Genomic DNA, 288,358 nt, shown 5'->3' with positions numbered 1-288,358 from the left:
CCTGTTGATCATTATTTAGTATTCTTCTTTGTCTCTTGTCTTTATTTTAAAGTCTATTTTGTCTGATATGAGAATTGTTACTCCAGCTTTCTTTTGATTTCCATTTGCCTGGAATATCTTTTTCCATCCCCTCACTTTCTGTGTGTATGTGTCCCTATGTCTTAAGTGAGTCTCTTGTAGACAGCATACATATGGTTTTGTTTTTGTATCCATTCAGTGAGCCTGTGTCTTTTGGCTGGAGCATTTAATCCATTTACATTTAAGGTAGTTATCGATATGTATGTTCCTATTACCACTTTTTAATTGTTTTGGGTTTGTTATCGTAGGTCTTTTCCTTCCCTTGTGTTTCCTGCCTAAAGAAGTTCCTTTAGCATTTGCTGTAAAGTTGATTTGGTGGTACTGAATTCTCTTAACTTTTGCTTGTCTGTAAAGTTTTTAATTTTTCTTTCGAATCTGAATGAGATCCTTGCTGGGTAGGGTAACCTTGGTTGTAGGCTTTTCCCTTTCATCACTTTAAATATGTCCTGCCACTCTCTTCTGGCTTGCAGAATTTCTGCTGAAACATCAGCTGTTAACCTTATGGGGGTTTCCTTGTATTTTATTTGTTTCTTTTCCCTGCTGCTTTTAATATTTTTTCTTTGTATTTAATTTTTGATAGTTTGATTAATATGTGTCTTGGTGTGTTTCTCTTTGGATTTATCCTGTATCAGGCTCTCTGTGCTTCCTGGACTTGATTGACTATTTCCTTTCCCATATTAAAGAAGTTTTCAACTATAATCTCTTCAAATATTTTCTCAGTCCCTTTCTTTTCATCTTCTTCTTCTGGGACCCCTATGATTCGAATGTTGGTGCATTTAATGTTGTCCCAGAAGTCTCTGACACTGTCCTCGATTATTTTCATTCTTTTTTCTTTATTCTGCTCTGCTGCAGTTATTTCCACTATTCTCTCTTCCAGGTCACTTATCTGTTCTTCTGCCTCAGTTATTCTGCTATTGATTCCTTCTAGAATATTTTTTAATTCATTTATTGTGTTGTTCATCTTTGTTTGTTTGCTCTTTAGTTCTTCTAGGTCCTTGTTAAACGTTTCTTGTGTTTTCTCCATTCTATTTCCGAGATTTTGGATCATCTTTACTATCATTACTCTGAATTCTTTTTCAGGTAGACTGCCTATTTCCTCTTCATTTGTTTGGTCTGGTGGGTTTTTACCTTGCTACTTCATCTGCTGTGCTTTTCTCTGTCTTCTCATTTTGTTTAACTTACTGTGTTGGGGGTCTCCTTTCGCAGGCTGCATGTTCATAGTTCCCGTTATTCTTGGTGTATGCCCCCAGTGGGTGAGGTTGGTTCAGTGGCTTGTGTGGGCTTCCTGATGGAGGGGACTGGTGCCTATGTTCTGGTGGTTAAGGATTGTTCTCTTCCTTCTGCTGGGCAGGACCATGTCCAGGGTTTTTTTGGGGGGTGTCCATGAACTTAGTTTGACTTTAGGCAGCCTGTCTGTTAATGGGTGTGGTTGTGTTCCTGTCTTGCTAGTTGCTTGGCATGGGCATCCAGCACTGGAGCTTACTGGCCATTGGGTGGTGCTGGGTCTTAGTGTTGAGATGGATATATATGGGAGAGCTGTCACTGATTGATATTACATGGGGCCGGCTGTTTTCTTGTGGCCCAGTATCCTAGACTCAGCCCTCCCACCTTGGAGGCTCAGGCCCAACACCAGCCAGAGCACCAAAACCCTGCCAGCTGCACGTCTTGGAAGAAAAGGAAGAAAAGAAAAAGAAAACTGAACAGATAGAACCCCAAACCAAATGGTAAAAGCAAAACTAAACAGACAAAATCACACAAAGAAACATACACACAAACACTCACAAAAAGAGAAAAAGGTAAAGAAATTAAAAATTTGAAAAATTAAAAATTTGAAAAATTAAAACAAAATTTTAAAAGTTAAAAAAATATTAATAAAAGAAGAGGACGATAGCAATGAGACCAATAAACAAATCCACCAGTGATAGCAAGCACTAAAAACTAAACTAAGATAAACTTAAAACTAAAAACAATTCAGACACAGAAAGCAAACCCCAAGTCTACATTTGCTCCCAAAGTCTGCTGCCTCAATTTTGGGAACATTCTTTGTCTATTCAGGTATTCCACAGATGCAGGGTTTATCAAGTTGACTGTGAGTATTTAATCCACTGCTCCTGAGGTTGCATGGAAAAATTTCCCTTTCTTTTCTTTGTTCGCACATCTCCTGGGGTTCAGCTTGGATTTTGGTTCCACCTCTGAGTGTAGGCCACGCTCAGGCATCTGTTCCCTGCCCAGACAGGAGGGGGTTAAAGCAGTGGCTCATTAGGTCTTTCTTGCTCACTCAGGCCGGGGAGAGGGAAGGGTATGGTAGTCATAATTGGAATACAGGGTGAGCCTGCAGCAGCAGAGGCCAACATGACATTGCAACAGCCTGAAGTGTGCCATGTTGTTTCCCGGGGAAGTTGTCCCTAGATCACAGGACCCTGGCAGTGGCGTGCTGTACAGGCTCCCAGGGGGGTGTGGGTAGTGACCTGCACTTGCACACAGGATTCTTGCTGGCAATGGTGGCAGCATTAGCAGTCCATGCCCATCTGGGATCCAAGCTGATAGCTGTGGCTCAGGCCCGTCTCTGGACCTCACTTAGTCAGTGCTTTGCCATCTGTGGGCACACAGAGCAGGAATCCCCTCTCCTTGTGTACCTGGAAACAATGGTCTCTTGCCTCTCTGGCAGGTCCAGACTTTTTCCTGGGCTCCCTCTGGGCTAGGTGTGGTGCACTAGCCCCTTTCAGGCAGTCTTCTCACAGCCAGCCGTAGTCCTCTCCCTGAGGTCTGACCTCCGAAGCCCGAGCCTCAGCTCCCAGCCCTCACCCGCCCCACTGGGTGAGCAGATCAGCATCTCAGGTTCATGAGTGCTGGTTGGCACCGATCCTCTGTGCGGGAATCTCTCCACTTTTCCCTCTGCAGCCCTGTTGCTGCGCTCTCCCCCATGGCTCTGAAGCTTCACTCCCGCACTCCCCATCCTCACCAGTGAAGGTGGTTCTAGTGTGTGGAAAACTTTCCTCCTTCACAGCTCCCTCCCAGAGGTGCAGGTCCCGTCCCTATTCTTTTGTCTCTGTTTTTTTTTTTTCCCCTACCCAGGTATATGGGGATTTTCTTGCCTTTTTGGACGTCTGAGTTCTTCTGCCAGCGTTCAGTAGGTGTTCTGTAGGAGTTCTTCCACATGCAGATGTATTTTTGATGTATTTGTGGGAAGGAAGGTGATCTCCACATCTTACTCCTCTTCCATCTTGAAGGTCTCCCCCCAGGGTGTTACTTCATAGTGAAGAGGTAAATGTCCACAATGAAAAGGCAATAGACTTTTTACTTGAAATATGAACTTATACATTGAGCACTAAACAGAGAATTCCAATTTGATTACCTTCTAGCACAGTAGTGCCCAAAGTTGCTCACTCTGCACTCAGAGGAGCAAAACTACATAGGGCTTTTATCTCTGTATAACTTGTGTGGCTGTCCTCATTGGCTCCTACTGCACCTGGCTTTGCTTAGTCCAGCACCCTCCATCTGTCCCCTTGAGACTATACAGTATCTCAGGGTGGCATTTCCCTCAATCCAACTATTCTCCCTCATGAGGTTTTGGTTATATGGGTGTTTGTAGGGTGTTGTTTGTAGGCCAGGGTCAGTGGTGGCTTACTTGAGCCTGTGGCACCAGGTTGCTGTCTGCACTGGTGACTGCTGAAGTGTGATAGATGTTGGCTGTGACCTTTTTCTTTGTCTCCACCCTTTGCATCAATGCAGTGTTTTCATAGATAGTTAATTACATCTTTATTACTACATGCACAATGTAATATTTTATCATATGTACATATGAATGGAAAGTAATAACAAAAGAAATAGATATTGCTTAGCAGCAAAAATCCTGCTGACAGAATTTTTATGAAGATCAGATGAACTATAGAAAGTATCTGGCACATACTAGGCCTTTAAGAAATGTTAGTCCCAGAGTCCTCCCTTCCATAAATGAGGAGATTCTGATGTAAAATAAATAGCATAACTATAATAAAGGGCATATGTATATTTATCCACAAGACATGAAATGTACACACATTTAAGGGCTGTGGTGCTATTTTGTTGTTTTTGTTGTTGTATATGTTTCCTGATGGAGTTTGGAAGAGGATAGAATATTTGTGCCATGTCTTTTTATTATTTAATGAGTTATCCTATCTGATTCTTTACTCTTCAGTTTAACACCAGAAACACACACACACTGACTCCACTCACGTAGAAAGGAATTGTAGTCATCTTTCTCCAAGTGAACCCGTCCTGTAGGTAGTTGGAAATGAGAATCCGGGGATCAGAGAGAAGAGTGGGATGGACAAAAGGACTCAAGCTAACAGTGCCCTACGTAGGTGTGCTGAATAAGTTAATTGTTGTGAAAGACTCAGTTTTGTGAATCATTACCAACAAGTGAAACTGTACATACACTTTCAGTTTCATATATATATGAAAAATTCATATATGTATGAAATTTTCAAGTATATTTAGGACTATTAATTGCACATCGTCTTTGTTTCTCTTTGCAAAAATTGATACATTTTCTTTGTAGTAAAGGTAACCTATTGAGATGATCTCCACCTGCTGGTCAGAACCAGAACGACATCTCTCAATATCTCTGGGAGGCGGCTAGGTAAAGATTCTGGGAGGGAGGGGTCTCTGGCCTGACCCACCAACCAGGGCTTGCTGGAAGCTTGAATGGCACAGACAGGCCTTACAGTATCAGATGCTGCCTGGTTCTCTTGAGCTCTGCACAGGATGTTCCACCCCTACCTCATGTAGAGAAAGCAGCCAGAGTGAGGGTCTCTGGGGGAATGTATATCTGTGTGTCCGTGGCTATTTTTGGTTATATCCTTTTAGACACAATGCTTTATATATGTATTTACACATACACATAGGTGTATTATCAACAACAATTGGGATTATATTGTTCATACATCATGTAATCCTTTTTTTTTAATTCAACAATTAACTGTGAATTCCTTTTCAGACCAGGAGATTTATATGAAATGTTTCTGAGATTGGATTATAACAAGTCTTTTTCCTGTTTTCAAAAGTGTATCTCATTCATTTTACTCAATTATAAAACTAATGTATGTTTGTAATTGGTAGAAATCAAAAGATAAAGATATGTATATGTAGAAAATGAAATGATCCTGTATCTACCTCATTTCCCTCTGCTGAGATACCCTTTGTCAGTAGTGTGGAACACATTCTGCAGATGCTTTTCTCAAATATATATGTATACAATACATGCAGATGTACAAGATGTATGAGCAGATGTACACATATTTTTTGTGTGTGGGAATGGGATTACAGCAAACATTATCACGCAATTTACCTTTTTTTAGCTAAGGATAAAATTACCAAAACTTTAATTTGTATATTTATTGTTGGTATCTTTCCATAAGCTTAATCACAATCCTATAGTTTTCATTTACTTATCTGTATCCTAGTTCAAGAGGGTTCCTGGCATATAAAGTGTTTTCTGAGGTGTATGTGGATAATTTCCTTTCCAATTTTTCATACATTTTTTTTTCTTTTTGCGGTACGCGGGCCTCTCACTGTTGTGGCTTCTCCTGCTGCGGAGCACAGGCTCCAGACGCGCAGGCTCAGCGGCCATGGCTCACGGGCCCAGCGGCTCCGCGGCATGTGGGATCTTCCCAGACCGGGGCACGAACCCGTATCCCCTGCATCGGCAGGCGGACTCTCAACCACTGCGCCACCAGGGAAGCCCTTTCATACATCTTTTAATCTTTCAATATCATTGATTTTTATAATGAAGAAATCAGTACAGTTCATTGTTAATGTTTTGAAGGAGTGTTTTGAAATGTTTTTATTGCTGAATTAAGGAATTAATCATGATTTTGTTTTACATAGTTTCATAACCTCCATTCAAAGTAGAATTTGCTCATTTTGCCAGATGATTATTTTTTCCATTGGAAAATAAAAGTAAAATTGGAGGTCAGTGCCATCTGGTGACCAAATCCAAAATTGCAGCTTGGCATCATTTTTTAGCAATAGGCCTACAAGAGAGACAGGGAAAGAGGACTTTTTCTTTCTTTCTTCTTTTTCTTTTAAATAAATTTATTTATTTTTGGCTGTGTTGGATCTTCATTGCGCACGGGCTTTCTCTAGTTGCAGTAAGCAGGGGCTACTTTTAGTTGCGGTGCACGGGCTTCTCATTGCGGTGGTTTCTCTTCTTGTGGAGCACAGGCTCTAGACGTGTGGCCTTCAGTAGTTTTGGCACACAAGCTCAGTAGTTGTGCCACACGGGCTTAGTTGCTCCACGGCATGTAGAATCTTCCAGGACCAGCGCTCGAACTCGTGTCCCCTGCATTGGCAGGCGGGTTCCTAACCACTGCGCCACCAGGCAAGTCCCAGGTCTTTCTCTGTGAAAGCACACTGGAGGAAACTTTCTGGGATTTATATGGCAAAGGAAATGTTAAATGGTGATGCAGACAGAACCCATGGATATTAACTTCTTTGACAGGAAGTTTTCTTTGGCCCTTCTCTCAAATTAAAAAAGTGCATGTATGTGTGTAGTTATAAATCTGTGTAACTTTTTAACTTTACAATATATTTAACATATTTTAATGTCCTAAATATATATTTTTCAGCATCACTTTTTAAATTTTTTATTGGAGTATAATTGATTTACAATGTTGTGTTCGTTTCAGGTATACAGCAAAGTGAATCGGTTATACATATACATATATCCACTCTTTTTAAGATTCTTTTCCCATATAGGTCATTACAGAGTACTGAGTTCTCTGTGCTATAGAGTAGGTCATTATTAGCTATCTATTTTATATATAATAGTGTGTATATGCCAATCCCAATCTCCCAGTTTATCCCTCCACCACCCCCTTCCGCCTGGTAACCATAAGTTTGTTTTCTACAACTGTGCCTCTATTTCTGTTTTGTAAATAATTTCATTTGTACCATGTTTTTTATACTCCACATATAAGAAATATCATACGATATTTGTCTTTCCCTGTCTGACTTCACTTAGTATGACAATCTCTAGGTCTATCCACGTTGCTGCAAATGGCATTATTCCGTTCTTTTTTATGGCTGGGCAATATTCCACTGTATATATGTACATCTTCTTTATCCACTCCTCTGAGCATTACTTTTTTTTTAATCTTTATTGAAGTATAATTGCTTTACAATGGTGTGTCAGTTACTGCTTTATAACAAAGTGAATCAGTAATACATATACATATGTTCCCATATCTCTTCCCTCTTGCATCTCCCTTCCTCCCACACGCTCTATCCCACCCTTCTAGGTGGTCACAAAGCACCGAGCTGATCTCCCTGTGCTATGCGGCTGTTTCCCACTAGCATTCTATTTTACGTTTTGTACTGTATATATGTCCATGCCACTCTCTCACTTTGTCCCAGCTTACCCTTCCCCCTTCCCATATCCTCAAGTCCATTCTCTAGTAGGTCTGTGTCTTTATTCCTGTCTTACCCCTAGATTCTTCATGACATTTTTTTCTTAGATTCCATATACATGTGTTAGCATATGGTATTTTTCTTTCTCTTTCTGACTTACTTCACTCTGTATGACAGACTCTAGGTCCATCCACCTCACTACAAACAACTCAATTTCATTTCTTTTTATGGCTAACATTCCATTGTATATATGTGCCACATCTTCTTTATCCATTCGCCTGATGATGGACACTTAGGTAGTTTCCATCTCCTGGCTATTGTAAATACAGCTGCAATGAACATTTTGGTACATGACACTTTTTGTATTATGGTTTTCTCAGGGCGTATGCCCAGTACTGGGATTGCTGGGTCATATGGTAGTTCTATTTGTAGTTTTTTAAGGAACCTCCAGACTGTTCTCCATAGTGGCTGTAACAATTCACATTCCCACCAGCAGTGCAAAAGTGTTCCCTTTTCTCCACACCCTCTCCAGCATTTATTATTTCTAGATTTTTTGATGATGGCCATTCTGACCGGTGTGAGATAATATCTCACTGTAGCTTTGATTTGCATTTCTCTAATGATTAATGATGTTGAGCATTCTTTCATGTGTTTGTTGGCAGTCTGTATATCTTCTTTGGAGAAATCTCTATTTACGTCTTCTGCCCATTTTTGGATTGGGTTGTTTGATTTTTTTTTGTAATTGAGCTGCATGAGCTGCTTGTAAATTTTGGAGATTAATCCTTTGTCAGTTGCTTCATTTGAAAATATTTTCTCCCTTTCTGTGGGTTGTCTTTTGGTCTTGTTTATGGTTTCCTTTGTTGTGCAAAAGCTTTGAAGTTTCATTAGGTCCCATTTGTTTATTTTTGTTTTTATTTCCATTTCTCTAGGAGGTGGGTCAAAAAGGATCTTGCTGTGATTTATGTCATAGAGTGTTCTGCCTATGTTTTCCTCTAAGAGTTTGATAGTGTTTGGCCTTATATTTAGGTCTTTAATCCATTTTGAGCTTATTTTTGTGTATGGTGTTAGGGAGTGTTCTAATCTCATACTTTTACATGTAGCTGTCCAGTTTTCCCAGCACCACTTATTGAAGACGCTGTCCTTTCTGCACTGTATATTCCTGCCTCCTTTATCAAAGATAAGGTCACCATATGTGCATGGGTTTATCTCTGGGCTTTCTATCCTGTTCCATTGATCTATATTTCTGTTTTTGTGCCAGTACCATACTGTATTGATTACTGTAGCTTTGTAGTATAGTATGAAGACAGGGAGCCTGATTCCTCCAGCTCCGCTTTTCGTTCTCAAGATTGCTTTGGCTATTCGGGATCTTTTGGGTTTCCATACAAATTGTAAATTTTTTTGTTCTAGTTTTGTGAAAAATGCCAGTGGTTGTTTGATAGGGCTTGCATTGAATCTGTAGATTGCTTTGAGTAGTAGAGTCATTTTCACAATGTTGATTCTTCCAATCCAAGAACATGGTATATCTCTCCATCTATTTGTATCATCTTTAATTTCTTTCATCAGTGCCTTATAATTTTCTGCATACAGGTCTTTTGTCTCCTTAGGTAGGTTTATTCCTAGATATTTTATTCTTTTTGTTGCAGTGGTAAATGGGAGTGTTTTCTTGATTTCACTTTCAGATTTTTCATCATTGGTGTATAGGAATGCCAGAGATTTCTGTGCATTAATTTTGTATCCTGCTACTTTACCAAATTCATTGATTAGCTCTAGTAGATTTCTGGTAGCATCTTTAGGATTCTCTATGTATAGTATTATGACATCTGCAAACAGTGACAGCTTTACTTCTTCTTTTCCGATTTGGATTCATTTTATTTCCTTTTCTTCTCTGATTGCTGTGGCTAAAGCTTCCAAAACTAAGTTGAATAAGAGTGGTGAGAGTGGGCAACCTTGTCTTGTTCCTGATCTTAGTGGAAATGCTCTCAGTTTTTCACCATTGAGGACGATGTTGGCTGTGGGTTTGTCATATGGCCTTTATTATGTTGAGGAAAGTTCCCTCTATGCCTACTTTCTGGAGGGTTTTTATTATAAATGGGTGTTGAAGTTTGTCGAAAGATTTCTCTGCATCTATTGAGATGACCATATAGTTTTTCTCCATCAGTTTGTTAATATGGTGTATCACATTGAGTGATTTTCATATATTGAAGAATCCTTGCATTCCTGGAATAAACCCTACTTGATCATGGTGTTTGATTCTTTTAATATGCTCTTGGATTCTGTTTGCTAGTATTTTGTTGAGGATTTTTGCATCTATGTGTATCAGTGATATTGGCCTGAAGTTTTCTTTCTTTGTGACATCCTTGTCTGGTTGTGGTATCAGGGTGATGGTGGCCTCGTAGAATGAGTTTGGGAGTGTTCCTCCCTCTGCTATATTATGGAAGAGTTTGAGAAGGATAGGTGTTACGCTTCTCTAAATATTTGATAGAATTCTCCTGTGAAGCCATCTGGTCCTGCATTTTTATTTGTTGGAAGATTTTTAATCACAGTTTCAATTTCAGTGCTTGTGATTGGTCTGTTCATATTTTTTATTTCTTCCTGATTCAGTCTTGGCAGGTTGTGCATTTCGAAGAATTTGTCCATTTCCTCCAGGTTGTCTATTTCATTGGCATAGAGTTGCTTGTAGTAATCTCTCATGATCTTTTGTATTTCTGCAGTGTCAGTTGTTACTTCTCCTTTTTCATTTCTAATTCTATTGATTTGAGTCTTCTCCCTTTTTTTCTTCATGGGTCTGGCTAATGGTTTATGAATTTTGTTTATCTTCTCAAAGAACCAGCTTTTAGCTTTATTGATCTTTGCTATCATTTCCTTTATTTCTTTTTCATTTATTTCTGATCTGATCTTTATGATTTCTTTCCTTCTGCTAACTTTGGGTTTTTTTTGTTCTTCTTTCTCTAATTGCTTGAGGTGCAAGGTTAGGTTGTTTATTCGAGATGTTTCCTGTTTCTTAAGGTAGGATTATATTGCTGTAAACTTCCCTCTTAGAACTGATTTTGCTGCATCCAATAGGTTTTGGGTCGTCGTGTCTCCATTGTCATTTGTTTCCAGGTATTTTTTTATTTCCTCTTTGATTTCTTCAGTGATCACTTCGTTATTAAGTACTGTATTGTTTAGCCTCCACGTGTTTGTATTTTTTACAGATCTTTTCCTGTAATTGATATCTCGTCTCATAGTGTTGTGGTCAGAAAAGATACTTGATACGATTTCAATTTTCTTAAATTTACCAAGGTTAGGTTTATGACCCAAGATATGATCTATCCTGGAGTATGTTCCATGAGCACTTGAGAAAAATGTGTATTCTGTTGTTTTTGGATGGCATGTCCTATAAATATCAATTAAGTCCATCTTGTTTAATGTATCATTTAAAGCTTGTGTTTCCTTATTTATTTCCATTTTGGATGATCTGTCCATTGGTGAAAGTGGGGTGTTAAAGTCCCCTACTATGAATGTGTTACTGTCAATTTCTCCTGTTATAGCTGTTAGTATTTGCCTTATGTATTGAGTTGCTCTTATGTTGGGTGCATAAATATTTACAATTGTTATATCTTCTTCTTGGATCAATTCCTTGATCATTATGTAGTGTCCTTCTTTGTCTCTTGTAATAGTCTTTATTTAAAGCCTATTTTGTCTGATATGAGAATTGCTACTCCAGCTTTCTTTTGGTTTCCATTTGCATGGAATATCTTTTTCCATCCCCTTACTTTCAGGCTTTATGTTTCTCTAGGTCTGAAGTGGGTCTCTTGTAGACAGCATATATATGGGTCTTGTTTTTGCATCCATTCAGCCAGTCTGTGTCTTTTGGTGGGAGCATTTAATCCATTTACATTGAAGGTTATTATCGACATGTATGTTCCTATTCCCATTTTCTTAAGTGTTTTGGGTTCGTTATTGTAGGTCTTTTCTTTCTGTTGTGTTTCTTGCCTAGAGAAGTTCCTTTAGCATTTGTTGTAAAGCTGGTTTTGTGGTGCTGAATTCTCTCAGCTTTTGCTTTCTGTAAAGGTTTTAATTTCTCCATCAAATCTGAATGAGATCCTTGCTGGGTAGAGTAATCTTGGTTGCAGGTTTTTCTCCTTCAACACTTTCAATATGTCCTGCCAGTCCCTTCTGGCTTGCAGAGTTTCTGCTGAAAGATCAGCTGTTAACCTTATGGGGATTCCCTTGTGTGTTATTTTTCCCTTGCTGCTTTTAATGTTTTCTTTGTATTTAATTTTTGACAGTTTGATTAATATGTGTCTTGGTGTATTTCTCCTTGGATTTATCCTGTATGGGACTCTCTTTGCTTCCTGGACTTAATTAACTATTTCCTTGCCCATATTAGGGAATTTTTAAACTATAATCTCTTCAAATATTTTCTCAGTCCCTTTCTTTTTCTCTTCTTCTTCTGGAACTCCTATAATTCGAATGTTGGTGCATTTAATGGTGTCCCAGAAGTCTTGAGAGTGTCCTCAGTTCTTTTCATTATTTTTTCTTTATTCTGCTCTGCAGTAGCTATTTCCACTATTTTATCTTCCAGGTCACTTATCCGTTCTTCTGCCTCAGTTATTCTGCTATTGACCCCTTACAGAGTATTTTTAATTTCATTTATTGTGCTGTTCATCATTGTTTGTTTCATCTTTAGTTCTCCTAGGTCCTTGTTAAATGTTTATTGCATTTTGTTTATTGTATTTCCAAGATTTTGCATCATCTTTACTATCATTATTCTGAATTGTTTTTCAGGTAGACTGCCTATTTCCTCTTCATTTGTTAGGTCTGGTAGGTTTTTATCTTGCTCCTTCATCTTCTGTGTGTTCTTCTGTCTTCTCATTTTGCTTATCTTACTGTGTTTGGGGTCTCCTTTTTGCAGGCTGCAGGTTCGTAGTTCCCGTTGTTTTTGGTGTCTGTCCCAAGTGGCTAAAGTTGGTTCAGTGGGTTGTGTAGGCTTCCTGGTGGAGGGGACTAGTGCCTGTGTTCTGGTGGATGAGGCTGGATCTTGTCTTTCTGGTAGGCAGGTCCACGTCTGGTCGTGTGTTTTGGAGTGTTGCGGACTTATTATGATTTTAGGCAGCCTCTCTCCTAATGGGTGTTTTTGTGTTCCTGTCTTGCTTTTTGTTTGGCATAGGATGTCCAGCACTTTAGCTTGCTGGTCATGGAGTAAAGCTGGGTGCTGGTGTTGAGATGGAGATCTCTGGGAGATTTTCGCCATTTGATATTACGTGGAGCTGGGAGGTCTCTTGTGGACCAGGGTCCTGAAGTTGGCTCTCCCACCTCAGAGGCACAGCACTGACTGCTGGCTGCAGCACCAAGAGCCTTTCATCCACATGGCTCAGAATAAAAGGGAGAAAAAGTAGAAGGAAGGAAGGAAAGAAAGAAAGAAAGAAAGAAAGAAAGAAAGAAAGAAAGAAAGAAAGAAAGAAAGAAAGAAAGAAAGAAAGAGGATAAAAGAAAATAAAGTAAGATAAAATAAAATAAAGTTATTAAAATAAGAAATAATTATTAAGAAAAAAAAATTTTAAGTACAAAGAAAAAAACAACAAAAACGGACAATTAGAACCCTAGGACAAATGGTGAAAGCTAAGGTATACAGACAAAATCTCACACAGAAGCATACACATACACACTCACAAAAAGAGACAAAGGGGAAAAAATAATAAATCTTGCTCTCAAAGTCCACCTCCTCAATTTGGGATGATCTGTTGTCTATTCAGGTATTCCACAGATGCAGGGTACATCAAGTTGATTGTGGAGATTTAATCTGCTGCTCCTGAGGCTGCTGGGAGAGATTTCCCTTTCTCTTCTTTGTTCGCAGAGCTCCCGGGGCTCAGCTTTGGATTTGGCCCCGTCTCTGCGTGTAGGTCGCCGGAGGGCGTCTGTTCTTCGCTGACAGGACGGAGTTAGAGGTGCAGCTGATTCAGGGGCTCTGGCTCACTCAGGCCCAGGGGAGGGAGGGGCATGATGCGGGGCAAGCCTGCAGCGGCAGAGGCCGGTGGGATGTTGCAGCAGCCTGAGGCCCGCTGTGCATTCTCCCGGGGAAGTTGTCCCTGGATCACCCTAGCTGTGGTGCACTGCACAGGCTCCCAGGAGGGGAGGTGGGGATAGTGACCTGTGCTCATACACAGGCTTCCTGGTGACAGCAGCAGTAGCCTTAATGTCTCATGCCCGTCTCTGTGGTCTGCTGAGCATTACTTTTGTAAATAAAAACACAACCAGGTTTATCTCATGCTGTCATAGTTTTATCTTAGTTATTTTGCTTACTAAAAATTAGTGTACATGTTCCCCCCAGTCCCTGGAAAGACTGCCGAAATATACATCTATAAAAGGAATTATCTTGTATCTCCCCTCTTCAACCTCTATGTCCCACCTCAAGATAACCATTTGATATATTTCTTAATATTCTCCAGATATGTTTGTGTGAGATTGTTTATTTGAAAATAACATATGTACGTTCTTATGAAAATGTATGTTCTTCAAAATTTAGATCATGTTTTACATTATGTTCTGTATCTCATTGTTACATTTCTTTCATTTTTGGTGTGGTTGAGCAATTTTACTTATGTTTGATTGCCATTCATTTTTCTTCTTTGAATTACCTGTTGGTACGTGTGAACAAGACTCTTTCAACTAGTCATATTTCCTCATACACCAGGCATATTAATTATGTTTGTAAATGTGTTGTGTCCGGTATAGACACTCCCCCATAATACTGATCCTATATATGCCTACTTCCTCCTTGCACAGACACTTTATTGATATTCTCCTGAGAAGGATATTCTCTGCCATCCACTCTGGACTACTATTGAGCTGTAACTGGTCCCTTCTGCCTTCAGGGAGGTGACATATACTGGCACCCATCACTTACTTCTGGTATCCTGGCCACTGCTCTAGGGGCATTACATCTGTGCACATTGTAGCTTCTTTGCTGTGACCCTAGGCAGTTCTGTCCGGCTCTCTCAGCACAGGGTTGTAGCCATTTAAATATGGTAGCTCTTAAATTGAATTATGTATTTTAAAATAAGAAAGAGGAAGGAAAAATAGTCACTTCAGAATAGGGATAATTGGGCTTCCCTGGTGGCGCAGTGGTTCAGAATCTGCCTACCAATGCAGGGGACACGGGTTCGAGCCCTGGTCTGGGAGGATCCCGCATGCCGCGGAGCAACTAGCCCCGTGAGCCACAATTACTGAGCCTGCGCGTCTGGAGCCTGTGCTCCGCAATAAGAGAGGCCGCGATAGTGAGAGACCCGCGCACTGTGATGAGGAGTGGCCCCCACTTGCAGCAACTGGAGAGAGCCCTCGCAGAGAAATGAAGAGCCAACACAGCCATAAATAAATATATTAATTAATTAAATGTTAAAAAAGGCAAAATTTCTTTAAAAAAACAAAGAATAGGGATAATCATTATTTTATTGAAAAGATTGTTCCATCACCAGTATTTGAAAATAGCATTTTGGGTATTTTATTCATTTTGCCAAATTAATACATCAGGATATTAATACTCTAGTCCAAACTCCCACCCTAACCAGAAGATAGTCATTATTAATCATTTGATACATATTCTGTTGATTTTTCCAGTATATATCTTAATAAAATGTATAGATATTTATCCAAGTATAAAAGCATATTCTTTTACAAACTTGTGATCACTCTCTGCATATTATGTTGATATTTACCTGTTTTACTTACAATGAGAGCTCTTTTGGCATTTCATCAGTATAGGTTCGGGCATGTTTTCAAGTGTTTCATTGGGTATTTATATTGCTTTTAATGCACATTCTCTGTTGTAATCTTTGGCTCATTTCTCTGTTGGTTAAGAGATCAAAGATATTAACTCCATATCTGCAATACAGGTTGCAAATATTTTCTTCCACCCTTTTATATACATTGTACTTTTATGTGTTTTTATGTATATACAGTGTGTATATATAGCATATATACAGATATATACCACACAACACCACACACACACACACATATATATATATAATATATATCTTCAGACATAAAAGCAGTAAAGCTCATGTTAAAGAGAAACCCTTAACTATACACTTAGGCTTCCTCTGGACTGCCTGCCCACATAACAGAACAGTAAAACATTGGCACTTTGTGTAATTCCAGATTTTGAGTTTCTGAGCATTAATTTACAAAGTTCTTTCCCCTGGGGAAAGTTGCCTAACTTCAATAAGTCCTGTACCCTGATCTGAATTATGTCAACAATGAACAGCAACTTGAATAGCTGTAAGGATTAAATTAGATAAAGTATAAAGTACCTATTGATTAAAGTCCTTGTGTAAATGTCAGTAACCCTTTCTCAGGTCACCGTCCAGAGAGAGCAATGGCTCTGCTTTCACGTCAGCCTTGCTTAACTCTTCAGGGACCAGCTCAACCGTCCTGGTAAAAGGTTTCATCCCATAATCAGTATCATGTTGAGTAAGTATCCATGGACACAATTCCAGGAGAGTTTGAAACAGTCAGTCCTTAAGCTTTGGAAGCCCATCCTTGAAAAGGGAAGCTAATGGATATATTGGGGGGAAGAGAGAGTACCCCGTTTCTACTCCTGACTCGATGCGTGACCCTGGAAGAGTACCATTCTCTGTGGACCTATCCTTGAACATTCATAAAATGGGAATAATGAATCCTTCCTCACAGAGCCCTGGTGTGACGAAAGGAGAAAACCTACAGAAATGTTTGGCACATTGTATGACTAGGACAAACAGTACTGCCCAACCTGCTCCTCCCTCCCATGAAAGAGACTACTTTTAAATAAACCAAAGAGCATATCTGTCATAGAGAGCACCTGGAAATGTAGCCAAGGAAGAGAAACTAGAGATATTTACCTGATGCATGAGCTTTTGGTGTCATTTCTGTGTTGTGGGATGAATTACGTGAGAAGTTTGAGAAAGAAAAGAAAATAATTTGCTTTTACTCCAGGTGATTTTCTGTCCTCTTCTTTTACCTTCTGGTTTGGTATTGGAGCAGCAGTTTCCAACTGAGCCTCAGATGAAGAGAGCGTATATGGGCACAAATCAATAAAAGGTCTGCTGGACAGAAGACTGGGTTCAGCAGGCCTGTGCCTATGCCAAAACACAGGACCTTGGGTGAGTCCCTTACCTTGCGTTGACCTCAGTTTTAACACAGAAGAATGATCACTACAGAAACTGTGGTTCAAGGGGTGGGTTTGACCCTAGGTGCCTTTAGTTGCAGAATGCATGATCTTTTGTAAGCAGTTAGTTTCCTTTCTCTGAGTCTCACTTTTTCTCTTAGGTGGGAATTGAGGTGGTATCTGCTCCTTAAGGTTATGGTGAAGATTAAATGAAGCACTACATTGAAAGCACTCAGAGCAATGAGCAGCACCTGCAGTGCTGAATACATGTTTGCAGTATTCATTGTAATTACCATTACTCCTACAGCCATGGAAAAGGAGAGTCCTGCAGGGGGAGAGTTGCATGGCCAGGAAAAGTAATTGTTCTGTGGTGCTGTTAATTTCATCACTGTTGGGAGAAAAACTGTAAAGGGACTTCCCTGGTGGTCCAGTGGTAAAGAATCTGCCTTAAAATGCAGGGGACATGGGTTCAATCCTTTGTCAGGGAACTAAGATCCCACATTCCCTGGGGCAACTAAGCCTGCGCGCCACAACTACTGAGCTTATGCACCTCAATGAGAGCGCCTGCGTGTTGCAAACTACAGAGCTCATGCCCCGTGAAACCCACGTACTAGAGAAGAGAAAACCCACACAGCACAACTAGAGAGAAGCCCACGCGTCGCAAGGAAAAGATCCCACATGCCTCAACGAAGATCCCGCGTGCCGCATCTAAAACCCAACGCAGCCAAAAATAATAAATAAAATAAATAAGTAATAAATAAAATCTTAATAAAAAAAACTGTAGAAAGCTTATGGCTCGAAAGCTCATGGCTCATGAGCAGGACCAGATATATACGTTATTTAATATGAAATGAGTGTGTCATTTCCAAGGGTGTGGATTAAGATGCGTGGCTCAAGAAATTGGATATGTACAACTATAAATGTTCAATAAAAATCAAAGTTAAAATGATGGATGCATGCCATTATACATTTTTGCAAACTCATAGAATGTACAACACCAAGAGTGAACCCTAAAGTAAACTATGGACTTCGGGTGATTATGATGTGTCAGTGTAGTTTCATTAACGGTAACAAATGTACAACTCTGGTGCGGGATGTTGATAATAGGGGAGGCTATGCATGTGTGGGAGCAGGGAAATCTCTGCATCTTCCCCTCAATTTTGCCATGAACCTGAAACTGCTCTAAAATAATAAAGTCTTTTTAAAAAATCAAAGTTAAATCGTTTCCCCATACCAAGTGATTTAATAGTAATTACAAAATCAACAAGACAGTAATAACATAAAAACTGTATATATAGCATCACAGTTCTATGAAATGTCAATGTAATGTATATACAATATATTTGCGTATATGCAAGCAAATTAAAAATAAGGGAACAGAACTCAGTAAAATGTTTCTTTTTTCCAGTGATGGTGGGTTTGCTGATTATTGATGTTTTCATCTCTGTAGTGAACTGTATTTCAGTCATTTGGTAAAATGAACGTCCATTACATTTACGATGAAAAAAACTTTCAGCCCCTAAAGATTTGTTACTTATCAAATATATCAAATTACAAAACTGTATAAAGAGCTATAAAAAGGACACACGTACCATACTATGAAGGTTATAAGCAATAAACCTGACAAATGCTTTGAGTCCCTCTCCTTATTGCACCATCCTTCCTTCCCCCTCAGATGTACATATATATATATATGTATGTACATATATATATATATATGTATTTCATACTGTAAGTGTCCTTATCTTCCATTTGATAACTTGATTTTTTTTTTCCTTAGGCACCTGTTTATGTATGCTATTCTGCTCTTTACAATAAATAATTAAATTTAAAAGACTTAATTCCTCACTTTTAAGACCTTATTAGTTTACAAATTACATATTGACCTATGCTAAATTTTATACCGACCCATGCTAATGAATTCAGTACAGAAAACAAAAAACACTGCACTCAAGCAAACTACATATATATATATATATAACTTATATGAGAATTGCTACTCCAGCTTTCTTTTGGTTTCCATTTGCATGAAATACCTTTTTCCATCCCCTTACTTTCAGTCTGTATGTGTCTCTAGGTCTGAAGTGGGTCTCTTGTAGACAGCAAATATATGGGTCTTGTTTTTGTATCCATTCAGCCAATCTGTGTCTTTTGGTGGGAGCATTTAGTCCATTTACATTTAAGGTAATTATCAATATGTGTGTTCCCATTCCCATTTTCTTAATTGTTTTGGGTTTGTTATTGTAGGTCTTTTCCTTCTTTTGTGTTTCTTGCCTAGAGAAGTTCCTTTAGCAGTTGTTGTAGAGCTGGTTTGGTGGTGCTGAACTCTCTCAGCTTTTGCTTGTCTGTAAAGGTTTTAATTTCTCCATCAAATCTGAATGAGATCCTTGCTGGGTAGAGTAATCTTGGTTGCAGGTTTTTCTCCTTCAACACTTTCAATATGTCCTGCCAGTCCCTTCTGGCTTGCAGAGTTTCTGCTGAAAGATCAGCTGTTAACCTTATGGGGATTCCCTTGTGTGTTATTTGTTGTTTTTCCCTTGCTGCTTTTAATATGTTTTCTTTGTATTTAATTTTTGACAGTTTGATTAATATGTGTCTTGGCGTATTTCTCCTTGGATTTATCCTGTATGGGACTCTCTGTGCTTCCTGGACTTGATTAACTATTTCCTTTCCCATATTAGGGAAGTTTTCAACTATAATCTCTTCAAATATTTTCTCAGTCCCTTTCTTTTTCTCTTCTTCTTCTGGAACCCCTATAATTCGAATGTTGGTGCATTTAATGTTGTCCCAGAGGTCTCTGAGACTGTCCTCAGTTCTTTTCATTCTTTTCTCTTTATTCTGCTCTGCAGTAGTTATTTCCACTATTTTATCTTCCAGGTCACTTATCCGTTCTTCTGCCTCAGTTATTCTGCTATTGATCCCATCTAGAGTACTTTTAATTTCATTTATTGTGTTGTTCATCGTTGCTTGTTTCATCTTTAGTTCTTCTAGGTCCTTGTTAACTGATTCTTGCATTTTGTCCATTCTATTGTCCATTCTATCTCCAAGATTTCGGATCAACCTTACTATCATTATTCTGAATTCTTTTTCCGGTAGACTGCCTATATCCTCTTCATTTGTTAGGTCTGGTGGGTTTTTATCTTGCTCCTTCATCTGCTGTGTGTTTTTCTGTCTTTTCATTTTGCTTATCTTACTGTGTTTGTGGTCTCCTTTTTTTGCAGGCTGAAGGTTCGTAGTTCCTGTTGTTTTTTGTGTCTGTCCCCAGTGGCTAAGGTTGGTTCAGTGGGTTGTGTAGGCTTCCTGGTGGAGGGTACTAGTGCCTGTGTTCTGGTGGATGAGGCTGGATCTTGTCTTTCTGGTGGGCAGGTCCACGTCTGGTGGTGTGTTTTGGGGTGTCTGTAGACTTATTATGATTTTGGGCAGCCTCTCTGCTAATGGGTGGGGTTGTGTTCCTGTCTTGCTAGTTGTTTGGCATAGGATGTCCAGCACTGTAGCTTGCTGGTCGTTGAGTGAAGCTGGGTGCTGGCGTTGAGATGGAGATCTCTCGGAGATTTTTGCTGTTTGATATTATGTGCAGCTGGGAGGCCTCTTGTGGACCAGTGTCCTGAAGTTGGCTCTCCCACCTCAGAGGCACAGCACTGACTCCTGGCTGCAGCACCAAGAGCCTTTCATCCACAGGGCTCCTTAATTTGGGATGATTCGTTGACTATTCAGGTATTCCACAGATGCAGGGTATATCAAGTTGATTGTGGAGCTTTAATCCGCTGCTTCTGAGGCTGCTGGGAGAGATTTCCCTTTCTCTTCTTTGTTCTCACAGCTCCCAGGGGCTCAGCTTTGGATTTGGCCCCGCCTGTGCGTGTAGGTCGCCGGAGGGCGTCTGTTCTTTGCTCAGACACGACGGGGTTAAAGGAGCCGCTGATTCGGAGGCTCTGGCTCACTCAGGCGGGGGGGTAGGGAGGGTCACGGAGTGTGGGGCGGGCCTGCAGCGGCAGAGGCCGGGGTGACGTTGCAGCCTGAGGCGCGCTGTGCGTTCTCCCGGGGGAGTTGTCCCCGGATCCCGGGACCCTGGCAGTGGCGGGCTGCACAGGCTCCCCGGAAGGGCGTGTGGCTAGTGACCTGTGTTCGCACACAGGCCTCCTGGTGGCGGCAGCAGCGGCCTTAGCATCTCATGTCTGTCGCTGGGCTCCGCACTTTTAGCCGCGGCTCGCGCCCGTCCCTGGAGCTCTCTCAAGCAGCGTTCTTAATCCCCTCTCCTCGTGCACCAGGAAACAAAGAGGGACGTAAAAGTCTCTTGCCTCTTCGGCAGATCCAGACTTTTCCCCGGACTCTCTCCTGGCTAGCCGCGGTGCACTAACGCCCTGCAGGCTGTGTTCACGCCGCCAACCTCAGTCCTCTCCCGGCGCTCCGACAAAAGCCGGAGCCTCAGCTCCCAGTCCCGCCCGCCCCGGCGGGTGAGCAGACAAGCCTCTCGGCTGGTGAGTTCCGGTCGGCCCGATCCTCTGCGCTGGAATCTGTCCGCTTTGTCCGCCACACCCCTGTTGCTGTGCTCTCCTCCGCGGCTCCCAAGCTCCCCCACTCTGCCTCCCGAAGTCTCCACCCGCGAAGGGGCTTCCTAGTGTGTGGACACTTTTCCTCCTTCACAGCTCTCTGCCGCTGGTGCAGGACCCGTCCCTATCCTTTTGTCTCTGTTTAGTTTTTTCTTTTGCCCTAACCAGGTACGTGGGGGGTTCCTTGCCTTTTGGGAGGTCTGAGGTCTTCTGCCAGCGTTCAGTAGGTGCTCCGTAGGAGTTGTTCCACGCGTAGATGTATTTCTGGTGTATCTGTGGGGAGGAAGGTGATCTCCGCGTCTTACTCTTCCGCCATCTTCCCGGAAGTCCTCGATAACTTGATTTTAACATACAGGTTTCAGATGTATACATGGCCTAAATCCTATATGTCCAGGGCATTCATTTTTACTATTATATAATATTTCACTGTAAGAATGAATCACAATGTATTTTTTTGGACCACTGTTGATGGACATTTTGTTCTTTCCTACAGTTTTACTCTCACAATCAGTGCTGAAATTAGCATTATTATAGATGAGGCTGTCTGCCCACATGCCAGATATTCTCTAGTTCCTTGCTACTCAAAGTATGACCCATGGAATAGCAGCTTCAGCACTCTGTGTTGTATTAGTCAGGGTTCTCCAGAGAAACAGAGCCAATAGCATGTGTGTGTGTGTCTGTGTGTGTATTTCCTTATCTTTCAGTTTTATTGAGACATGTGACATACAGCACTGTATAAATTTAAGGTGTACAGCATAATGATTCCACTTACATATATTGTGAAATGATCACCACAGTAAGTTTCTTTAGAATCCATCCTCTCCTACAGATATTAAAAACAGAAAAAAGGGTTGTTTTCCTTTTGATGAGAACTTTTAGAATCTACTCTCTTCGCAACTTCCCAATATACTATACAGCAGTTTTAAATATAGTCATCATGTTTTACGTGATATCCCCAGTATTTATTAATCTTATAACTGGAAGTTTGTACCTTTTGACCACCTTCATCCAATCTCCCCACCCTCAAACCTCATGCCTGGTAACCACAAATCTGGTCTCTTTTTCTATGAGTTTTCTTAGATTACACATGTAAATGAGATCATACTTATTTTTCTTTCTCTGTCTGACTTATTTCACTTAGTATAATGCCCTCAATGTCTATCCATGTTATAGCAAATGGCAGGGTTTCCTTCTTTTTTTTAAGGCTGAATAGTATTCGACTGTATATGTATATATACACATTTTCTTTTCTCATTCATCTGTTGATGGACACTTAGGTTGTTTCTACTACTTGCTATTGTAAATAATGCTGCAGTGAATATGGAGATGCAGATATCTCTTTGACATAGTGATTTTTGTTCCTATGGATATATTCCCAGAATTGGAATTACTAGGTCACATGGTAGTTTTATTTTTAATTTCTTGAGGAACCGCCATACTGTTTTCCACAGTAGCTGTGTCAATTTACACCCCACTAACAGTGCACAAGGGTTCCCTTTTTTCCACATCCTCACCAGCATTTATTATCTCGTCTTTTTGATGATAGCCATTCTAACAGGCATGAGGTGATATCTCATTGAGGTTTTGATTTGCATTTCCCCAATGATTAGTGATGTTGAATACATTTTCACATACCTCTTGGCCATCTGTATGACCTCTTTGGAAAAATGTTTAATCAGGTCCTTTGCCCATTTTTTAATTGGATTGTTTCTGTTGTTGAGTTGTATGAGTTCTTTATATATTTTGGATATTAACCCCTTATTACATATATGATTTGCAAAAATTTCTCTCATTCCATAGGTTGCCTTTTCATTTTGTTGATAATTTCTTTTGCTGTGCAGAAGCTTTTTAGTTTGGTGTAGTCTGACTTGTTTATTTTTTATATTGTTGCTTGTTCTTTAGTTGTCATATCCAAAATATCATTCCCAAGACTCATGTCAAGGAGATTTTTTCCTAAGTTTTCTTCTAGGAATTTTGTGGTTTAGGTCTTACATTTAAGCCTTTAATGCATTTCAAGCTAATTTTTGTTAGTGGTGTAAGATAAGGACCTAGTTTTATTCTTTTACATGTGTATATCCAATCCAGCACCATTTATTGAAGAGACTATTTTTCATTGAGTATTCCTGGTTCCCCTGTCAAATATTAGTTAACCATATATGCTTGGTTTTATTTCTGGCCTCTGCATTTTTTTCCATTAGTCTTGTGTTTGTTTTTATGCCAGTACCATACAGTTTTGATTATTATAGCTTTATAATATAGCTTAAAATCAGGAAGTGTGATACCCCTGCTTAATTCTTCTCTCTCAGGATTGTTTTGGTTATTCTGGTTCTTTTGTGGTTCCATATAAGTTTTAGGATTATTTTTTGTACTTCTGTAAAAAATGCCATTAGAAGTTTGATAGGTGCATTGAATCTACAGAAAGTTTCATGTAGTGTGGACATTTTAACAATATTAATTCTTCCAATCCATGAACATGAGAGACTTTTCCAATTATTTGTGTCTTCTTCGATTTCTTTCATCAATGTTTTGTAGTTTTCAGTGTAGGGATATATTTCACCTCCTTGATTAAATTTATTCCTAAGCACTTTATTGTTTTTGGTGTTAATGTAAATGGATTATTTTCTTTTTCAGATAATTTGTTGTTGTGTATAGAAATGCTAAAGATTTTTTTCACATCTTTATTGGAGTATAATTGCTTTACAATGTTGTGTTAGTTCCTGCTGTAAAACAAAGTGAATCAGCTATATGTATACATATATCCCCATATCCCCTCCCTCTTGAGCCTCCCTCCCACCCTCCCTATTCCACCCCTCTAGGTAGTCACAAAGCACCAAGTTGATCTCCCTGAGCTATGCAGCAACTTCCCACTAGCCATCCATTTCATATTTGGTAGTGTATATATGTCAATGCTACTCTCTCACTTTGTCCCAGCTTCCCCTTCCCTCCCTGTGTCCTCAAGTTCATTCTCTATGTCTGTGTCTTTATTCCTGCCCTGCCACTAAGTTCATCAGTACCATTATTTTAGATTCCATATATATGCATTAGCATATGGTATTCGTTTTTCTCTTTCTGACTTACTTCACTCTGTATGACAGACTCTAGGTCCATCCACCTCACTACAAATAACTCAGTTTCGCTCCTTTATATGGCTGAGTAATATTCCATTGTACATATGTGCCACATCTTCTTTATCCATTCATTTGTCGATGGACATTTAGGTGGCTTGCATGCCCTGGCTATTGTAATTACTGCTGCAATGAACACTGTGGTACATGACCCTTTTTGCATTATGGTTTTCTCAGGGTATATGACCAGTAGTGGGATTCCTGGGTCATATTGTGGTTCTATATTTCGTTTTTTAAGGAACCTCCATACTGTTCTCCATAGTGTCTGTATCATTTTACCTTCCCACCTACAGTGCAGGAGGGTTCCCTTTTCTCCACAACTTCTCCAGCATTTATTGTTTCTAGATTTTTTGATGATGGCCATTCTGACCGGTGTGAGGTGATACCTCATTGTTGGTTTGATTTGCATTAGAAATGCTAATGATTTTTGTATGTTAATTTTGTACCCTGTTACTTTACTAAATTCATTGATTAGATCGAACAGTTTTTTTGGCAGTCTTTAGGATTTTCTCTGTATAAAATCCTGTCATCTGCAAATAGAGACAATTTTACTTTTTCCATTCTAATTCTGATGCATTTTATTTCTTTTTAACACCTAATTTATCTGGCTAGGACTTCCAGTACTATGCTGAATAGGAGTGGTGAGAGTGGGCACCCTTGTATTATTCCTGACTTTTGAGAAAAAGCTCTCAGCCTTTCATCATTGAGTATGATGTTACCTGTGGTCTTGTCATATATGGCCTTTATTATGTTGAGGTAATTCCTTCTATACCTAATTTGTTAAGAATTTTTAATAATGAATGGATGTTGAATTTTGTCAAATGATTTTTCTGTGTCCATTGAGATTATCGTATGATTTTTCTTTCATTCTATTAACGTGATGAATCACATTTATTGATTTGTATATATTGAATCATGCTTGTATCTCAGGGATAAATCACACTTGATCATGATGACTGATCCTTTATTTTTTTATTTTATTTATTTATTTTTTAAATAAATTTATTTATTTTGGGCTGCGTTGTGTCTTTGTTGTGGTGTGCGGGCTTCTCATTGTTGTGGCTTCTCTTGTTGTGGAGCACAGGCTCTAGGCACGCGGGCTTCCGTAGTTGTGGCTCATGGGCTTAGTTGCTCTGCGGCATGTGGGATCTTCCCAGACCAAGGCTCGAACATGTCCCCTGCATTGGCAGGCAGATTCTTAACCACTGTGCCACCAGGGAAGCCCCTGATCCTTTATTTTTATTTGAATGTTTCATTGACGTATAGTTGACTTACAATATTATATTACTTTCAGGTGTAAAACATATTCAATATTTTTATAGATTACACACCATACAAAATTATTATAAAATATTGACTATATTCTCTGTGCTGTACATTACATCCCTGTAACTTATTTATTTTATAATTGGTAGCTTGTACCTTTTAAACCCCTTCACCCACTTTGCCCTCCCCCCACCCCTCTCCCCTCTGGCAACCATCTGTTTGTTCTTCATATCTGTGAGTCTGCTTCTGTTTTATATTTATTCATTTCTTCTATTTTTTAAATTCCACATATAAGTGAAAACATACAGTATTTGTCTTTCTCCTTCTGACTTATTTCACTAGGCATAATACCCTCTACATTCATCCATGTTGTCACAGATGGCAATATTTCATTCTTTTTTATTGCTGAGTAATATTCTATAGTGTATACACACCCACACCCACCCACCCACCCACCCACACACACACACACACACACACACACACACCACATTGTTTTTATCCATTCGTCTGTCGATGGGCACTTAGGTTGCTCTCATATCTTGGCTATTGTAAAATAATGCTGCTATGAACATTGAGGTGCATATATCTTTTTGAATTAGTGTGTTTTCATTTTCTTTGGATAAATGCCCAGTAGTGGAATTGCTGGATCATGTGGAAGTTCTATTTTTAATATTTTTAGGTACCTCCATACTTTTTCCCATAGTGGCTGCACTAATTTGCATCCCCACTAACAGTGAATGAGGGCTCTCTTTTCTCCACATCTTCACCAACAGGCACGTGAAAAGATGCTCAACATCACTAGTCATCAGGGAAATGCAAATCCAAACCACAATGAGATATGTCACAGAATAGTCAGAATGACTATTGTCAAAAAGACAAGAATGATCCTTTAAGTATGTTGCTGAATTCAGTTTGTTAGTGTTTTGTTGAGAGTTTTTGCATCTATATTCATCAGAGATATTGGCCTGTAGTTTTCTTTTTTTGTAGTGTCCTTTTCTGGTTTGGGTATCGGGTAATAATGCTGGCTTCATAAAATGGTTTCGGAATGTTCCCTCCTCTTCAATTGTTTGGAAGAGTTTGAGAAGGATTGGCATTAATTCTTTAAATGTTTGGTGAAATGTACCAGTGAAGCCATCTAGTCCTGGGCTTTTCTTCATTGGGAGATTTTTTTTTTTTTTTTTTTGCCGTATGCGGGCCTCACTGTTGTGGCCTCTCCCGTTGCGGAGCACAGGCTCTGGACGTGCAGGCTCAGCGGCCATGGCTCACGGGCCCAGCAGCTCCGCGGCACGTGGGATCCTCCCGGACCGGGGCACGAATCCACGTCCCCTGCATCGGCAGGCGGACTCTCAACCACTGCGCCACCAGGGAAGCCCTGGGAGATTTTTTTATTACTAATTCAATCTCCTTACTAGTAATTAGTCTGTTCAGATTTTCTATTTCTTCTTGATTCAATCTTGGTAGGTTGTTTCTAAGAATTTTCCCATTTCTTGTAGGTTGTTCAATTTGTTGGCATCTAGTTGTTCATTTTTTAAAAAGGAATTGGCTCATGCAACTGTGGAACCTGGCCAGTCCAAAATCTGCAGGGTAGGCTGGCAGGCTGGAGACGTAGGGAAGAGCTGCAGTTAGGAGTCTGAAGGCAGTCTGCTGGCAAAATTCCCTCTCCCTCTGGGGAGGTCAGTCAATTTTCTATTCAAGTCTTCAACCAATTGGATGAGACCCACCTATATTATAGAGAGTCATTTACTTTACTCAGAGTCTACTGATTTAAATATTAATCTCATCCCCAAAATGCCTTCACAGAAATATCCATAATAGTGTTTGACCAAATATCTGGGTACCACAGTCTAGACAATTTGACACATAAAATTAACCATCACACCTGGGATCCTGTTACAGCTGCAGAATTTCAGGCCCTGCCACAGACACTCACCATCCTCAACCCCTAGGAAGTGCGCCCTCCTACCAGTACTTTACCACCTTTCTTTGATGCATGTTAGGGTGCTAAGAACAGCTGAACACCAATTCTTCCTTCTTTATATTATTTTGGTGTGGATGAGGTACAATGTCTAATCTTGCATGATATGGGTCTGAGGTTTCTTCCCTTCGATATGGCCACTGAGGGAATGAAGTGTTCACATCCAAACACTGGCTTTCTCCAGCACAGGGGTTACAGGGTGGTAGGATCATAAGGAGTAGTGCCTGGAGGGAAATCCTGTGATCATTCAGGGAATGATACCATTAAAACTTTATGATCAGGTAAATAGGATAAATGGAATACATATTTTGGAATATAAGCAGTAGTATGGCTGGGGGTGGGGGGTACAAGCAGGGATCCCAGGGGTAAGGGCATCAGTTCAGACAAAAGTTCTGGGACAAAGTGTTGGGAGTAGAAAGTACCACACAGGAGCCAGAGCAATTCTGAGGGAAGGCACACAAGTTAGTTGGAGATTAAAAAGAGAGACAGAGACAGAGAGAGAGTCAGGCTGCAGGGTTAGCATTTGCCTAGGATCATGAGAGCAAGGGAATTGAAAGCAAGGAATTGGCAGGAGAACAAGTGAATGGAAGACAAAGGCAGCATCTGAGCTGGCTAGGGAAGGAGGTGAAGGATGTGGAAGCCTGATGATGTAGAGAGAGGAAGTAGAGGGGCCATGTGATGAGTTCCATTTTCCCTGCCCACGAGGGAACTCAGACAGCTTGGAGAGCCTGAATTGAGCCAGACAATGCAATTGTTGGTTTACATCTGAGTCTACCTCTATTCTTCACAGTGCAGCTGAGAAGTATACACTGTGATCTCTGTTCAGTTCTTTAGGTGAGAATGCCAAGACTGTCTCTGATCGTTGAGGCACTACTGGAATAACATGGAATTATTCCTTATGTAATGGCAATCATCTCCTTAGTTCATATTTTTAAAGACATTCACAAGCCAATATATGGATCCTTCATGTAAATGACATAAAGAACTGAAAAGTGGCAAGTGATAGGAAATAACTTATTCAAGACCCAAAAATGGAGGCATAATTTGTAAACTGGTGGTACCTCACCTGTGTGTTCAATTATACGATTGTAACTTGAAATTTGGTACTGCTATTATTTTAATTTCAAAAATTATGCCCGCTTGTTGTCTAAAGTGCAAAAATTACAGAAGTACAGAAAATAAGTTGTGCAAGTGTCCCTTTCAACGCTTGCCTGCAATTCTCTACTGCTAATTGCATTTATGAGAAAGGTCACACAGACCTGACCATAATGTGAGATTCCATGTTATTGTTGTTTGTTTGGAAGTGAAATTAAATGGCTCAAGTACATGAGAAATGCATGGGCAGACAGGCTGACTCTCCCCTACTCTAAGGTACTGAAGTGAGATCCCTCCCACAGTGCACCTTCAGAAAGGGAGAGGGGGCAGTACAGTGGATGGATGAGAATCCTTATGGAAGCATGGTGAGAGGTGTGAAAAGGCCTGTTTCTCATTCACCTGTATGCAAATCTTGAAATTGTTCACGGTATGGTCTTTGGAAATGATTATGGACAAGAAGTAAAACATGTTCATCCTCATCTTCCTCCTTCCTTACAAAGCCCTCCACTAGCCAGTCGGCATCCCTTGCAAAGTCTCTGTTGTTCTGGGTCATATGCCTGTTTCTGAGAGTGTCTAGGTAGAGCATTTGACTGAGTCACTCTGCCTCCAAAAACCAATCCCTGGACGCATATCACGTCCCCTCTCATCAGAATTTATTGACAAACTACCTATGGAGTCAAGCCTGATATATCTGCTAGGGATTGCCAGGGTCAATGGGGGTCGGGCAGGAAGGCAACCAAGGCCTTTCAGGCCTGGACTCACTGGCTCATGATTGGGGCAGGGAATAGCAATGCAGAACACACAACATACAACATGCAACATCACTCTTTATTATGAAAACAAACAGCAATTGTGAGTGTGGAAAATACAGAAACAACTGACCCTTCAGTTGGCTATGTTACCTGGCCTACAAGGTAACTCTGCATTCTTTGTCGGCCAGGCCTCCAACCCTGTTCATGGGCATGGCCTGAGGCTGGAGAAAAGAGAAACAATGATGATATGGATGAAGACAAAGACGGCATCCAAGCACTCCTTTTAGGGGATTTCTTTGAAGGCCTCTTCTGGGATCTTGCACTTGGTCTGGAGAGAAGGAGTCGCGATGTCAGAAGAGCCAGCTCCCCAAGTTCCATTCTTAGGCCACCGGCCTCCACCTTCTTGGCCTCCCTGAAGGCCCAGAAACATTCATCTTTAACCCACTTGATTCCCAGACCTCACCTTGAGCATACTTAAGACCTGACCAGCTCTGGTGTAGTTCCATTCGTTGTCCTGAAGGTACCTGCAGTGGGAGAACAACAGGTGATCTCCATTAGTACCACAGTAGAGTCACGCTGACCATGCAATGACACCGCTAAATCTATGCCACTTTCTTGCTGGGACACATGTACCCGTATGAACACTATGTGTAATGACGAAGAAAGACCCAGTGAAAAGCAAACCATCTATCACTAGCATTCATGCCCACTAGAATTCAAAACACAAAAGTAGAGCTGTGCAAAAGAACAAGGGAACTTAATATACACTGATCAAGGAAGATGTTCAAGAAAATAACAAGTGAAAAATTTTTTTGCTTTTGTTTTTGTTTTGTTTTCCCTTCCCCCTCCCCGTGTCCTCAAGTCCATTCTATGTCTGCATCTTTATTCCTGTCCTACCCTTAGGTTCGTCAGAATCTTTCTTTTTCTTTTAGATTCCATACTAGTCTTTTTTTTTAACATCTTTATTGGAATATAATTGTTTACAATGGTGTGTTAGTTTCTGCTTTCTAACAAAGTGAATCAGTTATACCTATACATATATCCCCATATCTCTTCCCTCTTGCGTCTCCCTCCCTCCCACCCTCCCTATCCCACCCCTCTGGGTGGTCACAAAGCACCGAGCTGATTTCCCTGTGCTATGCGGCTGCTTCCCACTAGCTATCGATTTTACATTTGGTAGTGTATATATGCCCATGCCACTCTCTCACTTTGTCACAGCTCACTCTTCCCCTTCCCCATATCCTCAAGTCCGTCCTCCAGTAAGTCTGTGTCTTTATTCCTGTCTTACCCCTAGGTTCTTCATGACCATTTTTTTTTTTAGATTCCATATATATGTGTTAGCATACGGTATTTATTTTTCTCCTTCTGACTTACTTCACTCTGTATGACAGACTCTAGGTCCATCCACCTCACTACGAATAACTCAATTTTGTTTCTTTTTATGGCTGAGTAATATTACATTGTATATAAGTGCCACATCTTCTTTATCCATTCATCCGATGATGGGCACTTAGGTTGTTTCCATCTCTGGGCTATTGTAAATAGAGCTGCAATGAACATTGTGGTACATGACTCTTTTTGAATTATGGTTTTCTCAGGGTATATGCCCAGTAGTGGGATTGCTGGGTCATATGGTAGTTCTATTTGTAGTTTTTTAAGGAACCTCCATACTGTTCTCCATAGTGACTGTATCAATTTACATTCCCACCAACAGTGCAAGAGGGTTCCCTTTTCTCCACACCCTCTCCAGCATTTATTGTCTGTAGATTTTTTGATGATAGCCGTTAAGTGAAACATTTTTAAGTACAAATTTCCAGCCATCTTTTTTTGAGATATAATGTACACACTATTTTAAAGAATACAAGTCAGTGCTTTTTAGGATATCCACAAGATTGCACAACTATCTAATTCCAAAATAGTTTTATCACCTTGAAAAGAAACTCCTTAACCATTAGTGATCACTCCCTATTCCTCCCCTTCCCCCAGAACCTGGCAACCACTAATCTGCTTTTGGTCCCTGTGGATTTGCCGATTCTGGACATTTCACACTATATTCAACTTTTGTGACTGGCTTTTCACTTAGCATAATGTTTTCAAGGTTGATCATGTTATGACATATATCAGAACTGTACATTTTTATGAGTGAATAATATTCTACTATATGGATGTACCAGATTTATTCATCCATGCGTCAGCTAAAGGACATTTGGGTTGTTTCCACTTTTCGGCTATTATCAATAATGCTGCTATGAACGTTCCTGAACAAGTTTTAGAGTGAACGTATGTTCTCATTTCTCCTGGTAGATACTTGGGAGTAGGATTACTGGGTCATTTGGTAAATCCGTGTTTAACATTTTGAGGAACTGCCAAATTTTTTTCCCAAAGTGAGTGCTCCACTGAACCTTGATACCTGTAATATATGAGAGTTCTAATTTCTCCACATCCTCACCTACGCTTATCTTTTGTTTCATTGATTAAAGCCATCTTAGCATATGTGAAGTGGTTGTTCTGATTTGTATTTTCCTAATGATTAATGATGTTGAGCACGTTTTCATGTGCTTGTTGGTCACTTGTATACAATCTTTAGAGAAATATCTATTCAAATCCTTTCTCCATTTTTAAATGGGATATTTATCTTTTGATTGTTGAGTTGTGAAATCCTTCAATATTCTAGATAGTAGATCTTATCAGATACGAGATTTGCAAATATTTTCTCCCATTTTGTGGGTTGTATTTTCACTTTCTTGATAGTGTCCTTTAATGTACAGAAGTTTTTACTTTTTTTTTTTTTTTGCGGTACGCGGGCCTCTCACTGTTGTGGCCTCTCCCGTTGCGGAGCACAGGCTCCGGACGTGCAGGCCCAGCAGCCATGGCTCATGGGCGCAGCCGTTCTGCAGCATGTGGGATCTTCCCAGACCGGGGCACAAACCTGTGTCCCCTGCATCGGCAGGTGGACTCTTAACCGCTGCGCCACCAGGGAAGCCCAGAAGTTTTTACTTTTGATGAAGAGCAATTTACTTGTTTCTTTGGTTGCTTGTGCTTTTGGTGTTATATACAAGAAACCGTTGCCTAATTCAAGGTCATGAAGATATACACCTCTGTTTTCATCTAAGTGTTTTTTTATATTTTATTGGAGTTAATTTACTTACAATGTTGTGTTAGTTTCAGTTATACAACAAAGTGAATCAGTTATATATAACTCCATTCTTTTTCAGATTCTTTTCCCATATAGGTTATTACAGAATATTGAGTAGAGTTCTTTGTGCTATACAGTAGGTCCTTATTAGTTATCTATTTTATATATAGTAGTGTGTATATGTTAATCCCAATCTCCTAATTTATCACTTCCCCCCCACATTTCCCCTTTGGTAACCATAAGGTTTCATTTCGAGAACTGTGAGTCTGTTTCTGATTTGTAAATAAGTTCATTGGTATTGTTTTTATTATATTCCACATATAAGTGATATATGATATTTGTCTTTCTCTGTCTTACTTCACTTACCCAATCAAAAAATGGGCAGAAGATCTAAACAGACATTTCTCCAAAGAAGACATACAGATGGCCAAAAAGCACATGAAAAGATGCTCAACATAACTAATTATTAGAGAAATGCAAATCAAAACTACAATGAGGTGTCACCACACACGGGTCAGAATGGCCATCATCAAAAAATCTACAAACAATAAATGCTGGAGAGGGTGTGGAGAAAAGGGAACCCTCCTACACTGTTGGTGGGAATGTAAATTGATACAGCCACTATGGAGAACAGTACGGAGGTTCCTTAAAAAAACTAAAAATGGAGGTACTGTATGATCCAGCAATCCCACTCCTGAGCATATATCCAGAGAAAACCATAATTCGAAAAGATACATGCAGCCCAATGTTCATTTTAGCACTATGTACAATAGCCAAGACATGGAAGCAACCTAAATGTCCATCAACAGAGGAATGGATAAAGAAAGTGTGGTACATATACACAATGGAATATTACTCAGCCATTAAAAAGAATGAAATAATGCCAGCTGCAGCAACATGGATGGACCTAGAGGTTATCATACTAAGTGAAAAAAGTCAGTAAGGGTTTTTACAGTTGTAGACTCTACATTAGGCCTTTGATCCATTTTGAGTCAATATTTGTATACGGTGTGTGATAGGGGTCAAAATTATTATTTTTTTGCATGTTAATACCCATGTGTCCCAGAACCACCTGTTTAAAAGACTATTTTTTTCTCCATTAATTATTTTGGCACCTATTGAAAATTAATTGGCTACAAGTGTCGGGGTTTCATTCTCGACTCTCAGTTCTATTGCATTCACCAATCAAAAGTCAGTGTCATACAGTCTTGATTATAGTACCTTTGTAGTAAGTTTTGAAATTGTGAAGATCAGGACTTGTGAGTTCTCAACTTTATTCCCTTTCAATATTGCTTTGACTACTCTGAGTCTATTGCATTTCCATGTGAATTGTAGAATCACCTTATCAATTTCTGGAAAGGAGCCAACAGTGACTTTGATAGATATGGTGTAGACTCTGTAGACCACTTTGAATAGTATTATCATCTTAACAATATTAAGTCTTCCAGTCTACAAACACAGAATGTCCTTCCATTTTTTTGAGGTTTTGTTTAAGTTATTCCAACAATGTTTTGAAGATTTTAAAGTATAAGTTTCTCACTTCTTTAGTTACATTTCTTTCTAAGTATTTATTCTTTTTGGTTCTACGATAAACCAAATTGTTTTCTTAATTTCAATTTAGGATTTTTCATTGTAAGTGCATAGAAATACAAATGATTTTTGTGTATTGATCTTATATCCTGAGATTCTGCTGAACTTGTTTATGTATTCTTACAGTATCTTAGCAAATTTCTTAGGATTTTCCATATAAAAGATCATGTCATCTGAGCATAATATTATTTTTAAAATTCTTCACATATATCATCATAAAATTAGGATACGTTTTTCATGAGCTTCCTTTTTTTCTGGAAGCAAAATACCCAAATACTTATTTTTCCAAATTGTCTGTGTGTTCCCTTTTTAATTCCCTCATTCTCCCAGCTCTCTCTTATCCTCATGCACACAAAATAGTCACTTCTGAGACCACTGGAGGTTCATCCCAGACTGAGAGGAGAAAGCTTGTACCATTTGCTGCTGCTCCCAGTAGAAACTGGGCATGGAGCTGGTGGAGGGTGTGGGTACTGGGATGGAGAATGTGCTCTTGCTCTTTTTAGGGCTGACATCCCATACAAACAGCTCGACATTCATGATGAAAAGACTGAAGGAAAAATGGTCACTCAGATAACTGGACAGGTGAACACCACCACACCCCTAACAACAATCTTGCTCCCACTGGCACTCAGCAACCAGATTCCTTCCACGTCCCTCCTGTGTCTGTCTCCCCGGTTCCTTGACTGGTACCTCTGCCCCTCCCCACAAAGCCCACCTTTGGAGAGACTGTCTTCCACCTTCACTCGATTTATAGGTTTATCCTCAACCCACGGGCAATTTTGTATTTACACTTTACCACACCCCAAGGGGTGGACAGTCTGATCCCCATTCTTGGAAGGAGACACTGAGTCACAGAGAGGTCATGCGACTTGACCAAGGTCACACAGCGAGTGAGTGTTAGGTCAAGGAGATAATGCATAGGCCGATTCCAGAGCCCATGCTCTTCTTAACCACTAGGCTACACTGCTCTTGGGATCCCCCTGCTGGCTTTCCACAATACCGAGTAAACCTAAGATCTGCACCACCACATTCCCATGCCCCTGAGCCCAGGCTGGGATGGACATTCCCACCCACAACAGGGCTCTCACCTGGAATAGCTGGCAGGGGTAGTGGTGAAGGTCCGGGTGAAGGCACGCAAACAGCCCTGAGAACTTCCTTCCACTTCAACAGCAAACAAACAACAGTACCCCTTACAGCTGCACGTGCTGTACACGCTCACACAGCGGTCCCCAGTCAGGGTGTGACTGGACACTCATGCTGAGAGGGCAGTTGTTCACGGGGGCCAGGGTGTTGGGAATGGGGAGGGCAACTATAGGAGCAGTCTGCGCCCAGTGACAGGGCCCCTGACGACCACCACACAAGTTCACGGGGTGCATTTTTCACAGCCGCCCAAGAGGTGGATACTACTACCCCATTGTGCAAATGCGGAAACTGCGAGTTTAATTAATGGCCCAAGTTCTCAGAGTAAGTATTTGGGTTGAGAGCCACCAAACTCCACAGCCTGTGTCCCCAACACCCAGGGTGTGGAGGGCAGACAGGCACGGACAGAGCTCAGACTTGGGTGTTCTGTGGGAAGACTGAGGGTTGGAGAACACAGAGAGGAAGGGGAGGGAGGGGAGGGGAGGGGAGGGAATAGACGGGAGGGGAGGGGAGTGAGGGGGAGGGAAATGAAGGGATGGGAAGGGAAGGGAAGGGAGGGGAAGGGAAAGGAAGGGAAGGGAAGGGAAGGGAAGAGAAAGGGAGGGAAGGGAGGGGAGGGGAAAGGAGGGGAAAGGCAGGTAAGGTAAGGGAAGGGCAAGGAAGGGAAGGGAAGGGGTCAGGGAAGAGAAGGGAAGGGAAGGGAAGGGAAGGCGACGGAGGGGTCAGAGAAGCTGGGTGGTTAAGGGAATGAGCCTGGCCACGGGAAGGGAGCAGTGGGGAATCTGGGGAGGGGGTCTACACACACTCACCTTCCTTGAACAGCCCGTTGACAGAGAAGCAGAGCATCGTTCCCTGAAAGGGAAGAGTTGAGGTGCCCAGACACCACATCCACCTCCCATCCACCTGCGGCTTCCTGGGCCCGCCCGAGGGAGGAAGCAGGCACTCACCATCTGGAACCACGTGTCCACCAGAAGGAGCTGAAGTCATGTTGAGTCTTGGGCAACACACAGAGAGTGTGCAAAATGACACGTTTTGTGGGCTTCAGCAGCTGGACCCGCAGGTCTGTGAGGGGAGGGGAAGCGAGTGAAGGTCAGGGGCTGCCACGCCCTGGGCCCTATGATTGACCCCTTCACCGCCCTTTCCCACCCAGTCTTCCCATCACACACTCACAGGGGTCCTTCATATTCCTGCTTCTTCATATTCCTGCTGTCCTTGAAATACTCGCACAAGCTGCTTCTAGGAGACAAAGAGCAACAGTGGGTGGTGGGTGTTTGCAGGAGCTGGCCTGTGTCTGCTGGGGGGCCACACGGCCCGGGAGCAGAGGCTGTACTGTCATACTCATGGGGCTGGGTCCTCGGGGTGGAAGGGAATCGTCAGGGAGAAGCAGGCCTCCTCGTGATAAGCACCCGCGAGACCCTGTCTGTCTCCATAGTCATGGATCAAGTAGTACCTAAGGAGGAGCAATGAAGACAGTCTATCTCTGTGGTCTGGACCTCAAATGGACTTGAAAACTCCCCTGAGCAGACCTGTGCTTAGGGGGCCTCACCTGTCCTAGACCTGCCCCCCTTGCTCACCTTCCCAGAGATACTTACTGCTTCAGGAATTGCAGGACTAGGCTCTTCAGCTCATCAGATCCAAAGTAGCTTCCTTGGAATCAAATGGCACTTGAGACTATGCAGTAGATAAAGCCTCCCTGCAACACCCCAAATGTTGTTTGATCCTTTTCCTCACCTTGCAGGGCTTTACTATGTAGGGAGTGTCAACGTCAACGGTCACTGGTGACGGTAACTCCTGGCCATCCTGGAGAAGGGAAGAGGAAGTCAGGAGTGGAGACCAGGGGAGTGGCCCTGGATGATCTGGGAAAAGGATGGGCCCTGGAGGGTGAGGGTCAGAGGTCAGGTGTGAAAGGGCCCTGGAAATTCCGTGGGAAAGCTTACAGTGGATGTCTTCATCATGAGGTCCTGGAAGTCTCTAGTGTTATATTCAACTTGTGTGTGTGCGTGTGTGTATTTATGGGTATTTTTCCAGCAAGTATATCCATGTCATTTTCAGGAGTCCATGTCCCCCAAAATGGTTAAGGTTCTGATGCCAATATGTGATCTAGGCAAGACCCAAAGGGCTTGAGGGCAGGTGCAGAGGCCACCGACATTCGTAAGAGACAATGATTTACGTAGGCACTTACCAGGCGTAACAACTTTGGGAAACATTCTCTGATGGCCCTGTCCAAAACCAAAAATAGAGAAGAGGTGGTTGATAGTTCAAGGTTGCAATGCTTCCTTTGAGTTAAAACAGTAATACCACAAACAGAGATCAGTGTGTTCTGGCCAATCCAGCAGCACCCTTTGCCCACCTCTGCTCCTGATTTTAAGGGTTTTCGGTCCACTTGCCTGTTGAGCACTGAGCATCTGTCATCTTACTGTCTGAAAGGCACTGTCTCCTCATCTCTCTCAGTACCTTCACTTTAATATTCCTCCCCTCCCTCCCTTCCTCTCCTTCGCCTTGGTAGCTCCCACCCAGACTACTCGGACTCCCTTCTCCAGTGCCACAGGGACCAGCATTTCAAACCCGTGCTGCAGGGCTTCCTTCTCCTCCCTCCCTTCCTCCAGGGCCCCACTGAATGCTGTGGGGAGAAGAGGGGATGGAGTGGGAGCCCGGGGCTCTGCTACCTCACTGGGGGTCCAGCACTCTGGCAAGACCCCGACACCCCCCGGGATGGCCCAGGATGCTGGGACAGTGAGGTGAGTGAGGTGGGGCTCAGGGAGGGAGATGGAGGGGATGAAGACAGAAAGGGAGTGAAGGTAGGAAAGGAGAGATGAGAGAGACATAGGGGCACAGAGACAAGGGAGAGAGAGAAAACAATGGGAAGGAAAAGAAGCTCTCCAGTGGTCGGGGTCAGGGAAGAAGAGAGAAGAAAGGGGAAAAGGCACACCTGTTGCAGCTCTTCACCTGCCCCAGAATCGCCCAGACACACCAGGTAGGAATGGAAAATATGCACATGTTGGGCTGGGGGCCCACTGGATGCTGGCTGAAACTATGTCACCTGTGTGAGCTCAGCCAGACTTGGGCACGGGAAACCGAGCAGCCATGGGGGCAGATCTTCCTCAGAAGGAGGAAAGGGTCAGGTCCCAGCTCAGTATGGGGTTGAGGATCCGTGGCCCCCTCTGATGATCACTGTCTTCTCTCCCGATGACCCCTGCACCTCTCTGAGTTGGTTCTTTATCTGAGGAATCATACCTGTCTCAGGCTGCCCAGGGCTCCTGTGAAGGACCAGGCGGGATGATGTGACGTGTGCAGGGAGGGATGGGAAGTGCCCCTCAGAGGCCTGTCCTTCTCTCTCATCTACCACCTCTGCCCTCTGCCTTCCACTCCTGCCTCAGGAAGCCCTCTGATCACTGGCGTAAGCCCACGTCTGGCCCCTTGACTCAAGGAGCCCTGCTTTCTCCCAAGGAGGGTCCAGCTCCTGGCATTGGGCCAGCAGAATGGATGTCATGACAGCAGCCACCCATGGCCTCAGCCCTCAGCATGGCGCAGGAAAGCCCCCATGTCAACCTGGGAGAGGAGGGGGGATCCCTTTGGAGGAAGGGGAAGAGGGCCCCTCTCAGAACGGGGGAGGCAAACCCCATCTCAGCACGAAGAAGGAAGGCTTCTCTCAGCAAGAGGCCCTGGACAGGAGGACCCTTCTCAGTCCAGGGCGCCAGCATCTGGATCAAGGCTGGTCGCTCCTGGTCCTGGTGAGGAGGAGAAGTCCTGCTTCCTGGGGCACACTCTTGGGAGGCCTTGCTGGAATATAGCTGGGCGCAGAGAGCTGGAAACAGACCCCAGAGCACCTGCAGAGGTGAGCAGGTCAGGGGAAGGAAACTCCTCACCGGTGATAGGCACAGAGAGAGCAGAAGGTGGGGCCTGTGATCCTCCCAGAAGACCAGGGCTGCCACCTTTGGCAAAGGGGCACTGTCACAGATAGTCTAGGCTCCCATGGGTGAAGGTCACCAAGAAGGGTGACAGGGTGTTCACACTGACCTTACATAGGTGGACTGGTCTGGGAAGGTGTCACACAATGGGTTCCCTTGCAGCCACAGCTCTTCAAGCTTCAGCCCTTGCATATTGCTCAACTCCCACATAGACGTCAGCTGAGAAATATGGCGTGGAAGTGGGAAAAGGAATCCCAGGGAAAGAGGGACATCTGGATCCCTGCACCCCCAGACCCCTCCCTCCCACACAGGTACCTTCACCTGCCTCCTGTCATCACTCTGATGGCCACTAATATGCACCCCCCCCACTCTCAACCCAACTTTGACCTGGCTCCCTCTTCTCACCTCATTTTTGGAGAGGTTCAGGATCTTGACCGTGGGGGCCATCTGTATAATGTCAGACAGGCCATCCAGCTGGTACAGTTTGTTGTTGCTCAAGTTCAAGGACAACAGCTTTGGGGCAAGAAGAGGTAGAGTGAAGGTTACTATCTAGGACCTTGGAGACAAATCTGCCCTCCTCCCCATCTCTTCCACCCCCTACCCTAATACCAGCACTGGGCCTACAGCCTCACCTCAGGGAAATTCTTTTCGATGACCTGCAGGGTGGCAGTCATGCAGCTTCTTCGATTCAGAAATATATCAATATCATAGCCCACCAAGTCTTCAGGAAGGAGAGGGGAGGGAATCAGATGGCTGAGTGGGGTGTGGGGCCAGCACCAGCCCCTCCCCACGTTACCATCCCTAAGTCTCCCTCCAGGAAGACCCCTGTGCCCTCGCACGCCCTAGAATTACTGCTGTCAGCCGTACCTGGGTCAAGGCGGAGACTCTGGAGGTCAAGAGCTAGCTTGGAGACATCAAATCGTTTGCTCAAGGTCAGCTGCAGAGAGAGAGATGGAGAGAGCCGCTCTGAGGCTGTGGTGGTGGCAGGGAAATCGGGGGCGAGCGGGATGGGGGACTGGAAGAAGGAGAGGTGGGTCTGAGCATTGGCACACAACATGCCTTGCATCTGCATTACCTTTAGCTGCTCCATTTCTTCTGGCTTCAACTTATACCGCACAGAGTAGGGAACAGCGGAGGGCCTGACAAAGACAGGTATCTACAGCAAGAAGAGGTGGGGTAAGCACCAGGAACTCTAGTTCCAAAGAAGAAAACCAGGGGCTTCCCTGGTGGCGCAGTGGTTGAGCGTCCGCCTGCCGATGCAGGGGACACGGGTTCGTGCCCCGATTCGGGAGGATCCCACGTGCCGCAGAGTGGCTGGGACCGTGAGCCGCGGCCGCTGCGCCTGGGCGTCTGGATCCTGTGCTCCGCGACGGGAGAGGCCACAATGGTGAGAGGCCCGCGTACCGCAAAACAAACAAACAAACAAACAAAAAAACCCCAGCCCCTGGCCTGTACTCCAACCTCAGGGTGAGGTACACGTAACGCCCTCAACACACACCTTTCCTCTCTCCTCGTCATGTATCTTGTAGCTGACATCCATCAATGCACAGGCAGTGCTAGCTTCCTGGACAAAGAATCGAGCCCCATTTTTCACAAAGTGGAACTACAGGGATTGAATACAACAGCAATAGAATCAGAAGCCAACAGACCCTGCTGAACCAGGTCTCTCTCTCCCCCTTCCCTGTGCCCACGCGTCTGGCTTCGGCATCCTCTCTTACGTCCACTGGAGTGAAGGGGACACTGCAATGGCTCTGGATTGACTTCATTAGCCATGTCTTGTCATACTTTATCCCACAAGGAATCTAAGGATGAAAAGAAGGCATGGGAGAGAGGACAGACAACAGGGAATTTAGGCTGGAGGATGAACCTTTTCCTGTTCTTTCCCGGCCTTCTACTGAGCTTGAAAGGGCTTGTAAAGAAGGGACCACTGGCATGATTTCTTATGGGTGTGCGTAATATGGATTTCCTAAATACTCTTTCTCTCCAGTCAAACTCTCTTCCACATAATCAAGGTGTCAGAGATGATGTTCCTTTTATAAATTTGCAGGAGATCCTACCCAGCGCACACACTGCTTGCCCCTCAGACAAGGTCTCCAGAGGCTCGACCCTCTGTCTCCCACACTCAGCTTGCCAAACTGAGACCTCCAATGTGGAGTCGCTCCATATCCTTGGCAGTAGTTTCCATCTTTGCTTTGAGACAGGCTCCTCCGTTCTCCTCACGGTCAGCCTGTTCCCTTTACATTGCTTCTCTGAACCTGCCCTTAGATGAACAAGACTGTTAACTCCTGGTAATAAAAAGGACAGATTACAAACTGTCCCCAGTGAAAGAACCAGCATCTCTACATGAGACCAACACAGCTCCCCCTACCTTTTCTCTCCTGCACATTCCATACATTTTTCAGGATACTCACTGTGACCCTGAACCAGCTCCCTGGGGTTCCATCTTGTGTGTTCTCCCCCATTTCTCTCTCCAGAGGTTTTCTGTTTCTCCACATAGTAGTATGCATGTGGCCTTCACTGTGCCATCTCACTCCTCTCTTGTTGCCTGGGATGGTACAGGGAGAGCTGCAGGGGGGATATGGAGAGAAGGCGGGTGAGTGGCCATAAGTGCTAAGAAAGTCTTCTGTACACCCTCGTGCCTTTGACACCAGCACTACAATTAGGATTGCTCAACCATTATTTCACTTCTAGCATGCCTCAGATTTGCAGTGAGAGAAGAAAAACAAGTCCACGGAACGTGAGAGAGGTGCATAGTCCCAGGGGCTGCTGTGCACAAACCCTGCTGCCTGGCCACTTACTGTCTTACTTCGGGGTCCTCCTGGACATCCCTCTTCACCACGTTTCCATCATCCTCCTGGAGCTGTGAGGGCTGAGGCTCACATCTATCGTGTTCATAATGAGGGTTCCTCTCGCCAGAATTACCTGGGAAAGAACTCCAGCCTTTCTTTCTTCCTTGAGGTGGTCTACCACCATCACTGTATTCTGAAAAGAGGAACAAAAATACAAGTTTGCAGACACCATCTGTGGTCCACTTACCACATTCCATGTCTTAGGCTAACAGCATGGTAGGGCAGGCAAAGTGCCAACCTGGCCTAAGGGACCAGTCCCACAAGCCTCAGAAAGGACACTCTTCTGCCTGTGCAGAGAGGACAGCCTTATCCAACAGATGGCACTATCAGGGGAAGAATCGAGGAGGAGTAGGATGAGGAAGAGGACGACAAAGAGGGAGGAGAAAGAGGAGGCAGGAGAGGACAACTGCGCTGAAACTTTTAAAACAGTGGAGCAGGACTGATAAAGAACCGAGGTGTATGCATCCATGGGTTAGACTGGACACCAGTCATAGAGATACCAGGAAGGCCCCCGAATCTTGCCTTCTCTCAGGACTTTCCAGCAACCACACCAATACCTCTCTCATGCTTCCCAAGTCCAAGGAGCCGCCAAACCGATTCCACTAACAACCAGCAAGCTAGCTGGACTTCCTTTGCCAGTGCACTTGGAGCTTTAATGTCAGGTGACACTGATGTAAAGGCCTCCTGAACTGCCTCCCTCCCTCCAGCCTTGCCCTGAACAATACTCTGTTTGAAAGAGCCAGAGTGAGCTCTCTATTGGGCCAGCCTGAAATGCCTTTCAGCTCAGCAGGCAACTCTTCCTAATTTCAGCACTTTTTTAACAAGGGTGTGAATGATAACCTGGAATGATGTGTCAACCAGCATTTGCAAGTGTTTAGGGATTCTTCTTTTTGCTTTCTATTACTGTTTTCTAATTTGATTCCATCATGGCCAGGAAACACACTCTGGGAGATTTCAAGTCTTCCTTTTTTATTTTTTTAAATAATTTTATTTCTTTATTTATGGCAGTGTTGGGTCTTCTTTGCTGCACACAGGCTTTCTCTACTTGAGGCGAGCGGGGGCTACTCTTCGTTGTGGTGCACGGGCTTCCCGTTTCGGCGGCTTCTCGTCGCGGAGCTTGGGCTCTAGGCACGCGGGCTCAGTAGTTGTGGCTCGAGGGCTCTAGAGCGCAGCTCAGTAGTTCAAGCGCACGGGCTTAGCTGCTCTGCGGCATGTCGGATCTTCCTGACCGGGACTCAAACCTGCGTCCCCTGCACTGGAAGGCGGATTCTTAACCACTGCGCCACCAGGGAAGTCCCTCAATTCTTTTTGAATTTACTGACGCTTGTCTGATGGTCGAGGAGATGGTCTAACTTGGTGAATGTTACAGAGACCCTCGGGGAAAAAAACTGTATTCTGCTGTTGTTGCGCAGACTGTTCTATTTATGTCATGCAGATCTCATTAGTTTACTGTGTTAATCAGGTCTCCTATATCCTTGCTGATTTTCTCTCTAGCAATTCTGTCACTTGCTAAGGGGGAGGTGGGTGTGGAAAGCCCCCACTATAATTTTAGATCTGGCACTTTCTCCTTTCATCTCCACCAGTTTTTCCTTCATGTACTTTGAGGCTCTGTTGTTTGGTGTGTACACATTTAGGATCTTTATGTCTCCCTGGTGTACTGATCCTTTCACCATTCTGTAAGGCCTCTCTTTGGCTCTTGTTCATTTTCTTTACTCTGACATCTACTGTACTGGATACTGAAGCTACAGGCATGCTTAGAAAGTGTCCTGGGTATACCTCACCTTGTATTCACTCCTAGCAGTTGTGTTGCTGTTCACCCCTCCACCCACAAATTCTCCCCTCCAGCATATCTAATTCACCATGTCAAAAGATTTGGAAGTTTTTCCGCACCTGCAGAAATAAGATCGTGTCAATTCTCTCTCCCATGGGTGGATTCACTAAGGGTATTTTATTTTTAACGCATTCCACTGAAACAGTGAACCAGCAGATAATCATACTAGTGGCTTGTGGGGAGGGAGGATTATGGTAATTACACTGTTAGAAACAAGCTTCCGTTGGGTTGTAATACTTAAGGTTCTCTAGGTTTGTGTGCTGTGCCTTTTGTACATTAACTATTCCATGTTGTCTCAGGGCACGCTTATGAGTAAAGATCCGCCCACTGCTGATCACTCCACGATGGAGTGATTATGACCAGGCCTCAGATGAACTCCTCTGGGGAGCCCTTGCTTTCCCTGTGTGGCCCGCTGTCAGGGCAGTCCTGCTACTCACAACCTTGGGACTTTCCCTGTGTGGCACTGGAAGTGAAAGGAAACACAGATAGGGCATTTGACCCACAAATGCTACTTGCTCAGTCCCCAAACCTCGGAGGGGGCCTGGCGTGCTCTCTTTCTCCCACACTCCACATCCAACTGGTCAGAAAATTCTCTCGGCCCCTCTCTCAAAGTATGTCCAGAAGCCAGCCACTTCTCACCACCTTCATTACCACCACCCTGGCCAAGATACCAACAGCTACCTCCTGGACTGTACTGCTGTCCAGCTGGCCCCTCTGCTTTCATCCTGGCTCCCTTACCTGTCTCTTTTCAACCCAGGAGCAGAGCGCAAGTCAAATCATTTCACTCCTCTGCTCAACACCACATAACGATGGTTTGAAGCCCACCAACATGTTCAAAAGCCAGGAGTTCATAATGACACTCATCAACAATAACAACAACAAAGAGGAACCTTACTGGTGACCTTTGGAGAATGCCGGGCAACCAACTCGTTTTCAGGAAAATCCAGCAATGAAAGGGAAAAATTCACATTTTAAAGGGAGCAGTAAGGGCATGTGGTCTACGTACGGTGTATAGGAAGAGTCAGAGTCATTTGCAAGAACCCACTTTCCTTCCGTAATAACGTTGCCAAGGGGAAAGCGTACAAGGGAGCTATATGACAGCTACCGCAGTCCCCCGGCTGACCAACTACGTCGGGTGCCTGAACAGGGCTAGAGACCTCCCTCATCAAGGTGATTCAGACACAAGCAATCTCAGACATCGACTTGTCAAGTATTTGATAGAATAATCCAGTGAATCTCTGTCACTTACTGCGTATGTGATTTTCGGCGAGTATTTTACCTCTCTGAGCCTCAATTCCGTCGTGCGGTAGTGCTGTTTGCCATGTGTTTCCATTTGTCCCTGTTCCGGCGACCTGGAAGAGCTGTACTTCTTGACCTCCTTTGTTTGGGCAGGGCTGTGTATGTGACTGGTTCTGGCTAATGGGCTGTGAGTGACATGTGCTATTTCTGGGCCAGAACATATGCTTGTTGGATTGAGACCTTGCAGGGTCCTCTTCCCCTCAGGCACAGAGACTGACAACTTTCTAGATGATGGCTGCTCTGTCAGTTTGGGTCTCCAAGTCATTCCAGTAAGAATGGCTCAGACCCCCAAAGTCCACCATCCTGTGAGGGGTATGCACCCGCCATGGACATGTAGTCGAAGTGAGGAATAATCCCCTGAGATGCAGGGACTGTCTATTACCACAGCATAATCTAGCCTATCTTGATTCTTGTATCTTATCTGTAAATTAAAATAACATCCTCTCAGGATTTTTCTGAGGATTAAATGAGAAAACTGGTATGACAAGGTTGCCACAGTGCTTGACATATAACAGGAACGCAAAAAATGGCAGCTATAATGATTAAATAATTATAACAAACTAGTTTTGAAAAAGTGTGGAAAATTGGTATAAAATGAGAGCTATTTCATCCACTCACCCTTACGGGTAAGTTGTATCATATTTTCAAGAGTGGGGCATTTTCAACATCATCCTCAATGGTGAAAAACTGAAAGCATTTCCACTAAGATCAGGAACAAAACAAGGTTGCCCACTCTCACCACTCTTATTCAACATAGTTTTGGAAGTTTTAGCGACAGCAATCAGAGAAGAAAAGGAAATAAAAGGAATCCAAATCGGAAAAGAAGAAGTAAAGCTGTCACTGTTTGCAGATGACATGATACTATACATAGAGAATTCTAAAGATGCTACCAGAAAACTACTAGAACTAATCAATGAATCTGGTAAAGCAGCCAGAAACAAAATTAATGCACAGAAATCTCTGGCATTCCTATATACTAATGATGAAAAATCTGAAAGTGAAATCAAGAAAACACTCCCATTTACCATTGCAACAAAAAGAATAAAATATCTAGAAATAAACCTACCTAAGGAGACAAAAGACCTATATGCAGAAAATTATAAGGCACTGATGAAAGAAATTAAAGATGATACAAATAGATGGAGAGATATACCATGTTCTTGGATTGGAAGAATCAACATTGTGAAAATGACTTTACTACCCAAAGCAATCTACAGATTCAATGCAATCCCTATCAAACTACCACTGGCATTTTTCACAGAACTAGAACAAAAAAGCGGAGCTGGAGGAATCAGGCTCCCTGACTTCAGACTATACTACAAAGCTAGAATAATCAAGACAGTATGGTACTGGCACAAAAACAGAAATATAGATCAATGGAACAGGATAGAAAGCCCAGAGATAAAGCCACGCACATATGGACACCTTATCTTTGATAAAGGTGGCAGGAATATACAGTGGAGAAAGGACAGCCTCTTCAATAAGTGGTTCTGGGAAAACTGGAGAGGTACATGTAAAAGTATGAGATTAGATCACTCCCTAACACCATACACAAAAATAAGCTAAAAATGGATTAAAGACTAAATGTAAGGCCAGAAACTATCAAACTCTTAGAGGAAAACATAGGCAGAATACTCTATGACATAAATCACAGCAAGATCCTTTCTGACCCACCTCCTAGAGAAATGGAAGTAAAAACAGAAATAAACAAATGGGACCTAATGAAACTTCAAAGCTTTTCCACAGCAAAGGAAACCATAAACAAGACCAAAAGACAACCCTCAGAAGGAAACAACCTAAGTACCCATCATCGGATGAATGGATAAAGAAGATGTGGCACATATATACAGTGGAATATTACTCAGCCATAAAAAGAAACAAAACTGAGCTTTTTGTAATGAGGTGGATAGACCTAGAGTCTGTCATACATAGTGAAGTAAGTCAGAAATAAAAAGACAAACACCATATGCTAACACATATATATGGAATTTAAAAAAATGTCATGAAGAACCTAGGGGTAAGACAGGAATAAAGACACAGACCTACTGGAGAACAGACTTGAGGATATGGGGACAGGGAAAGGTGAGCTGTGACGGGGCGAGAGAGAGTCATGGACATATATACACTAATAAACGTAAGGTAGATAGGTAGTGGGAAGCAGCCGCATGGCACAGGGAGATCAGCTCGGTGCTTTGTGACTGCCTGGAGGGGTAGGATAGGGAGGGTAGGAGGGAGGGAGACGCAAGAGGGAAGAGATATGGGAACATATGTATATGTATAATTGATTCACTTTGTTATAAAGCAGAAACTAACACACCGTTGTAAAGCAATTATACCCCAATAAAGATGTTAAAAAAAAAAGAAAAAAGAAGAGTGGGGCATTTTATTTTATTTTTAAGACTTCCTAATGACTAGCACTTATGCACTTATTTCTTGCCGTCATGATATCAGAAACATAAATTGAGGTTATATGTAAAGAATGAAAAAGTGGAAAGATTAAGCAAAAGAGAGAATGACTAATGACATAAGATAAAATGAGTTAGCAATAAGTAGTTTCTTAATGAGAAGAACAGATTTTAATTATTAGTAAGCATACATTCTTCTTAGTAAACAAAGGTACAAGGTATTAATGCGGCAAAAGAGACTTACTTTGAACAGGCTTTCCCAAAAGGTTTTCTGAGGAACACTAGTACTTCCAGTGGTCTGTGGAAAAATGTTCCTTTCCCATATAGCTTGAGGAAACTACCTGCTACAGACTGAATGTTTATGTACCAACCTAGTCTCCAAGGTGACAGTATTTGCAGGTAGAGTCTTTGGTAGGTGATTAGGTCATGAGGGAGATGCCGTCATGAATGGGATTAGTGCCTTTATAAAAGAGGACCCAGAGAGCTCCCTTGCCCTTTCTGCCATGTGAGGATACAGCGTGAAGACAGCCCTTTATGAACCAGGAAGCAGGCTCTCACCAGACACTGAACCTACTGGTGCCTTGATTTTGGATTTCACAGACTCCACAACCGTGAAGAATAAATTTTTGTAATTTGTAATCCACCCGGTCCATAGTGTTCTACTACAGCAGCCTGAACAAGCTAAGACACTATCCTATTCTTTGAGATTCAAGTGGTATATTATCTTAAAAATATGACAATATAGAAATCCTTTTTACCTTCATTTTTGTATGTCCCATATTTCTTCGATGGATAAAAACATTTTTGTTGCTGCTGTCTCTCAGACATAGTGTCTTGTAGAGCAAACCTGAAAGTGCTGAAATGAGAGGAAAGAAATGGCTATTATATAAGACAAAATATACATATCACCCCTTTAACCATCTCTCAAACCATATTTAAACCCCTCACAAATGTAAACACCATCTTTTACTTGCTGCATTTTACTCATTAAGTACCATCTACGTGATTTTTATGAAATGTATCATCTATAATTTTACTTAATATGGTTTTCTTAAATAAATTCACTGTTTTTTTTCCCACACGAAGGAAAGGGGAGAGCTTTCGAGGAATGTAACAAGGAATGGTTAGAAAGTCAGGAGGAAAATCAGAAGCCAATAGTGTCTGGCTGGACTAATTTAAGCCGTTTAGAGAGTCCAAGCAGAAAAAGATTATGGCATCCCACCCCCCACACACTGAAAAGCTACTGATCGGCAAAGCAAATACAGAAAACAAATTCTGAACCTTAAGGTGCTGGCTACTTTCATACTTTTACTGAAAAAATATCAAATTAGAAAAAGTCTCTCTCCTTGCCTCTCTCTACAGAACAAATTAAGAGACAGAAATTCAGATCAGATTTGAAATCATCGATACGAACTGGCATCTAGGAGTTCTCTGGTGTTCCTAATAACATTATATAAGAAACATATGAAACATTATATTATCCTTTATATAGGATAATATAAAGCATGTGTAATATGCATAATCATATGCATAATGTGCACAGTCATATGCATAATAGGGGTACCAGAAGAAGAGGAGAGAGAAAAGGAGATAGAAAATGTATTTGAAGAAATTATGGCTGAAAACTTCCCAACCCTAAAGAAGAAAACTGATATCCAGGTACAGGAAGCACAGAGGGACCCACACAAGAAGAACCCAAATAGAGTGACACCAAGACGTAGCATAATTAAAATGGCCAAAGTGAAAGATATAGAGAACTACAAAGTCAACTGGGAAACAAGGTTTAAAATGGCAGTAAGTACATACTTATCAATAATTACTTTAAATATCAGTGGACTAAATGCTCCCATCAAAAGACAGAGTGGCTGAATGGATAAAAAAAAAAACAAACCAAGAACCTACAATATGCTGCCTATAAGAGACTCACTTCAGGGCACAAGACACAGACAGATTGAAAGTGAGCAGATGGAAGGCTCTTTCATGCAACTGGAAACAACAAGAAAGCGGGGTTAGCAATACACATATCTGACAAAATAGACTTAAAACAAAGTCCATAAAGACAAAGAAGGACATTATATAATGATAAAGGGATCAATAAAGAAGAGGATATTACACTAGTTGGCATATATACAGCCAATATAGGAGCGCCTAAATATATAAAACAAATAGTTACAAACATAAAGGGAGAAATTAACAGGAATACTATGATACTAGGAGACTTTAGCACCTCACCCACATCAATGGACACATCTTCCAGACAGAAAATCAACACAGCAACAGAGGCCCTAAATGACACAGTAGACCACTTGGACTTAATTTATATCTACAGGACACTACCTCACCCGCATAAACAGAATACACATTCTTTTCAAGCGTTCAAGGAATGATCTCTAGGAGAGGCCACATACTAGGTCAAAAAACAAACCTCAACACATTTAAGAGGATAGAAATGACTTCAAGCATCATTTATCACCAAAATGACATGAAACTAGAAATCAACCACAGAAAGAAAACTGGGAAAAGAATGAATACATGGAGACTGAACAACATGCTACCAGAAAACCAGTGGGTCAATGATGAAATCAAAAAAGAAATCAGGAAATACCTCAAGACAAGTGACAGTGAAAACACAACCTTCCAAAATCTGTGATGCAGCAAAAGCAGTTCTCAGAGGGAAGTACATAGCGATTCAGGCCTTCCTCAAGGAACAAGAAAAATCTCAAAAAAACAGAAAGAGAAAAAGAATTAGAAAAAGAAGAATCAAAAAATTCCCAAAGTCAGTTCTTTGGGAAAGATCAGAGGGAAAGAAATAAAACAGAGATAAAAATAGAAAAGATCAATAAAACCAAGGGCTAGATTTTTGAAAAGACAAACAAAATCGACAAACTTCTAGCCAGACTCACCAAGAGAAAAAAGAGATCATACACCGTGATCCAGTTGGATTCATTCCAGTTGCTCTGATAGCCTTATGGAAGTTCCCTTGTATGTTATTTGTTGCTTTACCCTTGCTGCTTTTAATATTCTCTCTTTATCTTTAATTTTTGCCATTTTAACTACAGTGTGTCTTGGTGTGGTCTCCTTTGGCTTGACCCTGTTTGGGACTCTCTGTGCTTACTAAACCTGGATATCTCTTTCCTTTCCCAGGTTAGGGATGTTTTCAGCTATCATGTCTTCAAATATGTTCTCTGCTCCTTTCTCTTTCTCTTTCTCTTCTCCTTCTCAGACCCCTATAATGCAAATGTTAGTACACTTGCTGTTGTCCCAGAGGTCTCTTAAACTGTCCTATTTCTTTTTCTCTTTTATTCTTTTTTCTATTCTGCTTCAGTTATTTCTACTACTCAGTCTTCCAGCTTGCTCGTCCATTCCTCTGCATCATTTCATTTACTGTTGATTCCGTGTAGTGTATTTTTCATTTCCATTATTGTATTCTTCTCTGTGTGGTTCTTCTTCATATTTTCTAAATCTTTGTTAAAAACTTCTCACTCTGTTCATCCAATCATCTCCTGAGTTCTTTGAACATCTTTATGATCATTACCCTGAACTCTTTATCAGGTAGATCGCCTATCTCCACTTCACTTTGTTCTTCTTCTGGGGTTTTATCATGTTCCTTTGTTTGGAATAGATTCCTCTGTTGCCTCATTTTGTCCAATTTGCTGTTTTACTTCTCTGTGTCTGGTAGGTTGGCTCCATTTCCCAACTGTAGAGAAGTGGCTTTTTGTAGGAGACGTCCTGTGTGACCCAGCCGAGCTCTCCCCTCTGGTCACCAGAGCTATATGCTCTAAGGGTGTCCCCTGTTAGGGCTGCATGTGCCCTTCTGCTGTGACCAGCACACTACTGTGGGTGGTGTGGTAGGTGTGGCTGGCCCCTGGTCCAGTGGGTTGCCAGGCCCTGCCTTGTGCAGAGGCTGGTGGCCACTGGCGAGTGAGGCTGGGTCATGAGGCTGCTGGCTGCAGTGCCCCAGGAAGTCACGGGATTAGCGCTGGCCCACTGGTGGGTGGTGCTAGGCTCTGCAGTGGGTGGTGGTGGGGCTAGAGGTCCTGTATCTAGTGTCAGCCTGCTGGTGGGCAGAGCCAGTTCCACATGGCTGGCTGCCGGGTTTGGGGGTGTCCAAAAGCTGGTGTTGGCTCACTGTTGAGTGGGGCTGGATCCCAGGGCAGCTGGCTGAGGGGTGTATTGGAACTGGTGTTGGCCTGCTGGTGGGTGGGGCTGTGGCCCAGGGAGTCCTGGAGCTAGTGCTGGCTTGCTGGTGGGCAGAGCCAGGTTCCTGGATCTCTGGCTACAGGGCCTTGGATTCCTGAGGCTAGTGCCGGTTTGCTGGTGTGTGGGACCAGTTCCTGACATGGCTGGGTATGGGGTCTGGGGTGTTCCAAAGATGGCATCATCCCACTGGTGAGTGGGGCCAGATCCAGGAGAAGCTGGTTGAGGGGCCCAATGTGTCCTCGAGCTGGTGCCAGCCTGTTGGTGTTATGGGCTGGGTTCTGGTATGCCAGGCGGCAGGGCTGCGGTGGTTCTTGGGCTAGTGTTTCCAGAGGAATATTCCTTTTTGCATATTTACAAATATGTACATTAACAGAAGATGTTCTTTAATTTTATTACATTTTCATGAGACTGGATTTCTTCTAAAAGCTTGAAGCTTTTAAAGATATTCCATATTGAAATTTAATGGTGCTCTTTAAAGAAAATTGTTGCTGATCATAAATGTTGACAATTTTCTTGCTTCTCACCTTTCATACCTTTATGAACTCTGTGTTGTATGTGTACAGAATGGTAATACTTGATAAAATTGTAACTATAAAGAATCCATTCCCTTCTAGTCAAACTATCCTGACACAATAATATCAAAGTACGATAGTAAAGAGAAAGCTTTGCCAAAACTTTGAGAAAGAAAAAGAGATTTCAGTACGCTACCATGGATGCCTTTGTGGTCCTTCCTAAACTTACTGCAGGGGTGAGAGCTCTAGTGCTTTGTAGCTACCCATTCGCTAATTCAATGTAGGTATTTCCTGAATAGAAGTATTTGTTACCTGGAAAGACATAGTAGTTGAAAACCATTTGAGCTTGAGTACTGTGGGTATTATGCTCATATTGATAATTGTGCTTTCAAATGGTGCCTGAAGGTGGTATTTTTGTTTACCTATGCAATATACATTCCTCATCTTCCTAAGTGGTCTCAAATTTTCATTAGTGCATTTCCTCCCTCGTACAGTCACATGTTGGGGGGAATTTGCCTGCTAGTTCCAAGGGTGAGACCAGAGTTACTCTAGATCTCACGCAATAATCCTGTGTCCCTAGCCACAGTCATTGGTTCAAGATTGGGCCTGAGTCTTTATATCTTTGAGCCACTGGATCAACGAACCTAAAGTCTCCTCTACCTCTGGGCTCTCAGTTATATAAGCAAGTATCTTTCCTTATCGTATACACAAAAGTGGATTTTACTTTCTGTTACTTGTAGCTTTGTTACTTACTGCTATATATGTTTTTGAAGATATGTTATCGGGTGAATGTAAGTTCAGAATTTGTAATCTTCTCAATACATTTTCTTTTATGGTTTGATAGTAGCCTTCTTGGTTGCAATTGCTTGATGTCTATTTTGCCTGATAGTGATACAAATTAACCACGTTTCTTTCAGTTTTACTGATCATTGGTATTTTTTACCATCACTTTATTTTCATCCTTTCTGACAGTCTACTCTACCTGCTTCATGACCTACTGAAACACGTTCATAATGCCTGTATTAGACTGTTCAGACTGCCACAACAAAAATACCACAGACTAAGTGGCTTAACAACAGAAATTTGTTTCTCACAGTGCTGGAGGCTGGAAGTACAAGATCAAGGTGTGAGCAGGGGTGATTTCTTCTAAGGCCACTCTCCTTGGCTTGAAGATGGCCATCTTCTTGCTGCTTTTTCACATGGTTGTCCCTCTTTGTATACACACTTCTGCTGTCTCTCTGTGTGTCCTAAACTCCTCTTCTTATAAGCACACCAGTCAGATGGGATTAACGTATCCCCTAACAGCCTTAAATTCACTTAATCACCTTTTAAAGGCCCTATCTCCAAATCCAGTCACATTCTGAGGCACTGGTAGTTAGGGCTTCAGGATATGAATTTTGGGAGAACACAGTTCAGTCAATAACAAAACCTAATGTTAAGATGACGTTATCATAGAAAACAAGAGAGCAGAGGCAGGAGCAATGATGCGGAGCAGGCAGGAGGATGGTATGTTAGGCTTTCATTTTCCTATAGCTTCTCCAGTTCCTAAAATTCTCGAATGGCCAATGAATCCCAGGCATTTGACTGAGAAATTTCCATTGCTACTACCTCAGCCTGGACCTAAAGGATGGGAACTAGTATTCCACACTAGTTAACAGCTCACAGCTTAAAATCTAACCCTTTCCTATTATCAATAGATCTGCTATTTTCTTCCAAGACACTTGACCCTTCTTAACCTCAGCTTCTTAATTAGATACAGAGACAAAATAATTAGTCATACAACTCCAACTGTGAGAATTAAATGAAATTGAGATCTACTTCTGCACATAATCAGGGCTGATTGCTGGGTGGAAGGTTTGGAAAGCTGTTTCCTCAGCCATATATGCACAGAATGTTCAGGCTCATTCTATTCTAACAGCTCTATGTTCTAGGTCATGCCACAGCATTGTCTATGAGACATGCAGAAGGGGAAGAGTTGCGTCTGTGCACTGGGGTTAGACCTTTTGGGGGCCCAATTATCTCATCAAATACCTCCCTTACTATTTAGCAACCAGAGCCACTTGCAGTTCTCTATTTCGACTCCTAATCTTCAGGAAGACAGAGACATTGTCTGAATTTTTTCATGGCCCTATCTTCCCTTCTTAGCACTAAGCTTGACATGCACTAGGTGCATGAATGAATGAGTAAGTGGATGAATGATAGTTATATGCCACACATATATCTTTCTTCTCTGACAGTTCATAGCCCCTGGCAGGCCAGAGCCTTAGCCTTATAGCTAAGTCCAGTGGTTAAGCCTCGGTGCTCTCACTGCAAGGGGCCCAGGTTCGATCCCCGGTTGGGGAACTAAGATCCGGCAAGCCATGCAGCACAGCCAAAAAAAAAAAAAAAAAAAAAAGATGGATGCATTATGTTGAACATAAATTATAGCTCAGTGAAGTTGGCTTTTAATATGTCTTTGTATCCCTTCCAGAATCTGGAGCTGTGTCATGCTCATATGTGGAATCAACCTGTATTTTCAGATTGAACTGTACAATTGGGTTTTTCGTGTGTTTGCTTGCATGCTTGATTTTTGTTTTGTTTTGGGTTTTTTTTTTTTTGCCACAGCCAAGAATGTTCTCAGATCTCCTGACTTATACATCCAACCACATGCTCCCCACCGAGATTATTCGTAGGCTCCACAAACGACATGGTCAAAACAGAACTGTCAGTTTCCTGGCATTGCACCGAAGCTGGTCCTCCATTCATTTCCCCGTCGAAGAAAACCGCCCTAACCCAGCTGCAAAAACCCACATTCCAAGAGACACACTTAATTCCTCTATCCCTTACCACAAACGTGGACTTCATCAACAAGTTCAGTACTTCCAAGATACATCTCATCTCAAACCCCATCTCACCCCTTCCATTGCTACGACTGTAGTCTACGAGACTGTAACCTCTCACTGTCATGTGTGTAGTAGCCTCCTAATCTTGTCTCTTGATCTTACAGTTGCTCTATTTCAGTCTGTCCTCCAAGGAACATTTAGAGTGAGCTTTAATAAAGCAGATTTTGATAATAATTTCCCTTCATTTCAGAAAGCACCCAATGGCTCCATCATAATAAGAACAAAACCCAGAGTCCTTACCATGGCCCATAGGACCTTCTGTTATTGGGCCCCTCCTACCATTCTCACCTCATTTTCTAACACTGTCCTCCCAATACACACTGGCATACAAGCTGTTCCCTAAAACTGCCAAGCTTGCCCATATCTTAGGGCCTTTCGTCTTGCTCTTCCCTCTGCCTCGAGGGCTCAGCTCCTATATCTTCCCACTGCTGACTGTGTACTTCTTGTTATTTGACTATTAAATCTAAGTTACATCTTCAGAAAATCCTTCCTTGCCTTCCCCACCCTAGTCATTCTCTGTCACATTTTCCCATATTATTTTCTTAATGGCTCTCAAATCTTGAGTGTATCAACCCCTGTAGAATGTGAGCTCCATGAGAACCATGACCCTGTCTGTCAGGTGCTCTGATTTATCTCCAGTGCCTATCACAGTGCCTCACATATCACTGGTAACCAATAAATATTTGTTGAATGAATGAGTGAGTGAGTGAATGACGTAGATTTAGCATGCTAAGTTGTGAGGACTCAGGCATAGTCTGGGACATGGGATTTGGGAGGATGGGAGAGTGAGCTCAGGTGTCTCTGAAGCAGCAGTTTTGTTTGAATCCATGAAAACTGTGGTTGGAAAACTGGGTAGAAAGGACATGATAATTGAGGTGGTGCTTCTAGCTGCCTTGGGTGTGAAAGTGTACCATATGTTCTATACCTATTCTCCTTCTTTCTTAATAAAAGAATCCCAAATTTATTTGGGACAGTAATGTTTCCAGTAAAAGACCACATTTATAGCCTCCTTTGCAGCCAAAAATGGTCACATGACCGACTTCTACCTAATGAGGTGATGGCAGAAGTGTTGTATAGTAGTTCCAGGCAGGTGGCTAAAAGGGAGATGAATTTCTCAGACCATGGTGTTTCTCATACCATCTGTTGTGGACTGAACTGTGTCCTACCCAAATTCATACGGTGAAGCTTTAACCCCCAGTACCTCAGAATGTGACTGTGTTTGAAGATAGGGCCTTTAAAGAGGTGATTAAATTAAAATGAGGCCGTTAGGGTAGACACTAATCCAATATGATTGGTTTCCTTATAAGAGGAGTTTAGGACACGTAAAGAGATACCAGGGTGTGTATGCACAGAGGGACAACCATGTGAAGAAGGAGTAAGAAGGAGGCCACTTGCAAGCCAAGGCGAGAGGCCTCAGAAGAAACCAAACCTGTGGACACCTGGATCTTGGACTTCCAACCTTTAAAACTGTGAGAAATAAATTTCTGTTGTTTAAGCTACTCAGCCTGTGGTGTCTTGTTATGGCAGCCATAGCAAACTAATACACCATCAGATAAGGTTTTCAATTTTGACAGCTCATTAGAATCAACTGGGGTGAACCTTAAAGATACTGATGACTGGGCTTATCCCTAGAGGCTCTGATTCAGTTGGTTGAATCTGAGCATTCGAGGGGATCCTAATGGATATCCAGAGTTGAAAACCACACGTCTAGGAGAATAGTTTTAGCACTCCATTGAGCAGGCTGAGAGTGATGAATCTAGCATCATTTAGAAGGCATACCCCCGTATCTCCCTCCTTCCACTGTGTTTCCTCTACCCCATATCCCCCTTCTTCTTCTGCCCTATCTAGATCTCCACAGATGGACCCAGAGATGCCCCCATCTCTTAATCCTGTTCCATATCCAAGTTCAGTCCTAATTTGAGGAACATTTAATAGCTTCAGCCCCACTTCTGCCCTCCCTGTCAAGAAAAGTGAGTCTCGAGGGGCCTCACATTCTCTTACTCTGCCTGTTAGCCAGAGCCAGGGCAGCTCTCTAGAGGTAACTTCTTGCCTCTTAATCCAATTATAAAATGGATGAAAGACATGAACAGAGGGCAAACAGGCTTAGGAAGAGCTATTCAACATCTTTAGCCATCATGCAAATGCAAATTAAAAGCACAATGAAATGTTAAACCCACCTATCAGAATGGCTGAAAAAAACAGTGACAAAACCAAATGCAGGCAACACTGGATAAACTGAGTCACTCACACATTGCCAAAGGCAATGCAAAATGGTACAGGCCGTCTGGAAAACAATATGGCAGGTTTTTCAAAACGAAACATGCGATTACCAAATGATACAGCAGTTGCACTCTGGGCAATTTACCCAGAGAAATGAAAATTCATGTTTACACAAAAACCTTTACATGAAGTTCATCACAGTTTTACTCACAATAGTTAAAAAGTGGAAATAGCCCAGATGTCTTTCAGCGGGGGAATGGGTAAGCAAACTGTGGTACATTCACACCGTGGAATCCTATTCAGCAATAAAAAGGAACAGACGATAGACACACTTTACAACTTGGATGGATCTCAGGAGAATTATGCTGAGTGAAAGGAATCCATTCCTAAAGGTAGTGTACTATATGATTCCATTTCTATGACATTTAGGAAATTATAATAGTGTTTGACAGAGTTTAGGGATGTGCGATCAGGAAGAAGGTGGGTGTGGCTATAAAGGCTAACATGAGGGAAACGTGTGGTGATGAAACAGTTTTTGATCTTGTTTGTGGTGATAGTTAGAACACCTACACTGCTGGTAAAAGTGCATGGAATTATATATATAAGTATTATGCACAAGTGTTCTAACACACAAAAGAGTGCATGTAAAATGGCGAAATTGTGGTAAGCTCAGTGGATTGTACCAATGTCCATTTCTTAGTTTCGATACTGTACTAAAATAATACAAGGTGTTATCATTAGGAGAAGGTGAGTGATGGGTATACATGACCTCTGTACACATTTTTTTGCAACTTCTGGTAAATCGATAATTATTTCAAAATAAAAAAGTTAAAAAAACAACACAGGAGTTGTGGGGAAAATCGTCTTAGGTACAGAACCTAAGAACCTAATAAAAATGTTAACACAGTTTTAGACCTGTTAAATGATTAAGAAATCCATAATTATTGGAGTAAATATGGTACTTTACTTGCTAAATACCTTATGTTTGCTTATAGAAGTGAACATCAGAACGGTCACAACTTGTGAGTACTGAAGTGGTGGAGAGAAGGTTATCAGGAGGCAAAGCTTGGATTTTAGGGTTGTCCAGGAATGGAGTCCTTACTCTATAATTTTCAAGCACTGTGTAGGTCGGATATAAATGCTAGAGACTGCCAGGGATGATGTGGGAGAGGGGACTTTTTGGTCCTGGCCCCACTAACTCATGGTTGGGTCAGGGGAAGAGCAATCCAAGACACACAACATACAATGTGCAATGTTACTCTTTAATATAAAGATAAACAAGGATCATGTGTGGGAAAAATATAAAACAACGGGCAGGCCTACACAGTAAACTTTGGCTTCCTGATTAGCTGGACTGCAAGCTTAGTCATGGATATGGCTTCAGTTAAGAGAAGAGAGGTGACAAATATGATGAGGATGAAAATGACATCTAAAGGCTCATTTGCAGAGTTTTGTTCTCAAGATCCCAGGTCAGTGGATGAGGGTCACATGTGGAATTTTGCCCTTGGACTGAAGAAAGTAAAGAGAAAGAATTGGGATGTCAGCAGAGCCAGCAGCCGTGAGTGTCAACCCCCGGGCACCTGACTTCTGTCCACCTTCACCTTCCTGAAACCCTAGACGTCTATTTCTTCTTATCTCTGAATTCTCAGAATTCACTTTTTGATGAGTAAAGAAATTTTTAGTTCTGGTATAGTCTAGTCATTGTACTGAAAGCACCTCTAGTGGGGGAGGATAGATGACCTCCCTTAGGACTAAACGGGAGACACTTGACCACACAACTTCACTGCTACATCTATGCTACAAGAGCAAGCCTTCAAGTTTACCAACATGTATGTACCAGAATGAGCAGATGCCACTGCATGTAATGCTGAAAAAGAGGCGAAAAGCTAAATGCCTATCAATAATAGCTTATGGCTTCCTGGAATTCAATTGTTTAATATATTGATCTTAGAAAGAATAATGTAGCTTCACATATACTGAGAAGAAACTATGCTGGCACTAATAATAAAAGAAGTTTCAAAACAGTATATAAGATAGGATACCTGTATTTTATAATACATGGAAATGTATTAGTATGAAATTAGGGTATTTCTCACAAGTAAACGTTTGTAAGGAAAAATAGATTTAAAATAATTACCTGAAAATTCCCATTAATCACTCCTCTACTCCTCCCAGCTCCCTCCTATCCCCATGCAACCCCAGCACTCACTTCTGAGACCACTAGCGGTTCATCTCAGATGGGGTGGAGGATGCCTGCATGATGTCCTGCTGCTGCTGGGAGAGGGGGTGCATGGAGCTGGAGGTGGGTGTAGGCAGTGGGATGGAGAACACACTCTGGGTCTCGCTGGGGTCGGCATCCCTCACATACAGCTCGTCATTCACGATGCACAGACTGAAGGAAAAATGGGGCCTCAGACAACTGGTGGATGGACACCCACACCCCCAATACTGACTCTGCTCCCACTGGCACTCAGCAACCAGATTCCTTCCACGTCCCTCCTGTGTCTGTCTCCCAGGTTCCTTGACTGGTACCTCTGCCCCTCCCCACCTTTGGAGAGACTATCTACCACCTTCACTTGATTTATAGGTTCATCCCCAAACCAGGGGCAATTTCGCATTTACCCTTTACCACAGTGCAAGGGGTGGACAGTCTGATCCCCATTCTCAGAAGAAGACACTGAGTCACACAGAGGTCATGGGAATTGACCAAGGTCACACAGCGAGTGAGTGCTGGGTCAAGGAGTGAACGCATAGGCCGATTCCAGGCCCATACTCTTCCTAACCACTAGGCTACACTGCTCCTGGGATCCCCCTGCTGGCTTTCCACAATACTGAGTAAACCTAAGGTCTTTGCCACCACATTCCCTCGCCCCTGAGCCCAGGCGGGGATGGGCATTCCCTCCCACAACAGGGCTCTCACCTGCAGTCGCGGGCAGGGGTAGCGATGAAGGTGCGGGTGAATGCACGCAAACAGCCCTGAGAACTTCCTTCCACTTCAACAGCAAACAAACAACAGTACCCCTTACAGCTGCATGTGCTGTACACGCTCACACAGCGGTCCCCAGTCAGGGTGTGACTGGACACTCATGCTGAGAGGGCAGTTGTTCATGGGGGCCAGGGTGTCGGGAATGGGGAGGGCAACTATAGGAGCAGTCTGCACCCAGTGACAGGGCCCCTGACGACCACCACACAAGTTCACGGGATGCATTTTTCACAGCCGCCCAAGAGGTGGATACTACTACCCTATTTTGCAAATGAGGAAACTGAGAGGTTCAGTAACGGCCCAAGTTCTCAGAGTAAGGATCTGGGATGAGAGCCATCAAAATCCACAGCCTGTGTCACCAACGCCCAGGGTGTGCAGGGCAGACAGGCATGGACACAGCTCAGACCTGGGTTGTCTGTGGGAAGCCTGAGGGCAGGAGAACACAGTGGGGAAGGGGAGGCGGGGGGAGGGGAGGGGAGGGGAAAGAAAGCGAAGGGAAGGGAAGGGGTCAGGGACGCTGGGTGGTTCTGGGTGTGAGCCTGGCCAGGGGGAGGCAGCAGTGGGCCATCTGCGCTGGGGGTCTACACACACTCACCTGCCTTGAACACTCCGCAGACGGAGAAGCAGAGCATCGATTCCTGAAAGGGAAGAGCCCAGGCGCCCAGTCACCACCTCCACCTCCCACCCACCTGCGGCTTCCTGGGCCCACGCGAGGGAGGAAGCAGGCGCTCACCGTCTGGAACCACGTGTCCACCACAAAGGAGCTGAAGGCATGCTGAGTCTTGGGCAACACACAGAGGGTGTGCACAATGACACGTTTTGTGTGCTTCAGCAGCTGGACTCGCAGGTCTGTGAGGGGAGGGGAAGCGAGCGAAGGTCAGGGGCTGCCACGCCCTGGGCCCTATGACTGACCCCTTCACCGCCCTTTCCCACCCAGTCTTCCCATCACACACTCACAGGGGTCCTTGAGCTTCTTCATATTCCTGCTGTCCTTGAAATACTCGCACAAGCTGCTTCTAGGAGACAAAGAGCAACAGTGGGTGGTGGGTGTTTGCAGGAGCTGGCCTGTGTCTGCTGGGGGGCCACACGGCCCAGGAGTACAGCCTGTGCTGTGATACTCACGGGGCTGGGTCCTCGGGGTGGAAGGGAATCGTCAGGGAGAAGCAGGCCTCCTCGTGATAAGCACCCGCGAGACCCTGTCTGTCTCCATAGTCATGGATCAAGTAGTACCTAAGGAGGAGCAATGAAGACAGTCTATCTCTGTGGTCTGGACCTCAAATGAGACTTGAAAACTCCCCTGAGCAGACCTGTGCTCAGGTGGCCTCACCTGTCCTAGACCTGCCCCCCTTGCTCACCTTCCCAGAGATACTTACTGCTTCAGGAATTGCAGGACTAGGCTCTTCAGCTCATCAGATCCAAAGTAGCTTCCCTGGAATCAAATGGCACTTGAGACTATGCAGTAGATAAAGCCTCCCTGCAACACCCCAAATGTTGTTTGATCCTCTTCCTCACCTTGCAGGGCTTTACTATGTAGGGAGTGTCAACGTCAACGGTCACTGGTGACGGTAACTCCTGGCCATCCTGGAGAAGGGAAGAGAAAGTCAGGAGTGGAGACCAGGGGAGTGGCCCTGGATGATCTGGGAAAAGGATGGGCCCTGGAGGGTGAGGGTCAGAGGTCAGGTGTGAAAGGGCCCTGGAAATTCCGTGGGAAAGCTTACAGTGGAGGTCTTCATCATGAGGTCCTGAAAGTCTCTAGTGTTATATTCAACTTGTGTGTGTGCATGTGTGTATTTATGGGTATTTTTCCAGCAAGTATATCCATGTCATTTTCAGGAGTCCATGTCCCCCAAAATGGTTAAGGTTCTGATGCTAATATGTGATCTAGGCAAGACCCAAAGGGCTTGAGGGCAGGTGCAGAGGCCACCGACATTTGTAAGAGACAATGATTTACGTAGGCACTTACTAGGCGTAACAACTTCGGGAAACATTCTCTGATGGCCCTGTCCAAAACCAAAAATAGAGAAGGGGTGGTTGATAGTTCAAGGTTGCAATGCTTCCTTTGAGTTAAAACAGTAATACCATAAACAGAGATCAGTGTGTTCTGGCCAATCCAGCAGCACCCTTTGCCCACCTCTGCTCCTGATTTTAGGGGTTTTCACTCCACTTGCCTGTTGAGCACTGAGCATCTGTCATCTTACTGTCTGAAAGGCACTGTCTCCTCATCTCTCTCAGTACCTTCACTTTAATATTCCTCCCCTCCCTCCCTTCCTCTCCTTCGCCTGGGTAGCTCCCACCCAGACTACTCGGACACCCTTCTCCAGTGCCACAGGGACCAGCATTTCAAACCCATGCTGCAGGGCTTCCTTCTCCTCCCTTCCTTCCTCCAGGGCCCCACTGAAGGCTGTGGGGAGAAGAGCGGATGGAGTGGGAGCCCGGGGCTCTGCTACCTCACTGGGGGTCCAGCACTCTGGCAAGACCCCGACACACCCCAGGGATGGCCCAGGATGCTGGGCCAGCGAGGTGAGTGAGGTGGGGCTCAGGGAGGCAGATGGAGGTGATGAAGACAGAAAGGGAGTGAAGGTAGGAAGGGAGAGATGAGAGAGACATAGGGGCACAGAGACAGGGGAGAGAGAGACAACGAAGGGAAGGGAAAGAAGCTCTCCCGTGGTGAGGGTCAGGGAAGAAGAGAGAAGAAAGGGGAAACGGCACACTTGTTGCGGCTCTTCACCTGCCCCAGAATCGCCCAGACACACCAGGTAGGAATGGAAAATATGCACATGTTGGGCTGGGGGCCCACTGGATGCTGGCTGAAACTATGTCACCTGTGTGAGCTCAGCCAGACTTGGGCACGGGAAACCGAGCAGCCATGGGGGCAGATCTTCCTCAGAAGGAGGAAAGGGTCAGGTCCCAGCTCAGTATGGGGTTGAGGATCCGTGGCCCCCTCTGATGATCACTGTCTTCTCTCCCGATGACCCCTGCACCTCTCTGAGTTGGTTCTTTATCTGAGGAATCATACCTGTCTCAGGCTGCCCAGGGCTCCTGTGAAGGACCAGGTGGGATGATGTGATGCGTGCAGGGAGGGATGGGAAGTGCCCCTGAGAGCCCTGTCCTTCTGTCTCCTCTACCACCTCTGCCCTCTGCCTTCCACCTCTGCCTCAGGAAGCCCTCTGATCACTGGCGTAAGCCCACGTCTGGCCCCTTGACTCAGGGAGCCCTGCTTCTTCCCAAGGAGGGTCCAGCTCCTGGCACTGGGCCAGCAGAATGGATGTCATGACAGCAGCCACCCATGGCCTCAGCCCTCAGCATGGCGCAGGAAAGCCCCCATGTCAACCTGGGAGAGGAGGGGGGATCCATTTGGAGGAAGGGGAAGAGGGCCCCTCTCAGAACGGGGGAGGCAAACCCCATCTCAGCACGAAGAAGGAAGGCTTCTCTCAGCAAGAAGCCCTGGACAGGAGGACCCTTCTCAGTCCAGGGCGCCAGCATCTGGATCAAGGCTGGTCGCTCCTGGTCCTGGTGAGGAGGAGAAGCCCTGCTTCCTGGGGCACACTCTTGGGAGGCCTTGCTGGAATGTAGCTGGGCGCAGAGAGCTGGAAACAGACCCCAGAGCGCCTGCAGAGGTGAGCAGGTCAGGGAAGGAAACTCCTCACCGGTGATAGGCACAGAGAGAGCAGAAGTTGGGGCCTGTGATCCTCCCAGAAGACCAGGGCTGCCACCTTTGGCAAAGGGGCACTGTCACAGATAGTCTAGGCACCCATGGGTGAAGGTCACCAAGAAGGGTGACAGGGTGTTCACACTGACCTTACATAGGTGGACTGGTCTGGGAAGGTGTCACACAATGGGTTCCCTTGCAGCCACAGCTCTTCAAGCTTCAGCCCTTGCATCTTGCTCAACTCCCACACAGACGTCAGCTGAGAAATATGGCGTGGAAGTGGGAAAAGGAATCCCAGGGAAAGAGGGACATCTGGATCCCTGCACCCCCAGACCCCTCCCTCCCACACAGGTACCTTCACCTGCCTCCTGTCATCACTCTGATGGCCACTAACATGCCCCCCCCACTCTCAACCCAACTTTGACCTGGCTCCCTCTTCTCACCTCATTTTTGGAGAGGTTCAGGATCTTGACCGTGAGGGCCATCTGTATAATGTCAGACAGGCCATTCAGCTGGTACAGTTTGTTGTTGCTCAAGTTCAAGGACAACAGCTTTGGGGCAAGAAGAGGTAGAGTGAAGGTTACTATCTAGGACCTTGGAGACAAATCTGCCCTCCTCCCCATCTCTTCCACCCCCTACCCTAATACCAGCACTGGGCCTACAGCCTCACCTCAGGGAAATACTTTTCGATGACCTGCAGGGTGGCAGCCATGCAGCTTCTTCGATTCAGAAATATATCAATATCATAGCCCACCAAGTCTTCAGGAAGGAGAGGGGAGGGAATCAGATGGCTGAGTGGGGTGTGGGGCCAGCACCTGCCCCTCCCCACGTTACCATCCCTAAGTCTCCCTCCAGGAAGACCCCTCTGCCCTCACCCGCCCTAGAATTACCGCTGTCAGCCATACCTGGGTCAACGTAGAGCCTCTGCAGGTCAAGAGCTAGCTTGGAGACATCAAATCGTTTGATAAAAGTCAGCTGCAGAGTGAGAGATGGAGAGAGCCGCTCTGAGGCTGTGGTGGTGGCAGGGAAATCGGGGGCGAGGGGGACGGGGGTCTGGAGGAAGGAGAGGTGGGTCTGAGCATTGGCACACAACATGCCTTGCATCTGCATTACCTTTAGCTGCTCCATTTCTTCTGGCTTCAACTTATACCGCACAGAGTAGGGAACAGCGGAGGGCCTGACAAAGACAGGTATCTACAGCAAGAAGAGGTGGGGTAAGCACCAGGAACTCTAGTTCCAAAGACGAATACCAGCCCCTGGCCTGTACTCCTTCCTCAGGATGAGGTACACGTAACGCCCTCGACACACACCTTTCGGCTCTCCTCGTCACGAATCTTGTAGCTGACATCCATCAATGCAGAGGCAGTGCTAGCTTCCTGGACAAAGAATCGAGCCCCATTTTTCACAAAGTGGAACTACAGGGATTGAATGCAACAGCAATAGTTTCAGAAGCCAGCAGACCCTGCTGAATCAAGTCTCTCTCTCCCCCTTCCCTGTGCCCACGCGTCTGGCTTCGGCATCCTCTCTTACGTCCACTGGAGTGAAGGGGACACTGCAATGTCTCTGGATTGAGTTCGTTAGCCATGTCCTGTTATACTTTATCCCATAAGGAATCTAAGGATGAAAAGAAGCGATGGGAGAGAGGACAGACAACAGGGAATTTAGGCTGGAGGACGAATCTTTTCCTGTTCTTTTCTGGCCTTCTACTGAGCTTGAAAGGGCTTGTAAAGAAGGGACCACTGGCATGATTTCTTATGGGTGTGCGTAATATGGATTTCCTAAATACTCTTTCTCTCCAGTCAAACTCTCTTCCACATAATCAAGGTGTCAGTGATGATCTTCCTTTTATAAATTTCCAGGAGATCCTACCCGGTGCAGACACTGCTTGCCCCTCAGACAAGGTCTCCAGAGGCTAAACCCTCCGTCTCCCACACTCAGCTTGCCAAGCTGAGACCTCCAATGTGGAGTCGCTCCATATCCTTGGCAGTAGTTTCCATCTTTGCTTTGAGACAGGCTCCTCCGTTCTCCTCACGGTCAGCCTGTTCCCTTTACATTGCTTCTCTGAATCTGCCCTTAGATGAACAAGACTGTTAACTCCCGCTAGTAAAAGGGACAGATTACAAACTGTCCCCAGTGAAATAAACCAGCATCTCTACATGAGACCAACAAAACTCCCCTGGAGCTTTTCTCTCCTGCACGTTCCATACATTTTACAGGATACTCACTGTGACCCTGAACCAGCTCCCTGGGGTTCCATCTTGTGTGTTCTCCCCCATTTCCCTCTCCAGAAGTTTTCTGTTTCTCCCCACAATCGTATCCATGTGGCCTTCACTGTGCCATCTCACTCCTCTCTTGTTGCCTGGGATGGTACAGGGAGAGCTGCAGGGGGGATGTGGAGAGAAGGCGGATGAGTGGCCATAAGTGCTAAGAAAGTCTTCTGTACACCCTCGTGTCTTTGACACCAGCACTACAATTAGGATTGCTCAACCATTATTTCACTTCTAGCATGCCTCAGATTTGCAGTGAAAGAAGAAAAACAAGTCCACGGAGCGTGAGAGAGGTGCATAGTCCCAGGGGCTGCTGTGCACAAACCCTGCTGCCTGGTCACTTACTGTCTTACTTCGGGGTCCTCCTGGACATCCTTCTTCACGACGTTTCCATCATCCTCCTTGAGCGGTGAGGGCTGAGGCTCACATCTATCGTGTTCATAATGAGGGCTCCTCTCGCCAGAATTACCTGGGAAAGAACTCCAGCCTTTCTTTCTTCCTTGAGGTGGTCTACCACCATCACTGTATTCTGAAAAGAGGAACAAAAATACAAGTTTGCAGACACATCTGTGGTCCACTTACCACATTCCATGTCTTAGGCTAACAGCATGGTAGGGCAGGCAAAGTGCCAACCTGGCCTAAGGAACCAGTCCCACAAGCCTCAGAAAGGACACTCTTCTGCCTGTGCAGAGAGGACAGCCTTATCCAACAGATGGCACTATCAGGGGAAGAATCGAGGAGGAGCAGGCTGAGGAAGAGGACGACAAGGAGGACAAAGAGGGAGGAAGGAGGAGAGGACAACTGCGCTGAAACTTTTAAAACAGTGGAGCAGGACTGATAAAGAACCGAGGTGTATGCATCCATGGGTTAGACTGGACACCAGTCATAGAGATACCAGGAAGGCCCCCGAATCTTGCCTTCTCTCAGGACTTTCCAGCAACCACACCAATACCTCTCTCATGCTTCCCAAGTCCAAGGAGCCGCCAAACCGATTCCACTAACAACCAGCAAGCTAGCTGGACTTCCTTTGCCAGTGCACTTGGAGCTTTAATGTCAGGTGGCACTGATGTAACGGCCTCCTGAACTGTCTCCCTCCCTCCAGCCTTGCCCTGAACAATACTCTGTTTGAAAGAGCCAGAGTGAGCTCTCTTTCGGGCCAGCCTGAAATGCCTTTCAGCTCAGCAGGCAACTCTTCCTAATTTCAGCCCTTCTATAACAAGGGTGTGAATGACAACCTGGAATGATGTGTCAACCACCATTTCCCAGTGTTTAGGGATTCTTCTTTTTGCTTTCCATTACTGTTTTCTAATTTGATTCCATCATGGCCAGGGAACACACTCTGGGAGATTTGAAATCATTTTTTTATTTTTATTTTTTTTAAATAAATTTATTTCTTTCTTTATGGCTGCATTGGGTCTTTGTTGCTGCACACGGGCTTTCCCTACTTGCGGCAGCGGGGGCTACTCTTCATTGCGGTGCATGGGCTTCTTGTTGTGGCGGCTTATCTTATTGCGGAGCACAGGCTCTAGGCATGCGGGCTTCAGTAGTTGTGGCACGCGGGCTCTAGAGCGCAGGATCAATAGTTGAGGCGCACAGGCTTAGCTGCTCCGCGGCATGTGGGATCTTCCTGACCAGGGCTCGAACCTGTGTTCCCTGCACTGGCAGGCGGATTCTTAACCACTGCGCCACCAGGGAAGTCCCTCAATTCTTTTTGAATTTATTGAGGTTTGTCTGATGGTCGAGGAGATGGTCTAACTTGGTGAATGTTACAGAGACCCTCGGGGAAAAAAACTGTACTCTGCTGTTGTTGCGCAGACTGTTCTATTTATGTCATGCAGATCTCATTAGTTTACTGTGTTATTCAGGTCTCCTATATCCTTGCTGATTTTCTCTCTAGCAATTCTGTCACTTGCTAAGAGGGAGGTGGGTGTGGAAAGCCCCCACTATAATTTTAGATCTGGCACTTTCTCCTTTCATCTCCATCAGTTTTTGCTTCATGTACCTTGAGGCTCCATTGTTTGGTGCGTACACATTTAGGATCTTTATGTCTCCCTGGTGTACTGATCCTTTCACCATTCTGTAAGGCCTCTCTTTGGCTCTTGTTCATTTTCTTTACTCTGACATCTACTGTACTGGATACTGAAGCTACAGGCACGCTTAGAAAGTGTCCTGGGTATACGTCACCTTGTACTCACTCCTAGCAGTTGTGTTGCTGTTCACCCCTCCACCCACAAATTCTCCCCTCCAGCATATCTAATTCACCATGTCAAAAGATTTGCAAGTTTTTCCGCACCTGCAGAAATAAGATCGTGTCAATTCTCTCTCCCATGGGTGGATTCACTAAGGGTATTTTATTTTTAACGCATTCCACTGAAACAGTGAACCAGCAGATAATCATACTAGTGGCTTGTGGGGAGGGAGGATTATGGTAATTACACTGTTAGAAACAAGCTTCCGTTGGGTTGTAATACTTAAGGTTCTCTAGGTTTGTGTGCTGTGCCTTTTGTACATTAACTATTCCATGTTGTCTCAGGGCACGCTTATGAGTAAAGATCCGCCCACTGCTGATCACTCCACGATGGACTGATTACGACCAGGCCTCAGATGAACTCCTCTGGGGAGCCCTTGCTTTCCCTGTGTGGCCCGCTGTCAGAACAATCCTGCTACTCACAACCTTGGGACTTTCCCTGTGTGGCACTGGAAGTGAAAGGAAACACAGATAGGGCATTTGACCCACAAATGCTACTTGCTCAGTCCCCAAACCTCGGAGGGGGCCTGGCGTGCTCTCTTTCTCCCACACTCCACATCCAACTGGTCAGGAGATTCTCTCGGCCCCTCTCTCAAAGTATGTCCAGAAGCCAGCCACTTCTCACCACCTTCATTACCACCATCCTGGCCAAGATACCAACAGCTACCTCCTGGACTGTACTGCTGTCCAGCTGGCCCCTCTGCTTTCATCCTGGCTCCCTTACCTGTCTCTTTTCAACCCAGCAGCAGAGCGCAAGTCAAATCATTTCACTCCTCTGCTCAACACCACATAACGATGGTTTGAAGCCCACCAACATGTTCAAAAGCCAGGAGTTCATAATGACACTCATCAACAATAACAACAACAAAGAGGAACCTTATTGGTGACCTTTGGAGAATGCCGGGCAACCAACTCGTTTTCAGGAAAATCCAGCAATGAAAGGGAAAAATTCACATTTTAAAGGGAGCAGTAAGGGCATGTGGTCTACGTACGGTGTATAGGAAGAGTCAGAGTCATTTGCAAGAACCCACTTTCCTTCCGTAATAACGTTGCCAAGGGGAAAGCGTACAAGGGAGCTATATGACAGCTACCGCAGTCCCCCGGCTGACCAACTACGTCGGGTGCCTGAACAGGGCTAGAGACCTCCCTCATCAAGGTGATTCAGACACAAGCAATCTCAGACATCGACTTGTCAAGTATTTGATAGAATAATCCAGTGAATCTCTGTCACTTACTGCGTATGTGATTTTCGGCGAGTATTTTACCTCTCTGAGCCTCAATTCCATCGTGCGGTAGTGCTGTTTGCCATGTGTTTCCATTTGTCCCTGTTCCGGCGACCTGGAAGAGCTGTACTTCTTGACCTCCTTTGTTTGGGCAGGGCTGTGTATGTGACTGGTTCTGGCTAATGGGCTGTGAGTGACATGTGCTATTTCTGGGCCAGAACATATGCTTGTTGGATTGAGACCTTGCAGGGTCCTCTTCCCCTCAGGCACAGAGACTGACAACTTTCTAGATGATGGCTGCTCTGTCAGTTTGGGTCTCCAAGTCATTCCAGTAAGAATGGCTCAGACCCCCAAAGTCCACCATCCTGTGAGGGGTATGCACCCGCCATGGACATGTAGTCGAAGTGAGGAATAATCCCCTGAGATGCAGGGACTGTCTATTACCACAGCATAATCTAGCCTATCTTGATTCTTGTATCTTATCTGTAAATTAAAATAACATCCTCTCAGGATTTTTCTGAGGATTAAATGAGAAAACTGGTATGACAAGGTTGCCACAGTGCTTGACATATAACAGGAACGCAAAAAATGGCAGCTATAATGATTAAATAATTATAACAAACTAGTTTTGAAAAAGTGTGGAAAATTGGTATAAAATGAGAGCTATTTCATCCACTCACCCTTACGGGTAAGTTGTATCATATTTTCAAGAGTGGGGCATTTTATTTTATTTTTAAGACTTCCTAATGACTAGCACTTATGCACTTATTTCTTGCCGTCATGATATCAGAAACATAAATTGAGGTTATATGTAAAGAATGAAAAAGTGGAAAGATTAGGCAAAAGAGAGAATGACTAATGACATAAGATAAAATGAGTTAGCAATAAGTAGTTTTTAATGAGAAGAACAGATTTTAATTATTAGTAAGCATACATTCTTCTTAGTAAACAAAGGTACAAGGTATTAATGCGGCAGAAGAGACTTACTTTGAACAGGCTTTCCCAAAAGGTTTTCTGAGGAACACTAGTACTTCCAGTGGTCTGTGGAAAAATGTTCCTTTCCCATATAGCTTGAGGAAACTACCTGCTACAGACTGAATGTTTATGTACCAACCTAGTCTCCAAGGTGACAGTATTTGCAGGTAGAGTCTTTGGTAGGTGATTAGGTCATGAGGGAGATGCCGTCATGAATGGGATTAGTGCCTTTATAAAAGAGGACCCAGAGAGCTCCCTTGCCCTTTCTGCCATGTGAGGATACAGCGTGAAGACAGCCCTTTATGAACCAGGAAGCAGGCTCTCACCAGACACTGAACCTACTGGTGCCTTGATTTTGGATTTCACAGACTCCACAACCGTGAAGAATAAATTTTTGTAATTTGTAATCCACCCGGTCCATGGTGTTCTACTACAGCAGCCTGAACAAGCTAAGACACTACCCTATTCTTTGAGATTCAAGTGGCATATTATCTTAAAAATATGACAATATAGAAATCCTTTTTACCTTCATTTTTGTATGTCCCATATTTCTTCAATGGATAAAAACATTTTTGTTGTTGCTGTCTCCCAGACATAGTGTCTTGTAGAGCAAACCTGAAAGTGCTGAAATGAGAGGAAAGAAATGGCTATTATATAAGAAAAAATATATATATCACCCCTTTAACCATCTCTCAAGCAATATTTAAATCCCTCACAAATGTAAACACCATCTTTTACTTGCTGCATTTTACTCATTAAGTACCATCTACGTGATTTTTATGAAATGTATCATCTATAATTTTACTTAATATGGTTTTCTTAAATAAATTCACTGTTTTTTTTCCCACACGAAGGAAAGGGGAGAGCTTTCAAGGAATGTAACAAGGAATGGTTAGAAAATCAGGAGGAAAATCAGAAGACAATAGTGTCTGGCTGGACTAATTTAAGCCGTTTAGAGAGTCCAAGCAGAAAAAGATTATGGCATCCTACCCCCCACGCACTTCAAAAAGCTACTGATCCGCAAAGCAAATACAGAAAACAAATTCTGAACCTTAAGGTGCTGGCTACTTTCACACTTTTACTGAAAAAATATCAAATTAAAAAAAGTCTCTCTCCTTGCCTCTCTCTACAGAACAAATTAAGAGACAGAAATTCAGATCAGATTTGAAATCATCGATACGAACTGGCATCTAGGAGTTCTCTGGTGTCCCTAGTAACAAACGTGGTTGGAGGAGCGCAGAGGACGCCATCACATGGCAGGCAGTGAATACGAATATGGAAGAGAGATAAGCAAGAGTAGGGCTTTAATGTGGGGGTTGGGAAGGAAGGGGAAAGGGAGGGGTCCACCCAGTTTCCCGAGCCTAGCTGCCGAGAGCAGCCCATGAACGCCTGCCGCCCGCTGTCCCGCCAATTCTGAGTAAACCTCTAGTACCGGCGGGCGCCCCTCCTACCCGACTACCGCCAACCGTCTACCGCCTACCGTGGCAGAATATGAAAGCCGGTGGAAAGGTTGGCATCGGAGCCAGAGCCTCATCAAAGTTCCCCCTCAGCCAGGACAAGTACCTTAATTCTAAAGGTCTTCTTCACCTCTCGGTCTGACTCCTCAGAAGGCTAAGCCGAGGTATCGACCATTCGGCAGACTCTCCACACGCTGAAAGGGCGCCCCCCCTCGGTCGCGACCTTATGGCATCACGTGACTGCGCGACCTACGTAACGTAACGTAACGCAACGCGCTGCTGTGGGGCTACCTGACTTCCAGGGGCTTGGCTGGCGGAGGCCACAGAGTAGAAGGATGCAGGTGACCTCAGGGTTCAGGAGCCCTCAATCGTGAACTGTGACCGAGAGAACTGAGCCTCAGGAGACCACAGCATGTCCCATGACTGTAGAATATACATGACCAACAGCCGAAGGGTAGGTGCGGTGTTCACATGACGGCAGGTGCTTTGCCTGCCATGTGATGGTAGCGGCCACATCCGTGTTGACTCAGGGATCTGAAGATTCTGGTAGCCAGCAATCTTCACGAGACAGAGATGGCTGAGCCTGATGTGTGACCAAGGGGGATATGTGACCGACCATAGCATCCATACGACTCTCAGAAGCAGGTCACCTGTGTGACTTGGAGGGCTGAGGCTTCCACATGCCACTAGCTAGGGAGGGCCACATGACAGGATGAATCCACATGATGGGCAGGGTTTAGGAGTCTGCCATGCTCTAGCGACTTGAAAAGCTGGATCTACCACATGATCATAGTGGCAATAGGTCCAGAGAGACTACACGAGCTCAGGGTTTAAGGGCTCATGGTGCTGACATGGCCAGTAGGTCTGGGCCTGCCACATATCTGTCAGGGCCTGCCACTTGATGGCCGCATCCGCGTGACCATAGCCTTAGGAGCCCACGGTGCTCAAAAGCTGGGTCAGCCTCCTGAGTGTAGGATAGTGACAGCAGGGTCCTCCCGGCTGCATGTTTCAGGAGGCCGTTCTCTTCACGAGACCTGGAGACCTGAGATTGCCCACATTCCTGGGCTTCCCGTTGATGGTGGTGCCTCTGGATGACCTTCCTCAGAACACAGGCTGGCTTCACCTGCCCCAACCCCCTTTTAATGTGCTAATGTGCTTCTTTCATGTGCTAATTCTGTTTCCCTATAACACGTGAAATTTAACACCTAAATTAACACATAGCAATGGACTAGGTCCTCCCTAAATCTATAACCATTGCCATATTTTAGGGACCACTTGAAAAACATAAGCGGTGGGTACAGGTAAGCTTTGTTGCTGTAATTTCATGCAAGTCTAAGAGAAATTAAAGCAAACTCAATAAGTGAATTTTAGCAGTTAATTTGAAAACAAATGTATATAATGATTACTATGTATCAGGCACTTTAAAACGTCAACTCCTTTAATGCTGGCAATTCTATAAATGAGGTACTATGATTATTATTCCAGTTTTCAAAGATGAGAAAGTGGAAGCACAGATGTGTTAAGTCACTTGCCTAAGAGGTAACTGAACCTATAGGTGCCAAACCAGGGTTTACTCCCAGGCACCCTGGCTCCAGACTTTGTGTTTTGATCACCCACAAGAGTCTCCAAAGAAAATTAAGAATAATTCAGCCTTCCTTATTCAGACTAACTGGAAAGCCATCCGCAGTTACTGAAAAGTTGAGATCATAGCGGACCTCTTTAAAGTGCCATTTAAATAATTTCCAGTACTACCAGTAATTAGAACGAATCCAAGCTGAAGCCAGGTAAGGCCCTCGGATTCATTTTAAGGTATAAACTTATCCTTAATAAGTGAAGTATTTGTGTATATAAAAGGTGGTATAAAATGCTAGACGTTAGTTGAAAACGTTTCCTTCTTTTATTTTTAAACACTCTAAAGAGAAATATTGCAGACTTTATGGCTCTTTTTCTCTAAAGAGAAAAAGTGCAGACTTTATGGCTCTTTACGGAATTCCAAAAGTTAAAAGTGAGCAGAATCTGAATTAGATATTACTGCATTTATATTTTGTTTGCATCTTCCTAGAAAGGACAGAGAAAGGGAAAGGAGAATATACAATATACTTTAGTTTTTTTTTTAATTGCAGTTTTACAAACACCTCTTTTGCTGATTGGTGCGGAAAACGGAAGACCTATCTGTATATCCAAAAGAGATTTGATGTGATATTGCGCGTTTGCTGGCTTAGGCAAACTTAATGCTATATAAGCAGTGGGATTATTTTCCCGGCACCCTGCAACGTGGCATGGCTACATAAATAACCTGAAGAAAATACAACAGACCAAATTTTGCACCAAGGTTAAATTTGAATATACTAGTAAGGATAACAGACTGTGTTTGTAGTTCTAAGCCTGTCGAAGGAAGTAGTGATTTTTTGGAGTGACTCTGTTTGGGCACATTGCGGTTACTTGGATAATTTTGGAAAATTATTTATGGGACACATGTAAATGCACGGTATGAAAATGGAGCCGCGTGTTTACAATAGAGCCTATTATGAAACCTCAAGATGCATTTAGGAAGCATCTGTATACAATCACTGGATGGAATCCGACATCAAGACCTGATGTCTGTCCCAACTGTAGCTTCTGTAATGGACAAATCCACTAATGGTGATTGAGGTCAACTTCTTTCACCAAAAGGCAAACCCTGGAGTTCTAATTATAACTTTACCTGGGAAGGGTCAGATATTCTCCTGTCAGAACTAAAGGTCGTATCATTTATTCTTTCCCTGCGATGATTACCAGGAGTTATTTTAGGATTTAAAAATATATTTAGTTACACCAGTGGTTGCCCGTCAGCTCTTTGTAACATACATTGGGGAAGGGACGCTAAGGCTATGGGTAAACACCTGTATGAACACAGCTTATATGAGCTAGGCAGTTTAGGCACTGCATGTATCAGGTGCTCCGTCTGTTTAGGTGAGGCAGGCTGATAAGCTATTTTTCTTGAATGTTGTTTGGCAAGGTTTACCGGGAACTACTTTTACTTCTTTTATATTTCTGTTTTGGGCTGGACGTTTTGGAGGTCAGTGCTAGTGGATTTGTTTAACACAGAGAAATGGGAAAGGAGAATAACAGACATTTGTGATGCTGCTAAATTAAACACAAATACTCAAATGGTTTTGGTTCAAACACAAATATGTACAACTCAAGTAGAGATCCTATGTGAATTTACTTTCAGAAAGTAAAATTGACTTAATCTGGTAACATTATCCAAGAGAACTTATGAGATATTGCTGTGCCTTTATAGAAATGGTAATCGAAACATGTTTTTCTTTGTTCCTTTAAGAAGCTCATTAATTAACTAGAAGTGACTTTACTGTCAGTGTCAAGCAATGGGAAAGAAGAGAAACAATTGTAGATAGTGCTCCTTGTCAGAGTACTCAGTGTGCTCCCTTCCCCCAGCACCGTGTAAATTTTAACAGCTCTAGGTGATGAGCTCATTCTTGGGGACTACCACAGCCTGGAAACAGAAAATTACATCCACCGTGAAAACTTCTTTTGAGGCCAAAGGATGGAAGGGGGCGAGAAGGCAGGGATTCCTTACAGGGTTTTTGCTCATAGACTATGTCATTTGTGATGGTATGATTCTCTGATACAGTTTGAAAATCCCATCCGCGTGAAGACTATTTAAAAATTAAATAAGTGTGTTTCAAGGCTTTAAAAATTATGAGACAGGGAGAATTGAAGTGGTCCTAGCTTGGCTCTTGTTATCCACTCATTGTAACTATTTTTTTGCCACACCCCCCCAAATAATTCTAACTATAGACTTTGAAAGTATTGTGAGATGGGTTTTTACGTAAACAGCCACATTGTTTCCTTGTTACGATATCACACTGGCATCTACTGCTGGTGGATATGTTCCCATATGATGTAAATGAGTGACCTTTGCCAGTTTTCTTTAGAATAAAAACAGGCTCTGAGGACTAAATTATGTCAATGAACTTTGCATTTCCATAACATCACCAGATGATTTTTTAATTATCTACTTCATGTAGCCTGTTTGGGGCCAGCGATAATCTAAAGTGTACATGATGCTCTACCTTTTTTTCCCACAAAATCTGGAAAAACATGGCATATCCTGTGCTCTCTAAAAAATGACAGGCACTTGCAATAGTTGACTATCACTGGATTCTGAAATTCTAATTTAGTCTAGTGTATCTGTTTTTATATGGGACACTTTGATGCAGTTCAAAGTCTCCCAAATGGGGAGGGGGATCAAGATGGTGGAGGAGGAGTATGTGGAGCTCACCTCTCCCCACAAACACATCAAAAATACCCCTACATGTGAGGCAATTCTCACAGAAAACCAACTGGAAACTGGCAGAGGATCTCCTACACAACCAAAGCTGCAAGGAATATCTCTACGTATCCAGGAAGGACAGAAAAAATTTTAAAGGCATGAGGACGGTCCTGGCACCCGTGGGAGAGAGGAGGAAAGGTACACATAGGCAGACCCTTGCCTCGGGGAGCCCCCTTGCCTGCTGGAAAAGCCACTGGGATAGATGGAGGGGATGGAAAAGCCTAAATTCTACTCACAAGGAATGCATGGATGCTGGCTTGCTAACAATCAGGGCAGAGAGAGACTGGCACTGGCGGCTGCTGCCTTGCTGCACTTCCCAATCCAAAGCACACACAAGGTGGTGGGGCCACAGATGCACACAGCAGCTGAGTATGGAATCTTAGGTAGACAGGTCCAGGGAGAGGACTTGATCTAGATGTGTGGAGACAGCCCGGAGGGCCTGGGGTATGGTCTGGGCCAAACCAAGAAGCCCATGGTGAGCCCGCACATAGTGGGGGCAGGTCCTGCCACAGTGCCCATTGTCAGTGTGCACACAGTGGGGGCAGGTCTGCCCATGGTGGACTTTGCCAGCACATGCACCACATGGCACCATGGAAAGGCACAGCAGCTGGGCACTGCATCTCGGTTTGACGGGCTCTTGGCAGGAGTATGCAGCCGTTCATTTCACGGTGGGAGCACACTGGCCCCACTCACTCTACACCATAGCTTGGAGCCAGATCTGGAGCTGACAGGTCCTGGGAGAGGGCTTCCACAGAGGCAGCCCAGGTTCCAGGCAGCGGCACAACCACCTCAATTCCTGTAGCCACAGGGCCCCGGCCGCCAGCACCAGCCTACTCCACACCACAGCCCAGCACTAGGTCTGGGATGAACACAACAGAGAAAGGGATGCAACCTTGGGCTGCTTCTGGGCAGAACCATGGATGCCTGCACGGGAGGCACATAGGTTTGTGGTGACCACACGGACCTCATTAGCTTCAGTGGTCACCTCCTTTGCATCAGGGCGTGTGCTCAGGGGCAATGGAACCTGACTGAACCTGACCCTCAGGGCTTCTACTCCAACAGCTGGGAAGCAGACCCCAGCCCCAACAGGGCTGTGACAGCCATAGAGCAAAGAGGAGGCCCCAGCCAACAACCAGTGCAGGCTCTGGTCAACACAACTTCAAACACACCCCCTATCAAGGGAACAAGGGCCAGCACACTTTAAGGAAATATGTGGCAAGCACCCACACCAAAACCAGCCCTTGCACCAAAAATATTGGACTCATACCGTCTACACAGGAATCCTCCAACTTCAAAACACCCCTTCAAGAACACAGTAGATTCATGCTTCTCCTAAATTCAGAGACAAAGAAAGTTAAGTGGAATGAAAAACAGAGAACTCTTCCCAACAAAAAGAACAAGAGAAATCCCCTGAAGGAACAAATAATGAAAGAGACCTCGCCAGTCTACTAGTCCCCAGATTCAGAAAGGAGGTAAGAAAAAGGCCAAAGAAATAAAGAAAGATTATTGATAGACATGCAGATCCCTGCAACAAGGAACTAGAAACTATAAAGAGAAATCAATCAAAACTAGACAACTCAATTGCCGAGATAAAAAACAAACTGAAAGCAATAAATAGCAGACAAACTAAAGCAGAAGAATAAATAAGTGATCTGGAAGATAGAATAATGGAAATCACCAAATCAGAACAGCAAACAGAAAGACAAATTTTTAAAAATAAAGAAAACATATGAGATCTATAGGATAATATAAAGCATGCATAATATGCATAATCATATGCATAATGTGCACAGTCATATGCATAATAGGGGTACCAGAAGAAGAGGAGAGAGAAAAGGAGATAGAAAATGTATTTGAAGAAATTATGGCTGAAAACTTCCCAAACCTAAAGAAGAAAACTGATATCCAGGTACAGGAAGCACAGAGGGTCCCACACAAGAAGAACCCAAATAGAGTGACACCAAGACGTAGCATAATTAAAATGGCCAAAGTGAAAGATATAGAGAACTACAAAGTCAACTGGGAAACAAGGTTTAAAATGGCAGTAAGTACATACTTATCAATAATTACTTTAAATATCAGTGGACTAAATGCTCCCATCAAAAGACAGAGTGGCTGAATGGATTAAAAAAAAAAACAAAAAAAAAACCAAGAACCTACAATATGCTGCCCATAAGAGACTCACTTCAGGGCACATGACACAGACAGATTGAAAGTGAGCAGATGGAAGGCTCTTTCATGCAACTGGAAACAACAAGAAAGCGGGGTTAGCAATACACATATCTGACAAAATAGACTTAAAGTACATAAAGACAAAGAAGGACATTATATAATGATAAAGGGATCAATAAAGAAGAGGATATTACACTAGTTGGCATATATACAGCCAATATAGGAGCACCTAAATATATAAAACAAATAGTTACAAACATAAAGGGAGAAATTAACAGGAATACTATAATACTAGGAGACTTTAACACCTCACTGACATCAATGGACACATCTTCCAGACAGAAGATCAATACGGCAACAGAGGCCCTAAATGACACAACAGACCACTTGGACTTAATTTATATCTACAGGACACTACATCCCCCAAATAAACAGAGTACACATTCTTTTCCAGTGTGCAAGGAACGTTCTCTAGGCGAGGCCACATACTAGATCAGAAAACAAACCTCAACACATTTAAGAGGATAGAAATGACTTCAAGCATCATTTATCACCAAAATGATATGAAACTAGAAATCAACCACAGAAAGAAAACTGGGAAAAGAACGAATACATGGAGACTGAACAACATGCTACCAGAAAACCAGTGGGTCAATGATGAAATCAAAGAAGAAATCAGGAAATACCTCAAGACAGATGACAATGAAAACACAACCTTCCAAAATCTGTGATGCAGCAAAAGCAGTTCTCAGAGGGAAGTACATAGCGATTCAGGCCTTCCTCAAGGAACAAGAAAAATCTCAAATATACAGAAAGAGAAAAAGAATTAGAAAAAGAAGAATCAAAAAATTCCCAAAGTCAGTTCTTTGGGAAAGAAATAAAATAGAGATAAAAATACAAAAGATCAATAAAACCAAGGGCTAGATTTTTGAAAAGACAAACAAAATCGACAAACTTCTAGCCAGGCTCACCAAGAGAAAAAAGAGGTCATACACCGTGATCCAGTTGGATTCATTCCAGTTGCTCTGATAGCCTTATGGAAGTTCCCTTGTATGTTATTTGTTGCTTTTCCCTTGCTGCTTTTAATATTCTCTCTTTATCTTTAATTTTTGCCATTTTAACTACAGTGTGTCTTGGTGTGGTCTCCTTTTGCTTGACCCTGTTTGGGACTCTCTGTGCTTACTAAACCTGGATATCTCTGTCCTTTCCCAGGTTAGGGATGTTTTCAGCTATCATGTCTTCAAATATGTTCTCTGCCCCTTTCTCTTTCTCTTCTCCTTCTTAGACCCCTGTAATACAAATGTTAGTACACTTGCTGTTGTCCCAGAGGTCTCTTAAACTGTCCTATTTCTTTTTCTCTTTTTTTCTTTTTTCTATTCTGCTTCCGTTATATCTACTACTCAGTCTTCCAGCTTGCTCGTCCATTCCTCTGCATCATTTCATTTACTGTTGATTCCATGTAGTGTATTTTTCATTTCAGTTATTGTATTCTTCTCTGTGTGGTTCTTCTTCATATTTTCTAAATCTTTGTTAAAAACTTCTCACTCTGTTCATCCAATCTTCTCCTGAGTTCTTTGAACATCTTTATGATCATTACCCTGAACTCTTTATCAGGTAGATCGCCTATCTCCACTTCACTTTGTTCTTCTTCTGGGGTTTTATCATGTTCCTTTGTTTGGAATAGATTCCTCTGTTGCCTCATTTTGTCCAATTTGCTGTTTTATTTCTCTGTATCTGGTAGGTTGGCTCCATTTCCCAACCGTAGAGCAGTGGCTTTTTGTAGGAGACGTCCTGTGTGACCCAGCCGAGCTCTCCCCTCTGGTCACCAGAGCTATATGCTCTAAGGGTGCCCCCTGTTAGGGCTGCATGTGTCCTTCTGCTGTGACCAGCACACTACTGTGGGTGGTGTGGTAGGTGTGGCTGGCCCCTGGTCCAGCGGGTTGCCAGGCCCTGCCTTGTACAGAGGCTGGTGGCCACTGGCGAGTGAGGCTGGGTCATGAGGCTGCTGGCTGCAGTGCCCCAGGAAGTCCCGGGATTAGCGCTGGCCCACTGGTGGGTGGTGCTAAGCTCTGCAGTGGGTGGTGGTGGGGCTAGAGGTCCTGTATCTAGTGTCAGCCTGCTGGTGGGCAGGGCCAGTTCCACATGGCTGGCTGCCAGGTTTGGGGGTGTCCAAAAGCTGGTGTTGGCCCACTGTTGAGTGGGGCTGGATCCCAGGGCAGCTGGCTGAGGGGTCCAAGGTGTCTTGGAACTGGTGTTGGCCTGCTGGTGGGTGGGGCTGTGGCCCAGCGAGTCCTGGAGCTAGTGCTGGCTCGCTGGTGGGCAGAGCCAGGTTCCTGGGTCTCTGGCTGCAGGGCCTTGGAGTCCTGAAGCTAGTGTCGATTTGCTGGTGTGTGGGTCCAGTTCCTGACATGGCTGGGTATGGGGTCTGGGGTGTCCCAAAGCTGGCGTCATCCCACTGGTGAGTGGGGCCAGATCCAGGAGCAGCTGGTTGAGGGGCCCAATGTGTCCCAGAGCTGGTGCCAGCCTGTTGGTGTATGGGCTGGGTCCTGGTATGCCAGGCGGCAGGGCTGTGGTAGTTCTTGGGCTAGTGTTCCCAGAGGAATATTCCTTTTTGCATATTTACAAATATGTACATTAACAGAAGATGTTCTTTAATTTTATTACATTTTCATGAGACTGAATTTCTTCTAAAAGCTTGAAGCTTTTAAAGATATTCCATATTGAATTTTAATGGTGCTCTTTAAAGAAAATTGTTGCTGATCATAAATGTTGACAATTTTCTTGCTTCTCACCTTTCATACCTTTATGAACTCTGTGTTGTATGTGTACAGAATGGTAATACTTGATAAAATTGTAACTATAAAGAATCCATTCCCTTCTAGTCAAACTATCCTGACACAATAATATCAAAGTACGATAGTAAAGAGAAAGCTTTGCCAAAACTTTGAGAAAGAAAAAGAGATTTCAGTACGCTACCATGGATGCCTTTGTGGTCCTTCCTAAACTTACTGCAGGGGTGAGAGCTCTAGTGCTTTGTAGCTACCCATTCGCTAATTCAATGTAGGTATTTCCTGAATAGAAGTATTTGTTACCTGGAAAGACATAGTAGTTGAAAACCATTTGAGCTTGAGTACTGTGGGTATTATGCTCATATTGATAATTGTGCTTTCAAATGGTGCCTGAAGGTGGTATTTTTGTTTACCTATGCAATATACATTCCTCATCTTCCTAAGTGGTCTCAAATTTTCATTAGTGCATTTCCTCCCTCGTACAGTCACATGTTGGGGGGAATTTGCCTGCTAGTTCCAAGGGTGAGACCAGAGTTACTCTAGATCTCACGCAATAATCCTGTGTCCCTAGCCACAGTCATTGGTTCAAGATTGGGCCTGAGTCTTTATATCTTTGAGCCACTGGATCAACGAACCTAAAGTCTCCTCTACCTCTGGGCTCTCAGTTATATAAGCAAGTATCTTTCCTTATCGTATACACAAAAGTGGATTTTACTTTCTGTTACTTGTAGCTTTGTTACTTACTGCTATATATGTTTTTGAAGATATGTTATCGGGTGAATGTAAGTTCAGAATTTGTAATCTTCTCAATACATTTTCTTTTATGGTTTGATAGTAGCCTTCTTGGTTGCAATTGCTTGATGTCTATTTTGCCTGATAGTGATACAAATTAACCACGTTTCTTTCAGTTTTACTGATCATTGGTATTTTTTACCATCACTTTATTTTCATCCTTTCTGACAGTCTACTCTACCTGCTTCATGACCTACTGAAACACGTTCATAATGCCTGTATTAGACTGTTCAGACTGCCACAACAAAAATACCACAGACTAAGTGGCTTAACAACAGAAATTTGTTTCTCACAGTGCTGGAGGCTGGAAGTACAAGATCAAGGTGTGAGCAGGGGTGATTTCTTCTAAGGCCACTCTCCTTGGCTTGAAGATGGCCATCTTCTTGCTGCTTTTTCACATGGTTGTCCCTCTTTGTATACACACTTCTGCTGTCTCTCTGTGTGTCCTAAACTCCTCTTCTTATAAGCACACCAGTCAGATGGGATTAACGTATCCCCTAACAGCCTTAAATTCACTTAATCACCTTTTAAAGGCCCTATCTCCAAATCCAGTCACATTCTGAGGCACTGGTAGTTAGGGCTTCAGGATATGAATTTTGGGAGAACACAGTTCAGTCAATAACAAAACCTAATGTTAAGATGACGTTATCATAGAAAACAAGAGAGCAGAGGCAGGAGCAATGATGCGGAGCAGGCAGGAGGATGGTATGTTAGGCTTTCATTTTCCTATAGCTTCTCCAGTTCCTAAAATTCTCGAATGGCCAATGAATCCCAGGCATTTGACTGAGAAATTTCCATTGCTACTACCTCAGCCTGGACCTAAAGGATGGGAACTAGTATTCCACACTAGTTAACAGCTCACAGCTTAAAATCTAACCCTTTCCTATTATCAATAGATCTGCTATTTTCTTCCAAGACACTTGACCCTTCTTAACCTCAGCTTCTTAATTAGATACAGAGACAAAATAATTAGTCATACAACTCCAACTGTGAGAATTAAATGAAATTGAGATCTACTTCTGCACATAATCAGGGCTGATTGCTGGGTGGAAGGTTTGGAAAGCTGTTTCCTCAGCCATATATGCACAGAATGTTCAGGCTCATTCTATTCTAACAGCTCTATGTTCTAGGTCATGCCACAGCATTGTCTATGAGACATGCAGAAGGGGAAGAGTTGCGTCTGTGCACTGGGGTTAGACCTTTTGGGGGCCCAATTATCTCATCAAATACCTCCCTTACTATTTAGCAACCAGAGCCACTTGCAGTTCTCTATTTCGACTCCTAATCTTCAGGAAGACAGAGACATTGTCTGAATTTTTTCATGGCCCTATCTTCCCTTCTTAGCACTAAGCTTGACATGCACTAGGTGCATGAATGAATGAGTAAGTGGATGAATGATAGTTATATGCCACACATATATCTTTCTTCTCTGACAGTTCATAGCCCCTGGCAGGCCAGAGCCTTAGCCTTATAGCTAAGTCCAGTGGTTAAGCCTCGGTGCTCTCACTGCAAGGGGCCCAGGTTCGATCCCCGGTTGGGGAACTAAGATCCGGCAAGCCATGCAGCACAGCCAAAAAAAAAAAAAAAAAAAAAAAGATGGATGCATTATGTTGAACATAAATTATAGCTCAGTGAAGTTGGCTTTTAATATGTCTTTGTATCCCTTCCAGAATCTGGAGCTGTGTCATGCTCATATGTGGAATCAACCTGTATTTTCAGATTGAACTGTACAATTGGGTTTTTCGTGTGTTTGCTTGCATGCTTGATTTTTGTTTTGTTTTGGGTTTTTTTTTTTTTGCCACAGCCAAGAATGTTCTCAGATCTCCTGACTTATACATCCAACCACATGCTCCCCACCGAGATTATTCGTAGGCTCCACAAACGACATGGTCAAAACAGAACTGTCAGTTTCCTGGCATTGCACCGAAGCTGGTCCTCCATTCATTTCCCCGTCGAAGAAAACCGCCCTAACCCAGCTGCAAAAACCCACATTCCAAGAGACACACTTAATTCCTCTATCCCTTACCACAAACGTGGACTTCATCAACAAGTTCAGTACTTCCAAGATACATCTCATCTCAAACCCCATCTCACCCCTTCCATTGCTACGACTGTAGTCTACGAGACTGTAACCTCTCACTGTCATGTGTGTAGTAGCCTCCTAATCTTGTCTCTTGATCTTACAGTTGCTCTATTTCAGTCTGTCCTCCAAGGAACATTTAGAGTGAGCTTTAATAAAGCAGATTTTGATAATAATTTCCCTTCATTTCAGAAAGCACCCAATGGCTCCATCATAATAAGAACAAAACCCAGAGTCCTTACCATGGCCCATAGGACCTTCTGTTATTGGGCCCCTCCTACCATTCTCACCTCATTTTCTAACACTGTCCTCCCAATACACACTGGCATACAAGCTGTTCCCTAAAACTGCCAAGCTTGCCCATATCTTAGGGCCTTTCGTCTTGCTCTTCCCTCTGCCTCGAGGGCTCAGCTCCTATATCTTCCCACTGCTGACTGTGTACTTCTTGTTATTTGACTATTAAATCTAAGTTACATCTTCAGAAAATCCTTCCTTGCCTTCCCCACCCTAGTCATTCTCTGTCACATTTTCCCATATTATTTTCTTAATGGCTCTCAAATCTTGAGTGTATCAACCCCTGTAGAATGTGAGCTCCATGAGAACCATGACCCTGTCTGTCAGGTGCTCTGATTTATCTCCAGTGCCTATCACAGTGCCTCACATATCACTGGTAACCAATAAATATTTGTTGAATGAATGAGTGAGTGAGTGAATGACGTAGATTTAGCATGCTAAGTTGTGAGGACTCAGGCATAGTCTGGGACATGGGATTTGGGAGGATGGGAGAGTGAGCTCAGGTGTCTCTGAAGCAGCAGTTTTGTTTGAATCCATGAAAACTGTGGTTGGAAAACTGGGTAGAAAGGACATGATAATTGAGGTGGTGCTTCTAGCTGCCTTGGGTGTGAAAGTGTACCATATGTTCTATACCTATTCTCCTTCTTTCTTAATAAAAGAATCCCAAATTTATTTGGGACAGTAATGTTTCCAGTAAAAGACCACATTTATAGCCTCCTTTGCAGCCAAAAATGGTCACATGACCGACTTCTACCTAATGAGGTGATGGCAGAAGTGTTGTATAGTAGTTCCAGGCAGGTGGCTAAAAGGGAGATGAATTTCTCAGACCATGGTGTTTCTCATACCATCTGTTGTGGACTGAACTGTGTCCTACCCAAATTCATACGGTGAAGCTTTAACCCCCAGTACCTCAGAATGTGACTGTGTTTGAAGATAGGGCCTTTAAAGAGGTGATTAAATTAAAATGAGGCCGTTAGGGTAGACACTAATCCAATATGATTGGTTTCCTTATAAGAGGAGTTTAGGACACGTAAAGAGATACCAGGGTGTGTATGCACAGAGGGACAACCATGTGAAGAAGGAGTAAGAAGGAGGCCACTTGCAAGCCAAGGCGAGAGGCCTCAGAAGAAACCAAACCTGTGGACACCTGGATCTTGGACTTCCAACCTTTAAAACTGTGAGAAATAAATTTCTGTTGTTTAAGCTACTCAGCCTGTGGTGTCTTGTTATGGCAGCCATAGCAAACTAATACACCATCAGATAAGGTTTTCAATTTTGACAGCTCATTAGAATCAACTGGGGTGAACCTTAAAGATACTGATGACTGGGCTTATCCCTAGAGGCTCTGATTCAGTTGGTTGAATCTGAGCATTCGAGGGGATCCTAATGGATATCCAGAGTTGAAAACCACACGTCTAGGAGAATAGTTTTAGCACTCCATTGAGCAGGCTGAGAGTGATGAATCTAGCATCATTTAGAAGGCATACCCCCGTATCTCCCTCCTTCCACTGTGTTTCCTCTACCCCATATCCCCCTTCTTCTTCTGCCCTATCTAGATCTCCACAGATGGACCCAGAGATGCCCCCATCTCTTAATCCTGTTCCATATCCAAGTTCAGTCCTAATTTGAGGAACATTTAATAGCTTCAGCCCCACTTCTGCCCTCCCTGTCAAGAAAAGTGAGTCTCGAGGGGCCTCACATTCTCTTACTCTGCCTGTTAGCCAGAGCCAGGGCAGCTCTCTAGAGGTAACTTCTTGCCTCTTAATCCAATTATAAAATGGATGAAAGACATGAACAGAGGGCAAACAGGCTTAGGAAGAGCTATTCAACATCTTTAGCCATCATGCAAATGCAAATTAAAAGCACAATGAAATGTTAAACCCACCTATCAGAATGGCTGAAAAAAACAGTGACAAAACCAAATGCAGGCAACACTGGATAAACTGAGTCACTCACACATTGCCAAAGGCAATGCAAAATGGTACAGGCCGTCTGGAAAACAATATGGCAGGTTTTTCAAAACGAAACATGCGATTACCAAATGATACAGCAGTTGCACTCTGGGCAATTTACCCAGAGAAATGAAAATTCATGTTTACACAAAAACCTTTACATGAAGTTCATCACAGTTTTACTCACAATAGTTAAAAAGTGGAAATAGCCCAGATGTCTTTCAGCGGGGGAATGGGTAAGCAAACTGTGGTACATTCACACCGTGGAATCCTATTCAGCAATAAAAAGGAACAGACGATAGACACACTTTACAACTTGGATGGATCTCAGGAGAATTATGCTGAGTGAAAGGAATCCATTCCTAAAGGTAGTGTACTATATGATTCCATTTCTATGACATTTAGGAAATTATAATAGTGTTTGACAGAGTTTAGGGATGTGCGATCAGGAAGAAGGTGGGTGTGGCTATAAAGGCTAACATGAGGGAAACGTGTGGTGATGAAACAGTTTTTGATCTTGTTTGTGGTGATAGTTAGAACACCTACACTGCTGGTAAAAGTGCATGGAATTATATATATAAGTATTATGCACAAGTGTTCTAACACACAAAAGAGTGCATGTAAAATGGCGAAATTGTGGTAAGCTCAGTGGATTGTACCAATGTCCATTTCTTAGTTTCGATACTGTACTAAAATAATACAAGGTGTTATCATTAGGAGAAGGTGAGTGATGGGTATACATGACCTCTGTACACATTTTTTTGCAACTTCTGGTAAATCGATAATTATTTCAAAATAAAAAAGTTAAAAAAACAACACAGGAGTTGTGGGGAAAATCGTCTTAGGTACAGAACCTAAGAACCTAATAAAAATGTTAACACAGTTTTAGACCTGTTAAATGATTAAGAAATCCATAATTATTGGAGTAAATATGGTACTTTACTTGCTAAATACCTTATGTTTGCTTATAGAAGTGAACATCAGAACGGTCACAACTTGTGAGTACTGAAGTGGTGGAGAGAAGGTTATCAGGAGGCAAAGCTTGGATTTTAGGGTTGTCCAGGAATGGAGTCCTTACTCTATAATTTTCAAGCACTGTGTAGGTCGGATATAAATGCTAGAGACTGCCAGGGATGATGTGGGAGAGGGGACTTTTTGGTCCTGGCCCCACTAACTCATGGTTGGGTCAGGGGAAGAGCAATCCAAGACACACAACATACAATGTGCAATGTTACTCTTTAATATAAAGATAAACAAGGATCATGTGTGGGAAAAATATAAAACAACGGGCAGGCCTACACAGTAAACTTTGGCTTCCTGATTAGCTGGACTGCAAGCTTAGTCATGGATATGGCTTCAGTTAAGAGAAGAGAGGTGACAAATATGATGAGGATGAAAATGACATCTAAAGGCTCATTTGCAGAGTTTTGTTCTCAAGATCCCAGGTCAGTGGATGAGGGTCACATGTGGAATTTTGCCCTTGGACTGAAGAAAGTAAAGAGAAAGAATTGGGATGTCAGCAGAGCCAGCAGCCGTGAGTGTCAACCCCCGGGCACCTGACTTCTGTCCACCTTCACCTTCCTGAAACCCTAGACGTCTATTTCTTCTTATCTCTGAATTCTCAGAATTCACTTTTTGATGAGTAAAGAAATTTTTAGTTCTGGTATAGTCTAGTCATTGTACTGAAAGCACCTCTAGTGGGGGAGGATAGATGACCTCCCTTAGGACTAAACGGGAGACACTTGACCACACAACTTCACTGCTACATCTATGCTACAAGAGCAAGCCTTCAAGTTTACCAACATGTATGTACCAGAATGAGCAGATGCCACTGCATGTAATGCTGAAAAAGAGGCGAAAAGCTAAATGCCTATCAATAATAGCTTATGGCTTCCTGGAATTCAATTGTTTAATATATTGATCTTAGAAAGAATAATGTAGCTTCACATATACTGAGAAGAAACTATGCTGGCACTAATAATAAAAGAAGTTTCAAAACAGTATATAAGATAGGATACCTGTATTTTATAATACATGGAAATGTATTAGTATGAAATTAGGGTATTTCTCACAAGTAAACGTTTGTAAGGAAAAATAGATTTAAAATAATTACCTGAAAATTCCCATTAATCACTCCTCTACTCCTCCCAGCTCCCTCCTATCCCCATGCAACCCCAGCACTCACTTCTGAGACCACTAGCGGTTCATCTCAGATGGGGTGGAGGATGCCTGCATGATGTCCTGCTGCTGCTGGGAGAGGGGTGCATGGAGCTGGAGGTGGGTGTAGGCAGTGGGATGGAGAACACACTCTGGGTCTCGCTGGGGTCGGCATCCCTCACATACAGCTCGTCATTCACGATGCACAGACTGAAGGAAAAATGGGGCCTCAGACAACTGGTGGATGGACACCCACACCCCCAATACTGACTCTGCTCCCACTGGCACTCAGCAACCAGATTCCTTCCACGTCCCTCCTGTGTCTGTCTTCCAGGTTCCTTAACTGGTACCTCTGCCCCTCCCCACAGAGCCCACCTTTGGAGAGACTGTCTACCACCTTCACTTGATTTATAGGTTCATCCCCAAACCAGGGGCAATTTCGCATTTACCCTTTACCACAGTGCAAGGGGTGGACAGTCTGATCCCCATTCTCAGAAGAAGACACTGAGTCACACAGAGGTCATGGGAATTGACCAAGGTCACACAGCGAGTGAGTGTTGGGTCAAGGAGTGAACGCATAGGCCGATTCCAGGCCCATACTCTTCCTAACCACTAGGCTACACTGCTCCTGGGATCCCCCTGCTGGCTTTCCACAATACTGAGTAAACCTAAGGTCTTTGCCACCACATTCCCTCGCCCCTGAGCCCAGGCGGGGACGGGCATTCCCTCCCACAACAGGGCTCTCACCTGCAGTCGCGGGCAGGGGTAGCGATGAAGGTCTGGGTGAAGGAACGCACACAGCGCTGAGAACTTCCTTCCACTTCAACAGCAAACAAACCACAGTACCCCTTACAGCTGCACTTGCTGTACACGCTCACACGGCGGTCCCCAGTCAGGGTGTGACTGGACACTCATGCTGAGAGGGCAGTTGTTCACGGGGGCCAGGGTGTCGGGAATGGGGAGGGCAACTATAGGAGCAGTCTGCACCCAGTGACAGGACCCCTGACGACCACTGCCCAAGTTCACGGGGTGCATTTTTCACAGCCGCCCAAGAGGTGGATACTACTACCCTATTTTGCAAATGAGGAAACTGAGAGGCTCAGTAACGGCCCAAGTTCTCAGAGTAAGGATCTGGGATGAGAGCCACCAAAATCCACAGCCTGTGTCCCCAACGCCCAGGGTGTGCAGGGCAGACAGGCATGGACACAGCTCAGACCTGGATTGTCTGTGGGAAGCCTGAGGGCAGGAGAACACAGTGGGGAAGGGGAGGGGAGAGGAGGGGAGGGGAGGTGGGGGAGGGCAGGTGGGGAGGGGAGGGGTGGAATGCAGGGAAGGGAAGGGAAGGGAAGGGAAAGGAAGGGAAGGGGTCAGGGAAGCTAGGTGGTTCTGGGAGTGAGCCTGGCCAGGGGGAGGCAGCAGTGGGCCATCTGCGCTGGGGGTCTACACACACTCACCTGCCTTGAACACTCCGCAGACGGAGAAGCAGAGCATCGATTCCTGAAAGGGAAGAGCCCAGGCGCCCAGTCACCACCTCCACCTCCCACCCACCTGCGGCTTCCTGGGCCCACGCGAGGGAGGAAGCAGGCGCTCACCGTCTGGAACCACGTGTCTACCACGAAGGAGCTGAAGGCATGCTGAGTCTTGGGCAACACACAGAGGGTGTGCACAATGACACGTTTTGTGTGCTTCAGCAGCTGGACTCGCAGGTCTGTGAGGGGAGGGGAAGCGAGCGAAGGTCAGGGGCTGCCACGCCCTGGGCCCTATGATTGACCCCTTCACCGCCCTTTCCCACCCAGTCTTCCCATCACACACTCACAGGGGTCCTTGAGCTTCTTCATATTCCTGCTGTCCTTGAAATACTCGCACAAGCTGCTTCTAGGAGACAAAGAGCAACAGTGGGTGGTGGGTGTTTGCAGGAGCTGGCCTGTGCCTGCTGGGGGGCCACACGGCCCGGGAGCAGAGGCTGTACTGTCATACTCACGGGGCTGGGTCCTCGGGGTGGAAGGGAATCGTCAGGGAGAAGCAGGCCTCCTCGTGATAAGCACCCGCGAGAACCTGTCTGTCTCCATAGTCATGGATCAAGTAGTACCTGAGGGGGAGCAATGAAGACAGTCTATCTCTGTGGTCTGGACCTCAAATGAGACTTGAAAACTCCCCTGAGCAGACCTGTGCTCAGGTGGCCTCACCTGTCCTAGACCTGCCCCCCCTTGCTCAGCTTCCCAGAGATACTTACTGCTTCAGGAATTGCAGGACTAGGCTCTTCAGCTCATCAGATCCAAAGTAGCTTCCCTGGAATCAAATGGCACTTGAGACTATGCAGTAGATAAAGCCTCCCTGCAACACCCCAAATGTTGTTTGATCCTCTTCCTGACCTTGCAGAGCTTTACTATGTAGGGAGTGTCAATATCAAAGGTCACTGGTGACGGTAACTCCTGGCCATCCTGGAGAAGGGAAGAGAAAGTCAGGAGTGGAGACCAGGGGAGTGGCTCTGGATGATCCGGGAAAAGGATGGGCCCTGGAGGGTGAGGGTCAGGGGTCAGGTGTGAAAGGGACCTGGAAATTCCATGGGAAAGCTTACAGTGGATGTCTTCATCATGAGGTCCTGGAAGTCTCTAGTGTTATATTCAACTTGTGTGTGTGCATGTGTGTATTTATGGGTATTTTTCCAGCAAGTATATCCATGTCATTTTCAGGAGTCCATGTCCCCCAAAATGGTTAAGGTTCTGATGCTAATATGTGATCTAGGCAAGACCCAAAGGGCTTGAGGGCAGGTGCAGAGGCCACCGACATTTGTAAGAGACAATGATTTACGTAGGCACTTACCAGGCGTAACAACTTCGGGAAACATTCTCTGATGGCCTGTCCAAAACCAAAAATAGAGAAGAGGTGGTTGATAGTTCAAGGTTGCAATGCTTCCTTTGAGTTAAAACAGTAATACCATAAACAGAGATCAGTGTGTTCTGGCCAATCCAGCAGCACCCTTTGCCCACCTCTGCTCCTGATTTTAGGGGTTTTCACTCCACTTGCCTGTTGAGCACTGAGCATCTGTCATCTTACTGTCTGAAAGGCACTGTCTCCTCATCTCTCTCAGTACCTTCACTTTAATATTCCTCCCCTCCCTCCCTTCCTCTCCTTCGCCTGGGTAGCTCCCACCCAGGCTACTCGGACTCCCTTCTCCAGTGCCACAGGGACCAGCATTTCAAACCCATGCTGCAGGGCTTCCTTCTCCTCCCTCCCTTCCTCCAGGGCCCCACTGAAGGCTGTGGGGAGAAGAGGGAATGGAGTGGGAGCCCGGGGCTCTGCTACCTCACTGGGGGTCCAGCACTCTGGCAAGACCCCGACACACCCCAGGGATGGCCCAGGATGCTGGGCCAGCGAGGTGAGTGAGGTGGGGCTCAGGGAGGGAGATGGAGGGGATGAAGACAGAAAGGGAGTGAAGGTAGGAAGGGAGAGATGAGAGAGACATAGGGGCACAGAGACAGGGGAGAGAGAGACAACAAAGGGAAGGGAAAGAAGCTCTCCCATGGTCGGGGTCAGGGAAGAAGAGAGAAGAAAGGGGAAACGGCACACTTGTTGCGGCTCTTCACTTGCCCCAGAATCGCCCAGACACACCAGGTAGGAATGGAAAATATGCACGTGTTGGGCTGGGGGCCCACTGGATGCTGGCTGAAACTATGTCACCTGTGTGAGCTCAGCCAGACTTGGGCATGGGAAACCGAGCAGCCATGGGGGCAGATCTTCCCCAGAAGGAGGAAAGGGTCAGGTCCCAGCTCAGTATGGGGTTGAGGATCCGTGGCCCCCTCTGATGATCACCGTCTTCTCTCCCGATGACCCCTGCAACTGTCTGAGTTGGTTCTTTATCTGAGGAATCATACCTGTCTCAGGCTGCCCAGGGCTCCTGTGAAGGACCAGGTGGGATGATGTGACGTGTGCAGGGAGGGATGGGAAGTGCCCCTCAGAGGCCTGTCCTTCTCTCTCCTCTACCACCTCTGCCCTCTGCCTTCCACCCCTGCCTCAGGAAGCCCTCTGATCACTGGCGTGAGCCCACGTCTGGCCCCTTGACTCAGGGAGCCCTGCTTTTTCCCAAGGAGGGTCCAGCTCCTGGCACTGGGCCAGCAGAATGGATGTCATGACAGCAGCCACCCATGGCCTCAGCCCTCAGCATGGCGCAGGAAAGCCCCCATGTCAACCTGGGAGAGGAGGGGGGATCCATTTGGAGGAAGGGGAAGAGGGCCCCTCTCAGAACGGGGGAGGCGAACCCCATCTCAGCACGAAGAAGGAAGGCTTCTCTCAGCAAGAAGCCCTGGACAGGAGGACCCTTCTCAGTCCAGGGCGCCAGCATCTGGATCAAGGCTGGTCGCTCCTGGTCCTGGTGAGGAGGAGAAGCCCTGCTTCTTGGGGCACACTCTTGGGAGGTCTTGCTGGAATATATCTGGGCGCAGAGACCTGAAAACAGACCCCAGAGCGCCTGCAGAGGTGAGCAGGTCAGGGGAAGGAAACTCCTCACCGGTGATAGGCACAGAGAGAGCAGAAGGTGGGGCCTGTGATCCTCCCAGAAGACCAGGGCTGCCACCTTTGGCAAAGGGGCACTGTCACAGATAGTCTAGGCTCCCATGGGTGAAGGTCACCAAGAAGGGTGACAGGGTGTTCACACTGACCTTACATAGGTGGACTGGTCTGGGAAGGTGTCACACAATGGGTTCCCTTGCAGCCACAGCTCTTCAAGCTTCAGCCCTTGCATCTTGCTCAACTCCCACATAGACGTCAGCTGAGAAATATGGCGCGGAAGTGGGAAAAGGAATCCCAGGGAAAGAGGGACATCTGGATCCCTGCACCCCCAGACCCCTCCCTCCCACACAGGTACCTTCACCTGCCTCCTGTCATCACTCTGATGGCCACTAATATGCACCCCCCCCACTCTCAACCCAACTTTGACCTGGCTCCCTCTTCTCACCTCATTTTTGGAGAGGTTCAGGATCTTGACCGTGGGGGCCATCTGTATAATGTCAGACAGGCCATCCAGCTGGTACAGTTTGTTGCTGCTCAAGTTCAAGGACAACAGCTTTGGGGCAAGAAGAGGTAGAGTGAAGGTTACTATCTAGGACCTTGGAGACAAATCTGCCCTCCTCCCCATCTCTTCCACCCCCTACCCTAATACCAGCACTGGGCCTACAGCCTCACCTCAGGGAAATACTTTTCGATGACCTGCAGGGTGGCAGCCATGCAGCTTCTTCGATTCAGAAATATGTCAATATCATAGCCCACCAAGTCTTCAGGAAGGAGAGGGGAGGGAATAGGATGGCTGAGTGGGGTGTGGGGCCAGCACCTGCCCCTCCCCACATTACCATCCCTAAGTTTCCCTCCAGGAAGACCCCTCTGCCCTCACCCGCCCTAGAATTACTGCTGTCAGCCATACCTCGGTCAAGGCGGAGCCTCTGGAGGTCAAGAGTTTGCTGGGAGACATCAAATCGTTTGCTCAAGGTCAGCTGTGGAGAGAGAGATGGAGAGAGCCGCTCTGAGGCTGTGGTGGTGGCAGGGAAATTGGGGGCGAGGGGGACGGGGGTCTGGAGGAAGGAGAGGTGGGTCTGAGCATTGGCACACAACATGCCTTGCATCTGCATTACCTTTAGCTGCTCCATTTCTTCTGGCTTCAACTTATACCACACAGTGTAGGGAATAGCAGAGTGGCTGACAAAGACAGGTATCTGCAGGAAGAGGTGGGGTAAGCACCAGGAACTCTAGTTCCAAAGAAGAAAACCAGCCCCTGGCCTGTACTCCTTCCTCAGGATGAGGTACACGTAACGCCCTCGACACACACCTTTCGGCTCTCCTCGTCACGAATCTTGTAGCTGACATCCTTCAATGCAGAGGCAGTGCTAGCTTCCTGGACAGAGAATCGAGCCCCATTTTTCACAAAGTGGAACTACAGGGATTGAATGCAACAGCAATAGTTTCAGAAGCCAGCAGACCCTGCTGAACCAGGTCTCTCTCTCCCCCTTCCCTGTGCCCAAGCGTCTGGCTTCGGCATCCTGTCTTATGTTCACTGGAGTGAAGGGGACACTGCAATGTCTCTGGATTGAGTTCATTAGCCATGTCCTGTCATACTTTATCCCATAAGGAATCTAAGGATGAAAAGAAGCGATGGGAGAGAGGACAGACAACAGGGAATTTAAGCTGGAGGACGAACCTTTTCCTGTTCTTTTCTGGCCTTCTACTGAGCTTGCAAGGGCTTGTAAAGAAGGGAACATATGTATATGTATAACCGATTCAGTTTGTTATAAAGCAGAAACTAACACACCATTGTCAAGCAATTGTACCCCAATAAAGATGTTTAAAAAAATGAGAAAAAGAAAATTTTTTTTTTAAAAAAGAAGGGACTACTGACATGATTTCTTATGGGTGTACGTCATATGGATTTCCTAAGTACTCTTTCTGTCCAGTCAAACTCTCTTCCACATAATCAAGGTGTCAGTGATGATCTTCCTTTTATAAATTTCCAACGCCCAGGGTGTGCAGAGCAGAGAGGCATGGATACAGCTAAGACCTGGATTGTCTGTGGGAAGCCTGAGGGCAGGAGAACACAGTGCGGAAGGGGAGAGGAGGGGAGGGGAGGGGAGTGGGAAGGGGAGGGGAGTGGGGGGATGGGAGGGAAGGGCAGGGAAGGAAGGGGAGGGGAAGGGAAATGAAGAGAAGGGGAAGGAATGGAAAGGAAATGCAAGGGAAGGGAAGGGGTCAGGGAAGCTGGGTGGTTCTAGGAGTGAGCCTGGCCAGGGGGAGACAGCAGTGGGGCATCTGGGGTGTGGGTCTATACACACTCACCTGCCTTGAACACCCCGCTGACAGAGAAGCAGAACATCGTTTCCTGAAAGGGAAGAGCCCAGGCGCCCAGTCACCACCTCCACCTCCTACCCACCTGTGGTTCCTGGGCCCACCCGAGGGAGGAAGCAGGCGCTCACCGTCTGGAACCACATATCCACCACGAAGGACCTGAAGTCATGCTGAGTCTTGGGCAACACACAGAGAATGTGCACAATGACACATTTTGTGTGCTTCAGCAGCTGGACCCGCAGGTCTGAGGGGAGGGGAAGCGAGCGAAGGTCAGGGGCTGCCACGCCCTGGGCCCTATGATTGACTCCTTCACTGCCCTTTCCAACCCAGTCTTCTCATCACCCACTCACAAGTGTCCTTGAGCTTCTTCATATTCCTGCTGTCCTTGAAGTACTCACACAAGCTGCTTCTAGGAGACAAAGAGCAACAGTGGGTGGTGGGTGTTTGCAGGAGCTGGCCTGTGTCTGCTGGGGGGCCACACGGACCGGGAGCAGAGGCTGTACTGTCATACTCACGGGGCTGGGTCCTCGGGGTGGAAGGGAATCGTCAGGGAGAAGTAGGCCCTGTGGTGATAAGCACCGAGGAGACCATATCGGTCTCCAGAGTCACAGATCAAGTAATACCTGTGGGAGAGCAATGAGGACAGGCTGTCTGTATGATCTGAGCCCCAAATATGACATGAAAGTCTCTGTGAGCAGACCTGTGCTTGGGTGGCCTGGCCCAGTCTCAGCCCTCTCTATTCCTCATGGTGGCAAGGGTACTTACTGCTGCAGGAAGTAAAGGATCATACTCTTCAGTGTCTCAGATCCTTTATAGCTTTCCTGGAATCAAAAGGCATTTGAGAGTAAGCAGTGGATAAAGCCTCCCCACAACACCCCAAATGTTGTTTGATCCTCTCCCTCACATTTCAGGGCTTTATTACGTAGGGGGTGTCAACATCATTGATAACTGGTGACAGTAACTCTTGGCCATCCTGGAGAAAGGAAGAAGAAGTCAAGAGTAGAGACCAAGGGAGTGGCCCTGGATGATCCGGGAAAAGGATGGGCCCAGGCGGGTGAGGGTCAGAGGTCAGGTGTGAAAGGGCCCTGGAAATTCCGTGGGAAAGCTTACAGTGGATGTCTTCATCATGAGGTCCTGAAAGTCTCTAGTGTTATATTCAACTTGTGTGTGTGCGTGTGTGTATTTATGGGTATTTTTCCAGCAAGTATATCCGTGTCATTTTCAGGAGTCCATGTCCCCCAAAATGGTTAAGGTTCTGATGCTAATATGTGATCTAGGCAAGACCCAAAGGGCTTGAAGGCCGGTGCAGAGGCCACCGACATTCATAAGAGACAATGATTTACGTAGGCACTTACCAGGCGTAACAACTTCGGGAAACATTCTCTGATGGCCTGTCCAAAACCAAAAATAGAGAAGAGGTGGTTGATAGTTCAAGGTTGCAATGCTTCCTTTGAGTTAAAACAGTAATACCATAAACAGAGATCAGTGTGTTCTGGCCAATCCAGCAGCACCCTTTGCCCACCTCTGCTCCTGATTTTAGGGGTTTTCACTCCACTTGCCTGTTGAGCACTGAGCATCTGTCATCTTACTGTCTGAAAGGCACTGTCTCCTCATCTCTCTCAGTACCTTCACTTTAATATTCCTTCCCTCCCTCCCTTCCTCTCCTTCGCCTGGGTAGCTCCCACCCAGGCTACTCGGACTCCCTTCTCCAGTGCCACAGGGACCAGCATTTCAAACCCATGCTGCAGGGCTTCCTTCCCCTCCCTTCCTTCCTCCAGGGCCCCACTGAAGGCTGTGGAGAGAAGAGGGAATGGAGTGGGAGCCCAGGGCTCTGCTACCTCACTGGGGGTCCAGCACTCTGCCAAGACCTGGACCAAGACCTGGACTCCCCCCATGGATGGCCCAGGATGCTGGGGCAGGGAGGTGAGTGAGGCGGGGCTCAGGGAGGGTGATGGAGGGGGATGAAAACAGAAAGGGAGTGAAGGTAGGAGGGGAGAGATGAGAGAGACATAAGAGCCTAGAGACAAGGGAGAGAGAGAAAACAAAGGGAAGGGAAAGAAGTTCTACTGTGGTGGGGGTCTGGAAAAAGAGAAAAGAAAGGGGAAATGGCACCCCTGCTGCAACCCTTTCCATCACCTGCCCTGGAATGGCCCAGGCATCCCAGGCAGGAATGGAAAATATGCACATGTTGGGTTGGGGGCCCATTGGATGCTGGTTGAAACTTTTTCAACTTTATGACACAGAGAGGAGAGCATAGGGACTGTGGTCCTCCCATAGGACCAGGTCAGCTGCTCCCTGCAAACAGGCACTGTCATGTGTAGCTCAGGATCCTGCGGGCAACTGAGAATACATCTGACCTTATGTTGGTTGACTTATCAGGGAAGGTGGTGCATGGGGGGCTTCTGTCTACACACATCCTTTCTGGCTCCAGCCGGTGGCCCTTGTCCATCTCCCCTGCAGACTTCACCTGTAATTATTGGGAGGAAGCACATGGACCAGAGAAACAAAGCCAGGATGGCCGTGCACCCCTAGTCCCTTCCTTTCCTTACAAATCCATTTCCCTTCCTCTGTCACCACCCTATTAGCTTTCCCACCTTCCCTTCAAAGATGGAACTGGGTACCACACCTCACCTCAGTGTTGGAGAGGTTCAAGTTCTTGGTGTTGGAAGCATTCGGCATAGTGTTGGATAGGCCGTGCAGCTGGTAGGGTTTCTTGCTGTTCAGGTCCAAGGACAAAAGCTATGATGAGGAAAGAGAGTGAGGATGCCAGCAGGGGATACCTGAGACCAATCTGCCTCTTCTACCTAAACTCTCCCACCATCTCCACCAGCCCCAGCATTGGGCCTAAGTCCTCATCTTGGGCATATTCCCTGGATGGATCTGCAGGGAGGTGGCCATGCCAGTTCTAGGGTTTCGTGCCATTCCAATATCACAGGTCATCAAGTCTCCAGGAAGCCAGGAGGAGGGAAACAGAAGCTGAGAGCCTCCTGGCTGGTTCCGCTCTAGCACCAGCACCTCCTCAAGTTACTATCCCTGAGCATCCTTCCCAGACATACCCCTCTGCCCTCACCTGCCCTACAATTACTGCTGTAGCCATACCAGGGTCAAAGTGGAGCCTCTGGATATCAAGAGATTGCTGGGGAGGATCATATTGTCTGTTCACAGTCAGCTGCAGAGTTAGGGATGGGGCTCAGTGGCTCTGAGTCTGAGGTGGTGATTGGGGGCAATAGGTGGCAATCCCAAAAGAAAGGGGGAAAGATTTAACAGGATATGTTTAATTGGAGCCCTGGAGGCAAAGAACATGAACAGTGGAGAAGCAATATTTGAAGAAATCATGATTGAGAAATTTCCAAAAGGGTCAAAACACATCAAGTTTGTAAAACTTTATTAATTAGAGAAAAAGTATACTTTAAGGAAAACCATTACTAGAGAAAAAAGGATCAATTCATCAAGAATATATTAATTAAATCCTAAATTTCTATATACCTCTTGATAGAGCCAAAATATGCAATCTGAAAATTGAGGGACTTCCCTGGTGGCACAGTGGTTAAGAATCCACCTGCCGGGGCTTCCCTGGTGGCGCAGTGGTTGAGAGTCCGCCTGCTGGTGCAGGGGACACGGGTTCGTGCCCCGGTCCGGGAGGATCCCATGTGCCGCGGAGCAGCTGGGCCCGTGAGCCATGGCCGCTGAGCCTGCGCGTCTGGAGCCTGTGCTCCGCAACGGGAGAGGCCCACATACCGAAAAAAAAAAAAAAAAAGAATCCGCCTGCCAATGCAGGGGACACAAGTTCAAGCCCTGGTCCAGGAAAATCCCACATGCCACAGAGCAACTAAGCCCGTGCACCACAACTACTGAGCCTGCGCTCTAAAGCCCATGAGCCACAACTACTGAGCCCACACGCCACAACTACTAAAGCCTGTGTGCCCTAGAGCCTATGTGCCACAACTACTGAAGCCCACGTGCTCTAGGGCCTGTGTGCTGCAACTACTGAAGCCTGCGTGCCTAGAACCCATGCTCTGCAACAAGAGAAGCCACCACAATGAGAAGCCCGCATACTACAACAAAGAGTAGCCCCCGCTCACCGCAAGTAGAGAAAGCCAATGCACAGCAACAAAGACCCAACGCAGCCTAAATAAATAATAAAAGAAAATTGATAAAAGCAATGGAGAAATAGACAAATCCACAGTCATGTGAGACATTTTAACATAACTCACTGAGTGACAGATAAAACAGGCAGACGAAAATTTGGTTACATGTAGAAAATTAAACATGAGTAACAAAATTTACTTAATTGAAATAGAACACTGTACATAACAATTAACTACACAAAACTTTCCAGAATAGATTATATGCTGGGCCATAAAGCAAGCCTGGAGACACCTCTATGGGGATAATATATTATACCCTGAACGGTTGGTGTGAAAATTCAAGGGTAACCGTGGGTTCCCTGACCCTCTCCCACCTTTAGTATAAATCCAAAGAATATTAGCTTATACTAACCCCACCCCCAATTAGGGGACCGTCTCCACTCTCCAAGCCCTAGGTCACATGACTCAGGCCTTTTCCCTAACCAGGGGGAAAATTTCACCTCAGCCATGGCCATTTCCATAGGAGGGGAGGTTTTCCATGTGCAGTCAGGATGGGTGTGTCAGAGCCTACTTGGCCCATTTCCTCAAGAGAGTGGAAACTAGTCAGCCTGGGCCCTCTCCACCCCTTCTCTAAAGGGGGGTCAGATTGTTGGGGGTCCTGTGGGTTTGGGTTACGGAGGGAACTCAGAACCTCTCCAGCCCTATGGAGATCTGAGGACAAGGTCTCATGTTGACCAACTCACCCATCCGGTGGCCTGAAGGCAGTGATCTGTCACCACCGTCCTCACAGGCTGCTCGTGAAGAGAATCTGTGGGTCTGGTGCTGGAGGTTTGGAGAATATCAAAGAGGGCTGCCAAGGAAGGAGACAGCAGGCCCCAAACTCTGTCTCAGGGCCACAGAAGATGGAGTCCTAACCGGAAGTCCCTTCCCCAAGGGCATACAGGAGGAGAGCCCTGGGAGTCAGAGGAGACTTAACTTCCTGTAATTACTGCCGCTTAAGTTTGCTACCAGCCTAACACCCAGGAAATCATTTCCAACTGAGGCACACTTGCAGAGGACACCAACTGCAGTTAAGAAGCCAAGGTCCCAAGTACTTGTAGCTATAAATCCAGGGAACTCCAAAGGCATGTAAGCCTGCTGCATTACATTTTCTTCCTTCATGTATTCCTCATGAGAGGACCCTGAATCACCAGGCCCTTGTCCTCTCTGTGGTTGCTGATGCTTACTGAGTTTCAGGAGCTTGTATGAGGTCATTCAGATGCTACAGGGGACAAAAGAGACTGGAACTGAGTTCCATGGATGGGGATGACCCTGCCCTGCATAGCTTTAATAAATTCTTGTTGCAATATATGGAGTTTTCTTAAGGTAGGGTAAAGTAATAGAAAGAACAGAAAATAGCCACATGTCAGGAAATAACTCCAGCACATCCCAGAGAGGTCAAACAAAACAGACCTAAGGGCTTCCCTGGTGGCGCAGTGGTTGAGAGTCCGCTTGCCGATGCAGGGGACACGGGATTCGTGCCCCGGTCCGGGGGGATCCCATGTGCCGGGGGGTGGCTGGGCCCGTGAGCCATGGCCGCTGGGCCTGCGCGTCCGGAGCCTGTGCTCTGAGGCGGGAGAGGCCACAACAGAAAGAGGCCCGCGTACCGCAAAAACCCCAAAAAAACAGACCTAAAATATATAAAGGAAATTGCAAACAGAGTTTGGTGGACCACCGGAATGAGAGTAGGAAGGAAAACGTCATGCCCTTTCCTTAAAAAAAAAAAAAAAAGTATTCAGTGTAGATAGATGCCCCCTGGTGGTCAGAGCTATAATTGTAGCTCTGAAAGTCTCAGAACAGGAGGCTTTGAAAGGTGAGGGAATGAAGTGGAGACTTGGGCTTCAGTGCAATTTTCAATTCAGTGGAATTTTCAACCCCCCCTGGCAGTAATCTCTTTCTGAGCTCCATGCCTTCAGAAAGGAAGCCTAGCCCCTGAATGAGCTAAGGAGAAATCTTCATATGAGACTGTGTGAAACTTTGGGGTGAAGGAAGTGTAAGACAGAAACACACACACATACACAGATAAACTGTCATGTCAAGAGTTGTGATCTTTTTTTTTAATGAAACAGTACAGTGTGAAAAATTTTCTAAAACAATAAATATATGTAAAATTATTGTCAGTGGTTATTAGTTATTACATTTCTCTTAATAAAATTTCCTAATTACAAAATATTAAGCAGCTAAAAGTATATTTAGATATCAAATTATATATATTCCATCTATATATAGATGGAATATATATAATTATATATATATAATTATATATATTCCATCTATAAGAAGATAGACCTACAGATACCCATTGTAAATACATTAGTAAATATTTTCCAGATGTATTTTTCTGTGTATACAGATGTGTTTATCTACCTTTAAGTATTTATAAATATTTTATATATTTGTATTTTTTTTCAGTTTTGCAACTACTTGAATACATTTCTGTACAGTCTATTTTTTAATTATAACTCTCCGTATCTGTATTTCATCAGTTAATGTGATTTGGTGTCTCTCCAGATGTTTATTGGAAATGCATTTTACTTTTCAGGTGATTTTTTTGTTGTTGTTAGTCTATTATGTCCTTCTCTCTACTGATTAGCAAATTCCTTTATAGTCACGTATTAGCACAATATCTATCATATTGATAGCAAATATATTTAATCAATGAATATAATTTATAAAATTCATGAGGATAGCTTATTGCATGTACCCATATTTCTGCTCTATCTCTTCTTCTTTATTCTTTCCTGATTCTCCAAGAGTCCTTCTTTCATTATTTCTTTTCTGGTTGAAGAACGTTCCTGTCAACTCACAATCCTACACTCAGGGAAAATATCCTTTAGGAATGAAGGAGATAAATCAAGACATTCTCCAATAAAGGGAAATAATTTGTCACCACCAGATATACTCTAAAAGAATGGCTAAAGAAGTTCCTTAAACAGAAAAAAAATGATAAAAGGAGCATTTGAACATCAGGAAGGAAGACAGAGAACAGCAAGCAAATGTGTAAGTAAACACAGTAGGCATTTTTTCTTCTCTTGAGTTTTCTGAATTATGTTTGATGATTGAAGCAAGAATTATAATACTGTATCATATAATTCTAAATGTATGTAGATGAAGTAACTAAGGCAATTATACTATAAATGGGTTAGGATAAAGGGACATACAGGGAGATGGAATTTCTGTACTTCATTTGAACTAGTAAAATGGTGACTCCAGTAGACCGTGGTAAGTTATATATATATAATGTGCTACAAAAAGCAACCATACACAAAAAAGCTATACAAAGACATACACTCAAAAACTCTAAATAGGAGAGACGGGGAAGATGGCGGAAGAGTAAGACGCGGAGATAACCTTCCTCCCCACAGATACACCAGAAATACATCTACATGTGGAACAACTACAGAACACCTACTGAACACTGGCAGAAGACCTCAGACCTCCCAAAAGGCAAGAAACTTCCCACGTACCTGGGTAGGGCAAAAGAAAAAAAGAATAAACAGAGACAAAAGAATAGGGATGGGACCTGCACCAGTGGGAGGGAGCTGTGAAGGAGGAAAGGTTTCCACACACTAGGAAACCCCTTCGCGGGCGGAGACTGCAGGTGGCGGAGGTGGGCAGCTTCGGAGCCACGGAGCAGAGCGCAGCAACAAGGGTGCGGAGGGCAAAGCAGAGAGATTCCCGCACAGAGGATCGGGGCCGACTGGCACTCACCAGCCCGAGAGGCTTGTCTGCTCACCCGCTGAGGTGGGTGGGGCTGGGAGCTGAGGCTCGCAGGGAGAGGACTGGGGTTGGCAGTGTGAACACAGCCTGCAGGGGGTTAGTGCACCATGGCTAGCCGGGAGGGAGTCCGGGGAAAAGTCTGGACCTGCCGAAGAGGCAAGAGACTTTTTCTTCCCTCTTTGTTTCCTGGTGCGCGAGGAGACGGGATTAAGAGCACTGCTTAAAGGAGCTCCAGAGACGGGCACGAGCTGCGGCTAACAGCGCGGACCCCAGAGACGGGAATGAGACGCTAAGGCTGCTGCTGCCGCCACCAAGAAGCCTGTGTGAGAGCACAGGTCACTCTCCACACCTCCCTTCCATGAGCCTGTGCAGCCTGCCACTGCCAGGGTCCTGGGATCCAGGGACAATTTCACCGGGAGAACGCACGGCACGCCTCAGGCTGGTGCATCATCGCACTGGCCTCTACCGCCGCAGGCTCATCTCGCATTCACACCCCTCCCTCCGCCCGGCCTGAGTGAGCCAGAACCCCCGAAGCAGCAGCGCCTTTAACCCCGGCCTGTCTGAGCGAAGAACAGACGCCCTCCAGCGACCTACACGCAGAGGCGGGGCCAAATCCAAAGCTGAGACCCGGGAGCTGAGTGAACAAAGAAGAGAAAGGGACATCTGTCCCAGCAGCCTCAGAAGCAGCGGATTCAAGCTCCACAATCAACTTGATATACCCTGCATCTGTGGAATACATGAATAGACAACGAATCATCCCAAATACAGGAGGTGGACTTTGGGAGCAAGGTTATTTTTTCCCCTTTTCCTCTTTTTGTGAGTGTGTAAGTGTATGCTTCTGTGTGAAATTTTGTCTGTATAGCTTTGCTTTCACCATTTGTCCTAGGATTCTGTCCGTCCTTTATTTTTCTTTTTCTTTTTTTTAAAAAAAATTTTCTTAATAATTAATTTAATAACTTTATTTTATTTTAACTTACTATATTTTATTTTATTTTATTTTCTTTCTTTCTTTCTTTCTTTCTTTCTTTCTTTCTTTCTTTCTTTCTTTCTTTCTTTCTTTCTTTCTTTCTTTCTTTCTTTCTTTCTTTCTTTCTTTCTTTCTTTCTTTCTTTCTTTCTTCTTTTTCTCCCTTTAATTCTGAGCCGTGTGGATGAAAGGCTCTTGGTGCTGCAGCCAGGAGTCAGTGCTGTGCCTCTGAGGTGGGAAAGCCAACTTTAGGAAACTGGTCCACAAGGAACCTCCCAGCTCCACATATCAAATGGCGAAAATCTCCCAGAGATCTCCATCTTAACAACAGCACCCAGCTTCACTCAACGTCCAGCAAGCTACACTGCTGGACACCATATGCCAAACAACTAGCAAGACAGGAACACAACATCACCCATTAGCAGAGAGGCTGCCTAAAATCATAATAAGTCCACAGACACCCCAAAACACACCACCAGACGTGGAACTGCCCACCAGAAATACAAGACCCAGCCTCATCCAACAGAACACAGGCAGTAGTCCCCTCCATTAGGAACCCTACACAACCCACTGAACCAACTTTAGCAACTGGGGACAGACACCAAAAACAACGGGAACTAAGAACCTGCAGCCTGCAAAAAGGAGACCCCAAACACAGCAAGATAAGCAAATGAGAAGAGAGAAAAACATACAGCAGATGAAGGAGCAAGATAAAAACCCACCAGACCTAACAAATAAAGAGGAAATAGGCAGTCTACCTGAAAAAGAATTCAGAATAATGATAGTAAAGATGATCCAAAATCTTGGAAATAGAATAGAGAAAATACAAGAAATATTTAACAAAGACATAGGAGAACTAAAGATGAAACAAGCAATGATGAACACAGTAAATGAAATGAAAAATACTCTAGATGGGATCAATAGCAGAAAAACTGAGGCAGAAGCACAGATAAGTGACCTGGAGGATAAAATAGTGGAAATAACTACTGCAGAACAGAATAAAGAAAAAAGAATGAAAAGAGCTGAGGGCAGTCTCAGAGACCTCTTGGACAATATAAAATGCACAAACATTCAAATTATAGGGATTCCAGAAGAAGAGAAAAAGAAAGGGACTGAGAAAATATTTGAAGAGATTATAGTTGAAAACTTCCCTAATATGGGAAAGGAAATAGTTAATCAAGTCCAGGAAGCACAGAGAGTCCAATACAGGATAAATCCAAGGAGAAATACACCAAGACACATATTAATCAAACTGTCAAAAATTAAATATAAAGAAAACATATTAAAAGCAGCAAGGGAAAAACAACAAATAACACACAAGGGAATCCCCATAAGGTTAACAGCTGATCTTTCAGCAGAAACTCTGCAAGCCAGAAGGGACTGGCAGGACATATTGAAAGTGATGAAGGAGAGAAAACTACAACCAAGATTACTCTACCCAGCAAGGATCTCATTCAGATTTGATGGAGAAATTAAAACCTTTACAGAAAGCAAAAGCTGAGAGAATTCAGCACCACCAAACCAACTTTACAACAAATGCTAAAGGAACTTCTCTAGGCAAGAAACACAACAGAAGGAAAAGACCTACAATAACGAACCCAAAACAATTAAGAAAATGGGAATAGGAACGTACATATAGATAATTACCTTAAATGTAAATGGACAGAATGCTCCCACCAAAGGACACAGACTGGCTGAATGGATAAAAAACAAGACTCAATATATGCTGTCGAGAAGAGACACACTTCAGACCCAGAGACACATACAGACTGAGAGTAAGGGGATGGAAACAGATATTCCATGCAAATGGAAACCAAAAGAAAGCTGGAGTAGCAATTCTCATATCAGACAAAATAGACTTTAAAACAAAGACTATTACAAGAGACAAAGAAGGACACTACATTATGATCAAGGGATCAATCCAAGAAGAAGATATAACAATTGTAAATATTTATGCACCCAACATAGGAGCACCTCAATACATAAGGCAAATACTAACAGCCATAACAGGAGAAATCGACAGTAATACATTCATAGTAGGGGACTTTAACACCCCACTTTCACCAATGGACAGATCATCCAAAATGAAAATAAATAAGGAAACACAAGCTTTTAATGATACATTAAACAAGATGGACTTAATTGATACTTATAGGATACTCCATCCAAAAACAATAGAATACACATTTTTCTCAAGTGCTCATGGAACATTCTCCATGATAGATCATATCTTGGGTCACAAATCAAGCCTTGGTAAATTTAAGAAAATTGATATCATATCAAGTATCTTTTCCGACCACAACGCTATGAGACTAGATATCAATTACAGGAAAAGATCTTTAAAAATACAAACACATGGAGGCTAAACAATACATTACTTAAAAACGAAGTGATCACTGAAGAAATCAAAGAGGAAATAAAAAAATACCTAGAAACAAATGACAATGGAGACACGATGACCCAAAACCTATGGGATGCAGCAAAAGCAGTTCTAAGAGGGAAGTCTATAGCAATACATTCCTACCTTAAGAAACAGGAAACATCTCGAATAAACAACCTAACCTTGCACCTAAAGCAATTAGAGAAAGAAAAACAGAAAAAGCCCAAAGTTAGGAGAAAGGAAGAAATCATAAAGATCAGATCAGAAATAAATGAAAAAGTAATGAAGGAAATGATAGCAAAGATCAATAAAATTAAAAGCTGGTTCTTTGAGAAGATAAACAAAATTGATGAACCATTAGCCACACTCATCAAGAAAAAAAGGGACAAGACTCAAATCAATAGAATTAGAAATGAAAAAGGAGAAGTAACAACTGACACTGCAGAAATACAAAAGATCATGAGCGATTACTAAAAGCAACTCTATGCCAATAAAATGGACAACCCGGAAGAAATGGACAAATTCTTAGAAATGCACAACCTGCCAAGACTGAATCAGGAAGAAATAAAAAATATGAACAGACCAATCACAAGCACTGAAATTGAAACTGTGATTAAAAATCTTCCAACAAACAAAAGCCCAGGACCAGATGGCTTCACAGGCGAATTCTATCAAACATTTAGAGAAGAGCTAACACCTATCCTTCTCAAACTCTTCCAAAATATAGCAGAGGGAGGAACACTCCCAAACCTCATTCTACGAGGCCACCATCAGCCTGATACCAAAACCAGACAAGAATGTCACAAAGAAAGAAAACTTCAGGCCAATATCAGTTATGAACATAGATGCAAAAATCCTCAACAAAATACTACCAAACAGAATCCAACAGCACGTTAAAAGGATCATACACCATGATCAAGTGGGGTTTATTCCAGGAATGCAAGGATGCTTCAATATACGCAAATCAATCAATGTGATACTCCATATTAACCAACTGAAGGAGAAAAACCATATGGCCATCTCAATAGATGCAGAGAAAGCTTTCGACAAAATTCAACACCCATTTATGATAACCCTCCAGAAAGTAGGCATAGACGGAACTTTCCTCAGCATAATAAAGACCATATATGACAAACCCACAGCCAGCATCGTCTTCAATGGTGAAAAAGAAAGCATTTCCACTAAGATCAGGAACAAGACAAGGTTGCCCACTCTCACCACTCTTATTCAACATAGTTTTGGAAGTTTTAGCCACAGCAATCAGAGAAGTAAAGGAAATAAAAGGAATCCAAATCAGAAAAGAAGAAGTAAAGCTGTCACTGTTTTCAGATGACATGATACTCTACATAGAGAATCCTAAAGATGCTACCAGAAAACTGCGAGAGCTAATCAATGAATTTGGTGAGGTAGCAGGATACAAAATTAATGCACAGAAATCTCTGGCATTCCTATACACTAATGATGAAAAATCTGAAAGTGAAATCAAGAAAACACTCCCATTTACCATTGCAGCAAGAAGAATAAAATATCTAGGAATAAACCTACCTAAGGAGACAAAAGACCTGTATGCAGAAAATTATAAGACACTGACGAAAGAAATTAAAGATGATACAAAGAGATGGAGAGATATACCATGTTCTTGGATTGGAAGAATCAACATTGTGAAAATGACTCTACTACCCAAAGCAATCTACAGATTCAATGCAATCCGTATCAAACTACCACTGGCATTTTTCACAGAGCTAGAACCAAAATTTTCACAATTTGTATGGAATCACAAAAGACCCTGAAAAGCCAAAGCAATCTTGAGAACGAAAAAAGGGGCTGGAGGAATCAGGCTCCCTGATTTCACACTATACTACAGAGCTACAGTAATCAAGACAGTATGGTACTGGCACAAAAACAGAAATAGAGATCAATGAAGCAGGATAGAGAGCCCGGAGATAAACCCACGCACATATGGTCACCTTATCTTAGATAAAGGAGGCAGGAATATACAGTGGAGAAAGGACAGCCTCTTCAATAAGTGGTGTTTGGAAAACTGGACAGGTACATGTAAAAGTATGAGATTAGAATCGTCCCTAACACCATACACAAAAATAAGCTCAAATGGATTAAAGACCTAAATGTAAGGCCAGAAAGTATCAAACTCTTAGAGGAAAACATAAGCAGAATACTCTATGACATAAATCACAGTAAGATCCTTTTTGACCCACCTCCTCAAGAAATGGAAATAAAAACAAAAATAAACAAATGGGACCTAATGAAACTGCAAAGCTTGTGCTCAGCAAAGGAAACCATAAACAAGACCAAAAGACAACCCTCAGAATGGGAGAAAATAATTTGTAAATGAAGCAACTGACAAAGGATTAATCTCCAAAATTTATAAGCACCTCATGCAGCTCAATAACAAAAAAACAAACAACCCAATCCAAAAATGGGCAGGAGACCTAAATAGACATTTCTCCAAAGAAGATATACAGACTGCCAACAAACACATGAAAGAATGCTCAACATCATTAATCATTAGAGAAATGCAAATCAAAAGTAGAATGAGATATCATCTCACACTGGTCAGAATGGCCATCATCAAAACATCTAGAAACAATAAATGCTGGAGAGGGTGTGGAGAAAAGGGAACCCTCTTGCACTGCTGTTGGGAATGTGAATTGGTTCAGCCACTGTGGAGAACAGTATGGAGGTTCCTTAAAAAACTACAAATAGAACTACCATATGACCCAGCAATCCCACTACTGGGCATATACCCTGAGAAAACCAAAATTCAAAAAGAGTCATGTACCAAAATGTTCATTGCAGCTCTATTTACAACAGCCCAGAGATGGAGACTACCTAAGTGCCCATCATCGGATGAATGGATAAAGAAGATGTGGCACATATATACAATGGAATATTACTCAGCCATAAAAAGAAACGAAATGGAGCTATTTGTAATGAGGTGGATAGACCTAGAGTCTGTCATACAGAGTGAAGTAAGTCAGAAAGAAAAAGACAAATACCGTATGCTAACACATATATATGGAATTTAAGAAAAAAAATGTCATGAAGAACCTAGGTGTAAAGCAGGAATAAAGACGCAGACCTCCTAGAGAATGGACTTGAGGTTATGGGGAGGGGGAAGGGTGAGCTGTGACAGGGCGAGAGAGAGTCATGGACATATACACACTAACAAACGTAGTAAGGTAGATAGCTAGTGGGAAGCAGCCGCATGGCACAGGGATATTGGCTCGGTGCTTTGTGACAGCCTGGAGGGGTGGGATAGGGAGGGTGGGAGGGAGGGAGACGCAACAGGGAAGACATATGGGAACATATGTTTATGTATGACTGATTCACTTTATTATAAAGCAGAAACTAACACACCATTGTAAAGCAATTATACCCCAATAAAGATGTTAAAAAAAAAAAAAGAGTCATGTACCAAAATGTTAATTGCAGCTCTATCTACAATAGCCCGGAGATGGAAACAACCTAAGTGTCCATCATCAGATGAATGGATAAAGAAGATGTGGCACATATATACAGTGGAATATTACACAGCCATAAAAGGAAACGAAATTGGGTTATTTGTAGTGAGGTGGATGGACCTAGAGTCTGTCATACAGAGTGAAGTAAGTCAGAAAGAGAGAGACAAATACCGTATGCTAACACATATATATGGAATATAGGAAAAAAAATGCCATGAAGAACCTAGGGGTAAGACGGGAATAAGACACAGACCTACTAGAGAATGGAGTTGAGGATATGGGGAGGGGGAACGGTAAGCTGTGACAAAGTGAGAGACTGTCGTAGACATATATATACTACCGAACGTAAAATAGATAGCTAGTGGGAAGCAGCCACATAGCACAGGGAAATCAGCTCGGTTTTTTGTGACCGCCTGGATGGGTGCGATAGGGAGGGTGGGAGGGAGGGAGACGCAAGAGGGAGGAGATATGGGAACATATGCATATGTATAACTGATTCACTTTGTTATAGAGCAGAAACTAAGGCACTGTTTTAAAGCAATTATACTCCAATAGAGATGTAAAAAAAAAAGCTCTAAATAAAAATTAAAGTTTTAAAAATTGTTCAAGCAACCTATATAAATTTAGGAAAAATAAAACTAATAATCAAAAACCAGAGAGAGCAAACAGAAAACAAATAATAAAGTGGCTGACTTAAAATGTAACATATCGATAATTACATTAAATGTAATCTGAAGTAAATGTGAATGGTCTAAATACACCAATTAAAACACCAAGATTGGCATAGTGGATTGAAAAACATGATCCAACTATATGCTTCTTTTAAGAAGTTAACTTCAAATATAATAACAAATGCAGGTTGAAAGTAAGTGATGGAAAAAGATACATCATATGAACACTAATCAAAGGAAAGCAGAAGTGGCTAAATTAACATCAGATAAAGTTGACTTCAGAGGGGAGAAAATTCTGAGACATAAAGGGATATTGCATTATTATAAGAGGCTAAATCTACCAAAAGACATAGCCATCCTAAATGTGTGCACACCAAACAACAGATAGACAAAATATTTGAAGTGAAAGCTGATAGAACTGAAAGGAGAAATAGACAATTAAAGTTGGAGACCTCAACAACCCTCTCTTGAGAATTGATAGAATAATGAGACAGAAAATTGGGGAGGATATAGAAGAACTCAACAACACTAACAACCAACAGGGTCTAATTGAAGTTTATAGAACACTTCACCTAACAATAGCAGAATACACATTCTTTTCAGGTGCCTATGGAATATTTAACAAGATATATCATAAATCAAACCTCAACAAATTTCAAGAAATTCAAATTATACAGAGTGTGTTCGCTGGCCATAATGGAATCAAACTAGAAATAAATGATAGAAAAAAATAACAGTATAGTCTCCAAACACTTGAAAACTACAAAACACACTTCTAAATAACCAGTGGGTCAAAGTTGAAGTCTCAGGGGCAATTTTAAAATTTTTAGCTGAATGAAAATGAAAACTCAACATATCAAAATTTGTGGGCCTCAGCTAAAGCAGCACCAAGAAGGAATTTATAGTACTAAATGCATAAGTTAGAAAAAACAAAAATGTCTCAAATTAATAGTCCAAGCTCTTACTTCAAGAATCTAGAAAAAAGAATAGCAAAATAAACCAAAATCAGAATAAGGAAGAAAATAATAAAGAGCAGAAATTAAAGAAATTGAAGTGAGAATAATAAAGTGAATGAAACAAACACCTGATTCTTTGAAAAGATGAAATTGACAAACCTCCAGCAAGACTGTTAAAGAAAAAAAAAGAAAAGACACAAGTTACCAGAATCATGGATAAAAGAAGATGTTACCATAGACCGTACAGCCTTTAAAAAAAAAAAGAGAGATAATCAGAGAATAACTACAAGCAACTCTACACACATCAGTTGACTACTTAGACAACATTGACCAATTTTTGGAGAAATACAATCTACAACTCAACCAATGTGAAATAGATAATTTAAATAGCCATCTAACTATTGAGGCAATTTAACTTGTAATTTAACAACTCTCCCAAAAGATCCAGGCCCACATGATACCACTGAAAAATTCAAAGTTTAAAGAAAAATTAACATCAATTCTACAAATCTCTATCCAGAAAATAAAAGAGGAGGGAATACTTCCCAATTCATTGTGTGAAGCAAGTGACAATATTAACCTAATACCAAAACCAGACAAAGGAAAGAGAGAAAGAGAGAAAGGAAGGAAGGAAGGAAGGAAGGAGGGAAGGAAGGAAAGGAAGGGAGGGAGGTCCATATGTAAAACATCTCACACCATAGATCTTCAGAAATGAGCAAGGAGCAGTATATTTGTGGGAGTGGGCTAACGGAAGGGTTGAGAAAATGGTGATGAGGCTACTTTTTCCTTTAATTGATTCATTTATCAGGCAATTATGAAAGTATCACTGTATATTCTGTAAAAGTTTAAATAACAGACAAGCATAAATCATGAAATGTGAAAATGTCTGTAGGTGAATCTTTAATATAGATACTAAATAAATCTCTTAAACTTTTAATAGGTTGTGGAAAGCTATAACCCAAAGTAGTGTTTAGACTATATTAATTGGCTCTCTTTCAACTGAAATTTTAAAAATACAGTAGCTGATGCCAGTGGCATTAGGAGAACATCTGGATTGCCTGATATACACAGGAGCTTTTAAAAGCTCTTATTTCCTCACATATCTGTTTGTCCCAACTTCATCCTTCCCGGGCTTTTCAGTCTGTCTATTCCTTGTCCTGACTGTTGTTCTTTTTTCCAGGCTGCTGCAGTCAGTACTTTTACCTTTGAATGTTATATTATTTTGCTAGGACTTTCATAACAAAATACCACAGACTGGGTGGCTTAAAAAACAGGAATTATTTTTTTCACAGTTCTGGAAGCTAGAAGTCTAAGATCAAGGTGTTGGCAGGCTTGATTTCTCCTGAGGCCTCTCTTCTTGGCTTGCAGATGGCTGTCTCCTCATTCTGTCCTCACATGATCTTTACTCTGTGTGCACATATCTTTGGTGTCTCTTTGTGTGTCCAAATTTTGTCTTCTCATAATGACGCCAGTCAGATTGGTTTAGGGCCCATCCTAAATGCCACATTTTAACTTACTCACCTCTTTAAAGACCCTATTTCCAAATACAGTCACATTCCGAAGTAGGGGTTGTTAGGACTTTGAACATATGAATTTTGAGGTGACACAATTCAGTTCATAGCACTCCACCCTCTAGATACCCAAATTTCATGTCCTTCTCACATGCAAATTACATTTACCCCTATCTCAACAGACTAAAAGTCTTAATCCATCTCAGTTTCAACTCTAAGTCCCACATCTCATCTAAATATCATCTAAATCAAGTGTAGGGGAGACTCGAGAGATGATTGATCTTGAAGCAAAATTCCTTTCCAGCTGTGAAACTGTGAAACCAGATTAAGTAATCTGCTTCCAAAATATAATAGTGAGATAGGCATAGGATAGACAGTCCCATTCCAAAAAGAAGAAATTTGAAAGAGGAAAGGGGTCATGGGTCATAAGCGAGTCTGAAACCTAGGCAGAAAATTCCATTAGATTTTAAGGGTCAAGAATAATCCTCTTTGGCTCAATGCTCTGTCCTCCAGGCTCATAGGGTTGGAAGCTCTACTTTCTGGGCCCACTGGGGTAACAGCGCCACTCCTGAGGCTCCAGGTCTGGCTTGCTGAAACCAAGGAGACAGCCCCATCTTTGGGGTCATTTCTACCTTTTCTTGAAGGATAACACATGTTCACAGTTGAATGTATCTGTTGGCCTGTCCTGTAGAATCCCAGAGGTCCAACAGTCTTCCTTCACTTTGTCCCATCTCTGTCTTCTTCAGTCGAAGCTGGCAGTGTTTCTGCTGGTATAATCCCATCTCTGTTCCAGGCTTCTGCTGAGATGGCTGATTAGACCATGAGTCATACCCATAATCTCTTTATGGAGTGACTGTCTAATCACATACTTGGTGTTCTCTCCAGAGCATGCTTTCTAATTTTTTCAATATGGATAGACTGAGAATTCCTCAAATATTTAAGTTCTGATGCCTTTTTGCTTAATTTCTTCTTCAATTTTTCTCTCTCTCACACATTTTGCTATAAGCAGCAAAGAGAAACTGGGCAATGCCATCAACGTTTTGCTTAAAATCTCCTCTGCTAAATATCTAAATTTGTCACTTACAATTTCTACTTTCCACAAAACACTAGAACACAATTTGGCCAAGTTCTTTGCCACTTTGTAACAAGAATCACCTTTCCTTCAGTTTCCTATAACATGTTCCTTTTTTCTTTCTAAGTTCTCATCAGAATCTCCTTTAATGTCCACTTTTCTACCAACAGTCTCTTCATGGCAAACTAGACTTTTTCTGACATACACTTCAAAACTCTTCCAGCCTCTATCCATTCTCAGATACAAAGCCACTTCCACATTTTCAGGCATTTGTTAAAGCAGTACCTCTCTTCTCAGTACCAAAATCCATATTAGTGTTCTCCAGAGAAACAGAACCAACAGGATGTTTATTTATTTTAAGGAACTGAGTCACACAATTGTGGAGGTTTGGCAAGTAAAAATATGGAAGGAATTCCCTGGCAGTCCAATGGTTAGGACTCTGAGCTTCCACTACAGGGGCCACGGGTTTGATCCCTGGTCAGGGAACTAAGATCCCACAAGCCAAGCAGCACGGCCAAAAAAAAAAAAAAAAATCAAAGGAAGAGGTCAGTCAGTTCTTCAACTGATTGGATGAGGCCCACCCACATTATGGAGGGTTATGTGCCTTACTCAAAGTTCACTGATTTCAATGTCAAATTCATCCAAATGATGGAAGAAATTTTCACATATTGAGGTATGGGGAAGTCATTCTAGCTTATACATGGTGTAACTTAAACTTTATGCTAACCAGAACAGCCTGTTTTGTGGCCTATTAAACATACATTGTAGGGACTTCCCTGATGGTCCAGTGGTTAAGAGTTCACCTTCCCATGCAGGGGGTACAGCTTCGATCTCTGGTCAAGGAGCTAAGATCCCACATGCCTCATGGTCAAAAAAACAAAAACATAAAACAGAAGCAATATTGTAACAAATTCAATATAGTCTTTTAAATAAAATGGTCCATGGACTTCCCTGGTGGTGCAGTGGTTAAGAATCCTCCTGCCAATGCAGGGGACACGGGTTCGATCCCTGGTCCAGGAAGATCCCACATGCCACGGAGCAACTAAGCCCATGCACCACAACTACTGAGCCTGCGCTCTAGCGGCCGCGAGCCACAACTACTGAGCCTGAGTGCCTGAACTACTGAAGCCCGTGCACCTAGAGCCTGTGCTCCGCAACAAGAGAAGCCACCGCAATGAGAAGCCCGTGCACCACAAAAAGACCCTGCTCACTACAACTAGAGAAAGCCCATGAGCAGCAACAAAGACCCAATGCAGCCAAAAAAAAAAAAATGTTCACATCAAAAAATCTTTAAAAAAATACATTGTACATCTGCTTTAACCATTAAAGAACAGGGTGTTTTGTCCAGAAGTAAAGAATGCCCATTTGGAAGATAGAGATAAATGCTTCCTTTTCTGGGACATCAATGTTAGTATTCCTTCAGTGATAAGGCTCCTTTCCCAGACACCAATGCCATACTGACTTACTGTGTATGTGCTCATCCGTCTTTTTTGTAATCTTGAAGAAATGTAACTCTGTCATGTTTGATGTTCTTTGTTCTGACAAGACATAAAACTGTGCTGAAAACCATGCTTCGCTGAAGCAGTTCCTCAGAGCTATCTGAGAGGCTGTCTCCTGGGCAATAGTCCTCAGTTTGGCTCGAATAAAACTCCCCTCTATTATTATAGTTTAGTTTATAGATTATTTCCATCAACACAAAAAGCACCTTCATAGAAACATCCAGAGTAATGTTTGACCAAATGTCTTAGAACCATGGCCCAGCCAAGTTGACCCATAAAATAAACCGTCACGAATGCTGTCAGCAAATGCTGCCTGGGAAGTCACTTCAGCCCTGGGAATTCTCCAAGTCAAGAAAACAAAGGGAAGCCCCTGAGGTGGTCTGTCACAGAGCTGCCATACTAGTCAAAGCATACAACCACTATTCTTTGAGAATAAGGTCTGTACTATTTTCTCTGGCACTTAGCAACCTACACCAGGAATCTTCATGGCTGCTGCTGATCTGGGGAATAGGGATGGTAAGAGAATTATTTTAAATGCCATAGGTCTCTCTTACTAAAATGTCACAGCTTCTTTCTTCATTAAACTTTCTCCTGGTTGTAAGATTTTGACTAGATTCTAGAGTTCCGTGAAAGTTGAGTCTGACAGTCTTTGCCAGCTTAGTTGCTTTTGTAGATGAACAGGGCCCTGGAGTTTGCTACTGTACCATTTTGAGTGACATCACTCCCCTAAATTAAACCACTTTCATGGACCCCTGAAAGTATCATGGGACCTAGGCATTGTGACTACTGTGCTTAATTGATAAGATGGCCCTGGGCCTGCCCAGAATTTTGGTACCTAGAAGCCATTCTGAGACAGCCCTTCCCCAGGGATAGTGACCTTCCTAGCTCAGGTCAGCTTCAGTGGTCAGAAAAATGGGGATTCAGTTCCCAGCCCTGCCACTAACTCTATGATCTTGGGTAATGGACTTAACTACTCTGAGATTCACTTTTCCTCTTTTTTCCATTTGGTTCTCAGAATTAAAGTAACTCAAAGAGATAGCAAATCTGAAATTGTCTAGCCCAATACTGATACTCAAATCTAGTTCCAGTTCCCTCTCCTCACATTCAAATCTTCCATGAGCCATCTATTTTCTCTCTTGCCATTTTTCCACAGGTGAAATTAGTGACTGAGAACGGCTAAATAAATTTTGAAGAGTGTTTGCATTCTCATAAAGGACAATCTTCAGCCCATAGGATCTTTTTTTTTTTTTCACGGGCCTCTCCCGTTGCGGAGCACAGGCTCCGGATGCACAGGCTCAGCGGCCATGGCTCACAGGCCCAGCCACTCCGCGGCACGTGGGATCTTCCCGGACCGGGGCACGAACCCACGTCCCCTGCATCGGCAGGCGGATTCTCAACGATTGCACCACCAGGGAAGTCCACAGCCCATAGGATTTAAACTTTTCTGATGGAATTAAAAGTCTCATTTCTTTTGGGGGAAGTACAGTTTAGGAAGAGGAACGAGTCCCCTTATCTTGGCATATACTTTGGGCGTTGGCATGTGTTTTTGATAAGGGAAGATCTTTGGTAGATGATGACACTCCACTCTTGCAGAGGACATGATGCTTGATAAATTAGACACACTATGATGGATATGCAGATATTAACTACCTGCAGGTAGGGAGTTGTGCGATTTGGGGCACATCACGTGAATCCTTACTTTGCTCATCTGTGAACTGAGGATAATGAAGGTGACATGTGAAAATACTTTACAAACTCAAACTTAACCAATGTAAGGCAGTATAATTATTCAGTTATACATCCACTGTTATAAAATCTTAGCTGATAGTAAAAAAATGCCTACCCACAAAGCAATAGCCTGAAAACGGTATCAATGCAAGGAGTTAGTGACACGTTTATTCCTTCAGCTTTCTTGAAGGAAGACTTTCCCGATCAAATCTCTCCTAGTACAAAAAATGAAACCACAGAATTTTTCATTACCAGGTCTAATTCCACATATAATTTTTGTGAAATTTATGTTTGTTTATATCAGGCTTCATTTCAAAAAAAATGTCAAGGCAGCTCACAAAGACAGAGGCTTGATGGTAAAAAAAAAATGTAAGTGATGAAATTGTAGATAAAGAAAAGTAGAAAAATATAAGAGTGAAGTTATGAGTGAAAAATGAGGGTTAGGTTGGTATTGAACCCCATATTCAATGCTTCAGAGCACCCTGTAAAACCTAGCCTAATAATCATCCAACCGTTGAACACTGCCAGTATTCAGTACTTCTTGAGATAACCTAGTTTACTTTTGAACAACTATGACCACTAGAAAGGGCTTTTTCTTAGGATCACCACCATGTAATTTAGCACTTAGTCATGGTCTCCCTAATACTCTCTACTTGATATTCTAATTTAATTAACATTTACTGCAAGTTCAATATGCATCAGAAATTGTATTGATACGTTATCTCATTTAATCTTTAAATAACCTTGTGAGGTGAGTTTTTTAAATCTTCATTTTACAGATGAGGAAAAGTAAGGTTTCAGAGGTTGAATGACCTGCTTCTAGTTACCTTAAAGCAAATGAGTGTTAGAATGGTCTTCCAAACATAGGTCTTCTGAATCTGAATCCAATGCCTGCACTACTCCATGTCATTTCCCCATAATGCATATGTTTTTTTATCCCCCTGTTGCACTATAAACTACCTGGGCACTTGGTAGGTTGCTACCAATTATTGAGTAACAAATATTACACTGAAGTGAATTCAGGGAAAGCCTCAGGAATCACCTCCTGACTGCACTGGATATAGGATATAAGATACAGATATAAGATATAAGATACAGAAATATGTAAGGATAGGATTTTCTTCTTTTTTAGGATGGGAATGAGCCCTGCTCCACCCAACCTATTAAGGGCTCTGTCAGCTTTGGAAAAGAAAAACATGATGTGGAGTATATACAAGCCAAATTAATGATTACTTTCTTGGTTACTTTATGCCGTATTTCAGGATAAATGAGAGCTCCATACGCCATGACTCTCTCTCTTGCTCTCCCCATAGCTGCCCTGGTATTTATAGATTCATCCATTTTATGGTGGCTGAAAATTTGAGGAACCAAATAAAGCTCTTGCTTGCTTAGATTATTTCTTAAATGAAGGCAAAAGAGTACTGCACACTTCTTGTTTGTCCACCTCTTGCTGGGGGTGGGGTGGGTACCAGCTACACTTCCTCTTTCTAACAAATCTCCCTCCTTGTATATGTATCAGGTGAGGTAAAACTGCCATACATCTCATCTTTTGAAAAGAAATACAACACAGTTAGATTTTCCTGACACATTGTTCTACCCTCAGTGAGACAATTAAAGATTTTATGAATTCTCCCTCCTGTGTCTTGCCACAATATACCTAAAAAGTATATAAAAACAAATGGAAGAAAACATAAATGGAGCAAACCTCTAGTGAGGTTATGCTAATAATTTTATTTTGTTTATAGATCTGTGGGGAATCCTTTTCTATCTTTCCAGAGTATGATTTGTCATTGCTACTCCCAAACATCTGTTTTCCAAGTTCCTGTCTTAATTTGAGGTGCAGAGTGAAACTTTACTGACTCCAAGTCTCATGGGTCAATTGTTATGTACTTAAAGTTTTTAATTCTCTTTGGACTTGATTAAAAGGTCCCAAGAAACTTGGGTCTGTAATTAAATTAAGCTTCTTTTAATCTGAAGGCTACCTCTTTCCTTTAATGACATCATGATGCCTATTTGACTTTCTTGATATCAGTCACTGTGAAATTAGCCTGTCTGCAGCTGGGCTTTGCTTTCCCACTTTCCTGCATCTGAACTCGTATATTTCTCAGACACCTATGACCTAGCCCTGGCATTTCAGAGTCTTGTCAAGAGAACTTCACAGTCTCTCTTCATCTGTCTCTTACTCCCAGTTTTCTCTGATACCACCCTGCCCCTGATATCACACAGATCCTGTATCTGGTCTCCTCCCCTGTTTACCTTTCCAGCTTCACATTAACACTCTTTTTTTATGACCACATTAGATTCATTTAAGACCATCCAGTCCAAGTCCCTCTCATTTTCTTTTTCTGGTTAGAAACCTCAATGACCCCTTTTACCTAACAGTTAATGAATAAAACCCTCTCTGTCAGTCTTCCAGGTCTGACCCTACTCTTCCTGTGCATATTCTCTTATACATTCTCTGATGGGTTGCTCCCTCTATCTTTACTCTCTATCTGTAACCACCCCTGCACTATGGGGCTCTTCCTGGAAATCCCTAGCCCTCTTACAGTATGGCCACAAATTATGTGGCCTTTGAGCTCAAGCCCACCAAGCCTTCTCCTAGTTCTTTCCTTCCCTTAGAGTGTACCTAGGCCCTTTTTTACCTTATCAGACCAACACTTTTTAGGCCAGGTTAAGTTGTGATTTGATCATAGTTATCAGTCTGGTAGCCAGCAGGAGTGATGGGGATAGATACTAGGGTAGGGGGCTTGTTGTTTTGCAAGGCAGAGGGCTAAATATCATCTGGAAGCAAGGTGGGAATGCTAGCTATTAATTGGGAGAAATGGATAGGGTTGCTGGATTTAACCAAAAATAAATACAAGAACATACAGTTAAATTTGAATTTCAGATAAACAATGACATTTTGTTTTAGTGTGTGTTCCAAATATTTCACTGGACATATTTATACTGAAAATTAGCTTTTTTGAAATTCAAATTTAACTGAGCATTCTGTTTTATCTGGCAATCCTAGAATTGGTCTACCTTTTCAAGTTCAGAGGGTTCAGGGGGAGGTGGGATTTCAAGATGAAGAGATGGAAGTCCCTTTCTCTGCTACCCAGGATGCCTTCTGACTTTCACATTTTGCCTTAATTTGGTAATTAATTCTCTCAGTCTTTTGTTTTCTTTCTGCAATGCATCAATGTCACTCAACAAGTCAGCAGATTCCATATAATTCAATATAATGGCTATTTCTCTGAATCCTCTTAACTACTTGAGATATTACACTTGCACGTGCATTCCTTTCTATTACCACCTGTGAAAATTTTAAAAATTGTACTGCTACAGCATGCCAGGAACAACTTACTACCAGTATTTTGCCAACTACCAATAACAGAATCTCATAGCCTGTTCCAAAATGGAGTCTATTCCCTAGGACTACTCCCAGTACCTCCTGTCTCAGGTAAGTTTCTAGGGGAAAATGACAATGAGACGGAGATTTGTTTGTAGGTTATTTACAGGGGTATGTTCAAAAGAACAACACTTGTGAGGGAAGCAGGAGATTAGTAGAGAAACTGAACTGTGATACAGTTCCAACAAAGGACTCAGCTGATCCCATGGTCTTTCAGAGTTGCCCAAAATTGAAACAGGTGGCCTGGTTTTTGTATACCTACATTATCCCATCAATGTGGGCTGCCCCCAGAAGGTATTACCTTAGGAGAGTCAGTTCCCTTCAGACAAGGCCAATTCCCCAGAAGGGGAAATGAGTGCCTCTGTCCTGATACGGCCATACTGTAAGAGGGCAGTTCTGGGGAGCACAACACAGCACCCATTACAACAAATTTATTTGTATCTCCATTGCTGTCTATTACCTATTCTATCAATCTGTATAATTTTCAAAAATTTATCTTCATTTTTTCTATTATTTTCCTTACTACCTTTACTGTAGTCTCTTCTCTCTTGTATTCCTTCCAATTTAAGTTTACTTTGTTGTCATAATACTTCCTGGGATCTGCTTTCTCTAGACTCTTCCTTCATCCACTGCTATCTGAACTTTTCCTTCCCCTTACCCACAATGTTTCTGCCCTGTTGAATTTGATTTCTGACACTAGTGGTTTTCATTTTATATGTGGGTTTGTTCTTCTGGAGTAAACTATATGCTGGATAGTTCTGAAGTCCTCAAGGGCTTAGTTCACCTGAGCACTTTTTGATCTCTTGCTGATTCTATGCATTTTTTCCCACTCACCTGTAATTCAGAGCCTGTAATGACTTCTTTCAATGTTTCAGTTGCTCACAAACCTATTTTCTCAGTTTGATCAAGAAATAATGATGTCCCAGATGAGACTGGTAACAGTGAAGATGAGAATTGGACATTACAAGAGATATTTTGGTGATATGATCAAGGGGAATTGCTTATGGTCTAATGCAGGAGTGAAGAGGTGCTCAAAAATGGTTTTTGGCTTGAGCAACTGAATGAAGGTTTTATAGAAATGGGGGAAACTGGGAGATGAATGATTGGTAATGGCAGAAGCAGGCACTCTATTTGGATAAATTAAGTTTGAAGTACCTGTTAGATAGCTAAGTGGGTATATCAAAGAAGTAAGTCTTTGAGAGGAAAAGGTCTGCTTAGATGTCATTTCCTTTGGGAAGCCTTTCCTGAATACCCACTTACCATCCCATTAAGCTTATTACCCTTGCTACCCACAGCATCCTTCATCACTCCTATTGTAGCTTTTATCAAATTTATATTGCAGTTTCCTATTTATTGGTCCATTTTCTCTGTTAGAATGTGAGCTGTTTGTGGAACAGAACTTATGTTCTTCATTTTTTTCTCAGATTCCTTCCGGGCTCAGTGCTAACAGTCACCTCTTATTATTTGTTCAATGCATGCATATAAACCAAGCAGCCAATTCCATTTTTCTCCATAGCTCCAATTATTGAAAATTATTTTCTAAATTCAGCCAAAATTTGCTTCCCTCTACCTTCTATTCAAATGAGGATATACCTATGAAGCTAAGTGCTATTAATTTACTTGTCTGAATACTGACTTCGATAACTTGCCTTAGATCTATGTGATTATATATATATATATATATATGCCTATTAGTCTTTCAAAACAAGCATGTAATAAAAATCCCAACATTGTTTTCACATGTAGTATCTTTTTTTGCCCCCACTACCACGTAATATCTTAAAAACTATGTCTCCTCAAACATGTTTTTGTATTGTCTTCCATAGCTAAATGTGGATTTGATATTTACGCTCTTAAATTCATCTTGCTAGATTCAGTACTCAACTCCAGAAGTGGAGATCATTTTGGATCCCTGTATATATATATATATATATATATATTTTTTTTTTTTTTTTGCGGTATGCGGGCCTCTCACTGTTGTGGCCTCTCCCGTTGTGGAGCACAGGCTCCAGACGCGCAGGCTCAGCGGCCATGGCTCACGGGCCCAGCCGCTCCGCGGCATGTGGGATCTTCCCGGACCGGGGCACGAACCCATGTCTGCTGCATCGGCAGGCGGACTCTCAACCACTGCGCCACCAGGGAAGCCCCTTGCATATATATTTAAATATCTTGACATACTCTGACCTTCAAGTGCTCAGAGGCAGAAGTTGGAAGCAAAGCAAATGTGCTAAAGTTGGATCCAAGTCCTTGTCCCCAGATTCAAGCAGAAAATAATACTTCCTGGTTAACAGAAAATTTATTTTATGGTGGGGTTAAGATAAAGCCCATTTTTGGCAAAAAAAAAGGGTTTTGTCCTAAAAATTTTTTAAACCATTTACTAGAGGTCACTGATAACTTCTCCAAGAAAGCAGTTCAACACCACACCCTTATCCCTCCCCCAACTTGCCACACCATCAATTTAAATGATTTACCCAGTATTGACTAAAATTTTAATTTTTGATGTGTGCAGCTAATTTTAATAAATAATTCATCTATTTATTTTGGAAAGATCATCGTAATTTGGTATCTTAGTGAATATTCTTACGATATATAGTTTGAATTCCTACCCTCCAGCTTTAAACGCAAAATGGACTTCTGCAAAAGAATTTACCAATTCTAAAAATGCTTACAATTCAATTGAACTCATCTTGTACTTCCTGTGGAAAAAAATGCTACTTTTTTTTTACATGTTCAGAAAAGAGAATTTGCCATTTTTGTGGCCAATTAACACTCTATTTGCTCTACTCTGGTTCTTCTTTCCCCTCTCCTTTCACCAGTACACCAGATGGGCTTTTTAAAAAGAGGGGAAGTGATATTGTAACACCAATAATGTTATACCAACAGTATTCTGGAAGAAAAGTTAATTTGAGGACCATCGAACTCCCCTTTGGACTATTCATTCAACCAGGTATGAGCCCAACAATCATATCATGCTTCAGTTAATATTTACCATTTTATTCAAATCTCAATAAAAAACAACCATTAAATGCCTTGCCTAAGTGCAGATAAATCACCATCTAAATTTATTTGCTTTTTGATAGGATTAACACATCAAGGGAATACTATAGCCTATTTTTCCTATTCCTAATGACTCCATGTTTGGATTTTGATGGTATTTCTACAAGGTCACACAGCAACTTGATGGTACAACTGAGACCAGAATCCTGGGATTTAGATTCCCAGGCTACGACTCTTTATACTATACCATGATGATGCTCAAATGCTTACAGGAGGTGTTTATCATAAAACATAAAAAAAAGGAGCACCAGAGTAAAAAGCATAATCAAGATGAAACAAGTTAAAGGTAATGCCTGGGCTTCCCTAGCAGTACAGTGGTTAAGAATCTGCCTGCCAATGCAGGGGACACGGGTTCGAGCCCTGGTCCAGGAAGATCCCACATGCCGTGGAGCAACTAAGCCCATGCGCCACAACTACTGAGCCTGCACTCTAGAGCCCATGAGCCACAACTACTGAGCCCACGTGCCACAACTACTGAAGCCCACAGGCTTAGAGCCTGTGCTCTGCAACAAGAGAAGCCACCGCAAGGAGAAGCCTGCACACTGCAACAAAGAGTAGCCCCCACTCGCCACAACTAGAGAAAGCCGCACGCAGCAACGAAGACCCAATGCAGTCAAAAATAAATAATAAATAAATAAATTTTAAATAAATAAATAAATAAAGGTAATGCCCCCTCCTCACAGTCCTCTCCCACTTATAAATTCTTCCTTTTTCAGTTTCAAGTATTTAGCTGGTCATATTTTTCTAACTTAAAACTGAGCTCAACTCTGAATATCAGCTTTTCCTAAGCTAGATGTAGGATAAATGAAACTATTAAAACTTTATAGTGTGATCTCCCCAGAGGTGCAAACTGTTTAATTATTTCCCCTCTCACTCCCAAAGTAAGATAATATCCAGCTGGGAAATGATCATTTACATAAAACAATACGTAGAAATTAAAACACTTTAATATAATATAAACATTTCCAGAATATAGACTGATTTTTATCAGTACTTTTTTAGAGCTCTTTAAAACCATATATCATCTTAGTTTACTATAGACTGTTTCATTTTCCACTTTCAGAAATAGAAAATACAAAAATACACTGCAAATTAGATTTAACAAACAAACAAAAAATCAGTCTAAATCGCTTCACATGTTTTCCTTGGAGAAAACCAAGAAACATAAACAAACACACAATAACAACAATAAAATACCACCAACACTAACACAAACCCAAAGAAGGGATGGATTCTGTAATGCCTGGTGATTCATTTAAAATAAATTATCTCCCACAGGTAAGTAATTCACTATCACAGCAATTTGTAGAAGCAGAGACAGCCTCATTAAGGGAAATTACTTTATACATAGAAAACATGTAATTTTTCTTTCAATTTAATAAATGAGGAAAAATAACTTGAGGAAAAGGCATATTGAATACTCTTATTTCACTTGGCTTTTGTTAGCAGTTAAAGTAACTGTCCACTTAGGAAAATTCAATAACATGAATTTAACAAAACCAAACTCTTCAACTTATTTCTTCAATTCAACCTAAGTGAACAAAACTGAAAAGTTCAAAATCCAAGAGAAGACTCATCCTAAAGCACTGACACCTTTGTCTTTTCTTCAACAGGCTTCCTTTTCTCTTATGTTCTTAGGTTCTTCTTAGGTTCTTCTTTCTCAGAGACTAGGTTTAGGCTTGTCTTTTCTTTCAATTCAATTTCAATTTTTACACACCAAAAACTAAGCTTTCCTGAACTGACACTGACTGTATTCACCTCTCCTTTTCTTCATTGGATGTTCCTGTCTTTGTCTAAATTCCCCTATTCTTAACCGATTTCTCATTGGGTAAACAAAGCTAAAAGTTCAAAATCCAAGAATAGACTCATCCCAAAGCATTTCCTCTTCTGTCTTTTCTTCAACAGATTTCTTTTTCTCTTTCTTGTGCTTATGTTCTTCCTTCTCAGAGGGAACACCATGTCTTTTTTTCTTTTTTCGATGCTTAAGCTTTCCTGAACTGACTTTATCTCCCTCTCTTTTCCTTTTCTGGATGCTCTTGTCCTTGTCTAGATCTGTATCCCCATAACTCTTTTTCCTTTTATGCTTCGACTGCTCCTTCTCTGGCTTTTCTTCACCTTCCTCCAGGTGCCTTCTCTTCTGATGTTTCCGTGTATGACTTGCTTCATGGTCACTGGTATTGTTTTCTGAGGAGAGGTGCTTGTAAACTTCAGATTCTACACTGTATGGGCCAGAATTATTTTCCTGTTGACTAAGGCTCAGGGGTACTGGTTTTTCTGGGAAATAGTCTCTGGTGGGTTGACAGTAGGTCATAGAGTCTAATCTCTGTTTGCTGTCATGAGTTGGTAAGCAATGAGGTAACTGCTTTTCCGCTGCCTGTGAAATACTATATGATACTGGGTAATTCTGGAAAGTCTCAAATGGGAGCCTCTGCTCAAACATTCTATGTCTGGGTCTGGAATCAACCATTTCTCTGTATTTATGGGTTTCCACAGAGCTCTTGCTTATATTTCTGAAACAAGTCTTTGGCTCTAGTCCTCTGGCTTTCTGCACTTTGATATAATCCTCAAGTTCATCTTGGAAAGAGTCATATGACCTCTTTAAATGAGCTGGTAACGAGTGATGTAATTGGCTTCCCACTGGTGAAGTACCGTATGGTTGCTGGGAGTTCTGAGAAGTCTCAAATGAAAATCTTTGCTCACACATTCTTGGTCTGGGTCCAGAATCAACTTCTCTGTACCCATGGGTTTCCACAGAGCTCTTGCTTATCTTTCTGAAACAAGTCTTTGGATCTAGTCCTCTGGCTTTCTGCACTTTGATATAATCTTCCAGTTCATCTTGGAAAGAGTCATATGTGTTCTTTGAGTGAGCTGGTAAGCAATGAGGTAACTGGTTTTCCACTGTTTGTGAAATATTGTATGGTCCTGGGTATGTCCAGAAAGTCTCACATGGGAGTATTTGTTCAAACATTCTATGTCTGGATCTGGAATCAACTGCTTCTCTGTACCTGCAGGCTTCCAAAGAAGTCTCTTCCATCTTTCTGAAATAAGTCTTTGGTTCTGGTCCTCTGGTTTTCTGTACTTTGATGTAATCTGTACTTTCATCTTGGTAAGAGTCTGGTGGCTTCTTCGGATTCTTCACTAGATTGGTAACAATGGATTCTCTGCAAACAAGACAGTAGAAAGTTCTTGTTACTAGATTATTTTATTTGGAATGTTTGCTTTGCTTTCAAAAATATTAGTTTGAAAAAACAAATACAACAGAGGCCCAAACAAAATTTTAAAACCTACCTCAATATAAAAGCTAAAAATTGTGACTTTTTGTATGTCAAAGAGAAGCAGCAGGGATAATCAGATATCTCCTAAGCACCTCACAATGTTTTACACATAAAAAAAATTTCAGGCCTGGGATGAATGGAAATATGGGTACAAAGAAGCAGACATATTTGACACTGCTATAGTACTTAAAAATATAAGGCATGTTGGGATGTGTGGGAAAGGACCAATAATATTTAATGCCCTAAAGATGGTCTGATCTGAATGTCACATTGCTTTAAAAAATTTTTGATTATTAGTTCCCTGTACAGATCTATAAATGTGACAGCTATTTATTCTGGAACCCTGAGAACGGACTTGAGGTTATGGGGAGGGGGAAGGGTGAGCTGTGACAGGGCGAGAGAGAGTCATGGACATATACACACTAACAAACGTAGTAAGGTAGATAGCTAGTGGGAAGCAGCCGCATGGCACAGGGATATTGGCTTGGTGCTTTGTGACAGCCTGGAGGGGTGGGATAGGGAGGGTGGGAGGGAGGGAGACGCAAGAGGGAAGACATATGGGAACATATGTTTATGTATGACTGATTCACTTTGTTATAAAGCAGAAACTAACACACCATTGTAAAGCAATTATACCCCAATAAAGATGTTAAAAAAAAAAGAGTCTAAATGAAGGTTAATTTGGTCAGTGAGAGAACTTAGCTACTTAGTATTCAGACTCAATAATATAAATATTTTCCACTAAAATAATGTAACCGAAATAGTATGCTTTGATTTTAAAAGCAACAACAAAAAATATACAATAGTTAAGTGCCCCACTGTCCCACTACCTGACTTATCCGATCCCCAATTGTCCACTCAATCCTCCCCTCCTTAAAATAACAAAACAGATTGGAATAAATGTGTATTGAGCTCCTACTATGTGCCAGTCAGGCACCTTGCACATATTTTTATATTTCATTATAACCACTTTATGTCAGAGCTGTCCAAAGTTACATATGTGGCAGAAAGATAGATCTGGTATTCCAATTCAGTTCTGTCTAACAACAAGACCTTCTTTCTTAACCACTATACCTCATTGGAAGGATGATGACTGGATCACTGAATCTCTGGAACTAGCCAACCTTCCAGGGATTACAGGGATTATTTGAATTTATATGGTTAGCCTGAGAATGATCCTTTAGCATCTTTCCAAAGAAGGACAATGCTGTCTGGTCAGGAGGAGTGCCAGTTAGCCAGCTCTGTCAGTTACTATCATGGCTAGAGAACTCCCTGGGAGATGGAACTAACATACAATATGTTACAAATATCACCAACCATACCCAGGATCAACTCTTAGGGAAATAAATGCCTAGAAAGTTTGTAAAGTACATGCAAAGGTACTTGACAGAAGCCCTGGTCTTTGGTATCACAGGAGCATTTTGGCAAGAAATACTTACTTAATTTGATGTTCACTTCCTTGCATATGGGACCGGAACATTTCTAAAGATGTAAAGGTGATATTACAAATATGACAAACATAGGTTTTCATACTAAATGCTGAAAAAACAGAGAGTTCAAGTTAATAAGGTCAATAGGAATACACTTCGAATCACATAGCTGGACAGGAATTTACTAGAGATCATCTACTTGAGCCTTCCCAATTTAAAGCTAAGGCCCAGAGAGGTCAAATGACTTGGTCAAAGTCACACAGCATTAGTAACAAAGATAGCCTCTCAGAGCCCATGTCTCTTAATTTAAAGTCCAAAATTTTTCACACTACACCACACTGCCTCTCTAGCCTTGGCCTCTTTCCTAAGAAACTGCTATCTGCCTGTTTATTGTTGCTACATGAAAGTACAACAGACACTTCAAATCTAGCATGCCCAATCAATCTTTGCCTCTTAATCCCTCAACCAACCTCTTTTTTGTTTGCCCCTAATTCTCTTTCTACCCAACTAAAACTTGAAACATCCCAAAATATTAAAAACAAATAAAAGAAAATTCTTACTCTCTTACCTGAAATCACTGTAGTGCATTACTTTACCAAAAGTTCTTTCTACAGACAGATTTTAGAAATGAGAGAGGTTCAGTGAGCCCCACTCTCAGGATAAATTCTGAAAGCAAAATTCTAAAACAAAACTGCTAGTTACCACTTCATAAGAGTCAAGAACTATAGAATAGATATACTAGCTACCTCTCTATTCTGATTCATAGGTAGAACAGGAAGCAGGTGACAGATTAAGTTTTATTTTCTTAATCTTATCACCTTCCACTTTCTCTTTGGTCTGAAGAAGCAAATTAATAAATTTCATAAGCTAAATATAAAAACAATCCCACCCTAAGGAAGAGGCAATAAACTGATGGCTGCAGAGATTTTTAGGGTCAGGGAAGACCATCTTCTTTTAAATCAAACAGCAACTTAATCATTTAAAGGCCACTAAATTAATTATTACTAAGTGTATTGGCCTTGTCTAAGCAAAGATTATTCACAGAAACAGGAGATTATTGTCAAGTAGAAAGAAAGAAATTGACTTTAAAGAACATGAGGACTACGTTCACTATTGACATATACTCTGTGGTGGGCCCAGGAGAGCTCAGCCAGTTATGTCAAAGTTTAAATAAATAATTCTTCAAAACTATCCTCTCTTCCTGTGCTCTGATTTTGTGCTTGCCAAGTCACTTCTGATTATAATTTGGTTTCCCATATTACTGATACAAAAAAGAGGATACCCTAGATGATAGATATTTTTTTAAAAAACCTCAGAACTGGAAATATATATTTCTCCTCCTACCATAAATCAATACCAGAATGACAGTGTATTAAACTACAATGTTTCCCAGCCTTCTCTGGCAAGAATCACCTGGAGGTCTCGAGAGGAAGGCCTCCCACTAGCAGCCGTGAGACTGTTCTTGAGGAAGGCTGATTCCAGCACAGTCATGGCTGCAGCTAGAAGGATTCCTGGACCAAGCGACCATGGTGTAGCAGCATTCTTTGAAAAACAACGACTGAGCCAGTGACCGTGTGGATGAAAGGCTCTTGGTGCTGCAGCAAGGAGTCAGTGCTGTGCCTCTGAGGCGGGAGAGCCAACTTCAGGAAACTGGTCAACAAGAGACCTCCCAACTCCATATAATATCAAACGGCAAAAATCTCCCAGAGATCTCCATCTCAATGCCAGCACCCAGCTTCACTCAACGACCAGCAAGCCACAGTGCTGGACACCCTATGCCAAACAACTAGCAAAACAGGAACACAACCCCACCCATTAGCAGAGAGGCTGCCTAAAATCATAATAAGTCCACAGACACCCCAAAACACACCACCAGACGTGGACCTGCCCACCAGAGAGACAAGATCCAGCCTCATCCACCAGAACACAGGCACTAGTCCCCTCCACCAGGAAGCCAACACAACCCACTGAACCAATCTTAGCCACTGGGGACAGACACCAAAAACAATGGTAATTACGAACCTGCAGCCTGCAAAAAGGAGACCCCAAACACAGTAAGATAAGCAAAATGAGAAGACAGATACAATAATATATATTAATATATATAATATTTGTATTATATTTGAGAACAGTATGGAGGTTCCTTAAAATACTACAAATAGAACTACCATATGACCCAGCAATCCCACTACTGGGCATATACCCTGAGAAAACCATAATACAAAAAGAGTCATGTACCAAAATGTTCATTGTAGCTCTATTTACAATAGCCCGGAGATGGAAACAACCTAAGTGCCCATCATCGGATGAATGGATAAAGAAGATGTGGCACTTATATACAATGGAATATTATTCAGCCATAAAAAGAAATGAAATTGAGCTATTTGTAATGAGGTGGATAGACCTAGAGTCTGTCATACAGAGTGAAGTAAGTCAGAAAGAGAAAGACAAATACCATATGCTAACACATATATATGGAATTTAAGAAAAAAATGTCATGAAGAACCTAGGGGTAAGACAGGAATAAAGACACAGACCTACTAGAGTACGGACTTGAGGATATGGGGAGGTGGAAGGGTGATCTGTGACAAAGCGAGAGAGAGGCATGGACATATATACACTACCAAACGTAAGGTAGATAGCTAGTGGGAAGCAGTCGCATAGCACAGGGAGATCAGCTTGGTGCTTTGTGACCGCCTGGAGGGGTGGGATAGGGAGGGTGGGAGGGAGGGAGACGCAAGAGGGAAGAGATATGGGAACATAAGTATATGTATAACTGATTCACTTTGTTATAAAGCAGAAACTAAGACACCATTGCAAAGCAATTACACTCCAATAAAGATGTTAAAAAAAAAAAAGAATCACCTGGAGTGTGAGTTTAAAATACAGATCCCTAGACCCCCTCCTCTGGAGAATATGATTCACTGGGACAGGGATTGTGTATTTTAACAGTACCCCAGCTAGTTATTGTCAGAGGATGTGTGGAGAAAACCACTAAGGGAATACCTTTCCAGTTCCTTGGTTATTTTTCTGCATCTTCCAATTTTGTTTTTGGTTTGCGGAGTCCCTGATTTGAGGCTGATCACCTCTGAAGACTCTGGACTTCCTGCAAAGCTGAGGACTAAATCCAGGACTCTGCATGCTCATAACAACCCTTTTCAGGAAATTATTACTAACCTTATTTCACAGGTGGGAAAATTAAGGCTCATATTCACTTGGCCAATACCATGTATTTTGAGGGCACCCAAGTTATGCAAGATAAGCAGGAATCCTGGTTTCCTCTAGACTAGTGGTTCTTAAGGTTAGTTACACATTGGAACCTTGTGGAGAACTCTAAAAATATTCATGTTACAGCTCCACATAAGACTAATTTAATCAGAATCTCTAGGGGTAGAACCAGGCTTTCTTACTTTTTGAAAGCACTCTAGATGATTTTTCTGTGCAGACACTGTTGAGCACCACTGCCTAGATTATCAAGTCAATGATCTTCAGTATGATTATAAACTCAGATTATATTTCAGAGGTTTTACATATTTGTTTAGTGCTTATAGAGTATATTGTATATAATGTTCTCCTCAGTTCCTCCTTGGTTTCTTCACAAGTTATACCAGAAGATTATAATATAGGCAATATAGTAGTTTAGAGCAGCTGCAGGTCACATATGAAAGATCCAGAGGCAGTTCTGGAACTATGGTCTGCTTTCTATTACCTTAGCCTTTGTCTTTTTCACACACTGATATTCTTTATCTTTTTCTAGGATATAGACATCTCAGAAAATAATATATAAAAATGGTGTAAACCCTTTCTGTGAAGACATGAAGTCTATTTATTGGCCCCAAGATCAAAATTCCTGGTCTGATCCTACTGAAACCTGCCTCTACTATGCTCCTTACACTGTCCATTCTCCTATCTGAGTCTGCTCCTTGGGCCTGTCAAACTTTGCTCCCCTCAGCCCTGCTAGGATTTCGTTTCTGACTTCACCCAGAAACTCAAGCTTCTTTGCAACCTGTAACTTTCAGAATCATCCATAAGCTAACACTTGTGGAGCCCACTTTTCTCCTAATCACAGCCGTATCTCATAACTCCCTGGACTAAGGTCTTTGTTTTCATAGGATAGATTGAGGAACTGCATATCTTTATAGTCTAACATTTTGGTTCTCAATCTTGGCTCTATATCATAACCTCTTGGGGAGTTAAAAAAGAGAAAACAAAACACTAATGTGTGGGTCCCAGGGATTCTAATTTAATTGATTTTAGCGATGGCCTGTGCATTGGGATTTCTAAAAGCTGCCTGCATGATTCTAGTATGTAGTCAAGAATGAGAACCATTGATCTAGTATCTTAAATGGGGAAAATCAACTGAGAGCTACATGCAAGCAAAAATGCAACTTAATGTGGCATTTAGCTTATGAAGAAAAACAGAAAATGTCCAGTTTACATGTTTTTAAATTACGGCAGGAAAACAAAATATTTCAAGAAAACTAACATTTGTTGATGACCTATTCTGTGATGGGTACTGTATATACTGCTTCATTTCATCCTCTTTCAATCCTGTGAAGTAGTCTTATTTTCATTTTATACCTGAGGAATCTGAGGTGCAACTGGGCAACTGACTTCAAACATTTCTCCAAATCTATGTTTATCCCACTACACAACACTGCCTTTCAATAAACAATTATCAAATATTGAGAAAAACCATATACTCATTCCCATATAAAGCACTGAGAAGGATATTGCAGAATAAAATACAATCCCTTGTCTCAAGGGGGCCAATTCAGTTAAGGGACTATAATTAATGCAACTGTCAATGAACAGTAATATCTATGAAAAATCAGAGGAAGGGGAGAATATCAAGAGCTAGAGAAGCGAAGGAAGTTGTGATGGACTTTGGAGGAAAAGAAGGATTTGAATTGTAAGGAAAGCAGTTAGGGAATTCCAGGGGATGAAAACAATATCAGGTATGGAAGAGACAGAAATGAGCATGATGTGCTGAATTCAAATAATCTGTTCAACCAACACTAAACACCTCTGTGGCACCAAGCATCATGCTAGATGCTAGAGGTACAAGATTAATAAATTGGGCAGGTTGCTCACAAATCCAAGTGAGAAACAGACACATGAACAGAGGATTTCAATCTCATTTGGTAAAAGGTAAGACAAGTATGCTTAAGAGGTATGGGAATTCAATGAAGCAGAGGCATTTAGTACAATATGGGAGCCTGAAGAGGGCTACTGGAAGAGATGATGCCTTAGTTAAACTTGGAAAAATGAAAAATAGTTAACGGTTAAAAGAGTTGAGAAGAGTACTGTAGGCAGAGGAAATAGCATGAAAAGAACACAGAAGTGTTTACAGTAACTAGTTAAAATTTGGAATTGTTGCAGAATAAAATATAAGGGGATGAGATGGGAGAGGCAAAAGTATATCACATCAAAGAGACTTTTATATTATGCTAAGGAGCCTAGATTTTTATTCTGTGGGCTGGGAAACCTTGAAGTGGTTTAAGTAGTAAGTAACATGGTCAGCTGTGTGTTTTAGAGAAATCTCTCCTCTAACTGCAATATGGAGGGTAATTTTAAGAGGAGCAAGCCTGGAAGTAAGGAGACCACAGTTACATAAGGCAAGAGATGAGGAGGGCATGGGCTAGAAAGGTCACAGTAGGGGTAGAGAGAAGCAGGGATATTGGTGAAATACTTACCATTAAAACAGACAAAATTTAATGACTGAGTGAATGTGGGAGATAAGGGAGAAGGAGGAATCTAGAGAAGTCTAAAATACCTCTCAGCATAGTTTGGTGACTGAGTGGGTGGTGATCCTAACTGAAATTGGAACTTCATAAGGAAGCACTATTTTAGGAGGTGGGAGAATAAGCATTGGTGAGTTTGAATTTGGACACACAGAGTCTGATATATCTGTGAGATTTTCATGTAAAGGTGTCCAATAGGCAGTTAGATATGGGAATTTGAAAGGCAGAAGATAGGTTAATTTTGGAGAAGTCAGGGGATGGGGGTTAGTTAAGACAATCAGAGTGGGTGAGATGTCCTGAGGATAATGTATGGGTGGGCATAGCAACACCAACATAATGATAAAAACCCTGGAGAGCACCACTCTTTAAACTAGATGGTAGAGGAGGAGGGGGACCATGAAAGATCAAGAAGTAAAGGACAAAGTTGTAAGGATGAACAGGAGAGACTGATGTCAAAGGAGGAAAGTTTAGTGAATGGAGTAAAGATGGCCATTGGATTTAGAAATTTAGAAGTCACAATAACCCCGTGAGGGACAGTTTCAGTGGAACGGTACAGTGGTGGTGTGGAGGGCTGGGGGAATGTGTGTCAACAAATGGTAATGAGTTGAGGAGTGAATATCAATAAAGACAGTTAAGAGTATATTTGAAAAACAAAAACAACAACACAACCAAAAAAAACCTGGCAAAGAAGAGAAGGGGAAAGTGTAGTAGTTAAAGGGAAACTCAAGGTTAAGGGATTATTTGGTTAAGGCAAGATATTTGGTATGCACATTTGATGGCCACATTTTTCTTGATGAAATAAGGAATAAGCTTGCCTGAATGTTGTGAGGAGGGGGAGTGTTGAACAGTAGAAGAGAGTCCTGGAGAGTGGTGTAGGCTTAAAAATCACTGCTGAAAGGAAAGTGAAGGAAAAGGAAAAGTATTAAGTAGGACTAAAAGGCCACAGAGATTGGATACTAAGACTCTGTAGAGGCACCCAATCTCTAGCCTTATATAATTCTCCATAGCATCACTCAGTGTTCTGAATGTAAAAGTAGAACAAGTGGACTGTGGAATTGATCCTGGGTTGAAATCTTGCTACTAGGTAGTGAGAGAATAACAATGAGGTATAAGTAAAGCCTTCCAGAAGGTGGTTACAGCATTAAACTGTGAGATGATGGTAGTGGAAATGCAATGGAACGATAAAGGAAGAAGAAACAGTTCTAAAAAGACCTGATAAGACTGTGGACGGATAGGAGATAGGGAAATTTAGTCAAAGATGCCCTCAAAGATTCAAGTGTGGGTGACTAATAAATAGTGGTACTACTGGCAAAGAAAGAAAACTTGGTAAATTTAAGGTGGTTTTAGGGAAGATTATTAATTCAGTTTTAGATATGCTGAGTTACAGGTGAAGGTGAGACATCTAAGTGCAATAATGGGGCTAGAAATTAGTAAAATAAACAAAACAAATACAGTAAATTAAAAATACATACATATTTTATTTCCATATTGTTATGGTAGCCATTCCTGTGCTAATAAGATCTGGACTGAATGAGGGACATGAAGAGAGCAGTAAGAATGATGAAGAAAAAGGGAAAGAGATTAGATATAGTAGAAACATATATAAACCATAGCAGACAGAAAAGACGGCAGAGACAGAAAGAAGGGAGAAAATGGGTGAAGAGTGAATATAGTTAAAGTGGCACAGGTTAAGCTGTTTTTGTCTTACCGCTTGCTCACTTATAATATGGGCTTCTGCTGTAGCTGTTCTTTGCAATTCTCATTTGCTACTTTAAATTCTTCAGCTATTTTTTTAATCCTCAAATGTTTACTGTTATCAAAATGAAATAGTCAAGGCAGGGTTGAAAATCTGTTCTTTGAGCTTCATCTTCAGAGGCTAGTATAAAATGACTTCAAAGACTGGATTAAATTATGCTGATGATCAGCACTCGCCTCCCCAGCCAGATAAAAATTTCACCAAAATCCTTCTCTCAATCTAATAACCTTGAAACTTCAGAGTGCTAAAATGACCCTCCTTTCAGAAGTGACCAAAGTGCACACATTTCTCATGGCTGACACACTTCTCAGTTCCAATTTACCTAATGCCACAAACTAGAAGTCACTTATTTCAGATCACCCTCAGCGTAGCGATGGGAAAAATACCCTAACAAGTGGAAGTCTGTCATTTCTCCAAACATCTACGACTTTCAGAAGCCCTACCACTTCTATTTCTACACTTGCCTAAATCAACGTTCTTTAAAATCCTAGATAAAAATACAGATCTCTATGTAACTTTTGGGGACATGTTGAATCACATTAAGCAGAAAACTTAACAGTACAAACACAGGGTTAGCACTCAATAAATAAAGGTTAATAGTTCACTGATTCATATATTAAACTAATCTCTATTGAGGTAGGCCTACTCTGTGCCAGTTTCTATCTCTAGTACTGGAAATACAGATGAGTTATATGAAGTCCCTTCCCTCAAAGACCTTACATTCTAGTGGGAGATAAAGACACAGGGAGAGATAATTAGATATTCAGGTTAAGGAAGCACAGAATATAAGCCTTGAAGGAAGTGAAAAGGCTTGAAAGAAGTGAAATGAGTAGGAGTTGGTCAAGAGAAGAGGGACATGAAGATGTTCTAGGCAAAATGGCAGCATGAAGGGCACAGAGACAAGAAATGGGGTAATGGTTTCTGGAAACCATAAGCAGTTTGTAGATTCTGACCCACATAAATCATAGCAGGAAGTAGCAGGGAATAAACCTGGAGAAGGAGATAGGGACAAGAGGGTAGAGAGCTATGAAGCTTAGATTTTTATCCTTAGAAAATAGAGAAATAAGGACTTTTAAGCAGGGGAATGACATGAAAAGACGTACACTTTAGATGAAACACTCTAGTGGTTAAACTGAGGGTAGATCTGGGGAGACAAAACTGATGGCAAGGAGAGTAGTTAGAGGTTGTGGCAATATTCTAGAACAATGCTTCTCAAAAATTATTGTGAGTACAAATCACCTAAGCATCTTGTTAAAATGCAGATTCTGATTCAGTAGGTCTGCAGTGAGGCCTGAGATTATTTTTTCTAACAAGCTCCCAAGTGATGTTTATAATGCTGGCCACAAACCACACTTTGAGTAGCAAAACTCTAGAAAAGATGTTGAGGGCCTGAACTAGTATGGGAAAAGCATGGCTGGAGAAAAGGTAACAGTAAGATTCAGGAGGTAAAACAGTCATGGCTTGGTGCCTCATTAGATATAGGAAGTGAAGTAGATGGTGCTGAGGGATTTACAATTAACTACAGGTTTCTACTTTGAATGACTGAGTGGATTTGAAATGGCTATGAGGTATACAGGTGAAGAGGTAGCTGCTCTTTGAATATATGAATCTAAAGCTTTGCAGAAAGGTCATAAGCATACAGATGACAGATGAAATCAGAGGAACGGATTAGATCATGTTATAGATTAAGGTCAAGAATGGAACCATGGGAACGTCTACATTTAGACAATGAATTTAAAAAAGAGCCCCCAAAGAAAACAGAAAATAAATAGAAACACGGGAAAAGAACAATAGCATAAGGAGTTACTAATGACAAAGAATAGAGCTTCAAGGAGGGAGTAATGAACATTTTCACATTAAGCAAAAAGGTCTAGTAAGGAAAGAATTGAAAAATAATGGTGAGTAGAGGAAAAGTGGGTGGAGAAGAGAATATGAAAAGGGAATAAAAATACTAGTAGTGAGATGGTGCCTGTGGGGGAAAAATGAAAAAACATATGGTTAGAAGAGCAAGTGGATCACTCCAGTCAGGATCAGAATCTTTATTGCACCTGAATTCTTGCCACTCTTTCTCAGCTCTTTTGTTCATCCTCTCTCCTTCCCACTGCTATCAATCTAAATCATATACTTCCTCTATAAAGATTTTCTGAACCATGATGTTTGGCTTCTCTGGTTACCAAAAATATGTACACAAAAATCCATGTCTGCAGCCTCTTGCAATGAAGTATTATTAACCCAATTAGTTATACACTTGCCCCTTCAGGGAAAATAGTATATCTTCATTTGTATTCCCAAGAATAACTAGCCTAGCAACTAAGAGACACTTAAGTCATACTTAGTGACCGAATGATATAACTACATGATACTAATTTAAAATACTTCCTTATGTACCTATGATATAACATGAAACCGTGGTAATACCTATATTTTATTAGTAAGTGTCATCTAAACCTTTCTGGGTCTCATTTTCTAGAAAACCAACAGACAGACCTATATGGACTCAAAAGTCCTTATCGAAAATTCTATGATCCCATGAGTATTATAAACCTTGTATTCAGTAAAAGCAAAATAGTATATACATAAGCCAGATATGTTTAATAAAATATAAACTTTCTAAGAAAGAGATTTGAGATAATTTTACTATTTACCATTTGCATCTGATTTTGCTGGAAGAGGTTTCTCTCTTATCTTGTCTACAAACTTCTTCTTAGCTTCATTTCTTTTGTGTTTTTTCCCAACATAATGTTGTTGGGCCATTAATGGACCATTAAAGGAAGCAGGACAGAGCTTACAATACTTGTTTGGATTATTCAAATCCAAAGCACTGCTGGAAGAGGAAGGCGTAGTCTCGTCTTTAATCCCACCTGGAGGAGGCTTGACAACAAGGGGCTTCAGAAAAGTTGACTCAGCAGAAGTAGTAATAGGCACACCTGCTGAAATAGTCATAATGAAAAGTGATCAACATGTGTCCAGCTATTAGAGCTGCATTCATTATAAAGTATTAGGGAAAGTTAGAGTTTTTTTAAAACCTACTATCTCTGGACTTTTTCCATATAGGGCTGTTGGATAAAGGTACTCAGGCTAAAACGAATTTCCTTCTGTGAGAATAGAAATTTGAATACAAGTCTGTCACCAAGTTTCTCCAACAAAGATACAGGAAAGAATATTCAGCATTAGGCATGTATTTCAAATGAATTTTATTCATCTGAAAAATCAATAAAGGCATAAGAGATGTCTTAGGATGGTTCTTGAAATTAGTGAGGGTAAAAGAGATGGTACCAACTTCTAAGTTGGTGTCTTTCTTGAGTAGCAAAGTAAATCACCTATTCAGTCCAGATTTGTGGTGTCTGTATCAAAATAAAATTTATGCAGTTGTTTAAGGCTATAAAAGTATGTTTCCACATTTACAGTTATTTCAGATCTCTTTCATTTAGTCTCCTCTCTGAGCCCAAATTTATGAATTTTGGGGACTAAAGATAAGGCTTTACAAGATGCTTTCTCTTGTAGGGCACACTGATTCTGTCCCTCTTGACTGACAGGCAGAAAAACAAATATACAAAAATTAGAGAGACTAGAATAAATTTAAAAATAATTCTGGTTTCATTTATTAAGAAAACTATATGTTTTAATGCTGATGAGGCCTACACTATGAGTTGGAAATTAATGTTGGTAAAATTTCCATGCTAGACATGCTTTATTCCTAAAGTGTTGAAGCTAGTGAGAATGTGGTAAATTATTTATTCCAGAGAATTGATCATCTTATTTTTTGTTCTGGCACACATTTTCAAAATACAGGCACATTTTCAAAATACAGGCTGGGTTTTCCAGGGTGTACTCTGCCACTTCAGGCCAGAAGTGAGATCTGTGGGTCAGTTCTCTCATGCGCTGGCGGCCCAACATCACTGGAAGGAGGAAACAGCAATGTTTTACAGTTCTCTGTATCTTTGGCATCTAACATAAAATAAGTACTCAATAACTGCTGATTGATAATGCTAGTAGTACCTTTTCTTTATATTCATAGGAAGAAAGAAATGAGCAATCCGGTAGAAGAAGATTCCATACCTTTTTTTTTTTGGCTATAGTTATAGTCAGAAAATGCTGCAACATAACTATATTATGGTGAAGACATTGGTCTGAACACACACTATGAGGTAATGTTTTGGAAAGTACTAAAGCAAAAAAAGAAGAATGAGATAGATGCCAAGGGGAAGAAGTAAGAAGGAGCTAAGACTTTATAATTTGATTAGAAACTGGAGAGTTCAGGTTGCTTATTGTTCTTTCTGTATAGCAACATAGCAAATAACTTGCTTTTATTTGGATTTAATAAACTGAAAAGGAGAGGTCACAACATTTCTTAAAATTCAGCTAGCAATTATGATCTCTATATTAAATTACAAGGATACAGAAAGAGATTAACCAGGCAGAAGAAGAACCAAGTTACTGTGGCAGAGTAAAAGTCTCTCCAATAAAAAATGGATGGCAGAGATGGGAAAAAATTATAGAGAGACCCTGTATTGAAGTTAAAGAGTGAATGTCATCTTACCCATCTCTGGCTGAAATCCTGATGGAGATACCTGATCATGCTCCTCCATTAATTGCTTCAGTTTTTTAGCATGGAATTTCCCCACATAGTGAGACTGAGCAACAACTGGGGAGCTAAAAATCATGTTGCAGAGATCACAAAATTTGTTTCTGTCCACTACTTCACTCCTATGCATCTGAAATAAGCACAATCTTGTTAGAAAGATTCAATAACTCAAACTTTCGAATTACAACATCAACAAAGGACACTCACCTGAAAATTCCTAACATCCATCTTCATTTTCTTACCAGGCACTTCATTTTGTTCCCCATGCATTTGAAAATAAAACCTAACATTTTGATCATGTTTTTCACTCTAAAAAATATATATATAATATGACTTTGTTTATTCAATAACAGAGGTACCCCAAATTTACACCTCTTCAAATTTGAGGACAGTACCCGTGAATTGAAATATATTTAATGTGTACCAAGTTTACGAAAAGGCTTCACATGCTTTCAAATCTCTAAATCTCAATTAAAATGAAAATAATGCTGTAATTTAGAGTCCAATAACTTCTAGGTTTTTGTTTTTGACAGAGACTCCTAGATTTTTTTGCCTAATATCAAACTTATTCTTCTTCCTTAGTTACACATCTTAGGCAATATACCCAGCTAAAAGACTGCATGTTCCAGCCTCTCTTTCAGCAAGACGTAATCTTGTGACTCTATTCTGGCCAATAAGATGTAATCTGAAATGCTGGGTAGAACTTCTGGGAAGCCTCCTAAAAGGATGGAGGATGAACCCTTCTTCTAACCTTCTTCCCTCCTGCTTCTGGAATTAAGATTTAAAGGTCATCTGGGACTATGGGGGATCTTGAGGACAGAGGCTAGTTCATCAGAGTAGAAAGAGAGAAAATGCCTAGATCTCTGATAATGTTATGGAGCTGTCACATCAGCCCTGTACTGCTTACCTCTAAAATTCTTTTATGTGAGGAAATTAACTCTTCTAGGTTAGGCACATTAGAAAAATCTCTGAACAAATGTAGAACAAAATACATAATAATGAAAATGTTGGTGTAAATAGAAGGGAAACTAACATTCCTGAACATATACTGTGAGGCAACTACTTACCCTCTCTCTACAGCATTTTAAATTGTGAAATATATATATATAGAAAAGCACAGGAAATAATATAGCTGAAGTACATACCCACTGTCCAGTTTTAACAGATATTATTAACATTTTTCTATATTTGTTTCAGATCTCCTTTTCAAAAGAGGTGAAATTTTACACATACAGTCCTATCTCCTCATGCCAACAATCCCTCCCCTCCTCCCGATAGGTAACCACTATCTTAAAGTTGGTCTATATCATTTCCTCTATGCCTCTCTTCTTTTACTAGATATGCATGTACCCATAAACAGTATTATGTACTACTGTCATTTTTTTTAATTTTATGAAAATGAAATCAGTCTATTCATATCCTTTTCAACTTTTTATAACTCAATATTATGTAAGATTTGCCCATATTGATACATATAGCTCTAGTTCATTCATATTACATGCTGCATAATATTCCACTCCATATGCTACCCATCAAGTTACCTACTGAAGGCAGTTATGTTTCTGTTTATTTTGCTATCACAAGCATTTCTGCACTGAACATATGTAAATATATCTCCTAATATAATGTCCAAGAGTTTCTTTAAAGTAGACACCTAGATATGAACTATTTGGCTTATAAGGTATGAGGGTTTTCAGCTTTAATAGGTATTATAAAATTTCTCTCCAAAGATGTTGAAGCAAGCAACTATATTCCAATAAAAAATAATTTAAAAAAAGATGTTGAAGCAGTTTACAACTCCAAATGTAGCATATATGAGTGATTTGTCTTCCTATATTCTCCTGAAGTGTTAAGTGCTATTAGATTTCAATTTTTGCGAACATGATGGTTTTGATAAGATAGTTCATTATCACTTTAACTTGCATTTCCCATATGATCACTTCTGAAGTTAAGTATCTCTTCTATAGCCTGTTTATAACACTTTCCCATTTTTCTATTGGGTTGTTTCTTGTTCTAATTGATATATAGTTCTTTATATATTCTAGATACTAATCCTTTGTTAGTTATATCGGTTATAAATAGCACTCAATCTGTGGCTTGTCTTTTAACTTTATAATGAGTTTTTTGTCATATAAATTTTCCCTACCAGGTATCATGGCATATTTTAAAGCTATACTAATAAGGTGAAATTATTATAGAGACAGGCAAACAAAGCAATACAATAGAACATAATAACATTATAAATATATATATAAATTAACTTATGATAGAGATGCCACTACAAATCAGTGAGGCAAGGATGGACTGTTTAAATAAATATTGCTGGGATACCTGGTTATCTGTATGGAAAATAATGTTACCACCCTCCATATGTGAAAATCAATACCAGATGGATCAAACATTTTAACCTAAAAAATAAAGCTTTTAAAAGTATTAGAAGAAAATAGAAATATCTATATGACAAAAGAACAAAGAATGGTTTCTTAAACATGTAAGTATAAATACAAAAGGAAATATTAATAAGTGCAACCTCATTAAAATTCAAATCTTCTGCAGTACTGTCCTATTTTACATGAACAATAAATACTATGCTGAGATAGTCTGACGCTATTAACCAAGCTGTATACTAAAGAGAAAAAAAATCCCCTTTTCAAGTAGGATATTTGCACAGAAGTGCTTTCAAATATATGGAAAGTCATGTATAGTTTTGATTTGATTATTTAACAAGCTTAAGTACCAAACTTACAGATGGCACTGAAATTTAAATTTAAAAATATGCTACAACATTACATAACATAATGCCTTATAGCCATTAAACTATTACAGAAAAGTAAAACGATGTAATGATAAGACAAAGTGTTCAGAATATGTTCTTATATGAAAAAGCAAGTGCAAAACAACATACAATTCTCTTTTGTAAAAATATGTCTGTGTGTTTAGAAAGCATACTGGAATCATATAAACAGAAGTTAATTAAATGATGCTTACTTACAAGCAACAGAATTATGATTGATTCATATTTTCTTATATTTTTGTATATTTTCTACACTGAATAGTACTTCATAAGCCCATAAAAGTGATTTTTCAAATTTAAATTCAAATGGCTCCAACCACAGTTATCACAGAGCCCCTTTATTACATGTCTCTCTTTATTAACTCTAAATCTTTCAGCTTTGGGGTCCCAGGATATGCTAGGCACAATCACATATCTGATTTCACTTAATTCTCACAAGTATAGTAAGAGAGATCTTACGCCCCCATTTTGCAGGCTCAAGAAACATGCTCAGAGAGGTAAAGTGATTTGCCCAGGGTTTCACAACAATGGTGGAGTTAAGACTTGAATCTACGTCCTCTCAATCCACAGCCAACACAATTTCGCTATCTGTAATTACAGTAATTGAATCCCAATCAACATAAGGACTGAAATATAGTTGCCAATAAGATTAGCAATGGGCAAAACAAGATGAGGTGTTTAAAAAAGTAGAACTGGCATTATATTTCTTTTAAGTAAATGTATCTAGTACTTTTGTTAACAAGGATACCAGATATGAAAATAAATCCAATAGTTCATAATATGATGTAGAAATGGGAGACAACACTAAAAGAAAGGAAAGAACACTGGATATGAAATTAGAAGAAATCATTTTTAAGCTTAGTCATGCCAAGATTAGCTATGCAGAATCACTATCCCTCTGGGTTTCAGTTTTCTAATCAATAAACTAAAGAAGTAAGAACATTATACATTCCTCTTTTAACTCTAGAATTCTATGGTACTGTGCTTAAAAACATGTAGCTAAATTAAGTGCAAGACGAGTTCATTTTGTTTTTATCCTTCATTTACTGTAAAGGAAAACTCTGGAGTTCAATAATATCCCTTGATTCACATTAACTGTTTCCTACACAAGCTTTATAAAACTTCCCTTATATTTACTACAAGGACATGAAGGATATAGTGGCTTGATAGATACAAATGGAGGCAGAATGATGTGAAGAAAAGAAAACATGCTTTGGAGTCAAAAAGGCTAAGTTTAAACCCAAATTCTCCAAACTTAAGCTAGTAAGTTACTGTCCCTCTCTGAGCCAGGCTCCTCATCCATCAAAGGGAAATAATACACAGGATTCTCATAAGAATCAAAAACAGATAATATATGAAGTTTATCTGTTATATTTAAAAACCTATTTTAGATTCTATTCCCAGTATTTTTAACCTACCTCATAATGTGAAATCCTTTGTGATTCAAACTGCAGCACCACTCCACATATATTACAAAAATTATCTGTAAAAAGTTCAGTCTTTTCCTGTTCTTTCCAAGTCATATCTATGAATAAAATAAAGGGTAATGAGACTATATATCACATAAATGAATATTTAGAAGTATCATTTTCATTCTTCAACTACATATTGTTTCATATACCACCTCAAACCTGAGTGCTTGTGAGGCTACAGTAAAAGCTTTTTGCTTATTGAGTATGCAATTTAATATGAGCATAATAAATATGCCTCTAATGTAGGATATAGCAAGTGTTATTTATTTAACATGATAAGCCTAGGCAATACCATTCCAAATTAAAAGTTATGGGGGTACCAGTAACTTCATGAGCTTCGTAGACTGATTTGGGGCACCAATAATGAGCAGCAGGATTAAAAAACCAAGCCTTGGAATTTGTGTTTTACAGTAGACAATCCTTAAAAAGGCATTGTTATAAGACTGTCACTTATCTGGAGCTATGGTTCCAATGTTATCTAAAAATCACACGGAACCACAAAAAAATTTTGCCCATAGTAGGCAAACATTTTCCATTGTTGTACGAACATTAGCACATTCATCTGGCCAAACAAGTCTCACAGAAGCCGCCAAAGATATAAAGTAATGTTCATATAATAACATCTAGAAGTGTTATTTCTAAATGTTTCTCACTGTAATAAATAACACATGCCAAAATTTTCTGAATTTACACTTGAGGTCCACACTTCTATCTAAACTTCTTAACAGCTCAATGTATTCCCCCCAAATTTATTAGTGCATCTATAAGGTATAAATCACAAAACATCAAAATTTTGTTTGCTATTTGGCTATTTAAATGAATAAGCTGATACCACACATACTTTCACAGAGAAAGGCCAATGATATATTAAATGGATAAAAAGTTGTAGAACAATAAATACAATACATCCATTTCCAACACTAACAAAAATTAAATATACATCACATATAAAAAATATGGAAAGATATAAATTAAATTTAAAAGTGATTAACTTTGGGAAGCGGGGCTAGAAAAGGAAGAAAGGGAGAAAATTTAACATTTTATTTTCTGTACAACTGTTTTCTTTCAATTTTTGCAAGAATTATGTAGGACTTTCTATTTAAAAACCTTTAGAGGTATTTATTTTAAAAGTTATGTTGGATATCTACAACTAAGCTTTGTTTTCAGTACCACTGTATGGATTAAAATGCTTACTTAAATTGCATGCTCAAGATAATAATAACTGTAACCAGGAACATGTCAAAAACAAGTTGATGAACACTTAAAAATTTATCCCTATAATATATAGTATCCTCTCTGAATTATTTTTAGGTTGTTTTAAAATATATGATTTCTCTAACTTTGACTCTTAAAGTCAGCAAGGTAGAGAGTTTAACTAAAATGTATTTCAGGACTTGCCTTGTTTCAGAATTAACTACTATATGCAATCTGAGCATAGTGATAAGATATTGAGCTTCCTATTGAATTCTTTAATAATAAGTAAATATTGGTGGCAATATAACTTGTTACAGAGGAAAAGTTTCCATTAAGAAGACAAAAGGAAACTACTAATTTAGAGGTTCAACAATTCCTAAAATTTAACACTCATTTCTTTCCTAGATCAACCTTTAATTCCAGATTTCCCCATTTCTAATAGTCAAAGTTTGACACTGACACTCAAGTTGGGAAATATGACGGCTAAATATTTTAACCTAGCCTTTCATTACTGGTGACCCAGATAAATTTCCATGAAGTCCATGAAGTTACTGGTACCCCTACAACTTTTCCTTTAGAATGGTATTGCCTAGACTTATTGCCTTTGACTCATTTTCTCAAACAAGATCTTGGTCTGTTTTTCTTTATTAAATGGCATAATATTCCAGACTCAAAATCTCAGCCATTCTGCTCCCCAGAAAATCACTGTTTCATGTCAATTCTAGCTTATAACATTATCTGATATCCATCTCTTCCTTTTAATTCCCCATAACACTACCCAAGTTCAGGCCCTCAATGTCTTGCACATCATTTAGCTTTATTGGTATTTACTGAGGTTAGTTTCAAAGTACTATGGTACACATTTTGGAAAGAGATAAGAAAAAATAAAGAGCACTTATTGAAGGCCCTCTATGTGTAAACAAGATAATAGCTTACCCCTTTAGTTCTTTAAATAAGTCTGCAAGGTAAGTGATATTTGCCACATTCTGAAGGTTAGGAAATTAGGATTCACTGAAATCGAAATAACTTGTCACATGTGTTATTTGGTGGAGCGGAACTTTGTTTTACCTTGACTTTTTTCCATTATAAATACATGACTGTTCCACATGTTGGAAATGACACAGCAAGTGAATAACTCCTAATCTCAAGGAATTTATAATTTAGTAAGGAAGATGTGTGTAGAAAGAACCATGGGGACTTCACTGGTGGTCCAGTGGTGAGGACTCTACACTCCCAATGCAGGGGCCTGGGTTCAATCCCTGGTGGGGGAACTGGATCCCACATTCCGCAACTAAGAGTTCGCATACCACAACTGAAAAATCCTGCATGCCGCAAAGAAGATCCTGCAGGCCGCAACTAAAGATTCTGCGTGCAGCAACGAAGATCCCGCAGGCCACAACTAAAGATCCCCGTGCCGCAACTAAGACCCGGTGCAGTTAAATTAATTAATTAATTATTTTTAAAAAGAACTATGATTCCAAGATCAAAATGTCATAAGTGATATAAGACATAAGGTACAGTGGGTTCCTGCTGAGGAGTTTGGGAAAAGCTTTCTAGAGGTAAACAGGTATTGAACTAAGCTTTAAAAGATGAATAAAATTCAGATAAAAAGAGTGGAGAAAAGGTACCTGGGGATACACAAGAATATGAAACACAATAATTGAAAGCTTGGAATGAGGCCAAATCATAATTGGCTTCATCAGGGCATTTGGACTTAATTCTGCATTCAACAAAGGAAAAGAAGTGATTAAAAAGGGATATGAGAGGAGCTTCAAGATGACGGAAGATTAAGATGCGGAGATCACCTTCCTCCCCACAAATACATCAGAAATACATCTACATGTGGAACAACTCCTACAGAACACCTACTGAACGCTGGCAGAACACCTCAGACCTCCCAAAAGGCAAGAAACTGCCCACGTACCTGGGTAGGGCAAGAGAAAAAAGAAAAAACAGAGATAAAAGAATAGGCACGGGACCTGCACCACTGGGAGGGAGCTGTGAAGGAGGAAAGTTTTCCAAACACTAGGAAGGTCCTTCCCGGACAGAGACTGCAGGTGGTGGAGGGGGGCAGCTTCGGAGCCACGGAGGAGAGTGCATCAACAGGGGTGCGGAGATGAGCATGAGACGCTAAGGCTGCTACTGCAGCAACCAAGAAGCCTGTATGCAAGCACAGGTCACTATCACCTCCCCTACCTGGAGCCTGTGCAGCCCGCCACTGCCAGGGTCCCGTGATCCACGGACAACTTCCCCAGGAGAACGCACGGCACGCCTCAGGCTGGTGCAAGGTCACGGGGGTCTCTGCCGCCACAGGCTCACCCCACATCTGTACCCCTACCTCCCCCCCGGCCTGAGTGAGCCAGAGCCCCCGAATCAGCTGCTCCTTTAACCCTGTCCTGTCTGAGTGAAGAACAGAAGCCTTCAGGAGACCTACACACAGATGCGGGGCCAAATCCAAACCTGAACCCCGGGAGCTGTGCAAACAAAGAAGAGAAAGGGAAATCTCTCCCAGCAGCCTCAGGAGCAGTGCATTAAATCTCCACAATCAACTTGATGTACCCTGCATCTGTGGAATACCTGAATAGACAACGAATCATCCCAAATTGAGGAGGTGGACTTTGGGAGCAATGATATGTATATTTTTCTCCCTTTTTCTCTTTTTGTGAGTGTTTATGTGTATGCTTCTGTGTGTGATTATTGTCTGTACAGCTTTGCTTTTTCCATTTACCCTAGGGTTCTGTCTGTCCGTCTTTTTTTTTTATTACTTAAATTTTTTTTTCTTAATAATTATTTTTTTAATTTATTTTATTTCAGGTTTTAATTTTTTATTTATTTTACTTTATTTTATTTTATCTTCTTCTTTCTCTCTTTCTTTTCTCCCTTTTATTCTGAGCTGCGTGGAGGACAGGCTCTTGGTGCTCCAGCCAGGCGTCAGCGCTGGGCCACTGAGGTGGGAGAGCCAAGTTCAAGACACTGGTCCAAAAGAGACCTCCCAGCTTCACATAATATCAAACGGCAAAAATCTCCCAGAGATCTCCATCTCAACGAAAAAACCCAGCTCCATTCAATGACTAGCAAGCTACAGTGCTGGACAACCTGTGCCAAACAACTAGCAAGACACGAACACAACCCCATCCATTAGCACAGAAGCTGCCTAAAATCATAATAAGGCCACAGAAACCCCAAAACACACCACCAGATGTGGAACTGCCCACCAGACAGAGAAGATCCAGCCTCATCCACCAGAACACAGGCACGAGTCCCCTCCACCAGGAAGCCTACACAACCCACTGAGTCAACATTAGCCACTGGGGACAGATACCAAAAACAATGGAAACTACGACCTGCAGCCTACGAAAAGGACACCCCAAACACAGTAAGTTAAGCAAAATGAAAAGACAGAGAAACACAGAGCAGATGAAGGAGCAAGGTAAAAACCCACCAGACCTAACAAATGAAGAGGAAATAGGCAGTCTACCTGAAAAGGAATTCAGAAAAATGATAGCAAAGATGATCCAAAATATCGGAAATAGAATGGAGAATATACAAGAAACATTTAACAAGGACCTAGAAGAACTAAAGAGCAAACAAACAGTGATGAACAACAAAATAAATGAAATTAAAAATTCTCTAGAAGGGATCAATAGCAGAATAACTGAGGCAGAAGCACGGATAAGTGACCTGGAAGATAAAATAGTGGAAATAACTACTGCAGAGCACAATAAAGAATAAAGAATGAAAAGAACTGAGGACAGTCTCAGAGACCTCTGGGACAACATTAAGGGCACCAACATTCGAATTATATGGGTCCCAGAAGAAGAAGAGGAAAACAAAGGTACTGAGAAAATATTTGAAGAGATTATAGTTGAAAACTTCCCTATTATGGGAAAGGAAATAGATAATTAAGTCCAGGAAGCACAGAGAGTCACATACAGGATAAACCCAAGGAGTAGTAACACACCAAGACACATATTAATCAAACTATCAAAAACTGAATACAAAGAACAAATATAAAAAGCAGCAAGGGAAAAACAACAAATAACACATAAGGGAATCCCCAAAAAGTTAAAAGCTGATCTTTCAGCAGAAACTCTGCAAGCCAGAAGGGAGAGTCAGGACATATACAAAGTGATGAAGGAGAAAAACCTACAACCAAGATTACTCTACCCAGCAAGGATCTCATCAGAATGACTGAGAAATTAAAACCTTTACAGACAAGCAAAAGCTAACAGAATTCAGCACCACCAAACCAGCTTTACAACAAATGCTAAAGGAACTCCTCTAGGCAGGAAACAAAACAGAAGGAAAAGACCTACAATAATAAACACAAAACAATTAAGAAAGTGGTAATAGGAACTTACATATCACTAATTACCTTAAATGTAAATAGATTAAATGCTGCCACCAAAAGACATAGATTGGCTGAATGGATACAAAAACAAGACCCATATATATGCTGTCTAAAAATGACCCACTTCAGACCTAGGGACACATACAGACTGAAAGTGAGGGGATGGAAAAGGATATTCCATGCAAATGGAAATCAAAAGAAATCTGGAGTAGCAATTCTCAAATTAGACAAAATAGACTTTAAAACAAAGACTATTACAAGAGACAAAGAAGTACACTACATTATGATCAAGGGATCAATCTAAGAAGAAGATATAACAATTGTAAATATTTATGCACCCTACATAGGAGCACCTCAATACATAAGGCAAATACTAACAGCTGTAAAAGGGGAAATCGACAGTAACACAATCATAATAGGGGACTTTAACACCCCTCTTTCACCAATGGACAGATCATCCAAAATGAAAATAAATAAGGAAACACAAGCTTTAAATGATACATTAAACAAGATGGACTTAATTGATATTTATAGGACATTCCATCCCAAAACAACAGAATACACATTCTTCTCAAGTGCTCATGGAACATTCTACAGGACAGGTCATATCTTGGGTCACAAAGCAAGCCTTGATAAATTTAGGAAAATTGAAATTGTATCAAGTACCTTTTCCAACCACAACGGTATGAAACTAGATATCAATTTCAGGAAAAAATCTGTAAGAAAAACAAACACATGGAGGCTAAACAACACACTACTTAATAAACAAGAGATCACTGAAGATATCAAAGAGGAAATCAAACAATACCTAGAAACAAATGACAATGAAAACACGACGACCCAAAACCTATGGGATGCAGCAAAAGCAGTTCTAAGAGGGAAGTTTATAGCAATACAATCCTACTTTAAGAAACAAGAAACATCTCAAATAAAAAACCTAACCTTACACCTAAAGCAATTAGAGAAAGTAGAACAAAAAAACCCCAAAGTTACCAGAAGGAAAGAAATCATAAAGATCAGATCAGAAATAAATTAAAAAAGAAATGAAGGAAATGATAGCAAAGATCAATAAAACTAAAAGCCAGTTCTTGAGGAGATAAAAAAGTGGATAAACCATTAGCCACACTTATCAAGAGAAAAAGGGAGAAGACTCAAATCAATAGAATTAGAAATGAAAAAGGAGAAGTAACAACTGACACTGCAGAAATACGAAGGATCATGCGAGATTACTACAAGCAACTATATGCCAATAAAATGGACATCCTGGAAGAAATGGATAAATTCTTTGAAATGCACAACCTTCCGAGACTGAACGAGGAAGAAATAGAAAATATGAACAGACCAATCACAAGCACTGAAATTGAAACTGTGATTAAAAATCTTCCAACAGGGGCTTCCCTGGTGGCGCAGTGGTTGAGAGTCCGCCTGCCGATGCAGGGGACATGGGTTCGTGCCCCAGTCCAGGAAAATCCCACATGCCGCGAAGTGGCTAGGCCCATGAGCCATGGCCACTAAGCCTGCGCGTCCGGAGCCTGTGCTCCGCAACGGGAGAGGCCACAAGAGTGAGAGGCCCACATACTGCAAAAAAAAAAAAAAAAAAAAAAAATCTTCCAACAAAAAAAGCCCAAGACCAGATGGCTTCACAGGCAAATTCTATCAAACATTTAGAAAAGAGCTAACACCTATCCTTCTCAAACTCTTCCAAAATATAGCAGAGGGAGGAACACTCCCAAACTCATTCTATGAGGCCACCATCACTGTGATACCAAAACCAGACAAAGATGTCAAAAAGAAAGAAAACCATAGGCCAATATCACTGATGAACATAGATGCAAAAATCCTCAACAGAATACTAGCAAACAGAATCCAACAGCACATTAAAAGGATCATACACCATGATCAACTGGGGTTTATCTCAAGAATGCAAGGATTCGTCAATATACGCAAATCAATCAACGTGATACACCATATTAACAAATTGAAGGAGAAAAACCATATGATCCTCTCAATCGATGCAGAGAAAACTTTTGACATAATTCAACACCCATTTATGATAAAAACCCTCCAGAAAGTTGGCATAGTGGGAACATTTCTCAACATAATAAAGGCCATATATGACAAACCCACAGCCAACATCGTCCTCAATGCTGAAAAACTGAAAGCATTTCCACTAAGATCAGGAACAAGACAAGGTTGCCCACTCTCACCACTCTTACTCAACATAGTTTTGGAAGTTTTAGCCACAGCAATCAGAGAAGAAAAGGAAATAAAAGGAATCCAAATTGCAAAAGAAGTAAAGCTGTCACTGTTTGCAGATGACATGATACTATAAATAGAGAATCCTAAAGATGCTACCAGAAAACTCTGAGAGCTAATCAATTAATTTGGTTAAGTACTAGGATAGAAAATTAATGCACAGAAATCTCTGCATTCCTATACACTAATGATGAAAATCTTAAAGAGAAATTAAGAAAACACTCCCATTTACCACTGCAACAAAAAGAATAAAATATCTAGGAATAAAGCTACCTAAGGAGACAAAAGACCTGTATGCAGAAAATTGTAAGACACTGATGAAAAAAATTAAAGTTGATATAAATAGATGGAGAGATATACCATGTTCTTGGATTGGAAAAATCAACATTATGAAAATGACTCTACTACCCAAAGAAATCTACAGATTCAATGCAATCCCTATCAAACTATCACTGGCATTTTTCACAGAACTAGAACAAAAAATTTCACAATTTGTATGGAAACATAAAAGACCCAGAATAGCCAAAGCAATCTTGAGAAAGAAAAACCAGGCTGGAGGAATCAGGCTCCCTGACTTCAGACTATTCTACAAAGCTACAGTAATCAAGACAGTATGGTACTGGCACAGAAACAGAAATATAGATCAAAGGAACAGGATAGAAAGCCCAGAGGTAAACCCACGCACATATGGTCACCTTATCTTTGATAAAGGAGGCAAGAATATACAGTGGAGAAAAAACAGCCTCTTCTACAAGTGGGGCTGGGAAAACTGGGCAGCTACATGTAAAAGAATGAAATTAGAACACTCCCTAACACCATACACAAAAATAAACTCAAAATGGATTAAAGATCTAAATGTAAGGCCAGAGACTATCAAACTCTTAGAGGAAAACATAGGCAGAACACTCTATGACATAAATCACAGCAAGATCCTTTTTGACCCACGTCCTAGAGAAATGAAAATAAAAACAAAAATAAACAAATTGGAGCTAATGAAACTTAAAAGCTTTTGCACAGCAAAGGAAACCATTAAGAAGATGAAAAGACAACCGTCAGAATGAGAGAAAATATTTGCAAATGAAGCAACTGACAAAGGATTAATCTCCAAAATTTACAAGCAGCTCATGCAGCTCAATATCAAAAAATCAAACAACCCAGTCCAAAAATGGGCAGAAGACCTAAATAGACATTTCTTCAAAGAAGATATACAGATTGCCAACAAACACATGAAAGAATGCTCATCATCATTAATCATTAGAGAAATGCAAATCAAAACTACAATGAGATATCATCTCAGACTGGTCAGAATGTCCATCATTAAAAAATGTACAAACAATAAATGCTGGAGAGGGTGTGGAGAAAAGGGAACCCTCTTGCACTTTGGTGGGAGTGTAAATTCATACAGCCACTATGGAGAACAGTATGGAGGTTCCTTAAAAAACTAAAAATATAACTACCATACGACCCAGGAATCCTACTACTGAGCATATACCCTGAGAAAACCATAATTCAAAAAGAGTCATGTACCAAAATGTTCACTGCAGCACTATTTACAATAGCCAGGTCATGGAAGCAACCTAAATGCCCATCGACAGATGAACAGATAAAGAAGTTGTGGTACATATATACAATGGAATATTTCTCAGCCATAAAAAAGAACGAAACTGAGTCATTTGTTGAGATGTGGATGGACCTAGCGACTGTCATACAGAGTGAAGTAAGTCAGAAAAACAAATATTGTATATTAACGCATGTATGTGAAAATGGTACAGATGAACCAGTTTGCAGGGCAGAAGTTCAGACACAGATGTAGAGAACAGACGTGTGGACACCAAGGGGGGAAAACCAAGGTGGGGTGGGGATGGTTGTGTGAATTGGGTGATTGTGATTGACATGTATACACTGATGTGTATAAAATTGATGACTAATAAGAACCTGCAGTATAAAAAAAACAAAGAAAAACAACTAATACTAAACTTCCTTTGGGTTATTTGTATGGAAATACATTAATATAAATGTTTCAGACTACATGAAATTTCTAAAAATCTTGTATGTTCTGGTATAATGTTATATGTCATAATTCTAGTTATTACTTTAAAATGTATATTTCAGAAATAACTAAATATCCTTGTCAATTGCATTAATATGAACTTTCATCAAATCTTTAACCGTGGTCATTTTTATGTCTTTTGTCATTTACAGACAGTTCTGGGTGTACTCTGATGCTTTCACAAAAATGTTCCTATAAAAGGGTTTCATCTTCAAGGTGTTCATGGAAAAGACTCTGACAAGTACAGGTTTCTGGTAACTGAGTATACTGCTGAACTGAATGAATAAGCATTTTCAAAACTCTAATGGAAAACTGGTGAATTCATAAAAGTGCTAACAAAAGATCAAGATAAAAAAATTAATTACATGGGACTCAGTGAACTGATGAGGATGATTATAATTTTTGTGACCTTTTGTTTGAATAAAAGAAAAATCCCACAGGGACTCAGAGGCAAAAAATATAGAAATCAATTTTCACTGCAAAGTAAGGAGCTGTTACAGTGGAGGATTACTGGACTGAATGGCAATATTATGAAATAGTATGAGTATGTTTCGTGTTTGGTAATTGCAATCATTGTTGCTTTTGTTGTGGTTATCCATTTACAATGCTTGGTGTCAGTTTATTTATCTCTTGTAAAAATAAAATACAATGAAAAATAAAACCTATGATTTTTGATTTTAAAATTTTAATTATTTTGCCCTTTTTATAAAATCTTCAGTTTATGAGCGAATGAATGTATGTTTCATAGTAGTTTAAAATACTTTATGTGACACTGGAAGATTGTCTCAATTTGGAAAGCAAAGCAATTATGCCAGTAGGTACTCAATCAATGACAAATGTTGTTTATTAGATAACTGCTAAGAATATATTTTATAAATTAACCCATATAATGCTTTATCAGTATTACACTCTGATGATTGTTAAATATGCCAACAACTTCAAGTGTTAAATAAATTGCTTCAGTCTGGAAAAAAAATTAATTCTAACAGTTGGTTAATTATTCTTCCTTAGTACTAACATTAGATATATAATATAATGTGTTTTAGTGTGCCTATAGTATTTGAAACACCATGGGCAAAGTACAGATTTACAATAAACGATGGTGGAGCCTTGATAGTTTAGGAGTCTGGCTAGTTACCCTTAAAACTGCTTTTTCCCCAATTATTTTTTTATTTTATAATTTTACTATCAAGCACTACTATTGGGCTCTATAATATAGCTGTGTCTAGTGCGCCTGTATATTCTGGGCACTGAACCAAGTGCCTGGCACAGGTGCATGTGAGCCTGTGCACGCGCGCACACACACAGGTGTTCAATAAATGATTCCTGAACAAATGAAGGAAAGGCTATTAACTAGGTTTTCTTATGCTGCACTTGAACTTACTGAATAACATCAAGACAAAGGAAAGTCTTGTTAGGTAATGGCTGTGCAAACAGATCATTAACTAAATTAAATGCCAGCATGTCCTCCAATCTAAAAGAGAATCCATTTAATAATTTCTTTTTCTTAAAAGGAAGAGGAAAATAAACAAGAGGGTTTTTGTTTATTTTTGTTTTGATTTTTACTATGATCACATGGCAACATCAATACTGGATGAAAATTCAGTTTTGAGCCATTAAACATTTTTGAAAAACTTCACTGAATGAAATATGAAGGGTCCCTCAAACTCTCATGACTCCACTTGCCATGAATTTGGGGTAGGTATGTGCTTTTTTCATGTGTGTTCACTTGGCATTTCTTTTATTTGTTGATTGTTTTTATGTTGATTGCCCAATTTCCCACTTGTAACCTTTCAGAGTTTCTAATCTTCCCTGCTTGGCAATCTCTAATCTCCACTGATATTTGCTCATTACCAACCCCAAGACAGATGAAATCCTCCGGAATGCTGACTACAGTTGAAAATGGATCAGCAAATGCTTTATCAAACAACTTTTAATGGTCCTATCTGGAGTGGATTTGTAATAATCTGAATCTTGACAATTCTTTGCCACCTGTTAGAGCCATCTCCTAACTAGGACTTAAAAAAATAAACAAGCAAAAGACATTGGCACACCACCAAGAAACATTTTTCTCTCTTCTCTTTTAGCCACTATCATAATTGGTAACCATTTATGGCATTTATAAATATCTAAACAAAAATATTTTGAGACCTAATAGTGTTTTGGACAGTGTACTATATCAAATATGCATAATTTGTTAGATGAAAATTTAAGAGTTTTGGTTTGGACTGAACAGTTAATGAAGGATATTTACCCAAAATGAAATGGTAAGAGATAATTTTTAGGTAGCAATTATATTTGGTTTCTCATATCCTAGTAAATTGTCTCAACACTTACAACACAGATTTCATTACTCACTGAATGTCAGGTCATAACTCTCGATGAAGGTTTCTATGGCTTATGAATCACTGTTCCAGTGCACAGCCATGGAAATGCCATCGAAAGATTATCAATGCAGCACTGCAAAATCATGGTTCATGCTTTCAGATCTGAAATCAACCTCAAGTTTGGCTACTCCATTACCTCTATTTCAAAAATGTCAAGACCCAAATCCAGGAAGCTTGGAATCTGTTCAGGGTCAGAAAAATCTAGCGGATAAACTAACAACAGAAGCTAGATTCACTACACCAGACCCCTATTCAAGGGCTCTCCTCATTTTTACCAGCTAGCAGTAGTATACACAGGGTATTGCTGCTACTTTCTGAATTTATATCTCTTAAAGCCATTAATACTTGCATATCAAAGATAATGCAACTAAGCCAGTCACAGAGCCAGGCAAAAAGGCATTTTTCCATAAGATGCTGGTCCTAAACCTTACTGTGAAAAGGCCATGAGAGCCAAACTGAATTGTGATCTTCACCCCTGAAAAACTGTTCTCTCCTTCCTGTTGGTTACAGACAGAAACTTTGGTATAAAAACAAAAAATCCAGGAGATTTCATACTTTCATCCCAGAACAACTGTACAAATGCAGCCTGACTGAATGCACTAAATAGTCTTTCAAAAGTTGCTTTCAGTAAGAGAGTTAATAAATTTAAAAAAATCATGTTACAGTGTATTTCTAACTTCCATATTTAGTAAGTGCCATTTATGTAATGTGCATATGACAAATATTGTAAGGGATTTTTTTTTACTGCTTTGCCATTCCTCCAAAGTGAAAGGAGTCAAAGGTTATGGGATATATAATTTAAGAATGTGAAGAGAAAATTATTTTTATGGGATAATTTTAATGCAGTGTCCTCCTAAGAAAAAGTAACTTACATTATTTTACTCTATTTTGGCGTCCACGGTCTTTCACTTTGGAGGCAAATTAGCAGCATACAGTGACACAGAATATACTGGAAATTAATTATGAACTTTACTATGGCAAAATGCTTTACTGAGATCTTCTGCGGTGGACTTGGTCTCAACCACCTAAGAAGCATTTCCAATACTGCTTTAAAACACATTTCAATGGCAAATTTTACAGTTTGCTGTTAGTAGGCTGTTTACAAGTATATAATATACTTTGTGTGAACTAAATACCACTTCTACTGAAATAGTCAAGAAATATCTTTTTATGTTAGGAGTAATACCTGTTGGTAGGTACAAAAGCACTTATTAAAACCAAAACCACCTAAAAGATGGGCATGAAAACCTTGCTTTATAAGGTCACACCCTCAAATAGCCAGAGAAAATTCTGAAATCTGTGCTTCTCCCTCTCTTCTTTCCTCAGTACAACCCTCTCCACCAGACCCTACGATCCTAAAATCCAACCGATCCTACCTTAAAGCTCAATATACACTCTAACCTCCCCAAATGTCTAATGTTGTCTCTCCTCACGTATACTACTGCAAGTTTCTACACTGCGAGATGCTGAATTTCCCTAAAGGGAGATTTCCTCCCTCTCGTTTCTTTGGCCTTTGCTCTCTCATCTCTGCCCCTTCTCTCCGTCAGTCCCCCTTCCCTTACCCTTACCTTCTAGTTCCACTGCACTTTTCTACCTTGCCTCCTCTGCTTTCACCAAATCACACCTCAGCTTCCTACAGAGAATACTAAAGCGCCCTGACTGGGAGAGAAATTATGTGGTATTTTTTTCCCTTCGAACTCCTGCCTTGTGAATACCTGCAGTTCCTTTTCCTGGGGGCCATCCCTCTCGGGGCAAGGGGAGGTAGGGAAGCCCTTCTCTGCTACGTCCGTCTGGCACATTCGGGGCTACAACGGCGGGGCGGGGCGGGGCGGGACGGGGTGAGGTTGGCCTTTACTGCGCCACAGCAGGTGGGGGGTGGGGCGCTAACGAACCGCGCCCAGTCCGATCTCGGACTGACTGAACTGAGGCAGCGAAGGAGACGGGGCCGCCCCCACACCCCGGGACGGGAACTCACCTTCTCTGAGGCAAGGGCGGGTGTCTACTTTAAAACTACTGTCCCCCCTCCCCGCCGCCGCCATAGTGGAGCCGCCAAAGCCGCCGCCGCCGTCGCCGCAGCCACCGGCAGGCGAGCAGGCAGGGGTGGAGGTGGCGGAGGAGACAGTCACAACCGCTGCCGCCGCCGCCGCCGCCGCCGCGCAGGCGGTGTAGGAGGAGGAGGAGGCGGCAGAGACGGTAGCTTCCTGAGGGGAAGACTCCGCCGCCAGCGGTGTGGCTGTGCTTCGCGCCGCCGCCATCGCAGCGAGGCGCGGACAACTGCACTTCGTCTCTTTCCAGTTAAGTTCCTTTGTCTCCGCCTCCTTCTTAGCCCCGCCCCTTGCCCCTCTTCTCTCTCTCTGGCTCAAGCCTCGTTCTCACTCCTTCTCTCCACCAATAGGAACGCTTCAGATCCGCGGGCCACCCCTCCCCTCCCCCCACGGCTCGGCGTCACCCGCCTCCCTTTGGAGGGGAAGCAACGGTGACCAAGGGCAAAGGGCAAAAAGCGCGGGATGTAAAGGCACGTGGGCCTCACACAATGAAGCTTCTTCCGTTGGAGGAGCTAATCTAAATCCAATTTAAGGTAAAAAAATGTCTGGAAACCAATTTATTTCACCCCCAAAATATGTCTAAAATATATGTTCTCCTGCCTTTCTTACAGCCCTCAGTGAACAGAAATAAGCAGAAGCCTTGGTCATGAAGCATTTCATCATGGGCCCTAAGGTCCTGCTTAACTATGGATCTACCCATCTAAATTACAATAAAAACCTGGGAATCCAGTACCCAACCAAAAAACTAGAATATTACTTATAATTTGAATCTCCTCACCATCTTTTTCCTCAACTTCCAAAGAAACCAATATCTTGATTTATGTTATTATTTCCATACCCCTTTTACATACATTCTAGCCATAGATGTGTGCCTAAACCATGTTGTCTTGTTTTCAAATTTAACAAAAATTTATATATTTTTCTAGGTAGCATTTTGGGGCTTGTTTCTTTCACTAAAATTTTGTTTCTGAGATTCATCCATATAGCTGTAGTTCACTCACTGTCAATGCTGTACAATATCCAACCATTTCTCTGTTGATGGGTGTGTGTCATGGTGCATCTGTGCAAAAGTTTCTCTTGGGTATGCTCTCCTTTCCAGTCTCACTTCCATTGCCCTATTTCAAGTACTCATCATCTCTTGCCAGAACTATGACATCTGTCCCACTGGTCTCCTTTTCTCTGATCTCAAACCCTCCAATCTATTTCCATTTTGCTGCCATTTATCAATAGCTCACCTTTGCTTGTTAGACAGTCAAAGGACACACCTTTGCACTATTAGTCTCCCCTCTTACTTCCTTATCTCATCCCCTTCCACTGCCTCCACCTCCCCACACTTCTTTTACTTTATTATTTAGCTGTATTAAATCTTCTTACAGATTCCTATAAAAACTGTTATTTCATGATGTAATGGTATTGTATATATTGCTCCTTCTTCCTGAAATGCCCCTTTCCCCACATTAGGCACCTTCCTACTGAATCCTTATACACCCCTGGAAACACAAATAATACATCACTTCTTCCAGGTAACATGTCCTGTCCCTGCTTAGACTTAATTCCACCCTCCTCTGTGCTACACCTATATCTTGTGCACATTTTTATTGTGTGCCTCTCTTGTCCATAGCCTGGGACCATTTTGAGACAAAAGACAGTTTGTTTTATTTCTGACTTCTCATGGTCCAGCACAGTAAAGTCCTAGGGCAAAGGTCAAAAACCAGTGGTCCCCAAGCCTAGGTCCCTAAGTCCTTAGGTCTGGCCCACAGATATGTTTTAACTGCACAATTATTTATTTACTTGCCTGTCAACATTTGAAAGGGGCATTTCATACAAAAGAAAAAAGTCTCTTAAAAGCATTTGAAGATTTGGCAGTATTGGTTGTGTATTCCTGACTGGCAACAACTGGCTGGAGCTGAATAGCAACTTCAGAGACTTGGGGTGCTAGGCTCTTAAGGACATTTTCTATGTAGTTTTTGTGGTTCAGTAATTTACCCAAGATTACCTGAGTCATTAGGTGGTTTCTCTAATGTTCTTTCCTGTCCTTCTCTAAGTTAGTGCAGCATTCACTCATCAAAGAAACTACTGGAAAGATCATGCACAAGAAATATTCCACTGAAATAGCCAGTAGGACAAGGTAAGCATAAAAAGGAGTGTTACTCCAATATGCGAGGGGGAATCCCTCAAAACCATTGTTTCTGAAAATACGAATCACAGTCTGCTGTATAAGAACTATTCAGTCAGAATCTCCTGGGAGTGTGCATCACTCAGGATTCAGTCAGCAAAAGAAAAACTGCACTAGGTATTTCGAACAGAAATGATTTAATATAGGGAATCAGGTATTTTTTTAAAATTAGAAAGGTTAGAGGACTAAAACTCAGAGGACTTTTTCGAATACTGTCAGCTAGTATTGGATAGCCTTTCCATCCCCTTCTATGCTCTCCCCTGTGTTGCAGAAGCTGGAAGCCTATGAATTACATTTCCCAGACTTTTTGGCCAGCAGGATTCTGAATATGGTTTAGGTCTCACCAATGGTAAACATTTTAGAATAGAATGGAGATAAAAGCCATTCTTTAAATGCACTCCAACAGATACAAAACATGAGTTTTTGTGGTGGCCTTAACATTCTTCTGCAAGGTTTGCACCCAAAGGCTTTGGAGGACCTGTAAGATTAGCAATGGTTTTCTGGAGCCCGCTGACCTCTGTGTGACAGTTACAATTTCCTGTCTTTGGACTATAGCAGTCAACAAATATTTATTAAATTATAGAGTTACTTCTTCCTTCTTAGGCACTATGGAAAATTCTGTGTCTGCTGTTCAATCAAACAGTAAAAAGAGGGGAGAGGATAATGCATGAAGTAAAAGAAAGTAGTTAATTTTCTGCACGTTCCCCAACTCCATTTGGTGACATGCCATAAAACAAAAATGCCACCAAATCTGAGTTACACACTGTGACAATGTGCACCTACTTTCCTGTCTTCCTCTTATACTTCTCATTGCTCTCTATGACAGTAATGCTATTAAGTGAATGCCAAAGTAATTTCTTTCACAAGAGAGAGGAGGTGGAATGGGGCAGAGAGTAACAATTGATGAAAGCCTGCTATGGGCTAGTCTTTTCCTATAATTTCCCAGTCATCTCACAACAGTGATATTACACTGGGCTCATTAACCCCGTTTAAAGAATGCACTCAGCCTCATGGATGTAACTAACTTTTCCATGATTTTCAATTTAGTGATTGAAATGGTTTGTTTATATCACTGGACCAGAGGGAGGAGGACAGTATTGGTTGAAATGAGTTTTAACTACCAACTCCCCAAATCATAGAGAGAAGACAGGGGTGGGGGGTTGTGGAAGTGGGTCTAAGGTGGAGGTCAAAAATAAATAAAGGAGTATATCTTTGAATATTTGAGAAATCAATAAGAAAAAGCATACCAATTGCTATTTTGCTATTTCTACAGTGAAACATAATATGCATTGTTTGGAATAATGTGGGGAAATTAAAAATTCATTATTACCAAATACGATACACTTAAAGATATCAGAAAATGGAAAAAATAATTAGAACATAATTTAGTGGCATATAGCTAGTGTGATTGACATAATAGGGAGGGTGGGAGGGAGGGAGATGCAAGAGGGAAGAGATATGGGGATATATGTATATGTAGAGCTGATTCACTTTGTTAAAAAGCAGAAACTAACACACCATTGTAAAGCAATTATACTCCAATAAAGATGTTAAAAAAAAGAATCTAAGTAGAACAGTGATGTTCAAATTTTATCAACAAATAAATCAAAGCTGAAAAACAATGGCAATCAAATATCCGGTTGTTCAACAACAGTAAAATTAAAGAAAAGCAAATAGACACATTGATATGTACAAATAAGAAAGACATAAAATAGCATGTATAATGTGACAAAGTTTTAAACAAAAAATATATACATATGAACATACAGATATAACAACTGAATTGTGTACAAACACATAAAATGTATCTGCAGAATACTAAGAGTATTTCATATTTCTCCATTGTTGAAGCAGTAATAGTTATATAGATAAAATTATGACCACATAAGATGTATCTCATCAGGAATTGATGTTGTAGAAGTATATTTTTATTAATATGAAAGTTGTCAAATATCTATACAGTTAAATGAAAAGGAAGTTATACAGAGACTTCACAGAAAATATATCTGTGTATGCCTAATGTCTTGGCCTCATGGTATACACTTAAGTATATTCTCATTCTTGTTCTCTGCTCCCCACCCCCATCACACAGACACACAGACACATAGACAGGCAGACAGACACACCACACACACACACACACACACACACACACACACACACACACACACACAGAGAGAACTCTCTTGTCAGTCTAGAGAGGGTCTGAGGGGAATATCCTACCATGTGATTTAGCATCCAGATCTCTACCAGAATCACTCTTAATGCTCCATATGCTCCATAAACATACAGAAAATTCTCACTGGTTGGGAACTATAGGGAAGTGTTTTCCTAAACCTAAGTTTATCGTCTATGATGGGTTAAGGGAAGAACAGTTTAGGTATTGTTCACTTTATCACCCAATGGAGTTTGGAGTCAGGGACAAATTTCAGCACCCCACCTTCACTTGTTTCATGTGCTTTCCTGACTTCTGACTTTTACATTTTATGTTATCCATCCTCTTTACATCGCCATGCAGCTCTTGCTTTAAGAGACATCAACTACCCTCTTAGGTCCTATTTAGAGTTGTTCTTTCAGCTAGAGACTACTCAGCATTAAAGTGACAATGAAGTTAAATAAAAGTAATTGCCTAAGTAATAGTATGAGCTAGAAATGTTTTTTAATTTAGAACTAATCTTACTACCCAGCCAATAATTATTTTCTGTATGTAAATAATGTCAGAATAAATGTCACTGTAGCCATTTTTTGTTGTTGCAAAAGGTTGTATTTCACGTGAGCATTTAAAAAATATTTAGCTCTATTATAGAGAGATTTTATGATACAGGAAGTGTCTGAGAATTTAGTTTGCTGATATCTGGTGTGCGTGCGTGTGTGTGTGTGTGTGTGTGTGTGTGTGTACTGAACAGACCAGATCCACGTCTTTGAAATTCTCTTCAACAGAGCCACTCACAAGTCTTTTCTTCAAGAAAGATTTTCTTTTAAAATAGCTCCATTCTAGAAGTGTTTGGGTGAGGGTCTGAATATTTTTACAGGGTCTTTTAAAACTACTCAAAAGCACCACAGGACATTTACTTCACTATAATAATGAGTTGGCATTTATTGGGTGCTGAACATGATGACAGAGAATGTGACCTACTTCAGGTCCTACAAAGACTGATGGGTCTGACTATGGGATACACACCGGCTGACTCTCACTTTAGCACTCAATCTAACAGACCTACTCCCTTCAGTATTTTGTCTTATCAGCCTCCAGGGACAGCATAGATGTGAGGTCCGCGGAAGTAAGGATCTTGCAACTCTATAGCAAGTTTATATGGTGATAGTTCACAGAGTCCTTCCCCAAAGACACCTATAGCCTTTTACTTAACTAATTGTACATTGGGGAACAATTACCCAGGCATATTTAGGCTCTTGGACATGGAGTTCTAGTTGACATTGATGCCTGAAGACCTAAAGCATATTCATGGCTCTCTGTTTGAGAGGGAGCATATGAATTATCCCATGTCTGACTCACTGTGGTTCTAATAAGTCTATGAAACAATCTGCTTGGCATCTCCCTGATCCACAAATATATAATTAGAGTAAATGTACATGGCAGGTGGCAGAACCTCCACATCGTTTCCTTAGCCTGTGAGGAAAAAGCTATTATTCTGGGGAAATCCAAGTGGAAGCCTCTGAAATTGCTACTACTCTGGCCAAGACAGTAAATTTTTAAAAAATCTTGTGGGGAGTGGCAGAAATTTGTCCCACTCTTAAAGACTTAGAGGATGCAGTGGTAATAATGCCCATCATTTTCCCACTTAATTTATCAGTCTGGACCATAAAAAGTCCAGAGGGACCATGGAGGAGGAGAGTAAGCCACCACAAACTGAAACAAGTATTAGCCTCAATTGCAGCTGCCATATTGGTTGTGGTATCTTTGCTAGAGCAGATTAACATGGCTTTAAGTACACAGGACATGGCCACTAATCTAACAAATGAGTTCTTTCCCATCTTTACCATGAAGAACGTCCAGGCACAGTTCACATTCACATGATTTGGACAACCTAATTAATGTAAGCCTTTGTCCCAGAGATATGTTAACATTCCAATTCTATTATAACATAGTTTGAAGAGATATGGAACATGTAGATATTCTGCAGAATATTGCTTTGGTCCACTATATAGATGATATCATGTTAATTGGATCAGATAAGAAAGAACTGGTAGGTACATTTGAGTCCTTAGTAAAACAGATAATGTTCCAGAAGGTGGGAGATAAAACCATCACAGCTTCACATCAGTGAAGTTTTTAGGGGTCTAGTGGTGTTGGGCACACAGGGACAATCTTATGAACGTACAGGATGTATTATAGCATTTTTAGCCATCCACCATCAAGTAGGATAGATAAGACACCTGATAGACCTCTTCAGATTTTGGAGGCAGCATATTCCAACTTGGAAGTACTGTTCTGACACATTTACTTAGTGGTATGCAAGAATACCAACTTTGAGTTGGGCTTAATTGAGAAAAGGCTCTGTAGTAGGTCCAAGTTGGGGTGTATGCAGCCTTGCTGCTTGGGCCATATGACCCAACAGATCCTATGATATTAAAGGTAGGTACATGTAGAGGGAATAGATGATGTGTACTTTATGGAAAGCCTCAGCAGGATATTTACAACATAATCTCTGATGTCCTGGAGAAAGGGCATGCCATGTGCAATGAAGAATTAGATACCATTCAAAAAAGACCCCCCAGCACATTATTCGGCCTTGGTAGAGACAAAGCACCTGATCCTTTGACACTAAGTGAATATACAGCTAGAATTTCCCATCATGAACTGAATACTGTCAGACCCACAAAATCATAAACTTGAGTGGGTCCAGCAATGATTCATTGTAAATTGGAAGTGATATGGCTGGGATTGGGCATGGGCAGGTCCCCAAAGCACAATTAAACTACTGATGTGGGTGGCCCAGCCTCCCAAGTTAGCAAAACTGTTGCATCAGAGACTCAAGTCTCAAGTCACACTTGTGGCCACGGGAGATTCCTTATGACTCGCTTGGAGAAAGAAACATTCATGTATAGGTTGGCCCAGTATGCAGGTACAAGCTGAACATGGAATGCTGCTGCACTAAGCTTCGCTCAGAGGTAGCCTTGAAAGACATACCTTAAGGGTAAAGTTTCCCAATGTGCAGCGCTATAGGGAGAGCATCTGGTCATTCACCTTGGTTCAAAGAGAACTGGCCCAAGGTAAGAATATATATGAATTCACAGGCAGTGGAGAATGACTTGTCAAGTTGGTCAGGGTCCTGGAAGGAGAAAGATAGAATATCCAGTACAAGAAAATCTGGAGAGGAGTTATGTGGATGGACTAATGGGAGTAGGCAAAAAGTGAACATCTTTGTATTGCATATTAATACCCACTAAAGAGCACCTACCACAGAAGAGGTACTAAACAATCAAGCAGACAGAATAAGCTAGCCAGTTGACCTTAGACAGTTCCTGTTAGAAGCCTACTATAGTGCTAGCAAAATGATTACTTGAAGGGAGTATTAATATAATTAATGAATTATATTAATCAATTAATATAATTAATGTTCATTAATGAAAATGATGTAGGTTATGTATGGGCCCAACAGTATGTATCTCCTGAATCCATTTCTCTGTTTAGCAGTCCCACTATTATGCTCTGTCACTCTGTCCATCTTTTCCTTTTGGAGATCAGTGGAAAATTTTCTCCTATATCATACTATACAATAATTTCAGGAGTTAGGAAAACATATGAAAGAAAAGAAAATGATAAAAATATTCTTTTCTTTACCAATTCCATTAGGTAATTTATCCTATAACCACTGAATGTTGAAAACAATGTGAACTGGGACTCGAATGCATAACTGTCTGACTCCAAATAAATATTTAATACCACTAAATTCTATGACAGTTTGTTACACAGCAATAGATAACTGGAACAGTAGGTATTAAAGTGACTTCTTTATGTGAGGGAGAAAGCAGAGTGAGGCCAGTTTCTGAATGTGCCCAATGTGACAAACCTTCTTAGGTTTTCTCATTTTCTCCTCCCAGTGATCATGCAAGGAAGGTTCCATTGCTCCCATTTTGAAGATGGGCAATGCCTGAGTTACAGGAGGTAAATTACATTTTCTGGGATAGGTGCGCGCGCGCGCGCGCGCACACACACACACACACACACATCTGGAGACTATACATCCAAATATTGCTATTGGTTTATTTTGTGATGTGGCAAGATGAGAGGCAACAACATAAAAATTTCCTCTTATATTGATATATTTTCCAATGCTTGCCTCAAATATATTAATTTGGTCATCAGGAAAAGAACTTGATATACATTTTTAAAATGTAAGAAATGGAGTTTTAAATTGAATCAAAAAATTATTTTGTGTAAATGTATTTCTCTTACATTCAAAGGTGTTAAATATGTATCATTGACAGAAAAAAATGAGGTTATAAACACCTTTTACCTGCATCTTTTGTTCAGTCATATATCACAGTATATTTATAGTGTTAATATATAGTATATATTTTTTTCAATAATATAATATATAATACTATATATTCTCTTAGTATGTCATTAGCTTCTGAACACTCCTTACACCTTTCTCTTCCTCTCCCTCTCTCTCTCTGTCTCTCTCTCTTTCCCCAGGGTCTCACACAAACACACACATACACAAACACACACACCTTTCTTGTTAGCTGAGAAAAGACCTAAAGAATACTTTTTGTCATGTGATTTAGTGTTTGAGTGCTCTGCCTGATTTCCTGTACCACATATAACCCCTTCATGCCCCTTCAACTCCTTGTTACCTGTTACATGATGTCCAAGCTATAATATTGGGCGTCTTCACCAGATGGCACTGACCTGTGACTAAAAACAATATATATAGCAATCTATTTTAAATATAGATTGTGAAAAAGTATAGAAAAAACCCTAATAGCCATATTCAGTGTTAACCTTTTTCTTCACTCTTAAATTATTATTATGAATGCAAATAATACAATTTTGCATTTATATTATCACATGGTGCTTTTAGGGTCGGTGGATGTAAAAGGCCTTCAGACAGAGTCCCCAGTGTGCAGGGACTTAGGGACCTTAGCAAAGTGGCCTGGATACAGACTGAAGCAGCAGATGCCAGGATGTCAACTACCCATAACCAGAGCTAACCAGTTTCACTTTAGCCACCGAGAAACTTCTCAGACCATCCATTTCCCAGCAGAGGGTCTATGTGGGTCTGTTCATATAACAGTGCCAGAAGGAGGGTACTGGATTGGACAAAATGCAATAAACTTCCCCAGTCTCCAACCACTAACCTTTATTCTTTTTCTGGTTGGCTGGGAGGAATACAAGTAATGATATATTCAGCAAACATATATTGAGAATATGTTAAATGCCAGGATCAATACTGCTTAAGTTATGTGCATTCTCTCTTTTACTCTTCACTACACTTTTATATGGTATGTACTTCCACTTCTAGTTCACAGATGGGGAAATAAATGTTTAGGGAAAATACATAACTCTGGTCAATTATCATGCAACCAGCAAGAAGTTTGAAGTCAGGTTTTTATTAAATATGTCTGTATATTGGATCTCTTTTTGAACAGGCCATTTTATTCCTGAACAATTTGTCATCCCCCTTCTAGCCATAAATGGGCACTTCTCACTTATAGGTCTAGGTATACAATATCCAAATGTAACAGCACCTTCAAATTAATGACATATCCCCATTCTATTACCCCATTTCTATCCTGGCACAAATCATGCTGAATTGGTGCCTGGATGAAGGGCAAATAATAGAATGAGACTCACCAAAAATTTAGTCTGCCTCCACCCCAAAAGGTTATTCTGTATGCCACAAGGAAGCTTTCCACAAAAGTCTGCTGTCCTATCCCAATATGATGGTTTTAAAGTTTGGTCAACTAGAAGTTCCTCTTTCCAAGGAATAGAAGTCTCCACACCTGATACTACTTACAACTGTGTGGCTCTTCCAGTGAAGAAAGATCTTAACTTAGTTCTCTGGGCCAGTATTGCTACATAGCATACCAGCTGTGGATCCACCTCATTACAGTGATACCAAATGAGGAGCCACTACAGGATCTGGGATGACAATGCCTATGACTCTCAACATAATAAACAGGCAGCCCCAGCACACCAGGGACTATATGCCAAAGGCCCAAAGTTGTGGAACATTCTAGTTCTGCTTGTTCTTGCTGTGCCTTATTTGGCTCATGGTTTGGATGTGGGATTCCACCACTTCAGCTCAATGCCAAACTGCTTGGGCTCCTTTTTCTCCTACTTGTTTGAAGTGTTCAGTCAGTTCACCGTTTCCCCATAAGAAGTTACTCCGTAACACCTGGAGGGCAAAAGGCAACTATTCAGCCACTTTTGTAATATTTTTCCAAATGTAAAACTTTGCTTTAAAGTCTTAAAGGTAGCTCAGGATTCATGTCAGGAGCTCCTGGTCCCCCTGCCCCACTAGGCTCCTTACAGGTATCACCCACAAGCCAGTAATGGACAAGGACACAGACAACAAACCATCACCTCAGAAATGATGCCCTCAGCCCAGCAGCCCAGCACTTTCAAGATGATGACCTCTGCCCAGTAGATGAACACATCTCAAATGATGATCTCAGCACAACTTGGCAGTCCTAGCCTTGACACTGACACTGCAAGATGTCCTGCCAACACAGTCCAATGCCAAAACCCACCAAATAAAGTTTCTGACCAGGCTCACCTTCTCTGTCTCCAGACTCAACCCTTGGCTCTTCCACCCCACCTATATACCCACCTGGATCCCCTATAATTTCCCTAACTGCCCTCTCTTCTCTCTCCTCCTACCTTATCCCTCAATTTCAATCTATTCAGGCCTCTGTTCCCTACCTAGATGATGCCAGTGCCACCATGGTTATTGTCAAATGCTTAAATGAAGATCCTACCCATCCTGCTTACCTACATCTCTATGATTTCATATCCTCTCTTATAACATGTAAGAATACCTTGCAAGGAACTAAAGCCTATTGGCAGGCCCCATTATCTATCCTGCTGCATCAAAGAACTCCTTGCAGATTATTTAGATTTGTTCTTGGCCCACTCTTTTCCATCTCCATGCACTGCCTTCTTGGTGTAAACTAGCACCCTCTAAGTTAGCTGATTTATTCCTACTGGTGCCACACCATTCTCCTCTTGGGTACCTAAAACCTGAATTGGGATCCTCACCTCCACTATCTCTTCACAAAGGCCTAAAACTCTACCTACTACTATGCATAGCAGTTGGGACCTGGCCGTGATTACTGTACCTATAATTGTTCCCACATCATTTTCCATTGTGACCCCCACAACTGCAGTAGCTATGGTTTTCCCTTGTCCAACAACCCACACTTCACTCTCCACTATCTCGCAGTCATCATTCCCACTTCCTCCTTTCTTTGACTTGCTGGAAAATATTTATGCAACATGTTACCTAAGAGCTAAACCTCTAATAATGCTGGACCTGCTACCTGGTGCTCCAGCCTGGACAACCACTTATACAACTAACCCCTGTCCCCTTGGAGGTGTTTGATGTCCATATTGACTACTCATCATTTTCTCCTCATCTGGCACCCCTGCATTTCTTCCCAGCATTCCCTTGCCCTCATTAAATTTCCCTTCATTGGGCTTCCCTGGTGGCTCAGTGGTTGGGGGTCCGCCTGCTGGTGCATGGGATGCAGGTTCGTGCCCCGGTCCGGGAGGATCCCACATGCCGTGGAGTGGCTGGGCCCGTGAGCCATGGCGGCTTAGCCTGTGCGTCCGGAGCCTGTGCTCTGCAGCGCGAGGGGCCACAACAGTGAGAGGCCCGCGTACCGAAAAAAAAAAAAAATTCCTTCATGGACCGTATATCCTTCCTGTCTCCCACCATCAATCAATATTATACACAGCCATGTCCCTCCATTAAGACCATTTGATCCTCACATGTCTGCACTGATCTAAATTTTCCCATCAGAAATCCCACTCTCCAAGCCCCCTTGGGCTACTGGTTCTCCTGTGGTACCACTCCTGTTCAGTAGGGTAGCATATTCTACTCCTCCATTCCTCCCCCTTCTGCCTTATGCACCTTGACCTTTGTTTTATGCATATTTAGTCTCTGGTCTCATTATATCTAATTAGAAAATCAACTTCTCTTATCTAGCCTTCCCACAAAAAGTAGCAGCAAATTATCTTTTTACCTATTATATTGGGCCTCTTCAAAACCTTTGGTATAACAGGCACAAATTTAGGTATTTTCAATTTATTAACACAAACTCAATCCATATAGGCCACCCAGACAATGGCATCACTCCTAGAAGACCATGTATATCAAGCAGCTCAAGCCTTAGAAGCCCTTAATGTGGCATAAATCTCTCTGGCTCCTATGGTAACTGATTAAAAGTTAGCATTGGACTACTTACTGCCATATCAAGGTGAAGTTTGTGCCTTAAATATGGGCCAATAGTACAGGAAAGATCTTTGGAATATTCCAACAGATAGAGAAAACCAAGTAATAAATATTACAAAAGTACTCTAAGATTTTTCAGCACAGGGAGATCAGCTCGGTGCTTTGTGACCGCCTGGAGGGGTGGGATAGGGAGGGTGGGAGGGAGGGAGACGCAAGCGGGAAGAGATATGGGAATATATGTATATATATAACTGATTCATTTTGTTGTGAAGCTGAAACTAACATACCATTGTAAAGCAATTATACTCCAATAAAGATGTTAAAAAAATATATAATCCATCACATCAACAGAATATAGAAAAAATTGTATGATCATATCAATAGATACAGAAAAAGCATTTGACAAAATCCAACACCAATTCATGATAAAAGTACTCAGCAAACTAGGAATTAGGGAAACTTCCTGAAAAAAAAAAAAAGTACTCTAACAGATTCCCTGGGCCCTGGTTGATTTCTTCTCCTGAATTTCTCCTTCTGCCTGCAGTGAAGGTGCTGGCTGTACTATCTTTCAGGGAGTTATAATAATTGCTGATCTGATTATTTTGAGTTGGTTTTGCAAATTTGATCTCTCTCAAGCATACGTTTATCTACAGGAAATGTAGTAGGTTGCTGTGCTAACTCAGACCTCAGGAAAAAATTTGTATCCTAACTGATGTTTGATTTAGTACCAGCGACCTCTAGGCCACATTTCCTATTTGTGTCTGTTGCCTCCTTCAGCATCCTAATAAGGCTCACCCTGCCCACACACATACTCCACAAGCTCTTGCACCCTCTTGATGCCTCTTTTAAACTTTATGCTAATAGCTGTCTCTTAAATTTCATGCCAGTTGGGATTCCATATTTTTTAATTGAAGTATAGTTGATTTACAATATTATATTAGTTTTTAGCTGTACAACATAGTGAGTGATTTGGTATTTTTACAGATTATACACCATTTAAAGTTATTATGAAATATTGCTATATTCCCTGTGCTGTACATTATATCCCTGTATCTTATTTATTTTATACCTAGTAGTTTGTACTTCTTAATCTCCTTCCCCTATCTTGCCCTTCCCTCCATCCTTCTCCCCTCTGGTAATGACTAGTTATAAAATGCCCATGCACTTGCCTCTCTATCTCTCTCTCCCTCTCTCCCCCCAGACTTTTTCCCAAAACAACCATCTTCCTAGCATCTTGCCTCAGAATTTCCCCACTTGTGTGAGTAACACATCTTTCTTTGATAGTACCAAAGAATTACTGTCTTGATTTTCAGTATCTGAACCTAATATTTGCAGGCAAGGAGGTTTTATTTTTTAAATATTTATCTATTTATTTACTGAGGTAACATTGGTTTATAACATTACATAGTTTCATGTGTACAACATTATATTTCTACCTCTGTATACACTACAGTGTGCTCACCACCAAAAATTTAGTTTCCATCCATCAGCATATAGTTGATCCCCTATACTCATTTTGCCCTCCCCACCCCTTCCCCTCTGGTAACCACTACTCTGTTCTCTGTATCTATGTTTTTTTTTTTTTTTTGGTTTGTTCATTTATTTTTTTTGTTTGTTTTTTATAGATGTCACAGTCGAGATGGTATAACAAGATGGTTTATTTACCCTCCACAACAGCCAAAACAATCAGGATAGGCTGTTCTTCCTCCAACTTGTTTGAGTCTGCCTAGGCAAGCAGGTACACATGCCCAGCTGAATCCTACACGAGGCCTCTGCTCCCACCCACTGTCCCCAGGCTTCATTCTATATCATTCAATGCAACATATCTGAAAAGGGAGACCACCACCATTTCACATGCACATCTATTTAAGCAATAGGGCAGAGGATGAAGAAATGGAGATGGGAACTCTGAGAAACAATGAATACATTATAATCTGAAAAATCTGTCTTTCTTGGAGAGGAAAACCAAATTGGGGGGGAATTCTGTCCTTTTGGAGAGAAAAGACAAAAACAGGGGAAAGACTTTTGCTGTGATATAAGCAAATTCATCCATTTAATTCAACACACACTTACTAAATATCCTCTATGTTCCAGGAATTGTACTAGATGTTTGAGAAAGAAAGGTGAATAAGAGAGCATACTCCTTGACCTTAGGGAGTTTATAGTCTGATGGAGTAGGCAGACAAGTAATCAGGCTTAAGATACATGTAAAGAGTGCTACGAGGATATTCCAGGATGAAAGGAGAGAGATCCCTGTTGGGTAATTAACTGAATATAGGGGATTCAGTGAGGCTTCACAGAGAAGTGACTTCTAAACTGGGGTTTAAGGATGAAAAAGAGTGGAACAGTTTGAGGGTATTTTAGACATAATATTTCAGAATTCAAAACAGATGAGCATGCATGATGTCAGGGAGACATGGGAAATTATAGTCCATTCAAAGGTCAGTGGGTGATTGGATTCAGCTGAAGTATAGGGTGTACATAGAGAAGAAGCTAAAGAAGGAAATGTCAGGAGACAAATCATTAAGAGTCTTGGGTGGTATGCCAAGGGGTCTGGATTTTATTCTTTGGTTGGTGTGAGTTACTGAAGAGTTTAAAGCAGGGAAGTGATAGAATCAGGTTTGTTTTTGAGATATAGCATTTTGATAGCACTGTGGAGGACAATTTAATTAGGAGACGGGAAAGGCTGGTTAAAAGAATTTACCAGTGATCTGTATCCAGTGATACAGTTTTATTGATGCAAAAATAGCTAAAATTAAGGCACTGACAATAGGAATAAGGAAGAGTGAACAAATCCAAGTGATAATTAGGAGGTAGGAATTGGCAGCCAAGTGGATGAAGGAGAATGATAAGAAGTGATCAAAAATGACTTCCAACTTTCTGACTTGGACCACGTGGCTGTTTGTTAAGGTAGAAAATACCAGAGGGAAAGAAAGAGAGAGAAAGAGAAAGAAACAGTTTTGGTGGAAGAAGAGGAAAGAAAAAAAGGGGAAGACTTTACTTTTGTATGTCCAGTTTGATGAGCTCTGAAGAATGTCTTAGAAGCAACTGAGTGTGTGGGTCTACAATTTAGGAACAAGATCAGGAGGCTGAGATTTGTGAATCATCAGCCTATAGGTGGCCATTAAGGCTAAGGGCCCGACTGGGCTCATGTAACAAGCTTGCATAAAGTGAAATGAGAATGAGCTAACAATAAAGCCCACCACAGGAAAGGCTAATATATCAGGGGCAGTTAGAGAAATAAAGCCAACAAGGGCAATTGAGACGCACTAGGCACATTTCATGAGAATCACAAGAAAGTGGTGTCACAGAATCAAGGGTAGGAAGTATCAATTGATGAAGAGTTCAAATAAGGTAAAGACTGAAAAGTATCTGCTGGAATTAGCCTTGGTAAAGCCATTTTACTGGAGGGATGGGAGGCCTGCAGTCCACAGTAGGTTCAAGAAGGAATGGGAAGTAAAAACGTGGAGATAACTATAAGAGACAATTCTTCTTTAAAAAAATACTTGATTGTGAAAACAATGACCAAAGAATCTCCATCTTCTTTATTGACTGCAATGAAAAAGCCAGTGGATAGTGAAATGTCAAGGGAAGGAGAAAGGACAATTTAAGGAGGAAGGTCCTAATGTCACAGGAGGGCAGGGGAGTTTCAGAACACAGATGTATGATTTAGTTTTGAAAAAGGAGGTCTCTCATTCCACTAAACTTCTAGGGAAGATTGTAAGGATGAGTGGAGATACAGATATTGTCATGAGGGTAGGAGGATGAACTGTAGGGAATCACATGTTCTGGACTCTGTTTTCTCTGACAAGTAGATGATGTCATTTGATGAAAACAGAGGACTCAAGGACAGTAGTGAATGTCTGAAATAACTACTGAGTTAAAGGGGAGAGAGAGCCAATGAGGGACACATAGAAGCATTTCTTTTCTTTTTTTAAAATCAATCCATTGAAGCATTTCTGGTTAGCACTGAAGGCCAAGTTGAGACTGTAGAACTGGAGCTTGTAGAGGCACATGTGCTTGGAGATGTGCTATTAAGGAAAATAACTAAGGAAAGCTATGATTACCACCCTCAAGTGAAGTAGGGAAAAATGGACAGTTAAATAAAATTGGTTCAAATGCTGCCAAACAAGCGGGTAGAATGGTCAAGAATGATAGAGGGTTTAGTGCATTGACAAGAAAGTGGTTAAAGTTATGAACTGGCAAGATAAGGAAAGATATGCAGATGGGAGATTGCTGATAGAGAAAATAGAATGTCAAATACTTGAGGTCTCTATGAGATCATACACTAACTTTAGTGGAAAGAAAGGAAAGATAGGTGAAAAGGTAGGAAGTGGTAATCAGAAAGTAGCACTAGAGTTTAAAATGTCAGAAGTATAGAAGTTATGAATTATGACTGTGTCCAGGATGTGGCCATGAGAGGGTATGCCTGGTATGGAAGAAAGGGGAAGACAACTGGAATTGAGTAAACCAAGAATCTGTGAAGTTAGGGAGTTAGTTGACTTGTATAAGCAGATATTGAAGGCAGTGAAGATGAGATGGATAGGATAGATAGTAAGGACATGAACATAAGGAAAATGACCAAGGGCTAGCAGACAGTAATGATCAAGAAGGGTAGCTGATTATATAAAATCAGATGGCATGAGTGGAAGTTTTTATATGCGGGTATAAAAATAATGCGTTCGAAGTGGCAACTGGGTCTCAGAGACATCTCTAGGAATGTAGTATCGGGGCTTGAAAGAACTATCAACTTTCCCATAGAAGCTGCAAGAAAAGGAAATGTCCTCAAATGAGAGCCGAGTTTCAATTGCAAGAATTCTTCCAAGAGATGGAGATTACATGCAATAGACAGGGTTCAGAGGACGGGAAGTATTCTGGGTATAAAAGTATGAGAAACTGGAAAAGCTAACATTACAGGCAGAGGTAACAGATATGGGGTATGCTGGGACCACCTGACTTCAAAATCAGGAACAAGTGTGGTCTCAGGGGTGTAGAATAAAAAAGCAGATAGAAGAGGGCTTTGCTGAAATTTTTGGAGATCTCAGAAGAATTTCTAGTTTAGAGTATCATACTAACTGAGTCAACTGATCCCAAGACCCTCGCTACTAGCAGAGACACAAAAGCAGTCTGCCAGAAAATGGGGAGATGTTGTCTACAATTTTAAAAATATACTTACTCAGTTGTACAGTGGACCTGAGTAGATGATTCCTTCTGGAAAAAAGACCAGCAGCTCCTTAAGGAGTGAAAAGAATTGGGGAGGGGTGCAGTGGAAGAAATTATGTAGAAGTAATATATTTTTTAAACATTTTTATTGGAGTATAATTGCTTTACAATGGTGTGTTAGTCTCTGCAGTATAACAAAGTGAATCAGCTATACATACACATATATCCCCATATCTCTTCCCTCTTGCATATCCCTCCCTCCCACCCTCCCTATCCCACGCCTCTAGGTGGTCACAAAGCACCGAGCTGATCTCCCTGTGCTATGCGGCTGCTTCCCACTAGCTATCGATTTCACATTTGGTAGTGTATATATGTCCACGCCACTCTCTCACTTTGTCCCAGCTTACCTTTCTCCCTCCCCGTTTCCTCAAGTTCATTCCCTAGTAGGTCTGGGTCTTTATTCCCGTCCTGCCCCTAGGTTCTTCATAACCATTTTTTTTTTTTAGATCCCATATATATGTGTTACGAAATTTGTTTTTCTCTTTCTAAATTAATTCACTCGTATGACAGACTGTAGGTCCATCCACCTCACTACAAATAACTCAGTTTCATTCCTTTTATGGCTGAGTAATATTCCACTGTATATATGTGCCTCATCTTCTTTATCCATTCATCTGTCGATGGACACTTTGGTTGCTTCCATGTCCTGGGTATTGTAAATAGAGCTGCAATGAACATTTTGGTACATAACACTTTTTGAATTGTGGTTTGCTCAGGGTATATGCCCAGTAGTGGGATTGCTGGGTCGTATGGTAGTTCTATTTTTAGTTTTTTAAGGAACCTCAATACTGTTCTCCATAGTGGCTGTATCAATTTACTTTCCAACCAACAGTGCAAGAGGATTCACTTTTCTCCACAGCCCCTCCAGCATTTATTGTTTGCAGATTTTTTCATGATGGCCATTCTGACTGGTGTGAGGTGATACCTCATTGTAGTTTTTATTTGCATTTCTCAAATGATTAGTGATGTTGAACATCCTTTCATGTGTTTGTTTGCAATATGTGTAGCTTCTTTGGAGAAATGTCTGTTTAGGTCTTCTGTTCATTTTTGGATTGGGTTCTTCGGGTTTTTTGATATTGAGCTGCATGAGCAGCTTGTAAATTTTGGAGATTAATCCTTTGTCAGTTTGCTTCATTTGCAAATATTTTCTCCCATTCTGAGGGTTGTCTTTTCGTTTTGTTTGTGTTTTCCTTTGCTGTGCAAAAGCTTTTAAGTTTCGTTAGGTCCCATTTGTTTATTTTTGTTTTTAATTCCATTTCTGTAGGAGGTAGGTGAAAAAGGATCTTGCTGTGATTTATAAAATAGAGTGTTCTGCCTATGTTTTCCTCTAAGAGTTTTATAGTGTCTAGCCTTACATTTAGGTCTTTAATCTATTTTGAGTTTCTTTCTTTTTTTTTTTTTTTTTGAGTTTATTTCTGTGTATGGTGTTGGCGAGTGTTCTAATTTCATTCTTTTACATGTAGCTGTCCAGTTTTCCCAGCACCACTTATTGAAGAGGCTGTTTTCTCCATTGTATATTCTTGCCTCCTTTATCAAATTAAAGTGACCATACGTGCATGGATTTATCTCTGGGCTTTCTCTCCTGTTCCGCTGATCTGCATTTCTGTTTTTGTGCCAATACCATACTGTCTTGTAGCTTTGTAGTATAGTCTGCACTCAGGGAGCCTGATTCCTCCAGCTCCATTTTTCTTTCTCAAGATTGCTTTGGCTATTCGGGGTCTTTTGTGTTTCCATACAAATTGTGAAATTTTTTCTTCTACTTCTGTGAAAAATGCCAGTGGTAGTTTGATAGGGATTGCATTGAATCTGTAGATTGCTTTAGGTAGTATAGTCATTTTCACAGTGTTGGTTCTTCCAATCCAAGAACGTGGTATATCTCTCCATCTGTTTGTACCATCTTTAATTGCTTTCATCAGTGTCTTATAGTTTTCTGCTACATGTCTTTTGTCTCCTTAGGAACATGTATTCCTAGGTATTTTATTCTTTTTGTTGCAATGGTAAATGGGAATGTTTTCTTAATTTCTCTTTCAGATTTTTCATGATTAGTGTAAGTGAATGCAAGAGATTTCTGTTCATTAATTTTGTATCCTGCTACTTTACCAAATTCATTGATTAGCTCTAGTAGTTTTCTGGTAGCAACTTTAAGATTCTCTATGTATAGTATCATGTCATCTGCAAACAGTGACAGTTTTACTTCTTTTCCTATTTGTATTCCTTTCATTTATTTTCTTCTCTGATTGCCGTGGCTAGGACTTCCAAAACTATGTTGAGTAACAGTGGTGAGAGTGGACATCTTGTCTTATTCCTGATCTTAGAGGAAATGCTTTCAGTGTTTCACCATTGAGAATGATGTTTGCTGTGTTTTTGTCATATATGGCCTTTATTATGTTGAAATAGGTTCCCTCTATGCCGACTTTCTGGAGAGTTTTTATCATAAATGGGTGTTGAATTTTGTCAAAAGCTTTTCCTGCATCTATTGAGATGATCATATGTTTTTTATTCTTCAGTTTGTTAATATGGTGTATCACATTGATTGACTTATGTGTATTGAAGAATCCTTGCATTTCTGGAATAAACCCAACTTGATCATGCTGTATGATCCTTTTAATGTGCTGTTGGATTCTGTTTGCTAGTATTTTGTTAAGGATTTTTGCATCTATTTTCATCAGTGCTATTGGCCTGTAGTTTTCTTTCGTTGTGAAATCTCTGTCTGGTTTTGGTATCAGGGTGATGGTGGCCTTGTAGAATGAGTTTGGGAGTGTTCCTCCTTCTGCTATATTTTGGAGGAGTTTGAGAAGAATAGGTGTTAGCTCTTTTCTAAATGTTTGATAGAATTCACCTGTGAAGCCATCTGGCCCTGCATTTTTGTTTGTTGGAAGATTTTAAATCACAGTCTCAATTTCAGTGCTTGTGATTGGACTGTTTATATTTTATATTTCTTCCTGGTTCTCTCTTGGAAGGTTGTGCTTTTCTAAGAATTTGTCCATCTCTTCAAGGTTGTCCATTTAATTGGCATAGAGCTGCTTGTAGTAATCTCTCATGATCCTTTGTATTTCTGCTGTGTCAGTTGTTATTTCTCCTTTTCATTTCTAATCCTACTGATTTGAGTCTTCTCCCTTTTTTCCTTGATGAATTGGCTAATGGTTTATCAATTTTGTTTATCTTCTCAAAGAGCTAGCTTTTAGTTTTATTGATCTTTGCTATCATTTCCTTCATTTCTTTTTCATTTATTTCTGATCTGATCTTTATGATTTCTTTCCTTTTGCTAACTTTGGAGGTTTTTTGTTCTTCTTTCTGTAATTGCTTTAGGTGTAAGGTTAGGTTGTTTATTTTAGATGTTTCTTGTTTCTTAAGGTATGATTGTATTGCTATAAACTTCCCTCTTAGAACTGTTTTGCTGCATCACATAGGTTTTGGTCATTGTGTTTTCATTGTCATTTGTTTCTAGGTATTTTTTGACTTCCTCTTTGATTTCTTTAGTGGTCTCTTGGTTATTAAGTAGTGTATTGTTTAGCCTCCACGTGTTTGTAGTTTTTACAGATTTTTTTCATGTAATTGATATCTAGTCTCATAGCATTGTGGTCAGAAAAGATGCCTGATACGATTTCAATTTTCTTAAATTAACCAAGGCTTGATTTGTGACCCAAGATATGATCTATCCTGGAGAATGTTCCATGAGCACTTGAGAAGAAAGTATACTCTGTTGTTTTGGATAGAATGTCCTATAAATATCAGTTAAGTCCATCTTGCTTAATGTATCATTTAAACCTTGTGTTTCCTTATATATTTTCATTTTGAATGATCTGTACTTTGGTGAAAATGTGGTGTTAAAGTCCCCTACTATGAATGTGTTACCGTCGATTTCCCCTTTTATGGCTGTTAGCATTTACCTTAAGTATTGAGGTGTTCCTATGTTGGGTGCATAAATATTTACAATTGTTATATCTTTTTCTTGGATTGTTCCCTTGATCATTATGTAGTGTCCTTCTTTGTCCTTGTAATAGTGTTAATTTTAAAGTCTACTTTTTCTGATATAAGAATTGCTACTCCCGCTTTCTGTTGATTTCCATTTGCATGGAATGTCTTTTCCATCCCCTCACTTTCAGTCTGTATGTGTCCCTAGGTCTGAAGTGGGTTTCTTGTAGACAGTATATATACGGGTATTGTTTTTTTTATCCATTCAGCCAGTCTATATCTTTTGGTTGGAGCATTTAATCCATTTGTATTTAAGGTAGTTATCAATATGTATGTTCCTATTACCATTTTCTTAATTATTTTGGGTTTGTTATTGTAGGTCTTTTCCTTCTTTTGTGTTTCCTGCCTAGCGAAGTTCCTTTACCATTTGTTGTAAAGCTGGTTTGGTGGTGCTGAGTTCACTTAGCTTTTGCTTGTCTCTAAAGCTTTTAATTTCTCCTTCGAATCTGAATGAGATCCTTGCTGGGTAGAGTAATCTTGATTGTAGTTTCTTCCTTTTCTTCACTTTAAATATGTCCTGCCACTCCCTTCTGGCTTGCAGAGTTTCTGCTGAAAGATCAGCTGTTAACCTTATGGGGATTCCCTTGTATGTTATTTGTTGTTTTTCCCTTGCTGTTTTTTATATTTGTATTTAATTTTTGATAGTTTGAATAATATGTGTCTTGTCACGTTTCTCCTTGGATGTATCGTGTATGGGACTCTCTGCACTTCCTGGATTGATTTGCTATTTTCTCTCCCATATTAGGGAAGTTTTCAACTATAATCTCTTCAAATTTTTTCTCATTCCCTTTCTTTTTCTCTTCTTCTTCTGGGACCCCTATAATTCGAATGTTGGTGCATTTAATATTGTCCCACAGGTCTCTGAGACTGTCCTTAATTCTTTTCACTCTTTTTTCTTTATTCTTCTCTGAAGTAGTTATTGCCACTGTTTTATCTTCCAGGTCACTTATCCATTCTTCTGCCTCAGTTATTCTGCTATTGATTCTTTCTGGAGAATTTTTAATGTCATTTATTTTGTTGTTCATCATTGTTTGTTCACTTTTTAGTCCTTCTAGGTCCTTGTTAAACATTTCTTGTATTTTCTCCATTCTATTTCCAAGATTTTGGATCATCTTTACTATCATTACTCTGAATACTTTTTCAGGTAGACTGCCTATTTCCTCTTCATTTGTTTGGTCTGGTGGGCTTTTAACTTGCTCTTTCATCTGCTCTGTGTTTCTCTGTCTTTTCATGTTGCTTAACTTACTCTGTTTGGGGTCTTCTTTTTGCAGGCTGCAGGTTCATAATTCCCCTTGTTTTTGGTGTCTTCCCCCAGTGGCTTATGTTGGTTCAGTGGGTTGTGTAGGCTTCCTGGTGGAGGGGACTAGTGCCTGTGTCCTGGTACATGGGGCTGGATCTCATCTTTCTGGTGGGCAGGTCTAAATTCGGTGGTGTGTTTTGGGGTGTGTGTCACCTTAGTATGATTTTAGGCAGCCTCTCTGCTAATGGGTGGGGTTGTGTTCCTGTCTTGCCAGTTGTTTAGCATAGCGTGTCCAGCACTGTAAATTGCTGGTCGTTGAGTGGAGTTGGGTCTTGGTGTTGAGATGGAGATCTCTGGGAGATTTTTGCCGTTTGATATTATGTGGAGCTGGGAGATCTCTGGTGGACTAATATCCTTAATTCGGCTCTCCCACCTCAGAGGCACAGGCCTGACATCCGGCCAAAGCATCAAGATCCTGTCATCCACATGGCTCAGAATAAAAGGGAGAAAAAAGATAGAAAGAAAGAAAAATAAATAAAATTAAATTAAAAGTTATTAAAATAAAAAATAATTATTAAAAATAAAAAAATTAAAAAGTAATAAAAAACAAGAAAGAAAGAAGAGAGCAACTAAACCAAAAAACTAATCCACCAATGATATGAAGTGCTAAAAACTATACTAAAAACAAAAGAGAACAAAAAAAACCGGGCAGACAGAACGCTAGGACAAATTGTAAAAGCAAAGCTATAGAGACATAATTTCACGCAGAAGCATACACATACACACTCACAAAAAAAGAAAAAGAAAACAATATATATATCGTTGCTCCCAAATCCACCACCTCAAATTGGGGTGATTTGTTGCCTATTCAGGTATTCCACAGATGCAGGGTACATCAGGTTGATTGTGGAGATTTAGTCCGCTGCCCCTGAGGCTGCTGGGAGAGATTTCCCTTTCTCTTCTTTGTTTGTACAGCTCCTGGGGTTCAGCTTTGGATTTGGACCCGCCTCTGCATGTAGGTCGCCTGAGGGCGTCTGTTCTTCGCTCAGACAGCAGGAGGTTAAAGTAGCAGCTGATTCCGGGGCTCTGGCTCACTCAGGCTGGGGGGAGGGAGGGGTATAGAATGCGGGGCAAGCCTGTGACAGGGGCCGGTGTGACACTGCAACAGCCTGAGGCATGCCGTGTGTTCCCCTGGGGAAATTGTCCCTGGATCAGGGGAGCCTGGCAGTGGCGGGCTGCACAGGCTCCCGGGAGGCGAGGTGTGGAGAGTGACCTGTGCTTGCACACAGGTTTCTTGGTGGCGGCAGCAGCAGCCTCATCATTTCATGCCCCCGTCTCTGGGGTCCCTGCTAATAGCCGCGGCTCCGGCCCGTCTCTGGAGCTCTTAATCCCCTCTCCTCACGCATCCCGAAACAAAGAGGCAAGAAAAAGCCTCTTGCCTCTTCGGCAGGTACAGACTTTTTCTCGGACTCCCTCCTGGCTAGCTGTGGCGCACTAGTCCCCTTCAGGCTGTGTTCACGCAGCCAACCCCAGTCTTCTCCCTGGGATCCGACCAAAGCCCGAGCCTCAGCTCCCAGCCCCCACCCACCCGGGCGGATGAGCTGACAAGCCTCTCGGGCTTGCGCGTGCTGGTCGGCACTGATCCTCTGTGCGGGGGAATCTCTCCACTTTGCCCACTGCACCCCTGTTGCTGCGCTCTCCTGTGTGGCTCCAAAGCTTCCCCCTAGAAGTAATATTTGTTCAATGGAAACACTGAACTTTGTTGGCGACCTATGATATGGGCTAAAATGATAAAGCCCACCTTGGGATATATAATCTTATAAAACCCCGGAAAGTCAACTCTGCTGCCTCAACTGGTACCCTTAATCATCATACATGTGTACTTCTAAGGTTTTCCTTCAGCTTCACCCCTGATCAGACCCATAATCATCCAAGGCAGTCTGCAGAAGAGTCTTAGATATGAAAAGTGTCCAAATAGCTCTCATATAATTTTTCAAAACCCACAAAGCTTGATGGAAAAGGTGGGTGTGGGGAGACAATATCTTGCTTCAAGTGATATTTCTGGAATTATTTTTGAGATCTAGACTTTAAAATGAATCTTCTGGAAGATTAGGATGAGCACCCACTCACTTCTGCCAAAGCCTCACTTAGAAAAGGTTTCAGTACTCTTAGCAAAACCTAAATGGCACAAAACAACCCCCTCATCATAACTCCATGTTAATCTAAGGAAATTAGACATCATCCATCCTGTTGGGCAAGGCTCTGTGACTTGCAAATCAAAACAGAGACTGGCAAAGGAAAACGAGTAAAAGACAGGAAAGACCAGCAGTCCATTAAATACACACAAGATATGGATGAGAATCTGGACTTATCGTTACCCTGTCACTTTCAGCTCATGGATTACTACTACTTAATATCTGCCCCTCCACCCAACACAAACATTAATACACCTTCTTTTCCACACTACCTCTCTCTGATGGTTGTTTCTACTTTTCTCAAGAATTCTTGTAACAGATTAAGATACTGGGACTTATACAGAGCTTTATAACAGTAATAGCTAGTGTTTGTTAGGGGCTTCCCATACATTAATTATATCACACAACAATTTAATTCAAAAATACTAATGTTATCCCCATTTTTTCAGATGTGGAAGCTGAGAGATCAATTTTCCCAAAGCCACACAGCTAAGTGGCACTATTAAGTGATGGAGCCAAGATTATCATGCAGATATCCAGGTTGTAGCTCCTAAATCACTGTACAACTGTGACTTTTAAACCTGCTTTTAATGGGAATTGCAAAAAGACAGCATAATATACTGTTTATAATGCTCTTTCTCCTTATAACTTTTTGTTAAGAAGATGCATTACTAATAAAATCACACAATTCTAGTGCTAAAATAGATGGTAACAATCCTTTTTTGTCACTCCTTTTACAGACAGAGAAAATGAGATTGCCAGAGGAAAAGTGACTAGCCCAATAACATAGAGCTCATTAGTGACAGAACTGAGAATCTAACCCATGTCTTTCTTACTGCAAAATCTCACTACCATCCACAAGGTGTTTCCTCCAGTGGCCTACTGCAGTGAGTGCAAGTCCATCAATAGTAACTTCCTTTGCTATAGGTTTTGTGTTAAGCCGTCTTTTTTTCTTTTATTGAAGTATAGTTGATTTACAATGTTGTGTTAGTTCCAGGTATTTAAACCATCTGTCTCCATCACTCATTTGTACCAAGAGAAATCCTGCTATAAAATGTATTAGCTAAGCAATTAGTTGATGAGACATAGGAAAGTCATTTTTAATGAGGAGGAGGAAGAAAGGAAAGATCTACAACTAGAGAAAGGCAGGCCAGTGCAGACACAAGAGTTTCCGCCTCAGAAGTAAGGGAACAGAAGAAGGACACTGAATAACTGGAGAAATGAAATCTAAAGAAGTACTAAAGGGAGTACTGGGGTGCTGATAAAGGAAAGTACTCGCAGGTGGTAAAAACAAATCTCACTTACCCTTTACTATAATGAATAAAATTTCAAAAATGCCTTGCTATTTACAAAGTGCTTTATGTAAAGTAGTTCCTACAGAGCCTGCCTAGTAGGCATTTAATAAATGTTAGCTTTATTTATTTATTTATTTTGTGGTACGCGGGCCTCTCACTGTTGTGGCCTCTCCCGTTGCGGAGCACAGGCTCCGGACACGCAGGCTCAGCAGCCATGGCTCACGGGCCCAGCCACTCTGCGGCATGTGGGATCTTCCCAGACTGGGACACGAACCCGTGTCCCCTTCATCGGCAAGCGGACTCTCAACCACTGCGCCACCAGGGAAGCCCTGTTAGCTTTATTTTTATTTTCCTCCTGTATTTACATTCTTGAAAATATTTTGAGATATATCAGGGCAGGCAGTGTTGTGTCTAACAGCAGGCTGTGTCTTACACTGGAAAGAGAATGGACGTCAGAGCCTCCAGACAGGACTTGAATCCTGTTTCAATCACTTAGTTGGTGCTAAGCAGGTGAAAACACAATTCCATCCTGAGAAAGATATTCAGGTTATTTTTCCCCTGAATTTCAATTGTTTTTCCTGAAAATATTCTAGGGAGAGGGCTAAGATGCTTCTGAGAGCTCCCAACATACTGTTTCCAAATTCAGATGAAATCTTTATGGAAAAGAGGTGCCAGATTTGTTTTTACCTTCTCAGTGCTATCTTGGTAGTGCTTTCTTTTAGCTCTTTATCTAATAAACTCTCAAAGAAATGAACCTTCTCATATTAACTAACACCTTTGGCCAGAATGCAAGCTCACATGCCAATGTGAATACATAATGCAACAGAGGAAAATGGAAGAGAGAAGACATGAGTGCTGCATTTTACAATGTATAACTGTTGCTGGCTGACAGCTCATGTTTTTTAACCAAAAGCAAGTACTATTGCTTTATGTTGTCTCTAGAAAATGAAAGGGCTTTCTATGTGATTGTTAAGGGGAGAAGAAACTTTTCCAACCCCTTAAAATTAAGCTGGATCTCACTTTAAAGTAATCAAAGCAGAAGATGCTACCAAAATGATAGATGAGCTTCAGATTTTGAAAAGTCAAAGGATGGTTTGCCATAATTTCTGGCACCATATCTGATTCACTTGGTCTAGCTGTTCAGAGCACTGTGGTAAAAAGACTCAGTGGTAAAGAAAACCACGTTCAATTATTGATGCTACTATGGGTGTAGGAAGAAGTGGTTATACGGATGCCATATAGTTGCTGTATCTGGGATAGACACACTTATAAGTGACTGTCCAGGACCTATGATCATAACGTATATGTAACCATCTGATAAAAGAAATTTTTACATACTGAGATATAGTGAAGTCTTTCTGGCTTATGCATGATTTAACTTGAATTTTATGCCTGTTTGTGGCCTATCAAACATACGCTGTACATCTGCTTTAATTATTAAAGAAAAGGGCACACTGACAAGAAGTAAAGAATGTCCACGTTAAAAATAAAGATTAAATGCCCTTCTTTCTGGGATGCTAATTCTGGTACTGCTTTTATGATAAGACTTCCTTCCTAGCTGCCAAGGCCATACTGTACGTGCTGTGCTGTATGTGTATGTGCTGGTCTGTTTTTTTAAACAGTGAAGAAATGTATCTCTGACTTGTTTAATGTTCTTTGTTCTGACAAGATATAAAACTGTGCTAAAAACCCTGCTTCTCTGGATCAGTTTCTCAGAGTAATCTAAGAAGCAGGATTCCAGGTTAGCTCTCAGTTTGGCTCAAATAAAACTCTTTTCTATTCTTATTATTGATTGTTTATTGATTATTTTCACAAACACATCCATCATCCTCTTGTCATAGACTGAGACCTTCTCAATGCCTGGAGGTAGGAAAAGACCTCAGGAACAATGCTCAGAATAGGTAGCATGTAGATGTTTGTGTGGGAAAATGCTGGCTCCTCTGTCTACAGGCACTTCTAACATAATTTCACAACCCAGATGAGTCATCAGTCTTGTCTCCTATTGCTTGAGGGCAGATGATTATTTGAGCATATTTGAGCATCATGATGACATGGAGCACTCATTTTGTTTTACATGTGGGAATGTTCTGAAAGGGTTTGGAAATCCCTACTCATATTTAACTAAGATATAGTGTAGGTGAAGTAAAAGGAGAGATAAAGCTGACATACCAGGGTGAGGAGTTTTCATGTAGTCCCGTATGCAAATATGGAATGACTTCTGAGAGATATGATAAATGCAATGTTTTAAAAAATAAATTGGCATTATAATAATAACAAACTCTATTAAGCATACTTGTACTACTTTATAAAAGTGTTGTGTGTGTGTGGTAATCCCACAACAACCCTAAGAATTAGATGTTACTAAAATTCTCATTTTTTTACAGGTGCGAAAACTAAAGCACAAAGAAATTAATTATTTTGCTCACTATCACAGGAAGAATAAGTGACACAGCCAGGATTTAAACCCAGGCAGTCCAGCTCCCCAGCCTGTGTTCCTAACCTTGACTGATTCCCAATCCTGAGTACAAATTAAACTCACCCAGAGAGCCATTAAAATATATTCATATCCCTACCCAAGACCAAGTAAAACAAATCTCTGGGAATGGGACTGTAGCATTTGTAGGTTTTAAAAGTGTCTAGTGGTTCTGATACACTGTGAGGTTTGAGATTAACTTTACTACACTCTGCTGCAAGTGGGCAAAATGAATTAGCATGTTTCTTTGTCTAAAGGAGAATAAAGTAGAATCTCTCAAACCTGCCCCTGCCCAGAGATGACCACAGTTAGACTTTTGGTGAACATTCTATGCATATACAGAAAAACGATACTTAAAATATGAAACAAACAGTATAGGGCAGTTACCAAACAGAACAGACACTAGTCATAAACAATAACTATTTTGTTGCCTTACCAGTGTATACTGGTTGAATTTTTAAAATTATATATATTATATACACACATTAATATATATTGTAGATATTTTCCATGTCAATAAAAGAGATCTACATTATACTTTTTAATAGCTATATCATTTCTCACTTATGGAGTTGGCATACTTTATTTAACCAGCTCCCTATGTTCTTTTTTTTTTCTTATTAGAATTGGACTCAACAGCTCTTTAGATTTGCTGCACACATTGTTTTATAAATTCAGTCTCCCCAGACTACCAAAAAGTAACAAAAGAGCAGGCATTAGTTCCAATAGAATAGAAACAATCTTACTTTGTAGAGGAAATCAAAATCTTCCCTCACATTTTTGCTAGCTGCTGTAGGCCAGCCCTACAATTGGCATTCATCTTGCAGAAAATATATGAATCCTCTGGTCAGGACAGCTTGCTTTGGGGCCAGGTCTCTGAATGTAGGGGACAATATATTTGCTTTTCAGCTCATGCCACCCATTTTGGCTTCTATAAAGTTCCTGACTGTGCTTGAACTTTTGACTACCCTCTTTACCTTGTCTTTCTGTATTTTGGTCCTCCTTGAATTTCTTCAGCATGCCTACCTGTGCCTGACCTCAGGATTTCCCCATCACATGCGTCTATCAATCCCATGTCTTTTGCTTGCAGGCTTGGTTTCTGATTTGATCTTTGCCTTGACCTTTGGTTTGGGTTTGATTTCAGGTTTCCAGCTATTTCCCTGCCTGGATCACCATTGCCTGTACCCTTGATTTCTAGCCCATTCTTTACCATGTCTCAAACCTGTGGATGTCTGTAGTATTGTGTAAATAAAAATCCTGCTAACAATGCAGAGTATTCACCACAAAGTGTAGAAAGATTGATGTTTCATTTTTAATAAGCATCCAAGTTATGTGTGCATAGGCAGTTTGTAATATAAAACTATAAAGTCAGGGCATTTTCACATACATTTATATAGATAGATTGCAGCCATACATAACACATACTCTTCAGGTTTTATGGTATCCTTGTGTCTCCTATAAGAGGACTTAACAGGACAATTTGTATATATATATATTTTTTCATATAGTTCATCCTAAGTTCAGTTGAGAATTGAGATAGGTATTTGTTCTAGTTAATTACCTTCCCATAGGAATAGAAAATCCTCTCTTACCTCCTCTATAAGCAAATGGTTACAGCCTAAGACAAAGCTGGTTAAGCTATCAAGTGCCAGGAAGACTTTGCTAGGTGTTTACATTTCAAAGGGGATGAAATCCAGACCCTTGAAGAGAGTTATTTACATTCCAAAAGGTTAGATTACAGACTCTGGTTGAATTGGGTTTCCCAAAGAGTCTTAGAAGGAGAGGGCAAATGATCTATTTGCCCATTAAAAACAGAAACAATTATTTTTATTTACTCGTACAGTTAGCTCTGTCTTTGACAACACTGGGAATTCAGACCCAAAGAGCAGTTATGGGAGCTTCCTAAAAGGCAGTATAGAGCTGAAAAGACTCAGGAAACCTTATCTTCCAGATCTCATATTAACTCACTGAGCACTAGTAAACTAAGATTGCTCCTAAATTCTCCAACAGCATCCCGGAGCACACAAGTCTAGGAGCTGCCTACTTTCTACCAGTATTAGAGAATTAATTCATGCTCCTAAGACAACCAACTACTAGAAACTGGCTAATGTCTACAGAGAAAAACTAAATTCACTCAATAGAGTAATGATTTAGCCTTCTGTTAACTTGGATCATTTCTTTGTTTCAGACAAGTCTTTTCAATGAGTGTTTTTGCTTTCTTAAGTTCATTTGTACCAAGGCTATTTGTCAGAAGAGGTCATGCAGAGTGTTATGGTTGGTATTCCAGACATGCTCTTCACATCTGACAGTCTGCATGTTTACTTTAATACAACATCTCCTTGTAACCCAAGTACTAGATCTCAGAAATCACTCTTATTTATGATTACTGGTTGCTAGTCTCATCATCTTCAGATCTCAAAATTCTTAATGAACCTCTTGGCCATGCACTCAGGTCATTAATACAGATCTTGCTCAAATTTGTTGCAAGAGAACATATCACTTCGAGCTCTGGAAGTGAATCACAGTTTTAAGTCAATGGTCAACATTTTCAAACAACCTAACTGAGTGGTTGCAATTAACAGATTAATAAGCATACTTTACATAGATTATACAAAACAGGCTCCTCCTCTGAGAAGAGAGGGTTCCTATAGTTTGCTCCAGGTTTGAACAAGAGTGAAGGCTTACATTTCTTCTGATGCACGGACATGATTTAAAGGGCTCAGGCAGTGATAACTGGACTCTGATCAGATGCCTCAAAACTAATAGAAGGAAAACAGGGAGATGGGAACTGGGATCAAGGGGGAGAGGGGGAGGAGCCAAAGAAGGAGGAAGAAGGTTGTTTTCTCAAATTTGAGGAGTTGGCAAATATCTCCAATGTGGAATGCATGGGTGGAAGCTAGAAACAAATAGAAAAAAACCCATAAATGCCCTTAACACACAGAGGACAAACTAAAATTATTTACCATATCTGTATTTACATGTACATATATAAAGGAGTTCAGGGAAAAATTGATGCCAATTTAAAATTTCGAATGAGTCAGAGAGGTTTGCATTCTTTTTTTCTTTTTATTTATTTTTTTATTTACTTATTAGTCATCCATCTTATACACATGAGTGTATACATGTCAATCCCAATCTCCCAATTCATCACACCATAAACCCCACCCCCCGGCGCTTTACCTGCTTGGTGTCCAAATGTTTGTTCTCTACTTCTGTGTCTCAATTTCTGCTCTGCAAACGGGTTCATCTGTACCATTTTCTAGGTTCCACATATATGTGTTAATATACGATATTTGTTTTTCTCTTTCTGACTTACTTCACTCTGTATGACAGTCTCTAGATCCATCCACGTCTCAATAAATGACCCAGTTTTGTTCCGTTTTATGGCTGAGTAATATTCCATAGTATATATGTGCCACATCTTTATCCATCCGTCTATTGATGGGCATTTAGGCTGCTTCCATGACCTAGCTATTGTAAATAGTGCTGCAATGAACACTGGGGTGCATGTGTCTTTTTCAATTATGGTTTTCTCTGGGTATATGCCCAGTAGTGGGATTGCTGGGTCATATGGTAATTCTATTTTTAGTTCTTTAAGGAACCTCTATACTGTTCTCCATAGTGGCTGTATTAAGTTACATTCCCACCAACAGTGCAAGAGGGTTCCCATTTCTCCACACCCTCTCCGGCATTTGTTGTTTGCAGATTTTATAATGATGCCCATTCTAATTGATGTGAGGTGATACCTCATTGTAGTTTTGATTTACATTTCTCTAATAATTAGTGATGTTGAGCAGCTTTTCATGTGCTTCTTATTCATCTGTATGTCTTTAAGGAGAAATGTCTATTTAGGTCTTCTGCCCATTTTTGGATTGGGTTTTTGTCTTTTAAATATTGAGCTGCATGAGCTGTTTATATATTTCAGAAATTAATTCTTTGTCTGATGATTCATTTGCAAGTATTTTCTCCCATTCTGAGGGTTGTCTTTTCATATTGTTTATGGTTTCCTTTGCTGTGAAAAAGCTTTTAAGTTTCATTAGGTCCAATTTGTTTATTTTTGTTTTTATTTCCATTACTCTAGGAGATGGATCAAAAAAAATCTTGTGATGATTTATGTCAAAGAGTGTTCTACCTATGTTTTCCTCTAAGAGTTTTATGGTGTCCAGTCTTATATTTAGGTCTCTAATCCATTTTGAGTTTATTTTTGTGTATGGTGTTAGGGAGTGTTCTAATTTCATTCTTTTACATGTAGCTGTCCAGTTTTCTCAGCACCACTTATTGAAGAGACTGTCTTTTCTCCATTGTATATCCTTGCCTCATTTGTCATAGATTAGTTGACCATAGGTGTGTGGTTTTATCTGTGGGCTTTCTCTCCTGTTCCATTGATCTATATTTCTGTTTTTGTGCCAGTACCATACTGTCTTGATGACTGTAGCTTTGTAGTATAGTCTGAAGTCCATGAGCCTGATTCCTCCAGCTCTGTTTTTTTCCCTCAAGACTGCTTTGGCTATTCGGAGTCTTTTGTGTCTCCATACAAATTTTAAGAATTTTAATTCTAGTTCTGTGAAAAATGCCATTGGTAAATTGATAGGGATTGCATTGAATCTGTAGATTGCTTTGGGTAGTACAGTCATTTTCACAATGTTGATTCTTCCAATCCAAGAACATGGTATATCTCTCCATCTGTTGGTATCATCTTTAATTTCTTTCATAAGTGTCTTATAGTTTTCTGCATACAGGACTTTTGTCTCCCTAGGTTTATCCCTAGGTATTTTATTCTTTTTCTTGCAATGGTAAATGGGAGTGTTTCCTTAATTTCACTTTCAGATTTTTCATCATTAGTGTATAGGAATGCAAGAGATTTCTGTGCATTAATTTTGTATCCTGCAACTTTACCAAATTCATTGATTAGCTCTAGTAGTTTTCTGGTGGCATCTTTAGGATTCTCTATGTATAGTATCATGGCATCTGCAAACACTGAGAGTTTTATATCTTTTCTAATTTGTATTCCTTTTATTTCTTTTTCTTCTCTGATTGCCATGGCTAGGACTTCCAAAACTATGTTGAATAAGAGTGGTGAGAGTGGACATCCTTGTCTTGTTCTTGATGTTAGAGCAAATGCTTTCAGTGTTTCACCATTGAGAATGATGTTTGCTGTGGGTGTGTCATATATGGCCTTTATTATGTTGAAGTAGGTTCCCTATATGCCCACTTTCTGGAGAGGTTTTATCATAAATGGGTGTTGAATTTTGTTAAAAGCTTTTTCTGCATCTATTGACATGATCATATGGTTTTTATTCTTCAATTTGTTTATATGGTGTATCACATTGATTGATTTGCATATATTGAAGAGCCCTTGCACCTCTGAGATAAATCCCACTTGATCATGCTGTATGATCCTTTTAATGTGTTGTTGGAATCCGTTTGCTAGTATTTTCTTGAGGATTTTTTGCATCTATATTCATCAGTGATATTGGTCTGTAATTTTCTTTTTTTTTGTTGTATCTTTGTCTGGTTTTGGTATCAGAGTGATGGTGGCCTCATAAAATGAGTTTGGGAGTGTTCCTTCCTCTGCCATTTTTTAGAAGAGTTTGAGAAGGATGGATGTTAGCTCTGCTCTAAATGTTTGATGGAATTCACTTGTGAAGCCATCTGGTCCTGGGCTTTTGTTTGTTTGAAAATTTTTAATCACAGACTCAATTTCAGTGCTTGTGATTGGTCTGTTCATATTTTCTATTTCTTCCTGGTTCAGTCTTGGAAGGTTATACCTTTCTAAGAATTTATCCATTTCTTCCAGGTTGTCCACTTTATTGGCATAAAGTTGCTTGTAGTAGTCTCTTAGGATGCTTTGTATTTCTGCGGTGTCTGTTGTACCTTCTCCTTTTTCATTTCTAATTTTATTGATTTGAGTCCTCTCCCTCTTCTTCTTGATGAGTCTGGCTAATGGTTTATCAATTTTGTTCATCTTCTCAAAGAACGAGCTTTTAGTTTTATTGATCTTTGCTATTGTTTTCTTTGTTTCTCTTTCAGTTATTTCTGCTGTGATCTTTATGATTTCTTTCCTTCTGTTAACTTTGGGTTTTGTTTTTTCTTCTTTCTCTAGTTGCTTTAGCTGTAACATTAGATTGTTTATTTGAAATTTTTCTTGTTTCTTGAGGTAGGCTTGTATCACTATAAACTTCCTGCTTAGAACTGCTTTTGTTGCATCCCATAGATTTTGGATCATCGTGTTTTCATTGTCATTTGTCTCTAGGTATTTTTTGATTTCCTCTTTGATGTCTTTAGTGATCTTTTGGTTATTTAGTAACATATTGTTTAGCCTCCATGTGTTTGTGTTTTGTACATTTTTTCCCTGTAATTCATTTCTAATCTCATAGCGTTGTGGCCAGGAAAGATGCTTGGTATGATTTCAATTTTCTTAAATTTACTGAGGCTTGATTTGTGACCCAAGATGTGATTTATCCTGGAGAATGTTCCATGCACACTTAAGAAGATAGTGTAATCTGCTGTTTTATGATGGAATGTCCTATAAATATCAATTAAATCTAACTGGTCTATTGTGTAATTTAAAGCTTGTGTTTCCTTATTAATTTTCTGTTTGGATGATCTGTCCATTGGTGTAAGTGAGGTGTTAAGGTCCCCCACTATTATTGTGTTACTGTCGATTTCCTCTTTTATAGCTGTTAGCAGTTGCCTTATGTATTGTGGTGCTCCTATGTTGGGTGCATATATATTTATAATTGTTATATCTTCTTCTTGGATTGATCCCTTGATCATTACGTAGTGTCCTTCTTTGTCTCTTGTAACATTCGTTATTTTAAAGTCTATTTTATCTGATATGAGTATAGCTACTCCAGCTTTCTTTTGATTTCCATTTGCATGGAATACCTTTTTCCATCCCCTCACTTTCAGTCTGTATGTGTCCCTAGGTCTGAAGTGGGTCTCTTGTAGACAGCATATATATGGGTTTTGTTTTTGTGTCCATTCAGCAAGCCTGTGTCTTTTGGTTGGAGCTTTTAATCCATTCACATTTAAGGTAATTATCGATATGTATGTTAGTATTACTATTTTCTTAATTTTGGGGGGTTTGTTTTTGTAGGTTCTTTTCTTCTCTTGTGTTTCCCACTTAGAGAAGTTCCTTTAGCATTTGTTGTAGAGCTGGTTTGGTGGTGCTGAGTTCTCTTTGCTTTTGTTTGTCTCTAAAGATTTTGATTTCTCCTTCGAATCTGAATGAGATCCTTGCTGGGTAGAGTAATCTTGGTTGTAGGTTCTTCCCTTTCATCATTTTAAGTATATCATGCCACTCCCTTCTGGCTTGTAGAGTTTCTGCTGAGAAATCAGCTGTTAACCTTATGGGAGTTCCCTTGTATGTTATTTGTCATTTTTCCCTTGCTACTTTCAATAATTTTACTTTGTCTGTAAATTTTGTCAATTTGATTACTATGTGTCTCAGCATGTTTCTCCTGGGGTTTACCCTGTATGGGACTCTCTGTGCTTCCTGGACTTGGGTGGCTATTTCCTTTCCCATGTTAGGGAAGTTTTCGACTATAATCTCTTCAACTATTTTCTCGAGCCCTTTCTCTCTCTCTTCTCCTTCTGGGACCCCTATAATGCGAATGTTGTTGCATTTAAGGTTGTCCCAGAGGTCTCTTAGGCTCTCTTCATTTTTCTTCATTCTTTTTTTCTTTATTCTGTTCTGCAGCAGTGAATTCCACCATTCTGTCTTCCAGGTCACTTATCCATTCTTCTGCCTCAGTTATTCTGCTATTGATTCCTTGTAGTGTAGTTTTCATTTCAGTTATTGTATTGTCCATCTCTGTTTGTTTATTCTTTAATTTTTCTAGATCTTTGTTAAACATTTCTTGCATCTTCTTGATCTTTGCCTCCATTTTTTTCCTGAGGTCCTGGATCATCTTCCCTATCATTAATCTGAATTCTTTTTCTGGATGATTGCCTATCTCAATTTCATTTAATTGTTTTTCTGGGGTTTTATATTTTTCCTTCATCTGGTACATAGCCTTCTGCCTTTTCATCTTGTCTATCTTTCTGTGAATGTGGTTTTTGTTCCACAGGCTGCAGGATTGTAGTTCTTCTTGCTTCTGCTCTCTGCCCTCTGGTGGATGAGGCTATCTAAGAGGCTTGTGGAAGTTTCCTGATAGGAGGGACTGGTGGATGGTAGAGCTGGTTGTTTCTGTGGTGGGCAGAGCTCAGTATAACTTTAATGTGCCTGTCTGCTGATGGGTCGGGCTGGGATCCCTCCCTGTTGGTAGTTTGGCCTGAGACGACCCAACACTGAAGCCTCCTGGGGCTCTTTGTTGGGGCTAATGGTGGACTCTGGGAGGGCTCACCCCAAGGAGCACTTCCCAGAACTTCTGCTGCCAGTGTCCTTGTCCCTTGGTGAGTCACAGCTGCCCCCCACCTCTGCAGGAGAACCTCCAACACTAGCAGGTAGGTCTGGTTCAGTCTCCTGTGTTGTCACTGCTCCTTCCCCTGGGTCCCGATGTATATACTAATTTGTGTGTGCCCTCCAAGTGTGGAGTCTCTGTTTCCCCCAGTCCTGTTGAAATCCTACAATCAAATCCTGCTAGTCTTCAAAGTCTGATTCTCTAGGAATTCCTCCTCCTGTTGCCAGGCCCCCAGGTTGGGAAGCCTGACGTGTGGCTCAGAACCTTCACTCCAGTGGGTGGACTTCTGTGGAATAAGTGTTCTCCAGTTTTTGAGTCACCCACCCAGCAGTTATGGGATTTGATTTTATTGTGATAGCACCCCCTCCTATCATCTCATTTTGGCTTCTCCTTTGTCTTTGCATGTGGAGGTATCTTTTTTGGTGAGTTCCAGTGTCTTCCTGTCAATGATTGTTCAGCAGTTAGTTGTGATTCCGTTGTTCTTGAAAGAGGGAGTGAGAGCATGTCCTTCTATTCCACCATCTTGAACCAATCTCCAAGGTTTGCATTCTAATGGCATTATCAGGGTGGGATAAATCATAAGAATAAGAAAGGCAACTGATGACATAATAGATTGTCATTTTCTGAAGGAACCAATAATAAGTTAGTCCAACTTTCTCCTTTTATGAATGAGAACTGAGGTCCAAAATGAAGAGATATGCAGACAAAAAATGTTGCCTTCCATTTCTGTAAGCAACTAATGTTGCCTGCCATCAAGCCATCAGCCACTACACTACAGTATAGTGTAAGTATAACTTTAATATGCACTGAGAAACCAAAAACTTCCTGTGACTTGCTTTATTGTGATATTCATTTTATTGTAGTGGTCTGGAACAGAACCTGCAGTATCTCCAAGTATGCCTGGGATTCATGAAGGGTGTACAGTAACATAGATTTACCCTCTCCCCTAATTCTTTGCTTATTCTCTGCAGTTTGAAGCTCAAACATTCTTGTCTCCACCTTAGTCTTATGTTTTCCTAGAGTACAAGTCAGAGTACTGAGATAACTTAGTCATAATATACTTTAGGTCAGGAAACTCGGCTTTAGATGCAGTCTAAGATTCCTTCCACATCTGGGATTCTACCATCTTCCCCAGGACTCCTTGCTTTGTGATTTTATTATATCGAAAAAGATAGGCTGAGAGCAGGAGTGAAGGAGTGAAAGACTAAATATGATATAAATTGCTTCCTTGTGAAGGAGGGACAAGCAATTTGAAATAAGGAGGTAGCTATGGAAATTAGAAGTTCCCCTTTGGTTATTATCTATGGCCCACTATAGTGTCCAATCTATGACCCTTCCCTTTATCTGATATCTGACCCTCACCTCTCAGTGTAATGGGCCCCTGAGAAGTGCTATGCACACTAAATAGCTCTGCCTACCTAGTCAGGGCTGACTTGACCCGACCTAAGCTGGGCAATCAAGTATCAGTAGAGGAACCTTCTTTCCCTCAAAAAAGAGGGAGATGTGGTTATTAATGATTTGTAGTGTTAAAGCATCCAGGATCTTTCTTTTGTGTGTCTGGGTAATGGAAATCAGAGAAAATGAGAAAAAGGGAAGAAGATGGAGCAGCTTAAGGTAGGGGTACCTGGGCCAGCAAAGCTTGGGCAGTGCTTAGGAGATGCCAGATAAGATGAGAAGGAACATGGATGTTACATTTCAGCTGAGCATACCTACCTGGGCTGAGAATAATACTATGGTTACCAAGTATGACCACTCCCTCTAGGAGATTCTAGACACTAGTACAGGATGTGCAGATGGTAATATTGATTCCCCAGCATTTTTAGCTAATCATGCACCTCAAGGATGTGAGAAAATGGAGATAAAAAGGCTTGCAATGTGCGCTGGTAGGGAGAGTTTTCAGTGTTCTGGACATCCATGCCTCACCACAGGGCAGATTTCATAAAAAACACCTGAAAATCTTAACCCATATCTCTGGAGTTTGAGGGCTAAAAGAGATCAGTACTTGAGTCCTGCCTGTGGAAGATGGAAGGGAAGAAGCTGTGACTAAAGTGGCCTCAGCCTGGTGCCAAAATGATACTATGGCTATGTTGGGAACAAACTGCACTTTCCATGAAAGCAGGACACAGTCTCATTCCAACAGAAGGGGACTCTTCTGTGGCCATCTTACAATGGACCCCATCCAAGAAGACTATCCAGAAAGCACCAAGATTCCGTCAGCAAAGAAGACCATCAGAAGCTCAGTGTCTGAGGGAGGACTCAGAAATAACAGCTGAAGGGGCATGGCCCATAGTCAGATGTTTCCAGTGAGGGATCACCAAAGAACCTGTCAAAACATCCTGTGAGAAGGGTCACCAACTTTTTATCCACTATGTTGAAGGTCCTGATGTCAGATGGCAACCATACCAGCCAGCAAGCCCTGTTCTGCTTTTAATTCTCCTTCCTCTTTCCTCTCCATTACTGTAGGTGCTCAAAGGAGTACTTAGTGAGTAGGGCAGAAAGTGGAGAAAGGAAAGAGTAAAGAGGCCAATGTTACTTCTCGCATCTGTCATGGGTTTCTCAGCCTGAAGCAGGCCAGAGCTAAGAGAGTGTAGTTTCAAAGTAAAAGTTTGAGTTTTCATATTACACTTGATGTAAATTTTTGTGACAGAAATCAAACTGTTGTTACATGTGAAAGGAGCACCCAAAGCTGTGAGATTTCTCCAAGATTTCTTAAAGAGGAGGAAATAATTCCCTTAAGCAGATTTAAAGGTTCAATGAGAGAAAGAATAAAGTTGCTTTCTGTTTGCTCCCTACTGAATCAAATTCATGCAATAAGCTTAAGTACCAGCAACAGTGTCAGATGGATCAGAATCCCTGCCACCTACTTTCTAGTTTTCACATGACTGGAGACCTCACGTGGTCTGTAACATAGGTCTTGCCTGTCTTCACAGGAATGTACCATATATGCATCCAGTACCCTGTCCAGCCAATGCCTTTGCCTATGTCCATCTGGTTTTCACAAAAAGGGGTTTTCTCAAGGTCTTCAGGACAAGTCTCAGATCAAAGGGGATATTTAGACACCTGGCGAAGTAGTAAGACTGAGCTCTGAACCTTGGATGTTGGATTACAGAGAGCTGAGCCCCTCAAACTGGGTCAATGGAGAGAATATATCCTGACTACACCCATCTCAAGTTGGTTTCCATCTCCTGAAACCAACTCTCTTAATTAACACACCAAACTAGCTAATTTGTTAGACCTTGATAGGGATACCAAGGAAGATTCATTTGTTCAGTGGCTTCATTCAAGATAAAGAGTATACATCACTTATTAATTGTTACAAGCAAGATTTGTGTTAACATACTTGCTGTAAAATACAGATATAAATTTTATTAAATCTATCATTCTCTTATACAAAATTATAACAGCTTGCTTTGTGTCAGGGACTCCTCTAGACATAGGGATATAGCAGTGAATAAAACAGATAAAGTCATTGTCTTCATGGAATCCATGTTACTGTAGATGGAGGTAAAGAATAGACAACAGAAAATTAAACTAATAATTTGGTAATTTTTATAGATAAAAGAGATAAGTGAATAATAGATAACAGAAATAAGCTAATAAGTATAAAGAAATTATAAAATGTGAAATAGTGAAACATGTTGTGTTGAAACAACAGAAAAATAAGGTCATGGGATGAGGTCATGGGGTACTTGGTAGAGGAAGCTCCTGCTTGGCAGCAGTGGTAGGACACATCCAGAGCTCAACAAGAGTGGTAACAGCTTCCTTATCTCTGGGTAACACCCCTTTCTCCTTTTTGCTACAATAGCCCTTTGTAACATCTCTGCAAACAGTTCTCTGCATTAAATCCCTCTCTACCTAAAATACCTTTGAGTGATTTGTTTCTTAACCAGACACTTGAGATAATACTTTGGAAGGGCAAAGATCCTGCTAGCTCTTAGAAAGAGGTACAGTCAGGTTTCACTTTATTTGTCTCTTACACCTGCCACCATTGTGGGTTGGTCTCACTTTTTTATCTCTAAAGAAACATGCCTACCATGAAAAGCTCCTGACGCTTGGTAATAGGCAGTAGTGTGTAGTAGTTTAAGAGCATGTACTCTAGAGTCAAAATGCTTGGATTCAAGCCCTGGCTCTCGGGCTTCCCTGGTGGTGCAGTGGTTGAGAGTCTGCCTGCTGATGCAAACAACACGGGTTCGTACCCTGGTCTGGGAAGGTCTCACATGCCGCGGAGCAGCTGAGCCCGTGAGCCATGGCCGCGGAGCCTGAGCTTCCGGAGCCTGCGCTCCGCAACAGGAGAGGCCGCAACAGTGAGAGGCCTGCGTACCGCAAAAAAAAAAAAAAAAAAAAAAAAAAAAAACCCTGGCTCTACGATGTTTTGGCTGTGTGACTTCAGGCAAATTGCTTGATCTCCTTTGCCACAGATTCTTCATCTGCAAAATAGGGATAATAATAATTCTACTTCATAGGAGTTCACGAGGACACATTTGATTAATACATATAAATTTCTTAGAATAATCTTTGGTACATAGTAAGTATTTACTTACTATGGTACTTACTATAGTACATAGTAAGTTATTATCTTACAATTTCCCACCAGACAGGTGGCTGAGAAAAAGAATTTGCTTTCTATTTCAATAAAAATTGAAAAAAAAACCATGTTCATGGATTGAAAGGCTTAATATTGTTAAGATGGCACTATTACCCAAAGCAATCTATAGATTCATCACGATCCCTACCAAGATCCCAATGGATGTTTATGTAGAAATTGACAAGGTAACCTTAAAATTCACATGCAAATACAGGGGACCCAGAATAACCAAAACAATATTGAAAAAGAACAAAGATGGAGAGTTCACATTTCCTATATTTCAAAACTTACTACAAAGCTACATTAATAAAGATTTTGTGGTATTGGCATAAATACAGACATACAGATCAATGGAATAGATTAAGAGTCCAGAAATAAATCCTTACATTTATGATCAATTGATTTTCCAACAAGGCTGTCAAGACTATTAAATGGGAAAGAATAGTCTTTTCAACAAATGATATTGTAACAGGGAAGAGCCAAATCTGACTACATGTTGGATCTGTTTCTTTTACTTTAAACTTTGCTTCCCATGGCTTTTGTTCATTAAAAGGATACTGTCTATGTCTATACATAATGGCCTAACCCAGGGAACCCTGCCCTTCTGCCTGAATGTTAAACCAAAGTGCCTTTGTTCAGGGAAACATCTGGACCCTGTCCACCTGTGGATGGCTGCAAGAAAGAAGAAATTAACACATCCCCTCTTGTAGGCTGGCCATTCCAGGGGATATTTGCAAAACTTATGGCCTTTTTACTTTACTTCCTCATCTCCTCACCCTCTCTATGCTATAAAAGAAACTGGCATCCAAACCCCGATAAGATGGTTATTTTGAGACATTAGTTTGCCATCTTCTCAGTCTGCCAGCTTTCCGAATAAAGTCGTATTCCCTGCCTCAACACCATGTCTCCGATTTATTGGCCTGTCGTGCAGCGAGCAGAACAAGCTTGGACTCGATAACAATATTGCAATAACTGAATATCCTCGTGTTAAAGAATTAAGTTGGAACCTACCTCATATCATATACAAAAATGAACTCAAAATAGTTTATAAACCCATCAACCTAAATTTAAGATCAACAACTATAAAACTCTCAGAAAGGTATCTTAGTCATGACACTAAGCAAAAAACCAAAAAGAAATAGTTAAATTGGACATCAAAATCAAAATATTTTGTGTTGCATAGGACACCACAGGTAAATGAAAAGACAACACACAGATTAAGAGCAGATTTTGGAAATCATATATCTGATAAGGAACAAGCAATCACAATGTATAAAAACCACAATATATAAAACCACAATGTATAAAAACCTCTTATACCTCAACAGTAAAAAAAAAAAAAATAACCCATTTACAAATGGGCAAAGGGTTTGAAGAGACATCACTCCAAATAAATACAAATGGCCAGTGAACACATGAAAAGATGCTCAACATCTTTAGTCATCAGAGAAGTGCAAATCAAAACCACAATGAGATACCACTTTACACCCACTAGAATGGCTGTAATAAAAAAGTTAGACTATTGTTTGTATAGGTGAGGATGTAGAGGAAATGAAACCCTTACATATTGCTAGTGGGAATGTAAAATGATAGCCACTTTGGAAAATATTTTGGCGGTTCCACTAAATACTAAACCTAGAGTTAAACTTTGCCTGGGAGGAAGAATCAATAGCCCTCTTGGGTTGTCTCTTTCAGCAAGTTCTTCCCAATGCATCTCTTAAATTTAGCAGTGGTTTTGGTGTCTCTTCTCTGGTTAGGGAGATACAAGGTAAATACATAAAATTTTATACACAAAAGTTTATAATGGCTTTATTTATAATTTTCCAAATTTGGAAACAATCCAAATGTCCATCAACTGATGAATGGATAAACAAACTGCTATGTCCATACAATGAAATATTATTCTTCAATAATAATTTGTCTTTCATGAACATGTACTCTGTCCAGCCCCTTCTTTGGCTCCACTGAAGTCTCCAAAAGCCCTAGCATATGAAGACCATGGCTTAGATGAATGGTTCTCAAATACTGAAAGTCTTGCCACATCAGAATCATCTGGGATCCTTAGCAGAATCTTCAGATAATCTGAACGGGTCTGTGATGGGGCCCAGGAATATGATTTTAATGGGCTCTACAGGGTTGAGAGCCCCTTCAATTCTGACATGCAGATTCTGTTAGGAACAATGCAGTAGACAGGCTTTCATCATGAGTATAAGTGCTTCCCAAGTATGCCTCACAGAGACCAAGGACAGAGGGTCTTCTGATTTAAGTCAACAGAACAGAATGGTTCTTAGGCGTGCCTGCAGCTCACGTTTGTAGTTTTTTTTAAAAAACAGCTTTTTTTTTCAGAGCAGTTTTAAGCTTACAACAAAATTGAGAGGGAAGTATACCCCTGCCCCCACATATGCATAGTGTCCCTCATTATTAACATCACTCGCTAATTTTGTTTTTTAAAAGGATGCGTCTACATTGACAAATTATAATCACCCAAAGTCCATGGTTTACCTTAGGGTTCACTCTTGGTGTTGTACATTCTATGGCTTTGGACAAAAGTATAGTGACATGTATCCATCATTATAATATCATATGGAGTATTTTCACTGCCCTAAAAATCCTGTGCTCTGGCTTTTCATCACTTCCCCTGACACATACCCCTGGAAGCCACTGATCTTTGTGGCAAATCTCCATAGTTTTGCCTTTTTCATAATGTCATATAGTTGGAATCATACAGTATATAGTCTTTCAGATGGGCTTCTTTCACTTAGTAATATGCATTTAAGGTTTCTCCATAGCTTTTCATGGCTTGATAGCTCGTTTCTAGTTAGCACTGAACAATATTCCATCGTCTGGATGTACCACAGTTTATTTATTAACCTACTGAAGGACATCTTGTTTGCTTCCAAGTTTTGGCAATTATGAATAAAGCTGCTATAAAAATCCTTGTGCAGGTTGGTTTTTTTGTTTGCTTTTTTGGGTTTTTATGGTAGACAAAAGTTTTCAACTCCTTTGGGTAAACATCAAGGAGTGTGATTGCTGGATTATATGGTAAGAGTATGTTTAGTTTTGTAAGAAACTGCCAAACTGTCTTGCAAAATAGCTGTTCCATTTTGTATTGCCACCAGCTATGCATGAAAGTTCCTGTTGCCATCAATACTTTTCTATACCCATTCCAAAGCCATTTTAGACCTACGCTTTTCACAGATGAGAAAAGTGATGCAAGTATTACATAGCAAATCAGGGACCTAAGAAAGACTTGAACCCATCACTTGATTCCTTAACCAGGGACAAGCCACCACACCCACTGCTTAATTTAAATGATGCATTAGGAAGAACTTGAGGCAACCAAGAGTTATTGATTCTTCCTTTCAGGAAAAATATGAGTCCTAGACAGAGTACCTGTCTGCCTGGATGGTGTCTCTATAGCCAAAATCTCCACTATCAGTGTCATGCCTTGAGAAGCCTGAATTCTGTATTCCCTGGGCCTTTGAAATGAAAGCTAGGTACTGTGGAAGCGGGAACTATTATTATGTATTGTTTTCCTTTCAGTATTGAAAGCATCATCTCTTAGAGCATTTAAAAAACATTATTATAGTAGTAAAAATGGAAGAGGCTCATAATTCCACCACACTAACCCCTGAAAATATAAATAAATAAAAGAAAATCATGGCACTATGGACATAAACATGAATACATTCTTTGTGTTTATTTCCAGCTTTTCCTGAAGATAAATTAATAAAAGTTGAATTTTGCAGGCAAAGTATATGCATTTATTTACATTCCAAGATTTTTGCCAATAAATAACATTAAAATATTTATATCTATTTAAATTCCCACTAACAGCATGGGAAAGACTATACTTCCCCTACATCATTCCTAACATTTAAATACAGTTCAATACAACTAACATCATAATAAATGGTGAAAGACTGAAAGTTTTCCCCCTAAGATCAGGACAAGATAAATACACCCACTTTTTCGACTGCTATTGGATATTGTAGTAGAAGTTCTAGCCAGAGCAATTAAGCAAGAAAAATAAATAAAAGTGGTCCAAATTGGGAAGAAGAAAAGTAAAATTACCTATACTCACAGATGACATGAACCTATATGTAGAAAATTGCAAAGCATCCACAAAAAGTCTACTAGAGCTAATAAATTCAGCAAATTTGCAAGGTACAAGATCAACACTCAACAATCCACTGTGTTTCTATACACCAGAAATGAACAATCCAAAAAGGAAATTAAGAAAAGTTTCATTTATAATAGCATCCAAAAGAATAAAACATAGGAATAAATTTAACCAAGGAGGTGAAAGACTTGTACACTGAAAACTATAAAACATTTGTGAATGAAATTAAAGAAGACCGAAATAAATGGAAAGACATTCCATGTTCGTGGATTAGAAACTTAATAATGCTATGGTGGAAACACTACCAAAGCGATCTACAGATTCAATGAAATCTTTATCAAATTCCAACAATTGTTTTTTCAGAAATGGAAGAGCCAATCCTCAAATTCATATGATATTGCAAGGAGCCCCAAACAGTGAAGACAGTCTTGAAAAAGTATAAAGTTGGAGGATGCATACTTCCCAATTTCAAAACTTAACTACACAGCTACTGTAATCAAAGCAGTGTGGTATTGGCATGAGAGACATATAGACCAATGGAATACAATTGAGATTTCAGAAATAAATCTATACATCTATGTCCAATTGATTTTTGATAAGGGTGCAAGTTCATTCAATGAGGAAAGAGCATTCTCTTTAACAAATGGCACTGGAACGACTGGATATCCACATGTGAAATAATGAAGTTGGACCCTTACCTTGTACCATATATAAAAATTAACTCAAAATGGATCAACAACCTAAATATAAGAGCTAAAATTATAAAACTATTAGAAAAAAACTGTAGGGGTAAATTATAATTTTGGATTTGGCAAACTGAAAAGAATGACTATGAATTGATACTGATAGTATTGTTTAAATGTTTTGATCAATTAAAAATTAACTTAAACTTGACCTAAACATTATAGTCAATGTTATTATCATAACTAATTTTATAAAAGTCCATTGATACAAGCCTCCAAAACAGGGGCTGTTTATCAGGTATCTGCTTTGTCAGGAACCTGGGAATTCTAAGTGTGTGCCTGATGTAGGTTTCTACAGATACTTCACCACAGTCTTCTGGGATATGGAAATAGCATCTCCATTCTGTAAGAGTCAAAGCTATAAAGCTCTTTTCTAAGATCCTACAGGCTTTTCTAAGATCCTTCAGTGGGAAACCTGAGATTGGTACAAAGGCTCTCATCCTAAACACCTGTCCCGGTCTCCACCCCTTAGTCCCTTAGCTGTCCATTACAGGTCTAGGAGAGGGAGATGTTCTCCTATTGTTCTATGGCATGGTATCACCAGAATACTCATTTTAAGTTCTAGAGACCTGGGTCTATGTTCCTTTCCTCCCACTAATGAGCTTGGTTTTCCTCATATGTAAAGATTAGGGAGATGGCCTGTGTCATCAGGTTGTTTTTACCCATTCAGCATTTTATGATCTAGGATCTGATACTCATTCCTTGTTAAGCATTGATTTTGTCCCCCACCAAAATATGCTGGAGTCATAACCCCCAGTACCTTAGAATGTGACCTTATTTGGAGATAAGGACTTTATAGAGGTAATCAAGTTAAAATGAGGACATAGCCATGGCTCATTGAAAGGCTTTCTCCTTTTATTGGGACATAATTGGAATAATTGTTTACGCAACCAAGGCCTTGCCTTGGTATATTTTGGTGTACTCAAGAAAAGAAGAAATCATCCAATTTAAACGTACTGCAGATAAAATCTGGTAAGGAGATGTTCTTGGATATGATTCCTAGCCTCAGGATAAGGAAATAATAAAAGGCTTTTAAAAGTGCATTTTGACAATCCTTATGAAAATTTTGGCAAAGCAAACTAAAGGAGGCCTGTCTGGTAAATTAAATTTCTTCCTGCACCTATAAAAAATAATCAGACCAAGTCTAATGAGACCAGCCTTATTCTGTGATCAAGAATAATCTTTCTTTGAGATTAATTTTATCAGCAAGAGGAGACTATACAGAAAAAATTATGCTTCAAAGGAAAACTATGCATTGTCTATATTACAATTTCTACATTGTCTCATTCTGCTTCTACGGGAGTTATTTTACAACCTGAAAACATACAGTAATAAAAAATAAGTTTTGTTTATAGATATGAAAGTGAGTTTTATCCTGGAGAGAATAATCCTCCTTTCCAGTGGAAAAAGCTGGTTTTGTTTTCATCTAAAGGTTTATTTCAATATTCTTGATTTATAAATATGTCTGTGTTTTGGATTCTCTTTTAAACAAGTTATAACACCTACCCAACTTCCTCATTATGAGTACAATAAAGTCATTAAGATGCGTTCATTTTATAATTCTATGAGAATCACGATTTTACTTTTTTTGAAAATTATCCTTTATTTATCCTTTAATAAACACTAGAGATGAGCTCAGTGAAAAATGTGTATGAACTATAATGAAGAAAAATATAAATCTGTTTGGAGTTTCAAATGGAAGTATGAATAGAGTCAGCAACAAGCCTTCTTGGGTAGGAACACTCAAATGTGAATTTGCCCCTAAATAAATCTGTAAAATCAAAGCAATCCCCCAAAGATTTTCCTATTAGAAAATTTCTAGACTGGTATTTCTTTTCTAATTTGAAAAAAACAGAAAACAATCTGAAACTTACTTGGAACACTATCAAAGGGAAGCAGAAAAATTCTGAAAATGTATAAAAAAGAAATGAACTAACAGATTTGGTAAATAAATTATAAAGTAAGGTATATGTAGTATATGATGAAAATGGAAAATAAAGTGAGAAAATATCTAAAGACAAGCAACCTTTTGAAATCATGTTGAGTCTAATTTGAATAAATACAAATCTTATCAGGTAATATTTGGGCAAAAAAATAATTTTAGAGCATGTGTGTAACAAAATGGAAAAAGAAAGAGAGAGAACCATGTGGGCTCACTCTGCGATTTAACATTTGTAAAGTGCCAGTAAAAACAGGCACTTCAATTTATCACAACCATTATTTCATAAACTCATAGGACTCAAAAAAATCTTTGGATCTATTGACTGGGTTCTCCCTAATAGTGGAGAATGTCACTGACAGTGGTACACATGATGGTCATAGTTTCAGAAGGGAGGCTGTTACTGAGCTGAATCTTCTTAGTAACATGTCAGCAAAGCAAAAAATCTCAGTGAATGGGCTCAAGAGCAGAATGGAGAAGGCAGAGGATCCTTCTACAGGTAGGTAGAACAACTGTCCTAGCAGGCCCCAAGCAACACATTGACATACTTTGTCTTGGTAAGGCATTTTAGGCCCTTCTCGGGAGAAGCAAAATCATATCTCAAGACATTATGACAAACTCATTTTGAAAAAGAGGTGTGAGTTGGAGAACGAGGGAGGATGATTATATACAGATTGTATTCAAATGAGCCTCAGAAATAGATGTGAACACTGACTGCCTTAAAAGCAATGGCAGGTTAGGTTGTTTATTTAAAATGTTTCTTGCTTTTTGAGGTTGGATTGTATTGCTAGAAACCTCCCTGTTAGAAATGTTGTGCTGCATCCCATAGGTTTTGGGTCGTGGTGATTTTTTGGTTCTTTTTTTGCTCTATGCGAGCCTCTCAATGTTGTGGCCTCTCCCATTGCAGAGTACAGGCTCCAGACGTGCAGGCTCAGTGGCCATGGCTCACGGGCCCAGCCACTCCGCAGCATGTGGGATCTTCCCGGACTGGGGCACGAACCCGTGTCCCCTGCATCAGCAGGTGGACTCTCAACCACTGCACCACCAGGGAAGCCTGGGTCATGGTGTTTTCATTGTCACTTGTCTCTAGGTATTTTTTGATTTCCTCTTTGATTTCCTCAGTGATCTCTTGGTTATTTAGTAGTGTATTGTTTAGCCTCCATGTGTTTGTATTTTTTACAGGTCTTTTCCTGTAATTGATATCTAGTCTCATAGCGTTGTGGTAGGAAAAGACACTTGATACAATTTCAATTTTCTTAAATTTACCAAGGCTTGATTTGTGACCCAAGATATGATCTATCCTGGAGAATGTTCCATGAACACTTGAGAAAAATGTGTATTCTCTTGTTTTGGGGTGGAATTTCCTATAAATATCAATTAAGTCCATCTTGTTTAATGTATCATTTAAAGCTTGTGTTTCCTTATTTATTTTCATTTTGGATGATCTGTCCATTGGAGAAAGTGGGGTGTTAAAGTACCCTACTATGATTGTGTTAACTGTCAATTTCCCCTTTTATGGCTGTTAGCATTTCCCTTATGCTTTGAGGTGCTCCTATCTTGGGTGCATAAATATTTATAATTGTTATATCTTCTTCTTGGATTGATACCTTGATCATTATGTAGTGTCCTTCTATGTCTCTTGTAATATTCTTTGTTTTAAAGTCTATTTTGTCTAATATGAGAATTGCTACCCCAGCTTTCTTTTGGTTTCCATGTGCATGGAATATATTTTTCTATCCCCTCACTTTCAGCCTGTATGTGTCCCTAGGTCTGAAGTGGATTTCTTATAGACAGCATATTTATGGGTCTTCTTTTTGTATCCATTAAGCCAGTCTATGTCTTTTGGTCGGAGCATATATTCCATTTGCATTTAAGGCAGTTATCGATATGTATGTTCCTATTACTAATTTCTTAATTGTTTTGGGTTTGTTATTGTAGGTCTTTTCCTTCTATTGTGTTTCCTGCCTAAAGAATATCCTTTAGCATTTGTTGTAAAGCTGGTTTTGTGGTGCTGAATTCTCTTAGCTTCTGCTTGTCTGTAAAGGTTTTAATTTCTCCATCAAATCTGAGTGAGATTTTGCAAGAAACAAGAAACGTCTTAAATAAAAAAACCTAAACTTACAACGAAAGCCATTAGAGAAAGAAGAACAAGAAAGCCCCAGTTAGCAGAAGGAAAGAAATCATAAATTTCAGATCAGAAATTAATGAAAAAGAAATGAAGGAAACAACAGCAAAGATCAATAAAACTAAAAGCTGGTTCTTAAGAAGATAAACAAAATTGATAAACCATTAGCCAGACTCATCAAAAAAAAAAGGAAGAAGACTCAAATCAATAGAATTAGAAATGAAAAAGGACAAGTAACAACTGACACTGCAGAAATACAAACGCTCATGAGAGATTACTACAAGCAACTATATGCCAATAAAATGGACAACCTGGAAGAAATGGGCAAATTCTTAGAAAAGCACAACCTTCCGAGACTGAACCAGAAAGAAATAGAAAACATAAACAGACCAGTCACAAGCACAGAAATTGAGACTGTGATTAAAAATTTTGCAACAAACAGAAGCCCAGGACCAGATGGCTTCACAGGCGAATTCTATCAAACATTTAGAGAAGAGCTAACACCTGTCCTTCTCAAACTCTTCCAAAATATAGCAGAGGGAGGAACACTCCCAAACCTCATTCTACGAGGCCACCATCACCCTGATACCAAAACCAGATAAAGATGTCACAAAGAAAGAAGGCTACAGGCCAATATCACTGATGAACATAGATGCAAAATTCCTCAACAAAATACTAGCAAACAGAATCCAACCGTACATTAAAAGGATCATACACCATGATCAAGTGGGGTTTATCCCAGGAATGCAAGGATTCTTCAATATACGCAAGTCAATCAATATGATACACCATATTAATAAATTGAAGGAGGAAAACCATATGATCATCTCAATAGATGCAGGAGAAGCTTTCGAAAAAATTCAACACCCATTTATGATAAAAACCCTCCAGAAATTAGGCATAGAGGGAACTTACCTCAACATAATAAAGGCCATATATGACAAAACCACAGCCAACCTCATTGTCAATGGTGAAAAATTGAACCATTTCCTCTAAGATCAGGAACAAGACAAGGTTGCCCACTCTCACCACTATTATTCAACATAGTTTTGGAAGTTTTAGCCACAGTAATCAGAGAAGAAAAAGAAATAAAAGGAATCCAAGTTGGAAAGAAGAAGTAAAGCTGTCACTGTTTGCAGATGACATGATACTATACATAGAGAATCCTAAAGATGCTACCAGAAAACTACTAGAGCTAATCAATGAATTTGGTAGAGTAACAGGATAGAAAACTAATGCACAGAAATCTCTTGCATTCTTACACACTAATGATGAAAAATCTGAAAGTGAAATTAAGGAAACACTCCCATTTACCATTGCAACATAAAAGAATAAAATACCTAGGAATAAATGTACCTAAGGAGACAAAAGACCTGTATGCAGAAAACTATAAGACACTGATGAATGAAATTAAAGATGATACAAAGAGATGGAGAGATATACCATGTCCTTGGATTGGAAGAATCAACATTGCGAAAATGAGTATAGTACACAAAACAATCTACAGATTCAATGCAATCCCCATGAAACTACCACTTGCATTTTCCACAGAACTAGAACAAAAAATCTCAGTTTGTATGGAAACACAAAAGACCCTGAATAGCCGAAGCAATCCTGAGAAAGAAAAACGGAGCTGGAGGAATCAGGCTCCCAGACTTCAGACTATACTACAAAGCTACAGTACTACAGTAATCAAGACAGTATGGTACTGGCACAAAAACAGAAATATAGATTAATGGAACAGGATAGAAAGCCCAGAGATAAACCCATGCCCCTATGGTTAACTAATCTATGACAAAGGAGGTAAGGATATACAATGGAGAAAAAGACAGTCCCTTCGACAAGTGGTGCTGGGAAAACTGAACAGCTACATGTAAAAGAATGAAATTAGAACACTCCCTAACACCATACACAAAAATAAACTCAAAATGGATTAAAGACCTAAATATAAGGCCAGACACTATAAAACTCTTAGAGGAAAACATAGGAAGAATGCTCTGTGACATAAATCTCAGCAAGATCCTTTTTGACTGACCTCCTACAGAAATGGAAATAAAAACAAAAATAAACAAATGGGACCTAATGAAACTTAAAAGCTTTTGCACAGAAAAGGAAATGATAAACAAGACGAAAATACAGCCCATAGAATGGGAGAATATATTTGCAAATGAAGCAACTGACAAAGGATTAATCTCCAAAATTTACAAGCAGCTCATGCAGCTTATCAAAAAAACAAACAACCCAATCCAAAAATGGGCAGAACACCTAAATAGACATTTCTCCAAAGAAGATATACAGATTGCCAACAAACACATGAAAGGAGGCTCAATAGCACTAATCATTAGAAAATTGCAAATCAAAACTGCCATGAGGCATCACCTCACACCAGTCAAAATGGCCATCCTCAAAAATCGAGAAACAATAAATGCTGGAAAGGGTGTCGGGAAAAGGGAACCCTTTTGCACTTTTGGTGGGAAAGTAAATTGATACAGCCACTATGGAGAACAGTATGGAGGTTTCTTAAAAACACTAAATATAGAACTAGCATACAGCCCAGCAATCTCACTACAGGGCATATACCCTGAGAAAACCATAATTCAAAAAGAGTCATGTACTGCAATGTTCATTGCAGCACTATTTACATGGCCAGGACATGGAAGCAACCTAAGTGTCCATCGACAGAAGAATGGATAAAGAAGATGTGGCACATATATACAATGGAATGTTACTAAGCCATGAAAAGAAGCGAAACTGAGTTATTTGTAGTGAGGTGGATGGACCTAGAGTCTGTCATACAGAGTGAAGTAATTCAGATAGAGAAAAAGAAATACCGTATGCTAACACATATATATGGAATCTAAAAATATATATATGGTTCTGAAGAACCTAGGGGCAGGACAGGAATACAGACGCAGACGTAGGGAATGAACTTGAGAACACGGGGAGGGGGAAGGGTAAGCTGGGACGAAGTGAGAAAGTGGCAGGGACATATATACACTACCAAATATAAAATGGATAGCTAGTGGGAAGCAGCGGCATAGCACAGAGAGATCAACTGGGTGCTTTGTAACCACCTAGAGGGATAGGATAGGGTGGGTGGGAGGGAGATGCAAGAGGGAAGAGATATGGGGATATATGTATCCTCTTGTATGTGTGATTCACTTTGTTATAAAGCAGAAACTAACACACCATTGTAGAGCAGTTATACTCCAATAAAGACATTTAAAAAATTTTTTAAATTAGAAAAAAAAAAAAGCAATGGCAGATGTCAGACAAACTTGCAACTTCCAAGACACCTCTGATTGTATGGCAGGCTTAAATGACGTCATCCATTTAGCATGCAAATCACAATATACCTCCATTTCTTCAAGTGCCTCCTAATAAGGGATTTCATTCCAAGAATGCTAGGATGATTTTATATTGGAATACCATAAGTGTAATTTATTTGAATAAAGTAAAAGATAAAAAAATTTCATCTTAAACATTACTAAAAGGGCATGTGTTAATGTTTGATGTTTTTTTATAGTACCTAAGATGCTTAGAAATATAAAAATGTTATTTTGAACTGTTAGACCTCAAAAAAGCCCAATATCATGTTTGCTGAAGTAATGCTAATGTCATCACTCTTAGAGTCAATGTGACAAGAAAATTTTACACTAGCATTACTATTTGAGAGTATACAAAACATTAGGAAAGTGAAGTTTAAAAAGGTTTGACCGCTGAAGGACAAAAAAAAAAAAATTCCAGCTATTTACTTAGTTGCAGTGCAAGTGGATCAACTGAAAATGTAACCGAGCGTGACCCTATGGGGCCTTCGCAAGACAGACCCCGCCTTCAATATCCTCTGCTTTTCTCTTGTTTGTAGAAAAGCTGTAGTCTCTCACACTTACCCTGAGTAACAAAAACCTGGCTCAAGAATGAATGACTGAGAGGATGTGACCATATAAAAACAAAAGTAGCAGTTGGTCCAGGAGGACTGGTAGGAATTTTAACAGTAAATCAGTCATATGGCAGTCACAGAATCTTTAGCTCCTAGATAACAGTATCTGCTGCACATTTCCCGAGTTGTTTTACAGATGCTAAAACCCCACCAAATGGAAGACATTAACTACTTGATGATTGTGAGCACATTGCCCCCAGACCTACTGGAGCCTGAGGATTGATAATGTTAACCCCTGTGACACCTTCCTTTTACCTCACCATCAACAAATCAGATCATTGTGCATGAGCTGATCACATACCTTGCAACTCCCCTCCCTCACCTGGCCTTTAAAAATGCTTCCCTGAAACCCATCAAGGAGTTCAGGTTTTTTTGAACATTAGCTGCCCTGGACTCCTGCCTTGCAATAAATGCTGCACTTTGTTTCACCACAACCCAGTGTCAGCAGATTGGCTTTATTGCCCGTGGGTGAGCAGATCCAATTTTGTTCAGTAACAATATTTAGCCCAAATATTGCATGCAACGTACTAATGCTAAAAAATTATTCATCGTTTATCTGAAGTTCAAATTTCACTGGGCATTCTGTATTTTTATTTGCTAAGTCTGGCAAACTAATTACATGATAACCTAAAATGCAAGTTCATATAAAAAATGTGTGGACAAAAATTGCTGCCTACCATTCCAGTAAACAACAAAAGTTATCAGCCATCAAGCCATCAGCCACTTGCAACCGCCCCCTACAGGTGTGCCCGGAGGGGAATTCAGGATGGAGAAAATGAAACATTCTGTGCTCTGGATACTGGCCCTAGATAGTTAAGATGCATATCTAAGGAATAATTTCAATGGGCCCAGATTCTTGCATCTTCCCATACATAGAAAAGCAGTAAAATCATTAACTTGAGATGTCTGTTTTTCTGTTTGATTTTGACTTATTTGACATCACACACATAATACACTTCTGGAAATTCCACTGTATACCCATGGAAGGATGGGTGTGGAAAAACAATAACATCATTATGAAAAATAGTTTTGACCTTACAGAACCCCTTAAAGGCTTACCTAGAAAAATAACTGCCAGAACTGCCCTTTTAGTAAAGCAGTAAAATGGAATATTATTGGACACAATCCACTATTTTCTTCTGAACAAATTTCACTACAGATACATTAAACTTGAGATCAGATAATATTTAGCTCATTATAAGAATGACATCTTAAAATCAGCATAATGCCACAAGACCAAAAATTAAAATAGATCCAAATTTACTGGGCTATAGTTATTACTATTTTTTAAAAAAATATGTGGAGCTGAAAAAAGCCTTTGGTGTTTGTTACTCAAATCCTCCTGAGGGCAGTAAGTCTGTGGCTGATGTACTTGGTGATGGCCTTGGTATCTTCAGACCCAGTGTAATCAACCACCTTTATGGGTAGCAGGCACAAGGCTGTTTATATCTCCCTGGAGTTGACATTTGTGCAACTTGTGCTACAGGCAAGGTAGGAGGCCTTGTCTGAGACGCACTTGAGTATGTAGTAAAGGAAAGAATTCATGATGTTCATGGCCTTTGATGAAATGCCAATGTCAAAGCAAACATGCTTCGGAATCTTGTAGACATAGGTGGAGTAACTCAGCATCTCATTCACTTTTTTCTCTTTTACTGGGTTTTAGAGGTAGCTTTCTTGGAACATTTATTGCTAAACAGAAAAGTTAGTAGAAAGCTCAGGCATGTTGGTAATATCTTTCCAGTGCCTTGGAAAAAAGAGAATGACTCTTAGTGATAGGATGGGTCTCATATATAGGCCCCACATTCAAATGAGGTCTTGGGTGAACATAATAATTCAATTGGATAAAATGCTATGCAGGAAAGCCCATCAATAAACCACACCACGTTAGATGTGACAAGATAGTCCCCCTAATTGTGGTGAGCCAATTAAAAGGCAAGAAGCCTAGGAGATTCCTGTGGACTCCACCAAAAGAACTTTGAAATGATGCCCCTATAGCACCAACACTATAGAGATGTCAGCTTCAGCCCTTGAAAAAGTATGACCTCTATAACGCATAATGCCAGAGGATTGACACTGGCTACATTTGGGACACTTGTCCTCTGATCCAGAATCCCACTGTTGTCTCAGTATGGGGCCACCTTGGCTTAAAAATGAACTCTCTGACTTGGGGAAACATAGTGGTTCTGGAAAACCAGGGACCTTGCTGACCAGTCACTGCCTCTGATCTTATCAAAGTACCTATAGGTAATAATACTATATTATATACTTCAAAAAAGGAAAGGGAGTACAGGAATGCAATCCCCCCCATTACTAGAGAGGTGGCCTAAAATAATAAGAAGGTCACAGACACCCCAAAACACACCGCCAGACAGGGACCTGCCGACCAGAAAGAAAAGATCCATCTTCATCCATCAGAACACTGGCACTAGTCCCCTCCACCAGGAAACCTACACAACCCACTGAACCAACCTTAGCCACTGGGGGCAGACACCAAAAACAATGGGAACTACGAACCTGCAGCCTGTGAAAGCAGACCCCAAATACAGTAAGTTAAGCAAAATGACAAGACAAAGAAACACACAGCAGATAAAGGAGCAAGGTAAAAACCCACCAGAACTAACAAATGAAGAGGAAACAGGCAGTCTACCTGAAAGAGAATTCAGAATAATGATAGTAAAGAAGATCCAAAATCGTGGAAATAGAATGGAGAAAATACAAGAAACATTTAACAAGGACCTAGAAGAACTAAAGAGCAAACAAACAATCATGAACAACACAATAAATGAAATTAAAAATTCTCTGGAAGGGAACAATAGCAGAATAACTGAGGCAAAAGAACGGATAAGTGACCTGGAAGATAAAATAGTGGAAAAAACTACTGCAGAGCAGAATAAAGAAAAAAGAATGAAAAGAATTGAGGACAGTAGCCCAGGGGAAGATGGCAGAAGAGTAAGATGCGATCACCTTCCTCCCCACAAATGCACCAGAAATACATCTACACGTGGAACAACTCCTACAGAACACCTACTGAATGCTGGCAGAAGACCTCAGACCTCCCAAAAGGCAAGAAACCCTCCACGTACCTGGGTAGGGCAAAAGAGAAAAGAATAAACAGAGACAAAAGGATAGAGACGGGACCTGCACCAGTGGGACGGAGCTGTGAAGGAGGAAAGGTTTCCCACAGTAGGAAGCCCCTTCGCGGGCAGAGACTGTGGGTGGTGGTGAGGGAAAGCTTCGGAGCCGGGGAGGAGAGCACAGCAACAGCAGTGTGGGGGGCAAAGCGGAGAGATTCCCGCACAGAGGATCAGTGCTGACCGGCACTCACCAGACCGAGAGTCTTGTCTGCTCCCCATCTGGGGCGGGCAGGGCTGGTAGCTGAGGCTTGGGCTTCGGTCGGAGCACAGGGAGAGAACTGGGGTTGGCAGTGTGAACACAGCCTGCAGGGGACTAGTGCGCCACGGCTGGTGGGGAGGGAGTCCGGGGGAAAGTCTGGACCTGCTGAAGAGACAAGAGACTTTTTCTTCCCTCTTTGTTTCCTGGTGCGCGAGGAGAGGGGATTAAGAACGCTGCTTAAAGAAGCTCCAGAGACGGGCGCGAGGCACGGCTAAAAGTGCAGATCCCAGAGACAGGCATGAGATGCTAAGGCTGCTGCTGCCACCACCAAGAAGCCTCTGTGCGAGCACAGGCCACTATCCACACACCCCTTGCAGGGAGCCTGTGCAGCCCGCCACTGCCACGGTCCCGGGATCCAGGGACAACTCCCCCGGGAGAACGCACGGCGTGCCTCAGGCTGGTGCAACATCACACCGGCCTCTGCCACTGCAGGCTCACCCCGCACTCCGTGCCCCTGCCTCTGCCCGGCCTGAGTGAGGCAGAGCCCCGGAATCAGTGGCTCCTTTAACCCCGTCCTGTCTGAGCGAAGAACATACGCCCTCCAGCGACCTACACGCAGAGGTGGGGCCAAATCCAAAGCTGAGCCCCTGGGAGCTGTGAGAACAAAGAAGAGAAAAGGAAATCTCTCCCAGCAGCCTCAGAAGCAGCGAATTAAAGCTCCACAATCAATGTGATGTACCCAGCATCTGTGGAATACATGAATAGACAACGAATCATCCCAAATTAAGGAGGTGGACATTGAGAGCAAGATTTATGATTTTTTCCCCTTTTCCTCTTTTTCTGAGTGTGTATGTGTATGCTTCTGTGTGAGATTTTGTCTGTATAGCTTTGCTTCCACTCTTTGTCCGAGGGCTCTATCCGTCCGTTTTTTTTAAAATTTTTTTCTTAATAATTACTTTTTAATTTAATAGCTTTATTTTATTTTCCTTTATCTTCTTTCTTTCTTTCCTCCTTTCCCTCCTTTAGACAACGAATCATACCAAATTGAGGAGGTGGACTTTGAGAGCAAGATTTATGGTTTTTTCCCCTTTTCCTCTTTGTGTGAGTGTGTATGTGTATGTTTCTGTGTGAGATTTTGTCTGTATAGATTTGCTTCCACCATTTGTCCGAGGGTTCTCTCCATCTGTTTTGTTTTTTAATTTTTTTCTTAATAATTACTTTTTATTTTAATGACTTCATTTTATTGTACTTTATCTTCATTCTTTCTTTCCTTCCTTCCCTCCTTTAGACAACGAATCATCCCAAATTGTGGAGGTGGACTTTGAGAGCAAGACTTATGATGTTTTCCCCTTTTCCTCTTTTTGTGAGTGTGTATGTGTATGCTTCTGTGTGAGATTTTGTCTGTAGAGCTTTGCTTCCAACATTTGTCCTAGAGTTCTATCCATCCGTTTTCTTTTTCTCTTAATAATTATTATATTTTAATAACTTTATTATATTTTATCTTACTTTATTATATTTTAATTATCTTCTTTCTTTCTTTTTTCCTTCCTTCCCTCCTTCTTTCCTTCCTCCCTCCCTCCCTCCTTCCCTCCCTCCCTCCCTTCTTTCTTCCTTCCTTTCTTCCTTTCTTTCTTTCTTTCTTTCTTTCTTTCTTTCTTTCTTTCTTTCTTTCTAATTTTTCTCCCTTTTATTCTGAGTGGTGTGGATGAAAGGATCTTGGTGCTGCAGGCAGGAGTCAGTCCTGTGCCTCTGAGGTAGGAGAGTCAACTTCAGGACACTGGTCCAAAAGAGACCTCCCAGCTCCACACAATATCAAATGGCAAAAATCTCCCAGAGATCTCCATCTCAACACCAGCACCCAGCTTCACTCAATGACCAGCAAGCTACAGTGCTGGACACCCTATGCCAAACAAAAAGCAAGACAGGAACACAAACCCACCCATTAGCAGAGAGGCTCCCTAAAATCATAATAAGTCCACAGACACCCCAAAACACACCACCAGATGTGGACATGCCCACCAGAAAGACAAGATCCAGCCTCATCCACCAGAACACAGGCACTAGTTTCCTCCACCAGGAAGCCTACACAACCCACTGAAGCAACCTTAGCCACTGGGGACAGACACCAAAATCAACGGGAAATACGAACCTGCAGCCTGCAAAAAGGAGACCCCAAACACAGTAAGATAAGCAAAATGAGAAGATAGAAAAACATACAGCAGATGAAGGAGCAAGATTAAAACCCACCAGACCTAACAAATGAAGAGGAAATAGGCAGTCTACCTGAAAAACAATTCAGAATAATGATAGTAAAGGTGATACAAAATTTTGGAAATAGAATAGACAAAATGCAAGTAACATTTAACAAGGACCTAGAAGAACTAAACATGAAACAAACAACGATGAGCAACACAATAAATGAAATGAAAAATACTCTAGATGGGATCAATAGCAGAATAACTGAGGCATAATAACGGATAAGTGACCTGGAAGATAAAATAGTGGAAATAACTACTGCAGAGCAGAATAAAGAAAAAAGAATGAAAAGAACTGAGGACAGTCTCAGAGACCTCTGGGACAATATTAAACACACCAACATTCGAATTATAGGGTTTCCAGAAGAAGAAGAGAAAAAGAAAGGGACTGAGAAGATGTATCAAGAGGTTATAGTTGAAAACTTCCCTAATAAGGGAAAAGAAAGAGTTAATCAAGTCCAGGAAGCACAGAGAGTCCCATACAGGATAAATCCAAGGAGAAACACACCAAGACACATATTAATCAAACTATCAAAAATTAAATACAAAGGAAAAATATTAAAAGCAGCAAGGGAAAAAACAACAAATAACATACAAGGAAATCCCCATAAGGTTAACAGCTGATCTTTCAGCAGAAACTCTTTATTCTGCTCTGCAGTAGTTATTTCCAATATTTTATCTTCCAGGTCACTTATCCATTCTTCTGCCTCAGTTATTCTGCTATTGATCCCATCTAGAGTATTTTTAATTTCATTTATTTTGTTGTTCATCATGCTTGTTTCATCTTTAGTTCTTCTAGGTCCTTGTTAAATGTTTATTGCATTTTTGTCTATTCTATTTCCAAGATTTTGGATCATCTTTACTATCATTATTCTGAATTCTTTTTCAGGTAGACTGCGTATTTCTGCTTCATTTGTTAGGTCTGGTGGGTTTTTATCTTGCTCCTTCATCTGCTGTGTGTCTTTCTGTCTTCTCATTTTGCTTATCTTACTGTGTTTGGGGTCTCCTTTTTGCAGTCTGCAGGTTTGTATCTCCCGTTGTTTTTGGTGTCTGCCCCCAGTGGCTAAGGATAGTTCAGTGGGTTGTGTAGGCTTCCTGGTGGAGGGGACTAGTGCCTGTGTTCTGGTGGATGAGGCTGGGTCTTGTATTTCTGTTGGGCAGGTCCACATCTGGTGGTGTGTTTTGGGGTTTCTGTGGACTTATTATGACTTTAGGCAGCCTTGCTGCTAATGGGTGTGGTTGTGTTCCTGTTTTGCTAGTTGTTTGGCATAGGGTGTCCAGCACTGTAGCTTGCTGGTCATTGAGTGAAGCTCGGTGCTGGTGTTGAGATGGAGATATCTGGGAGATTTTTGCCATTTGATATTATATGGACCTGGGAGGTCTCTTGTGGACCAGTGTCCTGAAGTTGGCTCTCCCACCTCAGAATCACAGCACTGACTCCTGGCTGCAGCACCAAGTGCCTTTCATCCACATGGCTCAGAATAAAAGGGAGAAAATGTAGAACGAACGAAAGAAAGAAAGAAAGAAAGAAAGAAAGAAAGAAAGAAAGAAAGAAAGAAAGAAAGAAAGAAACTAAGAAAGAAAGGAAGAAAGAAAGAAATAAAGAAAGGAGTGAGGAGGAAGGAAGGAAGGAAGGAGGGAAAAAGGAAAGAAAGAAAGAAGAAGATAAAATAAAGTAAGATAAAATAAAATAAAGTTATTCAAATAAATAATTATTAAGAAAAAATATATATTTTTAAAACAAAAAACAAAACAAAAAAACCCCCAAAAAACAAAAACAATAAAAAAAAACCGGACAGATAGAACCTTAGGACAAATGGTGAAAGCAAAGCTATACAGACAAATCTCCCACATAAGCATACACACACACACACTCACAAAAAGTGGAAAAGGGGAAAAAATCATAAATCTTGCTCTCAAAGTCCACCTCCTCAATTTGGGATGATTCGTTGTCTATTCATGTATTCCACAGATGCAGGGTACATCAAGTTGATTGTGGAGCTTTAATGCGCTGCTTCTGAGGCTGCTGGGAGAGATTTCCCTTTCTCTTCTTTGTTCTCACAGCTCCCAGGGCTCAGTTTTAGATTTGGCTCCGCCTCTGCATGTAGGTCGCAGGACAGCGTCTGTTCTTCACTCAGACAGGACTGGGTCAAAGGAGCAGCTGCTTTGGGGACTCTGGCTCACTCAGGCCGGGGCGAGGGAGAGGTACGGAGTGCAGGGTGAGCCTGTGGCAGCAGAGGCCGACGTGACATTGCAGCAGCCTGAGGCGCGCCATGCGTTCTCTTGGGGAAGTTGTCCCTGGATTCCGGGACTCTGGCAGTGGCGAGCTGCACAGGCTCCCCGGAAGGGGGGTGTGGATAGTGATCTGTGCTTGCACACAGGCTTCTTGGCGGCGGCAGCAGCAGCCTTAGCGTCTCATGCCCGTCTCTGGGATCTGCGCTGTTAGCCGCGGCTCATGCTCGTCTCTGGAGCTCCTTTATGCAGCGCTCTTAATCCCCTCTCCTCGTGCACCAGGAAACAAAGAGGGAAGAAAATGTCTCTTGCCTCTTTGGCAGGTTCAGACTTTTCCCTGGACTCCCTCCAGGCTAGCCGTGGTGCACTAACCCCCCTACAGGCTGTTTTCACGCCGCCAGACCTCTCCCTGCGCTCCCGACAGAATCCCGAGCCTCAGCTCCCAGCCCCACCCACCCCGGCGGGTGAGCAAACAAGCCTCTTGGGCTGGTGAGTGCCGGCACCAATCGTCTGTGTGGGAATCTCTCCACTTTGCCCTCCCCACCCCTGTTGCTGTGCTCTCCTCTGCGGCTCCGAAGTTTCCCCCCTCCGCCACCCGCAGTCTCCGCCCGGGAAGGGGCTTCCTAGTGTGTGGAAACCTTTCCTCCATCACAGCTCCCTCCCACTGGTGCAGGTCCCGTCCCTATTCTTTTGTCTCTGTTTTTTCTTTTGCCCTACCCAGGTACGTGGGGAATTTCTTGCCTTTTGGGAGGTCTGAGGTCTTCTGCCAGCGTTCAGTAGGTTTTCTGTAGGTGTTGTTCCACATGTACATGTATTTCTGGTGTATCTGTGGGGGGGAAGGTGATCTCCGCGTCTTACTCTTCCGCCATCTTCCCCTCGTCTGTATCATTTGTTTTTGAAATGTTTGGAAGAATTCACCAGTGAAGCTATATGGTCCTGGAGATTTCTTTTTGGATAGGTTCTTATTTAAAGATTCAATTTCTTTAATACGTATGAGACTATTCAGATTTTCTGTTTCCTCTTGGATCCATGTAGATAGTTTTGTTTTTCAAGGAATTTTTCCCATTTTATATAAACTGCCAAATTTATTGGCAACCTGATTTCCAGTTTTACCAACCATTCTTTTGCATCATCAATGCAAATATCCAAACAGTGGAAAAGACACCTGAGCAAGAATCAAAGCTGTGTCATCACACTGTATTAGCATTCATTAATTCTTCAACTGCACATATTCATAGTAAAAGGAAGAAAAAGAAAACAAAAATACTTCACTGAAGAATATCCTACATGAAGCAGTTAAAATTAATTTTATCAGAGCTGAACCATTGAGCATATGTATGTTTAATATTCTGCGTGATGAGGTAAGTATATACAAAGTGCTTTTGCACTTTAATACTGTTACTGTAAAAATGCCCTTAACCTCTCTGTACCTATTTACTTATTTGTAAAATGTGAGCAATGATTCTTATATAAGTGAATTATTGTGAGTAGCTAAAGAAACAATCAATATAAGGTGCCCAATACAGCATTTGTATTCAACTGTTGTCATTTTCCCCTTCACTTCATACTCTACTTCTAATTGATGAAATAAAATTTATATTTTAAGGCAAGATAAGAAAAAATAAACATAAAATACTTTCTCTGCGTGATTGTTTGTTTTTCTTTCTTCTGACGCTAGTAATGTAGCTTCTTAAAAGAATAGCATTCTTTCCCAACTCTGTAGGGGGTCATAGTGACTTGCTCCTTGCTTTGTATATGCTTACCTGGACTGTGTATTCTTGGTGAACTTTACATAAAATATCAGTATGTCATTTTGATGTACAATCCTTTGTATTGAAAACGTATATGACCGTGCCTTCAACTTCTAATGGGAGGAACAGTTCTCAGAGCTTTCTGAGATTCTGCTTCCTGGGTTATAATCTTCAGTTTGGCTCAAATAAAATTCCCTTATTTTTCTTCTTAATTTGATAGTTAATTGAATTTTCATCGACATAACACTAGGACTAGATGGGTGATTAGTACACAACTATGTTTATAGTATCTAGATGATTAAATGCCTGTGGCTAATGCTGAAGCCATATGTGACAGTTTACAGGGTCAGTCTCAAACCTCCTCCAACGTGTAGTGAGGAAAGTTCCATCTGTGTTAGCACCAGGAAATTTTTGCTCATCTTATAGATGACAAAAACTTCTTAATAGCCAAGTTTTTCATCTGCTTATGATTGTAAGAAATGTAATGGTCTTAGAGGTTATCTGATCCACCAACTTCAGTTTAAGATAATCTGAAGCTCTGAGAGGCTAGATTAGTTATTAGCCAAAAGAGTGGCAGGACCCAAAGCAGAAAACACTTTTGTGATTTTTCCTGATACTCTGCTTAATAATCCTGCCATTTAATCATTGTGCTTTCTTGTCTGATTCGTTTCGTGCTTTAGGTTATCAGAAAGTTTATGAACTGCATATCTATAAATAATTTTGAGGAGACTTCCGGGAAGATGGCGGAAGAGTAAGACGCGGAGATCACGTTCCTCCCCACAGATACACCAGAAATACATCTACGCGTGGAACAACTCCTACAGAGCATCTACTGAACGCTGGGAGAAGACCTCAGACCTCCCAAAAGGCAAGAAACCCCCCACGTACCTGGGTAGGGCAAAAGAAAAAACTAAACAGAGACAAAAGGATAGGGACGGGTCCTGCACCAGCGGGAGAGAGCTGTGAAGGAGGAAAAGTGTCCACACACTAGGAAGCCCCTTCGCGGGTGGAGACTTCGGGAGGCGGAGTGGGGGAGCTTGGGAGCCGCGGAGGAGAGCACAGAAACAGGGGTGCGGAGGGCAAAGCGGACAGATTCCAGCGCAGAGGATCGGGCCGATCGGAACTTGCCAGCCGAGAGGCTTGTCTGCTCGCCCGCCGGGGCGGGCGGGACTGGGAGCTGAGGCTCTGGCTTTTGTCGGAGCGTCGGGAGAGGACTGAGGTTGGCAGCGTGAACACAGCCTGCAGGGCGTTAGTGCACCGCGGCTGGCCGGGAGAGAGTCCAGGGAGAAGTCTGGAACTGCCGAAGAGGCAAGAGACTTTTACGTCCCTCTTTGTTTCCTGGTGCACGAGGAGAGGGGATTAAGAACGCTGCTTGAGAGAGCTCCAGGGACGGGCGCGAGCCGCGGCTAGGGGTGCGGAGTCCAGAGACGGACGTGGCTAGGGCCGCCCAGAGCGGCTAGGGCCGCTGCTGCCACCACCGGGAGGCCTGTGTGCGAACACAGGTCACTGGCCACGCGCCCTTCCGGGGAGCCTGTGCAGCCCGCCACTGCCAGGGTCCCGGGATCCAGGGACAACTCCCCCGGGAGAACGCACAGGCGCGCCTCAGGCTGCAACGTCTCGCCGGCCTCTGCAGCCGCAGGCCCACCCCACACTCCGTGCCCCTCCCTACCCCAGGGCCTGAGTGAGCCAGAGCCTCCGAATCAGCGGCTCCTTTAACCCCGTCCTGTCTGAGCAAAGAACAGACGCCCTCCGGCGACCTACACGCACAGGCGGGGCTAAATCCAAAGCTGAGCCCCTGGGAGCTGTGAGAACAAAGAAGAGAAAGGGAAATCTCTCCCAGCAGCCTCAGAAGCAGCGGATTAAAGCTCCACAATCAACTTGATATACCCTGCATCTGTGGAATACCTGAATAGACAACCAATCATCCCAAATTAAGGAGCCCTGTGGATGAAAGGCTCTTGGGGCTGCAGCCAGGAGTCAGTGCTGTGCCTCTGAGGTGGGAGAGCCAACTTCAGGACACTGATCCACAAGAGACCTCCCAGCTGCACATAATATCAAACAGCAAAAATTTCCGAGAGATCTCCATCTCAACGCCAGCACCCAGCTTCACTCAACGACCAGCAAGCTACAGTGCTGGACATCCTATGCCAAACAACTAGCAAGACAGGAACACAACCCCACCCATTAGCAGAGAGGCGGCCCAAAATCATAATAAGTCTACAGACACCCCAAAACACACCACCAGACGTGGACCTGCACACCAGAAAGACAAGATCTAGCCTCATCCACCAGAACACAGGCACTAGTACCCTCCACCAGGAAGCCTACACAACCCACTGAACCAACCTTAGCCACTGGGGACAGACACAAAAAACAACAGGAACTACGAACCTTCAGCCTGCAAAAAAGGAGACCCCAAACACAGTAAGATAAGCAAAATGAAAAGACAGAAAAACACACCGCAGATGAAGGAGCAAGATAAAAACCCATCAGACCTAACAAATGAAGAGGAAATAGGCAGTCTACCTGAAAAAGAATTCAGAATAATGATAGTAAGGTTGATCCGAAATCTTGGAGATAGAATGGACAATAGAATGGACAAAATGCAAGAATCAGTTAACAAGGACCTAGAAGAACTAAAGATGAAACAAGCAACGATGAACAACACAATAAATGAAATTAAAAGTACTCTAGATGGGATCAATAGCAGAATAACTGAGGCAGAAGAACGGATAAGTGACCTGGAAGATAAAATAGTGGAAATAACTACTGCAGAGCAGAATAAAGAAAAAAGAATGAAAAGAACTGAGGACAGTCTCAGAGACCTCTGGGACAACATTAAACGTACCAACATTCGAATTATAGGGGTTCCAGAAGAAGAAGAGAAAAAGAAAGGGACTGAGAAAATATTTGAAGAGATTATAGTTGAAAACTTCCCTAATATGGGAAAGGAAATAGTTAATCAAGTCCAGGAAGCACAGAGAGTCCCATACAGGATAAATCCAAGGAGAAATACGCCAAGACACATATTAATCAAACTGTCAAAAATTAAATACAAAGAAAACATATTAAAAGCAGCAAGGGAAAAACAACAAATAACACACAAGGGAATCCCCATAAGGTTAACAGCTGATCTTTCAGCAGAAACTCTGCAAGCCAGAAGGGAGTGGCAGGACATATTGAAAGTGTTGAAGGAGAAAAACCTGCAACCAAGATTACTCTACCCAGCAAGGATCTCATTCAGATTTGATGGAGAAATTAAAACCTTTAGAGACAAGCAAAAGCTGAGAGAGTTCAGCACCACCAAACCAGCTCTACAACAACTGCTAAAGGAACTTCTCTAGGCAAGAAACACAAAAGAAGGAAAAGACCTACAATAACAAACCCAAAACAATTAAGAAAATGGGAATGGGAACACACATATCGATAATTACCTTAAATGTAAATGGACTAAATGCTCCCACCAAAAGACACAGATTGGCTGAATGGATACAAAATTTACAAGCAGCTCATGCAGTTCAATGTCAGAAAAACAAACAACCCAATCCAATAAATAGACCTAAATAGACCTAAATAGACATTTCTCCAAAGAAGATATACAGATTGCCAACAAATATATGAAAGAATCTGCAACATCATTAATCATTAGAGAAATGCAAATCACCACTACAATTAAATATCATCTCACACTGGTCAGAATGGGCATCATCAAAATATCTAGAAACAAAAAATGCTGGAGAGGGTGTGGAGAAAAGGGAACCCTCTTGCACTGTTGGTGGGAATGTAAATTGATACAGCCACTATGGAGAACAGTATGGAGGTTTCTTAAAAAACTAAATATAGAACTACCATAGGACCCAACAATCCCACTACTGGGCATATACCCTAAGAAAACCATAATTCAGAAAGAGTCATGTACCAAAATGTTCATTGCAGCTCTATTTACAATAGGCCGGAGATGGAAAAAACCTAAGTGTCCATCATCAGATGAATGGGTAAAGAAGATGTGGCACATATATACAATGGAATATTACTCAGCCATAAAAGAAACAAAATTGAGTTATTTGTAGTGAGGTCGATGGACCTAGAGTGTGTCATACAGAGTGAAGTAAATCAGAAAGAGAAAAAGAAATACTGTATGCTAACACATATATGTGGACTCTAAGGGGGAAAAAAAAAAAAAGGTCATGAAGAACCTAGGAGCAAGACAGTAATAAAGACACAGACCTACTAAAGAATGGACTTGAGGATATGGGGAGGGGGAAGGGTAAGCTGGGACGAAATGAGAGAGTGGCATGGACATATATGCACTACCAAACGTAAAATAGATAGCTAGTGGGAAGCAGCCGCATAGCACAGGGAGATCAGCTCGTTGGTTTGACTAACTAGAGGGGTGGGATAGGGAGGGTTGGAGGGAGGGAGACGCAAGAGGGAAGAGATATGGGAACATATGTATATGTATAACTGATTCACTTTGTTATAAAGCAGAAACTAACACACCATTGTAAAGCAATTATACTCCAATAAAGATGTTAAAAAATAAAAAAAAATAAAAAAAAAACTGGAAAAAAAAATAATAATTTTGAGCCCCTGGAAGACAAATGTACCCTTGATAAGAAGTTCCTGTGAAAAGAATCTAAGCATAATAATTGAGCTTCTGGTCAAAGCATTGAAAGGGAATCAAGAGATCTGGGTGCTGGTGCCTGTTCATCACTAGCTCTGGGAATTTGGGTAAGTCTCTCCCCTGTTGCTGTCCTCATCTATAAAACAGGGAAACATCATGTCTTTCTCTCAATCATCAGAATACGTTGTGCCAAATCCCTCTCTGACACCTTGCATTCTATAGGAATAAAACAGAGCTGAATGACAAATTTTATGTGTATTACCATCAGTGTATTGATAAAATAAGAATTTTCATATATAAGAATATAAATGTTTATTAATATAAATTTACCAAAATCTTATCTGTATAAATATTTTCAACCTGATTGTCTTGGTTTATATTTCCACTTAAACCCTCAAAGGATATAGTCTAAAACATTTATTCATTCAGGTCTCTCTCTCTCTCTCTCTCTCTCTCTCTCGCACGCACACACACACACACACACACACTGGACTCAAGCACACTCTGGTGCACATACATAGTCATAAGCCATGGGAATGGGTCCTTAGCCACACAGTAGGAAATATGCACTATCCTCTGTAGCAACAAGTGAAATCATGTGGAAAAACAAAGGGAAATACAATTGATTCCAAATTGTATGGGTCAAAGTGATCAGAGAAGGCTTTCAAATGAACTGAAAATAATCTGAAACTCATTCCTGCCAAGCTGATAGGCTATCTGATCTGAGTCAATACTGTTGGGTTTATCTAGCACTGAATCCTGTACCTTTCCCTGCTGTTATCAACTCTCTTGCCAAATAGTTTAGAGATAAACCTTAACTTGGCTGGCATGTGTTTGGGTCATGTGACCTTATTCTTTCAGTTCCACACTCCAGGTTGGTGAATCATTGGCAAGACTGGCTGCCCAGTCTCCCTAGACACACCTAGAGCCACCACTGGTCTTGAGATGGAAGAGTATCCTCCAAGGTTCTCCCTTGCAATCGAGGGACACAAAATGTATTCAATGAGTTACAGATAATAGGATGACTCACTGACTGTAAGCACTTCTGCTTCCATCCCTGCCACAATGCCACGCTGAAGCTTCCTACTGAAAAAGGGGTAGGAAATGAGAAAAACAAAAGGAAAGGAAGTAAACAATACCTCACAAGAATGTACTTCTACGTATGGTTTTCCTTCTTAGTTATTTCTAAAATTCACAAACATCCATTCTCTTAGCTCATATGCTGTGAGTATCACAGGAACTTATATTAAGTATTAGGAAACTAAATTAAGAATTTTACTCAATATTTTAGCTATTTGAGCTCAAGTTTCTGAAGTTTTCCAGTGTAAAATGATGCCTCAACAATGTATCCCAAATGTGGTATAGATTTCCATTCATTCAGACCTTCTTTTATAAATTTTTATTGATATGTCACATGCATATAGAAAAGTACACAAATCATAGGAGTACAGTTCAATGAATTTTCATAAAGTGAACACACCTGTGTAATCAGCAACCAGATCACAAAACAGAACACTATATTCAAATCCAGAAGCCACTTATGAGCTCTCCCTCCCCCATCACTACTGGCCCATCCTAAGCAGGTAACCACTGTCATGCCATCTAACACCATACATTAGTTTTGCCTGAATTTGAACTTTATATAATTGGCATCTTATAATGTATGCATCTTTTGTGCCTTGCTTCTTTTGACCAACATTATTCTTGTGAGAGTCATCCATGTTGTTTTGCATCAGGGTTTAAAAAAAATATCTTTTATTCACATTGTTACTATGTAACACTTGTGCACCTGGGACCTGAGCTCAACCATCTTGAGGTAGGAGAGACTGAGAGAGGGCAGTGAGTTGTCCTTTGTACAAACAATTACCTGAATTCTTTTGTTTGTTCTGAAACTGCAATGATGACTGCTGTGAGCTGAATTGTGTCCCTGCTCCCCCACCCCCAATTCATATGTTGAAGCCCTAACTTTCAATATGATGGTATTTGGAAACGGGGCCTTTGTGCAGTTGAGATGAAGTCATAAGAGTGGGATCTGTATAATGGGATTAGTGCCCTTTTAAGAAGAGATACCAGAGAATTTGCTTTCTCTCTCTCTCTCTCTCTCTCTCTCTCTCTCCACCATGTGAGGACACAGCAATAAGATGACATCTGAAAAAGAAGTGAGAGCTCACTGGGAAACTGAATCACTGGCATCTTGATCTTGGACTTCTCAGCCTCCAAAACTGTGGGAAACAAATGCGTATTGTTTAAGCCACCTAGTCCGTGGTATTTTGTTTTGGCAGCCTTAACTAATACAATGACAGCTTGAATAACAAAATGGATCATTAGATATAAGTGTGATTTCCTTTCAAGGGCATCAATTTGCATCTGTTTGGAGACTCATTATTAAACACCTCTCATGATACTCTTCAAACATCCAGGAAGCAGGAAAGTACTTATTTGCCTATAGAATAAAAGACCTATTTGAGTCACATACTTTTCCTTCTCCCAGGCACCTGCAAAATCCTTTTTTTAAAGATTAAACTTTTAAAATTAAACTTTCTTTTGAGATGATTACAAATTCACAAGCAGTTGTACGAAATAATACAAAGAAATCCATGTACCACTTACCAAGTTTCCCCCAATGGTAACCTCTTACAAACAGGAAACAGATATAGCCAAGATACTGAACAATTCCACTACACAAGGATCTTACTTGTTGCTTTTTTTGTTGTTTAGGGTGTTTTTTGTTTTTGGCTACAACTTCTTAACCTTGTACTCCTATTCCCACTTCGTTCACCTCTGGCTACCACTAAATTGTCTCCATTTCTAAAGTTTTGTCATTTCAAGAATGTTACATAAATGGAATCATACAGTGTGGAAAGTTTTGAGATCAGCTTTTTTCACTCAGGATAATTCCCTGGAAAACCACCATAGTTGTTACATGTATCAGTAGTTCATTCCTTGCATTTACCCTTAGACCCAGCAATTCCATTTATTGGATTTTTACCCTAAAGATAAAATTTTAGCAATATGAAAACACATATACAAAAGGTTATTCATTGTAGCATTATTTACAGTTACAAAACACCAGAATACAATCTAAATGCCCAAATAAAGGATATTAGTTGAATAAACTATAGTACACACACTATGCAGCTATTAAAAAACGATAGGGCTTCCCTGGTGGTGCAGTGGTTGAGAGTCCGCCTGCCGATGCAGGGGACACAGGTTCGTGCCCCGGTCCAGGAAGATCCCACATGCCGCGGAGCAGCTAGGCCCGTGAGCCATGGCTGCTGAGCCTGCGCGTCCGGAGCCTGTGCTCCGCAACAGGAGAGGCCACAACAGTGAGAGGCCCGCGTACCGCAAAAAAAAAAAAAAAAAAAAAAGTCACAGTACTTCTTTAAGCAAGATATATTTTACATTTTATCTGCCTTAATCTTAGCAGCTATTCACACTGCCAGTGATTATTCCCGTTTTTCAGATCAGATTATAGCAGTTAGGAGATGGTTAAATAAATCAGGGAAACAGCCTTGTAAATGCTTGTGCAGTAGTTAAAACTGGAATTACTCTAACGCTTTTCCGTTGTGTTCTGAAGGCTCCAGACCTTTGAATGCTCTAATGTGGGTAATCGATGATGGCTAGGGTATTGCTCAGTTTCTATTACAATGATCTGTATTGCTTTAAAATCAACAAATTAATGAAAATTTTTGAACATTTTCTGTTTGGAAAAATAAGTAACAGTTGACTGAAAATCCAAGAGAAAACGTCTGCAAACAATGTAGGGTTTATATCAATAGTTTATAAAGCATGCTTACTATTAAACAGGAAGAGATCGGCAGATGATAAGAACAGGATATCCATTTAAAGAATAATCAATATTCATGCCCAATAAATATCTGAAGGTATTCCGAAACACATTAGGTAATGAAATGCAAATTAAAATCCTGAGAATAAAAATCCTGGATGAGATTGCAATATAGAAAAAGAATATGTGAATGTGAATACATTTTTGTGTACTTCCCCTGTTAGTTCTAAACATTTAAAATTTTATATTCCTTGGGATTTTCTATGTAAAAACTATGTCTTGTGCAATTAGGGGCAATTTCAATAGTACATTGAATAAGAATGTACATTGAATAAGACAAGAGCAGACATCCTTGTCTTATTCCTGATCTTAGGAGAAAGGCATTCTGTTTTGCATTAAGCATAATGTTATCTGTAGATGCCTTTTGCCAAGTTGAGGAAGTTCCATCTATTCCTAGTTTTCTGAGAGCTTTTGTCATGAGTGGGTGTTGAACTTTATGAAATACTATTTCTACACTGATTGATCACATTATTTTTCTTCTGTAGACTACTAATGATTGATTTTCAAATGTTGTATTAGTCTTGCATCCTTGGAATAAACTCCACTTTGTCATGATGTATAATTCGTTTTATATATTGCTGAATTCCATTTTCTAATATTTTGTTAAGCATTTCTGAATCTATATTCATGAGAGGTATTGCTCTATATATTTTTTCTGTTTTTAAATTAATTTTTATTTGAGTATAGTTGCTTTACAATGTTGTGTTATTTTCTTGCTGTACAGCAAAGTGAATCAGTCATATGTATACATATATCCACTCTGTTTTTGATTTCCTTCCCATTTAGGTCACCACAGAGCATTGAGTAGAGTTCCCTGTGCTATACAGTAGGTTCTCATTAGTTATCTATTTTACACATAGTAGTGTATATATATATATATATATATATATATATATATATATATATATATATATATATATATATATATATATATATATATATATATGTCAATCCCAATCTCCCCATCTGTCCCATCCCCGCTTCTCCCCTTGGTATCCATAAGTTTGTTCTCTACATCTGTGTCTCTATTTCTGCTTTGAAAATAAGTTCATCTGTACTACTTTTCTAGATTCCACATATATGTGTTAATATATGATATTTGTTTTCCTCTTTCTGATTTACTTCACTCTGTATGACAGTCTCTAGGTCCATCCACATCTCTGCAAATGGTATTTACTATTTCATTCCTTTTTATGGCTAATATTCCATTGTATGTATATGTACCATATATTCTTTATTCATTCCTCTGTTGATGGACATTTAGGTTGCTTCCATGTCCTGTCTATTGTAAATAGTGCTGCAGTGAACATCGGGGTGCATGCATCCTTTTGAATTATGGTTTTCTCCAGATATATGCCTAGGAGTGGGATTGCCGGGTCGTAAGGTAGCTCCATTTTAAATTTTTTAAGGAACCTCCATACTGTTCTCCATAGTGGCTGTACCAATTTATATTCCCACTAACAGTGTACAAGGATTCCCTTTTCTCCACACCCTCTCCGGCATTTATTGTTTGTAGAATTTTTGATGATGGCCATTCTGACTGGTGTGAGGGGATATCTCATTGTAGTTTTGATTTACATTTCTCTAATAATTAGTGATGTTGAGCATCTTTTCATGTGCTTGTTGGCCATCTGTATGCCTTCTTTGGAGAAATGTTTATTTAGGTCTTCCACCTATTTTTTGATTGGGTTGTTTGTTTTTTTTGATATTGAGCTTCATGAGCTGTTTGTATATTTTGGAGATTAATCCCTTGTCAGTTGCTACATTTGCAAATATTTTCTCCCATTCTGAGGGTTGTCTTTTCATTTTGTTTATGTTATCCTTTGCTGTGCAGAAGCATTTACGTTTAATTAGGTCCCATTTGTTTATTTTTGGTTTTATTTTCATTACTCTAGGCAGTGGATTAGAAAAGATCTTGCTGTGATTTATGTCAAAGAGTGTTCTGCCTATATTTTCCTCTAAGAGGTTTATAATATCCAGCCTTACATTTAGGTCTTTAATCCACTTTGAGTTTATTTTTGTGTATGGTGTTAGGGAGTGTTCTGATTTAATTCTTTTACATGTAGTTGTCCAGTTTTCCCAGCACCACTTATTGAATAGACTGTCTTTTCTCCATTGTATATTCTTGCCTCCTTTGTCATAGATTAGGTGGCCATAGGTGTGTGGGTTTATCTCTGGACTTCCTATCACTCTGTATTTTCTTTTTTTGTGTGTGTGCTCTTTGCCTGGTTTTGGCATCAGAGTAATTCTAGCTTCATAAAGTGAATTGAAAGTCTTCCACCCTTTTCTTTCTGGAAGAGATTGTGTAGAATTGGTGTTAATTATTTTTTAAATATTTGTGAGAATCTTCCAGAGAAATCATCTTTGCCTGCAGATTTTGTTTTTGGAGAGTTGTTAAATTAAAAATTCCATTTTCTTAGCAGTTATATGGCTGTTCAAATTATTTATTTCATATTGGGTGACTTGTGGTAGTTGGTGCTTTTGGAGGAATTTGTCACTTTCATCTAAGTAGTAAAATTTCTGTGTGTACAGTTTCAATATTTCTCTTATTATTTTGATGTCTGCAGGTTTTGAAACTCTGTCTCCTGTTTCACTCTTGATAAATGTCTTCTTTTTGTTTTGTCATTCTTGCTAGAGGTTTGTCAATATTATCAAACTTTTCAAAGAACCAGCTATTTGTTTGATTTTCTCTATTGTTTTTGTTTTCAACTTAAATAATTACTTGTCTTATTTTTATATTTCCTTCATGAGATAAAAAGAGAACCCAAGGAACTCACCATGATGTCATTCCTTGGGTCCTGAGGTCTTAGTCAGTCTCTCTTCTCCTTTCCACCTTTCAGACTCTTCTTAAGTTTGTATTGTATATAATGTCCTTAATTTTTAGTTGAATTTAGGGAGAGGAATAAAGAACAGTACTTGTACTCCATCTCTCCAGAGGCAGAAGTTTGTATGATATTTTAATTTGCACACTTGGGACATTTTGTTGGTAGAAGTCAATGAGATGAGTAAACCAGCACTTCTCTGTCAATATACTGTTCCTCAATTTGTCTGTGGACTTAGAGGTCTTCTTCTTTATGGATTGAGTTACTTTTCTATCACAGTGAATGGGTATTTTTATTTCCATCAAGTTATCATTATTTCTAACTGCACAAATGATGTGAATTATTTTGTAGGAAAACTATGAAATACAGGAAAGGAAAACAAAATCTACCTGAATCCTACCAACATTGCTATCGTTTGTATATATGTGAATTCAAAGCAGAAAATAGGAAGGGCCAAGCTAGTCACACACTCCTGTCCGATACTGAGATTGTGTGAAGGGACAGAGGAGGTGTGAAAAGGCCCATCAAAAAGTAAAGCCAGAATGCTTATTCTTAACTCATGTGTTTTTAAGCAATTTACTCTAGTAATTTTTTGTCTACTTATAAGCTGCATAGACATTTTATTTAAAAATTTTATTGAAATACAGTTGATTTACAATATTATATTAGTTTCAGGTATAAAACATAGTGATTCCATATTTTTATAGATTATACTCCATTTAACGCTATTATAAAATATTGTCTATATTCCCTGTACTGTACGTTACAAACTTGTATCTTATTTATTATATACCTAGTAGTTTTTACCTCTTAATTCCCTTCACTTATCTTTCCACTTCCCTCACTCTTCTCCCCACTGGTAACCACTAGTTTGTTCTCAGTATCTGTGAGTCTGTTACTGTTGTGTTATATTCACTCATTGGTTTTGTTTTTTAGATTCCATATGTAAATGACAGCAGAGTATCTGTCTTTCTCTGTCTGACTTATTTCACTAAGCATAATACCTTCATGGTACATCTATGTTGTTGCAAGTGGCAGAATTTCATTTCTTGTGTGACTGAGTAATATTCCATTGTGTATATATATATATATATATATATATATATATATATATATGCATACCACATCTACTTTATCTATTCCTCTGTCGATGGACATTCCTTGTCTTGGCTATTGTAAACAGTGCTGCTATGAACATTGGGGTGCATGTATCTTTTCAAATTCGAGTTTTCTCTGAATATATGCCCAGGAGTGGGATTGCTGGATCATATGGCAGCTCTATTTTTAGTTTTTTAAGGAACATCCATACTGTTTTCCGTAGTGGCTGCACCAATTTACATTCCCACCAACAGTGTAGGAGGGTTCCCTTTTCTCCACACCTTCTCCAGCATTTGTTATTTGTAGAGTTTTTAATTATGGCCATTCTGACTGATGTGAGGTGATATCTCATTGTAGTTTTGATTTACATTTCTCTAATAATTTTAACTTTTTATAATAGATATTTGTATATGTATGGTAGTTAATATAAAATAGTATCTACATATATTTTATGCATTCATGACATACCAAACTTTTTCTTAATTTATTTATTGATATTTCTAGGATACACAATTCATCTTCTAGTGCTTTCAAATTGTCACAAATCTCCTAAATATTTTCCAATGTATTTATTGAAAAACAACTGCATATAGGTGGGCCTGTGTTGTTCAAGAGTCAACTGTACTTTGGGCCATAAAAATTAGAAGGTACTTTTGTGGAATCTGCTTTTATGTGCTGTTATGCTTGGGCTATGCAGGTGGATCCTGGCAAGCCCCTTCCATCTAGAAGTAAAGGCCATGCTCCTGAGACTTTGATATTGCTGAGGAGAGGAACAGTTGGGGTTCAGAGAAGCCAGCTGTAATCAGGGCAGGTGGGATTGAGATCACAGACATGGTGTCTAGAAGACATGGAGTGTTGAGCTCTAGTTTTGGACAGAAGCTGTCACCCTCTTCTCTTCTGTGCTCTCTTCTGGGCATAGCAAGTCTTCTGGGTGTGCCCCTGGCAAAGGTGGGATCCATATCTTGGCACCTTCCAGATTAAGACAAGGATGGAGGTTTAGGTCTAAAATGTCAAGTAAATGTCATTCAATTGCCAGCTTCAATTGTTGGCAGCAACTGCCTTTGACACTGTATTTCAAATAATTCAAGATTTTATCTGGAAACGATGGGCAACAGTGCTGGGATCAATTAGCAATGCCTGCCTTGGGTATAGAAGATGAGAGAATAGTGCATATTCCTAATATTTGCTGAGACTGGGTCTGTCTTTCCCAAGTCTTATTCCAAAGAGAGGGGAAGTCAAGTGGCCACCCCAACAAGTGCAAATAGATTTATTTCCATCTGAGGCTAAATGAAATATTAGCTAAGCAAATAGTACTCTTTATGAAGGGTCTGTTCTCCTAAGCCTCTTCTATTAGTCTGAATTATCAACAATGGGTATTTACTGCTTATTTAATTCCATCCATCAAAAACAGGCATGACACTATTGATGGTATAAGGCAGATTCCCAGGTATCAGTTATTCTTGAACACCTTCACATAATCATACACCAGTACCACATAATCATACACCATCAGTTGTATTGCTTTGCTAATATTTTCCATAAATTGCTTCACTTTATAGAACTTTTTCCTGAGTATATTATATACACAGAAAGGTACATACATCTTAAGTGTGCAGCTTAAATAATTTTCATAAAATGAACACACTGTGTAACCAGCATCCACTTAAAGAAACAACATTCCCAGCCGCCTCTCACCTGCCACCCCCAGGTGTCTGGAGGTGATGCTGGAACTTCTCCTCTTTCTTGTTTCCAGACTGCAGGTGGAGTCAACACTTAAGACAGCAGATCAAAGAAGTGGACAAAATCTGGGCCTTTGATTATATCACTGACCTAATGACTCAACCAACCCAGAAGCCCACTGTACTTCTAGCCTTCCTTGTATAGGAAGGAGGTATATGGGAGGCATTTGGGAGTTTTTACCCTGGGGTATAATGAATAATACTCTGTAGACATTCTTTAAAGAAAAAGTAAAGCCGGAAAATATAGACTTGAAAATGGCCAGAACTTTGAATGTGTTCCTCTACTCACACATAGATACAATGATGGGGGTCAGAAACCTTACTGGCTTGAGATATTTGAGCACAAACTGTATCCAATCTTGTTTGACCATTAAGCTACAGAGACCAGGGGCTACTCCTACATAGCTCACCTTATAAATAGAAACAAATGTGTGTATACACACACACAAACACACACACGTACAAATACACAATTGAACAAAGACATCAGTTGCCAAATATCACAGCTGAGACAGTTTTAGCCTGGGCTTGTTACTAAACAATGAAAATAACTACTAGAGTTGAAAATATATTATCGAAAATTTCCAGTTTTCAACAAAATATTACAAGACATGCAAAGAAACAAGAATTTGTGACACATTTTCATGGAAAAAAAAGCCAAAAGAAACTGTCTTTGAGGGTCCCCAGATATTGGATTTAGCAGATAAACACTTCAAAGCAGTGATTAAAAATATGTTCAAAGAGCTAAAGAAAGCACTTAAAAATAATTATACAAAAGTGTGGCAACAATCAATCAACAAATAGAGATCCCCAATAAAGAGAAAGAAATAAAATAACCAAATTTCCATTTGGTTCTTTGAAGTTGTAAAGTATAATAAATGAAATGAAATTTCACTAGAAGCTCAATAGCATATTTGAAATGGCAAAAACAATAATCATAACACCAAAAAGGGGTGACATCATGAGAAATTATCCACTCCAAAGAACAGAGAGAAAAAGAATGATAAAAAATTAATAGTTTCAGAGAACTGAAGAACATCATGAAGTTTAACAAGCAATAGGAGTTGCAATAGGGGAGAGCGGGGGGGAGAAATATATTTGAAGTAATAATGCCTGAAAACTTCCCAAATTTTGATGACAAACATTACAGTAACAAGAGGCTCAACCAACCCCAAGTAGAATAATTACTAGAAGATCTACAATGAGACACATCATAGTTAAACTATTGAAAACCAATGACAGAGAAAACTTTGAAAACAGCAAAAGAAAAATAACTCAGCACATACAGAGGATCAACAATATGATTAGTACTCAACTTCTTATTGGAAGTAATGTGGTCAGAGGCAATGGTGGTAGAAAAAAATCCTGTCAACCAAGATTTCTATATCCAGCAAAATTATCCTTTAAAAGCTAAGGTTAAATAAAGACATTTTCAGAAAAAGATGAGAGAATTTGCTGTGCATACCTATATTACAAGAAATGCTACAGGAAGTCCTATAGGCTGAAAGGAAATGACACAAGACTGTAGCTTGAATCCTCAGGAAGAAATGAATAGCAACAGAAATGGTAACTATATGGGCTAATTTAAGAGAACTTATCAATGTATTGTCTCATTTATTCTCTTAAATTCTTTAAAAGGCATAAGATGCTACAAAGCAATAATTATAACTCTGTATTGTTGAATTTATAACATATATAGATGTAACATATATGACAATAATAGTATAACAGGGAAAGACTCTGACACCATAATGTATCTATCTCTTCTGCTGCTTTAACCTCTGAGTCATAATCCTCTGCTTAGCCCTGCACATAGACATATTAGTCACTAAAGGAATTTTGCCCAAAGCTTCGGGTGTACATGATAGCCTCATTTCAAAGAAACTCTACCTCCCGCGTGGTGATAAGGAAACATGAGCAAGAAAAACTAACATTTGTCTATCTAGTTCTGCAGGAACATCAGACCAGGTTAATGTCAATCAGAGTCAACTGACCAAGAAAAAAGAAGTTTCGTAACCTCCCTCAGACCACCACCAGTGCCCAGCTGCTTGAGGCTATTCCTCACCACCTGACCTTACCTCCTCCTGCTTCTCCCTTCACTAGCATAAAAGAAGCATGAATTATACCCCAAATTAATATGGTTCTTTAGGCCATTAGTCCGCCACCTTCTTGGTCTGCTGGCTTTCCAAATAAAGTCAAGATTCCTTGTCTCAACACCTTGTCTCACAATTTTTGGCCTGTTGTGCAGTAAGTAGTATGAACTTGGACTTGGTAACAATAGCACAGAGGAGGGAGGGATGGAATGCACTTTCATTTGAGCAAATTATTTTTATTAGTTTGGAATTGAATTAGTATTACTCTGCAATAGATTATGATAAATTAAGATGCATGTTGTAATCCCTAGAGCAACCTCTAACAAAAAAAAAATCTCAAAAACTATTGTAAAAACATAAAACCAACAAAAGAATTTAAATGGATACCAAAAATAATTTTAACCTAAAGAAAGGAACCCAGTAAGAATAGATGAACAGAAATGGTAAGAGACATATAGAAAACAAATACAAAAATGAGAAATGAAAATCTAAGCACATCAATAATTACATTAATCAAAAGGAAACAAATGACAAACTCAATAACAAAGCAAGACTCAACTATATGCTGCCTTAAAGAGACACACCTTAGATTCAAAGACACAAATGGTTTGAAAGTAAAAGATTCTTAAAAGATATGTCTTGCAAACAGTGACTACAAGAGTATTGGAATGAATTCATTAATATTAGAAAAAATAGACTTTAAAATAAGAAATATCATTAGGATATTAGGAAATATTTCATAATGATAAAAGGGCCGATATCTCAGGAACATAAAACAATTATAAATGTATGTGTACTAAAAGCTGAGCCCCAAAATACGTGAAACAAAAACTGACAATTGAAAGAAGGAATAGTTGGAAACTTCAAAACTCTATCGTAATTGGTAGAGCAACTAGATAGAAAATTAACAAGGATATAGAAGACTTGAACAGAATTATCAACAAGTATTACAGGTGTGCATGTGCCTGTATATATAAAATGCTTCACTCCACATAGGCAGAATACACAATCTTTTCAAATGGAGATGGAACATTCTCTAAGGTCGACAATACACTAAGCAGTAAAACAAGTCTCAATAACTTTAAAATGATGAAAATCATGCCATATATTTTCTCTAAACACAAGAGAATTAATTTAAGTATCAAGAGAGAAACAAATTTTTGAAATCCCAAAACATTCAGAAATTAACACACTTCTTAGTAACACATGGGTGAAAGCAAAAAAGGAAGTTAGAAAATATTTTGAAATGAATGCTCAATCATAGCATATCAAAGTTTTGGAATACAACTAAGCCAATGCTCCGAGATAAATTTATACCTTCAAACACCTATATCAGAAAAGAAGAGTCTCAAACCAATAACCTAAACTTCCATCTTAAAAAACTATATACAAGAAGAGCAAACTAAGCCCAATGCAGCACAAAAAAGAATAGAGCAGAAATCAATGAAATGGACATTAGAAAAAGAATAGAAAAAAATCAATAAAATCAAAAGTTGGTATTTTGAAAATGTATGCCAAAGTGCCAAACTATTAGCTAGACTGACCATGGAAAAAATGGCAAAAGTAAGTAATGAAAGGGGCACATCACTACCAACTCCACAGAAAGTAAAACGATTTTAAAGGAATACTATGAACAACTTTATGCCAACAAATTTGATAACCTAGGTGAAATGGACAAATTCCTAGAAAAGACATAAATTATTAAAACTAGCTCAATAAGAAATAGATCTGTATAGACCAACAACAGGTAGTGAAAATTAATTAGTAATTACAAATACTCCAACAAAAGAAAGTCCAGGCCTAGATGGCTTCACCAGAGAACTCCACCAATATTTAAAGAAAAAAAAATCCTTAACAAACTGTTTTGGAAAATGATAGCAGTATTATCTTGATATAAAAGCTGAACCAAGGTGGCGAAAGAAAATTAATCTACAAACTAATATCCCACATGAACAAAGACATTAAATTTCTTAATAAAATATTAGCAAATTGAATCCAGCAACATATCCCAGGAAGGCAAGATTTGCTTAACATCTAAAAATTAATTGATATAATACATTTTATTAATACAATAAAAGAAGAAACACATGATCATCTCAACAGATGCAGAAAAAGCATTTGACAACAACCAACAACCTTACATGGTAAAAAAAATTCTCAGAAAACTAGGAATAGAGGTGAACTTCCCAAACATGATTTAAAAAAAGGCATTTGTTGTAGGTGCAACCTGGTGGAGAGTTTCTTAACATTGCTTCCTTACCTTAGGGCCTACCATACTCCAGCATGGCTCCATCTTGATTTAACTAATTACATCTGCAATGACCCTATTTCCAAACAAGTTCACATTCTGAGGTATGTTGTCATTAGGGTTTCAACATATCATTTTGGGGTACACAATTCAACCCTTAACAATCCCCTTGGACACTCAGGTACTTTGGCCTCAATACTCTAGTTTTCCCTTTAAAAATCTCTATTATAACGCAAGCTTTCCAAATGTTCCAAACTGTGCTAACACCTCCAGTTACATTTTGTCAGATCCACTCCCTACGCATTAAAATGCTTCTGTTCCAAGGTCGAAGGACTCAGGGAAGCCCAGGACTCATCCCCTGCATTTTCACTAATCCCTACCTTCAATAAGTTGGCAATGAGATTAATTAAGAGGCAAAAGAAAGGGGCATTATGGGCCCACCTGATAAGCCACTGAAGCTCTGCAAAAATAATCCAAAGTGATAGAGCTAACTATCTATGAGGGAACATGTGCAGATAACATAATTGAAATCCAGAAACAGTCCATCACATCCCAGGGGAAATCCTGTGTAGAGATTCTACTGAACACAGTTAAATAAATCAGGTAGTGTGGAGAGCAGTAAAATGTACATTTAAATGTGTCAAGCCCATGTGTCTACAACAGCACAGTTGCCCAAGCATAAGGGAGGGATGTTTTGTCAACAAATGCAGCTCTGTTTAGGGAGGTGGTTGGTCAGAGCTTAATTCTGCAGAAATGATCAAATGGGAAGCAAAGCCATGAAGGGGCAGAGGGAGCAGAGGGAAATGTAGTTGTCAGCACACTCTCATAGACACACACACACACACGCACACACACACACACACACACACACACACACACACACTCACACTCACATACTCATCAGGCTCTCTTATAACAATGCTAGAATTTGCCCAAGATAGTTTGCTGAGGTTAAAGAGGACAAGTTCAGCCCTCCAGTGCAAATAGTTACCTGAAAGTGGCTTGAATTTTAGCCTTTACCAGTGTACAGACAGTGAAAACATGCCATCCACATAAAGCTGATAACAGGTAATATCAGAAACATTCTGAATTCCAAATAACATGAAGTTGTGAGAATTGATTATGCCACATCAAGGTAAGGATTAAAAGTGAGTTATAATGGAAACAAATGATGAGAGATGATTAACTGTCTATTAGATTAGCAATGATTCAAAGTATCACCAACATGCGAAAAATAAGCACTGTAATACCTAATTGTAAAGGATATAAATTAGTAATAGAATTTTGAATGTAACGTGTTTTTTTCATTTTTTATTAGTTATCTATTTTATACATATTAGTGTATATATGTCAATCCCAATCTCCCAATTCATCCCACCAATGCCCCCCTGTAACGTGTTAATATAAAAGTTTTCAAATTGTATAGTTTTGGAAGAAAAACTTCAGGAACTTACAAAGAAATGCGTACAAAGATATCTGCATATGTATGAGCAAGAGTGTAAAGTATACTATTGTCAGAATAGAAAATATGCTAAGGGAAATAAACTTTCATCACTAGGATACAGATGAAATAAATTTTGGAGCATCCATATGATGAAATGCCTGGTCAGTGTAAAAAAAACCTGAAATTATGTTGTAAAATAACTTAAAATATTATGATATAAAAATATTTGCATGGAAAGATGGTCATAATAAGTGCAAACATGGCTCACAAAGATCATTAATGGAATCGTAAACTTCAACCATCTGGGGAAGGCAAAAATCCCATCCACCGCAACTATCAGTTCGAAAGTAAAGTTGTACCGCATAATATCAGGATGTTATTTAAGAGTGCTCTTAAAAGAACACATGGTGTGTGGCTAACAGGGTCTTGGTGCCCTGGCTGGGTGTCAGGCCTATGCCTCTGAGGTGGGAGAGCCTAGTTCAGGACACTGGTCCACCAGAGACCTCCCAGCTTCACATAATATCAAACGGCAAAAGGTCTCCCAGAGATCTCCATCTCAACACTAAGACCCAGCTCCACTCAATGACCAGCAAGCTACAGTGCTGGACACGCTATGCCAAACAAATAGTAAGACAGGAACACAACCACATCCATTAGCAGAGAGGCTGCCTAAAATCATAATAAGGTCACAGACACCCCAAAACACACCACCGGGCATGGGCCCACCCACCAGAAAGGCAAGATCCAGACTCATCCACCAGAACACTGGCACTAGTCCCCTCCACCAGGAAGCCTACACAACCCACTGAACCAACATAAGTCACTGGGAGCAGACACCAAGAACAATGCAAACTATGAACCTGGAGCCTGTAAAAAGGAGACCCCAAACACAGTAAGTTAAGCACAATGAAAGAACAGAGAAACACACAGCAGATGAAGGAGCAAGGCAAAAACCCACCAGACCTGAAAAATAAAGAGGAAATAGGCAGTCTACCTGAAAAGGCACTCAGAATAATGATAGTAAAGAAGATCTAAAATCCTGGAAATAGAATGAAGAAAATACAAGAAATGTTGAACAAGGACCTAAAGAACTAAAGAGCAAAGAAACAGAGATGAACAATACAATAAATGAAATTTTAAAATTTCTAGAAGGGACCAATACCAGAAAAACTGAGGCAGAAGAACAGATAAGTGACCTGGAGGATAAAATAGTGGAAATAACTACTGCAGAGCACAATAAAGAATAAAGAATGAAAAGAACTGAGGACAGTCTCAGAGACCTCTGGGACAACATTAAACCCACCAACATTCGAATTATAGGAGTCCCAGAAGAAGAAGAGAAGAAGAAAGGGACTGAGAAAATATTTGAAGAGATTATAGTTGAAAACTTCCCTAATATGGGAAAGGAAATAGTTAATCAAGTCCAGGAGCACAGAGAGTCCTATACAGTATAAATCCAAGGAGAAACACACCAAGACACATCTTAATCAAACTGTCATAAATTAAACACAAAGAACAAAAATTAAAAGCAGCAAGGGAAAAAACAAGTAACATATAAGGGAATCCCCATAAGGTTAACAGCTGATCTTTCAGCAGAAACTCTGCAAGCCAGAAGCGGGTGGCAGGACATATTTAAAGTGATGAAAGAGAAAAACCTACAAACAAGATTACTCTACCCAGCAAGGATCTCATTCAGATTTGACGGAGAAATTAAAAGCTTTACAGAGAAGCAAATGCTACGAGAATTCAGCACCACCAAACCACAAATGCTAAAGGAACTTCTCTAGGCAGGAAACACAAGAGAAGGAAACGACCTACAATAATAAACCCAAAACAATTAAGAAAATGGTAATAGGAACATACATATTGATAATTACCTTAAATGTAAATAGATTAAATGCTCCAACCAAAAGACATAGACTGGCTGAATGGATACAAAAACAAGACCCGTATATATGCTGTCTACAAGAGACCCACTTCAGACCTAGGGACACATACAGACTGAAAGTGAGGGGATGGAAAAAGATATTCCATGCAAATGGAAATCAAAAGAAACCTGGAGTAGCAATTCTCATATCAGAAAAAAATAGACTATAAAACAAAGACAATTACAAGAGACAAAGAAGGACAGTACATAATGATCAAGGGATCAATCCCAGAAGAAGATATAACAATTGTAAATATTTATGCATCCAATATAGGAGCACCTCAATACATAAGGCAAATACTAACAGCCATAAAAGGGGAAATTAACAGTAACACAATCATAGTAGGGGACTTTAACACCCCACTTTCAACAATGGACAGATCATCCTAAATGAAAATAAATAATGAAACACAAGCTTTAAATGATATATTAAACAAGATGGACTTAATTGATATTTATAGGACATGCCATCCAAAAACAACAGAATACACATTCTTGTCAAGTGCTCATGGAACATTCTTCAGGATAGATCATATCCTGGATCACAAATCAAGCCTTGGTAAATTTAAGAAAATTGAAATCATATCAAGTATCTTTTCCGACCAGAATGCTATGAGACTAGATATCAATTACACGAAAAAATCTGTAAGAAATACAAACACATGGAGGCTAAACAACACACTACTTAATAACCAAGAGATCACTGAAGAAATCAAAGAGGAAATCAAAAAATACCTAGAAACAAATGACAATAAAAACACAACGACCCAAAACCTATGGGATGCAGCAAAAGCACTTCTAAGAGGGTAGTTTATAGCTATACAAGCCTACCTTAAGAAACAAGAACCATCTCAAATAAACACCCTAACCTTACACATAAAGCAATTAGAGAAAGAAGAACATAAAAAGCCCAAAGTTAGCAGAAGGAAAGAAACCATAAGGTTAGTTCAGAAATAAATGAAAAAGAAATGAAAGAAATGCTAGCAAAGATCAATAAAACTAAAAGCTGGTTCTTTGATAAGATAAAGAAAATTGATAAACCATTAGCCAGACTTATCAAGAAAAAAAGAGAGAAGACTCAAATCAATAGAAGTAGAAATGAAAAAGGAGAAGTAACAACTGACATTGCAGAAATACAAAGGATCATGAGAGATTACTACAAGCAACTATATGCCAATAAAATGGACAACCTGGGAGAAATGGAAAAATTCTTAGAAATGCACAGCCTTCTGAGTCTGAACCAGGAAGAAATAGAAAATATGAACAGACCAATCACAAGCACTGAAAATGAAACTGTGATTAAATATCTTCCAACAAACAAAAGCCCAGGAACAGATGGCTTCACAGGCGAATTCTGTCATTTAGAGAAGAGCTAACACCTATCCTTCTCAAACTCTTCCAAAATACAGCATAGGGAGGAACACTTCCAAACTCATTCTACGAGGCCACCATCACTCTGATACCAAAACCAGACAAAGATGTCACAGGAAAGAACACAACAGGCCAATATCACTGATGAACATAGATGCAAAAATCTTCAAAAAATACTAGCAAACAGAATTCAACAGCACATTAAAAGGATCATACACTATGATCAAGTTCCTGGTTCAACCCAGGAATGCAAGGATTCTTCAATATACGCAAATCAATCAACATGATACACCGTATTAACAAATTGAAGGAGGAAAACCATATGATCATCTCAAGAGATGCTGAGAAAGCTTTTGAGAAAATTCAGCACATATTTATGATAAATACCCTACAGAAAGTAGGAATAGAGGGAACTTTCCTCAACATAATAAAGGCCATATATGACAAACACACAGTCAACATCGTCCTCAATGGTGAAAAACTGAAACCATTTCCACTAAGATCAGGAATAAGACAAGGTTGCCCACTCTCACAGCTATTACTCAACATAGCTTTGGAAGTTTTAGCCACAGCAATCAGAGAAGAAAAAGAAATAAAAGGAATCCAAGTTGGAAAAGAAGAAGTAAAGCTATTACTGTTTGCATATGACATGATACTATACATAGAGAATTCTAAAGATGCTACCAGAAAACGATGAGAGCTAATCAATGAATTTGGTAACATACTAGGATAGAAAATTAATGAACAGAAATCTCTTGCATTCCTATACACTAATGATGAAAAATCTGAAAATGAAATTAAGAAAACACTCCCAGTTACCATTGCAACAAAAAGAATAAAATATCTAGGAATAAACCTACCTAAGGAGACAAAAGACCTGTATGCAGAAAATTATAACACACTGATGAAAGAAATTAAAGATGACACAAATAGATGGAGACATATACCATGTTCTTGGATTGGAAGAATCAACATTGTGAAAATGAGGCTACTACCTAAAGCAATCGACAGATTCAATGCAATCCCTATCAAAGTACCACTGGCATTTTTCACAGAACTAGAACAAAAAATTTCACAATTTGTATGGAAACCCAAAAGACCCCAAATAGCCAAAGCAATCTTGAGACAGAAAAATGGAGCTGGAGGAATCAGGCTCCCTGAGTGCAGACTATATTACAAAGCTACAGTAATCAAGACAGTATGGTACTGGCACAAAAACAGAAATATAGATCAAAGGAACAGGATAGAAAGCCCAGAGATAAACCCACGCACATATGGTCACCTTATCTTTGATAAAGGTGTCCAGAATATACAGTGGAGAAAAGACAGCCTCTTCAATAAGTGGTGCTGGGAAAACTGGATAGCTACATGTCAAAGAATGAAATTAGAATGCTCCCTAACACCATACACAAAAATAAACTCAAAATGGATTAAAGACCTAAATGTAAGGCCAGACACCATTAAACTCTTAGAGGAAAACATAGGCAGAACACTGTATGACATAAATCACGGCAAGATCCTTTTTGACTCACCTCCTAGAGAAATGGGAATAAAAACAAAAATAAACAAATGGGACCTAATGAAACTTAAAAGCTTTTGCACAGCAAAGGAAACCATAAACACGATGAAAAGACAACTCTCAGAATGGGAGAAAATATTTGTAAATGAATCATCAGACAAAGGATTAATCTCCAAAATATATAAACAGCTCATGCAGCTCAATATTTAAAAGACAAACAACCCAATCCAAAAATGGGCAGAAGACCTAAATAGACATTTCTCCATAGAAGACATACAGATGACCAAGAAGCACATGAAAAGCTGCTCAACATCACTAATCATTAGAGAAATGCAAATCAAAACTACAATGAGGTATCACCTCACACCAGTTAGAATGGGCATCATCATAAAATCTACAAACAACCAATGCTGGAGAGAGTGTCGAGAAAAGGGACCCCCCCTTGCACTGTTGGTGGGAATGTAAATTGATACAGCCACTATGGAGAACAGTATGGAGTTTCCTTAAAGAACTAAAAATAGAATTACCATATGACCCAGCAATCACACTACTGGGCATATACCCAGAGAAAACCATAATTCAAAAATAGTCATGTCCCACAATGTTCACTACAGCTCTATTTACTATAGCCAGGACATGGAAGCAACTTAAGTTTCCATCGACAGATGAATGGATAAAGAAGATGTGGCACATGTATACAATGGAATATTACTCAGCCATAAAAAGAAACGAAATTGAATTATTTGTTGTGAGTTGGATGGACCTAGAGTCTGTCTTACTCTGACTCTAGTAAGTCAGAAAGAGAACAACAAATGCCGTATGGTAACACATATATATGGAACGTGAAAATAAAAATGGAATAAAGATGCAGACGTAGAGAATGGACTTGAGGACACGGGGAGGGGGAAGGGTAAGCTGGGATGAATTGCGAGAGTGATATGGAGATATATACACTATCAAATGTAAAATAGATAGCTAGTGGGAAGCAGCCACATAACACAGGGAGATGAGCTCGGTGCTTTATGTCCACCTAGAGGGGTGGGATAGGGGGAGTGTGGGAGGGAGATGCAAGAGGGAGGGGCTATGGGGATATATGTATACGTATACCTGATTCACTGTGTTATACAGCAGAAACTAACACAACATTGTAAAGCAATTATACTCCAATAAAGATGTTGAAAGAAAAAGATCATTAATGACATGGATGCTTCGTTGCTTATATACAGGTCTCTAGCTATTTGGCCTTAGGTCTCAAAGGATAAAAATAAAAATCTTTTTGTTCTCACATAGAGCTTTCTCTTCAGCATGGTAAGAGGCTGAATTTTCTGTCTGGTGCCTGTCAGTATCCTTGTACACTAGCAATGCCTCCCTTTCCCCCCAGACTTTCAGAAATTTGTCCGGTGAGTTTTGGCCACCCTTCCCTCCCACCTTCCAGTTCCGGAAAGCTCAAGCTGCAGTTCAGGTTTGTGTCACGAGGTGGCACCAACGTACCGCTACCGTCAAACTTCTTTTGCTCCTTGAATAAATAAAGACATTTATTCAAGGAGCAAAAGAATACAGTACTCTCCCTTAAACGCCAGCCTTTGAACCTATGCACTGAATAATTCTAATATTGTCTGAAAAAAAACTCATCGTAAAAGAAGACTGTAAAGATGTATATTCCAGGGACTGCACACGATGAAACACCAGGTGGCAATAGCTCCTTGGCAGTGGGCGGCAGGCGCGTGGAAGGCACCGCAGGCAGAGGTGACTGAGAGAGGATGGGGCATAGGAGCGATGTCTGGGTAGCTGTGTCCAGGGTCATGGACAAGAGATGCCCGATAGGGGGTGGGGGAAGGTCTGGGAAGCCTGTACAGGGGTGGGGTAATGGAGAGTGAAATGCCGTGTTCTCTGGGAGGGACCTTCTGCAGCCTATACACTTCAGCCTACACTGACGGAAGAGATACATCAATGAACGCGATGTAGATTTGTGGTCAAAAGCAGGTGGAACTGTTTTAATATAGATATGAATTTTCCAAAAAGAATTGGTATCATAGTAAACAAATCATATATCGTTTGTTACTTTTGGAAAAGGTACTTCTTTCCCTTAAAACAGAAAAAAAAAGGGGGAGGGGATAGATGCCATCTGGTGGCCAGACCCAGGATTGCAATCTCTGAGAGTATCAGACCAGGGGACTGGTCAGCAAAAGGAACGAAGGGATAGAGGTTGTGATTTTGTCTTAGTGATTGCAGCCAGTATTTTCTGGAAACTTGCGCTTACTGTGAGCAATCCCTCTGTGTCCATCATTTTCTGAGATCTCTAAACCTGAGATAGGGTGCCCAGCCCTGCCCCGAACTAAAGAGAAAGCTGCACTTGTAAGCATGTGTTTGGGGTGATAGAGCTAGAGGAGACCTAGAAACACACACACACACAGTCAATTCCATTTTAAAATCTACTTCATTTCCCCAGGAAACTGAATACAATGAATGCTTTTCCAAAGTAATAAATACATGTTCACATTACCTTTGTCAGTCTGTTCACAGTACTTTGTTTTCAATTTTTTATGAAAATGCTTTTTTCCTGAATACTTTCCAAACAATACATGAAAGTACATTTTCTCACCTCTCTTACAGGCCTGACTCCCGCCCCTTGACCCAAAAGGATCTGTTGTCATAGAACAGTGCCTCCCCTCCAGACGTGTCCCTGTAGGTGAGGGTACATGATCATAGACAACTGCACACACACAGGTGTCTCTTCCTAAAGAGGAATCACATTATTCATCTTTTGCATCTTGTCTTTTCCACTTAATATTCTTCTTAGGATTTATATTTTCATCTCATTAATTGTAGTTGTGATGGTTAATTTTATGTGTTAACTCAGCTGGCTATGGGATGCCCAGATTAACCATGATTCTGGTTGTGTTTGAGGGTGTTTCTGGATGAGATTAGTATTTGAACTGGTGGACTCAGTAGACTGTCCTCCCCGCTGTGGGTGGGACTCATCCAATCTGTTCAAAGCCTGAATTGAACAAAAGGCAGAGGGAGGAGGAACTCCCCCACTTCTGCTTCCTGCTGCACTGCCTGACATCTCATCTCACCTTCTCTGGCCCTCACTCCGGGATTTAAGCCATCAGCTTCCGGGGTTCTCAGGCCTTTGGACTCAGACTGAACTACGCCACCAGCTTTCCTGGGTCTCCAGCTTGCAAGGGACAGACTGTGGGACCTCTCAGCCTCCATAACTGCACAAGCCAATTCCTTTTGATGAATCTCCTTTTATATATAAATACATATCCTGCTGTTTCCATTTCTCTGTAGAACCCTGAATAACACACTAGTGGTTTAGGCATATTTTAACATGTTTACTATTCATATATATATATTTATTTGAGTTCTTTGTTGAAATTAGTTGCCAATCATTTGTTAATGAGTGTGCTTCACAAATCATGGATATTAACCCACTATGAGGCGTAGTTTACAGATGTTTTCTCCCCTCTTTTAACATAACTCTTTTTTTTAATTTAGAAAGTTTTCAATTTCAATAATTAGACTTAAAAACAATGCAAGTATTATTAAAAAAGGAAAGAAAACGTGAGGAGCATGTACCGCCAGCCTCCAGGCAGGTTAGAGCATTCAGAGTCCTGGAGGCATCAAGAGAAAATGCAAAAAAACTTTAAAGTATTTCCACAGTTGGCTGTTGACCTGGAGAAAACAAAGGTGTCTTCCTGATTTACATAAACTCCCCTAAAGTCAGTACCCTGGTATGATGTTGGTCAAAATGATGGGTAACTTGAATAGCTGTTAGGATTAAAGAAGACAAAATATAAAGCACAATTTCTTAAAGCACTTCCTTACATATCACTTTCCTTCCCTCCAGATCACCTGTCTCAAGGGCAACACCTGAGCCTCTGTCTGAGCCCTACTCCCCACTTCAGGAATCAGCCAATGGATGTGGCCCAGACACCCAGGTCTCTTGGAATAAGGGGCAGAATTTCATCTCCTCTGTAATCTTCCTCACTCTGAGGGGCTGGTGAGTGAATACCCGCGGGGCCACAATAGCAGGGAGTGTGACTGACCATTTTTCCAGCCCTGGAAGCCCATTGTCTAAAAGGGAGGCCGCTCTGTGTCCTCTATGGAGGGCGAGGGATAGAACCTCATCCCATCCTGCCACTTACTGGAGAGCTGACCTAGGCTCTGTCAGCCTGAGCTTGGGCATCTGTGATGTGGGACTCACGATACCTATGTCACAGAGCTGTCCTGAGGGGTGAATGACAAATACTGCCCAGAGTATATGGCACGTGGTGGGACTTCAAAGGCTTTTTAAAAGTCGAGACTCAGTAGCAGGGGCTGGCTGAGACTTAGGGCTAAGGCAGGCATTATGGAAAGGTGTTTTTCATTGTTTCTCCTAATGAGAATACACATATCTTTATGATGGAAGCAAATCTCTCTCTGGTGTGCGTTGAGTTCAAAGTTTAAAAGACAGAAGGATCTCTAGTTTTCTGGGAGACTCAGAAGCTCCTAAGAGCTGCCCAACATCGTGCCTCTGCGCCGACCCTAATCCAGTTCCCCACACTGGGAAGGCAGGCTTGCCTTTGACTCACCTGGTGAGCTCAGTGAGAGATGGCACCAGGGCAGCAAGCCGTAGTGTTTGCCTAACTGCTGCTCCTGGACTGCTACGCATGTTAATACGTTTATAGGAAAATTCTAGACCTGTCTCCCATTCAACACTGTAGGGGTCCTCAGATCACGCGTCATCCAGTGACGTCACACCACAATTTCAACCATCCACTGCCTCACTGAGAGGCAAAATTCCACAAATTACTTCCATTTCTTTGACACACAAGTATCCATCTTACCATTCACTAATAACTGAATATATATTGTTAAATCCCATACTGTTCCATTGGAGGCATCTCATTAACTCTATATTGGAAATAGGAGGGTAAGAGGGGAAATGAATTATGGGCAAATTCAAAGGTTAAATCTGAGATGACATGGCTCCTTCACATTAACTTTTTTCTTTAAATTAAGACTACATTTTTTAGACAGTTGTACAATCACAGCAAAATTGACTGGGAGGTACAGAGATTTCCCATATACCCCCCGTCCCCATACATGCATAGCCTCCCTCATTAACATCCCCCATCAGAGTGGTACATTTGTTACAATTGATGAAACTACATGGACACATCATAATCACGCAAAGTCCACAGTTTACCTTAGGGTTCATTCTTGGTGTTGTACATTCTATAGGTTTGGACAAATGTATAATGACATGTACCTATCATTATGATACCACACAGAGTAGTTTCATTGCCCTAAAAATGCTCTGTGCTCTGCTTATTCATCCTCTTCCTTTCTCCTTGAAAATCCTAGCAATCACTGATAATTTTACTGTTTCATAGTTTGCTGTTTCCAGAATGTCATATAGTTGGAATCATACAATATGTAGCTTTTACTTTTTTTTTTTTTTTGGCGGTACGCAGGCCTCTTACTGTTGTGGCCTCACCCGTTGTGGAGCACAGGCTCCGGACACGCAGGCTCAGCGGCCACGGCTCACGGGCCTAGCCGCTCCGCGGCATGTGGGATCTTCCCGGACCGGGGCACGAACCCGTGTCCCTTGCATCGGCAGGCGGACTCTCAACCACTGCACCACCCAGGAAGCCCTTAAGTTATTTTTAAAATAAATTTATTTATTTATTTGTATTTATTTTTGCCTGTGTTGGGTCTTCGTTGCTGTGCGTGGGCTTTCTCTAGTTGTGACAAGTGGGGGCAACTCTATGTTGCAGTGGGCAGGCTTCTCATTGCAGTGGCTTCTCTTGTGGCAGAGTATGTGCTCTAGGCATGTGGACTTCAGTAATTGTGGCACATGGGCTCAGTAGTTGTGGCTCACGGGCTCCAGAGCACAGGCTCAGTAGTTGTGGTGCACGGGCCTATTTGCTCCGCAGCATGTGGGTTCTTCCCAGACCAAAGCTCGAAACTGTGTCCCCTGCATTGGCAGGCAGATTCTTAACCACTGTGCCACCAGGGAAGTCCCTTCTTATTTTTTATTGAGGTAACATTGGTTTATAACATTATATGTTTCATGTGTACAACATTATATTTCTAATGCTGTGTACACTACAGGGTACTCACTGCCAAAAGCTGTTTCCAGCTGTCACCATATAGTTTATCCCCTTTACACATTTTACCTTCTCCCTCTCTGCCTTTGTTTGGCTTGTTCATTTATTTTGTTTGTTTTATTCCACATATGGATGAAATCATATGGTATTTGTCTCATTTCATATGACTTATTTCACTTAGCATAATATCCTCAAGGTCCATCCATATTGTTGTAAATGGCAAGATTTCATCTTTTTATGGCTGTGTAGTATTCCAGTGAGTGTGTGTGTGTGTGTGTGTGTGTGGTGTGTATGTGTATAACATCTTCTTTATCCATTCATCCATTGATGGGTACTTGGCTATTGTAAATAATTCTGCAATGAACACTATTAGAATGGCTATTATCAAAAAGGCAAGAAATAAGTGTTGGCAAAGATGTGGAGAAAAGGGAACCTATATATAGGTTGTATGTTGGAATGTAAATTGGTAAAATCAGTATGGAAAACGGTATGGAGATGCCTCAATAAATTACAAATAGAACTACCATATGATCCAGCTATCCCACCTCTAGGTATTTATCCAAATATGAAAACACTACTTCAAAAAAGATACGTAGTCTTCTTCTGATTGGCTTCTTTCACTTAGTAATATGCACTTAAAGTTTGTTCATGTCTTTTCGAGGCTTAATAGATCATTTCTTTTTAATGCTGAATAATAATATCCCACTGTATAAATGTACCACAGTTTATTTATCCATTCACCTAATTAAGGACATCTTAGTTGCTTCCAAGTTTTGGCAATTACAAATAAAGCTGCTATAAACATCTGTGTGCAGGTTTCTGTGTGGACATAAGTTTTGAACTCCTTTGGGTAAACACCTAGGAGTGTGATTACTGGATTGTGTGGTAAGAGTATGTTTAGTTTGGTAAGAAACTACCAAACTGTCTTCCAAAGTGCTGTAACCATTTTGCATTCCCATCAGCAATAGATGAGAGATCCTGTTGTTCCAATTCCTCTCCAACTCCAGTTGCCAGTGTTCTGAATTTTGGCCATTCTAATAAATGTGTAGTGGTATCTCATTGTTGTTTTAATTTGCACTTCTCTGATGATATATGATGTGGAGTATCTTTACTTACGTTTATTTGCCATCTGTATACCTTCTTTGATGAGTTGTCTGTTAAGGTCTTTGTCCCACATGAAAATTAGGTTGTTCATTTTCTTATTGCTGAGTTTTAAGAATTCTTTGTATATTTGGGATGACTGTCATTTATCAGATATGTCTTTTGCAAATATTTTCTTCCATTCTTTGACTTGTCTTCTCTTTCTCTTGACACTGTCCTTTGCAGAGCGAAAGTTTCTAATTTTCATGAATTCCAGCTTATCAATTATTTATTTCACAGATTGTGCCTTTGGTATTACATCTAAAATGACATTGCCATAAAAAAGGGTAACTAGGTTTTTTCCTAAATCTTCTAGCCATTTTATAGTTTTATGTTTTAAATTTAGGGCTGTGATCTATTTTGAGTTATTTTTGTGAATGGTGTAAGGTCTGTGTCTAGATTCATTTTTTCCCATGTGCATGTCTGGTTCTTTCAGCATCATTAGTAAAAACTATCTTTACTCCATTCTTTTGCCTTTGCTCCTTCGTTGAAGATCAGTTGACTATATTTATGTGGGTCTATTTACAGGCTCTTTATTGTTCCATTGATCTATTTGCTCTTTTGCCAATACCACAGTGTTGTGAACTTTATAAAAAGCCTTGAAGTTGGGTAGCATCAGCCCTCCAACTTTGTTCTTCTCCTTCAGTATCATGTTGGCTATTCTGGGTCTTTTATCTCTCCATATAAACATTAGAATCAGTTTTTCAATATCCACAAAATAACTGGCTGGGATTTGGGGGGGGTGGTTATTGCATTGAACCTACAGATCCAGTCGGGAAGAACTGACACCTTAACAATACTGAGTCTTCTTGTTCATGAACATGGAACATCTCTATTTATTTAGTTCTTTGATTTCATTCATCAGAGTTTTGTAGTTTTCCTCATATAGATCTTGTACATATTTTGTTAGATTTATACATAAGTACTTCATTTTGGAAGGTTATAATGTAAATGGATTGTATTTTCAATTTCAAATCCTACTTGTTCTTTGCTGGTATATAGGAAAATGGCTGACTTTTGTATTTTAACCTTGTATACCACAACCTTGCCATAATTGCTTATTTGTTCTAGAGGGGTATTTTTGTTGTTGATTCTTTTGGATTTTCTACATAGATGATAATGTCATTTGTGAACAAAGACAATTATATTTCTTCCTTCCCAAACTGTATACCTTCTATTTCCTTTACTTACCTTTTTGCATTAGCTAGAACTTCCAGTATTGATACTGAAAAGGAGTTGTGAAAGTGAACATCCTTGCTTTGTACCTGATTTTATTGGGAAAACTTTAAGTTTCTCACCATTAATATGATGTTAGCTGTAGGTTTTTTGTAGATATTCATTATCAATATGAGGAATTTCTCCTCTATTCCTAGTTTATTGAGAAGGTTTTTTTTTTCAATCATGAATGAGTGTCGCATTTTCTCAAATGCTTCTGTCAAATGCACTGATGTGATCATGCGATCAATCTATTATACTTCCCTTTGCAATTCTATTAGTTTTTGCCTCACATATTTTTATACTTTGTTGTCAAGCACATAAATGTTAAAGACTGTTATGTCTTGGAGAACTGACTTCTTTAATCATTATAGAATGCCTTTCTTTATCCCTGATAACTCCCCTTGATTTGAAGTCTGCTCTGTCTGAAATGAATATAGCTACTTCTGCTTTCTTTTGGTTAGTGTTAGCATATTCCCCACGCATTTACTTTTAATCTATATGAATCTTTGTATTTAAAGTGAGTTTCTTGTAGACAACATATGGGTAGGTCTTGTTTTCTGAAAAATATTATATTCAACTATTTAATGTGCCTACTCACAAGTAGTAGACTTCTAAAGGGTTTCTAATTTTTCTTTTTTACCTTTCCTGCATTTCCCATTTTTATCTACAACAAAAGCACTTGCGTTCTGAAGCAAAAAGAATAAAGAGAAAAAATAAGTATCCCCAGCCATTCCACAGTGGGTCAGTGTCAGATAAAGAACATTCCTAAACCAAGGGAATTAGGTAATGAGGTGGCCACAAAACTAATTTATGAATCTATCCACATGACAGTCCCATTTTGGTAGCTTCAGGAAAAATATAATTGCCTAGGGGAAGGGCAAGCATATCTCTCAGATAAACCTTACATTTGACAGTCAGATGACATCTCCACTTCCCTGGATTTTAGATAAAAGTAGTTTCACAACACTCTTTATGTACTCTCCCAAATAAAGCTCCTTGAATTAAAAGAAGGCTCATCCGCTTAACCTCCCAATAATCTAAACAATGAATGCCACAAGGGAGTAAAAGGGTGACAGTCTGCATGGGATCACTCAGAGTTCAGCTCCACAGCATCCAGAGGGGGAAAAACCTTAAACAGTGGGATTCAGGGTTAAAGTTTAGTCACAGGCTTATTCAGGAGCAATCAACACATACATATTAAAACACCACTGAATCACCTTCCTTGTGCAACTAAGAATAATAAAAGGAAAGGAAAATATACACATGCCCAGCACTTGTAATACAAAATCAGATCAAGTTCAAAATGGGATGCATCCTCAAGCCAATCAAGGGATATGGGTAGTAGTCTGGAAACAGAAAAACTAAATTTCACCAGGATACTACAGATTAGATTCTAGGTACACAGGCCTACATGAGTAACTGAATGAAAGCCAGTAAATTAGGCCTGCACTTTGAGCTAGATGGCACTTGGGAAACTAAGCCTTTGAAGACCTCAGGGAAAAAAGGGTTGAAAATAGTATCTGCAGAATGTGCTAGTGCTCCCTACTGCACATAAGCTAAAAATAATGGTTGTGTCCATTTTAGTAGCTCTGCAAGAGAATATACATGGCAAGGAGGGCATATATGGCAGTTCACAATGTTGAGATGTGCATGTGTATTTGCTCTCCTTATGTTTCTTCCTTCCTCCTTTCCATCAGGTAGCCAGCACCTATAGATACAACCATGCAAGAAAACAATACCATATTTCACTTAGGGATATATACATACGTAATAAAATTTATATATATATATATATATATATATATATACACACACACATAGGTAATAAACTATAAAGAAAAGTATTAAGTATGAAAAACCCAAAATCTTGATAAAAATTACCTCTGGGGAAGAAGGAGACTAATATAATCAGAGAAGATTCAAAGTGAGTTTCAACTGCATATGTGATATTTTATTTCTCAATTTGAATATACAGAAGTCTGTTATATTATTTTCTATAAATCTATGACTGAAAATTTCAAAACAATCGTTCTTTCTATAAGCTTTAATTCTGCTCTGAAAAATGATCCATTACTAACTTAGAAATTGTGGAAAATATTGTCAAGTCCAGAGATAAATAAATTAATAACCAGAAACCTACCATTCAGTGATTTAAAAATAATGTATGATGTTTGTGCATTTACTCTAATCATATTCTCCAGGTATGTACATATAATGCTTATATATTACATATGGGTCTCATATCTCTGGAGGCTCAATATTAGCTATAAAGATCATGAAATCAGTAATTAAATTTGCCCAGCTCACATCTAATTTTATCTAACACCAAAGCCCATGTTGCTAACCATTGGGATATACAAACTTTTTCTGTTATGGATGAGGCCAACACAAGGGAAATGACTACGCTTGGTCCTATAAAAAATAAATCTGTATTTAGGACATAGGTATCCTGATTTCAGTGTGTTATAAGGCAGACCCTTCTTAATACTCTGTTATTTTGTACTTTCTTCTTTCTGGCGCTCAATGGGTTAATGCTATTCCAATGTGAAAATGGAAGATAAAAGGGGAAGAGAAGAAAATACATTAAAAACTAATAAGAGAAGTGATGTCAGCAAAATGGCAGGCTAAGAAGCTCCAGGCCCTCATTCACCCACAAAAACATTATAAAAAAATAACTAGAGACTTGATAAAATAACTTTATAAGAGATCTGAGAATAGTCAAAGGTCTACAGCAACTAAGGAACACCCAGTCAGGAAAAGACCTAATTAAAAATGGTAGGGAAAGTTTTGAGTCATTACTTACCCTTTCCTTACCACCTGCCCAGTGTGGCAGCAGTTTTGATTTGGAGGAGGTGGCAACCCAGTTCCCAGTCCATCCTTCAAACCAGAGGAAGTAGAGTAGACCTTATTTCCAATATTCTAACTTGTCTGAGTGCTGCCTGAAGGACTCCTCTTTGTTTTTCCTAACTTTGCAGACAGGTGGGAAAGGCAACAGTGCCTGTGAAAGGGGCAAGGAGACTATAGGTCTACAGAAAGCTGAGACAAGAGATTATAGGTGGAGGCATACAATAGACTATCTAAGGTGCCAAGAAGAATCTGGGGTGAGACTCTTTGGGAAATTAATACATTTAAAAGTAGCCACCTATAAAGGGGAACTGAGATATTCAGACACAGGCCCACACAACATGCATGTTCAGAAAAGGCCTGAGAAGATCTTAAGCTTTCACTTCAGGCTAATTCCTATGATCAGAGCAAGTCCAGCTCATTGGTAAAGGATCACCCTTGTAGAGAGCAAGTCTGCAAAGACTGGTAGAGGTAGTTGTTATTTGAGATGTTCACACTGCAACCAAAAATGACAAAGCATACAAAGAAACAGGAAAATATAGCCCATTCAAAGGCACAGAAAAATTGATAGAACCATCTCCACCCAAAGAAGCCCTGACATAGGACTTACTAGACAAAGATTTTAAAGCAACTGTCTTATATATGCTCAAGAGACAAAGGAAAACAGACAAAGAACTAAAGGCAATCAGGAAAAAGAAGTATGAACAAAATGAGAATATCAGCAGAGACAGAAATTTTTAAAAGGAACAAAACAAATTCTGGAGCTGAATAATATTATAATGTAATTGAAAAATTCATTAGAATGGTTCAATTGTAGATTTGATCAGGCAGAAGAAAGAATCAGCGAACTCAAAGATAGGACATTTGTAAGTATTGAGTCTGAGGAGCAGAAAGAAAAAATAATGAAGAAAAGTGAACAGAGCCTAAGGGTCTTATGGGATACCATCAAGAGGACCAAAATACACATCATGTGAGTCCCAGAAGGATAAGAGAGCCAGAAAGTGGCAGAAAGATTACATGAAAAAAATAATGGCCAAAAACTTCCCAGCTTTGACATAATATGTAAATGTACAAGTAAAAGAGGCTCAACAAACTGCAGCTATGACAAACACAAACAGTCCCACACCAACAAATATTAAAATTGAACTGTCAATAGGAAAAGACAGAGAGAATCTTGCAAGTAGCAAGAGAAAATCACCTTATCACATACAAGGGATCCTCAATAATATTATCAGCTGATTTGTCAGCTGAAACTTTAGAGGCCAGATGTGGTAGGATAATATATTTAAAGTACTTAAAGAAAGAATCTATCAAATGAGAATTCTATATCTGTCAAAACTATCCTTCAAAAATGAGGGTGAAATCGAGGCATTCCCAGATAAACAGAAGCTGAGGAAGTTCATTAGCACTAGACCTGCCCTACAAGAAAGACTAATGGGAGTCCTTCAAGTTGAAAGGAAAGGACACTAAACAATAACTTGTGGCTATATAAAACTATAAAGATCTCTGGTAAGGTAAATATATGGACAAATATAAAAATCAGTATTTAAAAATTTTTGGTTTCTAAATCCACTTTTAATTTTGTACAGGATTTAAAAGACAAATACATCAAAAAATAATAAATCTATTTTAATAGTTACACAACGTATAAAAACGTAATTGGTGATATCAATAACAAAAAGTGGGTGGGAGGAGGACAACACTATAAACCAACTGGCCTTAACAGACATATACAGAACACTCCAACAAACAACAGCAACATATACATTGTTCTCAACTGCACATGGAATATTGTCCAGAATAGGCCATGTTAGTTACAAAACTAGTCTTAATAAATTTTGAAAGATTGAAATCATACAAATTATCTTTTTAAATCACAATAGAATGAAACTAGAAATCAGTAACAGAAGGAAAACTGAAAAATTCACAACTGTGTGGAAATTAAACAACATACTCTTAAACAATCAATGGGGCAAAGAAAAAAACACAAGGGAACTTAGAAAATACCATGAGACAAATATAAGTGAAAATGCAACAACCAAAACTTATGGTACAGCGAAGCAGTGCTGAGATGGAAATTTATAACTGTCAATGCTTACATGAAAGAGATGATCTCAAATTAACAATCTAACTTTACAGCTTAAGGAACTAGGAAAAGAAGAACAAACTAAACCCAAACCTAACAAAAGGAAGGAAATAATATGTGTGGTTTAAAGTGGAGATAAATAAAAACAGAAAGCAGAAAAACAAAAGAAAAAAATCAATGAAACCAAAATGGTTCTTAGAAAATATCAACAAAATTGACAAATCTTTAGCTACACTGACTAAATAAAAAGAGATTACACAAATACTAACATCAGAAATGAAAGTGGGGACATTACTACTGATTTTACAGAAATGAAAAGGATTATAAGAGAATACAATGGACAATTATACACCAACAAACTGAATAACCTGGATGAAATGAACAAATTCCTAGAAACACACAGCCTACCAATTGAATCATGAATAAACAGAAAATCTTTCATTCATTGCTGGTGGAAGTGCAAGATGGTATGGCCACCTTGGAAGACAGTTTGGCAGTCTCTTAGAAAGCTAAACATACTCTTACCTCATGATCTAGCAATTGCACTCCTTAGGATTTACCCAAATATGTTGAAAACTTATGTCCAAACAGAAACCTGCACAAGGATGTTTATAGCAGTTTTATCCATAATTGCCTAAACCTGTTAGCAATCAAGATGTCCTTCAGTAGGTGAATGGATAAATAAACTGTGGTACATTTATACAATGGAATATTATTCATTGCTAAAAAGAAATGACCCATCAAGCCTTGAAAAGACGTGGATGAACTTTAAATGCATATTACTAAATTAAAGAAGTCAATCAGAAAAGGCTACACATTGTATGGTTCCAACTATATGGCATTCTGGCAACGGCATGAATATGGAGACAGTAAAAAGATCAGTGATCGCCAGTGGTTGGGGGAAGAGAGGGATTAATAGGTTGGGCATAGAACAATTTTAGGGCAGTGAAATTTTTCTGTATGATATTACAATTGTGGACATATCTCAGCATATATTTGCCTAAACCCACAGACTGTACAACACCAAGAGTGAACCGTAATGTAAGCTATGGACTTTGGGTGATAATGATGTGTCAATGTGGGTTCATCGATGTGCCACAATGGTGTGGAATTTTGATAGTGAGGGAGGCTGTGTGCTGAAGGGGTCATATGGGAACTCTTTAATTTTCTGTCCATTTTTCTGGGAACCTAAAACTGCTATAAGAAAATGGTCTATTTTCAAATATTCTCAAAGTATTGAAGAAGAGGGAACACTTCTTAACTCATTTTGTAAAACCGATATTATTCTGATACCAAAACCAGACATAGACACTACAAGAAAAGAATACTTGGCCAATATCCCTTATATTGATACAGATATCCTAAAAAATGTTAGCAAAACCAAATTCAGAAGCATATAGAAGGATTATACACAATGACAAAGTGGGATTTATTCATGGAATACAAGTGTGGTGCACCATTCAAAAACTAAACAATGTAATATACCACATTAACAGAATGAAGGTAAAAACACACAATAAATTCATGTTTAAAAAGCATTTGATAAAATTCAGTACCCTTTCATGATAAAAACAGTCAACAAACTAGGAATAGAAGGAAACCACCTTAACATAATAAATGCCATATATGAAAACCCACAACTAACATCATACTCAATGGTGAAAACAAAAGTTTTTTCCACTAAGATCAGGAATAGGAGAAGGATGCCCATTTTCACCACTACTGTGCAACATAGTTTTGGAAGCTCTAGCCAGAGCAATTAGGCAAGCAAAAGAAATAATAAGTATCCAAATTGGAAAGGAAGAAGTTCAACTATCTCTGTTCAGAGATGATATGATCTGACGTGTAGAAAACCCTAAGGATTCTACACACAAAAAAATTATTAGAACTAATAAGTTAATTCAGAAAAATTGGATACCATATCAACCTGCAAAAATAAATTATATTTCCATACATTAAAAATAAGTAATCCAAAAAGGAATTTATGAAAAATTACACTTACACTAAGAAGAATAAAATACTCTAGGAATAATCTTAACCAAGGAAGCAAAAGACTTGCAAACTGAAAACTACAAAACATTGTTGAAGGAAATTAAAGAGAACATAAATAAATTGAAAGATATCCTGTGTTCATGGATTAGAAGATTTAGTATTGTTAAATTGTCAAAACTACCCAAAGTGATCTACAGATTCAGTGTAATCTCTATCAAAATCTCAATTGTGTTGTTGGAGAAATTTTAAAAACGTATCCTAAAATTAATATAGAATCTCAAGGGATGCAGAATAGCCAAAACAATCTTGAAAAAGAAGAACAAATTTGGAGGACACAAATTCCTCATATCAAATTTATTTCAAAAATATAATAATCAAAACAGTGTGCTATTATCATACAGACAGACACATAGATCAATGGAATATAAGAGACAACCCAGAAATATACACTCACCCCTATGGTCAAATGATTTTCAACAAGGGTGCAAGACCATTCAATGGGGAAAGGCCAGTGTTTTCAATAAACGGTACTGAGAAAACTGATATCCACATGCAAAAGAATGAAGTTGGGCATTTATCTTACACCATATACAAAATTAACTCAAAATAAATCAAAGACCTAAATGTAAGAACTAAAACTATAAAACTCAGAAGAAAACATAGGAGAGAAGCTTCATAATGTTGGATTTGGCAACAACTTCTCAGAAATGATACCAAAAGCACAGGAAACAAAAGATAAAATAAATAACTTGAACTTCATCAATAACTTTCATGCCTCAAAGGACACCATCAACAGAGTGAAAAGGCAACACAAAGAATGGGAGAAAATATTTGCAAATAATATATCTGATAAGGGATTAACATCCAGGACATAAAAGGAATTTCTATAACTACAACAAAATGAACAATTTGATTAAAAACTGGGCAAAGAACTTGAATAGACATTTCTCCAAAGAATATGTACAAATAGCCAATGAGTACTTGAAAAGATGCCCAACATTACTAATCATTAGGAAAATGCAAATCCAAACCACAATGAGAACAACTTTACACCCATTAGGATGGCTATTAATAAAAAAAATAAACAGAATAGACATTTTTGCAAAGAAGACATACAGATGGCTAACAGGAGCATGAAAAGATGCTCAATGTCACTAATCATGAGAGAAATGCAACTCAAAACCACAATTAGGTATCACCTCACACCTATCAGAATGGCTATCATCAAAAAGTCTACAAATAACAAATGTTAGCATAGATTTGGAGAAAAGGGAACCCTTGTACACTGTTGGTGTGAATGTAAATTGGTGCGTCCACCTTGGAAAACAGTATGGAGGTTCCTAAAAAACTAAAAATAGAACTACTGTATGATCCAGCAATTCTTTTTTTTTTTATATATCTGAAGAAAATGAAAACACTAATCTGAAAAGATACATGCACCCCAATGTTCATAGCAGCATTATATACAATAGCCAAGATATGAAAACAACCTAAGTGGCCATCAACAGATAAATGGACAAAGAATATTTGGGGGAAATATATATATATATATATATATATATATATTACACAGCCATAAAAAAGAATGAAATTCTGCCATTTGCAACAACGTGATGGACCTAGAGAGTATTATACTTGGTGAAATAAGTCAGACCGAGAAAGACAACCTATGTTATCACTTATATGTGGAATCTAAAAAGTAAAACAAATGTATATAACAAAAAAGACTCACAGAGAACAAACTGGTGGTTACCAGTATGGGGAGAGGGCAGAGAGGAGGAGCAAGAGAGAGATATGGGATTAAGTGATACAAACTGCTATGTTATAAAAGAGATAAGCAACAAGGATATAAATATTCTACAGCACAGGGAATATAGCCATTGTTTTGTAGTAAATTTAAATGGAGTATAATCTATAAAAATATTGAATCACTATGTTGTACACCTGAAACTAAAATATCCTAAATCAACTACACTTCAATTAAAAATTAATAACAAAAAACAGAAATTAGCAAGTGTTGGTGAGTATGTCGAGAAATCATTACTTTGTGCCTTGCTGGTGGGAATATAAAATGGTGCAGCTGCTGTAGAAAACAGGATGATGGCTCCCCCCAAAAATTAAACAAAGAATTTTCATATGATCCAGCAATTACACTTCTGTGTATATACCCCAAAGAATTAAAAGCAACACTCAAACAGATATTTGCACAACAAAGCTCTCAGCAGACTATTCACAATAGTCAGAAGGCAGAAACAACTCAAATGTTCATTGACAGATGAATGGAGAAACAACTTGTGGTATATGCATACGATGGAATATTATTTAGCCTTAAAATGGAATGAAATTCTGATACATGCTACAACATGAGTGAACTTTGAAGACGTTATGCTAAGTGAAATATTCCATACACTAAAGGACAGATATTGTTATTATTTCATTTATATGAAATATATATAATAGTCAAAGTCATAGAGACAGAAAGTAGAATAGTGGTTACCAGGGCTTGGGGGAGCAGATAACAGGGAGTTATTTTTTAATGGGTACAGAGTTTCAGTTTGGGATGATAAAAAAGTTCTGGAAATGGGAAGTGGCAATGGTTGTACAACAATGTGAATGCACTAAATGCCACTGAACTGTACATTTAAGTATGGTTAAAATGATAAATTTGTTATGTATATTTTGCCACAAATAACAAAAGAGGGGGGTGGGAAAGAGAAGCATGCTGACACTCTTTTTCTGTCTCTGAATGTTGTTAATTGGGTGTGAAGCTTGGAACTATGGCAGCCATCTTGAGATCACGAGAGCCAGACAAACCAACACACACTGAAGATGGAAAGAACCTGAGTCCTTGATGACACTGTTGGAACAGCTAAATTAAACCAATCATGGAATTGGCTTTCTGCCAGATTTCTTGTTAAATGAGAAAACTCCCCTTATTGTTTAAAAATAAGGATTGAAAGGATGATTACTTCCTCTTCCTCAACATCCTCAAGTATCTCATCCTATAAGAATGTCAGCAAAGCTTACCCATCATATAAATATGCATATACTTCATTTCCTTCTGCTTCAAATTCAACTGATCTCTATGAGATATTCATGTTAAAGTCTCTTATATGGGAAGAAGAACTTTCCTAACTACGACTCAAAATTCAAGCACATTAAGGAAAAATGATTAGTAAATTTGACTACATAAAAAAAACAATAACAATTTGGCATGGCATAAAACATGCTAGACAATTAAAAAGACACAAGAAAAATATGTGTAACTAATAGCTAACAAACTGTTGATATTCCTTCTATATAGAAGCTTATCAGAGTCATTAAAATATAGTCATTAATAAACAACAACCCTATCAGAGACATGGAAGAAATAAACAATTAATGGAAAAAATGCAAATTGTCTTTAAACATATGTAAAAGATGCTCAAACTTGCTTTTAGTAAGGGAGATGCAATTAAAACTACAGTAAGATATACCATTTCTAAACTATTAGATTAGCAAATCCAAAAGATTATCAACACACTCATTTGATGAGGATGTAAAAAAAAACATGTCCTTTCACATACTGCTCATGGCGATGCAAAAGGTTATGATTACTGTAGTAGGTTTAATATTTGTTTCCAAAGATATCAGATCCTAATCTCTGGAACCTATAAATCTTACTGTATTTGGAAAAGGCATCTTTGCAAATGTGATGAAGTTAAGGATTTTGAAATGGAGAGATTATCCAGGCTCTAGAGGCAATCGTAAGTGTCCTTACAACAGAGAGGCAGAGGGAGAATTGACACAGACACAAAAGGAGAAGGCAATGTGACCAGGGATGCAAAGGCTGGAGTGACGCAGGCACAAGCCAAGGAATGTCAGCCAAGAGAAGCCAAGAGAAGCTTGAAGAGGCAAGGAACAGATTCTCCTCTAGAGCCTCCAGAAGGAGCGTCATGCTGCTGACACCTTGAGTTTGTCCCAGTGAAACTAATTTTGGACTTCTGACCTCTAAACCAGTGAGTGAATTAATTTCTGTTTTTTATAGATACCAGGTTTGTAGTTATTTATTATGGTAGCTATAGGAAAGTAATGCAACCACTATAAAAGGGAATTTGATTATACCTAGCAAAATTATATGTTCTTATGCTTTGACTAAGAAATCCCATTTCCAGAAACATTATATCTATATACTAAAGATATATGGGTAATGACACAAAAAGATGACAGGTATAAATACAGACATTCATTGAGGCACTATTTGTATAAGAAAAAATGGAAGCAACTTAAATATCCATCAATTCTGTGCTGGATGAACTATCACACAACCCACAGTATATACTAAGTAAGCTCAAAGAAGAATTATGAATAGCTCCACATAAAGCTACGGTGGGACCTCCAGGATATACTGCTAAGAGAAAAAGTCCATGTACACAAAGGTATATAGCATGGTATTTTTTTAATCTAAGAATTGGGGGAATTCAAATACAGTTGACCTTTGAACAACACAGGGACTAGGGGCACTGACCCTCCACACAGTTGAAAACCTGCACATAACGCATAGTTGGCCCTCCATATACTCAGTTCCTCCATATCCATGGGTCCTCTGTATCTGTGGTTCCGTATCTGTGGTTCAACCAACTTTGGATCAAATAGTATTGCAGTATTTACTACTGAAAAAAAAATCCATGTGTAAGTGGACAAATCTGTATTGTTCAAGGGTCAACTGTATATACACTTTTACTTATATTAAAAAATAAAAGGAAAGGACTTTTGTTTGGGGGACAAGATTTAATAGACATACTTCTCCCTATTACTTTGGCTAGGTACGCTAAAAATCCTGGATATTACAGGTAAAACAAATATAAGACGCCTCTGAAAAGTGGAAAGAAAAAAGGCAGACTGGCTGGGGACTTTGAGATCCAAGTAATAAGGCAGTGAATTCCCTTGGCTTTATTTTTACCTCATACACACCAGATGGGGTGCTGGAGAAGCAGGAGACCCTAAAACACCAAAAGGAAAAGACAAAAAGAGCTCTAAGAAAAGCCTGCTGTATTTAGACACAGGACCAGAAAAAGGGGGAACGTAGCAAGAAACAAAGCTTTTAGACAACAACTGCCCTAACATCACAGAGTGAAACACAGCTGCACCCTCACCATGGCAGCAAAGACTGAGTGGGAAATGTGGATTCCATGCTCACTTGATTATAAACAAATACCCCTCCCCACTCTTTGGGGTGGTATCAGAGAAGACCTCATGGGGAAAAAGGGCTTTCATCCCCACCTGGTGGAAATGAGCTCACACCCCACCCATGGTGTCAGTGGAGACCATGCAAGGAGTCTGACTTCCACCCACATCCAGTGAAAATTAGGCTCCGCTTCCCTCCTCTCTCATAGAAGGGAAGGCACCCTTCCCCTCTCTGGGCTGGTGCCACCCGAAGCCAAGTGAAACAGTGGAACTTTCACGACCATCCAGTGATGAGGAGCCCTCCTCCCTTCCACAGTGTCAGGGCATGCCACAAGGAAGGCAGGCAAGAAGTGCCTTCCCACTCCTACCTGGGTGGTGTCGGTGGAGACCTGGTGGGGAGTGAAATCCTTCTTCTACCAAGCAGTAGTAACAGGGCTCCACTTCCCTTCCATCCCCATGCCTGGCCCATCCCCCATGTTAGTAGAGCCTGAGTGGGGAACCTGGACTTTTATCCCCACCTGGCAGTAATGAACACCCCCTCCCCCTGGGATGGTGTCAGTGGAGGCCACATAGGGAACAGTAAGGAGGTGTGCTCCCTCTCCCAGCCAGGGTAGTGTAGGTGGAGGCCTGGTGGGGAGCCTGAAATTCCACCTCTACCAAGCACTAATGAGGCAGGCACCACTTCCTCTCCCTCTCTACCCTCCAACTCCTGAGTCAGAGAAGACTGAGTGGTGAACCTAGACTTTCATCCTCACCTGGTTGCTATGAGACTGTGATCCCTTTCCCCCACTGGCATGGTGTCACTGAAGCCTTGCTAAAACAGATGACTTAAATAAGACACAGTCTCATAACATAATACCCAAAATGTCCTGGATATAATCAAAACTCTTCTATCCAAAAAATCTTAATTGAGTGAAAAAATATAATCAACAAACACCACCACCACGACAAACAACACCACCAAGATAATAATAGATATTGGAATTTTCTAACGTAAATTTTAAAGTAGTCATCATAAAAATGTTTCAAAAAATATTGCAATGAGAAAATACAAACATGCTTGAAATAAATGAAAAAAGTAGAGTCTCAGCAAAGAAATGGAAGATACACAGAAGAACCAAATGGAAATTTTATTTTATTTAATTAATTAATTTATTTTTTACCATCTTTATTGGAGTATAATTGTTCTACAATGGTGTGTTAGTTTCTGCTTTATAACAAAGTGAATCAGTTATACATATACATATACATATATCCCCATATCTCTTCCCTCTTGCATCTCCCTCCCTCCCACCCTCCCTATCCCACCCCTCTAGGTGGTCACAAAGCATGGAAATTTTAGAACTGAAACATACTGAAACAGAAATTCAATGGATGGATGTAACTGAAGAATGGAGAGGAAAGAGGAAAGTTAACGTGAAGGCAGAACAACAGCAACAACCCAACTTTAACGACCGAGAAAAATGGACTAAAAAAATATAGAACAATGCCTCGGGGACCTACCTATGGGACCATAAACAAAAGATGTGATATTCATGTCATTTTTTCTTGGAAGGAGAGGAGAAAAAGTGTTTGAAGAAATTATGGCTAACAAATTTCAAGTTGAGCAAAAGACATAAACCTAGAGGTTCAAGAAGCTGAGCAAACCCCAAGAAGAATTGTTCCAAAGAAATCCATGAAACACACATCATGATCAAACTTAGGAAAATATTAAAGACAAACTCCCAAAAAAAATCGGAAAAAAATTTGAAAGCAGGGAGAGAGAAATGATGTGTTATCTATAGGAAAAAAACAATTCAAATAACAGCATTTTTCTCATCAGAAACCATGGAGTATAGAAGGAAGTGGCACAACCTTTTTCAAGTGCTGAAAGAAAACTGTTAACCTAAAATTCTATATCTGGTGGTTATGTTATCCTTCGGGAAAGGTGGGGTATGCAAAGACATTGTCGGATGAAGGAAAATGAAGAGAATTTATCACCAGCAGAATGTAAAGTAAAAGAATCACTAAAGGAAGTTCTTAAGACAGAAAGGAATTGATAATAGAGGTGCTCTTAGAATGTCAGTTAGGAAGAAAGAAAATTGGAAAGAGCAAAAATATAAACATAGTAGCTTTTCCTTTTCCTCTTGAAATTTCTAAAATTCTGTTGAATGGTTGAATCAAAAAGTATTACACTATGTTACGTGGTTCTCAATGAATGTACAGAAAATACTGAAGACTATTCTACTACAAAATGTGGATAATAATGGAACTTTACTGATCACACAATGGAGAGTTGGGCATGCAGATACTCACCACTGTTTGAGCTACCTATTTGATAATTAAAATCTCTACATCATCTCCATGAACACTCACTTACTTCGGTATCATTCTCTTTCCTCTGCCCTTAGAAAATATCTCTATCAGAATGCAGTGCTTTTCAGATGTTTCAAATCTGTTCTAACACCACCAACTGCATTCTGTAATATCCACTCCCTGGTTATTAAATGCTTCTATTCCAACGTCAAGGGACTCAGGGCAGCCCAAGAATTGTACCCTGCATCTTCATTAATCCCTACCTTCAGTAAGTTGGCAGAGAGATGAATTTAGAGACAAGGAAAGAGGCATTGTGGGCCCACATGGTAAACTACTGAAGCCCTTCAAAAAAGATCCAGTGATAGGGCCAACTGTCTATGAAAGAACGTGTGCAGATGACATAGGTGAAATCCAGAAACAAACCATTATATCCCAGGAGAAATCCTGTGCAAAGACTCTACTGAACAGAGTTGAAAAAGGTCAGGAAGTATGGATAATAACACATTTAAGTTAAGTATACTGAGCCCATGCATCTACAACAGCACAGAGTTACCCAAGCAGAAGGGAGGAGGGGTTTTGTCAAAAAAGATCTGTTTGGGGCAAGGGTCAGATCTTAACTCTGCAAAAATGATAAGTGCACAAGAAAAATATGTTTTTTTAAAAAAGCCTAAACTTGTCAGAGCAGTGCTGTGTTGTGATGCACCTCACTGAGAGGATGAAAGGAGAAAAGCAACAAAGGAGGAGAAAAGCCTGAGTGACCTCAGGGATGACGCAGAGATGAAACAAAGGAGGGTGTGGGGAGAGACAACAGGTGGACCGAGTGTTCTGGTTAAGAATGTGACTCCAGGAGGCAGGTAGAACCTCGCTGGCAGATGGAGTCCATGGGACCTGGGATCAGAGAGAAACTAAAGAGGGTGTATGGTTTCCAGATAGTGTGGGGGATCCATTAGTCGTGAATCCTTCCCCTTGATGTCTGCTTCCTACTTTAATGGAGGTTTAGGGAACTGAGCATCAACTCAGCTTCCCTACTGTCTGTGCTCCCAGTTCTTCTCTGCCCCCATGGACCAGCGACACACCAGCAGGGCACTTTCCTCCTTACCATCGTTGTCCCATTTCAGTGTAAAGGGGCTATGTAGTGTCCCATGGAAGCGAATGTGTTCCTTCCCCAATCAGTCCTACACCCGGACAGCCTCAGACCCCTGGAGTGTCCCATCAGTTACCTCCGAGCTCTGTCTGCTCACCCGGGAGCCCCCACTCTTCACTCCAGTCAGGGTGGACTTCCCCCCTACTTTCTCCCATACAGCCCCCACAAGTCCAGCCCACTGTCCCAGGCCCAGCTCCTCTTTGAGGAGTCTCTGAAAACTTCCTCCTCTTTATAAATTAAGAGAGTTCTACAGAGGTGACCATAACACCACAAGGAACAAGAATGTGTGAAATCATAAACATGACCTCTGTAGCCCCTGAGTCAGTAAAGGTATGAATAGTGACACATGCTTCATAACACACAGCAGGGAAAGGAACTCACCCTGGGTGGCTCAGGCTCTGGGACCCAGAAAGAGATCCTGATTCTTGTTCCAGTGTCCCTCCCTGCCAACCCCCAGTCACCTCTTCCTAGAACTCCAAGTAGGTCCCGAACCCTCAGGTCACCAACAGAGGATGGGAAAAGCACTATTATTCACTGGAAAGAATGAGGATTTTTCCCCAGCCCAACTCCATTACACTGCATACCACAGAGATGGCACTGAAATTCCTACGTAATATAGTTAGGTGTGTGGTTCCCTTCCTTTTCTTACATCCCCAAATGCTCACTCAAATATAGTAATGTTATTGAGGTTAATAAACAACAACCCTGTTAAAGATTGGAAATTAGGATAGGAAGGAAGCAAACATTGGTGTTGTGGACGATGTGCCAAATACTGTGCTGGGATCTTGATGAAATTTTACCCTTGAACTCCTCATGTCACTCCTTTGAGTGTAAGGACCAGGAGATAGACATATAAACACATATACACACATATAAATATATATATACACATATACATATGTGTGTATATGTGAGTGTGTGTGTGCACACGTTATATATTAAATAAATTAGCAAGCTAGAGGATAAGAACACTTACTCTGTGTGTGTGTGTATAGTGCCAACATGCAGAAAAATATTATAATTTGTTTAGGAAAGTTCTCATATGGAATAAAAGGATATAGTGATGCATGGGAATAATCATCCCTTTCTGGAGAGTAATTATCTCTAGGGGAGAGGAAGGGGATACAATCAGGGAGGAGTAAAGTTTTCTCTTAAGCTGGATTGATTTTATAGCTCTATGCTCTTCATCTGAAATCCTTCATAAGTAGTAGCACTTTTAGGGGATTCAGGTTTTTTTAATATCATAAATGTAATACATACTCCATTTAGCAAATGTTTAATATTTTGAGTAAAATGCGGTGTTAAAAAATATCAATACCCAGCAATCCCATCATCATTGAAATTTACACTATGCTATTTCGTTCCATTATTTTCCTCTGCATGTAAATATGTAAATGTAATATACATGTATTACATACACATTTCCTATAACTATTATCTTACTCTATATACAATTCAGTATCCTTTTTTCTTGTTGTTATTTTGGTTTTGCTTTTATCTTAATTCTTGCCTTGAGTACTAGCGTGTAGAGAAAGTTTTCTGATTAAATGACAAGGTATAAGATGAGATGTAACTATGATTTGTAATGAAGCCTTTACCAGTTAACCCAGCCCCAACTCTTGAACAAGATATATGATTGGAAATGCCATACCTGTAACATATTAAATAATGTTACATGTCTGGGTCTGCTCATGAGCTGTCTATAGACCTCCTTTTATCTGTGTGTCAATCACTCTATCCAACAGTTATAAAATCATAGTTCGGTGGAACACTGTAATGCCAGGCAGTATAATCTTCACTCCTATCATTCACCCTTTGGATGGGTGGTAGGAATAATAATAATAATAACAACAATAATAAGCAATAATAATAATAATAAGCAATAATAAAAGATACCAATGATCATAGAGCACATAATAGATAAACTGCTTGCTGAAGATCATGCAACCAGCAAGTAATGAGTCCCAATGTCAAATCCCAGTCCAGCTGACTCCAAAGCCCATGCCCCTAACCACTGTTTCTATATTTAGTGCCCTTCTATATTAGGCCCGAGGCTAGCACGAGGGAAGAGACTCACCCAAGGTCCTGTGCTCTGTTGATAGGTCTGGCTACTGGGACACATGTTTGATGATTCTCATCTTCTGTCTAGCTGACCCATTATTATTCCTTCTCTTCTGCACTATTTCTTCTTCCTGGGGCTCAATAAGAAATTGCTTCACTCATATCAAACTAGAAGGAAAATAAGGAGACAGGAAAGCATGTGGAAAAAGAAGAAATGATGAGATGGGACCAAAGTTCACTTCTTGCTGATACAATTCCAGATGCTGGTTCAAATCTTCTATCTTATGGGACAGAGGAGGCAGGATGGGCCAGGAGTAATATGTCTCAAAATCCCGCTACATGCCAGACATTCTTTGAGGTTTTTTTTCCTTTTCTTCTTACAAGTCTGGAAATATGCACCCTTAGTCCCATTTTACAGATGGCCAACCTCAGATTCAGAGGTATGTAAATTTTCCAGGGTCAAATGTCTACACTTTGCCCACTACACAGATCAAGCAGCAGCCTCCTGTTTTAGATGACAGAATTCCAGGGCTTAAAAGACTTATAGTGGAAACCTCGCCTGATGTAGAATCTGGGCTGTGTCATGCTCCCCATTGGACATGAAGATGATGGTAGGGATGAAATCCTACTCTGTGGGCCAAGAGGACTGGGTGTGGGGGCCACAATGACTAGCTGATTCTTGAGGTGCTGAACTGGACCCAGAAAGCAGCACAAGCTGTTGCCCTTTGGAAAGAGAACCTGAATGGTAGGATATTAACATGTACACAACTACTATATGAAAGGGGTTTTACATTTTATCTCATTTAATGCTAACTCTATTTAAGACAAATAATTATCCCTATTACTCAGATAAGGGAACAGAAGTAAAAAGTTAAGCAACTTGACCTAGGGAAACAACCGTATAAATTACTGCTCCAGGACTCAAAACCCAAAATGACAAAAAGACTAAGTTTTTTCCCCCCCGTCCTGTGAGCTAACATTCGGATTACCTCAAAGCATTACTATTCAGTTATACTTTTTCAAACAATGGAGTGAAGCACTCTTTAAATAATGAAAATCACTATAAAATATAAACTACCATGTGAATAACAAAAATTAAAAATCAAAATGTGTGTGAAAAGTTGGGAAAATTATTTACCACTTATATTCAGACATAAGGTTTATAACCTTGACGTGCAAAATACTAAAACAATAAAGATAGGTCAATGATATCAAGTGATAATGTGCATAAAAAGCAATAAATTCCCAATAAATACTTGGAAACATTCCATGTCAAATAAACAAATGAAATGAAAATGAATTTTATTAAATGAAATAAGGAAGTCATAAAGTATGCAGAATATGATCCTATTTCTGCAAAAGAATACACATCAATGTGTGTATGTGTGTGTCATTAAATATAAGTTAGTGCATTACATACAGAGAAAAATCTGGAGAGTAGGCACCAATAAATTAAAAGATACCTGTATTATGATGAGCAGAAGATGGAGGCAGAGGGAGAGATAGAATGATTTCAGTTTCTTAATATACATTTCAATATTGTTTAAAGCTTGTTAAAAAACAAAAAGTATTAACTGGTAATTTGAAAAAGTTATTGAGATAACGTTTTGTAAAATAGGAAAACCTTCAAGGCAAGCCACAAAACGACAATGCAAAGATCCATTTATTGATTTAGAAACATGTTCATATACTGTTGTGTGAAAATAACACATTAAAAAGATTTCTTTGATAATAATTCAATGTGTGTGGGTTGATGGGAGAGAGAGGATATTTTCATTTTATAAATTTGCATTTCTGTAGTGTTTTAAATATGGAGCATTTATTGTATAAAATGTTAAAAACTTATAATAATTATGATCTGGTTATAAATATCATGCTCATATATTCATTGCTTTGGAAACATGTTCATAGCATACTGTTTTATGAGTAAAAGAAGCAGATCATAATGATTTATTTGACACTGTTTCTCTGTATGTGTGTATTTCTATGTCTCAAACTTCATACCAATTACTCATATACCAACTCATGCAGCTTTCCATTTAGCTCACATGGGATGGGACTTCTAGCTTTAGGGCTTGAAAATCCCAGGATGGGCACAAATATAGAGGGATCACCACCAGTATGTGGAAAGTTCCAGAAAGCTTTGGCCTATACGATGGAATTCATTCACCCCCCCCCAATCCCCCTTCCATTACCTAACCCTTTGCCAAGCCCCTTAGGGGGCTGGTGATTCTGATGCATATCGCCAGGTGGCATCTTTCTCCATTTTCTATGGATTATTTTTTCCCCCCAAAAGGCATAATTTTTAGAAATAGAAACAAAATAGTTTCTGAAAAGTAGATAACTAAATAAGTACAGGAACTTTCCTGGTAGTCCAGTGGTTAAGAATCTGCCTTCCAATGCGAGGGACGCGGGTTCAATCCCTGGTCGGGGGAACTAAGATCCCACATGCCACAGAGCAACTAAACCCACGTGCTGCTGCTAGAGAGAAGCCTGCAACAAAGAGCCCATGCACCACAATGAAGACCCAGCGCAGCCAAAATTAAAAAAAAAAAGTACAGCGTAGTTCCAACCCTCTTTGTAAAATTCATATGTATTTAAAAGACTGAGAGGATGTATACTTAGTTTTGTTTCCTATATCTACAACTGCATTTACATCTCTTTTATTTATTAATGTGTATAGTCTACTGTGTACTAGGCACTGTCAGTCCAATTCCACATTTGCATCCCACGCCTTCCCTCTCTTGATCTCTAGACCTGCATAACTGGAAATGCTCACAGGGAGCAAAATGGATGTTAGTGCCTACCCAAAACAGACTCCATTCCAAGCAAGTGTAGTTCAAGCTTCACTCCGAGTCCTGGAAAACCAACATCTAAACAGGAAATGATGCCGTTGAGTGGGGAAAGTTTGCCACCTTGGGAAACTGAGGCATTTTATAATCCTCATGTCTGTTCTTTTGCATACTACTAAGGGGCTACTACCTTCTGACAGGATCTCACTCTCAGATACAGAGTAAAGGATGCAGTGACCCTTATGTGATTTCAGTGTTGATTCTCCTCATGGGTTTTACTTTCTCTTTACTCCTTGTCTAGGTCTGGTGGTAGATTTCAGAACTGGTTTTGTGTCTGTCTTATCCCTAGGGGATGGTCCCTTCCATTTAGTCATCTGAGAGGTTCATGTGAGGTGACATGGAGTTTCTGCTTCAAGTAAGATCTCTACCAGTAAGCAGGCCTGGCCCAAGTTCCACAGGAGACAGAAAAGAGTAGAGACCAAGCTCTCAAATACAAGCACTGGACTGGGACGCTGGTCTAAGCATCTAATTCTCCTGATTTAGTGGAACAGTTTTTGTAGACTTCTCACATGATGGACACCTCCCCTCAGCATTCCTCTTATACCCAACACCCCAATATGATCCAAATTCTCTTCTCTATCTCCTGCCTATTAAACTACACTGTCAGAGAAATTCTCCTATGACCTGGTAGTGGAGAAAACTTGTTTAACTATGACATACATTCCAGAAGTAATAAGGGGAAAGAGTGATATGTATAATTTGTTTTTTCATTAAAAATTGAATGGTTAAAGAAAAACATAAGTAAAGTAAAACAAAAAATTAAAAATTGGGAAAAATACTTACAATTTAGGTAACAGTTATATCCCTAATATGTAGAAGTCTTATGAAAAAGTGGATGCAAAAAACAACATAAGACAAAAAAAGGGGCAGGTATTTCACCAAAAAGTGTAGATGCAAGAGTAAAAAAAAAAGTCTTTAAACACAAGAAAAATGCTCAACCTAACTCATGATAAGCAATGCAAAGAAAAATAACTATAATGATATACCTCTTCTTACCAATTAGATAGTCTGTGAAGAAATAGACATTCTCATATATTGCTGGTGGTAATGTAAAATAATACTGCCCTATAGAGGGGATTTGATACTATCTAGTAAAATTACATAGGTATTCAGTCTTGGAACCAGTAATCTCTCTTTAGAGAATTTATCCCCCCAAAACAATGCAAAAATACAGAAAGTCATAATAAGCACAAGGCCATTCCTCGCAGAACAGTCCTTAACAACAGAAGATTATCAACAAGACAAATGTCCACCAACAGGGGGCTGGTTGAGTAATCTAAAGTACATCTATATCAGAGAGTACTCTGCAGCCATAAAAAGCAATGAGGATTCCCTCTCTAGACTGCTAAGGAGTGATCACCAGGATATAATGTTACATGAAGAAAGCAAGGTGCAGAAAAAAATGTATAGAGCTGCTGCTGTCTAATATGGTAGCCACTAGCCACAAACAGCTATATAAATTTAATTTTAAAAAAATAAATGAAACTAAGAATTCAGTCATTGTACTGGCCACATTTTAGGTGCTCAGCCACCACTTGTTGCTAGTGGCTATAGTGTTAGTGCAGATAAAGGACATTTTCACTTCTGCAGAAATTTCTATTGGACAGTGCTGGTGAAGAATGTGCCACCTTTTAAATCTGGATGGGGAAGGAAACTAATATACATATTTCATTTGCTTGCATATTTAAAATATGGAAAGTTAAAACAAAAACGGACAAAATTACCTACAAGCAGATGGAGGAGCAGCCCATGATGCAAGGCAATGATGTGTTTTCTCTTGCTTTATGCATTGAAAAGTTCAAGAAACAATGACCAACCCAGAAGCAATGCTCAATTCTAGTCCCCAGGTAGAGTCGTCTGAAAACATGTCCCACTAAAAGGAATCAGGCTTCCTTTTAGGTCTGGGCAGGGACTGTACCAGGTGAGTCTAGACCAAACTCTCATACCAGAAAGCATATCAAAAGGACTCAAGCCAACATGAAGGGCACCCCCCAGACAAAGAGAACAATTTGAACATCAGAAAGATTAATGACTACAATGGGTTAAACCACATCAAATATGTAAGCATCTGTGAGCTCACTACGGCACTTAAAACAAACAAACAAACAAACTCACTGCTCACCTTTGGTGGATCCCAGAGAAAGAACTCATTATTCTGAAAAGTGGAAATAATGCAAAAGAATTACACATACGTTCCTCCTACCTTCCTGTGTGTATCACACCTCAGTGTAACCTCATAGTTACTTTATAGAAGAATTCCAGCTAATAAATGCAGAAGAAAGTATAGAATTAAAACATCACCTTTCTGCATGCAACCTTTAAAAGCATATCTAGGCAATTATCTTCAGAGGCTGCAAAAAATGTGTGATGAAAAGCAGATGCAAAATTTGAAAATGGATGGATCAGGCTGACAACACCTAAGACCCAGTGATCAATCTCAACAACACGGAAGGAGAGAAAACCACACAAGATGAGCCCCCAGGTATAACACCACCGCATCTGAGGTACTCTTGCCAAAAACCTGAATCTGATCAAGCCTCTAGATCTACTTACCAATTTAAAGGAAATAGGAGGGGGCCAGTAGAACGTAATAAATACATAAAAAACACAACAGGGATACAATCATCAAAATCCAGAAAGCAAACTCCACAGGACAAAAGTTATAGTTTCTTAAGCAAATCAACTGGAAGGTTAGAAAAAAAAGAGGGTAGACATTCTTTAGATAAAAAGAGATTTCAGAGAAATTAAAATTAAAGTCACATGAGCTACTATCACATGAGCTACTACCGCACACACAGTAGAAGAACAAGAATGAAAAAGGTGGAAAATACCAAGTGTTGGCAAGGATGTGGAGCAAATGGAACTCTTATATCCTGCTGTGCGGGAATATAGATTGGAACAACTACTTTGAAAAACTCATTGGAAGTATTGACTGAACCGAACATACACATACCCTTTGACTCAGAAATGCTACTCTTAGGTACATACCCAAGAAATGAAAAAAAAAAAAAAGCCTATTCAAGAAAGTGTATAGCCTCATTATTCAATAAGACAAAAAAGTGGAAAATATCCAAATCTCCATAACAAAGATATTGTGAAATATCCACACAATGCATTTGTTTTCATAATTATTCCCTTTCTGTTTTTCTTAAAACTCTAGTATATGACAAAATGACTCCTGAAGCATAATTTCCACACAAAGAGATACGACCCCGCCTAACCTTAACCACTGTGGGCTGAGATAGTTCAAAAAAGGTCTTTTTTCTTCTTCCTAAGTGCACTGGTTCAGTGTGGGTTCTAGAAACAGAGTCCTGTCCCTAGTTCTGCCACTTACAAACTGTGTGAGTTTGAATAATTTTATTTCACCCTACAGTCACTCAATTGTCTCATCTGCAAAACCAGGATTATACGGTACAGTAAGTCCCCTACATACAAACCTTCAAGTTGCGAACTTTCAAAAATGCAAATGTGCATTCGCATGTCCAGTCACGTAAGTTAGTTCTCGTGTCTGGCGTACATTGTCACGTGTGTGCATCCTCTACAAGTGGTTGTGCTTTTGTGTACTTTACTGTACAGTACTGTTGCTGTGCAAAATGAGGAGCTTACTAATGATGACCTGATGGAATTGGAGGCCCAGAGAAAGGACAAGGAGAGACAAGAGGAGGAAGAAGTAACTGAAGAACTAAAGAGATTCACGACACAAGAAATGGCAAGAGGATTTTTTTTATTTGAGGAGGCACTGCTAGTTTTTGAGGAACAGGACCCAAATGTAGAATAGTACACGAAGGTTGCAACAGCCATTCAGAATGCAATACTGTACTACAATGTCATCTATGACGAGAAAAAAGAGCTACTACCCAGCTATCACTGGATCATTTTTTCAAGAGGGTAGATAGAATTGAATCCAGCAAGGAACCAAAACCTGTGCCATCAACGTCAGGCATGAGTAAAATTGCAGCTTGCCCTCCATCTCCCAGTGAGGACAATCCTTCAGGTCTACCATTTCCCACCTCCTCTCCCTCCTCCAGTCAGTAACTCTTCTTGCCTGTTCACTCGATGCCAGCCCCTGTATGCCAGCTGTTGTACTGTACTACTGTACTTTTCAAGGTACTGTACGATTAAAATTTTTTTTTAAATCTTGTGCTTGTTTTTTATGTATTATTTGTGTGAAAAGTATTATAAACCTATTACAGTACAGTACTATATAGTCAATTGTGTTAGCTGGGTACCTAGGCTAACTCTGTTGGACTTAACAAACAAATTGGACTTATGAACATGCTCTAGGAATGGAACTCATTCGTATGTAGGGGACTTACTGTACTGATCATAGAAGAAAAAAGTTTTTAAAAATATTGCCTTGTGTTTTGGTTTTTACAAGGATAAATGATCAAGAATCACATTATTTTAAAAAATCAACTGCAGAGACATTGGAATACTGTACTCTCTGTGATCTTGGGAGAGTGAAAGTATCTCAGTGTCTCTGTTTCCTTTTCTGTAAAATGGCAAAAACAATCATCTGTACCTCAGGGGTTGTTGTTTTGAGACTTAATACATGAAAACTCTTAGAACAGTACTAGACATACAATAACAACTCAATAAATGCTAGATGATTTTTAGAAATACAAGTTTTTTATCATTTTGATAGTCTGAGTTTCCATGTGTCTTTAATAAAGCTTAATGATCTAACAACTGAATCCTATTCATCAATTGATGCATATTTAAATCACTAAATTTCACTATAACCACTGTTGAATGACTTAGTTCTTTGGAGAACGTCTCAAAAGCACTTGGAACAACTAATCTCAGGAAGCACACCACCATTTCTGCACATGGCCAAACATAAAGCTGAGGTCCCATGCAGGATCCTGCCTTATCCTCACATACCCCCCATGCACACACACTGCAGGTCCCTCCTGCCCTACCTCCAACAGGCCCTGTCCAGGCCACCCATCCTCTGCACACCACTGCAGCTCAGGGCCGATCCACCCTCGTCTCTCCCCTGGACCCTGCAAATTCTCCTAATGGTTATCCCCATAGCTATCCTGTCCCTGTCCAGTCCATTCCCCACACAGCAGCAAGAGTCACCTTGTGAGCACGTGAATCAGAGCATGTCACTCCCACCCTCTAACCCTCAGAATAAACTCCAAACTCCTTACACAGCCCACACCATGTGGCTCCTGTCTGCCCTTGACCTCATCTCCTACCATCTGCACTTTGTCTGCCAAGCAACTGCCACTTGAGCTTGTCCTTTGCTCCTGGAACAACTGGTGTGACTCACACCACAGGGTGAATGACCCAAAGGCCTGCCTTGGTTTCCTCTTGTCATTCAGGATTCAACTCAAATGTCACTTCCTGATAAAGAGATTCACTGACAACTATTGGATAATAATCTATTGTATAATAATCCCTGTCCCAGTCATTTTCTATTCTATTTATGTGTTTATTTTCTTCAAAGTGCAAATCCCCATATGAAATTGCCCCGTTTATTGATTTACCTCCTTATTGCCAGTTTTCCCAAACTAGAATGAAAGTTCCAGGGATCCTGCCTGTCTTGTTCTCTGTGCTGTGTCCCCAGTGCCTCTCATACACATTTTTGAATAAATATTCCTTAAATCAAGGAATTGTTAACCTATTTAACACAAAGGAGCAGGCACAGATTTAAAGCTGAGTGTCAGGAACAAATGACAACAAAATTAGACATCAAAGGATTCAAAATTTTAAGAAGATATTGTTGCAAATCTATAGCAGTATTTTTCAAACTTGGGTGAGTACCATAATGAACTGAAGAAATTATTCAAAAGTAGATACCTACCACCCCACCTCCCTGGTTTGGGCTCAGCAACCTAGGGTGAGCCCAGGTATCTGCAATTTTAACAAGCACCACCTGACAATTTTGATGAGGTGGTCCATGGACCACACTTGGAAAAATCCTGAGCTAAACAGCTGACACTTGTGTAGCATTAATCTGATGCCTACCATGCATCTGGAACCATGCACCAGAGTTCTATGATACCTGTGGTGTGTCTGTTAATATTATTACTTGAAAGTTCACTGGTCCTTCCCTCCCACCTACAATCACAGATTTCTTTCCCACATGGGCTCATACCTAAACTCCACAATACTCCTGGGTGGTCGGAAGCATTGGGTACTGTTATCCTGTTGTATACAAGACAATGGAGGGAAGGGTGGTGCTTACCTAAAATGTCCCAGTGATGGGGCCTGATCTCTTCACTCTTGCTCCAGGAACCTGTCTAGCAGATTCAACATCACACTTAGTTCTTCTCTACTGGATCCTGTTTCTGTGGCTCAGAGTCCATACCTTCTCTGATGTTCCACCGTAGGAAGAGTAAGAGGATAAGACAGCACATGGAATAGAGAGGAATGTGAAAGGATGGAAAAACACGTGAAATGCAGGGGAAGGGGTTGAGGATGTGCTTGTCTGTCCCCACTCAGTTCACTGCAAGTTGTGCAATTATACTTTTCCTCTTCCCCAGCTCCATCACACAGCCCCCTCCACACACAGCAGTGACACTGAGGCTCTCACATCATGGACATGTGCGCTTATTCCTGCTTGTTTAACATGTCCAACTATTCTCTCTGGAGGTCATGCTATTATGGTAATGTCAGAGGCATCAAATTGATAGAATGAAGGAGGTAATGTTGGAATGGAGAAATACAATTTGGTGAGGGCCTACTAGATGCCATACATTGTTGGTTGTAATTTTTGGACTTTTGCTCTTCAAAAATGAAGTGGGTATCATTATTTCCTTTCTACAGACAGGGAGATCGTCAGGCTCTGAGAGCAAAGTACATGATCAAAAAGTTCTAGGGAGGTGTCAATGGACATAGAAGCCAACCTGAAGGGGCTAACACTGGCCAATTCTGTGACAATTTGAGCATCAAAATATATAATGATAGTAACAAATGTAAAAAAGGTAACCACTTGAGCAAAGTAGGAATCTGTGAGTTATACAGATATAAATACATGAATAAATACATAAATAAGGGGGAGGGAAAAGCTCTACCATGCACTCAAGTGCCAACTAATAAATCTGGAAGGAATGAGGGAATCAGAAAAGCAACACTTGACAACTATCATAGTAACAGATGACTCAGCCAAGAATCAAAAATGGATGTTCTGTCTGCACTAAATCCCACAGCAGTCACTGAGCCACCATGGTAACCAAGCTGGCCAAGGAAAGCTGCCAAAAAGAAACAATAACCCAATTTGGTTCCTAATATGTGCTAGGAACTGAATAGGACAGACACACGCGCACACACATCCATACACACACGCATGTGCTCTCTCCCTCTCTCTCACTACCCAAGACCTTGCCTTATCCTCCCTCGCCCCTGTTTTTAAAAGGCAAATAGCTCCAGGACACCCCTGGAGCAAGACACCACACTCACTGGGGCCGGGAGGCACCCCAAGGGCACATCTCTCTGCCCCACCAGACAGCCGGGACACCGATTCCCAAAGCAAGAAAGACACGACTTGGATCCCTTTGTCTCCCCACACCCCAGGGCTGCTCAGCCCTCACCGACAGGACCCACACCCTCAGCGGAGTCTCAATCACCTGAAGGCGGGACCTGCTTTTCTCGTCAGGCCACGTCTGTCTCTGTAGAAAAGTCGTCACAGTCGCCATATTGACGTCAGGTTTCTATGGCAACTGAGATACGCTGGCTAGTCCCCCACACCGGAAATGCCACTGCACACTCCTCCACCCCCAGGCTTCTCGCTTGAAAGCAAAACACCTTCGCTCTGCTCTTTAGGCTGCCACGTGAGAAAGCGTAATAATTAGAAGAATTAGATTGGGATACAGACAATTGGCGGAACTCTGCCTAGTTTGGTGGAACAGAGCATGTCCCTGCTGTCAGGAAGTTTGTTTGCTCTAAAGAGACAGTAGGGGAGTATTATCAGTACACAGAGACCCAGGGAGGTATCCTAGGGTTCTTGGAGATGAGCTAGCCCGCAGAGGGTGAACATGTAAAATCACAGGCCATGCTAAGCAGAGAGTTAATGTGGCAGAAAACTAACAGACTGTCTATAATTATGTGACTGGATGATGTTGGATGATGTAGGAACACCAAAAGATGGTTTGATGATCTTCCCTTACCACAAATACATCCTGCAAAACAGAAGTGGTCCCAAAACTTCATTATACATATTCTACACATTTTACTTCTTGATGCTACATTTCCAGGTGGTCTTTATGGCAGTTATACTGTTTGGTTTAGGTAAAAGTCATTTTTTTCTCTGGGAGAGAGGAGAAAGGTGGGCCAAGATTAACATTTGTTGAAGTCCTACTGCATGTTATACACTCTGTACAGGGTTTTTCATTTGCACCTCACAATTCTGTAAGAAAGACATCATGGGTCTCCTTTACAGATGACCAAAGGCAGGCTTACAGAGGCTAAGCAAGTATTCCAGCATCACACATGAAGTTAGGGGCAAAAATGGGGGTTCAACTTTTGCCCACATCACAATATACTTTTCATTCATAACAGAAGCAGCATCACCTCCAAGGAACTGAAAATTGATTCTTAGGGGTGAAGAGATCTTAGATAGTACTATGTTGTGTTGCCCCCAGAAAGATCAAGGTACATAAACAGATATACACCACATCTCTGGTATTAAAAATTTCACATTCTGTGGATGGGGCAATGATTAGGGAAAAAAGTGTCTAAAAAACCTCCATAAAGTGGATGATAATGAAAAAAGGTTGAGAAACACTCATATATTCAATGATATAGCATGTAGATGATGGGCCACCAGGGCTTAAGGACTGGTCATTTTACACTCCCTCATCGATGCTCACTCTTCAACAGCGAATATTGGTGGTGGTGGTGGTGGTGGTGGTGGTGATGATGATGATGATGATAATGAAGAAAATGAAATCCTGTTCCTGGGGTCAAAAGACCTGGGTATGGAGACTGTGTGAACTGACTGGTTTTTAAGATGGCAGACAGGGGCTCAGTCAGAAGAGTAGGTGTTTCTTCTGGCAAAGATGATCTGGAGAGTAGGATATTAATGTTTTTAAAACTAACGTAAACAAGTGGAACTGTAAGTTGTGTCTTCTTTAATTTTAACATTTATTCAAGTTACAGGTTATTAAATCCATAATTCGGATCAGACCATAGTAAGTTTGGAGATGGTTAAGTAAATCAGGGAAATTTCATTGCAAATGCCTGCTCAGTAGTTAAAGCTGGAATTATTCTAAAGCTTTTCTCATTGTATCTGGGCAATTGATGCTATCCAATATACTGCTATTTTTTTTATAGTGAATTGTATTATATTTTAAATTAAAATAGTATTGCAATTAAAAACATTTTGTATGGCAAAAAAATCAGCAAAGCTTGTCTGAAACGGCTAGAGTAAATATTTTCAAATTATATGAGGGTAATTCTTTTTTAAATTTATTTTTATTGAAGTATAGTTGAATTACAATGTTGTGATAATAGGCTAATTCTTGTGATATATAACAGATGGGCAAATGAAGTGGTAGGCAGCCTCCAAGAAGACACTCAATGATCCACACCTCTGTATTCATGCTCTTTTGTAATCACTTTTCCTTGAATGTGGGCTGAGGTTAGTTGCTTCTAAGGAATAGAATATTTGTGAAGTGATGGGATGTTACTTCTGAGATTAGTTACAAAGAGGCTGTGGCTTCATTTGAAGTACGCTCTTATGCTCACCCTGAGGAATGCCAACCACCATGCTGTGTGTTGCCCACATGTCAAGGAACCGATGTCTCTGGCCAGCAACCAGTGAGGCCCTGAGGCCTGCCAAAAGACAAAAGTGTGAGCTTAGAAGTGGGTCCTCACCCAATTGACCCTTAAGTGACTGTAACCCCAGCCTATACTTTAATTGAATCCTTGTGAGAGACTCTGGGCCAGAAGCATCCAGCTAAGCCACATCCAGATTCCTGACCCCCCAAAATGGGGAATTAATACATGTTTGTTACTTCAAACTGCTTTTATTTTGGAGTATGTTATTATGCATTAATAGATAACTAATACATATATAATCACAGGATACATGTAAAGAGCAATATACATGTTCAACAAACATTTGAAAACAGTTTATCTAATGAAGTACAAATGAAAACTAGAGATATACTATTTTAGATGAAAAAAGGCATGTTGCAGAACAATAGGGATAATGTGATTCTAATATTGTAGAAAAGGTATGTGTATTCTGTGTGTCTGTGACTATATGGTAATAATTCACCTACAAAGAAACACAGCTGGTGAACACGCAACAACCTATTGATATTGAACACCTTTGGCTCAGGGCGGAGAGTTAGGCAAGAGTGAGATTCAGGGTGATTTCATTTTATGAATATAAAAAATATATTTATGCATATAAATATGCAAATTTATACATAATATGTAAACAAATATATACATTTAATATTTAGAATATAATTCTATATTGCTTGAAATACTATAAACAGGACATAGTATGAAGATAAAAATTTAAAAACAGAAGCGACATTTAAAGAGATTAAGAGATAATTTACTAATGATTTTATTGTTTTGGAAATATATGGTATGTTTGAGTGTACATCAGCGTGTTTCTATTCCTGAAACTTGATACTATCTGTGTGAGTATATGTCTCAAACTCTATCACCCTAAATATTCATGGGCTGTAGCCATTATGATTTGGGTCAAATTCACAATGTGTCACTTTCTAAGTGTGCAAGCTTAGGAAAAGTACTTAACCTCCCTGTCTCTCAATTTCTTCATCTGTAAAATGAGGTTGAACAACCTCACAGTATAGATGTGAGAATTAAATGTCGTTACTTGATCCAAAGCAAATGTTAGCTGATTTTAATACTTTCATTTTTTTTGAGCACCAATCTTTTTG

At 40.5% G+C, this 288,358-nt stretch overlaps 2 protein-coding genes and 2 pseudogenes across 6 annotated transcripts; all 4 read right to left on the bottom strand.

Moving 5' to 3' along the window:
• Window positions 1-29,640: 29,640 nt before the first annotated feature.
• On the bottom strand, window positions 29,641-41,593 carry LOC115850316 (nuclear RNA export factor 2-like; annotated as a pseudogene).
• A 17,956-nt stretch (window positions 41,594-59,549) lies between these two features.
• LOC132594509 (nuclear RNA export factor 2-like) lies at window positions 59,550-66,237 on the bottom strand. The gene is made up of 17 exons (XM_060292292.2): window positions 66,187-66,237; window positions 65,492-65,575; window positions 65,266-65,376; window positions 65,075-65,155; window positions 64,867-64,936; window positions 64,632-64,720; window positions 64,405-64,512; window positions 64,111-64,220; window positions 62,276-62,312; window positions 61,825-61,893; window positions 61,686-61,741; window positions 61,435-61,542; window positions 61,270-61,328; window positions 61,046-61,161; window positions 60,908-60,950; window positions 60,250-60,322; window positions 59,550-59,721 (listed from the first exon to the last, which is right to left on the bottom strand). Exons 1-17 carry the CDS (start codon window positions 66,235-66,237, stop codon window positions 59,550-59,552), a joined length of 1,437 nt encoding a protein of 478 aa, XP_060148275.2.
• Window positions 66,238-66,569: 332 nt separating this feature from the next.
• Window positions 66,570-100,780, bottom strand: LOC132594454 (nuclear RNA export factor 2-like; annotated as a pseudogene).
• Window positions 100,781-125,035: 24,255 nt separating this feature from the next.
• ZMAT1 (zinc finger matrin-type 1) lies at window positions 125,036-285,151 on the bottom strand. Of its 5 annotated transcripts, none has more exons than XM_060292680.1 (7): window positions 285,065-285,151; window positions 283,684-283,811; window positions 145,091-145,197; window positions 140,834-141,008; window positions 138,939-139,223; window positions 128,803-128,902; window positions 125,036-127,249 (listed from the first exon to the last, which is right to left on the bottom strand). In XM_060292680.1, exons 3-7 carry the CDS (start codon window positions 145,193-145,195, stop codon window positions 125,935-125,937), a joined length of 1,980 nt encoding a protein of 659 aa, XP_060148663.1. In that variant the 5' UTR covers window positions 145,196-145,197; window positions 283,684-283,811; window positions 285,065-285,151; the 3' UTR covers window positions 125,036-125,934. The 5 variants fall into 5 exon arrangements, with proteins under 5 accessions (XP_060148663.1, XP_060148662.1, XP_060148659.1 ...); XM_060292679.1 differs by lacking the exon at window positions 285,065-285,151 and adding an exon at window positions 284,898-285,037; XM_060292676.1 differs by lacking the exons at window positions 283,684-283,811; window positions 285,065-285,151 and adding an exon at window positions 159,358-159,661.
• Between the last annotated feature and the right edge of the window lie 3,207 nt (window positions 285,152-288,358).

Source organism: Globicephala melas, chromosome X (genome assembly GCF_963455315.2).
Source record: "Globicephala melas chromosome X, mGloMel1.2, whole genome shotgun sequence".
Taxonomy (NCBI): domain Eukaryota; kingdom Metazoa; phylum Chordata; class Mammalia; order Artiodactyla; family Delphinidae; genus Globicephala; species Globicephala melas.
Note: the sequence above shows the minus strand (reverse complement) of the source record. Positions and strands in the feature narration are given on the sequence as shown.

Coding starts and splice junctions, on each gene's coding strand:
- ZMAT1 (XM_060292676.1), bottom strand. CDS start 159,637: ATGGCGGCGGCGCGAAGCACAGCCACACCGCTGGCGGCGGAGTCTTCC. Junction 139,224..140,833: donor AGGATTTCAGCCAGAGATGG/GTAAGATGACAT, acceptor TGACTATTTCAG/CAGGTGTGCCTATTACTACT. Junction 128,903..138,938: donor AGCAAAATCAGATGCAAATG/GTAAATAGTAAA, acceptor CTGTTTTTTCAG/CATTTAGTATGAAAACCTAT.
- LOC132594509 (XM_060292292.2), bottom strand. CDS start 66,237: ATGGGGGAGAACACACAAGATGGAACCCCAGGGAGCTGGTTCAGGGTC. Junction 64,721..64,866: donor GAGGCTCTACGTTGACCCAG/GTATGGCTGACA, acceptor TCCTTCCTGAAG/ACTTGGTGGGCTATGATATT. Junction 60,323..60,907: donor CTGCGGAGTGTTCAAGGCAG/GTGAGTGTGTGT, acceptor TTGCTGTTGAAG/TGGAAGGAAGTTCTCAGGGC.